The 273,170-nt window shown below is 40.0% G+C and overlaps 10 protein-coding genes and 1 long non-coding RNA gene across 21 annotated transcripts in view; 6 read left to right on the top strand and 5 right to left on the bottom strand.

The window, feature by feature from the left end:
• tmem151ba (transmembrane protein 151Ba) overlaps window positions 1–1,935 on the bottom strand; it is a 5,377-nt gene extending 3,442 nt beyond the window's left edge. The window contains exon 1 of the mRNA XM_036147593.1: window positions 1,487–1,935. Within this exon, the coding sequence (XP_036003486.1) occupies window positions 1,487–1,570 (84 nt within the window). The 5' untranslated portion in view covers window positions 1,571–1,935. The remainder of the gene's footprint in view (window positions 1–1,486) is intronic.
• A 16,662-nt stretch (window positions 1,936–18,597) lies between these two features.
• Window positions 18,598–27,598, top strand: nfkbie (nuclear factor of kappa light polypeptide gene enhancer in B-cells inhibitor, epsilon). Its single transcript, XM_012869129.3, has 6 exons — window positions 18,598–19,425; window positions 22,039–22,141; window positions 23,981–24,191; window positions 24,497–24,585; window positions 25,253–25,501; window positions 26,913–27,598. Exons 1-6 carry the CDS (start codon window positions 19,118–19,120, stop codon window positions 26,973–26,975), a joined length of 1,023 nt encoding a protein of 340 aa, XP_012724583.2. The 5' UTR covers window positions 18,598–19,117; the 3' UTR covers window positions 26,976–27,598.
• A 9,772-nt stretch (window positions 27,599–37,370) lies between these two features.
• On the top strand, window positions 37,371–46,189 carry slc35b2 (solute carrier family 35 member B2). The gene is made up of 4 exons (XM_012869123.3): window positions 37,371–37,632; window positions 41,242–41,429; window positions 41,514–41,674; window positions 44,858–46,189. The coding sequence occupies exons 1-4, from the start codon at window positions 37,613–37,615 to the stop codon at window positions 45,782–45,784; spliced, it is 1,296 nt and encodes a 431-aa protein (XP_012724577.2). The 5' UTR covers window positions 37,371–37,612; the 3' UTR covers window positions 45,785–46,189.
• A 16,278-nt stretch (window positions 46,190–62,467) lies between these two features.
• Window positions 62,468–68,066, bottom strand: hsp90ab1 (heat shock protein 90, alpha (cytosolic), class B member 1). The gene is made up of 12 exons (XM_012869046.3): window positions 67,925–68,066; window positions 65,915–66,058; window positions 65,591–65,797; window positions 65,289–65,448; window positions 65,065–65,198; window positions 64,670–64,981; window positions 64,432–64,597; window positions 64,153–64,343; window positions 63,860–64,007; window positions 63,502–63,770; window positions 63,084–63,417; window positions 62,468–63,000 (listed from the first exon to the last, which is right to left on the bottom strand). Exons 2-12 carry the CDS (start codon window positions 66,056–66,058, stop codon window positions 62,888–62,890), a joined length of 2,178 nt encoding a protein of 725 aa, XP_012724500.2. The 5' UTR covers window positions 67,925–68,066; the 3' UTR covers window positions 62,468–62,887.
• Window positions 68,067–69,685: 1,619 nt separating this feature from the next.
• On the top strand, window positions 69,686–84,207 carry rbm25b (RNA binding motif protein 25b). 4 transcript variants are annotated; one of them, XM_012869045.3, is made up of 17 exons: window positions 69,686–69,821; window positions 70,276–70,372; window positions 71,795–72,009; window positions 72,151–72,208; window positions 72,781–72,941; window positions 73,126–73,311; window positions 73,442–73,525; window positions 76,526–76,797; window positions 77,617–77,740; window positions 79,232–79,321; window positions 79,406–79,479; window positions 80,902–81,052; window positions 81,240–81,654; window positions 82,584–82,879; window positions 82,969–83,067; window positions 83,766–83,813; window positions 83,952–84,207. In XM_012869045.3, the coding sequence occupies exons 2-17, from the start codon at window positions 70,294–70,296 to the stop codon at window positions 84,042–84,044; spliced, it is 2,445 nt and encodes an 814-aa protein (XP_012724499.2). In that variant the 5' UTR covers window positions 69,686–69,821; window positions 70,276–70,293; the 3' UTR covers window positions 84,045–84,207. The 4 variants fall into 4 exon arrangements, with proteins under 4 accessions (XP_012724499.2, XP_012724497.2, XP_012724498.2 ...); XM_012869043.3 differs by having other exon boundaries at window positions 82,581–82,879; XM_012869044.3 differs by having other exon boundaries at window positions 73,123–73,311.
• Window positions 84,208–84,821: 614 nt separating this feature from the next.
• On the bottom strand, window positions 84,822–93,062 carry eif2s1b (eukaryotic translation initiation factor 2, subunit 1 alpha b). Its single transcript, XM_012869047.3, has 8 exons — window positions 92,912–93,062; window positions 90,014–90,256; window positions 87,816–87,895; window positions 87,527–87,678; window positions 87,342–87,448; window positions 86,395–86,492; window positions 86,169–86,312; window positions 84,822–85,322 (listed from the first exon to the last, which is right to left on the bottom strand). Exons 2-8 carry the CDS (start codon window positions 90,252–90,254, stop codon window positions 85,197–85,199), a joined length of 948 nt encoding a protein of 315 aa, XP_012724501.1. The 5' UTR covers window positions 90,255–90,256; window positions 92,912–93,062; the 3' UTR covers window positions 84,822–85,196.
• Window positions 93,063–93,124: 62 nt separating this feature from the next.
• atp6v1d (ATPase H+ transporting V1 subunit D) lies at window positions 93,125–98,657 on the top strand. Its single transcript, XM_012869048.2, has 9 exons — window positions 93,125–93,370; window positions 96,196–96,313; window positions 96,393–96,472; window positions 96,552–96,619; window positions 96,702–96,746; window positions 96,820–96,923; window positions 97,049–97,115; window positions 97,518–97,596; window positions 97,950–98,657. The coding sequence occupies exons 1-9, from the start codon at window positions 93,330–93,332 to the stop codon at window positions 98,092–98,094; spliced, it is 747 nt and encodes a 248-aa protein (XP_012724502.2). The 5' UTR covers window positions 93,125–93,329; the 3' UTR covers window positions 98,095–98,657.
• Window positions 98,658–98,758: 101 nt separating this feature from the next.
• On the bottom strand, window positions 98,759–120,270 carry mpp5b (membrane protein, palmitoylated 5b (MAGUK p55 subfamily member 5)). The gene is made up of 14 exons (XM_012869126.3): window positions 120,062–120,270; window positions 115,244–115,710; window positions 114,247–114,455; window positions 111,394–111,471; window positions 109,054–109,173; window positions 108,699–108,860; window positions 106,181–106,258; window positions 105,906–106,089; window positions 103,263–103,331; window positions 103,097–103,168; window positions 102,369–102,530; window positions 101,331–101,533; window positions 101,104–101,214; window positions 98,759–100,935 (listed from the first exon to the last, which is right to left on the bottom strand). The coding sequence occupies exons 2-14, from the start codon at window positions 115,569–115,571 to the stop codon at window positions 100,759–100,761; spliced, it is 1,953 nt and encodes a 650-aa protein (XP_012724580.2). The 5' UTR covers window positions 115,572–115,710; window positions 120,062–120,270; the 3' UTR covers window positions 98,759–100,758.
• Window positions 101,517–101,908, top strand: LOC118566143. The gene is made up of 2 exons (XR_004932835.1): window positions 101,517–101,604; window positions 101,779–101,908. It is a non-coding gene; the product is annotated as an uncharacterized LOC118566143 (long non-coding RNA).
• A 4,569-nt stretch (window positions 120,271–124,839) lies between the features above and the next one.
• On the bottom strand, window positions 124,840–262,221 carry gphnb (gephyrin b). 8 transcript variants are annotated; one of them, XM_036147293.1, is made up of 26 exons: window positions 262,028–262,221; window positions 247,465–247,641; window positions 214,444–214,522; window positions 202,129–202,186; window positions 201,942–202,034; window positions 193,793–193,887; window positions 193,402–193,468; window positions 187,368–187,640; window positions 184,013–184,147; window positions 165,191–165,232; window positions 160,038–160,112; window positions 149,566–149,622; window positions 144,081–144,123; window positions 140,835–140,972; window positions 137,759–137,851; window positions 137,300–137,355; window positions 135,224–135,343; window positions 134,631–134,689; window positions 134,192–134,345; window positions 132,180–132,301; window positions 130,952–131,039; window positions 130,642–130,715; window positions 130,433–130,500; window positions 130,209–130,312; window positions 128,444–128,552; window positions 124,840–126,157 (listed from the first exon to the last, which is right to left on the bottom strand). In XM_036147293.1, the coding sequence occupies exons 1-26, from the start codon at window positions 262,089–262,091 to the stop codon at window positions 126,024–126,026; spliced, it is 2,577 nt and encodes an 858-aa protein (XP_036003186.1). In that variant the 5' UTR covers window positions 262,092–262,221; the 3' UTR covers window positions 124,840–126,023. The 8 variants fall into 8 exon arrangements, with proteins under 8 accessions (XP_036003186.1, XP_036003187.1, XP_036003188.1 ...); XM_036147294.1 differs by having other exon boundaries at window positions 130,436–130,500; XM_036147295.1 differs by having other exon boundaries at window positions 128,456–128,552; window positions 262,028–262,218.
• Window positions 153,483–158,154, top strand: LOC105930739 (red-sensitive opsin). The gene is made up of 2 exons (XM_012869094.3): window positions 153,483–155,957; window positions 156,320–158,154. Exons 1-2 carry the CDS (start codon window positions 155,855–155,857, stop codon window positions 157,288–157,290), a joined length of 1,074 nt encoding a protein of 357 aa, XP_012724548.2. The 5' UTR covers window positions 153,483–155,854; the 3' UTR covers window positions 157,291–158,154.
• Window positions 262,222–273,170: the final 10,949 nt, after the last annotated feature.

Here is a 273,170-nt window from a genome sequence, read left to right as displayed (position 1 = left end):
AAGCGTCTCAATATTTCATTAAAAAAACAAATTTAAAGTGATTTAAACTTCTTAAAGGAAACATTTACCCTCATAATCACCCTTTATGTCACACTGGTATTCTCTAGATGCCTTGCATTCAAGGGTCTGAAGGATTGCATCTCAATAAATTTGAATAACTTCAAAAATGCGTTTATTTTTGTTAATCAGTTCAAATATCGACGTGCTCTGAGATTTACGGCAGGCCAGTTTGCTGGCTACTCAATCCCAGAGGTATAAATCATCAGTAAAGCGGCTGTTGGTACCTTGTGTAGTGTGGGTAGGTGCCCACTGGAAAAAAAACACTTCTCACAAGGAATGAGACCCCAAGTTCTGGATACATCGGTGTGTGGTGGCTCTAGAAGCTTGTGTTGCTCTTGCACCTTTGGGAAAAACACTTTTTCCTTCCACTTAACTTTCCATTAATATGTTTGGATACAACAATCTGTGAGCAACCAGCTTCTTTAACAATGACATTTGGTTGCTTAGTTTCCTTGTGGACAGTGCCAATGACTGTCTGATGGACAAATGTCTAGTGAGCAGTCCTTCGCTCTGCTTGTATAAAGTTATAATAGTTTAATTTTCAGCTAATTTTTATTAGCTCTAAGACATAGTAATCATTAACAGAAACCAAAATTGGAAAAATATCATTTCGCGTTTGATGCAACATTATATTAATCTCAGTTTTTATTTAAATTACTGAATTATATTACCTTTATGAAAATATTTTGGCCATTGATCAATCCTAGTATTAATTCACTAATAAAAAACGTAAACATACAGGGATGGAAAGCTTACATCTTCTTTGGGGACGTCACCAGCTTTCAGTATTTGTTCATATTCCAGAAAAGCCTCCACAGTTTGATATCATACCTCATGCACTCAGTTCGAATCAGTACAGCAGTCCTTGTGAATAAAAAAGAAAAAAGAAAAACTTTCATTGTGCCTTTAAATAAATGTCTCACACACTCAGGGATACTTTCTCTTGACATAATAAGACCAGCTAGGTTACATAAAAACCCTCTTGTGTAATGGATGTGTAACTTATCCAGCAGTGTGCAGGAAGGATAAGATATTACACCTCATAAAAAAAAAGGGTAGAGGGGGGGAGCATATTCATCAATGTCATGTTTAATTAAATGCATAAATGTGAGTAATTATCTGTTTTGGTTGTGCAGTAAAAGCAGGAAATTACATATATCAGAGTTGTAGAGTCACAGTATAAATACATGTTGGGTCCTTTCTGTGTTTTCCTTCTTTACACACATCTAATTAGCTGATGGGACCCATTCCAGGAAATTTGGAAGACGCAAAGCAATTTCCTACATCCACGGTCACTGACTCCAATTAAACCCCTATAATCAGGTTATTTTCATTAGACCCGTTCTGGTAGCCCATTGATTTAAAGATTAAAAAAAAAGCCGAATTCGTTTATTCATATTGATTCGCTGTGATCTGAGCTCCATACCTCCTCCCTGGGACCGTCCGCTGCCTCCTCTTGGACCGCGGCGGTGCCGCTCTCAATGGCCGCAGGAGCCGATGCTGGGGACATGGCGACGGCGACGCGAAAGCCGGAGCATGGATCTCCCGGTGGGACGGGTCTTTTCCAGAGCAGAGCCAGACATAAACAGGCGGAGAACCCCTCCGCACGTCATCTACACCGTCCCAGTCCGCCCGGAGCCCGAGGAGGAGAGCAGATCAGATGCAGCATCCCTGCCTCGGCTTTTCTTTCTGTCTCTTTTTTTTTTTTTTTTTTTTTTTTGTGTGTCTTTCAGGTGGGGGGATCAGATCAAAAGGCGGAGCAGCCCGTTGCAGGAGGAAGCGGCGACGGCAAAGGGCAAACGCGGCATGCGGTCAGCTCGTCTGCAGCCAGGGAAAGTGGGATGCAGGACAAAGAGGCGAGACGGCGGGACACGTGTGAGCAGCCGGTCCGTCATCAGCACCATGTAAATACGACGCCCAGGAGCGCAGAGAGGCGCTGCTGCACAGGGAACCACCCTCTGTGCACGCCACGGAAGATAACAGGGACGTTCTAAAACGCTTAACGTGAAAAAGCTTAACGTGGCTTAAGGTAGGAAAACAACGAGGAATCATCACCAAATTTCTCATGGCCACATCTTGTCATGAAGACTTAAGCCTGTCAAAAAAAATAAATAAACCAAAATCCAACGATTATAGAAGATATCTCACATTAACGTTTTCTTCTTCATTGGCGCCTATGGCGAGAAAAAGGCTTAACGTGGTTTAATGTACCTAATCAACGATCAATGATCACCAAATTTCTCTTTCATATTGCTCCTAATAAGCACATAAAACTGTCAAAATGTCAAACCCAAAGTCCAATTATTATGGACGTTATCTAACATTAAGCGTTTCTGCCTCATTGAGGCAAAGGAAAAAGCTTAACGCAATTCAATACACCTAAACAACGCTCAGTGATCACTAAATTTCTCTCATATATTGTTAGGCACATGAAACTATCAAAAATCAAAACCAAAGTACAATTATTATGGACGTTATATGACATTAAGTATTTAATAGGCATAGAGGCTGGCTATATGAAAAAACTTGATGTGGTTTAATGTACCTAAACAACGTTCGGTGATCACCAAATTTCTCTCTCATATTGCTCTTCATAAGCACATAAAACTATAAAAATATCGAACACAATATGAAAGAGAAATTTGGTGATCATTGATCGTTGATTAGGTACATTAAACCACGTTAAGCCTTTTTCTCGCCATAGGCACCAATGAAGAAGAAAACGTTAATGTGAGATATCTTCTATAATCGTTGGATTTCGGTTTATTCTTTTTGACAGGCTTAAGTCTTCATGACAAGATGTGGCCATGCGAAATTTGGTGATGATTCCTCGTTGTTTTCCTACCTTAAGCCACGTTAAGCTTTTTCACGTTAAGCGTTTTTCACGTTAAGCGTTTTAGAATGTCCCAAGATAACACCCTCATAGGCTTAAAGATTACATCCGGACCTGGAGTTTTGTTGTACACCGGCAAAAAAAAAATATATTTTTAAATACACAAAGCCGGGTGATGAAAAGCTGATTACCACTGCAAGATCTCGCAAATTACAACGTTTTGGAAAGTGTAGCGAAAAGAGAGAGAGAGAAGAAAGAAAAAAAAAACGATTTTTGTGTGGATGGGTTGATGACATCCAGGGGCGTCACCAGGGCATGGCATAGGGTGGCCATGGCCCCCCATGCCACGTCCTGGCCACGCCACTGGCCAGCACCATCAGTTTATGCACAGCCAGCAAGGCAGCAGCTCTTCTTGACCTTCTTTTATTTGTATCTGCCAGTATCTACTTTCTCCTAGTAATTATTTTGTTTTTCAATAAATGAATAAACATACACCTTATTCCTAATATAATTACACAATAACAAGGAATTGTTGTTCAACTCAAAATGTTAACTGTACTCTTATTGGTCTATGCATATCAGATCATTAGTAACATTAAAAATCAAACAATAAACCAAAAGATATTAGTATGCATTTACTAAATCATTGCATTTAAAATAGTTTTCTACAGGCAGCGTTACTACAACAGTAGAAAAAAAAATCCTGAAATTATGACTTTCAGTTTTAGTGTGCCACCACAAGCTTTTAAATGGCCCCCTTTGACCCCCCCCCCCCCCCCCCTCCACGAAGGGTTTCTGGAGGTGCCACTGATGACATCACAAGAGGTACAGTAGTCGAGTGACTTATTGTGACACAATTCTGCTAAGATTCAATCTGCAAACGGGGGTGCTTGTCATGTACCGAATGTTTTTAAAATTCGGGATATAAAAAGCTCAAAAATGTTCTTTCACGCGCTATAAATGGGTTATAATAATATAACTTATAATGAGTTAAAGGCAGCCCCCTATGGAAACCATGTCAGGCGAGGTCCTTGGCAGCAAGGCCTCAGTCGTTGTTCCCCCGAAATGTTTGTGATGTATGTGATGGACGGTTGTACTGGAACTGTAATTTCCCTCCGGGATTATTAAAGTATTTCTGATTCTGATAATTAAAATTAAAGACACAATACCTAAGCCTATACCTGATGATGTGCAGAATGTAGAGTGCTGTACATCATCCATTTGGCTTGCCAGGTTAAAAAAGCTGCTTCAACAGCAAAACTGTTTTGCTGTAAAAGCTGTATTTTTTGGGGGTACCTGTTAATTGAAGCGGCCATTATAGAATAGAAATATTCGTTGTTGGCCCACAGTGGATAAATTTGTGTATACCAGCAGCAAAGTGAAAGGCAAATGGAAGCATGCAGCTTCACACAAAGGTTAAAAATAAAAAACAGAAAATGAAAATAAGACACTGGAGTAAAGGTTTATGTACATTATGAGAAAAGTAGTACTGTGCAGTTACTAAAACTGGCATACTCAGATTATGAGAAATGTACAACTGAGTATGGTGATTTAAAAATGTGCACAGATATTTGTGCATTAGAAAACCATTTACAGCACATAAAAAGGTGCTGAAAGTGGAAGGATGGTGGCAGGTTTTCTCTAAACTGTAGAGTGAAAGACGTTTTCTGACGAGTATGGCAGGCACAACGTTATCAGTGCAAGCCCTAGTGTACCTAATTACACACCGTGCTTAGTCCTCTGTAGCTATGTTTACATGCACTGAAGTTCACGATCAGATTAAAACATATTCTGATTAAATAATCAGATTATACTGTTTATATGGGCACACAATCAATTAATCCAATTATAATGTGCATGTATAGGCACCTGGCCTATTCAAAATAGAACCACTGACATGCACAGTTATCAAATTTCCCTAAAAAAAACACAGAAGAAGAAGAACTTCTGTCTTTGGATAAAGAACAAAAAAAGTAAACAAAGCAATATTGTACTAGTTTGTTTGTCTTCTGAGCACCCAGGCTGGACTTGCACAATGTTCTAATTAAAGTTGAAACATTAGTGAGTAAAACAGCAATTTTGAGCTTTTAAATTTTCGAACAGAAAGGTTGCTTTCCACTCACCAACACAGAAATACGTCACGTTTATGTCGGGCGCACTCGGGTCAGTTTGCCACATTCGGAATAACTTGAGCCTGACAAGCGTTTACATGCACGTTGATCGGATTATGAATCGGAATCAACCACCCACTCTCATTCGGATTACATTATAATTCCGATTGAGCTTAATCCGATCATCATATTCCGATTGGCTTGTTTACATGACGCTTTTCTTATTCCGATCGGCACATTATTCTTATTACTTTTGTCCATATAAACGTAGCAACAGTTAATGGAGAAGTTCTCCAAAGTGGCTGCAGCTTTAAACACATCCCAGTGTGTCTGCGTATAACATCCTGTGGGATGTAAAGTGCTTTGCTCAGACACTCTGGGATGTGTTTGAAACTAAAACTGCAAAATGTCATTAAAAAGAAAAAAGAACAAATTGAAGAAGACAAATTGAAAATCCTCCAAATTAGTCACAAGTGGCAGCTCATCTCATCGCTGGCTGGTTTATTAGAGGAAAAAAAAAACATACATGAATCGCACCGGACTATAGGTCACATCAGACTATACGCATTTATTTAGACATTTATTTTCAGTTAAATTTTATTTATTTATTTTATTTTATTTAATGGCAATTCATGAAACATGTCATCTCAAGGCACTTTCCAAAGTCAAAATTCAATCGGATTATACAAATTGGGTCAGATCATACAGATTGGTTAAAAAATGTCCTATCTAAGGAAACCCAGCAGATTGCATCAAGTCTTGACAAGCAGGATTTTCACAAAATCCAAGACTAATAACTGACATTTAATCTGGTAAACCAGTTTATGTAATTACATAGCTGCATCCACAACCAGCTGAATAACATGGAACATACCAGGGAGGATAAATGGGGTAAATTAGCAACTCCAACCAGCAAGGTTTTATCCAGCATTTTCAACGTAAAAGGGTCGTGACGCTGAAAATTGCCAAAATTATTCCAAAATTAGACCGCGAGCGTAACGGTGCTACATGCTAAGCTAACAGTACAACACGTTTTTCTAAGTTAAGGTGAACAGATTTCTCTAATGAAAACTGGGGATGTCGCTGATTTCGTTCAGAATCTCTGTCTGGGGGTTGGTTTGTTTTGGATGATGTGCAACGCCGACGGGGTGCGGAAGACGCATCAGGCTCAGATATTCTATCTATGTCGGGACAGTGGCAGACCGCGTAAATACCTCTCGTTCCGCTTAACGTTTTTACTCCATAATGATAGACTGAAATCGGAGACATTCCGCAGAAATCAGGGACGTCTGGTCACCCTATTGTAAGTGGTACAGGAGCAGGATAGTTTTCACAAGCCTTGCAAGCCCTCTTGTGGCTATAGACGGTAATGTTTACACCTTGGTTCATGCTGGTCAAGATAAATTACCACTTAAATTTGGTATATACAGTGAGTCCAAGAAGTATTTGATCCCTTGCTGATTTTCTTCGTTTGCCCACTAATGAAGATGTGATCATTGTGCACGTTTAATGGTAGATGTATTCTAACATGGAGAGACAGAATATCACAAAGAAAATCCTGAAAAAAAATCTAAGGAATATATATTAATTAATTTGTATTTCATTGAGGGAAATAAGTATTTGATCCCTCTAGCCAAACACAGTCAATACTTAGTGGCAAAGCCTTTGTTAGCAAGTACAGCAGTGAGACGTTTGTTGTAGTTAACCCCAAGTTTAGCACACACACCAGGGGTAATTTTGACCCACTCTTCTTTGCAGATCCTCTCTAAATCAGGAAGGTTGGTGGGCTGTCGCTTGGCAACTCTGACCTTCAGCTCCCTCCATAGATTCTCAATCGGATTGAGGTCCGGAGACTGGCTGGGCCACTCCATGACCTTCATGTGATGTTTCTTGAGCCAACCCTTTGTTGCCTTTGCTGTGTGTTTCGGGTTGTTATCATGTTGGAAGACCCAACCACGTCCCATTTTCAGCTTCCTGGCAGAGGGGAGGAGGTTGTCCCTCAGGATTGTACGGTACATGGCTCCATCCATCTTCCCAGTGATGCGGTGAAGTAGACCTGTACCCTTGGCAGAGAAACACCCCCAAAACATTATGCCTCCACCTCCATGCTTGACGGTGGGCACAGTGTTCTTGGGGTCATAGGCAGCATTTTTCTTCCTCCACACATGGCGGGTACAGTTGAGGCCAAAAAGTTCAATTTTGGTCTCGTCTGACCACAGAACCTTCTCCCAATAACTTGGTTCATCTTTCAGGTGATCATTGGCATACTTAAGGCTCGCCTCCACATGTGCCTTCTTGAGCAGGGGTACCTTTCGGGCACTGCAGGATGTTAGTCCATTGTTATGCAAAGTGTTGCCAATTGTTTCCTTGCACACTGTGGTCCCAGCTGCCTTCAGGTCATTTACCAACTCCTGACGAGTGGTTGCAGGATTATTTCTGACCGTTCTCAGGAGCATTGTCACCCCACGAGGTGAAATCTTCTTTGGAGCACCAGGCCGAGGTCTGTTGATGGTCATGTTATACTCTTTAAATTTTCTAACAATTGCACCAATAGTTGTTACTTTCACATCCAACACCTTGCTAATCTTTTTGTAGCCCATTACAGCTTTGTGGAGGTCAACAATCCTGACTCTGAGGTCCTGAGACAGCTCTTTGGTCTTAACCATGTTGGAGACTTGAAATCTGTCAGATTGTCTGATTCTGTGAACAGGTGTTTTTCACACAAGTGAGCAGTGAGAACAGGTGACTTCAGTTCAGGTAACACGCTGATTGGGAGTGTCTAACTGCTATGTGAAAGGCAGAACTCCTAATGCATACTGAGGGATCAAATACTTATTTCCCTCAATGAAATACAAATTAATTAATATATATTCCTTAGATTTTTTTTCAGGATTTTCTTTGTGATATTCTGTCTCTCCATGTTAGAATACATCTACCATTAAACGTGCAGAATGATCACATCTTTATTAGTGGGCAAATGAAGAAAATCAGCAAGGGATCAAATACTTCTTGGACTCACTGTATAAGTGAGGATCGGCCGAGCTATGAAAAAAAGTGCAATTTATGGTCAGAAAAGTACGGTAACTACAAAGTGGGCTCTCTCTTCTCTCCAAACGATTTCATTAATTCCCATGAGGTGAGCTTATACGTCACGTCACGCAAAGGATCGTGTGATTCCTTATAGCTCCTTAGCGCCAGTAAGGGACGTCTCCAGGTTCCTAGGCTAAATTAGCTGCGGGAGGAAGCGTACAGGCTTATTTCCCTACCTCCTTCCTTACTGACTACACGATTCAGACAGCACTTATCATGGCAAACTCTGACGCACTTTGGCTAAAGAGTCCTTACTCAATAAGGGTATTCGGATGTAGCCGGTGTGTTTATCCTGACTGATCATGTGACTCTTAAATTGCACCCAGGTGTACTTGATTTCCCTAATTATGTAAGATAATTTGCACCAGAGCTGTTCAGGGACAAAGACTTTGTTGACTGGTGCAAATGGAAACCACTCTCTAATCAACGTAAGGGAAAAGCAAGAAGCTCGTAGTAAATTTCTGCAGGCGTCATCAGTAACCATCCAGGGAACTGACATGGAAGATAGTGGACTCTTATATGTACCTGAGCGTTCATCTGAATAACAACCTGGACTGGAGTCACAACACTGATGCTCTTTACAGGAAGTGTCAGAGATACTCTACTTGCTGAGGAGACAGAGATCTTTTGGAGTGCAGGTGGCGCTCCTTAAGATTGTTTTTTTTTTTTTAACTGTTGTAGCATTAGCCACCTTCTGTGGTGCAGTCTGTTGGAGCAGTGGCTTATCTGCCGCTGAGAGGAAGAGGCTAGATAAGGTGGTCAGGAAGGCCAGCTCTTTCCTCGGATGCCCCCTCGACCCAATGCTGATGGTAAGAAACAGACGATCTCTAGAAAAAATAACATGATCATTGGACAGTGTCTCCCACCCCATGCATAAAAATGTTGCAGAGCTGGGGAGCTCCTTCAATGATAGACTGAAAGGACAGGAGCGATATTATAGATACTTTGACCCAGGAGCTGTAAGACTTTATAGCCATCGTTTTTCACAGCAAACTCAATTACTGTTTATATCCCTGCTGTTAATTTCTTTTTTCATTTTTAGATAATCTATTGCTGTTTTACATGCACATTTTGTACATTTTTGGGGTCATACTGATCAGTTGAAACTTTCAATTAATCTGAGGAGGCAATTTTATAGTAACTGAGTATTTTTGCGTCTTCTGTTGTGGACTTTTCCCCCTATTTGATGCTGACATACATGAATTTCCCCCACTGTGGGACAAATGTTTACTGCAGCCATGCAGAACATAAGCAATTCATTAACTCATTAAACAACATTATGAGCTTGGCCGCCTGTATGTTATCACCTTACATAAAACATGGCAATGTAACTTTAGAGATATTTTCACTCCCATGCTGAAAAGGGATGTGTTATAATTAAAGAAATTCACAAGTAGCTTGTGTCACCTCCCCTTTCCTTTACAGACAGCCTACACAAATAAAAAAACTGAATTATCCACATTTGAAATACTGCAGCTTGAGCTGAACTTTCAAATTCCTTTCGGCTTTATGTAACACTACGACAAAAAGGACAGCATAATCTGTTTCTGTCGTGTGAGATGGAGAAAAACAACGACAATAAGGAGATTAAGGATATGAAAGAATATTTTCATTCCTCCCTTCTGTTTACATTAAAATCATTTCCCCACTGTCATGCATGGCACACAGCCCTGTTTTCTTTTTTTCTCCACCCACTGTATGGACATTGGACTGGACTGTTGCTACAAGGTGGAGCAAGTAAACATGACAGTAGATGACATAAAAGCAGTTGGCAGGTTTTGGGTATTAAAGATGTCCTAACATTTTCCGGCAGTCAGACTTGTTTTATATGCTGCATTTATGGATAATCTGGTCCTCTGAGAGCACAGCCCTGTAGAAGGCTCACTTTCACTGCCCAAGAGAAAAAGTGGAGAGAGAGAGAACATAGCAGCATATAATGCACAATTGGAGGGAAGTCTGAGAATGTAGAGTGAGGAAAAGGGGTCATTATGTCTTCCAGCAGCCTAAGCCTATAGCAGTATAACTATGGAGCTAGCTCATGGCAAGGCAAGGCAAATTTATTTATATAGCACAATTCAGTACAGAGACAATGCAAAGTGCTTTACATGATTAAAATATAGGAATAAAAGCAAGTAGGGATAGAATGTAGAAACAAAAAAAAGAACATTTAAAAACAGTAAAACAGTTTAACAAGAACAGTCAAAGGCAATTTTAAACAGATGTGTTTTTAATCTCGATTTAAAGGAACTCAGGCTTTCCGCACTTTTACAGTTTTCTGGAAGTTTGTTCCAGATAAGTGGAGCATAGGAACTAAATGCTGCTTCTCCGTGTTTGGTCTGGTTCTAGGTATGCAGAGTAGGCTGGAGCCAGAAGACCTGAGTGGTCTGGATGGTTGATACACTGATAACAAGTCTGTGATGTATTTAGGTGCTAAGCCATTCCGGGATTTATAGACTAACAGAAGTATTTTAAAGTCTATTCTCTGAGATCCAGGGAGCCAGTGTAAGGACTTTAGAACTGGGGTGATGTTCTCTACTTTCTTAGTCTTAGTGAGGACGCAGGCAGCAGCGTTCTGGATCAGCTGCAGCTGTCTGATCCACTTTTTAGGCAGACCTGTGAAAACACCGTTGCAGTAATCAATTCTACTAAATATAAACGCATGGATTAGTTTTTCCAGATCCTGCTGAGACATTAGTCCTTTAATCCTGGAAATGTTCCTCAGGTGATAGACAACCTAAGCCACTAGCTTTGAGCCTCGTCTTAAAAGTAGACAGGGTGTCTGCCTCATGGACCAAAATTGTTGGTTCCACAGGAGAGGAGCCTGATAGCTAAAAGATCTGCCTCCCATTCTACTTTTAGAGACTCTAGGAACCACCAGCAGACCTGCAGTCTGAGAGCGAAGTGCTCTGCTAGGAACATACGGGGTAATCAGAGCTCTGATATATGATGGAGCTTGATTATTAAGGGCTTTATACGTTAGAAGAAGAATTTTAAATTCTGTTCTTGGTTTAATAGTGAGCTAATAAAGGAAAAGCTAAAAGAGTAAAAATATGATCTCTCTTTTTAGTATTCTTCAGAACTCCTGCTGCAGCGTTTTGGATCAGCTGAAGGATTTTAACTGCATTTTGTGGACTTCCTAAAAGTAAAGAAATACAATAGTCCAACCTCCTTGTAACAATTTCTTTCAGCGTCACTCCCGGACAGAATATTTTTTATTTTGCCAATATATAGGTTAAATAAAGAAATTCTAGAAACCTGTTTAATATGGGATTTCATTTTCCTGTCCTGGTAAATAAATAAATAAAAATAAAACACCAGGGTTTTCTACATTCTTATTGGAGACCAGTTTAATGCCATCCAGATTAATTAATTAAGCAGACTCTGGTGCACAGAAGACAAATTCTGTCTAGTCTGAATTATAAAAAAAAAAAAAGGATGAAAATTTAGTCATTCAGGTTTTTATCTCTTCAATATTTGCCTGTAGTCTATCTGATTAGATTCATCAGGATTTATGGATAACTATAGCTGAGTATCATCAGCGTAACAGTGAAAATATATCCCATGCTGCCTGATAAGTGTACCTTTTGGAAGCATGTATGTATGGAAAAGAAAATCGCCCCAAGCACTGAACCCTGTTATACTCCCTACAGTACTTTAAAGCCTGTGTAAGATAGTATTGTAACTGTCCAATATCAAGGACTTTACATTTCAACAAAGTCCATAAAATGAAAGTGAACATGGATTATCTGATCATATTAATCACCATCTCTGCAGGGTTACAAGGTTTATTGAGAAGAAAATATGCTAAGTCACATTTTAGAATCTAGAAACTATTTTGGAGCACGATTTTAAGATTTTCCTCCACTGGAAGGTGTATAGCTTTATTTATTGACCTTTGTTAAACTGTTTGAACACCAGAGGGGGGTGGTTCCTAACCTCGCCACTAGAATTAACCAGAGGAAACTCGTTTTTCTCGAGATAACGCTCCACAATAAACCAGCAACCAGGACTCATCTTCAGCGATCACTTTGTCCTTTCACATCATGAAAGTCAGTCCACCCTTTGCTGTTAGCGGTGGTGGTCTGACATGGCTATTACAGGCAATGGCCCACGGCGACATTAGAAACAGGGCGCTTCAGCGCCTTAAAACTATGACTTTGTTTACCTGTCATTTGTACCCCAAATACGTTTTTTTTAATGCGTTTTACACATGTGGAGTCAATGTGGAGTGTGTGCCCCCTGCTTGCTGCTCAGAATACAAACACCATGATGTGTTTGCTGTCAGCCAACGCGTCTATGTGGGGGTGAAGCTTACCGTAAGTTATCCTGTGACTTCTTTGTTTCTTTTCCCGAGGGTGTTGGGTGGTACTTTTAGCTGTGCCAAACCAGGAAACCTGAAGGAATTATGTTTTCACAAACTGGGACTGTATCTATTGCTGTAGTAAGGGTGAGTGAGTAGCAGATGAAGGGGCTTGCCCAGGGCACTGTACATACAAGCACTGTCCCTGGATATTAGGGATGGCCAACTATCATATTGTGATTAATTAAATTTAAATTTATCTTGTTACGAACAAACTCCGACAGATGAAACTGGCAAACCCCCAAAAACTGACAGCATGGTTAGAGTTTTTACTTTTTGAAAATGTTCTTGACTTGCAGTAGATCTTCATGTAATGTGCACAAAAGTCCTAGATTTCCCCACCGGTTTGCACAATGTTTGACTGAGACACATTTAAAAAGTCCATGGTTTGATTGTCCAATTATTCAATTCAATAAAATTTTATTTATATAGCGCCAATTCATGAAACATGTCATCTCAAGGCACTTTACAAAGTCAAATTCAATCATATTATACAGATTAGGTCAGATTATGCAGATTGGTCAAAAATGTCCTATATAGGGGAAACCAGTTGATTGCATCAAAGTCCCGACAAGCAGCATTCACTCCTGGAAAAGCGTAGAGCCACAGTTATTTGAGGTGAAAATGTCCAAGCGCAAATTATTTACAATGGAGAAGAGATGAGTAATGGATTGTGTGTCTGTATGATGAGATGGAGGGGGAAATGCTACAGACCATCAGCCTCCTACCAGACCAGTATGGAGTGAATTTCAGGTTCTCCTGGCCCCAGCCAGTTGTCAGAAGCTCGCCATCCTTTAACCCTAAAAATGGTCACCTGGCCAATTCCATGTATAGTTCAGTGCATGACAACTTCATGGCTCCAAACTCACTGGGTATTCAGATCTGGAGCTCCTTTGTCTCCAGCTCTCCCCCTCACTGGGAAAGCTGGAGCAGGCCTAAATAACCCCTCCAGATGCACTGATTGGCTGAATGCACTGTGTGACTGACTGTCACACAGCAACAAAGGCGGGATTTCTACCCTGGGTTACAGACTACATGCAATTATTATGCACAGTCTAGCTGTGCAATTGCACTGCTTAATGTAACTATTGTCCTGAAGTAGCCTTTGATAAAGTACTTTTTAATTTTAGAGCAGTATTTGTGATGCTTTGGCTGTATGCAGAGACAGATGCATTGTCAAAAAGTCTAGAAAGGTTAAAAGTGTTGTGACATGGTTTTTATCATTACTGCAATAAGTACCACAGAATATTGTGAAAATATTTTAATTATATAATCACCGCCCCTACTTTAAGATTCTACTCTTTCATACAAATCAAATATTGCCCATTATTTACAAATATTACATATTCACAATGATGTACAAAATAAAAATGTGCAACTATACGGCAATCTAGCAACCTCGCACCAACATCCTCTGCAACACCAACAGACAAATCACAGTGACTACAATAATTAACAGCCTAAAAGGTTATCAGATGGCAAAAAAAATGTCAAACAAACTCACATTTTTTAAGCCATTGCTTATGTGTTAAACAGCAAATCCTGTTAACAGGGGAATGTTCCCTGATGCCTGTTAAAAAAAAAAACTGCTCTTCGGTCTCCAAATGTTTACTTTAAGGGGGGGATTACAGTACTGCGAGCGGTCCTTTATTTGAATTTTTTCCATTTCTAAACAATTCATGGAATGTTATCTATCATCGTTTCCCTTATTTCCCACTCGTCATGGTCCTCTCTGCCTGCAAAGACATGCTGCTTTAAAAATATTTTCTAGCTTTGGTCTTCTCAGATATAACCGTTTGTTTTTTTTGTTCGTTGTGCCTACTCATACAAAAATGGCATATACACTCTCTGGGCACTTTATTTTGTATGCTGTTCAGTTGCTTGGTGATAGAATCAAACCAGCCAATATACTTCCCCTTCAATAGCTCATGCCTTGCACTGGCTCTGTGTTTTCTAACAAGAGAGAAGTAGTTTTTTTTATTCTTTTTCCCCCTTCATTAAGGTGTTTGCAACGATGTCCTAAAAAGTACCCACTTGCCTTCTTGGACAACAAACAACAAGTGTAACCATAGCGTCACATGCAGGAATATCAAGGATCGCAAGTGGGTATTAAAAAAAGATAATGAGGTTTTCCAAGAACATTTGAAATTAAATTGATGTACTAGATCTATACTAGATGCCAAAGGGCTAATTTGGTCAGAGTTATGGGGTCTTAGGTTACCGAATATTTCATACGCTGACACGGAGAACTGTTCAGTGTTAAAAGTGAAGCACAAAAGTAATTTACATCTAGTTGGGTGTTTCAATGGCCTACTCAGATTTAAAACACTGTTTATTTTACTGGCAGGGGAAAAATGTCCCCTTGCTAATTTAACTGTTAGCAAGCACTAACCGCCACTTGCTTTTAAATTTAAAAACCTCCAATTCATCTCTAACCTACACTGTCTTAAGCTTAAATTGAACATGTACCTAGCCTTCCTGAAATTAGAAAAAGATGGCAGTTAGTATGTGTTTGCTTTTTTTACTCAAAGCTGGCCCAAGGCATTAGCATACTAAACCGCTGCTTAAGGCCTGAAAACCATCAGGGACATCCCATATATGCTTCAATGTTAAAAGAAACCATTAATGTAAAAATTTTATATTTGTTTATTGAGTATAATATTAAATTTTATGGTTTCAGCACAGATAAATCCAAATATTTCAAATTCTTAAGATTTTGAATTTTGGATTTAAAGGATTTGGCAAGTTTACTTTGTCAAAGAAACAATACTCCTCTCTTTTTTTTGACTGCTGTGTTTACGTATTGTAGTTACAATATGATGCTATGCTTTTAGTCTTTTCTTTGTGTTTGAGCTTGCCTTGTTTGTTCACAAATACATCTCAGCAGATAACCAATTATCCATGATTGCTTTAAAGTTCAGCCAATTAAACTTGGTCCTGTCTCCAAGATTCCACTGAATTCAGTTCAATTCAGATTTTAATATAGCGCCAATCAGGAGTGGTGCGAGACATTTGGGTGCCCTAAGCGCAGTGATGGGCAGTAGCGCCGCCACATGTAGCGAAGCTATTAGTTAAACTACATTTTCCAGTAGCTTGACCGTAGCGTCGCTGCTTTATGAATCAAGTAACTTTCCTGTAGTGACGTTATTTTTTTGATCAAGTAGCGACGTAGCGTCCACAAACGCTACAAAATCCAGGAGATAACTAAGAAATGAAAACAGGTTTGCTATTTTGAAACAACATTCAGAGTGAACAATCAGAGTTGTTGGTTGGACATGTTCATGCACGAGCTTCTACTTTGCCTCTCCTGTCTGTATCTATCGAAACATGCGCATGTGTACGGCAGTGGAATTTATGGCAAGCCGATGAGGCAAATTATCGTCCGTACAATAACGCGCAGTTCCAACCCGTATTTTACGCGAACGCGCGTTTTCAGCAAGAACGCGCGGTGATGTAAAAAACGCACGCTCGTGTAAAATATGGGTTGGAACTGCGCGTTATTGTACGGACGATAATTTGCCTCATTAGCTTGCCATAGAAACTCGCAGAACGACACACACAGACACACACACACACACACACACACACGGGAAGGATCATGGAAGAGGAGACAGGAGGAGAGCGAGAAGATCAGCCAACTGACCCTACCACACCGTGGCCTTATCTTCACACATATATGAGACTTGTTGAATCCTCAGATAAAAAGTACGTGTTCAGATGTCTGCTTTGTAATCCGAAAACCAAACTGTTGTCGACGTCCAAGACATCGAACACCAACCTAAGAACTCACATTCAGGTGAATCACTAATTTCCCTCCAGCAGTATGCAAGTGAAATGTCTAGCGTCAGTGTAAATCCCAACTCATTTTAGCCAAGTGTAAATGTCTACACTGTGTTAGGTCATTGGCTGATCTTTAATAAATGTTTTAACCAGTGTATCAGACTCATTTTGAATTGATCTGACATTAGGTTGGTACAACACTAAGTAGCTTCTTATGTAGTTAAGCTACTTTTAACACATTTGTGTAACTTAGCTTGCTATATTTCTATAGGTGGCAGCTTTTGTGTAGTGAAGCTTAATTTATTGTTGAGTAACTGATAGCTTAGCTCACTACACTGGACAAGTAGCTTGCCCAACACTGCCTAAGCGCAAATGGTTTGTGGTGCCCTCCCCCCAAAAAAAAAAAAAACCCCACACACATTAATTGAGAACAGGAAAAAACTGTATTTTTTCAATGTTTTTCTCTTGATACCTAACTAACTTCTCAAATTTAATGTTTTGAACATAGTTGCTATAAGAGGATAAATAAAAATGTTGGTAAAACCCTAAACTAATTTAGTTGCAACAACACTGCCATCAGTTAATTTTGGTTTATTTGAAATTAATTAATGGTTAATCACATTAAAGTTTGTTCCATCCGATTACTGGTAAAGTCCGCTTAGACCTTCTTTCAGTGTTATAGTATGGGTGCCGTCTAGCTGCCGGCGCTGCCGGTCATTCTAAAGTGGAGCCAGACCGCAGTAGTAAGAGAATAAAAGTAATGGCGGACGCAACATGAAGCCGTCCAAACGGGTCCCAGCGTGGAATTACTTTTGCACCATTTAATGAGGATGAAAAATGCTCTTAATGCCGTTCTGCTTTTAAATATAAACTGTCAACAAGTTCCCTGTGATAACAGACAAGCAGAGGGGATTATGCAAAGAATTGTAATGTGATAGAAAAAGACATGATGCTCAAAGCACGGCTGATGTTGTGGGCTTACGTGGAGATTAATAGTGTTTTAGATATTTTATTCTCTTCACCTTGTTTCTATTCAGTAACCTAATAGGTTTCTGCCTGTTACGTTTAATGACTGTCCAAGTTAAATCATGTATGAGAAAACAACAGTGTTTGTTCATTTCGTGAGTGTGTTAATACAGGTGGCACAATAAGATGAAAAAATATATTGACGTGCCTCTTTTAAAATTCAGCATGTTGTGAAATATAGTAGCCCTTCGTGTTATGGAAAGACCCTCATGATATAAGAGAAAACTAGGGTTTTTAAAAAGATGACAGATATAGAAGAAGAGATAGAAGATAACAGGCTGAACATGTGATCATTTATCATCCCTTGTTACTTTTGCACTTTCCATTTTTCAATTTCTTAAGAATATTTTGGGAAATTATTTTGAGTTTTTATTTTTATTTTACTATTACATGTATTTGGTTTTTAATTTAATTATTTTGAGGCCTAATCAACACAAGTTCATGGCAAGTTGTCATGGCAACGTCAAGCAAGCTAATGGTTGCCAAATAAAGAGGTATCCCGCTCGCGGCAGCAGACTAGTAATAGGCCGTGGGCCAGAATCTGTAGGATCATATGTTCACCTGAGAACTGATGATGTCTGTGTGTTACAGACCCTGGTTGCATGCACTGAAGTGTATATGACAAATAAAATAGTGAATCTCAATATATTTATTTATTTTTAGTTTCATTTTAAATAGGCCTATAGGCTCATAGGTTTTTTGTCCAAAAAACATTCACAGCACCCCCTGTTCAAAATTACATCCAGCGGCCCTGAGACCAAATGTAACATATAAAGAAGGAGAACATGAAGTTATTGGCAGCAGTAGCTGAGCTGATGATCCCCCCACTCAGCTGTATATTTACAGCTAAACATAACGCCAGGCCAGACGAAGCTACCATGAAGAGAGGGGGGGGGGGACATAGAATTAAAAGCTGAAATTGCAGCAAGTAATTCAAAATTGTATAACTCTGCAAAAGCTGCATTGAGACGCAGTTAGTGGTGGTAATGTTCTTAGCAGGAAGAGGGCCCCAAATCAAATTCTCCCCAAGATTATGGGTTCAGGCCTGTTTTTTTTTTTTTACCATCGGTGGCTGTCTGGTTACTGCCTCTATTCTGTACCAAAGGTCCTCTAGCGGCAGACAGGAAGTTAGCTGAGAGACTTTTGAAAACACCTGTTACTTGATAGGCTCCACAGATATCACGTTCATCTTTTGCATTTCCGCATTGAGGCTCTCTCTCTCTCTCCCGCTCTGTCTCTCTCTCTCTCTCTCTCTCTCGTTCTATGTGTGTGCGCGCGTGCTTGCTTGTTGTACGCGTGTGTGCGTGCGCGCCCGCGTTCGACGGCGTGTGTATTGGTTCGCGCGCGCCGGGGATTCCCCCGCTTGACAAAAACAGCTCGTCCACTTCTCCCCTTTCATTGCTCATATGCTCTCCGCCTCGAGCTCATACCGTGTTACCGGATATCTAGTCAGCAGCACTTTTCGCCTATCTTCGCTTGTTTTTTTTTTTTTATTTTGTTTTGTTGTTGTTGTTTTTTTTACTATTTTCACCGCGTCTGAAAAAACCTGCCATGCTTTAATTTTTTCTTTCTTTTTTTTTTTTTTTTTTACATAGGAAAACAATCTCTCAGTTCTGAGGGTTTGTTACTGCAAGGGGAAGTACTTTATATCGGTTAGTGGCATGAAACTTAGCGGCTCGTTTCTCTGTTCTTACAAAGGAGCGGTGGCAGCCTGTCCGGGTTTCACCACCGAGCAGCCAGCGGCGACAACACCCGCTAGAAAACTGTAAATCACCCGCGAAGGAAGGCGGCTGCAGCCGGGGTGGAGTGGAGTGGAGTGGAGGGGGGGGAAACCCAGGGAGGCCACCAGAGTTCACCATGGCGAGCGACGGCTGTAGCAAGGAGGACCCGCTGGAGGACAGCCGCACGGACTCGGGCATAGACTCCATACTGAAGTCGGAGGAGCCCCGGGAACCGAGCGGCGACTTCAGCGGGCCGAGGGACAAGTTCTCCACGGCGGACGAGCGCCTGGACTCAGCCTACACGTCCTCGTCCATCACGGTGGAGAGTCTGTCGGAGATCGTGGAGGACTGCAGTCTCTCCAGCGCCAAACACGAGCAAGCAGAGATCTCTGGACTGTCTGAGCAGGAGAGCTTACTCACAACTATCACAGAAGATGGAGACACGTAGGTTTTGTTTTTTTTCCATTCACGATCACAATGTCCACTTTATATACTGGATATATATCCAACTGAGAAATGCAGTTCTGAGAGTATTAATTGAAAATGTACAAGACCAACTACCTTCTTCCGTTTTTCCCCCTTCACTTAGAGCTAATTGGTTTTAATTTGCATGTTTGCTGGAAACAAAAAGTCCCTAAATCATCTAGAATATCAGAGTAGATGATTTTATTTCCATATGTCAACCAAAAACGCCCATATAAGGGAAGATGGCACTGTTTTCTTGCTTTCTTTCTTTTTTTTTTATTGTGAATCAAAAGGCCTGATTTTTCCCATGGTAACAGGCGCCGAAAGGGGATTTCAAAGTGTGAACATGGAGGCTTTTTTTTTTTTTATTGAACTTTGTCCATGTCATGAATGTGGACAGTCTGCTGGGAGGCGTCAGTCAGAAAACAGAAGTGAAACAGATAGGCCTGGACTTCCCCTGCATCACAGACGGAGCACATGTTGCAGAAGTGGCTGAACGTCTTGGTTTAGATCAGAGGAAAACTAGTTTGACAGGACAGAACGGTGTCTGTGTGCATCATGTGTACTTTTTCATATGTCACATATTGTGACCTTCTTTCCCTGTTTGTTTAATTTCAACCCCCCCTGGCTGGTTTCTTTAAAAGAGATTAATCAGATTTGTTTTGCAGTGCTCAGTTTGACTCAGTGAAACTGCACTTTTTTTTTTCTTTTTTTTTTTGCACTAAATCCAGTCACCTCAACTTCCACGACCTTTCTAGTGTGTGACCCACTCATGCGGTGTCACCGGGCCACACAGGTTTGTTTTGACTCCAGTGACAGACTGCGTCAAAGAGTCCTGCAACCTATGCAGCCAAATAGTGAGTGATGCAGTCACCGGATCGCGGAAACCGTTGTTGTGTCTCTGACCTCTTTTGATTTCCGTTTGCTGATTTAAAAAAAAAAAAAAAAATCAGGGCCATATGGTTTCATTCTCGCACCCTAACTTTAGATACCTGCTGGGAACTGGGAAAAACACCTGAAACGCACAGCTCATGCGCTGCTATGCATGCATGCAAACACTCATTTCCCCCCCTGTGGGATTCTTTAAGGTCTTATTCATTCAACACTTAGTCAAACAAGGAAGTACCTTTTCATGCCAAAAAGGTTAGTCCTGTTGACTCGCCTGCAGACATTTCATCCGGTCAGTTCGGTCTTTACAGAACAAAAAAGATGCCTGCAGAGAAATCCTAATTTACTGATGTTTTATTGCAAAGTATTTCTTTGTGCAAAAACTTTTTTTTTCAAGCTATTGAGTTGTTGTCTAGTAATTTCTACAAATTATCTACGAGCTCTCCGGAATAATCTCAGCACAAATAAGGAGGATTTGCATAGCGGTTATTAGATCATTGCAATTCAGTTCAAATTGTAGCTAGCTTGAACTAGCTACAATTTAGCATCTCCGCTTGGAAAAATAAAACTTAATTATTTTATTTTTTTCCAAACTTTTTTGCCTGCTTCAAAAGATGTGTTGAACTGTTTTTATTGGAAACATAATGAGTTTTCTAATATTGTTTTTTGTTTTAGAGCTTTAGAAATATCCATACATTCAAACTTGCAAAAATGTGTTATTTATCATAATTTTCTAGAGTTTTTCATTAAACTTGGAATAAATACACTAGGAGCATGTAATGCATGTTTCTTTTAAACATTTCCAATTTATTTTTTTGTCATCCATGGAAAAAATACACAGATTGTGTGCAATATTGATTAGTTTTTATTCTCGTTCCAAGACTAAAGCCTTGGTTTAATGTCCTCTTTGTTTCCCTCACCACTTTGTCCGACAGGTAAATTGACAAAAAATGTAAATTTTTGTGCGGCTCGTTCACGGCCGAAAGCTGAATGAAACCTCGACGATATGTTGTGGGAACTCGTGATCCGACGCGGTCTGCCTCTGAATCGGTGTCCGACTTCTTGCTGGTTGTTTGACGTCTACTCTAAAACGAGAACTGACAAGACTTTGACGTCACCTTTCGGTCGGCCCGCAAAATGAGTTTGGGCCTCCTTGAACCGGCGAATTTACGCGAAAGAAAAAAAACGTCCGTCTGAAACCTCTCTCTGCCGAGGCCCTCGTCGTGTTGCTCTCAGTCGGTCTAAATTAAGCACCAAAGTTCTGTTCCATTTCCTGCCTTGTGTGCATGCATTTGTTTGCTACAACTTCCCACGCAGGCCTTGAGGTTAGAGTGCTTTTGTTTTGTTTCGTCGTTCGCGACGACGACGGCGGCAACAACGTCTCCCACAGTCGAGCCCCCTCCAACAGGTGAACTCACGGCCCTCCTTTTGAGCAACCATTCTTCTGCAAGATGTTGTTGAGAATTTTCTGCCTGTTGCACAACGTCCCAGTCACTCAGTTTTGCCATACAGCCCACTAAGCATAACTCTCTTGAGATGAGTACCGAGGAAAATTGTGATGCAACATTTTGTTGAAGTGCTGACTTTTTTTCGACTACCCAAGAAATTGAGCCTGTTGCTCAATGCAACGCAAGCTCAACCTGCGAGGTTTTACTTTTTACATAAATGTAAATATGTTTTTTTTTTTGTGTGTCTCTTCTTTAGAATCCTGCACCTAGCGATCATCCATGAGGATATATTCATCTCTCAGGAGTTGATAGACCTGTTCCCAAAAGAAGTCCTCGACATCCAGAACAATTTATATCAGGTTTGTTTTTGAGCAAATTGGTTTTTTTTTTTCTCGCCAGCATTTCTTCCCCATTACCCAGTATCTTGAATGCAGAAGCAGGGGGTAATATTTATACCCGTGAACTTCCAGAGAAGCTTTCTTCCTCCTTATGCGCAGCCCGCCCCCCTGTGGGGAACGTCACAGTGGGTGGCTCCGGTCTTAGCTCATATGGGACTTTGAATGGAAACTCCCCTCCTCTACCTTGTGCAGAAAGAGAACCACAGGGAGCCGGTTGGAGCGTATCCTTGCGTGGATGTGGGTCGGAGGAGTTGTTCGGGTCCCGCAGGAAGCCTGAGCTCGAGCCTTTAACGCGAAAGCGAGGACGGAGCCGTCAGTTGGAAGAACCATTTGAAAATCAGGAGTCAGCACTTCATGGGTTGACTCAGTCTGCTCCGCCAGTAGTGCTCCTGAGTTGCATAATTTCCTCTCGACAGTCATTGTAAGACAGAGAAAATCACGCTCGAGTAGGCATTCAGAGACAAATCCACGCACAAGGCGTTTTTTGATGTTATTTTTGAAGTCTAAATGTGGGATGCAAGCTGAGGGTGCAGCCTTTCTGCAGAGTTCAAGCTGCAAATGATATGCAAATTCAGATCCATCATGAAAAAAAAGAAGAAGGCAGGGGCTTCGTGTACGCCATTCGTTTTGACCAGAAAGCTGCACAGCAGTAAATCTTGTTTGATTTGGAGCGAAGACTCAACTCTCGCTTTCTCAGCTGGAGCAGCTTTCCTTTTTTTTTTTTTTTTCTTTCGTTGCGGTTTTCTTTGATGAGGTGTATAAACAGGTACGGGCCTGCTCTCTGTAGTCGGTCAAAAGCATTCTTTTCAAAACAAGGTGAAAGACTTGAGTTGATTTGAATGTGAATGCTAGAAATCAACAGAAGCCCGCACATTTAAGAAAATACAGCCATATGCTATTTAGTTTTTTTTTTTTTGATGGATATAAAATTAAGAGATGCACCAAAACAGAACGTTGTGGCTGATTTCCAATCTCTGGTTTGGTTACAGCTTTTACCCGACCATATATTTTAGAGTGTTCTGATTTTTCTCTGTAAGCGCTTGGGTTCCACCTGTGAGCGATTTATTTTTATTAGGAGCAGAGAACACACTGTGTGCATGAAAGCTTAGTCGCTTTAAAAAAAAAAAGGGATTTACTGCTTATTTTAATGCAGAGAACAACTAATAACAGAGTGCTGCTTTTTATATTAGCAATTAGCGCATTTAGCACGGTTAGCTTTACTAAACCAGACATCCTAGGATGGAGATTGCAGAGGCTGTAGACCCTTACATTAACTTTGAGACTGCCAACTTAAGCAAATTCAACATGTTTTATGACAGAGGAAGGATAATCGTTGAAAATAATTAAAAAGAGTGTTTTTGCTGTGCTGCTTGCAGCCTTCCTATTATCTGCTGGAAGTTGTGCTCTCTCTCCTGCTTCCAAGCAGCCTGAATGAACCACAAACATGTCTCCACATTTTATAGAAAACAGTTTTTTGTTTTATTTTTATTATTAGGGTACAGATCTGTGCTTCCGCTGGCTTCTTTTTAAACACCTCACTAATAATGAAAACTGTCAGACAACACTTTTCAGTGTAGATGTTGGTACAGAGCGAAGACAGAGTGACCTGTTGGATATGGTCTATTCACTGATCGCAAAAGATTTTCTTTTCTTTCTTTTTCTTTACTTCTGACCGGCTAATAAAATTGAAAATTACCAGCTGGTTCCTTGTGGCATCTATTATAATAATAATAATAATAATAATAATAATACTCCGTAGCTTTAGTTTAACCAGAGGCATTATTTGCTGGTGACCCTCAGAGTCCACTGCACCTGGCCACCTACCTGAATCTGACCGACGTGGTGAAGGGCCTGATGGAGAAAGGGGCCAGCCTGGAGCTACAGGACCAGGACGGGAACACGCCGCTGCACGTGGCCTGCCAACACGGCCAAACGGACTGCGTGACAGAAATGACCCGGGACCTTCCTCTGAGCTTTCTGGTGCCAGTCCTGCAGACCCAGAATTGGAGAGGTGAGAAAAATGATTGCGCTATTGCTGTGTTTGTTTGTTTATTATGTTTTTTTTATCAGGCTTTTATATTTTTATTGCTGTAAATTGTGATTTTTATTATTATATGATGATTTAACCATCTTTTAAAGAAGCTGCTAGCAAATGTAGCTCCACATTTCTTGCTTTCAATCAAATATCAACACAAAACAGCCCAAAACAAAAAAAAATATGTATTTATTTGGGTTTCATGTATTCATCTGTCACTAACTTTGATTTATTTTAGGCCTCATTGAATATTCTGATTAAGCAGGTTTGGTTCCTTGCAGGTCTTGCTTGTATTCACCTGGCGGCACTGAACAAGCAGCATCACATCATGAATCTCCTCATGAAAAAGGGAGCCGATCTTAACATCCAGGTAAGTCTGTGTGTTTGTGCGATGCTTTCGGCGTGGACCTTTTTATTAGGTTGGTTTGAATTATCAGTGAGTGCTCACCTACCTGCAGCAAACTGATGCCAAATCCTACCCGATCTTCACAAACATTAGAAATAAATGGTAAAGTGGGTAAAAAAAAACAAAACGTAGCTTTTATATCCGTAGATGCATGCATTCTCCCACAGGGATGTTTAAATTCAGCAATATCTGTCCCACTTGTCCCCGTTTCCAGCTCTGTTTACTGGGTGTCGGCGTACGACGTGTTCCCGTTTATAAATCCTCTGCACCTGTCCAATGTTGATAGTGATATGAGCTGAGCTCAGGGCTTCCCGCAGAATTCAGGGAGACATAATTAGATTTGAGATATGATTAGGCTGGCCGCCCGCCCCTCTTACATTTCTATTGATGGAAGGGAACATGGCTGCCGGTCGTATAACCACCGCAGACATTCCTCTTGGTTTAAATCACCGTCCCAATACGTCACTCTGTCTCACATTCAGTGGACTGAATTATAATTGTAACTAAAACTATTATGTGAGCTGTAATTTCTAAACCCTTCCCTCCTAATTACAAGCCAACTCATCAAAGCTTTTTATATTTGAAATTGAGGCATCGATCTGTTTCCGTCTCCTCCCCCCCCCCCACGCAGGAAGGAACCGCCGGGAAAACGGCCCTTCACCTCGCCGTCGAGCTGCACGACATCACGTCGGTGAAGATGCTGCTCAGCATGGGCGCCAACGTGGACGCGCCCATGTTTAACGGCTGCACGCCGCTGCACCTCGCCGTGGGCAGACAGGACGCGCAAATCGCCGACCTCCTCTGCCAGTTCGGCGCCGACAAGATGCTGCGAAACATGGAAGACGAGACAGCGCTGGATCTGGCCGACGGAAACGATCATGTAAGAAGCTGCTGTTGAGGGTGAAGGAGACGGTGCAAAGTGGCAACTAATACTCTTTACGTATTTCTGGTAAAGTTAAAAATAAGATACCAGAATCAAAAATGTATGTTTTAGCTTTAGCAGGATAAAATCAGAAATTTGTATCTCTAAACCCAAACAGTGGATATTCCTGTATTATTAAGGCACACCTACCAGGTGCCAGGAACCCATTTAAGGTAATAAATCTGTGGTTGAAATATTTCCCCGCAAATATTCAATTTCGACGCATTTATTTCGAGGGGAGAAAATAATTTGATGTTCAACGATTTTTACCAAATAAACGTAACGTAACTTTTTTTTTTATGTACTTCTTTAAATTGATCGGAGTGTCAGATTGTCTACAAACTTTTAATGAGTATTTTCTTTACTTCCTGTTTCTCTTGGACAAAAAAAAGTGACTCGACACAGAGGCCGATTTCTCTAAACCACTCTTCAAAATGGAAAAGACAAGAGAGCATGCAATGCAGAGAATGTAGCTGTTTGTTAATGTGCATGAGTCCAGAAATGCCTTTAAAACAGTTAATTATTTATTTATAGTAATAATTGTGGAGGGTGCTGAACATCTCTGAGGCTTATGCATTTTCTCTTTGCACAGTAACTGAAGCCCTAGTTTGATTCAATGTTAGTTAAAGAAAGAAGGAACCATGTGCCTAAATTAAATATATTCCTCTAAATTATAAAAACTATGTATTAATTTTACCGTAGTTTATTAACTCCCCAGTTTACTTTTTAATTCATCTGTTCAGTTATTTGTTCATTGGATGTTTTCACAGGACAGTGTAATTCTCTCCATCCTTACTGTTGAAGGCCTCTGCCGTTGTAGAAAAGTTGTTCTTATATCATGTTAGGTTACCTCATCAAGTTTTTTTATATATATATTACGCAGCTTTTTCCAGACTGAACTCTAAAGGGATTTTTTCTTTTTTATATGTCAGAACAAATGTTTCGGTTCTTGCATCGGGTGATGAGTGTGAGATAGTTTGCAGATGAGCATCCAAGCAAACCTAAAAACAGAGCAAGAGTCATGCAAACTACCCAGAGTGGCAAGAAAAAATAAAGAGTCCAGTAACAGATGGCTCCCACAGATACCTGATCCCAGCATCCTGCACGTCTGGGATTACGAGATGAGACCCATGACGCAGGCGGCTTAAATTCATTCACACTTCGAGAAAAAGCGAGGAGTCATTTTAGCAACCCTCGTGTGCTGAAGAGATTGCTGGTTTTTGTTAGCATTTTTTACTCCTTGCTTTCATCATTAGATTTGATTTTGAGAGAAAAAAAGAGTTTTGCAAAAAGATGTGAACCCGTTTTATTGTTTTAAACTCAGTTTCGGTTAAATTTGACACTTGACTTTGCTTTTTTTCCTCCCCAGATTCTGGCCCTGTTTCCATTTGATGACATTCAGATCTCTGGAAGGTCGGTGGTGACGTTTTGAACAAACTCACAGCCCAAAACATGGACTATAACACGCCTGAATCCAGCTGGAACTTTTGATTTAAAAAAAAAAAAAAAAAAAAGAGCAAAAAATCTATATTTTTTAACTAAATGGTTCATTAAATAGTGGGTTTATGTGTAGTTGACTCTAATATCTAGTGAGAAATGTGCACCATATTAATCTGCTCTTCTGACGGGGAAACGGAGCCATTCTGCTCAAACTGAACTCCGATTTACAAAAACAGGATCAGGATGTGTTGTTCTGTTTCAAAATGAGTCCCTCTCTGTTTATCTAAACCAAATGTGCCAAACTATCAACCTAACTGCCCCCCCCCCTCCAAAAAAAAAAACGCTACCTCTTCTACAAATGGAAATTGCTTTTGCTGCATTCATTTTAAAGCCAATCTGTAAATTTCTAAAAGCATGGCCTTTCTTGTTTCGTGTGTAGAATGCAATCGTAAGCAGGCAATATTGTGGTTTCCTTTTAAAATAATTTTTTTTTTTTTTTTTTTTTTTTTTTCCCAAAACTTATTGCATCCCTGCTTATAGCAACAAAAAACGGATAGCCAGTATCGAAAATGTAATATATTAAAAACAAAATGCATCTGATTGTTTCTTTTTTTTATTGCTTTTCGATGTAGAACCGTTTTATCTATTTATCACTTTGTTTTTCATCTTCAGACAACAACAGATGTTCCTTTTGCATGTAATTACCGTACACTGGCCTCTCTCTCTTGCTGAAACGAGCAGCTCATTTATTTTGTAATAAAAGCTAAAACATTTGCATGTGTATGTGTCCTTTTTGTCTCGGGGAAAGGAAGTTTTGGGTTTCTCCTCATTAGTGTGTTTTGGCACCGCTCTTTGTTGGTGCACACCCTGACTCGAATTAGCCACGGCACGGCGGAAAGTCCAGGTTTGCTCAAGCATCCTTAAAGCTATTTCAACCATGCATGCTGAGACGCATATAGACTCCGTGCGAAAACGAAAATCGTTTGAGTAGAGCTGATTTAATGAGCGCTTGCAGCTCATTTTCATTGTTTTGAAAAATGCACATTAGGCAACTTCTATGAGTTTGTACTTTTTTCATGGTTTACTCATATGACAAAGTCCTTTTTTTTTTCCTTCCTGTCAGCTGCTGCAGCAAGGTGTAACTTCAGTTTTACTGTAAGTGTGTTCTTCCTTATAGCCGCTACAATACAATGAACATGAAGCGGTTGGAAATTCCACCCCACTGGATCCCATTTGTAAACATGCCAGCAGCCAAACTGGTTCACATGTTGTTGGTGTAGGACTTTTTTGCTGATTCCCGGATGATCCGTGTTGTAAGCGGGTTCGCGTGCAGAAATTCTGGTAAATTCTGAGCGGTACGAAATGGTCAAACTTGTGTGGTAAACAGCTGGAACAAAGCGTTATGAAACTATACCTACTTCCTTATTCGACTGTGACCTGGGAAACTCTGACTCTATTTGTGTTCTGTTGCTATTGGCCATGCGGGCAGAGACCTGCAGTAAAAAGGTTTTAGGTTCCTCAAAAACAAAACTGGCTTCATTCAAAAATATCTTACCTAGTGCAATGGCATTAACAAATTGAATTGAAACCTTTAGGTTCCTGCAGCTTCTCCCAGAAAGAGACTTACAGATGTGAGGAGGTGGTTGTTCTTTTAGTCTCACCAGTTTTTAAAATATTTGCTCTGAGAATCTCCACCAAAAAAAATCATTTTAGTGTGTGCTTTGTTTTTACAAGGCCATGCACCGTTTAATGCTGCATTGCATGTTGCTGGAGCTAATAGTTATACTGTAGGTGCAGAACTTCCGTAATTGTAAAGCTACCTGATGAAAAGAGAAAACCCCATTACAGAATGTAGAGAACACGATAATGGGGAAATTACTGTTTAAAAGTTCTTTCTTTATGCAAGTGTGCAATGCCTTGCAAAATTTTACCCACCTCAACCCTTTTACACTTTATTACATTCCACCCTGAAATGTCAACATACTTTATTGGAATTTTATGCGATATACTAACACAAAACAGTGTGGGATGGTGCAAATTTTGTCACAAATCCTCAACTGGATTTAAGTCTGAACTTTGACTAGGCCATTTATCAAAATGGCCTAGTTTTTGCTTTTATTGAAACCATTGTCTTGTACCTTGGGCTTTATTTTCTGAGGCTTGTTGTCAGCTTGAAATGTGAACTTCTACTCCAGTCTATCTATCTTTTTTTTTTTTGCATCATCCAAGATTGCACATCAGTTAGCTCCATTCTTCCTTTTTCCCCACTTAAAGAAATTCAAACCCCCATGCACAATGTTTCACAGTGACGATGGTGCATTCATGGGGCCTGTAAGTGTCCATTTTCAGCCAGAGTTTGGTACGTACACTAATTGATTCAGTTTTGGTTGCATCTAGTTCCGGGGAAGATGGCGAACCGGAAAGGCAGCTTTCTTTAAGCTCGAATGCACTACTCCCGATTTGATAGTTAAGACCTCTGTTTTTGAGCACTCAAAAGGTTACAAAGCTTACCTATACAGTTTATTTATTTCCGGTTTAATTCTCTTTAACAACTCATACATACAACAAAAGATATGAAACGAGAAAAAGCTGATACTACGGCCAAACCAGCGACAGGCTCCAAGACGTGCTCTCCAGTCCCTGACCACGAGTATGCTATGGAGACTTCACTGCCAACAACCAAAAGGAAATCTCCCCCGACGCCTATTAAAACACCGACACCACCCAGCAAGGTAATTGTGTCCCAAAACGAGGAAGTCATCAACCCGATGGTGGAAGCCATTAACAAGTTAACAGACAAGATTGATAACTTCGGCGTGCAGCTACGTGATAACATGATAATGGTTGCTAACATCTCTAAGCTAGCCGAAATGAACGCAGCTGACATAAAAGACTGCAAAACGAAACTATCTGACCTGGAAAAAGAGGTTCCTGCGCTCATCAAAGAAAACGCGGAGATGAAGGAAAGGTTGTTGGAACTAGAACGCTATAAACGCCGCTGGAATTTAAAAATTCAGGGCTTGAAAGAAAAAAATAACGAAGATACCCGCAAAGAAGTCATCGACATCTTAACCAAAATAGCACCGCACTGGGCCTCGTCCATTGGCAACGCAGTGGACATCGCGCATCGTCTGGGGAAAAAAGAAGATGGAAGACATCGGCAAATACTTATTCAGTTCAGCATGCGACACCACAGAGATGCCTTCTGGAAACTCACTAAAGATTCCAAGACGTGCAAGGAGCTGGGCATCCACTTCAAGCAAGATTTCTGCAAACGGGATCGGGAGGCAAGAGCTGCAGTCTGGCCCAAAATGGAGCGAGCCAGGAACGAGGGAAAAAGTGTCTACTACCGAGGGCATGTCGGCTACATCAGCGGTGTTCGGGTATTCCCTGATTGACTGAAAATCCAGTGGTAGTGTTTAGTAACCACACAGTATATGAAGAGAGCACAAGGTGCTAGATTATGGTTCAAGGAAAGTTGCATTCCTTTATTTCTAAAATTCTTTCGGTTAAATAGGCCAATTCAATAAATAGGGCTATTTAAAAAAGGCAAAGTTAATTATTCAGAGATTTGCTAAATCTTTTTGATAAAAACATGCTAATCATATTTAGTTAGAGGTCAGTTATTTTGTTCCGAACTCAGTTTAAGGGAGTTAGTGTTTCATTCGTTCCTTTTCCTAAACACTAGAGGTTCAATTACCTTCTCCATATTTTTTCTGGTGTTTCCCTTTTATGTCTGTGTTTATTTCTAACTTTAACTGTGTGTCTTTAAATGTTAGGGGTTTGAGAGATAGTATCAAAAGGAAATCAATATTTCTCTTCTGTAAAAATGCAAAAGCTAGCTGCATTTTGTTACAAGAAACACATTCTACTGAGGCAGATGAAAACTTCTGGTCTAATCAATGGGGGGAAAAAATAATTTTGTGTCATGGTACTAATAAATCTGCTGGTGTTGCTTTACTATTTAAAAATTTTCAGAATAAACTAGAAACTCATAGGAAAGACACCCAGGGCCACTGGATTATTTGTGTACTCAAAATGGAAACTAGTTTTGTGATTCTCTGTAACGTCTATGGTTACAACAGTGTTGCTCAGAATAAATGCTTATTGACTGAATTAACAAGTCATCTAAAAGAACTAGCTCATAAATATTCCACAAACAATTTTATATTGGGAGGAGATTTTAATATGGTTTATAATGAATGGCTTGATAGATCACCCTCTAAATTCCAATCTCATCAGATAAATGTAGTTTTACAAAACTTTTGCTTAGACCTTAACCTGCTGGATCCTTGGAGAGAAGCAAATCAGCGTGGTCAGTCCTACTCCTGGTTTAAACCTGATGGCTCAGTTAAGTCCCGTATCGACTTCTGGCTAATTTCAGGAAATCTGATGCAAAATAGTGTTAATGCTGGAATTTCACCTGCACCTTTATCTGATCACTGCCTGATACAACTCAGTATTACAGCTCAACTGAAAAAATCCCATAACAAAGGTTACTGGAAGTTTAACTCAACCCTACTTAACAATGAAAAGTTTAATAACGACATCCTGGAGCATCTCAATTTAATTTGTGGTGATAAAAATTTAAACTCTTACACGGAAAAATGGGAATTTTTTAAATTTAAAGTCCGCCAAATCTCAATCAAATACAGTAAATTAATAGCTACCCAAAACAAGGAGAAGGAATTAGAAATCATTCAACAACTTAGTCACATCTGCTCTAAACCTTTTTTTAATGATGATGACAAAAAGCACAAAAAAATTCTACAGTCTGAGTTAGATAATTTTTATACTAAAAAAGCCAAAGGAGCATATCTAAGGTCCCGAGCTAAGTGGATTGAAGATGGTGAGAAAAGTACTGCATATTTCTGTAGATTAGAAAAAATTAGACAGGAAAGAAATGCGATAAATTGCTTGCAAATTAATGATAAACCATGCACTGACTCAAAATTAATATCCAAAGAAATTTTTACCTTTTATAGCAATTTATATTCCTCCACATACAATAACTCAATGGCAGAAACATTTTATCATTCTGTTCATCATTTAATTCCAAAAATTGATGACAATTTTAAGCAGATTTGTGAGGCAGACATCACCATGGAGGAATTGGATAAAGCTTTGGATGCTTTATCCAAGGACAAAGCTCCGGGCTGCGATGGCTTAACAAGTAACTTTTATAAACATTTTTGGGTTCACATAAGAACCCTTGTATTTGGAATGCTTACAGAGCTATTAGAAAATGGCTGTTTAACCCACACTATGAAACAAGGTGTCATCACGCTCATCCCTAAACCCGGAAAAGATCCAACTCTTCTTGATAATTTAAGACCAATAACACTATTAAATAATGATTACAAGCTTCTGACACACATTTTTGCTAACAGGTTAAAATCAGGCATAACCCAAATTATCTCTGACACTCAATCTGGATTTATAAAAGGACGCTCTATTCATAACAACATTCGCCTTATTTTGGACTTAATTGACTATAACCATTTAATTGAAAATGAAGGCTTTGTATTATTTTTAGACTTTTATAAAGCCTTTGATATGATAGAACATGAATTTATGTTCAAAGCTTTAGATTTATTTGGGTTTGGTAAAAAATTTATTAATGTAATTAAAACATTTTATAAAGATACAAACAGTTCAGTGTGTCTTCCACATGGTACCTCACAAAGATTTAACATCAACAAAGGTATAAAACAAGGTTGTCCAATCTCTCCTTTGCTGTTTATTGCTGCTGCAGAAATGCTTTCCATATCAATTAAAAATGCTCAATTTGGCAAATTGTCGGTGGGAGGCAAAGAGTTTTCTATTAGTCAGTTAGCTGATGACACAACCATATTCTTAAATAACCTAAATGAAATTCCCAAAATTCTCAAATTGATTGAAACATTCTCAAATGCTTCAGGTCTTAAATTAAATTTAAACAAATGTGAAATCTTGCCTCTTAAAGACTGTCCCATGTCTACTGCTTTTAGTATTCCTGTTAAATCCAACGTTAAATATCTGGGTGTGCATATAAATAAAAATAAATCTGATTTAGAAAATCTGAATATTTGGGACAAACTTCAAAAATGCAAAACTCAGCTAAATAAATGGACACACAGAGATTTATCTATTCTGGGAAGAATATTTCTCACCAAAATGGAAAGTATCTCCAGACTAATCTACCCTGCATATACATTAGGAATACCCAATTCAGCAATCAAATCTATCAACAGAATGAATTTTGACTTCATATGGAAACAAAAAACTCACTATATCAGAAAAGGTAATTTAATTAAACAGTTTGAAGACGGAGGCCTGCAAGCTATTGAATTTGACAGTATGAATGGCACTTTAAAAATAAATTGGCTCCGATCTTTTCTGACAAATCAAAATAAATTATGGTTCCATATTCCAAGCAAAATATTTTCAAATCTGGGCGGAATTAGTTTCCTTCTTAGATGTGACTTTGACGTTAAAAAACTGCCTGTTAAACTTTCCTTCTTTCACCAGCAAGTTTTATTATACTGGAGATTAATTTATAAGCATAACTATAGCCCACACAATACTCCCTTATGGAATTGCCGTTACATAAAAATGAATAATAAATCAATCTTTGCCCATAATTGGCTAGAACAAGGTGTTTGGTCTGTGATGCATTTATTAAATAATGGAGGGATTATGTCTTTTGAAGACTTCTGTGCAAAATATAACCTGCAAATAAATAAAAGTAAATTTGAAAAAATTATTAAAGCTATTCCGCCAAATATTTTATGCACAGCTAAATGCTTTTATGAGAACCCTAATTACAGAATCCCTGTGCTACCTGGACTTCTGATTAATGGGCACAGTATCACAGATAATAAACTGAAAAATTCAAAAATTAGGGAATGCTTTACTAATATTTTATTTCCTTTTGTATCAAATCCAAATTTTATATCACATCTTTTTTCAAAGGACCAAAAGGTAAATATTAGAACAAATTATTTAAATCTCCCAGTTCCTCCAAAACCCAAGGAAGTCCACTTTAAAATCTTTTCAGGTGTTTACCCCTCTAAGGAATTCCTTAGACTTCGATTTGCTATTGATGATAATACTTGTTTTTTTTTGTAACGGTGATATTGAGTCAACTGAACATCTTTTTTATGAATGTGTGTATTGCAAAGCTTTGTGGGATGATGTGCACTACTGGCTTTTCCCTAAAATTCCAAATTTACCTGAATTTTCTATAAAAGACATTGTTTTTGGAACTCTGAGAAAAGAAAAGATATTTGAAAGATTACTAAATGTAATAATTATCATGGGTAAGTTTTTCATTCACAAATGTCGTTTTCTTAAAATCAAACCATCTTTCCCCACTTTTCACAAGGAACTCTGCCATCTCTTCTTATCTCTGAAATTCATGGACAAAAAACAAGATTCAGAACTGTATAACATGGTGAACAATTTGAGACTAATGGAAAACCCCTAATTATTTTTATTTTTATTATTATTTGTATTATTATTTTATTTATTTTTTATTTATTTTTTATTTTTACTGTCTTCGTTTTCTCTGCAAGTACGGAAGCAAGTTGGATCGGCTTCTTCAAGTTTTTCAGATTTGTGTACATCTGATGCCGACGCTGTTTGTCATATATGATGTTAATAAAAAATAATAATAAAAAAAAAAAAAAAAAAAAAAAAAAAAAAAAAAGTTTTGGTTGCATCTGATTAGTAGCCTCGTGAGACCATCCTGATCTCGCGAGCTTTCAAGGTTTCACTCGCAGATCAGTCTGGCTACTCTCCGTTAAAGAAAATTTGGAGCCGTTCACCAAACGAACGTCCAATCAGCGTTGGCTTTGAGGCGGGCTGAAGTGTGACGCAACGGGAAGCGCGACAGTTCAGTCTAAACAACATGGCGGCTTCAGCCGATGAAACTAGCGTTAGCGTGGCTATCGAGCAAGTTTTATCGGAATTACAGAGTATTTCTTTGCTGAGCTAACGAGCCTTTACCTGCAGCAGCAAGAGTAGCTTGGCTTGTGGTTGTGTTTTCGTCGTCGCTCTTACGAGCGACGACAAAAAAAGAGCTACAGAGCGACGAGGAATCTGATTGGTTTATTTGGCCCGTCTATCACCAACATAGCCCAATCAGCTAACCAGTATTTTCGCCCCTTCCCAAAATTACTTCAACGGAAGGTTTCCAGATGGATATGTGGAGCAAATCTATCTGGCGGAGTCAGGTAATCTGATTAGTGCGCTGCAATGACTTCTGGTAAACTAAACCATAACTTATAATTTCCCTTCAACAATGGCTTTCTTCCTGTCACTCTTTCATAAATGCAAGATTTGCCGAGTGCACAGCTAATAGTTGCCCTCACCTGAGTTTTGGATCCCTGCAGCTCCTCCACAGTCGCCAAGGGTCTCTTGGCTGCTTCTCTGATTGACTCTCTCCTCGCATGGCCTGGGGGTTAACGTGGACGGCCTTGTACCGGTGGTTGTGCCGCCGTCTTTCAGTTCTCAGATGATGGATTGAACAGTTCTCTGTGAGATGCTCAAGGCTAGACTTGACTGCCGTGCTGCTTGGTCTTCGTGTTGCTCTTTGTTCACCGGCGTTCTCTAAAGAACCTCGGAGGCCTTTATAGAACTACTGTATTTACATTTAGATTAAAGTACGCACCGGTGGGCTTTATTTATTGATTAGATGCCTTGAATGAGAGTAAAAGGACCATTGCATGTCAAATAATAAAAAAAAAAAACAATGTAAAAATGATTCATGATTCCTTTTTCCTTCCCCTTCATAATTGTTCTTGTGTGGGTCTGTCACAATCCATCAAAGATTTGTGGTTGTGCTAAAATGTAAAAGGTATGAATACTTTCCGGAAGAGGTGTAAACTAAAATTATTCTTTGGTATCATTGTTGTTGTGAAATACTGTATGTCAACCCTTGTTGGAAATTAAACAAAGGAGTGATTCTGCGGTTTAATGTAACATTTGACTGGACGAAACACCAAACTATGAGTTTTTTCTGCAAGCTGTGGTGCGAAAGGTTCCCACATCTTTCGCTTTGACATGAGTACGGATTTGTTTTACACAGTTTAAAAACACAAGCCATAGATGACTCTGACTCTCTGTTTTGGACGCTCTAGGTCAGAACCTATGCAGCTCAGTGAGGCGTTCTGATTTGCAGTGGAAAAATCTCATGGTTGAGTAATCCTACCTACCCACCTTTATCTCCTCCTACTGTTTAACTTCTCAACCATCTGAAAACCACCCTCAATGACCTCTTTTAATTTACCCCATGGGAAATGTCCAGCTGTGAGTTCTACTGATGTATGCAAGCTTAAATCTTAGAACATCTTATTTTACAGTTATTTTTTTTATCCATGTTTAAATTTACTGAAAGAAACTGACAACCAATCAATACAATGTTAAGTCACGAGGGAATACTTCAAAAATAATAATATATAAAACTCTATCTATCTATCTATCTATCTATCTATCTATCTATCTCTCTGTCTCTCTCTCTCTCTCTCTCTGTCTCTCTCTCTCTCTCTCTCTCTCTCTCTCTATATATATATATATATATATATATATATATATATATATATATATATAAAAAGATGAGGCTTTTTGCTCCATATTGCAGTGCAATTGGTTCTGCAAACTTAGAAAAATTAATGGATTAGAAATCAAATTTTTGGTTTCAACATGACAAAATGATTCAAAGGATATTAATACTTTAAGATACAATATAATATCCATCCATTCATCCATTTTCCTACACGCTTTATCCCAGTTGGGATTGCGAGGGGTGCTGGTGTCTCCAGCTCTCAATGGGCGAGAAGCAGGGCACACCCTGGACAGGTCGCCAGTCTGTCACGTTATGTTATTATATTATATCATGTTATATTATATTATATCATGTTAAATTATATTATCTGCGACAGGCTGGCGACCTGTCCAGGATGTACCCCGCCTCTTGCCTATTGAGAGCTGGAGATAGGCACCAGCACTCCTCACAACCCCAACAGGGATAAAGCGTGTTAGAATATGGATGGATGGATAATATAATATATGATATAATATAATTATATATATATATATATATATATATATATATATATATATATATATATATATATATATATGAATATATATATGAATACAGATAATGCACAGGTATATGATGAATAAACATTCAGTAGATATAACATTGCACATTTACATTCATTTAGCAGGCCACTATAAATGTGTCACACCGAAAATGGGCTGAAACCATATACCTAAAGTTGCAAAATAACCTGTTGTCGCCCTCCCACGTTTTCTCGCGTTAATAGCGTGTTTGGCCTGCAGTACCTCCTCCCCGCCGACAGGGCGCGGTGTCGCCAGAATGGAGCCGTTTTCCACCTCCGGCATCCTACTGGTGTTCATTAAAAAAAAGAAGGGAGGCTTTCCTGTTGAAGTGAACACATCATCTTCAAATCATAAGTGGAAAAAAACAGGCTCCAGAGCTGCTGTTCGCGGAAGAGAGACACGGGTCCCGAGTTTTAAGCCATCTCATCCTAACCGACCGGAGCGGCTTGATGCTGCGTCACCGCCGAGACGTTTGAGAGCCGCTGCCGGGTGTGGGGCCACTGAGAGTGGGGGGGAAATATGCCTTCTTTCTCATGGAGGTAACCTCTTTTCTTCTTATTTCAGACGCACTGGAACTGGCAAAATGAGTTATAAGCTGAGCTGTCCGAAGCTTAAAATGCGGTTTGTTTTGAATGTGGTTAAGAACAGGGAGGCGTTGTTATATGCACGCAACCTAGCGGTGTTGGGCATATTTTAGGTTAAATAGCAATCATACATTAATATATTTATTATACTCGGAGTGATGCATTTTGGATAGGACGTTAAATATGTGGGAATATGTTGCCATACAAATGAGGTCAACACAACCTCATTAAAGGAATTGTGCAGTTTATGTTGTTGTTGTTTTTTTTTTACCCCCACTAAGTTTACATACATTCACAGCTGAGCAGTTAACTCTGTTCCCATTGCAGGATTTTGCAAAATCTAACCTTTTTTTTTTTTTTTATAATAAAGCTGGGTTTAATAGTAAAAATGCAAAATCTGTTTGGATTGATGACATCACAAGAGGCCTAATGGTCGAGTTTCCCCATTAGGCTTAGTTAACATGTACAATGAGCCATTTTTCACAGGGTCACAGAGTTGCAAGGGGTATAAGTGGGTATAGGCCGGTATTAGAATCTCATGAGGTAAAAAAAATGTCAGGTTTTCACGGAAACATCGACGGCTGCACATCACATTCGCGATAATCATGCTGAAAATTGCATTTTCTTTACCATTACACGATGCGACAACTACTCGCAGTGAGCTTTAACACCGCAGCTGTAGGTGTGTGCAAAGAGGGACCTTACAGTCCGTCCTACTGGCCAGAAATGTCATTGATATACAAAGTATAAATACTATAAGTGATATTAGGAAATGAACTATCAGCTATTTGCTTCCAAGAAATCCTTTAAGATTCCTATATCAGACAGACTGATACTGCATTTCTGGTATCACAATGTTATCAATTCTGTTTTTGGTGGAAGTAACGAGGGATGCGTTGTATGTCGTCGCGACCTCAACGTCATCCTTATTATTAAATGCATCAACCAGACTAGATTTCAGATTAACCTGGCCTGAATGAACGGCTGAAGATCTTTGATAATTAAGTCCTGTCAATCCGGTCTGCTCGGCTCCTCTTGGCACACAGCTCCTATGTGTTTCATCGCTGCTGGTTTTTCTTCTGCGCTCCATCTGGTGTTCCCACATTTAGCTGAGACGTTCTTGCCACCGCTGTATTCAGAACACAGGTGAGTAGGAGAAAAGTACAAATGGATGGCGTCAGAAGAGCCGCCATCGTTTGCCTTGGCCATTACGTGACTTCATCAGGGGTTTGGGTATGGAAACAGTGTCTTTGGGAGGGTTCATTAAATGATTTACAACAAAAATAGGGGGGGAAAAAAACGATGATCTAAAGGTGTGAAACCACGTCCAAGTGTGGTTGTTTGATATCACAGAAAAGCCCCGTCTAGTAGCTTTAATCTGTCTTCCTCTGAAATCAGAGTTGCATCTCACGTTTCGTTGCAAATCTCTCGTCACGCGTCCTTAATTCAATTCAATTCAATTCAGTTTTATTTAAATAGCGCCAATTCATGAAACATGTCATCTCGAGGCACTTTACAAAGTCTAATTCAATCATATTATACAGATTGGTAAAAAATGTCCTATATAAGGGAACCAGTTGATTGCATCAAAGTCTTGACAAGCAGCATTCACTCCTGAAGAAGCGTAGAGCCACAGGGAGAGTCGTCTGCATTGTCCATGGCTTTGCAGCAATCCCTCATACTGAGCAAGCATGAAGCGACAGTGGGAAGAAAAACTCCCCATTAACGGGATGGAAAACCTCCGGCAGAACCGGGCTCAGTATGAACGGTCATCTGCCTCAACCGACTGGGAGTTATAGAAGACAGAGCAGAGACACAACAAGAGAGACAAAAAAGCACAGAAGCACACATTAATCCAGGAATCTGTTCTACGTTAGATGGTAATAGCGGATGATCTGTCTTCCCTGAATGATGTCACAGTTAACAGAACGTCAGACCAGGTGAAATGTGTAGAAAAAACCATGTCCCTCACGGGACACATTTCCACTCCTTTCCCTCTCAGGTGAAATTCGGCCGCGTTTTTTTTCTCTGGAGTGCAGCAGCTTGTGAGCTGCATTCCTCCACGTAATGGGCTTCTTGTTCAGAGCCAGAGTGCTGGTGCAGTGGGCGGCTGCCTGGCCAGGGCACGGCGCACAAAGAGATCCTGTGTTCGGGTCAGGCACCCCGGGAGAGGAGGGTCCGCCTCTTCCTGAAGAGGAATACGCTGCGTTCGGCGGCGAGAAGCTCACCTTCATGTAGGAGGAGGGTGTTTTTTTTGTTTTGTTTTTTATTCCCGTGAAAACCTTTTATAGCTTTGATGGTGTCCTAAACGGAGACTACCAACGCACGTATGCCAAGACTGGCACAACTGCATTCCTGCTCTATATCTGTACCGGGTCTCGTAAATTAAACGGCACACAGAAGAGAGTAATTGTGACGTTGTGCCACATGTTCCCTCGACTGTGAATCCAGAGGCTGAATCCTTCATGACACCTGCTTAATACTTTTTTTTTGCTTTTTATCGGTCTCTTTGAGTTCAGCTTTTACAGATAAAAGTGAATGTTTCTCTCATTATCTTGGTAAAAGTAGAAGCTATCAACTCTACAATGACTGATTCTCTTTAGGCTGCCGTTATCACTGTGAGAAGCTTAAATCACATTCATCATAGGCGTGAGCTTAATTTAGCTTTTGATTATTCGTTTAAAGCCATTTCTCCTTTTTATTGGTGGGACAGCTACAACTTTCAACAATGAGTTTAAAACCAAGACATTAGAAGGCTTACAGTTTATATATGTTTAATTACACACACATGTTCAAATATTTACATACACTAAACTATTGTGAAGGCGTTGCTCGGCGATTTGCCCCTCAAACACAGACTTGGCAGTTCCCATGTGCATCAATAAGCCTCTGGGATTCCTCTCCCTCTGCTTTTATCCAACCTTGTTGGCAGAAGTTGCAGAGTTCTTTTGAATTAGCTGTTTTCTTTACATGGGCCTGGCTTTTATGCCCAGTCTAGATATTTTGAATGTTCTTGATATGGCGGTCACTCCAGCTGCTTACTGTCAACCTCCTCTTCCATCCGGAGCTGGTTCTGATATCCATTTGTCATCATTGTCCCATAGGACACCTGAATTATGTTCAAGTTTCAATCAGCCAGCTGTTATTATTATTATTTTTTTTTTCTTATTCCCTTCACCTTGTGCAAAGCATCAAATAGCCCCACAGCATGATGCTGCTACCACCGTGCTTGACAGTTTGTACAGACAGTTGATAAACTTATGACTTGTTCCCCCATTTCTTGTCTTTTTTGTTGTTCGTTAACGTTTTTTTTGTGTTATCATTTCATTCTGGTTCAGATAAATCATTAAAAGCCCCGAATGGTAGGATTCATGACTGTAATGTCTGTATCTATATGTTTTACAGTAGCAGTTATGACACATGAGGGCTGAAAAAGACATTAAAGGAATAAAACGCTTACAGGTTTTGTTCAGAGTCCGCTGTACGTTTTATGGAGTATGTCTTAAACGAGTTTGAGGATAGCATTGTCTGTTATAACGCGACATTCTCCTTTCACCCTTTTAGGGTTTGGCCTGCACTCGTGGGGCTGTTTTTCCCCCACGCCGTAGCTGCCGAGGAGCCGTCGTTGCTGGACGGCTGGCACGATGTCTGGTTCCTCCGTTTCCTCGTCAACATGCTGGGATACGCCACCATCATTGTCCCGGGATATTTCCTCATTAGCTACTTCAAACGCTCCAATTACCTGGACAGAGGTTTGGGCCGTTTGATTTTCTCTGGATACAATTTTTGTTTTGTTTTTTATTCTTTATTTGAAGCATCTCTCCTTTAATATTCAGGTAGCGGGCTTTGCTATCCTGCCATAAAGGCCTGCGTGTTTGGCGGCGAGGACAAGAGCGGACTGTTGGACGACGTGTCCCTGTCGAGCAGGAACGAGCCTGATTCGGGCTCGTCGCTCAAACAGGCCTTAAGGTTGATCTTTTGTGCAGCCGGACTTCAGGTAAGGGATCTCTGCGAGCATAAAGCTAAGAAACTGCAACCATCTATATTTTTCACACTGTGCCTAGGAAAGAAATGTATTTATTCACAGACTAAGTATCTCTTAACTAAATTACCCAAACAAGCGGAGTAAACATCAGACTAATTACACTTCTCTTCAGTCACCATGAAGAGAAGTACAACTTCTTTAGGTTCTCTCTATCAGGACATAATAAAAATTATCTGCATGCAAAACTAAGTCCACGACACAATTTGTCCTTTTGTATGTGGCCTGAACTTTATCAGTCTCTTGTTGCAGAGAAATGTCAGACCTTTTGTTCATTCTTTTTTTTTTTTCTTTAGATATGTTTATTGCCGACGTGCAATCATTAACAAAGATTTATAGTTACCGGTTGTAGACCTAGCCACAGTATGCTCCCTTTTTTTAAAAGGAAAAAGAAAGCAAACAGAACTACAATAACCCACCCTCCCCACACCCTCGCTTTCAACAACAATGAATGCAGTCGAAATTCACTTTCACAAATTCTTTTCCTCAAATGTTTATTGAATTAAAAAAAAAAATGTTTAACACAGAACACAAAAAAAAACCAATAACAATACACAAAACCCAGACACTCCCCCACCCTTAAAACCCATCATACACTCACTCAACAAGTCCGTTTCTACAAATCAGTCTTTTACAAGTCGTAAAAAGGGCAACAAAAAGTTTTTTTGCATCACATTTAAAACTAGTATATATATATATATATATATATATATATATATATATATATATATATATATATATATATATATATATATATATATATATATATATATATATATATATATATATAATATACACAAAGTAAACTCAATTTACAGTCGATTGGAATTTCACATTCAATTAACTTAAAAATTATTGTTTCCAAAAAAAATTGAAGTTCTTCACACTGCCACATATAATGATAAAGTGTTCCCTTTTCTTTTCCACATTTTTTTTTTTTTTACAGTGTCCTGTCTGGCAATGTAGCAATAAGAATCATTGTCTTAATGCCAAAAAGAGCTCATCAGATTTTACTTTCACAAGTGGAACAGTACGGCTTCCTCAACAGTGCTCCGCTTGATTTGTGCATGTTATAATTCATGCAGGGAGTATTTCAAATTATGTGGACACTACAATGAGAAAGTAGAAGAGGAAAGGAAAAACAATAAAGAAAAGGTGAAAGAAAGAGGAGATAAAAGGGAGAGAATGATAAAATGTAAAATATTTTATTACAGTTATTACAGCAGACTGTTACTGTTCACAGCGAGGAAGAGCAACTCAGATGAATTTGCGGAATGGCATACAGGATTTTAGAACTGCCTTCGTCCCTAAAATCATACGTTTGGGCACATTTTGGGTTTCTAAGATGCGTTAAATGCATTGAACCAAATGCACTTTGTTTTCCTGTTTTAATATATCAGTGTTCAATAAATTGAGCATAAATATGATATTCGGCTGGTTTTGTTGATTGAATGACTTTGAGCATTAATTTTAAAGTAATAAATATCGATATTGGAGTCGAATCAAACTCAAGCTAAGCTATGTATCGAGAATCGTATCGTATCTGCTCATCCTAGCTGATACCCAGCCCTAAAAGTGAGTGTGGAACGTTTTTTTTTTTTTAGCTCAGAAAGAGAATACCTGCTAATGTTGCGACCTTTAATTCTTCTTGCACTATATCAGGGGTCACCAACCTTTTTGAAAATGAGAGCTACTTCATCGTTACCGTTACACGAAGGGCTACCTGTACTGACCTTTGAACTAGAAGAGTCAGCACTCACCTATAAAGATATCTGCAATGCCCTTTTTCTTCTTAGATATTGTAATTTTTAAATCTATATAAATGCAGGTGTGACTACAAAAGTAGAGCAAGCAACAGACTAAAATAACATTTTAGAAGCAGTTTACTGGAGGGTTGTGCTAGTTTTAGAACGGGCTTGAATTCCCCACATGTGGTCCTTGGGAAGGGGGGGGGGGCTACCTGGTGCCCGTGGGCCCCATGTTGGTGACCCTTGCTCTACATAGACCCACCTCAGCTCATCCACATCTGCAGCTCGGGAACCGGAAGGCTAAATAATAGTGTGTGAAGTTTAGAAGATTCAGTGCTTCTTTAGAATAGGGAGCCTGTAAAGTACGAAGTTTAACCCTTAGGAATGTTTTATGCCATAATAATAAAGTACACTGGTACTTTAAATTGCATACAGTGAAATAAGTAAATGGATTTAGGTAAAAGATTAATTTTACCTTTTTGATTCTTTTTGAAATGGTTAGAAAATGAGCCTATTAGGCCTTCCCAGATTGATAAATAGATCGATAAAGAGTTGGTTCTCTAAGGTAATTGCACTGAGAGAAGGATGCAAGTACCCGGTTTGATCCCCAGTCACGGCAGTCTGGGTCCCTGAGCAAGACCCTCAACCCCAGATTGCTCCCCAGGCGCCGCACATGGCAGCCCACTGCTCCCCAAGGGTGATGGGTTAAAAGCAGAGAACAAATTTTGTTGTAATATATATTTCAATGTATGTTTCAATGACAATAAAGATATTACTATTATTACTATTACTATTTATTAGCAGGAACTGGCTGCTATTTGTTCTCTCCTTTCCATAGATGCAGCAACGGTGCACTTACTTTGTTCCCGTAAAGATTTCTTTCTTTACCTCATAAAATATCTCATAAATAAGGATTTGGTGGAATTGGTCTTATTGTTGTGTACAATTAATAAACAACGTACTATGTTGTTAATATTTCACCCTCTGGTGTTGCTTACAGATTAGAGTTTTTACTGATTTTAACTTGTAGCTGGATGCCAGCAGCTGCTGGGAACCAGATAACCAAGAAAGCTGAGGTGTCTCTGTGTTGGTATACAGAAAGTATAACTTGGTTTAATGGCTTTTATTCAAAATTAAAAAAAATGCAATAAGTATTCCTACTGCTACTAAAAAATAAAACTAGACAGGTCGGGTATGACGATCTATAACCGGCAAAAAGAAAACGATAATGAACTGAAATCTGGCAACAGACCCATGCCTGTTCTGGGAAAGAGCAAACTTTGAAAGTGAAAATTGATCTAAAAACATGATAATACGCACATGTTTAAAATGAAAGACGCAGGAGCTCGGACCCGATGAGCTAAAAATCTGCCTTTCTTCTTCTCCGTAGGTGTCATATCTGACATGGGGCGTCCTCCAGGAGAGAGTGATGACTCGCTCCTACGGAGCCGCGTCTCCGGACCAGGAGGGCGAGAAGTTCAAGGATTCCCAGTTTTTGGTCTTCATGAACCGCATCCTCGCGCTGACCGTGTCCGGACTCTGGTGCGTGCTGTTCAAGCAGCCTCGCCACGGCGCGCCCATGTACAAGTACTCTTTCGCGTCGCTCTCCAACATCATGAGCAGCTGGTGCCAGTACGAGGCGCTCAAGTTCATCAGCTTCCCCACTCAAGTCCTGGCCAAGGCCTCCAAGGTGATTCCCGTCATGCTCATGGGGAAGATCGTGTCGCGTAAAAGCTACGAGTACTGGGAGTACTTCACCGCCGCGCTGATATCCGTCGGCGTCAGCATGTTCCTGCTGTCCAGCTCCGCCGGCAAGCACCCGTCCACCGTCACCACGTTCAGCGGCGTCGTCATCCTCGTCGGCTACATCGTCTTCGACAGCTTCACGTCCAACTGGCAGGACAACCTCTTCAAGTACAAGATGTCGTCCGTGCAGATGATGTTCGGGGTCAACCTGTTCTCCTGCCTCTTCACCGTCGGCTCGCTGCTCGAGCAGGGCGCCTTCTTCGAGTCGCTGTCCTTCATGGCGCGCCACTCGGAGTTCGCCTTCCACGCCGTGCTGCTGTCCGTGTGCTCGGCGTGCGGCCAGCTCTTCATCTTCTACACCATCAACCAGTTCGGCGCCGCCGTCTTCACCATCATCATGACGCTGCGGCAGGCCTTCGCCATCCTCCTCTCCTGTTTCCTCTACGGCCACGCCGTCACCGTCGTCGGGGGCTTCGGCATCGCCGTGGTTTTCCTGGCGCTCTTCCTGCGGGTGTACGCCCGCAGCCGCGTGAAGTCGAGCCGGCAGTCGGCGCCGCCGCAGAAGGTGTAAAGCGCCGCAAAAATGTCGCGCCAAACTGGGAAAGTTTGACCACGTTTTCTGTGGTGCTATTTGTTTTTTTTTTAAGTTTTTCCTTAGTTTCTTTTTGTTGACAACGGTACAAAAAAAAAGGGATGCTGCAGTTTTCACCGTCACCGACGCCACCAAGGGGTCAACACAACAGTCAGAGGCTCTTAGTGCCTATATGATTGTCTTAAGTTTTAAACTACAAACTGCCTCTAAAGCTCTTCCTCTGTTTAACTGTATGTTTTTGTTGTGTGTGTTTTTTTTGTTTTTTTTTGTTACTTTTAACCACCGTATGTGGCTTTTGCAGCCAATTTAAGGTAACAGTATGGCTCTGCAGTAAAACGCTATCCAATGTCCAAAAAAAACAATAAACAAGGTTGGCCGGCTCCTCCTTAGAGACGCTTGATTTCTCTCCGGAGCTTATGGGAGTCATGATGTTACAGTTTTACGCTGAGGATCAGATTCCGTGTCTTAACGTGGGGTTTTATATTTTAAAAACTGGTTATTACAGTTTTGTAAACACAGTACACGCATTTCTGTTCATTTGTTAAACGTTTCAGCAGCTTCTATCGACATATTGGAGGGGGGGGAAACCGGTGCGCTGTAAACATTATACAGATTTTTAATCTGACATCCCAGCACCAAAAGCACGTCTTTTCGCCGATTTCATGTATGGTTTAAAAAGATGTGGTCAATACGACAAAAAAAAAAAGGAAAAAAAATGTAAATATGTCCTTTTTATTTTATTTTCTTACCAGCAAGCTTGTCTGCTTTCCTCTTTCTTTTTCAAAGGACTGATTAGTTTTTCATGTGAATGTTTGGATCAACACTGTCACAGATGTGAGGTTACTGTAAGCAGCAGAGGGGGGGGGGGGGGGGGGGGGTTTGCAGGTCAGAACGCACACAAGGGAAATGCAATGTTACTGGTACCTGGTTTTTATCATTCTACTCATTTTCTCTTGTAAATGAATTAATAATAAAACCTGTTAAATTAACCTAACAATATCCAGCGAGGGGTTTTGTTTGCTTCCTGGGGGGGGGAGGCTACTGGTTTGAGAGCCGCTCCTCATACACATTCTTGCAAAAGTATTCACACCCCTTAAACCGCATTTTGTAGCTTTACATCCGAAAACTTTAATCTGTTTTTATTGGCTCTGGCAAGACACCATTAATTACTAATTTTTTTTTTTTTTGTCATGTCTGTGTTTTACCCCTATGGTGGTGATGAAACTTCGATAATGCGTGTCTGAGCTGATCTAAAATGTACGGATATGTTTCGTTTCACACCTGGCATTTAAACTGGTCATTTCTTTTCTCGTGTTTATTTATATATATATATATATATATATATATATATATATATATATATATATATATATATATATATATATATATATATATATATATAATATGAGTCATTTATGGCTTGTTTTTTGTGCACAGACCATTAAGATGTAGGTTTCTGCACCTGAAAATGTATTAGTGATTCATTAGTGTAAAAACGGGCAATACAGACACTAATTTGATGGTGCTTTATCAAAAATAGTCATTACAAAAAAAACTAAAAAATATAATACGCAAAACTAACTTTTTTTTTTTTTTAAATTGCTGTTTACCTGAATTTAAGTTTGGGTTCCAGATTAAATTTAAAAATACATATTAAGAAAAACGGTTTGACTTGTGAGGTCAGACACTGTTGTGGGACGAGAAGGCCCGGCTCTGTTTCCGCTCTAATTCATCCCAAAGGCGCCCCATCATAACCTGACAAAAGCCAGCTGTATGTCGCTCCGCCTAGCTCCACTCACATACATCTGGGACACGGCCATAGGAATTGCCTTTATTGAAGGCTGGGCCTTATCAAAAATTCTTGCATATGATTGGATAAGCCACTTGTCTGTCATCTTTATCGACGTGCTATTTCAACCACTCACACCGAAGCTAACCTGTGACGTTGATGATAGCGACGCAGGAAAAAAAATAAATAATAATAATAATAATGTGTTTGCGGCTCTAGTGGCACGCGTTTTATTGACAGTGAGCTGACAGGAAGAGGGGGAAGACAGGTGGCAAAGCGCCGCGGGTCGGAGTCGATTCCGGGCCGACCGCGTTGAGGACTAAGGGCCTCCTAACATAGTTAGCGCTAACCGCTAACCGCAAACAAAACTTGCCAAATCCGGTCGGGAGAAGGGCGAAAACATCGTTTCCACCAACAAAAGCCTTCAGAGGCGTTCTCTGATGTTCTTTTAATGAAACAATATTAGGTAGATTGGACAACATGGAAGAAATAGCAGCATCAATGTTAACGCTTGCTTCCTCGACGAGCCGCCATTGCTATCAAAACAGTCTCACGTCATGGTCGCGTCTCCATTATGTCACATCTATGAAATGCCAGCCCTGCGTCCTGATTGGCCAGACCATAACTTTGGTTGGAGAAATCACTTTCTACGGGCGATGTCCCAGATGTATGTGAGTGGAGCTAGGCGGAGCAACATACAGCTGGCTTTTGTCAGGTTAGCCCTATCAGGCTGCGGTCATGGTCATCCACACCAAACTCTCTCAGTCGTGTCTTTATGGATCTTGCTTTGTGCATTTTCACTGGAACTAAGGGACCAAGCCCAGCTCAAGCTAAACTCCTTCCTCCACCAGAGGAGGATCGTTCTCCTGGCAGCCGCCAAACCGAGACTCCATCAGACGGAGAAGTGCGATTCGTCGCTCCGGAGAGCGTGCCTCCACCAGAGTCCAGTGGTGGTTATGCTTTACACCGCCTGCATCCATTGCATTGCACTTGGATGAAGCACGGCTCGGATGCAGCTGCTCACTTACGGGAAACCCTTTCCACGAAGCTCTCTTCACACTGAGCTGATCTGAGGCGGCATGAAGTTCGTAGGGTCTGTAGCGGTTTGACTCTGCGGAAAGTTGGCAACCTCAGCATCCGCTCGGCCAGTTTACGTGGCCCACCACTTCATGGCTGCGTCGCTATCGATCCCAATCACTTCCACTCTCTTATAAAAATACCCCTGACAGCTGACTGTAGAGTATTTATGAGCCAGGGAATGTTTTAATTACAACTTTTTTTGTCCTGTCTTTGATTTCTGCCTACGGTGATGATGAAGCTTGGCATCAGTACACTGCAAAAACGGATCTAAAAATAAGTAAAATTTTCTTGAAATTAGTGTATTTATCCTTGATTTGAGCAGGTAAATAAGATGATTTGCCAATGGAATGAGAATTTTGCACTTAAAATAGGAACAATTCATCTCAATCATCTTATTTCAAGTGCAGTATGTCTATCTATCTTATTTTAGGGGTCAAAATACTCATTCCATTGGCAGATAATCTTATTTACCTGCTCAAATCAAGGATAAATACACTAATTTTAAGAACATTTTACTTATTTTTAGATCCGTTTTTGCAGTGTACATGCTTCCTAAATGTCGACGTAACCTTATTTTAAAAAGCACCTTGATAATTAGTAGTATCTGTGCATTATGTTGGACAGGGCTTTACATTTTGATGTATGGAACATTACAAATAGATCATTGAACAAATTGATAGATTAACATTTCAGGATGATTTTTGCCCGTCAAAGGCCAACCTTTTGACGCTTAAAAGTATATCTGCCTGCTCTGTCATCATGCAGTGAGAGTTTAGTTTGCAGCGTTTGGACGGTCAGACCAAATCAATGCAAAGCTCCTCAGATTAATCAGCTTTACCGTTATCGTTTGTTGGTGGGGTTTCTCTCCCAACATTTGTCATCACAAACCAAGCACCTGGAGAACTGTGCACACGATTCTCGCTTCAGGACACTTTAAATTAGTAATTCAATCAATTGTTTCCACATGGTGATCTTTTCCTGGTACTCATTTCTCTCTTTCTCGTTTGAAGCCACCAGCGTTGTTTTCAAAAATATGTCTGACGGCGCTCTCTTTGCATATTGCACGGACGCGCCAACCAGTCCCTTCGTATGATTCACCCAATCGTCGTCTTCATCAAACTGAAGGCCGGGTTTGACTGTGAAGTGTGAGAAAACGTTTCCCCCTTGTTCATTAACCTCAAGATGTTACTGGGGGGACTCCCCCCCCCCCCCCTGTCAGCTCCTCTTGTTTCAAAATGCTTAACGTGACGCCGCATCATCTTCACAGCGTCTCCACTGCTCTTTTCAATAATTCAAATGAGTTACCGAAAGGTCAGATGGAAGAGAAACCACTCACACGTTATCCTCTTGATTTCAGCCCCTGATGGACCAGTCACTCCGAGCTCTCGCTTTGACGGCAGGGACACCCAAACCAAGAAATGTGTGCGGCTTTTTAACATTAAACCCGAGATTCCCGAAATAATACATGCAGCGTCTGCTCTGGAAGAGATGTTACAGGGCCTATATCATCAATTGTATGTCTCTTCTCCCTGCAGCTGTGCTCTGGGCTGCTACTAAAGGTGTTTACATTCATTTCCATGCATGTCGTTGAAGATCATGTTTTAAAAAAAAAAAAAAAAATACGTAAAAAGAAAGAAACACAGCTGACAGCAGCTGGGAGGACAGCCAAAGGTTGCTGAAAAGTGATGATATTGTGCACAGAAAATGAAAATTGGGCCTAAATGCAAAAACATCCTAGAAAAAACTTTTATTATCAAAACCTTCAGCTTGAATCTGAGCCCAATGCAAAGATTTACATGGAGGTTTGTTGAGTGAAGAGGAGGAGGAGGAGGAGGTAAAGAGAAAACTTGAAGACTGACTGGGACGGCGTCCTACCGTGGTGAGCCCAGCCAGGCTGTAATTTACTGTTTTGTTGCCAACGGCGGCTTATGAAAAACAATTGTGATTCAAAAAAGACCCAAAAGCTGCTAAATGCTGCAGTTGTGTAACCTGATCTGGCTTCTGTCAGGTTAGCAGTTGTGAGCATCGTTGTTACATGAGGCACCAGCAATTGAGTTTTTTCTGGAAGTACTTCGTCTTTGCCAGCCTGCCAGTGGTCATGTAAAACGGTAGTAGTGAATGGAAGACGCTGAAAGTCTGATATTTTAAAGGCTTTTGTGTCCCCATAAACATTTTTTAATGCATTCCATTGGAAAAAGCTCTTTATTTATCCCAAAGGGAAATTACATGTTGTTCAATCTCATTTTATGCAGGCTTCTTCAAAGAGTTGTCGTAGATGCTGTTGGCTGCGGGCAGAAAGGATGTTTTAAGCCAGGTTTATGCTTGACGCATCTGCGTTTCAAAAGTTTCTGCTCCCCTCACCTAGGAAAACACCTGACTACGCGGAGAGTCCCGTGCAGAAAAAACATGGCGGACGAGCAAGCACTCCTTCTGGTGGAGGTTCATAAATAAAGACGCGATTCTTTATGATTCGGCCAAAAAAAAAGATCACCATGATCTACAAATTGTTAACAAGTCCTGGCCAGAAATTGAAATCACTCGTGGGAGAAAGTAAGAGTTTTAAATGTTGGAAACAGTTGTGCTTTCTCCTTCTATGTCTAGTTTATCTCCAGAGTCCAGGAGAATAGTGCTACTTCGGAGGAAAAAGAGGCACGGAAGCATAAATGCTGCAGACGTTGTGTCCACACACGCACAAAGCAACCTGTACTGAACAAACCTCTGACTGAAGACACTTGTACGACTGACCAAGAGGATCCTTGGGGTTGTTTGTAATTTTCTTGATTTTTTTGCACAGACATCTCCAGAGGTTCTAGACTTTTTTTTTTAAGTCACTGGCTCTCGTGCATTTATTAAAATCAAACAAAAGCATACAACCATTTTCATATAAAACATGCCGTATTCTTAGTATGACACATTGGTGCATTTAACCCTCTGACACCCACCAAAATATTTCCAATCCTCGGTTGCAGCCATTGTTGACTGAACCGGAAGCCCGGAAGTGACGTACGAACTGCACCGAGGCGAGTGTAAACGCACCATGCTGCTGCTTGTTCTCGCACACTCGCATCTTTTGATGAAAGTGCACTGCAAAAACAGAACTAAAAATTGGTGAAATTTTCTTGAAATCATTGTAATTTTCCTTGATTAGAGCAGGTAAATAAGACTATTTGCCAATGGAATAAGATTTTTGCACTTAAAATAGGAACAATTAATCTCCATCGTCTTATTTCAAGTGCAGGGTGTCTAAATATGTTATTTTAGAGATGAATTGTTCCTGTTTTAAGTGCAAAAATCTCATTCTATTGGCAAATGGTGTTATCTACCTGCTCAAATCAAGGTAAAATACACTAATTTCAAGAATTTTTTACTCATTTTTAGTTCCCTTTTTGCAGTGTGTGCACTCCACGGAGAGCACTGGCCCAGTGCAGGTCTGGCCCAGATGTGCGTGCCGTGCAGGTCACGCTCAGGGTGTAGCAGAGCAGACCAGTGTTGTAGTACTTGAGTCCGAGACTCGTACTCGAGTCCAAGTCATTAGCTAAATTTAGAGACTCGTGACTTGACTTGGACTTGAGCACTGATGACTCGAACTTGGACTCGGACTCCTACATTCAGATCATTCTGACTCGGAAATTGAGAAAAAGACTCGACTTTTTTTTTATATCATTAGGCTATAATTTTAATATGTCATTAGAATATTATTTGGTGTATGATTTTAATATCTAAATTATTAGTGCAATGTGGTGGAGTGTGGATTTTTTTTAGTTTAAAAACATGTAGCCTATGCTTACTTTAGTGCGGAACTTGGACTCGACTTGATCAATAAGGACTCGACTTGGATCAATAGTGACTCGACTCGGACTCGACTCGGATATTTTTTTTAATGACTTGGACTTGACTCGGACTTGAACACAGGAGACTCGAACCTGGACTCAGACTCGAGGCATAGTGACTTGACTACAACACTGGAGCAGACTCAGAGGTGCAGATTGCCCACACTCCCGTAGCTGCAGTACGGGCTCATATATCGCTCGAGAGAGAAAACAAAAAACAAAACTTAGAGCCTGACCCGAGTCTGACCCGCACCCGACCGTCCCGCGTGACATCAAGGCCCGACACATCCTGAATTACAGGGCCTGGTGCAATTGGTGTGTCACAATTACGACTATTCTTGCGTAGTTGGAGTGACAGCACGTTATTTGCATGCCAAGATGGTAGCACCTATGAAAAGCACAGAAAGTTTAAAAAGTACATTTTTACTCGATATAGGTGCCCATTAGTACAGAATTACTAGTGATAATACTTCAAGTTCTCCATTATATAGTATATGAAAAAAGAACATTTTCAGGCTTTTGTTTGACTTTAAAACAAAAGGTTTACAAACCAACCTGGCCCTATTGGGAAAAAAATTATTCTCTCTAAACTTAATAAACTTCTAAACTTTATTTCTTTACAGTACCTTTTTCGTACAGCCAAGTGTGACACAAAGTGCGTCACATAAAGGAAAATCAAGGAAAGACGTAAATTGTTGTGCCGCCCTTTAGAGAAACACCGTCACCAAGCGTTACTGATATAAAAGACTCATGGCGAGTCTTTTACATCACTGTGAAGAACTTTTGACCCGCTGTTCTCTGCAGAATTGGTTGCATTTAGCTATATTAGAGGGGTTTTACACATGAAAGCCCTGTTAAAGGTCATACGCAGCATGTTAATTGAATTTAAGTCCAGACTTTGACCTAACGCTGACCTTAACCGAGGTGTGGAGAGGCCTGTAGTCCTTTTAGATGTTCTCTGCTCTTTAATGACCTGTAATGTTTGAAGGCCTGCCACTCCGGGGGATGTCCTCCACTGCCGTTTGTGGATAAAGGCATCCACTGTGCTTCGCTTAGAAATTGCTTTGTAACCCTTTCCAGACTGATAGATGTCAGCGAGTTTGTTTCTCATCTGATCTAAGATTGATTTTATGTGGATTGGGGGCATGAGGAGTTGCTTTTTGGAGATCTTTTGGCCAGCTTCGTGTTGTCAGATCAAGTGATTTCTTAATTCTACAGGTCTAGCAGATTTCGGGCCAGAGAGTAAACAAGAAGTAAGTAGTAGTAAACAAGGGATTTAATTTCACATTGAAGTCAGGTTATTTTATGTCTGCCTTAATGTGAACCAGTTTAGCCAGTTTCCATTTTTTTTCCCAATCTACATCTGGGAACACACCTATCTTGTGGCGAGGAATCAAGGAAGTCTTGCTTTTTAACGACTGACCCATCATGGTACGGTTTAAAGAACAACAAACAAGATAAGAACAGTCAATAGGTGTGGGCTGTGGATATTGTTTGTCTGACAATGAAAAATATGTATTTGAGTAGCCTACTGATCTGCGTATTGGTGTATGAATGTGTGTGTGTTAGTCAGAGTGATTGGGAGAATGTGGCTGTAGTGCACAACACTTTGAGTGGTCGGTATGACTGGAAAAGCGTTAAATAAGTTCAGTCCATTTACCGAAGACGTGAGATTAGCAATGCTAGTGATGACCAAACATCTAAAGACAGCCACTAAAGCCAATTTCTCTGAATTGTCAAACATTTACAACTATGACTCAACTTCTGGATCAAATCAGGATAAGATTGTAACACTTCCTGCCCTATCAGACTAAATCTGAAGAGTTTCAATCCTGTCACTCTTTCCATTTAAAATAAATAACGAGCTAACCCGTGATCAAAATAAACTAAATAAGGCAATATTTGACCACTAGTAAGCTGCAGTAAAAAGTTTTCAACCCTGATTTAAAGGATGGAAAAGAGTTTCTAGACGTCTCTGGTTTTCAGTGGATTGGTCCCCAGAGCTGAGAAACACACAAACTAAATAGTGCCTCCCCATATTTCTAGTTGCATCTTCTAAATGTTGGGAACGATATTGTATTCTTTTTTTTTTCACTTTTGTTATAGAGTTTATCAATTACTGATCACTGTCTTTATTGAGCCAGGGTGTAAATATAAGATTGAGGACTTTTTGTACCCTTCTAACAAATCAACCAACCAATCAATCAACCAATCAATCAATCAATCAATCAATCAATCAATCAATCAATCAATCAATCAATCAATCAATCAGTCAGTCAGTCAGTCAGTCAGTCAGTCAGTCAATCAGTCAATAAAAATGTTATTTATAAAGTGCTTTAAAATATCATAAGGCACTCAAAGTGCTGCAGAGGTAAAGAAAAATACAAGACAGAATTGTCATATTAATAACAAAATCAGTAAGCAATAGCAACAGAATAAAAACTTTTAAATTAACAATAAAACATGAACAACAGTGCCAAGACTGGCCTACTGATCATACTCTTTGGAGTTAAAAGCCAGTGGGGGAAAAAATATATTTTAAAGAGATTTAAATTTCACTGGTTATTTTTTATTTTTTGGTCACAACTGTGTCATTTTGATCTCTTGTAAACATCCACTGCAAACCTTAGTTAGGCCAATGAGGCAAATGAGAAAGCGCAGAGGAACTAACATAGAAGTGAATCGAAAGGTCAGAATATTACCAGATTATTGCAGCTTTTTAGTTTTCACCGTTTGCCCTCTATCTGATTTCTTTTATTTTTCAGTAATGTTTTTATAGGAAACAGGAAAGGTTTTGAGATACATTTGTTCCTTATTTCATTTTTTTCCCCCCTATGCGACAGATACTTTGTTTTTAAACAGAGGGGTGTAGCATTGAGGCATGGAAAGCAGTGCCATCATGGTTAGGGTAACACAGCAGTGGTAGCAGATGTGTTACCCCAACCATAATGCCGCTACTTTCCATTCTTGATATTGCACACGCTGAATTTCTCACTTCCACATGTTGAATTTTTTTTCACCCCACGTGAAAAGTGGAAGTGTTATCGTTCTTGAATGCTGAAAATTTCCTTTAAACCCGTTCTTGTTATCTGCAACAACAGCAGTTGAACCGCAGCCTTTTTTTCGAAACGCCATCACCACGCAAGGCTGTAGCGTAAGAGTGGAGCATAAACACAGTGAGGCAGACCACATGTGATTGTTCCCCCCCCCCCCCCCCCCTTTTCAGCTCATCATAAAGGTTACTGTGGGTGTTTTTTTTTTATTTTATACCTCATGATACTGGGCTTTTACTCTCTTGTGAAGGGCCTTTTTATCGTCTCATCTAGCTTCCTTTCTTCACGTGGGCGTCAATCCTGTTCCTGTCGAGTGTTTACCAGGTTCAGTCAAACGCGCCACGTCTGACGTAGCAGAAATGTTTCAGGTCATAGTAGTTCTGTGTTTACTCTCCCCGCCGAGCCTTTTTAAATGTCATTGAAACCTGTTAGCACGCCGGCACGCCGGACATAATGTCAAATTCTGCCTTATCTTCTCGCGACTGTTCATGACTGTAACTCTCGGTGGTTGTCTGTTATCGCTGAGGCAGAAACACAAGAAGGTATTTGATGGTTAAAATATGTTAGGAATTAATCACCGAGACTGTAAGATTTGCAGACAAGGGTGCCGGTGAGCATATTATTTGTAATATTTTACCCCCATTACCAGACACACAGAGCTGCAAAGGTCACAAGATGCACTCCAAAGCGCCCCTTTCGGAAATATTTCACTTTGCATTTGTGGTCGAGAACAGATTTACACGAGGGACTCAAATATTTCCACAGGAAGTGTTTTGTTTTGAAGGAATAATATATCCCACCCGAATAGTTCCCCCTTTGAACTGACTCATGGTGACTCTCACTGGGGGTAGCGCTCAACCGAAGCGGACACATTTGCTAAAATGTCTCTCTACAGTGGCGCCACCAGGGGGTGGCCAGGGGTGGCCATGGCCCCCCCATGCCATGCCCTGGCCACCCCACTGGCCAGTGTAAATTGTAGTAGCATCAGTTTAGCATTTAATCAGTTTATGCACAACCAGCAAGGCAGCCGCTCTTCTTGACCTTCTATCACGCTTTTATTTGTATCTGCCAGTATCTACTATTCCCTAGTAATTGTTTTGTTTTTCGATAAATTAATAAATGTACACCTAATTCCTAAAATAATTACACAATAACCAGGAATTGTTGTTCAATTCAAAAATGTTAACTGTACTGTTATCAGTCTATGCACATTAGATCCTTAGTAACATTAAAAATCAAACAATAAACCAAAATATGTTAGTAGGCGTTTACTTAAGTCTTTAAAATAGTTTTCTACTGGCAGCGTTACTACTAACCTGACAACAGCCAGCTGTATGTCGCTCCGCCTAGCTCCACTCACATACATCTGGGACATCGCCCATAGAAAGTGATTTCCCCAACCAATTTTATGGTCTGGCCAATCAGGACGCAGGGCTGGCATTTCATAGATGTGACGTAGTGGAGACGCGACCATGACGTGAGACTGTTTTGATAGCAATGGCGGCTCGTCGAAGAAGCAAGCATTAGCATTGATGCTGCTATTTCTTCCGTATTGTCCAATCTACCTAATATTGTTTCATTAAAAGAACATCAGAGAACGCCTCTGAAGGCTTTTGTTGGTGGAAACCATGTTTTCGCCCTTCTCCCGACCGGATTTGGCAAGTTTTGTTTTCCGGGGCGCGTCCGCGTCTGTAGCGGACGCGCCCCGGAGCGGTTAGCGGTTAGCGCGAACCATATAAGGAGGCCTTTAGTCCTCAACGCGGTCGGCCCGGGATCGACTCCGACCCGCGGCGCTTTGCCGCCTGTCTTCCCCTCTCTTCCTGTCAGCTCACTGTCAATAAAACGCGTGCCTCTAGAGCCGCAAACACATACAAAAGAAAAGTTTTGTTTTTTCCTGCGTCGCTCTCATTAGCGTCACGGATTAGCTTCGGTGTGAGTGGTTGAAATAGCACGTCGATAAAGATGACAGACAAGTGGCTTATCCAATCATATGCAAGGAGTTTTGATAAGGCCCAGCCTTCAATAAAGGCAATTCCTATGGCGGTGTCCCAGATGTATGTGAGTGGAGCTAGGCGGAGCGAGACATGCATCTTGCTGTTGTCAGGCAGCGTTACTACAACAGTAGAATAAAATCCTGAAATGATGGCTTTTAGTTTCAGTGCGCCACCCAAAGCTTTTAAATAGCCCTATCTGGCCCTCCCTACAAAAGGTTTCTGGAGGCACCACTGTCTCGCTAATGTCGCGCGACTCAACGTTTTCCCAATCTTGACCCTCTTGTGTCACAAAAAGGGACTCTGAAGCCTCCTCTCATGCTTGTCGTAACCAGACACAAACCGATGGAGTAATATGCAGCGCTTGGCTTTTACAATGTGTTTGATCAGGACGCAGCATTTTTTTTTTTTTTTTCTTTATGTATCGACCACACAGAAAGAGTCAGACCGATTGATATTTGCGAGTAAGTCAGCGCTTACCGTTTTTCAAACGGATACGGTTCAGAGGTGAGGTTTACATGAGTGTCGCCAAGCTTGTTTTCCTGTCATCCAGTAAGCCACCTGTCTGTGTAATAAAAGTAGGTTACTTTAAAGCTCGTTTCCTGTAAAAGAAAACCTTCAGGTAACGACGACGTTTCCCCTGAAGTCTTACATGAGCAAGCCTTCAAAGGGCACGTATGTAAAAAAAAAATGTCTGTTTCAAAGCGAGGCTGGGAAAGCTTTGGGAAACTTCTCCAAAGAGGCGTTTCAGGGTCAGTGTGCAGAAAAGACTCTATTTTTTTTTTTTTTACCAGAAGGAAATTATGAAAACTCTCCAGAGGATCTTTAGATAATTGTAGCAACTGCTTTCAAAAACTTGGCAGCATGGCTCTTTGTCCCAGGTGGGGGGGCAGGGGCTGTGGGGAAGCCCAACAGGCAAAACTAACTTTCAGTTTGGCCCCAATCCGGTGTTCTTTTTTGCTTATTTGCATGGTTCCTATTTGCATGTTGAAAGGGAAAAAATACGAAAGTGGGACGCAAGAAAGTGTGCAAGGAAAGAAGCGAGGTGGAAAGGAAGGAAGGAAGGAAGGAAGGAAAAGACAGACACACGGGAGGATAGAAGGGAAAGACCGATGGAAGGACTGATCATAGGACACAAAAGAATGAAGGGAAGCAAAGAAAGGGATGAAACAATGATGGACACAAGGAGGGAAAAAGGTAGAGCATAGAAGAATAAGGAGAAAAGAGGTCGGACAGAAGAAAGGAACGTAGGACACAAAGAAGGCAGGAAAGAAGGTAACAAGAATGGAGGAGTAGAAAAGCAGATTAGGAAGGAATGAGACAAGGTATAAAAAGAAAGCGAGGGCAGAAGGAAGGAAGGGAAGGCATGCAAATAAAAACTGAAGGAGAGAAAGAAGAAAAGGAAAGGAAGAAAGTAGTGAAAGGATACGAGGAAGGAAATAAGGAAGTACAGAAGCGCTGAAAGGATCTAGATCACAATGAAGTATAAAAGTAAGGCGGGTGTGACACAATGATGGATGGACCAAATGAAGATAGGAAAGGAGGCAAGGATGGGAGAACAGAGGGAAGGAATTAAAGATTCAGTCACAGTGAACTCTGAGTGGCTCTGTTTTTTTTCTTCCTCTGAAGAGTCTTTTATATCCAAAGCTGTAAAACTAGACATTTCAGCCTTCTACTGTATTTCTGCACACACAGCAAAAATCCTAACAGGGTGATTGCTTTCTCAGGTATAAAAATATCTTTTTTTTTTTTTTTTTTAAATGACACAGATGACGTTTCCCACCGTTGCTCTGACTGGAGCACGAGCGAGCGGCTGTGTCGAGGAAGGAGAGACACCCACACTTCAGTTTTACTGACAATAGCAGAAAAAAAAAAATCTGCTGCCGCCACCCCCTCATACTTTTTAAGCACATGACTTCTAGGAAACCTGTACTTGTCACATTTCCCCCAAAACAGCTTAGCGTATGGCTCATACTTTCAAAACATCTGTGCTCCTCTCGGTATGCCTTTTCAGATTTGTCTAAAATCAGAAAAAAAATCTTATTTCTTTTGATCATAGCATTTAAAAAAAAAAAAAAAAACGGTACAGGACGAAAATAAGTTAACCAGTCCCACAGGAATATATGCACTTATTCAGGTGCTTATGTGTACAAACCTACATGAGTCATTAATAATCTATATTATATAGAGTGCCACCAGAATTATTCACACCCTTTCATTTTATTTTACAAATTGAGTTACATTATATATCATTCTAAAAATACACAAAACTTGAGAAAAAAATGTCCTGACTAATAAAAGTCCCGATTTCCCATTGTGAGTTAATTTAAGGGGAATTAGCTCCCCAAGGCAGCATGACTCCATCTCAAAGTTGTGTTTCATGGCAGCAACATTGCAGTAAGCTGTAAACTGGTAGATTTTCATATTTTGACCCACTCTGCTTTGCAGAATTGTCCTGTTGCATAACTGAAGTGGGCTTGTTCAATTTTTCCGTTATTATTCCACTGCATTTGTTTTAATCATGTAAAGCACTTTGAATTGTCCGACTGCTAAAATGTGAAATACAAGTAAACTTTCATTTGTGCAAGATCTAAAGAGTTTTCATGGTTGCACCAGTTACCGGTAAATATAGACTTTAAATCTCTCCTTTAATCCAGCCGTTCTGTAGTAGCGTCCTTGAGTGACCTGACAGGCACTTTTAAATTACACATCCAGGTCATGAAGCAGCCCAGGCCACCATACTCGAATTTGGGTTCAACTCACTGATCTCTATTATACACTGGAGTGCTAATTACCGTCTGTTTGAACGAGTCGCTTTGAAGCCACCAGCCGTCATATCGGTACTCCCTATTTCCCCCCAGTAACTAGGGAATATGTGCGCTACAGCATCGAATAACGAGGATTTTCTCATGTTCAGGGTGGGGGCTTAAAACTTTTAAAATGTCAAATGCCATATACTTTTATGTTCTAAAACTATCAACTAATGAGAAAGTCATGTGCTGAAATGTCTTGCATTTTAATTTAAATATATCACATTTATAAATATACAAAAATATATTGACATATATACATACTTATATATACATATTTAATATGAACTTGTAAAATATTTCAGCACCTAATTTACCAGTAGTTGATAGTGTTAGTACATCCACTGACCGTAAAATTACCTATGAAACGTTTTCACACAGCCAGAAAACTGCTTGTTGTTGCAGCCAAATCCTATGGGATTCTGTGAGAGTAGAGAGTAGCAAGATGGCGGCCAGTGACTTCAGTTTTTCGGCAAAATCAGCACTCCAGTGTATAATATAGCTCAGTGATTCAACTCATGATAGTCACCTTTGTGTGTATATATATATATATATATATATATATATATATATATATATATATATATACACTCACCGGCCACTTTATTAGGTACCCCATGCTAGTAACTGGTTGGACCCCCTTTTGCCTTCAGAACTGCCTCAATTCGTCGTGGCATAGATTAGGTGCTGGAAGCATTCCTCAGGGAGTTTGGTCCATATTGACATGATGGCATCACACAGTTGCCGCAGATTTGTCGGCTGCACATCCATGATGCGTATCTCCCGTTCCACCACATCCCAAAGATGCTCTATTGGATTGAGATCTGGTGACTGTGGAGGCCATTTGAGTACAGCGAACTCATTGTCATGTTCAAGAAACCAGTCTGAGATGATTCCAGCTTATGACATGGCGCATTATCCTGCTGAAAGTAGCCATCATGGGTTGGGTACATTGTGGTCATAAAGGGATGGACATGGTCAGCAACAATACTCAGGTAGGCTGTGGTGTTGCAACGATGCTCAATTGGTACCAAGGGGCCCAAAGAGTGCCAAGAAAATATTCCCCACACCATGACACCACCACCACCAGCAGCCTGAACCGTTGATACAAGGCAGGATGGATCCATGCTTTCATGTTGTAGACGCCAAATTCTGACCCTACCATCCGACTGTCGCAGCAGAAATCGAGACTCATCAGACCAGGCAACGTTTTTCCAATCTTCTATTGTCCAATTTCGATGAGCCTGTGCAAATTGTAGCCTCGGTTTCCTGTTCTTAGCTGAAAGGAGTGGCACCCGATGTGGTCTTCTGCTGCTGCAGCCCATCTGCCTCAACGTTCAACGTACTGTGTGTTCAGAGATGCTCTTCTGCCCACCTTGGTTGTAACGGGTGGTTATTTGAGTCACTGTTGCCCTTCTATCAGTTCAAACCAGTCTGGCCATTCTCCTCTGACATCAACAAGGCATTTCCGCCCACAGAACTGCCGCTCACCGGATGTTTTTTCCTTTTTCGGACCATTCTCTGTAAACCCTAGAGATGGTTGTGCGTGAAAATCCCAGTAGATTAGCAGTTTCTGAAATACTCAGACCAGCCCTTCTGGCACCAACAATCATACCACGTTCAAAGTCACTCAAATCAGCTTTCTTCCCCCATACTGATGCTCGGTTTGAACTGCAGGAGATTCTCTTGACCATGTCTACATGTCTAAATGCACCGAGTTGCCGCCATGTGATTGGCTGCTTAGAAATTAAGTGTTAACGAGCAGTTGGACAGGTGTACCTAATAAAGTGGCCGGTGAGTGTGTGTATATATATATATATATATATATATATACACACACTCCTATTTCTATTATGAAAAATATTAAAATAAAGTATGTCTTTAACCTAAATTGAAAGACTTCAAAATGTTTCTAAATCAGTTACTTTTACGCAGTTTTGTAGGCAACACGTGAGTTCATGCAACTACTTTGGTAAACACCGGCTGAAGCGTTAATCTTTATAGCTGTGTCTCCCTCTAGTGGTGAGATGTGGGCTGTGCAATAATCAAACTGAATATTGATCCTGTCAGATAGACAGGTTACCGTCAACAGAATCAAACGATACAAGACAAGGTATTACATCTTTATTTTTTTTTTGCAAAAAACAAGACTTCGAATACAGTTTGGCCTGAACTCAGGCAAAGGAATCGAACAGTCCTCTCTCCATGCAGCATTGCACATAACATTTCCCCCCTAAAGACTCTGGACCTCATCTGATAATGGAATGCAAACAGTCCTATAATAGAACATTTACCATTAACATTAAAGTTGGAACGTTACTTTAAAAAACAAAAAAAAACAGGGCACCTTAAACTTTTCACAGCAAAAAGAAAACTGCTTTTCTTTAAAGGTCTTGCAGCGCGAGGCTCCAGCGACACTGGCTCTCCACACTACAGGAATGTTTAATCGTTTGCAGTTACTGCACTTTAAAAGGATGAACTACAGCAAAGTGGGGCTAAAGTGTTTGGAATCTGAGTGAACGGTCAGTTTTAATCGACTTCCTCCATGCGTGAAGCGTCGTCTTCTCCTTCTAGAGGTGGCATCTCCTCAGGGACGGACGTGGAGGCGGCCTCCTCTGTGGGGATATCCTCATCGTCGATACCTGGAGGGAAGGAGAAAAAGTGATTAAAAATAAGCTTTGCAGTATAATAGTGACTCCATGAAGCAAATGAAGCGCGCCCTCACCCAGGCCAAGCTTGATCATTCTGTAGATGCGGTTGGAGTGGGTCTGTGGGTCGTCCAGAGAGAAGCCGGAGGACAGCAGGGCGGTCTCGAACAGCAGGACCACCAGGTCCTTCACCGCTTTGTCGTTCTTGTCGGCCTCGGCCTTCTGCCTTAGGGTCTCCATGATGGGGTGGTCGGGGTTGATCTCCAGGTGCTTCTTGGCCATCATGTAGCCCATGGTGGAGTTGTCCCTGAGCGCCTGGGCCTTCATGATCCTCTCCATGTTGGCCGTCCAGCCGTACGTGCTCGTGACGATGCAGCAGGGAGACGACACCAGCCTGTTGGACACGGTGACCTGGAAGCAGACATGGCGGCACGTTAAACCAAGCCCGGCGCCTTCAGGGCCTCGTCAATCCCCCCCCCTCTCCATGACACCCACCTTCTCCACTTTCTTGTCCAGGATCTCCTTCATGAGCTTGCACAGGTTCTCGTATTTGGCCTTGTCCTCCTCCATCTTTTTCTTCTCCTCCTCGTCCTCAGGCAGCTCCAGGCCCTCTTTGGTGACCGACACCAGGGTCTTGCCGTCAAACTCCTTCAGCTGCTGCACGCAGTACTCGTCGATGGGCTCGGTCATGTAGAGCACCTCGAAGCCGCGCTTGCGGACGCGCTCGACGAATGCAGAGTTGGCCACCTGATCTTTGCTCTCACCTGGAGGGACACACAAACGGCCAATCAGCTGAGACGCTTTTAAAGCGAAGCATCAAAGTTACGGAAGCTCTTTGTTTTTGATCATTTACCAGTGATGTAGTAGATGGACTTTTGGTTCTCCTTCATACGGGTGAGGTACTCTGTCAAGGAGGTCATCTCGTCTCCAGACTGGGAGCTGTGGTAGCGCAGCAGCTCAGAAAGCTTCTTGCGGTTCTGGGAGTCTTCGTGGATGCCCAGCTGCAGAGAGACCGCAGGTACAGATGAAAAAACTAAAGATGGACACAGTTTCTCTCACAGTTTCACCCCTTAAAGCTCCACGTGTGTGTAGTGCCAGAGGAGGACCACCATTTTTATTTCTCTGCAGCAGACTGGGCATAAATACCTTCATGTTCTTGGAGAAGCCCTCGTAGAACTTCTTGTAGTTGTCCTTGTCCTCGGCCAGCTCTGCAAACAGCTCCAGGCATTTCTTCACAATGTTTTTACGGATGACTTTCAGGATCTTGCTCTGCTGCAGCATTTCTCTGGAGATGTTCAGGGGCAGGTCCTCGGAGTCCACGACGCCGCGGACGAAGTCTTGTGGAGAAAGGAAAAAAATAAGGGTTTTAGTCAGCGTGCTGAAAGCGTGCCGCTGCTGCGTCGGTGGAAACGCAGCTGAACTTACTGAGGTATTCTGGGATGAGCTCCTCGCAGTTGTCCATGATGAAGACTCTCCTCACGTACAGCTTGATGTTGTTCTTCTTTTTCTTGTTCTCGAAGAGGTCGAAGGGCGCGCGGCGGGGGATGAAGAGCAGGGCCCGGAACTCGAGCTGACCCTCCACAGAGAAGTGCTGCAAAGAGAAGAGTCTGCGTCAGCGCCGGGTCCACGGAGTACAGCGATCTCTCAGAGATGCCCAACGTACCTTAACAGCCAGGTGATCCTCCCAGTCGTTGGTCAGACTCTTGTAGAATTCACCGTACTCCTCGTTTGTGATGTCGTCGGGGTTTCTGGTCCAGATGGGCTTGGTCTTGTTCAGCTCCTCCTGGTCGATGTACTTCTCCTTGATCTTTTTCTTCTTCTTGTCCTTGTCTTTATCTTTGGCGTCCTCCTCGTCGTCGGAGCCGACATCCTCGATCTTGGGCTTGTCCTCGCCTTCCTCCTTCTCTTTCTCCTCCTCTGCCTTTTCCTCCTCTGCCTCGTCGTCGCTGATCTCCTTGTCGCGCTCCTTCTCCACCTGACAATAAAAGAGCAGCGTGAAAACCTCGCCGCTTAACAGTCACCACAGAAGAAGCAGCCTCGGCACGGTGCAGCGCTTACAAACAGAGTGATGGGGTAGCCGATGAACTGCGAGTGCTTCTTGACGATCTCCTTGACCCTCTTTTCCTCGATGTACTCCGTCTGGTCCTCCTTCAGGTGCAGGATGATCTTTGTTCCACGGCCGATGGGCTCGCCTGGCAACACAAACGGCGCGTTTAGCGATTTACTGGGCGGGGGGACGTGCGATTAGATTTTAAACCCGGAACCCGACGCAGGACACCCACCTGTGTCAACCTTGACTGTGAAGGAGCCGCCAGCAGACGACTCCCAGGCGTACTGCTCGTCGTCGTTGTGTTTCGTGATGACGACCACCCGCTCAGCAACAAGGTAGGCGGAGTAAAAGCCCACACCGAACTGACCGATCATGGAGATGTCAGCGCCGGCCTGGGGGAAACACAAGGTTGCAGAGGGAGTTTTAGTCCCCTAAAACCCACCAGACTCCAGATAATAATACTAATAAAGTCTTATATATAAACCAGAGTAATAAATAACAGCTGGTCGGTTTAACTCTGTCTCATTGCAGCACCTGCAGGGCCTCCATGAAGGCCTTGGTTCCAGACTTGGCGATCGTTCCCAGGTTGTTGATGAGGTCGGCCTTGGTCATGCCGATCCCAGTGTCGATCAGGGTCAGGGTTCTGTCCGCTTTGTTCGGGATGATGTCGATTTTCAGATCCTTGCCGCTGTCCAGCTTTGTGGGGTCGGTCAAGCTTTCGTAGCGGATTTTGTCCAGAGCCTAAAAGACGCGGGAAGGCAGATTTTACACGGCGGTCGGAAGAAAACGTGAGCATTTTTTTCCCCCACTCGCCCCACGCCGACCCTCTCCTAGACGCGGAGACCCCGGCACACTTACATCAGATGAGTTTGAGATCAATTCTCTGAGGAAGATCTCCTTGTTGGAATAGAAGGTGTTGATGATCAGGGACATCAGCTGAGCGATCTCTGCCTGGAAGGCAAAGGTCTCAACCTCCTCCTCTTGGTGCATTTCTTCAGGCATCTGCACAGAAGAACCAGAAGTGACACATTAAAATTATATTAGCAAAAAACAACAACTCCAGTTCAGTGACTGTTGCCTGTGGTGCACCACAAGGCTCTGTGCTGGGTCCTAAACGCTTTACATCCAAACATGGGGAAGAAGGCCTTTATCTATGCAGCTCCTTGTGTGTGGACTTTTTCACAAGAGACTGGAAGTTGACTGAGATTTTATCCTTAAATTCTTTTAAGTTGAAAAAGAAAGAATTTGAGATTCCCTTGGTTATCTGTAATTGTTCGACTTTATATGTACCTGTCATTTAACTTTACTCTCTCGGTTCTTTAATGTTTTCTCTTGGCCAGGACTCCAATGAAAATAGGTTTTTAATCTCAATGGGATTTTTTCCCCTGGTTAAATATAAATAAATAGGTGTGGTACAGTGTCTGGCTACAGTGAGGATAGAGTCAGTAAACTTTAGCACACCTAAATCTAACATTTGACATGAAATTGAAAAAAATAGCTCCCCCCTTTAAGAATCAAGTCCAAACTGAGAATCAGATTTTTAAGGGCGAGGCCTTAAAACTTACTTTCAAAGACATTACTGCATTTTAATAACCTTGCATACTATATATAGTGCTGAGACAAGTTTTAAAAACTTATTTGTGGTTTAGATAACCCCAACCCAAAGCTATAAGCGTGAAAAGTAAACTACAACCAGCCTTTAAACAAAATAAAGGGTTAAAACGTTGGAACATCTAGTTCAGGTAGTTCATTTAAAATAGATCATCGTTGTCCATCAAATAAGACTAGTTCCAGATCATTTAGTGTTGAAAACATTGCATTTTGGGTGCAGTTTCTTTATAAAAATGGCGCTACAGTGTCAAACTGGGGGAAAAAAAGACAAGCTGAGGCGATCTGTGGACATAATGTCGCTTTCACGAAGTGCGACAGTTTCCAGCATCTCACTACACATGAGCGGAAGTGTCCCTTAACAAACATGGCGTCTATTGCCCAGACAATGAAACCGAAAACACGTGCTTAGGAGCGGCAAAGCTACGCCGCTTTTCTGCGCAAACGGAGTCGGGACTGCCTGTAGCGACAATCCGACGTAACTCTCTGAATCAAAACGACTGAAACCAAGACCCGGCAGCTTTGACTCTGACAACAGCGGCGGCACCAAGGGCTCCCCGAATCCACACGCTTTGCGTCACACTCCGCAGATGGATTAAAAAACTAAATAAAATAAAATAAAATCCGCTTCAAAAACGTTCAAAAAAAACACACAAGGGCCACCTTTGATCGGTTTTAGCGCAGACTACAAGGTAAAACGTGGGCAACACCACCGCCTAAAAAACACCCTTCAAAACGTGTTTATCGATTACGTAAGCCAACGGTCAACTGATATACAAAAAAAAAAAAATACAAAAAAAAATAAAAATGTAGAAAACGAAACCGGTTAAAATGTCTGTTTTTCGCACCACCAATTCTGTGTTCAGATCCAACAGTTTTGACCGCTTCAAGGTTCACTTTAATCCCGCTGGACTACACCGATTCAGCGGGGTAACCTCCACCCCACCTGCCTGACATCACAGTGCAGCAGTGCCGCATTCACGCTGCTCCGCATCACCGCTGAACAGACCGTACGTTTACGGGAGAAATGTGCTTTTCTTCTCGGGTAAAAAAAAAAAGAAAAGAAAAAGAAGATTTAACGTGAAACGGCCTTGATTCGCCGACGAAAGACTCCGCTTAACGGTTGACATGACTCACGAACTCCAAACGAGCGACATTCTGCGACATAACTGGATAGCTAGGTTAAAAAAAATATATATTCACATCTATAGTTGCACGATAATGAGTGGCGTAAAAAGTCGGCGGCACTCGTGTACGTACCTTGTTAATTTGGTTGATTTTTCTTGAATAAAATGCAACAAAAGCGTTGTCCCCTGCGCTCACTGATGGGAGAAAAAGGAAAGGAACTTTATGTTACAGCATAGGGAGTCTTTATACACGTGGGTCCCAGTGTATCCATCCGCGGCACCTCGTTTACTGCAGCCAGACTTGGAGTGAAAGCAAACGTCAAAACGCCTAGGATTTTTGGGAACCTTTCTCTTACATTTAAATAAACTGTGATGCAAAAGTGTTAGAATTATATGGAAATGTTTAGTTACACAGTCTCAAATAGGAATCGAAAAGAATTTAGTTTGCTGCATTTAAATGATGCTGCTTCAGAAAAAATAATTAAAAACTAAGCTGTCAAACATTTTAATTAAACAAAATTATACAAAATGTAGAGAATATACGTTGAAATTTGTCTTCTGATATTCGCGTGCTATTGTCTCCATCTTGTGGCAGTTTGAGGAACAACAAAAGATTTATTAAAGAAACGAAATGTGTAGACATCAAATATGATCTTTTAAAATATCGGTGCAAAGCAATTAACATATAAATAAGAAAGTCTTTCAGTCAAAATCAAAAGACCATCGTTACTTTCTCGGTTATTTGACAAGGAATACGGATCTTTTTAATGTGATGGATGAATATGTCGAACATGAGAGGGTGTGCTTCGTTTGTTCTAGGACTTTCTATCAAAAACCCGCCCAAGCATGACGTCACGGCCTGTGAAGAGCCATGTCCCTCGCGATACTTCAATAGCCACGGAAATGTACTAGTTTATTATTATTATTATTATTATTATTATTATTATTATTATTATTATTATTATTATTATTATTATTATTATTATTATTATTATTAGTAGTAGTAGTAGTAGTAGTAGTAGTATTTCTAACAATACGGAAGCTAGTGTGAGTCGGTATTTTTTTCTGGACTTTAACCTTTGTATGTAAAAACGAAACAAATCAGAAAAAAAGTTCACTAATGAATCTTGTTGCAACTTAAAAATGATGTATACACACATTTTCTCGGATTTCTACATTTAAAGTTTGAGAACACAGGTAACTTTTATTTGCTAAGTCATAATGGTTGTGTTGAAAGAACTATAATTAAAAAATGTGAGTTTTTCCACTGTAATCTTACAGTTCTATATATATTATGACAAGTGTCAATTCACAGTGTGTGATATCACATGCACGCCTACAAAGCTTTCATTATTTAGACCCTATTGAGCCCTATTTGGACCCCTGTTGTCAGTTTAGGTGCATTTATTACATAGTTTTATACTGATCAGCAATAACTGTAGTCTGTTATTATAATTTGAAGTGAATTGGGCGGCATGCAGTATGATTCTGTGTATGATTGTTTGGATTGCAATGCGCCCTGTGATGGACTGTCCACCCTGTTCCCTGCCTCTCTCCCAAATGACCGCTGGACCAGCGACCTTGCAAGAGTAAGATTGCATTGGAATGAATTTGAATGCTTGTGCACGAACGTGTGAGTCGATTTATTTATATTAGACCTATTTATCTTGTTTATCTTAATAAACATTCAGGACATTATGTACTGAGAACGAATACAGGTTGGGGACTACTGCTTACTATCATACTCATTGTGTAATATTTAATTTAACGTGTCTTTTTGATGACTCTACGAAATGGAAAACAAAATATTGTCCACCACGGTAGAACGTTCTCTCCCGCCCAAACATTCACGTCCTGATGCTCAAAACAAACGCACCTACCGTCGTGCGTAATGCGCTTGCGCGCAAGTGTTTTTGAAGGCCGCGGCTAGCTACAGGGCTAATCTAGCGTCCCAAACGTTAGCCACATTTTCACTTTAATTAAACTCTGTATAGTGGGTTTCATCTAACTGTGCGCCACTTGGTTGTGTGGTAAGTATACGTGTACGTGTTCGCATTTCTTTGAAGCTAATTTTTAGCCGGAAAAAAAGTCAATATTGTACATTAGATAACAACGACTGGGGCTAATGTCAGGTTAGCATAATTTACTTGTGCCGGGTATAGGAACGTGCTCAGTGCTAGCTAGCTAACATAGCTGCCTTTTTTGTTACACTTTTAAGTTTATTAGCAGTTTGTGGAGCTTTAGACTTCACATAGTTACAATAGTTTATACTTTCTTGTTAACCCTAGCTGATATTTAATGTCACATGAGTCGGGTAAAAGCCATTATTGACTTGTGGTCAAACATTGAGTTTAGCAGGAAGTGTTTCTTGTGTGCTCAAGATGTTAGAAACTAACAGCGGCCCAGACCTTATTGAGTGTTTTAAATAAACCTTCGTTGTTACTTTCGGTTACTTGCTTAAAAGTGTTTTTGCTTGTTCATTAGGTTACATCCACATTCAGAATGTCCTTCCCCCCTCATTTGAACCGGCCGCTGTTGCCCCCTCCTGGGATACCTCATCAGTATGCTGGCTTCCCCACAGGTAAGCGCTCGTCTATCCGTAGTCAATCTGTGTAACATAGTTTTTTTGTAAAATTCTTTGAAAGGTGAGTTTTATCCAACACACTGCTACTACGGGGAACTGCAAAAAAGAAATAGGAAGTTTGCATTAAAATCTGTCTCCTCTTGTTAGCACAGATAATACAAATACAATTATAAAGAATTTATAACCCCAGTTCCTCAGTATGCACTTTAATTTGGTCCCTTTCTACTTCCGTTTCAGTACATAAGTACCGAAATTCATGCTTTTTTTTTTTGAGAATTATGGCGGGGAAATGTTTTAAAACTGTTTCAAGTTTTGAAAATATTTTAATGTAACTGTATAGTGCTTTTTAAAACTTTGGTTTGCACTCTCTACTTAAACTTTTCTCCTTGTTTTGGCCAGTTGACTTTTGAAATATGCCAAATTAGGGCCCTTGATTAAACCTAAGCGACTTCTTTAGATATTATGCATTAGTGTCGCATACATTTCCTTACAGTAGGCTGTTTGTAGACGATGTGAAATTCCTTCAAGTCTTTATTTGTCAAATGGGTACAAAATGAATCCATGGAAGGTACAACTTGCCACATACTCTGTACATGGCAGATTGTTCATAAGAAATGACCAAAACTTGAAAGGCAGGAAATGGTGATGGAGCAAAATGCTAAGCAGCCGATAATTTTTTTTAAATTAAGATATCATCAGGAAGGCCTGGTTTCCGCTGCATGTAATTGATCGTGACGCATCTTCAGAATAAAGTTAATTTGTTTGTTTTTATGTAGTGTGGATTCAGGGTCTGTATTACAACTCAGAAATCCTTTTGTAATGTTAACTTTTAGTTCTAAACACATTTAGTCACTATTATTAATAAACTTTTCTTTTTGTTTTGGCAAAAGCTCTCCTACAGCCTTGGTCCCAAATGCATAAACAAATATACAGATTATATGATGACATGACATTGTATGCAAGGCTTTTTAAAAAAAAAAAAAAAAAAAGTTTTTCTGCAAAGGCATCTAAAGCTCTTCACTCAGATAATAATTTCACAATCCGACACACCTTTAATGAAATCACATGTGGTTAATACACATGACCAATTGGACAGTTTAAATGCTGTGGGGGGAAACATAATTAAAGGCATGGAGAAGTTTGAAACGAGCCAGTTGAAAACAAGCATTTTGTGCACAGCTCTCAACGCACTAAAAATTGACAGCCACATGGTTGAGATGGCAGCAATTCAAATATGATTTAGATTTTTTTTTTTTAACAAAGTTTGTTCATTGAATTGACTGTTTTACAACCCTTTCTGGTAGCAAAAGACTTGCGTCCTGGGAGGTATTATAACATTCGCATGTTCTCATAGTTTACCTTATTATTTTGTTCTTGCAGGGTTGTTTCTACTTTATGTATGCATTTCCTTTATTTCAGGAGCTCCAATGATCCCAGTTCACATGGGCATCATGGCCCCGGGCCCTGCGGTCATGGTTCCTTCTGTCCCTGTGGTCAGTAAGCCTCCTGTTCCAAAGAGAGACCTTTCTGCTTTGCGAGCCAAGGATGACGAGAGCAGCGGGCCAACCACCACAGTGTTTGTAGGGAACATATCGGAGAAAGCTTCAGACATGCTCATTAGACAGTTGCTGGCGGTGAGTTGGAGAAAACAAATAACACTGAAGACTAGTACACTTTTCTTCAATTTAATATTTCCTTTACCAAGAAATGGTAGTAATAATATTCCAATGTCTCCTGTATGATGTTTTTTTCCCCCCTTTGTTCCTCTTTTGCAGAAATGTGGTATTGTTTTGAGCTGGAAAAGAGTTCAAGGAGCTTCTGGGAAGCTTCAAGGTAATTCAAGCACCATTATAGATAAAAAAAAAAAAAAAAGGCCACTGTTTGTGACTGGGTAGTCAAGTATAATTTTATTGTACTTTATTATAGAGCTCCTAAGTTTTCCGTAAGTTTAAGATACACCAATACTTATACAGAAATACATTCTGATATTTTTATTAAAAAGGTTGGAACTAGACATCTGTGTGTTTGTTTAAGCGTTATAGATTGTACACAAGCATTATAAACAAAGGGGACGGAGGTTAATGGGGTTCCCTTCAGTTTGGAGAAGTGCCAGATTTTATTTGACCGGTTTACAGGTCCGGATAAATATGGAAATAAGAAAGTTGAGTGTGGTAAAAAAGGTCTGATTATTCTTTTTAAATTATTTACTGAAGACTTTTCTTCTGGTATTTTTGATGAATTTTGTTTGTCCTTGTATTTCTTGAAACGCTGACCCGTTAAATTTTTATTTCCCTACAGCACAACAAAGCTGTCTGGTGTTGCTTGTTGAGATAATTCGTTGAACCCCCAAATCACTGCATCTGGTCAGCAGTTCACATCTAATCTCATTCACCTGTCTGTTGCAGCGTTTGGTTTTTGCGAATACAAGGAGCCGGAGTCCACCTTGCGAGCTCTGCGGCTGCTTCATGACCTGCAGATAGGAGACAAAAACCTGCTGGTGAAGGTGGACGCAAAGACCAAAGCTCAGCTGGATGAGTGGAAGGCCAAGAAGAAGACAGCAAACGGGGTTTGAATTACTTTTAACATATTATTAATGCCGTCGTCTATCTTAAGAACGCCTCACGTGGGTGCTTCATATTGAAGTTTTAAATTGCCACACACACTTAAGACTGGGTGCTAAAAAAAAATCAGCATTTACAGTGTCCTAACTGGCAGGTGAGGGAATGATTTTGGTTTTTGTGTGTTAGCAGAATAATAAGGCAGAAGACGGAGTAGCTGAGGAGGAGGAGGTCCTTGATGAGGAGACGAAGAGGAGAGATCAGGTTGTGAAGGACGCCATCGATGGGTTGATGCGGGAGTATGCAGTAGAGCTCAATGCGCCTTCTCAGGATGACGACGCCAACAGACGAAAGAGAAAAAAGGAAAAGAAAGAAGAGGTACAGTCGTGTTTATTCAACACAAACTGCACTTTTTTTAATATATTTTATTTTTAATTTTTTTTACACGGCTTTAGGGAGCATTTTATCATATCAATTGAGACGTTTCCCCTTTTTCCCCCCCAAATAGGATGACATCAACACTATTGACATCGAGGAGGACAAGCGGGACCTGATTTCCAGAGAGATTAGTAAATTTCGTGACACTCACAAGGTAAAGGGGCTTCATTTATTTTGCAATTAACATTCCAGGTTTTGGACAACAGTTTCTCACGTAGTTAACGTCTAAAGTTGGAATATTTTGATTAGAACAACTGATGTCTGTAACACGCATCCACCAATTGGCTCTCCCATACATTTTTTTTTACCCCATGTGAATTTCTGCAGCCGTCAAGCATAGAAAAGATTTGACACAGCAACAGGCGGCTGGTATTTTTTTCTTATCGCCTCTCTGAGGCCTGATTTGAACCCTCCGTAGTGAAATTATTAGGCGTGACCTGTAGAGATCCATTTCTTCATTCATCACACACAACAAACAAAAAATGCATGGAGACGATGTAAAGTTACTTTAAAGCTAATCTATTCATTAAACCCCACCATTATGATAGTGATCATATGGTGACTAAAGCAAGATGAATCTCAGAGCTTTGGGGAAAGTTGCCAGGATAGGATGTAAGTATCAGCCTTCTTTTCCTTTATACATATACTGGGCGCCCCCCTCTTGAGGACTTGCATTGGGGCAACTGCACAGTTCTTTAGAGACCAGGGCTTAAATTATGTATAATTCGGCGTATGGCATCAATATTTGCTTCATAATCACTGCATTGGCGGGTCCCTGGAAATGTGACGGGTCAGTGAACCTGTGCAAGTTCTCCATAAATGATGGTCTGTCTTAATGGTGTTCATGTTGAAGCACAAGGACTCAGTAACCACTGCAGTGACTTTTGCTGTAACCATTATTATGCTCGTGTGAGGCGGGGGCGCCCTCTCCACAGCAGTCCGATGATCTGAAGACCGACAAGGTACGTGCTCTGTGTGCGAGTGTGTGCCACGACATCCCTCCTCCCACCGACACGCCCAATAATCCGTTTTCCCTTCCATGTACAGAAACGACTAGATTTCTGAGTAAAGGATTAAAAAAGAAGCGCATGGCTCGTTAAAAAAAAAAAATCCAAGTCTTATAATTATAGCACGATTTAATCTACAAGTCACCGAACCGCAATGTATTGGACTACAATGTTTACCTAAATGAACTAAAAGACATGGACACCATTGTACTTATTAAGCCCTGAAACGTTACATTACAGAGGTAAGTGAGAAGAATAGGCTTTCATCATGGAAGATGGCGCTCGTTGGACCTTTTTTCTTTTTCTTATTTTGTCTTAAAGTCCATTAAGAGTTACGATTATTAGTAGCAGAGTTAACACTGCAGTGAAAAGGCTTTAAAAGTATCTGAATTCCTATATTAAATATGTTTTTTTTTTTTTTTTTTTTACTACAAACTGATAATGTATTTAAATATTCTTTTGCCTGTTACTTTTTTCTCAAATAATTTGGTAGATAAGGTCACGATACAGTAGGGATAGCCAGACAGTTTAATGACTTTTACTAAACTATTATGTAACCATAATGATGCTTTGGTTGCAAAATTTGTGACTAGAGATTCAGATTTATTTCATGAGTCAGACTGTTTCCAGTTTCTCATTAATATCTCAAAATGACACAAAACTGCTCTTTTAGGTTTCTGTCTTCATAGTAAAATGTTTACTATAAAATGGAAGCGGTTTCTTAAAAATAGCCCAAAGTTACAGAGATTTTCCTCTACGTCACTGAAAATCAGCAAATGCATTGAAATCCTCCAGATTAAAAGAGGTATCTATACTTAAAACCCAACTAAAAAGAACTACAGCCTGGCTTTGTTACTTTTACAAGACAGATTAAAGCTTCAGTAGTTTGGCACACCTAGAAAATGTCAAATTTTTCCACAGGGTTATTTTTTATTAATTTTTTTGTCTAAGTTTCTAGTGACGATTGCGTACGACTTCATCTTAAAGTCGGATGTTTGCGTCTTTGCTTGGCACTCTTTTCCTGTCTAAAACATCACCCTGACACCAGACCGTTACACAATCTGTTAATCCGCCGCCCGGACGAGTCAATGAAACGTGGAAACTACCGCCGGATAGTGAAATTACGCGGATTAAAACGACACATTGAACTCTGAGGTCGATGCTCACATCTCTGTTGTCACATGTTTCCTTTTCCTGACTTGCGTTACACCCAAGGCTTCTCATTAGCCCGTTTGTTGCTAACGGCCCGTAGCTCTTAACTGGAAATAAGATAAAGTTTTACTCACCAGCAGGATGTTTTTTTTTTCCTCTCTCTCTCACAAATGAATATAAATAAATATACATTTCTGAAAAGCCCACAAAGCCTTGTGTGTAATGCTGCTAAATTGTACGGCTGACTGGGGTGTATGTGTGTGCGCTTAGTCAAGAAGAGCAGCTGAAGACTTCTGCAGGGGTAAGACTGCTTCTACAATTTCATATATCTGTGCAGAAATGTAACGAATGTTCAACATTTCTTGACGTAGAGTTACTCCAAATGCAGTGTTACCCACTAAATTAAAAGGCTTCTGTTGATGATTCTGTTGATTTGCTTGAGCAAGACGAAACTCCCATAATGTTTTTCCCTTATATACCGTGTGACCTGCTTTCCTCCCAGGCCTAACTTAAAAGGCTTGTAGGGGCAGCGAAGGGCTGAGTCCATAGTTCAACACCTGTAAGTCACAAACAACTAGTTCAACCAAAGGCTGATGTCTGTTTTTGTTTTCTTTTCGATGTTTTTTTCTTTGTTTTTTTTGTTTTTTTCTTGAAAGAAGGGATCTTAAGGAAGAAAAAGCATTTTCATTTGCTGCATTTATCTTGTTATGAATGCCAAAAATCAAATGTGTCCCACAGATCTTTTTCTATTTGAGTGGTTTCCAGTTGCATTCTTGCTAAAATGTAGCGATGAAGCGACAAAGCGCACCATAGGTGAACGAAGTCTCCCTGTGAGTGGGAGTCTTCAGTGGCTTCATAGTTCTTAGGGCATGTCCCCTTGGAAACCTCCCAAAAATCTGGAAACCACTTGATCTGTGCACATATGGCAGCTTATTGCAAACGCCCGCTGGATGTCAAAGGGCAAATTGTGAACCCGCCTGTGTTTTGCTCCGCAGAAACTAGAAGAGGAGAAAGACAAGCGGGAGAAGGAGCGGCTGGAGTTCGAGCGCGAGAGGAGGGAGCGCGAAAAAGAGCGCGAGCGGGAAAGAGAGCGGCGGGACCGCGAAAGGGAGAAGGAACGCGAGCGGGAAAGGAAGAGGGAGCGGGACCTGGAGCGGGAGAGAGACCGGGACCGAGACAAAGAACGGGACCGCAGGACCAGGGAGACGGAGCGAGAGAGAGAGCGAGACTGGGAGAGAGACAGGAGCGCCGAGCGCAGCCGATCCAGGTGATGGGAATGGATCAGGAAACGTGTGGGAAGTAAAACGGGCGATAGAAACGTGTTTCTATTAGCAGTTACCGGTAATTGTGAGGAAACTTCACGTTTTTTTTTTTTTTTTTTTAAGTTGCTTTACAAAAATTAAACGTCAGGCTTTCAAATTTTTTGTTTCATAATTGATGTTAGGCCAAAAAAATATATTTTCCTCATATTTTCTGCACTTTTCTATAGGGTGTGTAAAATATATTCATTTACAGGTAAATGTTAACTGCATGTTCAGAAAAATACAGACTTTGTTGAAGAGGTAGAGGTCTCAGAAATCGTTTTAAAAAATGATAGTTTTGGAGTTTCAGGGTTAAACCTGACTATGTAATTACAGAATGTACTTTACAAATTTCAATGCACATCAAACTGGGATATTTATTTGTTTATATAATTATTTATTAATTATTTTTCTTTAATCAAACGGCAACAAAAAATAAACTTTTGCAGCTGATCTTAACGGATCAGAAATTAACTTTGGGGAAGTTTCCCTTAACATGGCTCTTCAGGTCTAAACATGTTAACTTGCTTAGATTTATCTTAGGTTTAGATTTTAAGTTATATTTATCTTTATGAGATACTTTGATCTATGGAGATCAGTTAATCGAAACGTAGTCATAAAGCACCCTTCCACACCCTAACCACTATGAATTAAACATGAAGCCATGGTAAAAAAAACAAACAAAAAAAAAGTGCATCTATTGGCTGGAGGTGTTTAGGAAACACAGCATCTAAAGAGAAAAGTCTAATGTATCCTCAGCCTCTTTTTTTTGTTTTTGTGTTTAGGGAACAGAGCCGAGACCGAGAAAGAGAGCGGGACAAGAAGCGGGACCAAGAAGATGAAGAAGATGCGTATGAGCGCAGGAAGCTGGAGCGAAAACTCAGGGATAAGGAGGCGGCCTATCAGGAGGTAGAAAACTCAGCAAGAAACGAGCGCCATTAAAGATCAAAGGGTGTCCTGTGTTTCAACCAGTGATGGGCAGTAGCGCCGCCACATGTAGCGAAGCTATTAGTTAAACTACATTTTCCAGTAGCTTGACCGTAGCGTCGCTGCTTTATGAATCAAGTAACTTTCCTGTAGTGACGTTATTTTTTTGATCAACTAGCGACGTAGCGTCCACAAACGCTACAAAATCCAGGACATAACTAAGAAATTAAACCAGGTTTGCTATTTTGAAACAACATTCACAGTGAACAATCAGAGTTGTTGGTTGGACATGTTCATGCGCGAGCTTCTACTTTGCCTCTCCTGTCTGTATCTATCGAAACATGCGCATGCGTACGGCAGTGGAACTTATGGCAAGCCGATTAGGCAAATTATCGTCCGTACAATAACGCGCAGTTCCAACCCGTATTTTACGCGAGCGCGCGTTTTTGCGTTTCCAGCCAGAACGCGCGGTGACGTAAAAAACGCGCGCTCGCGTAAAATACATGCGGTGGCGTTAATAACATTTGGTGGCGTTTTTTGCATATTATATTATCAGGAGGTTGTCTTTTATGTGCTCAGCCACTAGATTTAAAGGTGTTTTACCAAATTAGAACACTGCAGCACCAGACACAACCAGGAGGTCCCTGATCGTTGGGGAAAGGCAGAAAGAAGATGCACCTTCCTTTCTGATCCTGTTTAAATCCTGCTTAGTTCAATAATAAAGTCTGATATTACACAAAACTCACTCTGCTTGTTCTCCCTACTTATGCCCTTGGTGCAGAAGATAAATGAAATCTTTAACAGAAATGTTATTATTAATTCTGAAAATATTATCATGTGAATATAAATACAAAGCATACAGAAAATGCAGCTTTATTAAGTGACCTGGTTTATTTTATTTAGCTTTTAATTTCTTTTCAACATTTAGTGAACAAGCAGAGTGAGAACACTACACAGTACCTTTAATTTGGTACTAATAACAGTAGTTTGTTTCATAGAGTACTGGGTACTGTACTAGGCAAATAACCTTTTTGTTTTATTTCTAGCAGTAATTACTTCAGTTTGTATTTTATTATGCTGCTCATAAAGCAATGTCTACACTGTGTTAGGGCATTGGCTGATCTTTAATAAATGTTTTAACCAGTGTATCAGACTCATTTTCGGTTGGTACAACGTTAAGTAGCTTCTGATGTAGTTAAGCTACTTTTAACACATTTGTGTAACTTAGCTTGCTATATTTCTATAGGTGGTAGCTTTTGTGTAGTGAACCTTAAGTTATTGTTGAGTAACTGATAGCTTAGCTCACTACACTGGACAAGTAGCTTGCCCAACACTGGTGACAAGACTTCGCTTTGCTGCATCGATTATTGAAAAATCTTAATTAGTGTTGTAAAGCCTGTAGCTCTTAAAAATACGGCATCCCGTAGCCCACAGATGTGTGTCTGTACTTCACCCCGCATGTTTTTGTGGCAGCGCCTCAAAAACTGGGAGCTGAGGGAGCGGAAAAGGGCCCGGGATTACGCCAAGGAGGCGGAGCGGGACGACGAGCGCAGACGAGAAACGGTGAGAGTTCGTAAATTGCTTCACCAGAAAAGTAAATTACTATCCTGTGTTCCAACGAGGTAAAATGTTCTGAAACTTTATCAGGTAAAAGAAGGCAAACGACTGAAGGAGTTTCTGGAGGACTATGACGACGACAGAGACGATCCCAAGTATTACAGGTGAGCGACGAGACCAGAACGGCCTAAAAAGCTGCAGATAAGTGATTTTGACCAGTAGGGGAGAGAAAAGTCCCTGCTGGTAATAAATATAGATAGAATCTAGTTCTGTACGATGAAACCGCAGAGTTTAGAAAGCTCACTGCTAAACATTTCTGATGCGATCTGACTGCACACGTCAGACTCAGCGCCGTAGAGAGATGCCGCTTGTCGGACTCGTCTATCCGGAAGCCAAATGTAAACAGTAGAAGAAGAAAAAGACGGAAGTGTCAAAGCTCACTGTTACATATGAGGCTCACTAGACCGAAACGCGCTGCCTTGGCAAATCTACGAGTTGCTCCTCTGTAGTTTGACTCCATGTCACACGTACCGCCACCATACTTCTCTCCACTCCTGTGTTTTCGTTTGAGAAGAAGAAGAAGAAGAATTCCTATGTCTGCACATGTGCAGTGCGCGAGGTTGGAGGAAATCGGCTCATAAACGCTCGTAGCTCTGCTTCAACAGCAGGACGCGCTCACGATCTCCTCACGAGGGCCGACAGCATTTCAAATATGTTTGATGTTCATCCGACCGTACGATTCCTGATTAGGAGGTCGTACCCAACCCCCCTGTATACACTACACGATGCAGCTGAAACTTGGCCTGAACCAAAAAATTCTCTTATGACTGAAGAATCGGCCCAAAACGGGCAAAAATAATCGTACAGTGTACGCCCGGCTTAAACTTTGTCTTCAACATCACACTGCAAAAACAGACCTGAAAATGAGTAAAATGTTCTTTAAAATTTGTGTTTTTGTCCTAGATTTGCGCAGGTAAATAAGATTATCTGCCAATGGAATGAGTATTTTGACCCCTAAAATAAGATATTTAGATATCCAGCACATGAATAAGATGATGGAGATGGATTGTTCCTATTTTAAGTGCAAAAATCTTGTTCCATTATTTACCTGCTCAAATCAAGGACAGATGCACTCATTTTAAGAACATTTTACTTATTTTTAGTTCCGTTTTTGCAGTGCAGTGCTTTTGTCCTCTATTCTATCTTCCTTCCCTTCCAGCTTCTGGCCTTCATTCTGTAATTTCCTTCATTTTTCACCCATTTTACCCTTCATTCATGGTTTGTCCTTTATTCTGTCCTTCCCCTTTACCTTCCTCCATCACTTCTGTCTTCATCTCTTCCCTTTTGCCGTCCTTCACTGCTTAATCGCGTTACCAATTTAAAGCCCATGTTCTAGAAATGACTTGTCACAACTTTTATAATTAAATTTTTCATTTTAAAATGGAACCAAAAAAAAAAGTTTTTTGCATGATACAATGTGTAGAAACGCAGATTTTTTTTTTCATGCTGCAAACATGTGACCCAGATGTAACGCAGCAGCCATGTTCATTGTTGTGAGGGGCTGATGTTTCCTCTGCCACCCCTAGGGGCAGTGCGCTGCAGAAGCGTCTCCGAGACCGAGAGAAGGAGATGGAGGTGGACGAGCGCGACAGGAAGAGGGAGAAGGAGGAGCTGGAGGAGATCAGACAGAGGCTGCTAGACGAGGGACACCCAGACCCAGACGCAGAGCTACGCAGGGTACCTCTCTCTCTTTCACTGAGGCTCACTGCCTTTTTCTCTGTGCTTGTGGTGAGGAGGCGGTCTGCCGCTGAAGGTCACTTTCTCCTCTGAGTCCCCCCCGCACATCTGCATTCATATTCAGCTCTCCCTGTCATTTCTGCACCTGGCTGCGGCTTTTCCTCTTACCTGCTTCTCATTGGTCCAGATGGAGGAGGAGGAGGAGGAGCGTCTGAGGCAGCCGCCCGTCATCCCGGAGCCGGAACCCGAGGTGCAACACGAGCGCCACCGAGGTTCCAGAGACCACAGAGAGCGCCGACAGGAGCCGGAGCCCAAGGCCAAACCCGCCCCGCGGCCTCACCACTCCGACGAGGAGGTGGAGGAGGGCGAGGAGGAAGATTACGCCAACGACGAGGATGCCGTCGAGGCAAAACCGCCGTCGAAGCCCATGATGCGGCCCATCACCGCCGCCCCCTCGGTGTCGTCGGCCAGCGGCAACGTGTCCCCCAACACCCCCGGAGAGGAGTCGCCCTGCGGCATCATCATCCCGCACGAAAACTCGCCGCCTGACGCTCTGCCGCAGGAGGAGAACCGGCCCAAGATCGGCCTCAGCCTCAAACTGGGTCAGTTCATCATCCATTACGCGTCGCTCTTATGTTTTAGTTTAAAAAGTAGTTGTGAAAGGTTTTGCGTTCAGCGAGGGTTTAATTCAGTATGCGTTCACTGCAGCCACTTTACTGCAATAGAGTCAGAATTCGCTCAGACGAACTCCTGAATAGCGGCTAAATGACGAATTTCCAGGTTACCCCCAGTAGTAGGGCTGAACGATTTTGGAAAATAATCTAATTGCAATTTAATGCGAATTTCTTTTTTTTTTTTCCAGTTTAATTTATCATGTGTTTTAAAATGTATACAAACAACAAATCAATTTGTTTCCATGCCGTGCGGATTAGTTGCTAAAAGACCCGCAGCATCTAAACTCTGAGCAGAAATTATTGCGTTCTGCCTGCAATATATTTCAATCAAAATTGCAATTTTGACTTTTCTCTGCATTAACCACAAGCAACAAAAATGGCCTCTAAATAAAGATGTTTGTAAACAAGGACTATTTTAAATATGAACTTTTAATGTTTCTATTAATCAGAATATTGTTCAAGAGAACAGCTTTTAGTTGATTTGGACATCAATCCTTGTTGAACATAAAGTCCAACCAACAAGCAAGTCTATGTATTAAACTGATTGGCCAGTACTTAATGCTATGTATGATTATATAAACTCTAAAACAAGTAATAAAATTAGATTATCTCACTGCTGCAACTGTCTTCCCTTCCATGTGGAGGCAAACCCACTTTAAACATTTTACCAACACCTATTGGACGTGTCTAATTCACTAATTGTTACATAGCCAAAAATTGCAGACCTCTGCGATTTGGAAATTGCGTTTTTTTGAAATCACGATTATATTGAAAATGCGATTAATTGTTCAGCCCTACCCAGTAGCCAGAGCAGCTTTGTGTGAGAAACTTAAGCGATGGACTCGTCTCCTCAGCAGGTGCTACGGGGAGCCCCAGCCAGCCCAACGCAGGCAAGAGGAAGAAGCTCCCCGTGGACAGCGTCTTCAACAAGTTCGACGACGAGGAGGCCGACGAGGCGCCGCGGAAACGCAAGCTGGTGCCCCTGGATTACGACGACGACAAGAGCCTGGGCGTGGACGGCGCCGGGCTGTCCAGCATCAAGGGAGCCAACACCGAGGAGAAACGCAAACACATCAAGACCCTCATCGAGAAGATTCCCACGGCTAAACCGGAGCTGTTCTCCTACCCTCTGGACTGGGCCATGGTCGACACGGTGAGCGGCGGCTCCTCTTTAAATCTCGTCTCTTAGCCGACAGCGTTCACGTCTTAACGGTGTTCCCCTGTGTTGTGATCTCGTTTCAGACGTTGATGGAGCGACGCGTTCGACCCTGGATCAATAAAAAAATCATCGAGTACATCGGCGAGGAGGAGGCGACGTTAGTGGACTTCGTTTGCTCAAAGGTACCGGTCGCCTAGCAGGGTTCCTGCGGATCCTTAAAAAGTCTTAAAAGGCATTGAATTCTGTAATGTAAAAAACTAAGGCCTTAATTGCCATTAAAATGTCTTAAATCAGTCTTTCTTAGGTCTTAAAATTGTTACCAGGTCATAAATAGGATTTTATTTTTGTAATCCTTACCAAACAGTAAAATAATTGACACAATTATATATATTTTTTTAAATTTACCGAACGGCTCAATGTAACCATTATTGGTTCCGTCCCGATAGCGGAACCAATAAAAACTGTTGCGGCCGAACCATAGCTGTGAAAAAGAGTTGGCACCGATTTATAGTTTATTTTAGTAGGGAACAAAACAAAGTTTATGAATTCAGTTTAGTAGTTGTTAAAAATATCTGTAATTTGTGTTTTTTTTTAGCTTTCTTCCTATATGGAATGTTTTTCAAAATCTTTAACATGTCTACTGAGCCAGAAAGTAATGGTTTATGTTAAAATAATCATTTGGGTGAAGTTGTCGCAACCAGGTTTATCTTGTTTATCGTGAAGTTGGTCTTAACTTTTTATTTCAAGTGGCATTAAAAAGTCTTGAATTTAACTAGCCTTATGCTGTAGGAACCCGGTCTAGAGAGTGTTAGATTTTATTGATTTGGAGAAACGGTGATGTGAGGCTGATGTTTTTTTTTTTTTTATTGCCCGCTCTCAGGTGATGGCTCACAGTATGCCCCAGAGTATCCTGGATGATGTTGCCATGGTGAGCAATAATGCCGCCGTATTCCTCCCATTTTTTTTTTTTTTTTAAAAACAAAAATTAAAAAGGCAGAGGAAAGGACTGTCTTTAAAGCAAGCTGTATTTTTAGATTTAAAACTTCACTTTCTCTCTCCCGCTCAGGTACTGGATGAAGAAGCCGAGGTCTTCATCGTCAAGATGTGGCGGCTGCTCATTTATGAAACCGAAGCAAAGAAAATCGGACTGGCGAAATAAGCGGAACCACTGAATGAAGATATCCAGACGCCCCCTCTATAAAAAAACTGTTTATACAAAGTGTCGTGAAATAGTCACCCACAACAGACTGTAACATTGATTTTCCTATAAAACAGACTCAGGCTCCATGCACCTCCCCTCCGTTTGCAGGTGCATTTATAAAGAAAAAACAAAAGGCCATGATGCTTCTGGATGTACAGGCGTCATTTGGCTGTAACGAGACTCCGGTGTGGAAATCTGCGACTTTATAACGCCGACTGCTTCTACGTTTTACACACGCTGCCACTGCAGGTAGTCCACAATGTGGCAAACATGGTTTAAGGTGGGAGGAACACGGCCTTCGGTTTAAAGCGAACCTGGACTTCCATGTATGCGTCACCTAAGACTGCAGCTCTTTTTTTTTTTTTTTTTTTTTTTAACAGGGGTATTTATTAGGGAATCGACAACTTGAGCCTTTTATCACATTCCTGTTTAATTAGACACGTCTGTCAACGAACCGCCTCAGCAGGACTGAATCCTGGGAGGAATAAAAAGCACACACACCCTAACCACTATGAAATGGAGCTAAGAACAGGAAAAAATGTCTTTTTGGAGTTGTGATTTTTTTTTTTTTTGTAATGGTGAACATTTGATTAAAAGATTTTTTTTTTTAAAGTGTGTGCAGCTTTCTTTCTCCCGCTTTTAGCACCAAATACTTGCTACAGCTAACTCCTGTTCAAGGAAAGCACTCATGCTGCAGATTTGTTTGTTTTCTCATTTCACTGAACGACACACACATTGAAATGAAAATTGCCAGAACTTTATTGATTTCGTGTGAGCTACACAAAGAGCGGGTCTTGCTGGTAAAACACCCTTGAGCTGGAAGATAACGTCACAAATGAATAGCTGTAGGTAGACGAGCTTCTTGGGTCCCTTCGGTCAGAGATGGAGCCGTGGACGCTGCGCTCTGAAGCAGAAAGGTAGACGAAGGCCACCGTTTGAGCAGCTTTTGTTTATTCAGATAGAAGCTATACTGCTGTTAAGCTTGTTTAGCCGTCCTTGTGTTCATGTTGGGGTTAAGCAGATCCTTTGCTTCTGCCTATTGAGTAATAAAATGACTGCAACCTGAAAGTTAAACTGATCGACGCAGGCCTGTCCACACTTTTCCTCTCTTCAGTCCTCGGTTTTGGCCTCCATCTCCTCGGCGTCGTCGTCTCCGTCCACCTCGGCGTTCTCCCTTTCTAACCTCTCCAGCTGCCGGGCGAGCTCGGTCTCATCCGTGTCCGTCACCACCTTGGGCTGCGGGAGACGGTTCACAGTTTGATTTATGTACACAGAGTGGAAACCTTTCAGCCTGGAAATACCACTTTGTTAAATAAGTACAGAAATTTACTGGGTATTACAAGACCGTACAACTACAAAGCCTGATATGTTTCAATTGTATTTCAGATACAAAGTGACAGTTCATACAAGCATGTTAATGTAATTTACCCACCGTTTACAACAGCAGGAATGACTATGTGAAATTACATACAAGTCTAAAACAAGTGGCTTATCGGGGGTGAGGAAAAAGGGAAGTTAAGGCTGCAAACAGAGCCACATGGTCATAAATGTCCAGACTGGTTAATCCATCTTCATCAGATTAGAGTTAATTTTCCTGCCAGCAGGGGAAGTCTGAACAAGATCTTCGTTTTCCTTTTCATGCTAAAATCAGTGATTTGGTCTATTTAAAAACAGAACTGCAACGCTTAGGGTGGAAAGTCACTTCACAGCTCCTATAGGGATTACATTCAAATATTCTCCATGTCTACAGCCTCAAAGTACCGTAAATGTGTTAAGGGACATTTGCTGCTCTTGGTATTAATAAAAAGAAACAGGAAAAACTTTGCTTCTTAAAAAAGAAAGTCTCATTTCTCCTGAAGCGGCGTACTGATCTTCTGGCAGATCATCTTATTTACCTGCTCAAATCTAGGACAGGTACACTGACTTTAAGAACATTTTACTCATTTTTAGGAACCTCCCAGGTACCTACAGCCCTCCTCACTGTCAGGGTCACCGGATCGCTGGTCCTCTTCACGTTAACCACCAGTTCTCTCCAAAGATAGATAAACATTTGGTCCCTCTAAAGGAAGTGAAACCACTCACCTCCATCTGGATGTTAAAGACGCCTCTCTTCTCCTCGATCTTCTCCTTGATAGCGGCCATGGCCTGGTTGAGGACAGACAGACCCTCTGTCCGCTCCAGGGTGGTCGTGGTCATCACGTAGCGAGGGGGAGCGATCAGGTTGATCTGCAGGGGACGAAAGCACAACAGTCAGCTGCAGTGGCAGCCATTAGACACCAAGGTGGAGGTCATTTGGCCGAGGCGTCACCTTGATGGGCATGACCTCTGTGGAGCAGCCCAGTCCGGCCCTCAGAGCTTCTTTCACCGCGTCGATGCCCTCATACCCGTAGCACGCGACTTCGATGTCTGCAGGAAGAGGAGGGAAAACAAATTCACCCGCGGCTCATTTTACCCGGCGGTGGCTGCCCCTGGGAAACTGGAACCGACTAGGGCTGAACAATTAATCCCATTTTCAATATAATCGCGATTTAAAAAACGCAATTTCCAAATCGCAGAGTCTGCAATTTTTGGCTCTGTAACAATTAGGGAATTAGACACGTCCATTAGGTGTTGGTAAAATGTTTAAAGTGGGTTTGCCTCCACATGGAAGGGAAGACGGTTGCAGCAGTGAGATAATCTAATTTTATTACTTATTTTAGAGTTTATATAATCATACATAGCATTAAGTACAGGTCAATCAGTTTAATACATAGACTTGCTTGTTGGTTGCACTTTATGTTCAACAAGGATTGATGTCCAAATCAATTAAAAGCTGTTCTCTTGAACAATATTCTGATTAATAGAAACATTAAAAGTTCTTGTTTTAAATAGTCTTTGTTTACAAACATCTTTATTTAGACGCCATTTTTGTTGCTTGTAGTTAACGCAGAGAAAAGTCAAAATAGCAATTTTGGTTGAAATATATTGTAGGCAGAACACAATCATTTCTGCTCTGAGTTTAGATGCTGTGGGTCTTTTAGCAACTAATCTGCACAGCGAGGAAACAAAATGATTTGTTGTTTGTATATGTTTAAAAAGACATAAATCAAACTGGAAAAAAAATGTTTAAAAAGACATTATAAATCAAAATGGAAAAAAATCGTATTAAATCGCAATTTTAAGAAAAAATAAATAAATAAATAAATAAAAAAAAAATCAAAAAAAAAAAAATCGTAATTAGATTATTTTCCAAAAGCGTTCAGCCCTAGAACCGACCTGCTCTGATTTTGACGGCCTGGGGTGTTAGCCGCCTGTTGATGTTGTCGATCAGGACGGCGCGCTCCTCCTCCGTTAAATCCAGGCCGTCCAGGATGCTGGGGTCCCTGTCGGAACGGAGCATTCGCTTTAGGAACGCGGACACAAGACAGCCGCCGCGCTCAGCCTTTTTGTGTGGCACTCACGACACGGCCTGCTTGAAGACGTCGTAGGCGCCGTAGCCGGGCCGCTTGTACTTCTCGTCGAAGACCCAGGCGGTGCGCTGGTACAGGCTTTCTAGCTGCTCGTCCTTCGTGTACTCCAGCACCTCGGCCACGTGTCGCAGGATGCTGTACACCTGCCGGGACAACGCGGCCAAATCATCAAATCATCCACAATCAGCCAAAACAAAAATTATCTCGCTGCGATGCTTTAATCATCTTCAGGAGGACAAATATGTGGATGAGGAGAAGACGAACGAGCCGTATAACTTACAGTTTTAGATTTGGTAAACTTGTCTTCACACTTGATGGCCTCCTCAGGCGAAACTCGTCTTTTTGATAAATCGATGTATCCTGGAGGGGGGGGAGGGGATGAAAAGCAGCGTCAGTTTTATACAGTAAGCTTTTTTTCTGCAATTTTACAAAACAAATCTGATTAAACGGGAGTAAAATCTTAATCAAGTAATTTATTTGTGTTCGTAAACACAATCTATCGGGAGTCTGAAAGAAAGGGGGCGACGCATGACGTACAGGAAGAGCCTGAAATACAAGAAATTTAAAAAGTGTAATTCATTTAATTCAAACGCCACAGAAGAGGACGGTCATGAGCAGCTCAGAAACGGTGAAGCTCTACTTTTCTGACGGGACCTCAGATCGTCTAAGATCTTAGCGTTTCTGTGGACGTGTGATGTTTCAAAGGATGTTTAAATATGATGGGACAAGACAACGAGGACCCTTAAAAACAAGAAAAGTGTTAAATTCAAACCTGTAAGGAACAAGAACTGGAGTTACACCGTCCCATTTCTAGTTCCTGTTAACCAATCAGCAGCAGCATTTTATATATATATATATATAAAAAAAAAGTTTCAACCTGCAATCCCGAAGGCAAACAAACAAAACCACCAAATCTACAATATAATATTTAAAAAAAAAAATTAATGCAATGATAAAAAAACAACAATATGTCCTGCCAAAGTTAAAATACACTCATTCTGGTAGTAAAGGTTAATAATCCTCGAAGCAGCTGCCCTGGACATGACTCCTGGACTCAGGACTTCCATTTTCTTTCTGTGTCTTCCCGTCTAAAAAGACATGGAAATAGGCCACTAGTGCAACAAAATCTATAATTAACATTAAAAAAATGCTTTCTGATGAGCAGACTGGGAGCGATTACATCACACAAAAGAGACCACCTGCTTCTGGATGTTTATCAAAATTAACCTTCAATTACATTTATAACACACAGTCCAGGGTTATTTTTACTTTTATTCACACTAGAGCGTGTCTCTACCAGATTAAACCAAGTAAAAAGACAAAACCAAGCTAAAACAAAGAGACTAACACTGATTCCACGCTACAGTCATATTTAACATATTAGAGTATTATTGAAAAGTTCCACCTCTAGCTAATAAAAACACAGCATTTAAAACTAGAATATTGCATCAGACCAAAAAAAAAAAAAGGAAAAATGTTCATGCAGAAATGGGGACTTAATGAAAGTTTCTTTTTTTTCAGATTAAAAAGGTACTTTTAATCTGACAAACAAGCCTTTTAGAAAGGCATAAAGAATCTTTATTGTCCTGTAGAGCAAATATCTGCAACCTTTCCTATCCAAAGAGCCAGTTTTAGCTAAATAAATAAAACTAAAGCTAAATAAAACTAGTTTATAACCGCAAATACTACATGAGCTCCTGGGGGGGAAAAAAGAGCATTTTAATCCTATTTATATAGATATGTGTTGTAATTTTAAATGGGACCATCATTTTAATTTTTTAGGTTTTAAAAATGAAAAAAAAAAATAATGTTTGCAAAAGAAAAAAAGGATAAATACATTTTCTTTCATATGATCTTAACATTTATAAAAAAAAAAAGAAAAACAGTTTCAACTAAAATGATAAGAAATCTAGATCTAAAGATTTTAACTGATACCTTTAGTGTCATTCTTTTGTGGAATAATAAAAAAAAAAAGGTTAAACTTGCATTTGTTACAATATTTATAATTAAAAACAAAGTGGTTTGTTTGAATATTTTCAAGCCAAAGTTATTAAGAGCAATTGTGGGAGGTCCAAACACAAATCACAATATATTACTTAAATCTAATTACTTTAGGGATAAATGAACGTTTTTGTCTGTTATCCCTGAATCTCGGCAGCAGACATCTGCATCTGGATGGAAGCGTCTGGATCTGCTCGTTCTTTCCGCTACATCATTTAAAAATCTGATTTTTTAATGCTTATATCTCATGCTGGAGCTGCTTCTATTCTTTTATTTCTTTCTATTCAAGGTTACCATTCAGAAACATAGAATCATTTAAACAACAAATGTTTTGATGCACATCCAAAGACATTCAGACGAGGCTGAGATGACTGGGAATCTTCTCAATGCACATGGTCAGACGAGGGTTGTGACTGCATCAGGACTTTGACAAGCAAGCGGATGCGATTATTTGGAATTGTAATTGTCCCCTCTCACCTTTCTCCTTGTCGACTCGGATGACGACGACGCACTCGTTGCGGCCGATGCGGATGAGCTTGTTGATGGAGCGGATACGTCGGCGCGACAGCTCGCTCAGGAGGATCATGCCCTCGATGTTGTTGTACTCCAGGAGGCTGACGTAGGCGCCCATCTCGGCGATGGACCGGACGTTCACCATCACGACGTCCTCCACCTCTGGGAACCGGTGCTGGTAAAACCTACAGCTGAGACCCGGCATCGCTGCGAGGGAACAGGCGGGGGGACAGATTTCACCACTAGGCTACGCTGACACGGCCGCCAGCCGGCTTTCTACAGAAGATGGAGATGAACATCTCAGAGAAAATTGTTTATTTCCCCCACGGAGAGTGAATATATTTGGAAACAAAAACACAAAAAGAGTAGTACAAATCTACAAATCTGCCATCATTTATAACATAATCTCTTCATTTTCTTTCAAGTATTTAATTCAGGCTGCTGCAGAGGTGCCGTTATCGCAGAAACATGTCTGATCTTCAAGAAAACATTTTATATTTCCAGTATAAGTATATCATTTTTAAAGAAAAAAACAAATAACTAATCGATTGATTTACATTCATATAAACAAGTCTTGCTGGCATTAAGAAGTAGTTCAGCATTGGTGGGACTAAGATGAATGCTAGATGAACAAAAAAGGAAATAGTCATACTCCTTTAAAAATAAAGCAAAAATTGTAATAACTTGCTTAAAATCCAACCAAATTACATGGATTGCATTTCTTATCGATCTTTTCGGCTCTGTTTATTGCACTGCTCTGGTTTTCTCTGCTCTTTAGCATTACTTTGTATATTTACGCTTTAAATAGAAGGAGAATTGAAGCTGTTTGACGTGGCAGTTTATCTGACCGGCAGCAAAGCGGAGGAAAAGGCGCCAGCGTTTCTTATCTGAGCTGAACAGGTGCTTAGAAGCAACAACCTGTTAATAAAACACGAGTTACGGTCCATTCAGGAAATCTCCTCCAACCTGTGTGAAACACATGGCTGAGTTTAGCCCTGCATCACCTTTAGATCACTGATGCTTCTCTTTGGGTCAATTTACAAAAAGTTTATCATTACTTTTCCCCTTTCCTGTTAACCTTCAAATCTACCTCAGTGGACAGTCGTGGTTCCTTTAAAGCCTTGTAATTGTGTCTCGGGGATCTACAGCTAGGGATGGAGTAGTGCTGGACGATATAGGAAAAAAAGCATATAGATAAAATAGAAATTATATTGATCGATAATTATTAACTCATTCAAAACATGTATTTTAAGTGCAGTCCTGGCCATTTTACGCTGTTGCTTAACGACCTACTTACTGAATTCAAACAAAGTTTTACCAAAACTGCAAGTTCTTAAAAAAGAAAGTGCTCTCTCTGAACTCTTTGAAGGTGGCGTAGCGTTCTTGGGTCTACATTTATGATTGGCTGGGAGGATGTAACGACTGTGATATTAACCTATATGGCTAGAATGGAAAAGGAAAAAAAAAAAGTTATTCTATTGAATTTTTATTGACCCTTTCATCGATATACGTTTATCGATCAATATATATTGTTATTGAATTATCGTTCAGCCCTAGTATGGAGATGCACTTTCTAGCAGAAAGAACGGTGAAAATGTTATGTTTGTTCAGTCTGACCGTAAATTGTTTTGAAGGTAGGCCATTTAGGCTCCAATCGGTTTGGACAGCTTGTTTTAATCTTTGACGGCTCCTTTGAATTTGACAGCTCGGTGCAGGAAGGTAAGTTCTCCATCAAAGATTTTTGAGAACGCAGTTCTTGCTTATATAACACCTCGTTAGGGTTACTGTAAATCTCTGCAGGCCGAACTCTAGAGAAACTCAAATGCTGCAAAATGCCGCTCTAAAACTTTTGATCAAAAACGAGCTTCAGGATATAATCCCACTTATGCAGCAATCCTGCTGATTCCAGCATCCAGTTCTACAGTTATTGGTCGTTCTGAATCTCCACACACACCATTTATTAATTAAAACAACCCGGGTTTATTAATTTTAAGTTCTAATTTAGCATTATATACTTTAATGTGCAAACTATAATTATTCTGATGTATTATTTTATCTGGATGTATTTTATAGCAGCTCAAATATTCTAAGTAAGTCACTGACGACTTTACACTTTGTGCAGGAGTTTGGTCAACTGTTTGTTTTCTTTGTTTTTATTTTAAAAAGGGTTATGAAAAGGTAAAGTTGACAGAAACATTTAATTTCTTACCAGGATTTTAAAGCTGATGTTTTACATTTACAGCTAATGAGAGAAAGCAAAAAAGGCCAGAACCACTAGTAGGTGGTTTTCCTTTATATTAAACAACAACAGATGTGTTTTTTTGTCCATTAAATAAGAACATTTACATACGGAAATCTAGGCGAGAGGATGCTAATTCTGCTCATCAGTTGCAGGAGAATGAAATGTCTTTACAACCCAACACGAAAAACAACCCCATCCCTCCAAGATTTAACGAGGCATTTGTGTAGATTAGCGTTTTTGCCTACTTAAAATCAAGTATTTCTTTTTTACAAGTAGTTTTCTGTTTGAATGGGATGATGCAACGCTGACAAATCTTCCTTTTCTTTTTTAAAGCAGTGTGAGCTCAGAGACGAACAAACACTGAGACACAAACAGAATCATTACCGAAGCAGAAACTCTGGTTCAATCTGTGGCGCCTCGGCGAAAAGCACAACGATGGTTTTATTAAAAGGTGATGCGGGGAGGGAAGAAAAAAAAAAACAGCCACTTTCTCATCTGTTAGCTTCGATGCTAGCAACCCGGTTTCCAAATCACATGCGCCTCCAGCCCGGGCTAGCTAGCCGTTAGCAGCGCCCGTCTCCCGGCGGGCCTGAACGTCTCCGTCGCCGGGCAACACTCACCTGTGTCATGTGGTTACGCGACGGTAAACTGGCGGTTTCTGCGCTGAACGCGTCTGAATGTCCCTCGGTCGGTTTTTTCTGGCGTTTTCGGGATGACAAGTCGGGCCCGCTAGCTCGCGTTCATGGGGTGTGCTAAGATTGCTCGACCCGGAAAGGATTCGCGAGGGCTCGCGGCACGCGCATGCGCACAGCGAGCTCTGGGGAGGCAAGTCACATGACCAGGCGGGGGCCTCAGCTGATCACCGCGGACAAGATCACGACCATTAGCTCCGTCTGTGCGCTTAATCCTGCATGGAAACGTTTTTTGTCATATTTTACTGACATTATTGTTAACAGGGGTTCAAAGTATCCCGACAGGGTGCAGCTCACACCGACAGTGTAAACAGAAGACAGCCGCTGTCGACTTAAAGACGAGAAGATGTCTGCAAAGGACAGGATCGACGTATTCCCCTCCAGGATGTAAGCTGCCCGTGTTTTGTTTAAAGGTTGTCATTATAACGTAAAAAAAATTCATGTGCTTCGTTGTTTTCGCTTCTCTGTGGCCGAGAATGACGATCATTTCTCCAAAGACGGGCTGACATTTTGTTTAGCGCCGTGACAGTTTATAGCAAAGGCCAGATGGCTGTTTTTAAAAAAAGAGGAAGAGTCCTTCTGGGGTCATGGGATGTTTCTAGCATCACATCTACGTGTGAGGTATTCATCACGCCACGGCCAGAAACTGCGGTGTATTTTATTGTGGTTTTATGGAATAGACCAGCATAAATCAGTATACAACTGTCCTGCTGTCTCAGTCTGGTGCTCTTTTTTTTGACTCTATTAAAATATATTTCGTTTTAAAGATTAGGATGGATGAAACGTCTTCGTTCATTTTTCCATTAACCGGCTTCCCTCTTCCTGCTGAAGAAAAGCATCCCCAGAGCATGATGCTGCTCCCGCTGTGTTTCACTGGCATGTCCAGGGGGACGTGAAGTGCTAGTTCTTCCCATTATACATGCAGACCAAAGCGTTCAGCCTTCGTCCATCTGATCTGACCCCCGCATAGCTCATTGCAAACTGAAGAATCAGACTCCTAATGGCTTCCGAGAAACCTCTTGCTGCTTTTTCCAGATGTGCAGGGTGCACAGCTAAAAGCTAGCCCCATCAGCGGCTTCTCCCACCTGAGCCGTGGGGTGCTGCAGCTGCTCCAGAGTCGCCTGCATCTTTGATGCATGCTCTTCTTGCCCAGGGTCTTTGCTGTTTCCCAGGTTTGTCGTCGTGCCGTTCACCTTTCATCTTCAGATGAACCTCTCCGCGACTTTCTCTCCGATCTGTTTCTCTCCGATTCAATTACAAACAGGTGGATTCTGTTGCTTCTTCAAGCAACTGGCTGCACGGGATTTTATTTAGTGGTTACACAAAGTTTCATTTGATTTCCTATATGATTTCCGCTTTGGATTGCTTTATGTATGATTATTGCTATGCAAGTAAAATCCTCGTGCCTTGTTTTAGGGACATGAAAGTAAAAAAAAGGGATAAAGTAAATATGCACACAATACTTTTAAGATTTTTAATCGGTAAAAAAAAGAAGAAGAAAAATGAAACCTACTCTTTTCCTTCCACTCCACAATTATGCACCGTTTTGCTGTTGAAGATTCTCAGTCATCCAGGTCATGGTCATTCCAAAAGAAGTAAAAAACAAAACAACTGGACTTGTTTTCCGTAGTTTGAAGACGTTTCGCTTCCTATCGAGGAAGCTTTCTCAATTCAAAAAGTCTGGAGTAATAAAACCTGATACTCCACATTACTCCAGACTTTTTGAATTGAGAAAGCTTCCTGGATAGGAAGTGAAACGTCTTCAAACTACGGAAAACAAGTCCAGTTGTTTTGTTTTTTACTTTTTTTTTGGAATATGCACTGCTTTGTTTTTGGTCTGTCGTAAAATGTCGACCAATTACACTGAAGATTGTGGTCTATAATGGGATAAAATGTGGAAAACCTCCAGCCATGGATCCTTTTGCATGGGTACTGTAACGCTGAGGCCAGATGGAAACCATTACTGTTAACTTCTGCTCGTTTTGAGGATAAGTTTGGCACGTCTGTTTCAGCATGGGACCGTTGGGTTTGGATGTGGGGAAACTTCCCCCAAAAAGAACCATTTTTAAAACCCTTGAAGGAGGTTTTTCTCACTTCTTGGAGGAACGATCCTAAGAGTTGCTGCACGGACACGCAGAAGTCCACGGTTCATGCTCTCCGCAGATAAGAACGGACCGCTGGATCTCTGTTCAAATATACTGACGGGGTTAACATCTCAGAAGACTTTTTGGAATACCGCGTGTTCTCCAGGTCGTATGGATCCACACTTTGTTTCACTGCAAAAACGGATCTAAAAATAAGCAAAATGTTCTTAAAATTTGTGTTTTTGTCCTAGGTTTGAGCAGGTAAATAATATTATCTGCCAATGGAATGAGTATTTTGACCCCTAAAATAAGATAATTAGACACCCTGCACTTGAAATAAGATGATGGCAAAGAGTTGTTCCTATTTTAAGTGCAAAAGTATTATTCCATTGGCAGATCATCTTATTTACCTGCTCAAATCAAGGACAGATATACTCATTTTAAGAACATATTACTCATTTTTAGTTCTGTTTTTGCATTGTTCATGGTGGACTTGCGTGAGGATAACAACCAAAACTAAAAGGCAGTTCATGTAAAAGACGGCAAAGAAAGGACAGATAATCCAGGAGGATGAGACGGCGACCAGACAAGCTATTCTCCCCCTAAAAGATTCAAATCCAAACTTCCTGTACTCGCCCTAGTTCTCCATCAGTATGATTTGAATTTAAATTTGTGGGAACACTGCAAAAACTGAACTAGAAATAAGTCAAATCTTCTCAAAATGAGTGTATCTGTCCTTGATTTGAGCAGGTAAATAAGATGATCTGCCAATGGAACAAGATTTTTGCACTTAAAATAAGAACAACTCATCTCCATCGTCTTATTTGAAGTGCAGGATGTCTAATTATCTTATTTTAGGGGTCAAAATACTCATTCCATTGGCAGATAATCTTATTTACCTGCTCAAAGCCAGGGTAAATACACTAACTTTAAGAATATTTTACTTATTTTTAGATCTGTTTTTTGCAGTGAACAATTCTGAAAAAAACAAAACAAGAACTACGATGTGGATTTTTCAAAGGAACCGTCCCACTTTCAGCCGTTACAGTTGCTAAACTCAGCAGCTGATGGGCCTGAAAAGCAGTAATAGTCCACGGCTATAAGTGTGTGTTTCCCTCGTGTTTGCAGGGCTCAGACCATCATGAAGGCTCGGCTGAAAGGAGCGCAGACCGGCCGCAGCCTGCTCAAGAAGAAGTCCGACGCCCTCTCCATGCGCTTCCGTCAGATCCTTCGTAAAATCATTGAAGTCAGTGGAGTAGCAAGTCTCTCTGCTTTCATTTGTCCTTTCATCAGGCGCTAAAATGTACTTTCTTCTGCTTCTTTAGACTAAAACCAAGATGGGAGAGGTGATGAGAGAGGCGGCGTTCTCTTTAGCCGAGGCCAAGTTTGCGGCCGGAGACTTCAGGTAAGGTATTGCACGATTGCGCCGCTGACGCGCTCGGTTTTGGAGCAGATCCGTCGAGCCGACTCTCACTTCTTCGCAGCACGACCATTATCCAGAACGTCAACAAAGCCCAGGTGAAGGTCCGGGCCAAAAAGGACAACGTGGCAGGTCGGCGTCCGGAATCTTTCGTTCAGATCGCCGCTGCGAGTCGCCGGGACGCTCTCACGCGCTCTGAATTTGTTTCTTCCAGGTGTGACCCTTCCGGTTTTCGAACACTACCAAGAAGGCGGAGACAGTAAGCGGAGTGCGGTTTTTCTCAGCTCGGCTCGCCTTTTGGGCACTGACCCTTTCCTGTGTGTCTCCGTCAGGTTATGAACTCACCGGTCTGGCCAGGGGAGGAGAGCAGCTCTCCAGGCTGAAGAGGAACTACGCCAGAGCGGTGGAGCTGCTGGTGGAGTTGGCATCCTTACAGGTAGGGGCTGCCGTTACAAATCTACATTCCCGTTGCCCAGTTTTCTTTCATTTCTGCAACATTTTTTTTAAATTCCAGCTGTGTTTAAGAGAAAAGTGACACATGTTCCCTTTTTGTGTCCGCAGACGTCTTTCGTCACGCTGGATGAAGCCATTAAGATCACCAATCGCCGTGTGAATGCCATCGAGCATGGTAACCTAAAGATCACACTGCAAAAAACAGATCTAAAAATAAGTAAAATATTCTTAAAGTTAGTGTATTTACCCTGGCTTTGAGCAGGTAAATAAGATTATCTGCCAATGGAATGAGTATTTAGACCCCTGAAATAAGATAATTAGACATCCTGCACTTCAAATAAGACGATGGAGATGAGTTGTTCTTATTTTAAGTGCAAAAATCTTGTTCCATTGGCAGATCATCTTATTTACCTGCTCAAATCAAGGATAGATGCACTCATTTTGAGAAGATTTGACTTATTTCTAGTTCAGTTTTTGCAGTGCAGGAGCATTATTAAAAGCCCTTTTTGAGAAAGGTTGTCATTTCTTGTTTGTTTGATTATTTATTCATTTGTTTTTCTTTGCTTTCGCTCGGCAGTGATTATTCCAAGGATCGACCGCACTCTCACGTACATCATCACGGAGCTGGATGAGCGAGAAAGGGAGGAGTTCTACAGGTAAAAACCATGTCCTGCTTTAACACAGGTTTTGCTTTTGAACATTAAATTAGTTTGGTGCAGACCTGAGTCACAGACAGAAAAATGTTCATGTCCCCATGAAATTTTTTTATTAGGATTTTATATAAAACAACACAATGTAGTTAGTTAACTGTTAAGTGGAAGGAATGCGTGGTCTTTTAAAATCTTTGAAAAGAAAAATCTAAAAAGTGCGGCATGCCTTTGCATCATACTTTGTAAAGCCACGGCAACTTTATTTATAAAGCACTTTAAAAACAACAGGAACTGACCAAAGTGCTGAACAAAAAGAAGAAGAAAAAAACCCAAAACTAATTTTTTTTCTTGCCCAACAGGCTGAAGAAAATCCAAGAGAAGAAGAAGCAGCTCAGGGAAAGGACAGAGCTGGAGATCGCCGCCCGGCTGGCCGCCCTCGGACCCGTCGCCGAGCCCGCCAACATGCTGATGGAGGAGACAGACGAGGACCTACTGTTTGAGTGAAGGCCTCTGCAGTTCCACGCTCATCATGCTATTTATCCTGTGGCTCTCTGGCCACGTTTATGTCTGCTTCATGCAAGTGATGAAAGTATTTTTGGTGTTCATGTCTGTGATTATTTCTGTGTTGGAAAAATATGAGAACCCCTCCACTCCCCCCCCACACGTGTCACTATACAGGAACCTGAGTGTCGCCCTAAACAAAAAAATAACCAAATCCCCCATCCACCGGAGTCCAGCAACTGAAAAATAAATATCGTGTTTACACGGGGTCGCAAGTGAAAAAGAAGCATTCAGTGTGACTGGATCAGCGGCAGATATTCTGGTTTTGCTGACCGTGTTTTTTCAGCCGTTGCATGCTGTAAAATCTTGAGGTGGTTGAAGATTTCATAGAGTGTAAAAAGTCTGTGTTGTGTGAACGCGTTACGCTCCTGACTCTTATCATGGGGTTGACCTCACAGGAGGAGGGTGTTTACCATCCCACGGACTCTCTGTAATGTAACACTGTAAATCGTTTGAGAGTCAACAATGCCAGGCACTTCATAGAAATAAAGATGTTCTAAAGAGTCCAACGTTCCCCTGAGTTCTTGTCGATGTCGACAAAATAGCTTGGATTTAAAACGCCACGTTACGATGAGCAAATAAGAATAAAAAAAAAAATAACATCACATTGTCACATCTGAATTTATTAACACTGTTGCATAATTGTGCTTATGAATTACTCAATGTTTTACCATTTAAGAGTCGATAAAATAAGGTCATACTTGTATAATACAGATAAATGCCGCCTCGGCATTATTACACAGCATTACAAAGATAATGAAACAACCAGCCTGAAGTTTGCGTTATTGAAGTATACGGCGCCAGGCAAAGGCATTCATACCCCTTAAAACTTTTTTACACATTTTGTTACAAATGAGCCTCAGTGTATTTCATTGGAATTTTATGTGTCATAAAAGGAAGTCTTGTTTTAGGTGAGGGGACAACGGACATCTAGGAAGATTCCATGGTCAGATGAGACCAATATTGAAGTTTTTAGTGACTTTTGACAGAAAACTAACTCTACACACCACCCTGAACATGGCATCCCAACGGTAAAACATGATGGTGGCAGCGTCATGCTCTGAGGGGGGATTTTCTTCAGCAGGACCAGGGGAACCAGATGGCTGGGGATAGCAGAGGTTGATCCTGGAGGAAAACCTGTTTAAATGCTGCAAAAGAATTAAATATATAATCTACTTTTTAAGCCCTTAAAATACATTTTGTTGTGTTATTAGAGTCTTAAGGAATGCAGAACATTTTTATGTAGTCTCTCCAGGAGCTGTGTAGAAATCCTTAGCCATTCAGTTGGCTCTATTTTCTATTTTTTTTTTTTAACAATTACATCACAGTATCTGCTGCGGAGCTGCTAAACAAGGTAATAGATTTCCAGCTTTTCAGTCTTGCGAATCCCTCATTTTTATTTCTCTGAGCAATTTTGTAATCCAAGCTGAAGGATTTTGAAGCTACAAGTGGATAAGTCAAGAATGTTTGGTTGCATAGAACAGCATACTACAAAAATGGCTGACCGGGGTGAGATGGACCGCTCAGTGACCTGGGTGTGAAGCGCCCCCTTTAGATTTAAAGGGACAGCACCAAAACGAGTTGCTCTGCGACGCATCCCAGAATATGGGTAAAAAGGGGGAACGTGGGGAGGAAATCGACGAGGGATTCAGACCAAAGCATTGCAGTTCCACTTTAAATAGACCACAACTGAACGATTTAAAGGTGAAAAGCAGGATTTTTCCCCTATAAGACTAGGAAGCAGTTTAACCTTTAGATGAAAAGTATATTAACACATACAGAGCTAAGTACAATTGAGAATCTGTGACAAGACGTGAAAATGTATGTTTAAAGGAATCTCTATTTAATCTATCTGACCATGAAGGTTTTTGTTTTTTTGCAAATAAGAATGAACCAAATGAATCAGTCCCTAGATATGCAGACTTTCTACAAAGGACTTACAGCCAATTTGTGTCTAAACAGGTTTGATAACCACGTATCCTTTTTCTTGTATTTGATAGTTATTCACTAATTTGTGTTGATCCATAGCATAAACCCCAAATATATTCATTTGCATTCGTGGTTCTAATGTGACTAAACGGTAAAAAGCACAAGAAGTATAAATGCTTTTGCAAGGCAAATGAGACACAATACTGATACTGCGACATCTACAGCAGGGTTCTTGCTCTGAGTGGAAGAATTTACACTAAATCCATTAAATCTACAACTCAGGTCGTTGCCTGTTGATCAGGATGCCTTTCAAAAACTTGTCAAATGTGCCATTTCTGGTGTGGCACGCCCAGCTGTAACAATAAAGTATTTCAACTCTTGTCTAAAAATATATATTTACAATTATAAATAACTATAAGAAATAGGATAGAAATATATCTATCTGGAAAACAAACATTTTTGGATAAAACTAATACCAAACAGCCATCGAAAAATAGAGGAAAGTCATCCACAAAAGACAAACAACAAATACACTTGTGTCCATCCTGTAACAATTAAGCTCCAAAAAAAGGAAAATGTGCAAGTGAAAAATCCATCGCCACCTTAATACTGTCCGTCTCTTCTTTTTCGTTTCACATCTCATTCCCTGAGACTCTTCGTGTCGGGACACTGCAGCCTCTAGCAGAGCCAAGACGTTGGCACCCACTGCGGCTCCGTGTCCAGTTTATCTATCAGTCTCCGCAGCTCCTGGAACGCCTGGTCTGGATCAAAGTTAATGATGGTTGCATCGAAGAAGTGGCTGTAATTTAGCTCCATCTCACGGGCTTTTTCCGTGACCTCCTTCAGCTCCTCTGGCTGGGGGAAGAAAGCAGAACTGACACTTAAACGTCAGGCCTGAATGTTAGAGGGGTGCACGAGACGAACAAGCGGACAAGTTTTCTCTTTTTCTGGTCTGACAATGGGCAGAAGAGGGGAGAAAAAAGACAGAATGCCTTTCATGGTAAAGTTTGAAGGTCGGCTTACCTTTAGTGTTTTTCCCTCTGTGGCCAGCAGAGTGCGCAGTCGTTCTTGAGAAGGAGGAGCAATGAAGACCACGTACGGTTTGAGGTTGGAGGACCTTAGTACCGGCAGAGACTGGGAGGGAAAAGTGAGGCATGTTTTGGAATCTTTTGTGTTGGAAAATTTAAAATTTATGAACTATTAGCTGACAGTAATTGGATCAACAGAAGAAAATAAAAAATAAAATTCACCCTTGTGTGAAGGCATAGCAAACAGATGCGTCCAGAGTTGACGACGTGTCGGATAGAGTCTGTGCTGGTGCCGTACAGGTTTTTCTCATACTCCCCTGATTCAATGAACTTTCCTGCAGCCAAGTCTGTCTCAAAGGACGAGCGACTGACAAAATGGTACTCGCGTCCATTTTGCTCATGTATCCTTGGGTTTCTGGTCGTGTCTATGGAATAAATAGGGAGAGAACTATTAATATTACACCAGGTTCAAGAGCTTTCCACACTCAACTTTGCAGTTCTCAGTCCAAAGTGTGTGTGTGTGTGTGTGTGTGTGTGTGTGTGTGTGTGTGTGTGTGTGTGTGTGTATAGATCTATTTATCTATCTATATCTATATATATATATATATATATATATATATATATATATATATATATATATATATATATATGAAAGAAGAAAATAATAGAGGAGAAGGTTAGAGGAGAAAGGTAGGAGACAGGGACAAGGCCAGGGATGGAACCGAGGAAAAGAAGGGGGGATAGAAGGCAGTGAGGAAAGATACAAAGAAAGAAGGAAAGCAAATAAGAGAAAAAGTAAGAAAGGTGCCAGGGAAGGAAGAAAATAAAAAACATTATATACAAGGAGGAATATGAAAGAACAGAACAGAGAAAAGCAAGGGAGATGGAAAAAGATAGATGGAAGAAACAAAGGGAGGGAGGAAGGACACAAGATGGAACGAAGGAAATGCACAAAGGAGGTAGGACACAAGGAAGATAAGAAAGAAAGGACAGATGGGAGGAATAAAGTCTAACAAAAATTAGACAAGGGTATCTTATAGGTAATAGAAATTCAGATTTTTCCCCATAATCTTATTTTTGTTTTCAATCCTTATCCAGACCTAGAAAACACTGAAATAAAAATCCATATTTTTTCAAACTAGTGTAGAAAAATGTTAGTCAAAATGTTACCACTACCCTTTATTGTTTTCTTCTCACAAACCAGAGAAAACTGTCAAGATGTTTTTGCTGTTCTGTTGCTTAGACTGCGCACGGACTTACGTGGAACAGCGACGGCAAACTTCTCCGGCTCTATGGACAAGAGTCTCCGCCGCAGCTCGTCGTGGCCGCTGTTGGCGGGACCGACCAGAGCTATGGGGCGTTTTCGGTTAGCCGGCTGGTGGTAGAGGGACATTTCCTCGTAGGTCAGGATGTCGTCATAGTCTGAGGAGACAGTTCAGGAGGGCTTACAGAAACGCCGCTGACCCAGGATGCACTCACCGCCCTTAACGACGCTGCTCTCCTCCTACTTTTGACCTCGACCTCTTGCCGAAGGCGGGAAACACACAGCAGAGGGGAAAGGTACAAAACACCACGTCGCTAACGATCTTATCGTTTCTATTCACGAATCGGCAGCTGCTGGCCTCTGAGCAGTTTGATGTAACCCATTTGACGGTTTATGTTTGTACGTCGTAAAAGGTGCCTCTAGTTTATGTGCGGACCCTAAAACCGCATGTCCCTCGAAGCCACTTAAGCTCCCGCTGATCCAGTCTGCGAAGACGAGTCTAATCTGACTTGTGACACAACGAGTCTGAACAAGCTGCTGTTAGAAAGGCGAGGTGTGTCAACTTCAGCTTATGTGTGGGCGTAATGCTAGCGGCGGTGGACGTGTTGCGCTGAAACGGTCTTTCATACGTGCTAAACGAGGAATGATAGCGAGCTAAGCGTGCAAGGCAGGTCCAAAGCGAGGTCCCGTCTCAGACCACTAAAAGGAACAAAAGAAGTCTTACCATTGTTTCTGTTCAAGGTTGATGTGGTCTTTCTCCTCAGTTTCTTACTTTTCTTTGAACACCAAACCTTCCCTGAACACATGTTTAGACAAAGGGTTAAAAGACACTTTTTTTTTTATTTCACATTGTTAGATCACTTAAGACGTTTATAGTTTGCGGTTCTTACCTTGCTGTTCGCGACTCTTTTCTGGCGTGGTTTTCTTCAGGCTCTCTCTCTGTTGCTGGAAGCTTTTACCTGAAGTAAGACAGGAAAGTTGCTCACAGAAGTTAGATTTCCAACTAATGTACAGTACAATGCATTAGAAACGTATTTAGGTGTCTTGAGTTTTCCACATTTTCTAAAAAGCCACAAACTTCATGGCATTTTTCCCCCCATCTTATTTATTAGACCAACACAAAATAATTTATAACTGACAAATAAAATACAAGCATGTCTCTGCCAGCTTTATGTCACCAGAGAGTGAAGCTTTAGCAAAATACTTTAGTTCAAGCTCAGTCAGACCAGACGCGGACCCAATTTTCAAGTCCTGAAACAGATTCTCAGTTGGATTTAAGTCTGGAATTTGATTGGCCCATCCTGACCCAATTAGGGATGTTATCAGGCAACTTTTACCCCACTCTAAAGCCTTTTGCTCAATCATGCCGAGTAATTACCTCCACCCATCTTCCAATCAACTGCGACCAGTTTCCATGTTTCTGCAGAGAAAAAAATTCCCCACAACATGATGCTGCTACCACCATTTTTTTTTTTACCATGGCCATTGTGTTTTTATGGTGATGCACAGTGTTAGTTCCACTTCACCTGGTGTTTTGCATGTAGGCAAAAAAAAAAAAAAAAAAATCGATTTATGATTTCAGCTGACCAGAGCACCTTCCTGAACTTGGCCTGTACGTAAACTGAAACAGGGACTTTTTATTCCTCTGTTGTTGCTTCTCTTCCATAAAAGCCAGATTTGAGATTCTCTGATTAATCCTTTCCTGTCCAAGCCTGTTAGTTTAGATGGATCACCATTTCTTGGTAAGTGTACTCTTTTCATTTTTGGATATTAGACTGAACGGTGCTCTGTGAGAACTTAGCAGTTTGGGATGTTCTTTTATAACCTAACCCTGTTTTAAGCTACTCCACAACCGTTTTGCTGATCTGTCTGCAGTGTCCACCGGCCTTCATGCAGCAGTTTGTTTAAGTGGACTTTAACAGAGCAGCTGGATATATATTGACATTAAGTCACACACAGATAAAATTTTCTATAGGTCACAATTGGTTGCTTTGGATTTTATTTATGCGGAACCAGAATAAAGGGGGATAAGTACAATGTCTGCTTTCATTTCACAACCATGCACACATTTCTTCTGATCTATCACAGAGATAAAACATTCCAATCAAATCCATGTTTACGTTAGAAGGTTTTTGGAAGGCTACATTTTCTTTTTCTTGTTTCAAGGACTCCACATCAAAAAAGCAAAAGGCAGCCAACTTTCCATTTTTAGCACTTGTCTTTGTTTACTCGGACCCCCGACAGACTCTAGGTCAGAGTGCAATTACAAATAATTCCTAGGTGTTTGTTTTAAGCTGCTGGGTGTAACAGATGGTTGACAAATCTTTCCAGGAAAAGTAGAGCCAGGTTAGTCTTTTTCTCTCTTCAAACTCATTTGTAACTCGATTTCATGTAACAGCACGAGCTGCAGTGAAGAGTTGGGACATTAAGATATTCAGTTAATCACTTGTGGGCAACTCATGTATTAAGCTCTTAGCATTCATTGGTAGACTTAATATGAATCTTTTTAAGTAATACTTTTTATTTGTGCTTTTTTGCGGGGGGGGGGGGGGGGGGGTCATCCTTTAGAATGGCCAGTATAAACACAACCTTGACAATGCAGATTTACTCCACCACCATCACTAATTCATACTTATCCTTTATGAACATCAATATTCTCTTCAGGGGAGACCTGGTCCTCTAACACGAGAGCACAGGTCAGTTTTTCACTCAGCACGTTACCTTGTGTTGCTAAATGCGCCCTGAGTTAACAACTTGTCGCAACACGTCTACAGACAGTGAGATTTCCCCGATCCTATTAAGTTCGCAGCAAGCCACCTGTGCGACACTGATCTGATGAATGTTAATCATGTTTCATGCATGTTTCTCTGCTACATGACCTCTGTTTTTTCCCTCTATTGTTTATTGGTATATTTACACCAGTCTGAGGATAAATATAAAAATAAGTTTAAAATAAAATCACCCGTTTAGTGTCCAAAAGAGCCTTTCTGTTCCATGCCTGACTACACAAGAGTCTGATGTCATGTTTTTTCCTCCTCTTCTTACCTCGGCACAAGCATCGAGTCAACTTGTCATCGGTGCATACGTCTGTTTTTATCAGCCGGCTGGAGGTCAAAGCAGCAGTTACGCTGCCAGGTGGTCACCATGAATTTCAAGAGCACTGAGAATTCAGTCCAAGGCTAATTTTAGGTACAAAACAACTAAAATATCCATCTTTGAACTTCTATCACACCGTGAACAGGACTACACAGAGCTCTGCAGATATGGCTCCAATTCCATCGATTTGGCCCTCTTACTTTTGAGGCGGTACTGAAATGCACAGTTCATACAGCTCGTTTGCATCGTTCTCACCAAGGATTTAAATATCTGCTTTAAAAAAAGGTTAGGAAATATGTGAAATATGACAGGAACCTATATTAGATATTAAAATAAAATGCAGGGAAATGTATTAAAATCAAATTTAAAGAATAATTGCAACCTCCTAAAAAAAAAAAAAACAAACACGTTGATGAAGAATGCCACTGAGAGATTACCAGGAATGAGGCCAGCAAGAGGCTGGTTGTCCTCGTCTCCATCCCTGTACGCCTGCCACCAGTTGGGGTCATCCTGGCTAATAACATGGAGTATATCTCCTTTCTGGAAGGACAGTCCCAGCTCCCGACACGGCACGAAGGGGTCATCGGAGGGATCGTAGTCAAAGTAGGCTCGCACATGCATCTGAGGAGAGGGTTTACAAACAGCAGGTTTACTGGTTGTTTGCATGCCAACGGGAGTTCTCACGCACAATCTCACACCCTAATAGACTTACCACAGTGTGTCTGTGAGGAGCAGGTTTATTGTGTGAGCTCGGGATGAGGAGGAAGGTCAGGGTTCCCTGCATGTCTTGCTGTAGAAAGCGGGAAAATGATTGAGTGACGCACAACTTTGGTACATATGATCAGACCTTACTTCTACAACGGTTCCCTGCCAAAGGATTCACACTTCTTGAACGTTTTCACATTTTGTCATGTTCAGTAACATTTTCAGCGTATCTTATTGGGGATTTGACGTGACGGAACAACACAAAGTAGCAAATAATTGGGAGTAAAATAAAGCCAAAGCCTTTTTTTTTTACAAACAAAAACCTTAAAAAGTAGGGTGTGCATTTCTATTCACCCTTTTTTATCTAAAAGTCCATTGCTTACCAATTGCATTCAGAGGTTATATACCGGTAACTAGCAAATAGTCCAACTATGTCAAATTTGATCTCAGTATACATGCAGATTTCCTGTGAACCCCTTTAGAGGTTTGTGAAGACCAAGGAAGACACAAGGAATGTGTCTTCAAATCCTAAGCAGAGCAAGGATCCAAAAAGAAAATACTGTGGCACAACCACAAGCCTACCAAGAAATGGCCCGCCATCTATATTGACAAGCTGGGTGATGTAAACAATGAGAGAAGGTCAATAGTAACTAAGTTTGGAAAGATCCACAGCTCAGGAGGGAGAAGCTGTTGACCGGACAAACTGTAATGAATGTACTCCACAAGTCTGCCGTTTATGGAAGAGTGGTAAAAAGAAAGCCTTAGCTGTAAAAAAGACAGTTTGCCACAAGCCCTGCAGTGGAACACAAAAAACTTATGAAAGAAGGACGTCTGGTCAGACGTGACATAATTAAACTTTTTGGCCTTTATGCTGAACGATATGTGACAAAACCCACGTCATCCTGAACACACCGTCCTTACACCTTCATGCTTTCTTTTAGCTGGGACGGTGAGGCTGGTTGGAGTTGAGAAAATCTTTTAAAGGCTGCAAAAGCCTAGGTTACCTCCCAGCAGGACACCAACCCTAAACATGAAATGGTTTAGATCAAAGCATAGATGGGCCTAGTCAAAGTCCAGACCTAAATCCAGTTGAAAATGTGTGTTAACACTTGAAAACAGCTGTTCACAGATACTTTAGCCTTGATAGCTGGTATCCTGCAATTTTTAGATGTTTCCCTGGTCCACCACACCAGAATTAAATGGCTGAATTAGCTCCTTGGGTGCAGTCATGTTCTACGGAGTTTTAGCAATGGCTCTATAAGTTTGAAGCAGCATCTAAAAGCTGCAAGATACTGCCCCATAAAGAGCGGACTTTGACACCCCTGCTCTACAGCAACTCCATATGATCTTAAGCTAGGGCTGGGCGATATGGCTTAAAAATAAAATCTCTGACTTTATTATACCAAATCCGACAAATTGATGCCCCCGCCTCTTTTTTTCGTTTCCCCAAAAGGAATTAAAAATATAATTTTACAAACTTGCTTCTTTGTCTAGCATTTTGTCTGGGAGTTGACCTGAATTCAAAGTGCTACTAAATACAACCTGTAAAACAAGATGGCGGCCCTGCCATAGTAAACAACAAGACTATAACTAAATGTTTTCTGCTAGTGGTTTTACACAATGAGCTAAGAACAGGCTTCAGTTCACTTGTGTAAGTCCAAACTAACTTTAATAAAAAAAAGGAATTGAGTAAATTAAAGTGCCTCGTTTATGGTACAAAAAGGTTATATTTGTATATTTACAGTATATTTTCATAAACAAATATTCAGCATTGCATGCTGTTCTCTTCTTGGAAGCCCAATGAGTGCATTGGCAAAACAAAATCCAGATTTTCCAAAAATTAAATCTTAAATTTTTTTAAATTCGAATAAATCCATTTATCATCCAGTCCTATTTTAAGATATTCGGCAAAGGAGAATTACAGATTAAAGCCTCTATGTCCTTATGCATCTCAATAATCCAGGCAGAAAAATAAAAAAAATAAATAACATAATAAATGTTGAGTAGGTTCTCCAGATGGGTTCTGCTTTGTTGACGTTTTGTCTCCTCTCCAACAGACTTCTGCAGTCGGAGGAGTTCCAGGTAAAATCAGCCTTTTTGATTACAGCCTCTAGATGTGCAAAGTTGGTACAGACATGCTCTAAAAGACGTACAGCTGTAGCTGCAGTGAAATGTGGTTCTGCAAAGTATTTCCTCACGAGTGCGTGCCACACTTTTACATTTTTATTTATTAAAAAACATCTCTGAAAACCGGGTCACGTTTTAAGATAAGATAAGATAAAATAGTCTTTATTGATCTCACAATGGAGAAATTCACTTACAACTGTGCACCGCTTTGTGTCGGCCTATCGTGGTATGGTAGCAAGGCATCGCATGTTTTTAGGTGGATTAAACAGTTGTGTGAATGCTTTTCATGGTACTATGGGATAATGTTGGTGAAAAGTGGTTTAAAATTTGAAAGCGTTCATAAATAATCTAATCAGTGCTGCATGTTGGTGGACAACAAATCTGACAGTAATGGCTACCAGTAGATCATGGACTTCGTTGATGTGTTTTCCACGAATAGGAATCCCGTTGATTTCCAGGATCTCGTCTCCCTCGCTGAGGAGTCCGCTACGTTCCGCTGCTCCGCCTTTCACGACACGACTCACCACCACGTTGTCCATGTCGTTACGCACCGTCGCCCCCTAAAGGCAACACGCCGAAGGAGGGAGATCACAAACACTTAACGGTTGCTCCAATCTAAAAAGAAACTCGTCGCGTACAGTAAAGGGCTGATAATCAGGAAATAATATAGCCAAAGCAGGAGACTGGGTCGGAGATGTTGAGGCAGTGTGGAAAAAAAGCGTAATAATGATACTCAAACACGTCGTGTCTCACCAGAGGAGTGTCTCTGGCCTTCTGTAGCCGCACTAATTTGACCGTCTCTCCGAGGTACTGGGTCACGCTTTCCTCTGCGGTCTCCTGCACGGCTACGCTGTCATGAGCCTGCATCAGCGCCTGCCAGAGGAACACACAGACAGACATGGTAAAGGTCGTGCAAAAATATACGGAGAATCCCTTAGAAAGTTCAAAATGCAAAACTAGGGAGGAGGCGGTGATCCCACAGGCTGTGGCTCGTTTGAAGGAGCGATTCAGTGTCCCTTACAGAGGCAGCTTTAACCACAAGCCTTGCCATCATTTGTGCCTTTTCTTTTTTTTTTTACCTGGAGCTGTCCAAGCCAAGATTAGGTCAGAGATTGCTCCTTTAGTTACTTTAACGTGACACGCATTTTTGCTCCACAATTAATGAGCAATTTCTTTGTTTTGCAGCAGGGGGTCACAAAGAGAGCAGTCCCAGGCTAAGCTTAGATGTACGCACAATCCGTCTTAATCTCCCTCAGCATTTAGGAGTCAGAATGCAGGATCACACATCAATAAACAAGGGTGGCTTCATATCTTAAAAAAAAAACAAAAAAACAAGGTGTTCTAGATTTAGAAACCAAAGAAAAGGAGAGAAGTGGTCTAGAAAGGACCTTCACGCATGCCTAAATTATTTTGAATGTGGTCTTGTGTAGCGGTTACAACAGGATAGTTCAGGTGATTTTCTGCTTCCTGAAGAAACTGACATAATACGTTCTAATTTCTACACCATGAGTTTTTTTTTTTTTTTTGCATCTCATCAGAGAACCCTGCAGGCTACGGGGTTCTGACTCAGTAGAGAGCTTAATGGGACAGCGGGAAGTCGGTGGTTCACACGGTCACATAGGTCAAATATCTGAGCTCCGGTGCTCCACTGCGTGGCCCCTGAGCCAGAAAATCACACCCGAGGACTTTTCTCACCTGCCTGTCCAATGGATGACGGCTGTCTGAAAACGTTACTTCATTTCTCCTCGACAGAAACTACCTAAGCCAAAGATGGAACTGGAAACAACACAAGGTAAGCATCTAATTCTTTACAGGCTGAACCGGAGTGGCTGTAAACCAACGTTCGGTCCATCCATCCATCCATTTTCCAACACGCTTATCCCTCATGGGGTCGTGACGGGTGCTGCTGCCCATCTCCAGCTGTCAATGGGCGAGAGGTGGGGTACACCCTATACACGTCGACTCGAACCCAGTGCACCACTGTGCAGCCCACGTTCGGTCCAGTCAAACATATATGTGCTTCTAGCTTTTTTCAGTCTGGATAAATATGGGAGAAGTCCATTTGAGCATGGGAAAACGTTTGCGTTTCCTGATTCTTCCCACTGTTGCGTTTTCCAGAATAAAAGCAAAATATAGGAAACGACAATATTATGAGATGGAGACAAGCTTTTAATGCTCATAATCCAGAGGTAAAACCTTAAATACCATAAAGTAAGTAATCAAAATAAAAGGAAATATTCTTCAATTAAAGTCTGGAAAAGGTTGGTCTTTTCAAAATAGAAGTGATGTAGCAGCTCTGCTTGCAATGCCAAAAGGTTTAACCTCAAAGATGGAGCAAATTGTATCTAGAATAGAAAATTATTTATGTCTGTTTTGCAGACAACGAAACGGGACATTTCTCTTTACTCAACAGCGAACAGGCAAAATAAAGCCCTGGAAGTTCAACTTCAGACACGTTCTGACGAGTAGATTAAAAGAAGTAAATCCAGTCCTTATGCAGATAAGGTATTGCGACACAAGGAGCTAGGAAAGAGATTTGGATGAGAGTTGGAGTAGTATTATAACTCAAACACGTAGAGTATTTTACATAGAGTAACACAAAAGTTATTCTATTATTAAAAACCACCCTTTGCCTTCAAAACTTCCATCTGGCTGATGGACATAGCTCTGCAAAAAGAAACAACTATAAATGACTCCAATAGCCAATAAGCAAAAATAATTATTCCTTGGTTTAATTTTCTGGAGGAAATTAGTGAAGTTGATTAGTAATATTTCTTCATCACTGTCCTTGTCAAGTACACAGAAAGGGAAAGGACGTTTAAAAACTTCACAGTTGCCTTTCAGGCATCAAGATGTTAATTTGCTAAACCCTGACCTCTGACCTCCCAGTGGAAGGTGCAGGAGAAACAATTACCCTTTTGGAGACAGTCGTGTCTAACATTAATTATATTTCCAGCAGTCTAATTACTAGAATATTAACTAAATAAATGAGCTGGCCTGTGAGGCTCTGCAGTCTTGCGAGACACACTTGTGTTGCCTTATAATCACATTATAGGTCAAGAAAAAGTCACCGCTGGAAAGCTGATCTCTGACCTGGAGATGGGGATTGGTGAGCAGCGTGCTGAGCTCCAGGCCCTCCTTCTGCTGGCTCTTCTGGAGGATCCGCTGAACCTGAACAAAGGCACATTACAAGTCAGATAAATCTGCCACAAACATGCAGACCAGAGAAAAAAAAAATACTATTTTAAACTATCGCTAACCTATTCTTACGCTTCTTAACTTCGGCTTTAACAAAAATGTTAAAATCAATTTGGAAATGTTCTTCATCTATTTTGTTCCCCAGTTAGATTTAAGCCTAAAAAGGAAAAAAAGGGAAAAAAAGGAAAAAAAGAAAAAAAAAAGGAAAAAAAGAAGAAAAAAGGAAAAAAAAAAAAAAAAAAAGAGAAAACAAACAAACAAAAAAGATTTAAGCCTAATGTGTTTGTTTTTTTTAGAGCTCTCCAAAATTAATTACAAACTACAGTGAGATCTGAAAGCAGAATGAAAAAACGTCGTGGGCATACAATGACCTTCACACAAAAACTAACTTTTTTTTTTCCCCCACCGACTGTGGATCTCGTCTCACTTGTTTCGTTCGATTGGCCCTACTCCAGATTAAAACAAATCTGTTACCACCCAATTTTAATGATGGCGCAGTGACATTTATGGGAAGTAGGTCTGTCTTGTCACGGATTTGTAGGAACATGTGCAGAGTCACACATCATTCACCTGGCTACCGTCAGCTAGCTCACAGTAGGATTTCCACATTCCAGCTGCACCAGAGCTGACTCGCACTCTTGGGTTAAAAAAACATAAATAAACAAATTCTTGTATGTACGGTCATGTATAAATGCTGCATAATGTTAATGCTAGAACGTACAACGTAGCATAGCAAAGATTCCTTCTCAATAATATAGTTTATCATGTTCGGCTTTTAAAGCCTGTCCAGTGTATTTTGGATCCCCCGCCCCCCCATCTCTCCTTTTGTACGTTGTGTTTCTATTTTAGATCACAGGGTTCTTGTGTTGTCGGGCAAATTGGTCTTTTCTTACGCTGCCCTTCGGCCTCTTCATCTCTTGTTCAGAGCTTAGGTCATCCATTACACTAATCAAAGCTCTCACTAACAAGGTGACGCACCTTCCCCTCCCCCAGCGGCAGAGCTGCACCTCAGCCCACGCTGCTGTAAGCTGCTGGAGTTTCTTTTTCTGGCCGCGCAGATCCCGGCCCTTGTCCTGCGCCGTGCTGGCCTGCTCGGCGAGCGCAGAGGGATGCTGGGAGATTAGTCTGCGCAGTGGTCAGCGTGAGTATGGCGGCGCGTAGGGAGTCGGTTTTGTCTCACTGCGGTTGAACCGCTCTGTGTTTGTGTGAGTTAGTACATTTAGCGCTACGCTGAGTCTGTGTGCATGCAGAAAGCGCGAGTCTCACTTTCTTGTACCCAGTTCTGTAACAACTCAGGTAACAGCCCCATAACGCTAATCCAGGCTGTGGCTCATAGACTCTTTGGTCAAAACTGTTACAAGTCAAGCTGTAAAATAGAAATAATCTGAACCAAGCCGACAGTATGAGCTCCATATTACCATGGTTGATCAATGTTTTTCATGTCAAAGTTCCTCACTTTTCCTCCAAACGTCCAGAGTTGTCATTGCTTTTCTGCCTACTTTTAAAATATAAACTAAATTTCAGCTTTTATTTAATGCAGATTTTTCTACAGAAGTCAGACATTGAATAGGAGACCTGCCAAAACGAGAGGTTACACTTTATTTGAAGGGGTCTACATAAGACTGACATTACACTGTCATAAACATGACATAACACCTGTTATGAACCTAATTGACTCTTAATGAGTGTTTAGGACTGTTGTCATTAATTGTCATTCGGTAAATTATGACACTATTAAAGCAAAGTTGACATTGTTTAAAATGTCTTTTTTATGACAACTTGACATTAACAGAGACAAGGTTAAGTTTAGGGCTTGATTTGGGATTAGGTTAAATTTAGGGCTTGATTTGGGATTAGGTTAAGTTAAGGTCTTGGGGTTTTGTTAAGTTAAGGGCTTGTCATAACAAAGACATTTTAAACAATGTCAACTTTGCTTTAATAGTGTCATAATTTAGCGAATGACAATTAATGACAACAGTCCTAAACATTCATAAAGAGTCATTTATGTTCATAACAGGTGTTATGTCATGTTTATGACAGTGTAATGTCAGATGGATGGATTGATGGATTGATGGATGGATGGATGGATGGATGGATGGATGGATGGATGGATGGATGGATGGATGGATATGTACATAAATGAGAAGTAAAGACTTTGTGATGTCCTGCCTGTCGTAGGTAGCTGCAGCATATCATAGATCTGCTGCGTCACTACCTAACAACTCCTGTCATCCTCTCTGTCTGTCGACAGTGCCTGTGTGGTGGGACAAGCTGTTTTTGAATACTTCAGACAGCATGGCTCACTTCACAAGTCAAGTCGATCACACGTTTCGCATCAGCAAAGACGGTCTGGAAGCTGTCTAGTCAACGAAGGAATCACGTAAGACAGACAGATTTCCTGATTTAAATGTTTGCTTTCAGACACTTTCTGCGCTAACGATGTCATTTGGAAACCAAACAGCAGCGTCTTGACAGCAATCACAGCCATTTGGCTCCAACTCTTCTTTCCGATCTTTCTCTTTTTCCCGTCGCGAGCCGATACGCACACAGAGCGTATCTATCATGTTGGCAAAGCGTGAGTGTCAAACGTAAATTCAAACTAACATTCACAGAACTGACATGGTTAAAACATTGTGATTCAATATTCCAGACCCAGTTAGTCGTTTTTTTTTTTTCTGACTGAGAGCCTCCTGGAACAGTAACAGCTCCCGTTTACTAAACAAATCAGCGACATGAAGAGACTAATACCTCCTGGCAGAGATCCTGTGCTTGTAGTGTTAGAGGAGAGGTGGGACTGACTCTGCTCATCTGCTGGGACACAACGCTGTAGATCGTGTAGGCATTCCTGAATTCCTCCTTGGCCAGGAGATGCATTATGGCGTCCACATCCTGCTGGCTCTGGGAGTCGGTCAAGCAGTGCTGGACCCACTTCAGAACTTGCAGCAGCTCCTCCAGTTCTGACAAACAGGCACAGAGAAAGAAATCAGATCATGTTTTTGGAGAAGAAAAAAGGCACATAATAACAAATATCCCCAAAAAAAGAAAGCATGTATGAAGACGTATAAAAATAGAGTCAGATCCTCAAGAGGGTACTAGCTAACTTTAATTATGAAAACTTATTATAGGACATTCATATTAGGCAGATCCATATTTCAGACTATTTAGTCAACCGGATTTCTTCTCTGTCTTCATAGATAAGGTGCCATGCTGTCTACATCTTCTCTAATAAAGTTGATAGAGATTTAGCACAATTAAATACATACACACGCCTAAATTAACACAAACTAGAACTTTAAATGAAACTGCTTTAGGGGCAGGTTTAAATGAACACTATAGATGCACCAATCAATCAGCAAGAGATCAGAGTTAGCCCGTTTCCTCTTGATTGGGTCTGACATTGGTGTTGCTCAGCCCAAACACATTTTTCTAAATATCTAACTTCATTCAGCATATAATACTAATATAACCCAGGAATATTTCAAGCATATTTACTGGAGAACAGTCAGTAAATGTATTTATTGAGTTTGAAGAAAAGCGAGGGAATCAGACCCGATCGTCTGCCTCTGCTCAGCTTCTTCTGGGGATTGTTTTGACTCCTTTTGTTTTCATAGATATTTTCTTTTTTTGTAAAACATCATGACCCCTCCCTTCTGCCCTGACCTGCCTAGCTCTTTTCCTGTCGAGCCTTCCTTCCTCCATTCGCTCTCTTCAACCATCTCAAAGACGTCTCCTCTGCTTTACTCACCGACCACAGGATCCAGGGAGCCCCCTTCTTTGGCGGCCTTTTCCTTCCCATCGAACGTAGGGTTGTCGATGCCGATCTTCGGGTTCTGCGACAGCTTCTTGAGCCTCAGCGAGGCGTTGGGATCGATGTCGTGCTTCCCCTTGCTGTCCTCCTGCCTCCGCTTCCTCAGCTCCTCCTGATAATGCTGGATCCTCTCCATGTGGGCGCCGCAGTGTGGGGATTTGGTGAGGCTACCTCCCTGCCCCGGACAGTCCACAGCCCTCTCCCTGTGGCTCAGCGCCGGAGCTGCAGCCTCTTGAACATAACCATTCGTACGGGATGTGATCATCCCTGTTGCAGCAGGGTACCTTTTAAACAGCCCCAGCGTTTTCCGGAGGTCTGCCGGAGCTTTATGGAGGAACCTCTGCTCAACTTAACAGTCAGATCCCATTACGGGACGTTGTCCTTTGTGCTGTTCATGTGATATCCTGGAATACAAACACAACAGATTGGTTTTTATCCAAAGTTTGTAAACCGGTCCAGAAAAGAAATCAAAGGGTCGGCCCCTAATTTTTCATTTAGAGGAGAAGACTCCAGGGTGGTTGGGAGGATGTCGACTGGGCTTGGGAGGGTTTAATGTTTTTTTTTAAGTGATGTTGATCCTGAAAAATTAAAAAAAAAAGTGTAAAAGACGGCCACAATTGGGTAACCCCGCCTGCAAGCTGAAATCTCGCAGTATTTGTGCGTTCACGAACATGTGGGAATCCATCTCGTCCCGCTCCCACCTCATCCATTCGTGGCTGACCCAAAACGGGTCGGGCCAATCACGTTGGAGTATTACGGGTTAAGGCGGTAGCTGTGACGAAAACAAGAGCTGCTGAGCCCACTGTAGTTTCTCATGCCGCCTGTTGATTACGACATTTTTATTTGATATCGTGACTAAAACCAACCTTTGGCAGGCGGGCAATAGGTGTCGCTTCGCCCAATCAGCTCACAAAGTTCTGCTGAATGTCCCTCCTTTCCCCCAACCGGATTCGATGGGAGCAGGACCAGATTGGTAATGTGCAGAACAGAGAGCGTTACACGTTATCAATCAGGCTAGCCAGGTTAATGATGGGGAAGAAGATGGGTAAATGGGAGAGTAGAAAATGTGTGTTGTTGTAAAATAAGCTCTGATATTCCTGATTTTATTCACATAGAATGACAGGACCTTGTTACAGTCAGGAATCGGATGAGCTTGAACAGAAACAATCTGAATTAATTTAGTCAAAACGAAACCTTTGATTTTTTTATTTTATTTTATCATTCTAGCTTATTATTTAGCGGTTTGGCAGCCGTATGAGCAGCAACGGTACTGGACATTCAGGTATAAAAGCTAAAGCAGCAGAAGAATTATCATTTTTTTAAAAGAGTTATTCCTTTTCTCAAAACACTAACATATTTTTAACATCTTAAAGATTGTGCTAATCGTGACCTCCGCTAGCGCAGGGGTAGTGAGCACGACCCATATATACCGAGGCCTTGGTCCTCGACGTGGCTGACCCGGGTTTGAATCCGGCCTGAGGTGTGATATGTAGACATAAAGAGCACGCGAATGTCCATCCATCCCACGGTCAAGGATGGAGATGGGTCAAATACCTTCATCTTCAGAGACGTGTCCTAAGGTCTGGGGAACCATCATGAGTATCGTCACATTTGACAGAAATAAGGAGAATTTTACAACCTTGAGGACACCATCCCAACAGTGAAGTTTTTTTAGAGCTTGTAGGTTTTCCAAATGAGCAAATAATCTTAAGCGTACGACTAAATCAGTTACAAAGCGGCTTTAAGACAACAAAGTCAACTTTATAGAGTAGCAGTCAGAAAGCGCTGATCTCATTTCCATGGAAAAGAAAGGAATACTTTCTCTAATTTGTTTTTGCAATTAGAAAATACAAATCATTTTGATACCTAAAACAGGTTCAGCCAGATTCAGTGCCAGACAGTGACAATAAAAAAATCTGTTTAAATAAAGTGCATGTAAGTAAAGTATATTTATTAAGCGCCTTTCATAGACAGAGCAATCACAAAGAGCTGTACGGAAAACCAATTAAAAACAATAATCAAAATAAAATAATATAAATAAGATAAAATTACAATGAAACTAAACATTCAACAAAAGAATTGTTTAAAAAGAAAAAGTTTTTGTAAATATCCTTTCTAACTATAAGACTAACACTGTTACATTTGGGCTGAATATTGCAATTATGGCACTAGTTGTGATTTACGCCACGATTCTCTCGCTACTCATTTTCTTTCGTCCCCACCGCCATCCCTGAGCCTTAGCATGTTCTTCAAAAAGATTTAGATCAGGGTGGCATTAAAAACTGAAAGTCCATGACACTGGCAACATATAGTATTGGCAAACAGAGTTTTTCGCATGGCATGGGAAGCATAATAGCCAAATTAAATAGTGGTTGCTATACCTACGTTTTTCTGGGATTATAAGTGTCTACTTTTTTCTGTTTGACAACATTTTAATGTTATTATGAGATCTATGCAACACTATCAAATTTATTTGAATTATTCACAAGATGAGGATAAGTAGGTGATGTGTCTGCACATATTAACAACCTACTCAAGAGATGCCATATTATATATATATATATATATATATATATATATATATATATATATATATATATATATATATATATATATATATAGCTGGTTGGGACCAACTTTTTCTCAGACCTGCTCTCATCTACTAACCATATATATTTTAACATTCTGGCCTCCATCACCTTTATTTCTCTCCTCTTCAGCTTCATTCGGCCATTTGCCTCACCACACGTGTTCCCAACTGTCCGGCAAGCATTTTTTTTTTTTATCACAACTTGACTGACCAGTGTTGTGACCATCGTAGATTAGGGTCTATTTTTAGGAACTCTACACGTAAGTCTGGATTTGAGGGTCAGACTGAGGCATGTTGACGAGCAGCTTGTGTCAGGTCAACTTGTGGAAAAAAAAAAAAAAAATCAAATCAAATATGTTATGAATGATTATCTCATGTGCCACAAAATCCCTGACATTCCCCAAATTTAAAGGGCCCCATACCAAGTCGTTAGAGCTAATAAGGTCTGGTGAGTCTATCACTGCGTCTACTAAACCCCTCCCCTACAGAGGCATTTAGCAGTATTTAGTGTGGCCGGGCACTGCTGACAAACAGCAGAGACTGCCAGGAGACCATCTGTTCTCATGGGCTTAATTAAGCTTGGGATCTCGGTGGCTACAGAAGGGATGGGATACTGAGACGCGACAGATCCACCTAGGTAGAAGAGCAGGATGGCCTGGATGTGCAATTGCCACACAGACAGAAGCAAACGGCGCAATTTAAAAAGTTGGGTGATAACAACTTTGAGCCCTGTGCAGAATTTCAAAAGGTTATTAAATACGTTCGTGAAATAAAAGAAAGAACTGATCAGGTCACGTGTTAAGGAACCAAATGGTATCACTAAATCCGCTGAAATGACACAAACTAACAACGATCTATATAAAATGTGGTTTGCATGAGGTCATACAGCACCACGTACTGTATTTTACTAGGTTGAACGGTAAACAAACATTTAACTTCCTAATATAAAGCAGCATTTCTTTCAGTTTTTACATATGTATGTCTCATACAATAAACTAGGAATAAAACGTAATATGTTTAACAGCGCTGCAAATTAAATGTCCTTCCCAGCAGCTACAGATGAATATGCCTGCTTGTAATATATAAGCTTATTTTAAGCTTTCACTGCGAGTGTTTGGTGGCTACTCTCAAATATACCTGCAGCAAAATAATGTATTGTATAAAATAATGTAAGATTTTTTTTCTTCATCTTATTTTTTATGTACTTTATTTACATGCACAAAAACAACAAAAATGACAAACAAAACCAGTGACTCTAAAATCTAGGCGTTTGTTTTTATATTTGGTGGGTTCTTTTTGTGTATTTGATCAAATTAGTGTTTATTTTAGATGATGTTTAAAGTGTTTTATTTGCCCTTTTTGCTAAGTGTTTACACAGGTATCCAATGTCTCTTACTATATGACAGAATTGTGTACATCTGTTATTATTGTTTTTTAAAAAAAATCCCTTCCAGTCTATTTTAAATTTTTTCATCTGCCTCGAATCTCTCTTAAAAAGACTTTGTTACGTGTTTTATTCAGTAAACATTAAGAAAAACAGAAACAACCTCAGCACTAACAAAGCTCAGAGAGAAATTAGGTTTGTACTTAAAATGGAAAAATTGTAGTGATAAAAAACTAAATAACAGTAAAAGAAAAAAAAAAGGGGGGGGGGTATTTAAAAAAAGAATATAATTTAAAAAAGAAAAACAACAGTAAACTACCAGAATATTTACACGTTCAACAGGGCGAGGAAGAAGTATAAACCTATCTTAACCCACCCTTTTCCACATCATTCCAAGCACTTCATAGTCTTCTTCTTTACCCCTTTGACTTCTAACAAATACATTTGAAAGTTTCCTTCTAATTTCTCTAAACGTAACGTGGAAAAAAACGTTTCTGTTGATGTAATAATCTCGTTTTATCTGAACCACTTCTACTCCTCAACAAGTCGTTGGTTGAACACTAATTACAGTAAGTGTAATAATATAGAACCGGAGGTAGGATTCTGTCTTTTACGAGCTTTATAAAACGTATCACAGAAATATTTGGATTTATATCATATTATTTATTTTGTTTCGCTCCTGCGCCAACGTGGGACTTAGCTTAGCAGAGCAGAGCAGACGTAGCGTTGTACCGCTAACAACAACGGTAGCTGTCCCGTAAAGTTGCTTAGGGTCACTCACCACTTCAAAACCAGCGAGCCGCTTCCGTTTTCGGCTTGACGAAGTCGTTCTTTGACTGTCCAGTTGTGTCCATGCAGAGATAAACTGGAAAAAAGCATTCACCTTTCAACCCAGTCTGGACGGGACGCGTCCAACAGCTACGAGAACAACAGTCGGGACACTTGTGGCTGCGGAGCTGCAGTTGGAGGAGCTGCGCCGGTTGTTGTGAGCCGTTTCCCTGGCAACACTGCAGCTCCACAGCGCCGCCTCTAGGCCAATCACATAATAACCCCCCTTTAATTTTATTTTTTTTTTACAAAATTTAAGTCAGGGGTGTCCAATCTTTTCGGTACATGGGCCAACATTGTCAGGTCAAAGGAACTCGAGGGTAAAAAAATTAGCAATTTTTAAAGCAATTTTTTATTCCCCCCCCCCCCGCTCTACAAAATACAATCATTTTAAATAAATAAATTAATCACATCGTAGACCTAAAATAAAAATAAAAAAGGTTTTACTCATTTGTTGTATTCATCCTGTTTGCAAATTGTTTTGAATAATTTAATTTGACTCTTTAGCAATATTAAACTGAATTATTTCTGGTCTAGCAATAAGACCAGTATTTGGGTCGGTTGTTCTTTGAAAACACTTGCTGTAATTAGCCAATTTTGATAATTGAGTTCTTTCAAAGCAGATTTTAATGCACCAAAGTTTGTATTTGAGTAATTTATTATCACTGGATAGATCTTACTATGAAATAAATTAAAGAGAATGTCAAAAGTGTGCTTATTAAAAGATGAATACTTTGTGTTGTAGTTAACATTTTAAATTGTAGGATTTTAACTTTTTTGTAAGAATTTTGCCCTAATTAGAAACTAACATCTTCTATCTGCATCAGCCACCTGCGCTGGAGGACCAAATCTTTCTTGAAATGCAGCTGGGGGGTGGGGGGCACCCACCCAAAATCAGTACAGGGGCCACAAATGGCCCCAGGGCTGCACTTTGGAGATGTGGGATTTAAATGATAAACACATCGTAACATAACATTTTAACAATCAAGAAATACGAAAATTTAATTAGATGAAAGATAAAGCGATGAAGAAATGGCAATGATATTGCCAACGGTGAGACGCAAACACTAATACTAAACACAATACACATAAATAGGTAGGATTTTTTTTTCCAAAAAGAAAACTAAAAATATGTATGTGTTTCCAGATATTAGTATACCAAATTTGAAGCACAAAGTAGATGTTTTATCAGTCTTTTTTTGCAGGAGATGGTGTTCCAACTGTTTACCGTTCAAAATACCACCATAACTTACAGTAGAAGTTATGGTGCCATCTTGTATTTAAGAATACAAGATGGCTAAAAATTTTCTAATCACATGTTCCAGATGCTTCCCGTTGTCTGTAAATCTAAAAACACACATTGTTAAGCAATTAACCCATCAACGTATATGCAGAACAATACCATGCATTCCTTCTCACATTTTATGAACTAACTTGTAAGTCCAGTCAACTAGTGGAGCGCGGTCTTTGAGGGAAGAGGAACGATATAATCTCTTCTACATAGGTCTTGAGATTTTCCATGATACAGTTACATGTAAGACAGTAATGCAGTAAAAGTTACTTTACATAAAAGTGAAAAGGTTCTTTTGAATTAAAGTTAATTTAAAAATAACAATTAACAAAAATTTAAAAAAAATTAATTACTCCATAAGATTTTACTTTTTTAGGGGAAACATCTTTTTTTTTTTAATTCTCATAGAATATCTCATTACAGAGCTAATATGAGTATAAAATATACAGACCAAGGCAAGGATAGTTGTTTATGAAACTTATACATTTTTTAAATTTTGTTTATTAATCAGGTATATATATAATCAGGTGTATATTAGCTTTAATCTAAAAGGAAACCGTCCTTTATACAGGATTTTAGCTCTCATAGCTAATTTCCATCTCACTCTTACACACAAAAACATATTATACTAACAACCTTACAAAAAACAATGCAGAATTTATTTTCAGTTACAATAATAAAATTGCAATGTACCTAATAAAAGGAAAAAAGAAAACATTAAAAATAAAAAATATTACCACACCCTTCAATTCACTACTCACACTACTTCTTTCAGAATTTTTTCCTGATGTCACAAATTTTGACTGCTTGTATAACATGAAGAACAATCTTGACAATATATTTAAATACACTGCTTAAAAATTAACTGTGACTAACCACATTTTGTTTCAATCCTTTGAGCCACACACAGGGTTAATAACCATCAGACACACTAGGTAGGCTAATAGATCTCAAAATGCAACACATCATGCCCCAATCTAGAAAGAGAGGGTCAAAAAATGATGAGGAAACAGCAGCATTGTTTGCAAGTTATTGCTGCCATTAACTTTGGTTAATTGTAGTCCAGTACTTTACTGCTTACCTGTTTCTTTCCTAAATGGAGTTGTTTTACTTTCACTGATTCAAGGTTATCTAAGCTTTTTTGCCATCATAGAAAAAACAACATCATCTGGAACATTTTTATAGTGGTTGGAATATAATAGTATGTTTTTTCTGGATGGAGTAAATAGCTATCTTTCCATCCAATTGTCATGTGAATTTTGACCAAAATTTTTAAAATGTCACAAAAATGAAAATGCAAATTAGGTGTGCTTCCATCATTCGATCTGGAGGCAATTAACCAGGATAAGCAAAACGTAATTTTGTCTGAAGCTGATGATTCGCATGGCTGTAATAAACAGGAAGTAGAGGCTACAAACTAGCATGGACTACACATCATAACAACAGACATTGCTGTTTTCCATTCAAAATGTCTGGAATGTTGTTTTTTTCCCCCACCATTGAGACACAGAAATGCTTTGGTTTCTTCCTCAGTCCACACGTACCTGTTGAGTTTCCAGACGTGTGAATATCTCGGAGGACGCCGACAGCGGAAACAGCTGATCAGCCATGAGGTAAGTGTTCATTATGTCAGAACTTATTTGGCAAATGTGTTTCCATCTCCTGTTTAGAGCATTAACTCTTTCTTGGAAAAAGTAAAAAAAACAAAAAAAACAAAAACAACTCAAATGGGAATTATTTCGAATTTTGCTGTTTCCATTAACTTTTTCTAACTCGATACTTCAAAATGCACATAAAAAAACTTTAATGGAAACATTGATGGGAGGATTTCTATCATTGGTGTTCTCTTTCACTTAGAAAGGACTTAAGGCCCTTCTCTTATTTCTTGAACATGTTTCACTTCTCAAAAGGCCTTTTCAGTTCAGAACATGGTTGGAAGTAACAGGCTTAAGCATTTTGCAGCCAGAACAACTGTAGTCACCAATGAGCAATTAGTAGATGGGAGTCACTGGCTTTACTCTCGACTCAGCTCACTGTTTGAGTCGTCGTAGCTCGACGATCCAAACATGCAAAGTTGTTTTGGTCACATGCTCCAAGGTGTTAATTGCTGAAAAAGCACTTGGGGAGATGAGTCAGGACTTCAGAGTGGTTTTTTGAAAGCTTGAATCTGAGGCTACTCTCCTTTGATTAGATGGCTTAATTAATTCCTCTCTCAAACCACTTGTCTTGTGTATCCAGATTGTTCGAATTGCTGTGTTCAAAGGAATTTCCCTTGTCCATGAGATGTAAATGAACTGTTGACTATTGACCTGGTGAGTTTGCTCCTCTGTGTTGGGCCGTTTGTTTGTGTAGCATTGATTTTAAAATGCACTGGAACTTTATTTTTTTTGTTGAAAACATCCTTATTAGTCGGTTGGATCCTACAGCCACATACTGAATCAACGTTTTTCCGCTTCTTCTTTTCTACTTCGGTGGACTGAGTGATTTCTTGAAATTCTGGGTACCTTAACATCGGCCCAGTTAGGGCTACCCATGGGTTTGAGTCTTGAAGTCTTGATGTGAATGTGTTCGCTGTCCTTCGATTCCGCCTTCGTGTGGGGACCTGTTTGGCTGGATGCTGAACTCTGCAGCATCATCAGCTCAATGATCAGGGGTTAATTTCGTCAACTTGCCTTTAACTTAAGCCCTTAGGACAGTGCTTCAGTGTCTAACAATGTCTTTCTTGGATGGAACCAAAGACTAAACAATTTCTACTGTCAACTCTGTGCTCTCTGTTGTTTGTTTTCCCATCTAAAGCACTTCGGGCTCAGGGCCTCTGTGTGAAACTATCCCTTTCATGGGTGTTATCATTGATTGAGCTATTGATGCCATTACCCCTGCATTATGTCTTCTTTCCTTTCCCACAACAGGTACTCCAAGCCCAATGGTTCTGTGTCTCTCCTGGATGGACTCATTCATCGACCTATTGCTGTTTTAAAAAAAAAAAAAAAAACTGTGTTCTCTTTGTTTTTCTTTCCCACAGAATGTACTCCTGGCCTAGTGGTTCTGTGTCCTAGATTGACTCATCAATTGAGCAGCTTATCTATGTGTTGTCTTTGGTTTTTCTTTCCCATTGAAAGTACTCTTGGCACCCCACTTTGGTGTTTTACTGTGTCTTTCTTGGGTGGGCTCTTTGATGGAGAAACACATTCTCTTAGTATAAAAGGATTGCTTTAAGTCAATCCCTTACAGTCATATGTGCTTCCTCAGATATATACCCTTCTTTTTTTTTTTTTTACCAGTGCCAAAAACTGATAAAATATTTGTTATACCCTTTCAGTTACTGATTACCCAAAGTGTATAAGCTATAAAACCTTCTGCACCAATGACAAAAACCTCCCTCATTTTTCATAGATACATTTTATAAAAAAAAAAACAAAAAAAACAAAAATCAACAAGAACCCTTTTTTACATAATGATCAAGGATTTTTATTATCTTAGTCTCTTTCATCAGTTTCATATCATTACAGAAAATGTTATAGTACAGCGTTGATCAATGTCTCCTCATTGCTTAATAATTTCCTTAGGAGTGCTGGTCACATATATCTGTACAATATGGTTATTTTTTTCTGTACATTTCTTGTGAAGTTTGTTAAAAAGGCTGTCAGCACTTAAAGAAGCTGTTTCTTTTCTTTGATCTTTTTTTTTTCTTAAATAGTTGATCAAAAAGAAAAAGAAGAACAAAACAAAAATGATAAATTCTCCCCGGCTCAGCTTGTCACCTTGGTGGGGTCTGGGGCTGAGTTTAAGTGAATATAAGGAAGCTTCAGGGTCTGGGCCTGACTGGTGTGGGGTTGCACCCAACACCCAACCTCCCCCCCCCACCCCCCACCCCCAACATACCCCTCCCAATAACACCTCCTTCCTGTCCAGGCATTTGGCACTGCGCACATAAACAAGACTCACAAGATAAACAACAAGCAAAGCTCTTTGTGAAGCCATTATGATGCATACTAATGAGGGAAAAACAGAAGTGTCACCTTGATTGGCCCTCAGAGGAGGAGGTGGCCTTGATACGCAGCCTCTTTCCTCTAAACTGAGCACCGTAGGAAATCGGTAGTCTTCCATGTTTTCTTTACTTTCAAAAAACTGATTTTTTTTCCACTAAAGATGAGAAAATAATAATTTTCTTTTTTTTTTTGTCCTGGCAGGCACCTACAGCGGTCTATTAAAATGCTACTGCTATAGATAAGGTCTAGCATTGAACACACAAAGCAATTGCAATGAAAGGAACAAAGTTGCCTTAATATAATAATGATAATAAGAAGAATAATGATAATAATAATAAGAATAATCATAATAATATATTACAGAATAAATCTCTTTTTATAATTAGATTTTTTTTCATTAAAAGTTATATTTTCTTTGTTTGAAATACTATAATCTTTTTAAATTATTTTTTTTTAAATATGTATCTAGGATGTGATCAAGATGTTGACTATACCTCAACGTTATCCAAATCAATAAAAACTAGCTGTGCCGTTGCATATTACAGAATAGTCAATGATATGTGGACATGCACCGTGAACCACCCATTCCAACGCTCGCTATGTGTGACGTCGTCCTGCGTCCCCCTCTGATGACATCATAGCCGTCCGATGACCATGACGTCGACCACCTCGCCCTTGTGCAGCTCCACGTATTGCTCTGTTTTTGGAGGTAGCATCAGGAGCCCGTTGGCACTTCGCATGCTCATCAGTCTGCTGCTCACCTGGTTCCCTGCAACGGGGAGGAGACCGAAGCAGACGGCACACATGAGAACCAGTTCTATGCACAAGTTAAATAATTCCTAGAAAAAGCAATCATAGGCATTGATCTTGACATACAATCATGATACAAACACAAACCACACCGGGTTGTTTTCTGAATTTTATGTGAACGGCCTGGGATAAAATTGAGGAACCGTTGCCCCAATATTAAAGTTAGTAAGAAACGACTTACACTTTTTATTCAAAAAAGACTACACATGCCTGTATGAAGATGGCAGGGGCTGTGGATTCGCCAGGTGAAGTGAATGAATGAAACATACAGCACCTCCCACATTTATTTGCTTCCCTGGTAAAATCCTGACATTAAACTGCTTTTACTGCAGTTGCATAATCTCACTCAAAAAAAAAAAAAAAAAAAAAAAAAACACAACCCCAAAACAAACAAAAACAAAACAAAAAACAGAAAAATCCAACCTTTAGAAATAATTAATTTTAATAAAATCACAAGTGGGGCAAATAATCGTACTCCTAAGAATTCCTGTGAAACAAATGCAACTAAAGCAATTAGAAATAGTTGTACTTCACTTTTTTTTCTCAATTGATAAGACTATTTAGGAAAGTTATTTAGTAATACGTGACATCCTGTTTCTGGAGGTACAAATATAACATGACACAAAGGCTAGTTTCCACACTATGAAATAACAAAATAAATCAACTTTTATTTATGTAGCTCTTTTCAACTCATGAGGTGACCAATGTGATGTAAATAAAATCAACATTATAGTAACAGAATTAAAAATAAACATAAAAAGCAAGCACAAAATAAAATACTAAATATGACACTGTTACTGAATGTTAAAAGCCAGTCTGAATAAATAGGTTTTAAGCCTGGCCTTAAAAATGGCAAATTAAGTAGTGGTTCGAATGTCATTTGTTCCAGAGCCTGGGCCCAACGACTGAGAAGGCCCGATCAGCCCAGTTTTTGTGCCTTGCTCTAGGGACTTCTAACAAGAGCTGGTTTGTTGACCTTAAGGCCCTAGTTGGGTTATTAACGCACAAGAGTTCAGACAGGTATGGAGGGGCAAGAGCATTAAGGGCATGAAACACAAATAGAAAATTTTTAAAATTAATCCTAAAAGTAACTGGAAGCCAGTGGAGAGAAAAAAGGACTGGGGTGAAGTACCGTTGCCAGGGAAAGTTGGTTTTGAAAACGGACAGAGGCATTTTGAACCAGCTGAAGATGGTTGACTTACGACTTGGAGACACCGACATAGAGTGCGTTGCAATAGTCAATTCACGAGCTTATAAATGCGTGAATAGTTTTCTCGAGATCAATATGACTTAAAAAGGGTTTTACCTTTGTTAAAAGACGTAATTGATAAAAAACTGGAAACGAATACAAATAAGAGGGTTGTGTAATTATCTTTTTTAAGCGAAGAAAACTCTCAAGCTCCTTAACTTTATCTATCTATCTATCTATCTATCTATCTATCTATCTATCTATCTATCTATCTACCTACCTACCTACAAATGTGACAAGAACTGACAACAATCGTCTTGCCACCATGCAACAAGGAGGATAGTGTGGGAATACACCACAATGAAGATGAACTTATTTTGAGGCTCATTTCCACAAGGGTACCATGCCGGAAACAATACATTTTAAGTGATTAAGACTATGCTGGAGTGGAGGTTTGGGCCTTTTTCTATGTCTGCCTTCTTTATGTTTGATGATAGCCAAGTATAAACTATTCCAAATTAAAATTCTTTCTGAGAGAAAATGGCTAAAATTAACTGAAGTTAATCCACAATTTATCTAGACGCGGAGTTTTCTTTTAGAAAAGAAAATTGTAGACTTGCTAAATATAAAAATAATGTATCAAGAGGAGTTATGATTCATGTTTGTTTTTAGTCACGACTAAACAAAAACGTGAGTAACTAAACACTGAGTATAAATCTTGTTCTAGTCAGCAAATCATTTAAATTATATGTGACTTCTGTTTTCTATCTTTCCACCCTGTAGAGTTTGCATTGGTGTTTGCATTGTAACGTAGCTGTTGTTGCCGTTTATGCTATCGTCCATCTTCACAGTGAAGCAATGTGAATCGACTGATGGGTCAATGACGGACATAATACCTCAAACATTCTGCAGCAAAAAGGAAGGTCTACATTTGACAAAAGAGAGTTAAGGCATGGACAAAAAAATGAATAAATTAAAAATTGTCTTGTTCCCAACATGTCTGTTTCATAAACGTTTCTGTTGCTGTGTAGAATAAAGTTTGGCTGCTTTAGATACCTGTGCTCCTACCTGTGCTCTGCGCCCACGGGAGAGGCTCCTGGTGATGCCACGTCAAAATGCAGCGGTGATATTCAGGGCGAGGGTCCAGCTTCACGTCACATGACAACTAAACAAACGACAAATTCATAATAAACACAGACAGTTTTTTTTTTATATCAGAGTTCCTTCTTCTTTCCTTACTTACTTCCTTTTAAGTAATTTGCTAGAATTCAGTTTTGTTTTCCCAGCCACATAACACCGAGACTTTAAAAGCTAAAATGTCTGAAGTTGGTACAAATCCTCATGTTCAAACAAAACCCATTAAATGGAGGGCAAACATTCCTGATGTTCCATGCGTTGTAGCAAAAAAGTAAGCCATCCACCAACGTGAATTGTCTCAAATCTGTCAGCATGAAATACTCACTTTGGCAAGGGGGATGTTTCTGCCCCATTGTGATGAATGCACGCCAAAACACGATGTGTTTTCTATTAAGTAATTTAGCTGTAGGTACAACTTCAAAACAAGATTTATTTATTTTTTATCAGAGCATATCTAAGGTTTAAAGTCCTTTAAGTGAAATATCAGAGAAAGTGCTGGATTTACTGGAGATTTCTCCAGCTGTACGTGGCATAGGGTAATGTAGAGAAGCCCCATCCCCTGTTGCTGCATACTGTAATATTTCCAGTCTCAAAATCAATCAATATCAGTTTGTTAAGCTTCTGTTACTTAATAATGGGCAAAATGACAATTATGTTGTAATATTCCACTTGAGAAAAACAGTTTATTTTAAAGGCTATATATATATATATATATATATATATATATATATATATATATATATATATATATATATATATATATATATATATATATATATATATATATATATATATATATATATATTATAACATAATCACACCAATGAGCATCCATATATATGAATTTTGCAGTAGTTTCTATTTTAGGTAAATCTAATTAAATCATGTACATTTTTGTTAAATTAAAAAAAAGTGCTATTTATTATTATTGGTGGTGTTCTTTGGTATTTGTAGCCCATGGTGCCGTGAAAATCTCATCCTGGCTCATTTTTTATTTATACTTCCATTGAAATTTTAAATGTCATCTACAAGGGTGTGCTGGCCAAGATGAGCACAGCTCAAGGCAGCACTAAAATATAAAACACGTATAAAAAGACCAGAGGTCAGTGAAATATCGCTGCCTTGTTGAGTCTTTTTGCAGGGGTAAAGGTTTAATCCAGATCTGATGCCATCTGCTTAGGAAGATTGCCTGGATACGTCTATGCTTGAAGGCCATTCATTTCTTTACCAAGTGGCACTAATACATTCAAGTTGATTTCTAACTGCTTTAAAACTGCAATTGATGTAGCGGTGCATGCTGGATGGCACCCATAATGGCAGGAGACCAAATCCTTTACTTGTTAATGCTTGATGGGGACATAAGCGTTGCCTGCTCTGGGTGCATCCTATTCTAGGGATTTTTTTTTTTTTTTTAAATACCCAATCTGTGGTTATGAATATTCAAGACATAGGATCAAGCCTTGTGGTTAGCGATGTCTTTGCCAAGTCACAGCCAAATGTTGTGGTCATAAATATGCATCAAGAGGATGATGAAAGCACAATTGAACGATGACTTAGGATGCAAACAGGCGTGGGAAGTTTTCTGCAAACATGGATGTTTTACAGCTCGACGCCTCTGTGCTGAAAGCACGGGACGAAAACCCAGACGTTTATTAGCTTCCCTTGTATGCTTCGTGAGTCCTACCCTCGCTTTGATAATGGTGGGTCTGGGGTCCAAAATACCCTGCATCTTCCTCAAAGCAGGGATGACAAAAAGATTACAGGTGACAACAGCGGACACGGGGTTTCCTAGGACAGACGGGCGGACAGAGGGAAGAGGACCAGAGGAGAAAGCACAAAGAAAAATATCTGAGTAACAAGTCTGTGCGAGCGGCTGGTAGAATCACTCTTTCTCTCAACTTCACACACTACCTGGGAGGGCAAAGATTAGTTTGCGAGCACCATCTATGTCCAAGGTGGCAAATGTTGTTGGGAGACTGAATAAAAAAAAGAAAAAAGAAAAGAATAAAACAACATATGTCTTTACAACAAAGTTAAGTATGTTCACGTGAAAAGGAGAAAGCCCGCAGTAATGATTTTAAAAGTTGGAATAAATAATGAAATTCTGTTTCGTTTACCCTGGTTTCATGAAAACGCGACCAAAATGGATCTGCGCGTGTAGATCGATATCCAGCACCTGCTTGAGGTAATCCTGAGAAATAAAATTCAAAAGACAAAATTAAAAACGGCATATTGTTACTTAAAGAAAGAGAACTGACAAAACATTAAAATGACACTGAATAGACATATTTCTCATTGCTCTTTAAAGACGAAAATGTCCAACCATCCCTTAGTATATATAGTTGATAGTTCTATAAAGATATTTCTGTTATCCCTCTATCTACCACAAGGTGTCAGTAAAACATCATCTCCCCCATGCAAGTGTACCTTCTCTCCCATGGACACTCCTCCTGAGGTGATGATGACATCAGCACGGCTGATGCCTTCATTCAGAGCGTTCAAAAGGTCATCAGGGCTGCAAGGCAAAAAAACAAAGAAACAGGAAATACACAAAAACATTAACTACCAATTTATTTGAGAGAGAATATAGGATGTGCAACCGAAAACAATGCCTAATGCATTACATTTTCAAATTTTGTCATGTGGCAACAAGTATTTTAGTAGGATTTAAAGCGGCACACTAATACAAGGTAGGGCATATTTGTTAAAAAGAAAATAAATTATGACAAGGCTGTTAATGTTGTTTAAACATGAAAATCTTAAAAGTGTGGAATGCACCTGTACTCAGCCAACTGAGTCAGATTACAACTGCAAGGCTTTTAGAGTATGTCTCTGTAAGCTTTGCATGCCTAGAGATTTGATTTTTTTTATCTATCATTCTTCTACGCAAAACAGCTAAAGCTTGGATTGTTTGGATGCAGTTGCCCTGTTAGAACTCACTGTAAAATCTAGGCTTTTCTGGACTTTGGCCAGGCCAGGCTAAACTATGAAACTATTCTGTTCTGGCTTTTTGTTTAGGATAGTTGTCCTACTGGAAGGTGACCATTTAGCCCAGTCTCTGCAGCCTGAAACAGGTTTTCTTCCCACTGCCTCGTTTTTGGCTACATCCATCTACCTGACAAGGCTCCCTGTCCCTGCAGAATGAAAGAATCCCCACAACATGAAGCTACAACTACCATGTTTAACAGTGCGGATTGTGTTTTCAGACTGATGTGCAAAGTAAGTTTTGCACCACGCATCGCATTTTGGCATGTTGGCAACACGGTTGAGCTTTGGTCTGATCAGACTGGAGCAAACCCTCGCAAGTTTGAAGTGTTCCCTCCATGTTTTTTTTTTTAATCTGCAAAGAGAACGTCTTATTAGTTTCTTTGAACAACTGCGTTCTTCTTGCTACTCTTCCATTAAAAGGAAGGCAGTTGTTTGCACTAGGTTTTATATATCTGTGGTAAAGGAAAGAGGGTCTGAATAAAAAAATAGTCACCACACTTTTTCATGTTGTCTTTCTAATTTAGTTTGTCTTCAACTTCACAATTTTATGCTACGATGTGTTGGTCTACCGCATAAAATCCAAATTTGTTGATGTAAAGTGACAAAAGCTGGAACAGTTAGTGAGTTAGAAAGTGGGTATGATATATTTGCGGGCCACTTTACTTACTTGTCCCCAACGATTCCCAGATTGATGGTGGGGTAGCCATGTTCCTGGATAGTGGCGAGCAGGGTGGAACGATTGCTGTCCCTAATCTTCCCAGGATGGAGGTCGTCTTCTGGGTTCAGCAGCTACAGAGAAACAATACAGCATCGAAGTGATAGAAATCATGTTTTGAATAACAAATGAAGTGGATGAAGAAACAAGTAGTTAACATGAAGGCGACAACAGAAGTTAATGATTCTTTTTGGTTTCACACATCAAGCACGGCCACAGTGTTTGAACTGCCATGTGCGCCAATTATGTGGGTTCTGAAAGTATAAAATACAGCAGCTGATGAATGATGTCTCATGTAAAATAATACTATATATCCAATTTTTAAATATCATATGATGATAAGAAATATTTGACACTCTAGTCAGAGAAAACTTAAGTACTTTTAGGTCTTGTTGGTACACAAATGGCTGCAGTGTGACATTTGCTTAAGGCTCTAATTTTATGAAAGTTAGGCAAAGAAATTTAAAATTTAAAGATATTTTTACGTACATCTGGGTAATTCTGTTTAGACCAGTTGATTTTAGATATTTACATACTTAAAACTGTGTAAAAAAAACATAACCTTTTCCTCAGTGCTGATGTTAAAGCAGACAAAAGTGTTCCTGTTCGAGCACAATTAGGATGACAAGTGTAAGTGTAAGATTTTTTAATTCACATTTTTTAACAATTCTCATCAAATCCAGGAATTGAAAAACATTTATATAGTATTTGGCAAAATACTATACACACACACTTTTAAAGCTTTGCCCCCACATTTTCTATGGGACTGAGATCAGAGTTTTGTGATGGCCACTTTACTTTGTTGGCCTTAATGCACGTTGTAACTAATTTGGCGGTATTAATATGGCGATTGTTTATTTGGAAGATCCATTTGTTCGAAATCTATACTCTCCTGCCTGATGTCTTAAAATGTTGCTTCAATGTTTAATTTTCTATATTCATGATGCCTTCTACTTTGTGAAGTGCACCAGTCCTTCCCTGAGAAGCAGCCACATAACCTGATGCTGCCACTTAGGACTTAAAAAATGGGACTGTGTTGCAAGATTCCCCCTTTTCCTTCAAATTCAGCTATGGTCATTATAACTAAACACTTCTATTTCAATTTAATCAGATGCCGCACGTCCTCAAATGAACATTTTTTGTCCCTCAGTTTATTTGGAAAGTTAGGTCTCCTTTTGGAGTAATAGATTCCTCTTTTAGGCCACTTTGGCACATGACTTATTTTACTATGGATAATGACCAGCACCAGCCAGCATTTTCATAAAGTCTTTTGCTTTTGTTTCGAGGTTGATACGATGTCCACAACAAACTCCATTCATCTCTGGGATACAGAACCCTATCTCCTTCCTGTACAGTTGGCTGGACATTACCATGGTGTTTTATCTTGTAACCACGGCTAAATAAGACTCCTTGATTCTCTTAACTCAAATGCTAATGCTAAGACATAGTACCATTACTTCTGGTTTCCCAAATTATTTAAAGGCAAAGTAATATTGTAGGTGTGAATATTTGAATTTAAATAAAGAAATAAAATGATTAAGCAAACAGAACTCATTTTAGACATCTTAACTGACCCAAAACAGAAAAGGTTTCATCTGATTTACTGCTGAACAGTGAGAAAAACGAGCCGTGTGCCTTTTTATGCATCGCGTGTATCAATCGTACATGCCAGGATTGTATTGAAACATTAAAATTCAAGAACATACCCAAAATGTGGGTTGTAAAATTAGAATCATTTTGTGAGTGCTCCAGAATAACATTAAATCTGAGCTCTACTTAATCCTCTTTGCTATCAGATAATCTCATGGGAAAGCTGGTAAAGGCAATACGAAAATCCATTTGCGTGAAAAATTCAACACGGTCGTTTTATACCTGCTAATTTATACCCAGAATGTTATTTTCAGTGAAGGTTGTACGGTGCATGAAACCTAGTCAAACCAAACACTGATTTTTAGAGGCTATACCTCATTTCCTGTGGACATGACGGCTACAACAGGGAATTTCTGGACCTCCACCTCCGTGACCCCAACAGTGGCCAGCAGTCCGATTTCAGAGGGGCCCATATGGGTGCCCTTTGCCAGCACACACTCCCCACGCTTGATGTCATGACCGATAGGCCTGTGGAGATACAAACACTGTTTTAAAAAAGCAGCAAAATCCCTGAATTGCTGCTGTTCTTACATTCTGGTAGAGAGAGACATGTCATGCATTTTAAGCATTCCTTTGGCCTCCGGCCATAATTAGATTTAATGGATGTAAAGTAACAAGGTAGGAATATCAAGAGGAATTTAGATGGGATTGATTCAGAAAGATTTTTCTGTGTTGCTTTCCTCTACAACCCAAAAGGCATCAATTACAGTAAAATACAACGAGAATTTAACATTTATTCCCATTTGAACCAACCTGATGTCCTGTCCTGGACGGGCTTGTACTAAAATTCGGACCTCCAGCTCCTCTGTACCCTACATAACAAATGGCATATCAGAAAACAATGACACTGAATTGATGCAATCCCCTTTTCAACCATCACCGCCTGTAGAGGTAGTTTGAGAAATGGGCAACATGGCTCTCTGCCCATGTCCCCTTTCTATTAGAGGGTGACACAAGCACTCCGAAAAAATTACCTGTCAGTTATGCCCAAATTTTTGTTTATTTGCGTGTCCGGTTAATGGAGAGCCGGCACCCTTTGTGCTGTACACAATGTAACCTTTGAGAGAAAGTATGGCCATGCAAAAGACCTTTAACGCTATTCGCAAAGCACAACACGGAACATTTTAAATGCTTTTCTTGCATTAGAGTCGCCCCATATTGAGAAAATATATTGCATAAAATCTGCAATATATAAAAAGGGGTCAAACGTGTACTTAATTGACTTTGCAAAACCAGAATCATCTCTAGGATAAGCAACATTTCAAACAATTAGTTAGGACTGATCAGTTACTAATTTTTTCTGCCATTTCCCTTTGATTTTATTCAGGGTGAAATGCCACGCTTACGTCTTCAGACTCGCGGAGGAGCTCGGTGTCTTCCACCTGGACGACAGCATCTGCTCCGCAGGGGATAGGGGCCCCTGTCGTCACCCTCATCACCTGGCCAGGCATCACTGTGTGGGTAGGCTTTACATACACAGAAGGGGTAAATAAAAGTACAATATGGATAAACCAGGAAATACACTTTTTCTTCTGAAGGTGGCCAAGTTTTTGCTCAACAGCTTTCTTCTCTGGCCTTCAGAGTATGGCACTCGGAGAGTACAAACCTCTGGGATGAAACAATATCTGGTTAATCTGGACAAGAGCTGGTGAAAACCCATTTTACACAATCTGTCCCCTCTATTATTCAGACAGCAAGTAAATGTGTCCCTAATGGGGTCAAACCTACTATGACACTCCTAGTGTCAAAAGTATCTTTGATACTCTTAGACACTTAGAGCAAAAAGCGGCTTCTTCGGTCATTTCATATAATATGAGGATTTTTTTGCTAATCTTTACCATGGGGGCCAATAAGCAGGGTGGACACTGTCTGTATCACTTTCAATATATCGTTTCAACATTCCTCATCTGTTCACCCTCTTCCACCACTGTGTGGTGATCTGGATATATTTCACTTATGACTGCCACAAGGCAATATAACATAAAATAAAGACAGGAATGTTATCCGTCACTGACCCCGGACAAAAGAGTGTCGTCTCCAGGTAATGAGAATGGGTACCCTGCTGTGGTGTGCCCTGCCCAGGGTAAGTACTGTAAGAAAAGCCCGCTGGTACTCAACGGGTGGTTCCTGTCAAATCTAATGATTCAATGCCACATGAAAAAGTTGTTTTGGTGTTTTTTTTTTTTTAAATGGAGTTTCTTTATTTAAAGTCTAAAATACATACACTAGTAGAAATTAAATAGATCATTCTGTACTTATATATTGTTTAAAGCAGGGGTCACTGACCTCTTTCAATGTAAGAGCTACCTTATTGGTGTTGTGTCACATAAAGGGCTACCAGTACTGACCATTGAACTAGAAGAATCAGAGTTCACCTTAAATTTATATAAAATAAATAAGTTTTTCATGCTTTGTCATACATATTGTAATTTTTAAATCTATACAAATGCAAGTGTGATTAAACAAGAAGAGTATCAGAATAAAATAAATTTTGGTGGCCCTTGCTTTAAAGCATAATTCAAGATTTTTGAAACTTTTACATTATTTATGAGAACAGCATTTGATGCCTTTAAATTTATGACAGTGACTATTTCAGTCAATACATATCCGATCATTTTTTTTTAGCTGTTGATGCTTTTAATAAGTCACATCATAAAAAAGTAGAATTTATTCCAAAGTGTGGGAAATGTTCCAGGTACTGAGGCTCCAGAAGCAAGGGTTTACTTACCCAGGGCCCCTTTCATGTAATAATTGTCCCTGTATTTATGCTTGAAATTAGTTTTATAGTGGAAAAACAAGAAAATTGTGCAGAAAAGCTATGATTTTGGAGGTAGCAGCAAAGTTTAGAGGGGCTGCATTTAACCTGACATCTAGCACAGTGGCTGAAGATGGATTCATTGGAGGGAAGTAAAAGACCAAGAACAAGTTAGGCTGTGCCAAATTAGTCAGGCGCTCAGTGACTCCTTTAATCAGCTCTTTTTGTCACTTTCACAAGAATGTTTGAATAAAACTATGAGAGGTCAACAGGAAAGTATGAAAAACTGCAAGTGACTCCTTTCATAAACTGACAACGTTGTTAATGTTACGTTTCTTGTGAAAAAAAAAAGGGCTTAAGTGCTTTGCTGTCTGATTAAATCATACCAGGTAGGATTTAAAGAAAGCTTTTCAGAAATAAATCTAGCATTTCTGGCAGCACGGGAGGTAGCGGGCATTTTCTTTGTGTTAATCTCTGACGTTTAGGTGTGTTTACAGTTTGGCCCTCATTTGGAGCGGAGACGCTCTCAAGCACTGCTTATGCAAAAAAATTTTTAAAAAAAATACTGATGTGCAATGACAGCAAAGGCGAGAGGCACGAGACAGAAGTCAAAAGCTTTATTTCTAAAAGCAGAATGCGAGGATGCTGTTGTCAAGGCATGACAGACCTGCTCTCCGGCTTGTGACTCTCCGATGATGAAGCGATCACCTGGGCCGTCAGCCGCTGAGGAGAGAGAAAGATTTAAATAAATGCAAGGGGATGAAATTACTGGTGATTATCCAGGAGGCTGTCCAATGGTTTAGTCACTGAGATCGACTGCTAGGTACATATACGGCGTCAAGAAAGAAAAACATTTTGTTTTTTCATCATTTGTCGTTTCCAAAAACTGACAAATACAATATCACATATGTATGTTAAAAGTAAAAAAAAAAAAAAAACAACGTAAAAATCGAAGCGTTTAATGCAAGCCCTTTTAAATGCATTTAGGTGTGTGTGAGTCAGCTGATCAGAGTCGAATGGATGGACCTTCTTGTGAAGAACATCTATATTTAATTTCTCATTAGATACACTTTATATGATGGCGGAAAGTATTCCAGACGACTTTCAGGAATCGATGGTCCCCTACCTCTCACAGCATAGCCATCCTTTACTGAAGCAGGAAAGGGTGGAAGGTTGTCTTTGGCATAAACGTCCTGAGCCAGGACTCGACCCATCCCATCTGCGGAGAAGAGGAGAACATAGACGAGAGGTGAGGAGGAGAAAGCGGGTTGAGTGGAGGATGTGGGAAGGAGGGGAAGAGAGGGACAGCTGCAGAGAAGCAGATGCAGAGTGGGGGGAGATGGCGCATCCGATTTGGATGAAGATACAGAGAGACGTGTGTCCTAAAGGTGTGAGCAGACGTGTCTTGCACTTCGGTTTTCTTGCAGTATTTCTGTTTTTTATTTTTTTATTTTACGTACAAAGTTTAATAAAAGAAGCCAGAGACTCTCAAACAAAACAACAACTCAATGAAAAAAAAGAAAGAAAAGCAGGAATGAAAATCACAGGAGTGGGTGGAGTTAAAAAAAAATCCACCTAAAATACTGCTGCTGCGGATAAATATAGCCCTTCTTTAAGCTTTAACTCTGTGATTATGTGGGTGTTTAATATGAAGATCTGGGCTTTGATATAAAGGCAGGAAAAAAAAAAGTTAATCACGCACAGGCAAAGACACCCACGTTGCTGCAGATACTAAACACCCGCTATAACAAGGTGTTGTAAATGATCCAGCTCAGCTGCAGATGAGGGCCGGCAAGGTTCTGTCCAAGCTTTTAGCAGCACTTCATCCGAGAAATTCTGTTTTTTTTTTTTTTCTTCTCCTCACAGTTTCATCCAAGCTGCCACTTAAACAGCCTGTTGGAAACATATGCTGAGGCTGAGCCGAGGTTAAAAATAGAACGGAGGTGACGTGGTGCTGCAGCAGTTTGATAAAATGTTTGATAAATGTCCCCCCCCACACAAAAAAAACCAAACATTTGTTTGCATGTCCAGCTTGCATGTCTATTCGGGCTATATTAAAGCATAAAGCAACAAGTTGGAAATAGAGAATGCAATTTCTCAATTTTGTACGGCAGACAACAAAGCAAATAAATAAATAAAAGAAATACAGTATATACTGACATCAATAAACAATACACTGCAAAAACGGAACTAGAAATAAGTAAAATGTTCTTAAAATGAGTATATCTGTCCTTGATTTGAGCAGGTAAATAAAATTATTTGCCAATGGAACAAGATTTTTGCACTTAAAATAGGAGCAATTCATCTCCATCATCTTATTTCAAGTGCAGGATATCTAATTATCCTATTTAGGGGTCAAAATACTCATTCCATTGGCAGATAATCTTATTTACCTGTTCAAATCAAGGACAGATACACTCATTTTAAGAACATTTAACTTATTTTTAGATAATTTTTTGCAGTGTAAAAGGACACATTACATACACTCAGGCTGCTCTATATTCAGTAGAGGAGCTTCTCCAGCTGCTGTCTCTATAAATATTTCATCTTCCCGATGCCACCTCTGTGCTGTCCTGTTCTCAGCTCCAGCAATGCAAATCCTGTAACCGAGGATTTGTAACCCCCCCCCCCTTCGTCATGAAAGGAAACATATTCTTAACATTTTTTTTGCTCATCATTGAAGTCGTGTGTGCTGAGGTCATTACTGCCAGAGGTTCTCCTCCCTGCATTGTTTTTTAAACTTGGACCCTGTGTTCTGCCCTTTGGCCTTCAGCTTGGCTCGATGTCACCCTTCACCATGGCTTGGCCTGTTCTGCCGCAGGGATTACATGACCCTGTGTGGCTAAATGCACGTATAGTTGTGCAAGATTGCAAATGGGCTGGCGTGTTAAGTAAAACACACGAACATTCAAAACTACAAATTAATGCTGAAAATATATTTCACTTAAAACTATATTTTCCTACAAAGCTGTATTCTTATTAGGCCCAGTCTTGGTAAAGAATTTTCATACAGGCAAACAAACAAAAAAAATGCCATCTTAAGGAATACTTTTAGAAAGATTTAAATTTGTGCTTAACTATCAGGGTGTTTTAGGATGTTTTTGATTAGCAATCAGTGATTTTTCAGCTCCTGTGGTGTATAAATACGACAGCACAGAGACAGCGATTTCCATTCGCACCTCTTCAAGGTCGGAAAGACAGGAGAGCATGCAATTCAAGCGAGAGAGGTCTGTTGATCTTTGTAAACCTGAAAATGGCGACATGAAACAAAGCTCCTTGACTAAACATGCCAATATCCAAGGACAAAGTACTGATTTAAAAAAAATGAAGCTAAGGAATACAAAAGCTGAACAAGAATGTTTATTTTCCCACCATTGTACAGGGACGAGGGTGGTAAGGGATGCGAGAAATTCCCCAAAGTGGAAGATAATTGCATAAAACTGCACAACTCCATAAACAATTTACCGTAAAGTCCTTTTCCAGGGGTGGCGATGACTGTGGAGAGCGCTGTATGTTTAAGACAAATACCCAGTTTTATAAAAATACGTAACTAAACTAAGAATTTTCCCTTTTGACCAAAATTAGCAAAGATTAAAAAAAAACGATTTCCAACACTCTCTTTTTGCATTTTGAACTCCACAAGTAATAAAACCAGTTGTTACTCTTATTAAGAGACATCAGGATTTGTCTGTTGTTTTTTTCTTAAATTATTGGATTTGTCAGACAGTAATCAATGAAAAATGCTTTTGACATTTATTTCTATTTAACATTGTTTTAATTGTCTGCACAAACACAATTAGAGCTAACAAAAAAAAAAAGCTAAAGCATTTTTTTTTAAAAGTGTTTTTCCATCGCAGACATCAAAAACACTTTTAATGTATTGGCAGACGAAGCCGTCAGACTCACTGTGTCCCCACTGAAGTTCATAGCACCGACATTTCTGCTCGCAACTATTTTTAGGTAAGGTTTGTTTGTTACGTGCATGTCCATGCGGCCAAGAAAATTTGTGTCAGGGAGACTGACATAATTCCTGCATGCAGAGACAGCTGATTCAGTGAGGTGTCCACACACTGAGACGTCTTTAGCGTCCCAGCATCCTTAAGGGACTGACGTAAGCTGATGTAAAAGAGAGAGGGGAGCTAAGATGCTGCATGGACAAGAGCACACATTTTGACCTGGTTCAGGAACATTCTCCTCCTCACCTCTGTAGTTGATGATCTCAGTGCCCAGGACGGCGGTCATCTCCAGCACAGTGATGAAGGCCTTGTCCATGGAGGTGAGGGGGAAGGGAGACATGCGGTGCCTTCGGGCCACCTTTGTAATGTCCACTGCACTGTGACCTGTGGAGAAGATAAAGGTTATAGACATCACCGTCATAAAAGTTGGCAAAAAAAATCTAAATATTTTACACAAAACCATCAAAACTCAGCAAATGATATCTGTGAGGACTTCAGCCAGTCTAGAAGTAATGAAGGTAGCTTAGCTTTTGAGCAAACAGCTGTTTGTGTGGAGAGCTGGCATAGTGCCTAACTAATGGTGCTGCTGGTATTAAGGACTAATATAATATGTCAGAGCCAGAAATCATATAAATGTCATATATGAAACATGGATTAACCTCAGTCCTCACTTCCATTGTACTTATATATTAAGTTAATTACCTGCTCTACAACTAGAGCTTAAGGAGCCTTGCAAAGTAGGGCTGTACGATTTGGCCAAAAATCAAAACTGTGATACATTTCAACCATAGTTGCGATTGCGACTTAATTTAGATTTTTCTCTGCGTTAATCTCAAGCAACAAAAATGGCCTGTAGAAAAAGATGTTCGTAAACGAGGACCATTTAAAACAAGAAATTTAACTGTTTTTAACTAATCAGAATATTATTATTCAAGAGAATAGCTTGTTGAAATGGACATCAATCCTTGTTGAACATAAAGTGCAACTAACAAACAAGTCTATGTATTAAACAATTTGACCGTTACATAATGCTATGGTGAGATTCCTGAAAGTTCCTGGTTAAATAAAAACTATGATTATTTAAACTCCAAAACAAGTCATAAAATTAGATTATCTCACTTCTGCAACTCTCTTCCCTTCCATGTGGGGGCAAATCCACTTTAAACATATTACTGACACCTAAAGGACAGGTTTTTTTCCATTAATTGTTACATAGATAAAAATTAGCAGAGCTCTGCGATTTGGAAATTGCGATTATATTGCACATGTGATTAGTTGTCCAGCCGTAGTTGCAACTCTAAAGCAGCAACAATACAATATATCATTAATGGTGCTTCATCTGTAAGAGAAAAGTGCAAATCACAGATCTCTTTCTTAAATAAATGAATTGCTGTTTATTGCTTATTTTTATTGTTAATGTTTATCCAAACATCCCACCTGCAGGATTTTGCCAGTAATAATTAGTTGTGGCAGTTTTTCTTTTGTGTCTGAGCTATTTTTAGGGCCAAACAATATATTTATGTATGAAAACTGTAGACCCACTTGTAGAGTTGCAGATGGTATCATCAGAAAAAATTCATAGCTACATTACTGTAGCACAGTTAAACCTTCACAAGTAAAACATGGAGAAAATCTGGACATCCATTCCTCAATAGACTGATTACTCAGCTCACTGATATTACATATCATTACTGATATATTCTGATGGTATATAAGTGAGTGCCGCGAACTGTGTGCTTGACAGAAGCAGTGCCGGTCAGAACCAGAGCAGAAATGACAATGTCTATCCAGATAAAAGTTTTTCTAATTACATGTTTTGTCATAAGCTTTCATTCTCCACCGCGGTGAATTACTGACAAAATAGGCTCGGCACAAAAGGCTTTTAAACCCCGGGGTAAGCTGCCGGTTTGTTAGATGTCCAAGTTACGGCGGTGAAACTTCCTCCACCTTTTCCAATCGACACCTAAATCTTTAGTTTATGAAATCACATTCTAGCAGGACACTTTGCTACCATTTTCTTAGGCAAGTTTCCGGTGCTGTTCGTGACATCATAACACCAGCTTTTAGCCGTGTTCTTCTGCTCACTTTATTTTCTTTCTGGTTTCTTAACTTCAGACACGAGAACTGTAACATTCATCATTAGCCACAAACCTAAACATGACCGAGAGAAAAGTTGTAGAAGTAATGATAAATGCAGTTTAAGCTGATTGTCTAGGCAGCAGGTTGTAGAGTGGAGAGCTGTTTCCTTTCAGCTTGTTTAAATTGCCAAAGGGGGGAACAGCAGTGGTTTTTTTTTGGCAATATTGTTGAACAGAGAGAGGTAGTTTTCCCACATGATTTCTAAATATTTCCTGCTTAGTTGGAGGTAAAATGTGTCTGATGTTGTTTACTGTTTCTACTGAAAAAAGCAGAGCATTACTTTTAACTATATGCAGTCACTCAAATAAAACAGAACAGAAAAATACTGGTTTGTTGAGTAATATGGTTTTAGTTAAATTAAGCAACTTCAGAAAAATTTAAATGACAGAATTTGGACAGAAGGGACGCAAAGCGAAAGCAGTGCATTGGTATACCACAAGATGTTCTTTCAAAGACAGTTGGCTTAACTTTTTTTATTTTTTATTTATTTATTTTTTTACATTTAAGTCTTTATTTAGAGACTGAACAGTGTTTGGAAGCTGACAGCACTCTGTTGGGATTGTGTCCCAAGAGAAGAGGAATCAATGCCAGGAACAGGATCGCTCAAGGTCTCTGCAGGCAAACATTGTATCTTTAAATTTCTCTAAAGATTTATTAAAACACATTTTTGTTGACTCGCACAACTTGGGTATGCAGCTGTTGCAGTAAAGGCTTGATTTTTGAACGATTTGTGCATAAAAAAACAACAACAACAACAACATTATTTTTGCAGCCTAAAATACAAAATTGGATAACCAAACGCAACAGTTTTCACACTAACACAGTAGGATCGGATTAACACGATTTATTTTCTCCTCTGAATGCAGGTGTATCCGCGCAAGAGCGCGCTTTGCATGAGCAGAGATTGGCAAGACGCACTGACATGTTTGTTTGCGCAAGCTGCGGAGCACAGCTGGATGATTCAAGTGCTCGATAGCAGCTGCAATGATCTAATAATACCTCTCTAATAACTTGAAAGGTAAAAAGGAACAAAGCTATGTGTAACTAATGGGTAATCTGCTTTCTTTCCCTCTGTCTTTATCGCTTCCTACCTCTCTCACCCCCTCTGCCTCTCTGCCTCCCAGCGAAGAATAGCCGCCACGCTTTGATTTCCCTTGACCTAATTTCCGTTCCTTTAAACATACACTTACGCTTCCGCGGCATATTCTTAAAGCTTAACATGAAGCTTAACAACTGCTGGCACACACATGGATGCAAAAACACAAGACAGCAGGCAGGCGCAGGAAAACGCGCTATTAAATCTATTTATGTGCTCGGCAGAACAGACAGCAGAAGAAAGTAGTCAGAACTCACTTGATCTTAGGATATTTTCTTTGCTGCTGCACCGTGACTGCACCTGTAGATGGATACAGACATAGGCAAAAAGGAGAGAGGGGGGAAAAAAAAGACAACAAAGATGATAATTTTTGAAATGATGTCATTTGAGACGAACCACACTGCTCTTTTTTAACAAAAAAAAACAAAAAAAAAAAACGGCCGAGATGACAAGCTGGTCGTACAACATTCAGAAGCACTAGCAAAAGCTGTGTCACACAACACTGTGCTCTTTGTTCAGCTTAGGGGAGATGGCTGCATCTCCTGCTCTACGTTTTTTTTTTTTGACACTTAAACTACGGCAACGGGCGATAATCACACGGAGAAATGTGCTCACATGTCAACGCTGTCATTCAAGTGAGCAAGAGACTGTACGGACAAATGCAACGACATACAGAGTGACGATAATCACATCACAAAAAAAAAAAAAGGAATAAAAAATAAATAAATCATGTGATAGAAGATGTTCGAACTGTGCTTGACTGAGTTTGACATCGAATGCGGTGAAAATGCAGTGCTGAGTATTGATCGGCTGTTCGGATGTGGCGCTGGATGCAAAGATTCTTCTGGGAATCTCGGATGCTGCGTGAGACCTTCTCGTAACTCTAGGGCGAGGTGGGGAGGAGAACGGAGTTGGTTAAAGATTAGCTGAGTTTCCCAAAACCTGAGACAAGGCAAAATACACAAATTACTGTCTGTAACACAATGCTAGTGAAGTTATAAGCTAATCTAGGTTATTTGACTAGTGTTTGCAACTTATTTTTCTTGATATAAACCACAATTAAAGAAATTTCTTTGAGCTGTAGAAGTAGCTGTCTTATCTACCACAAACTACAATCAAGGCACATTTTTGCAACCATTTACCAGATAAGAACCCTTATTTGGCTGATGATTGCTCTCAAATGCGATTAAATTGAAGGTTTCTTCCTGTTGAAGTGGGGAGGATGTAGTGACAAGTAGTGGAAAGTTCACATATGGCAGCTAAATAAGTATGTGCGTGCAAGATCCTAAATCTATTATGGGTGCCAAAAATGCAACAGGTGGATCCAAGTTCCATTTCTCTGCTGATGCATTTAGTTTTACTCTAAAAACTTGTTTTAATCGCTTTTCAAATATCCCGTGCTAACTCTCGACCGGGGGGTGTCCAAACTTTTTGTCAAGTGGGCCAAAATTATTGAGTTAAAAGTAATACAGGGCCAGAAATTTTCATAAAAAAGAAGCATGGGAGAATGAGTATGCACTATTTCAAATAAACAAACATGTAAATTAAACGTGTCAATAAAATGTAGATCCAGTATTTGAAAAAGGGGTTTTGCACATTTACCTCATTAAAATATGGTCATGCAGTTTGCAAATTATTTTTGGCTACATTGAAAAACATAGAATAAAAATATTACAAATATTATAATATATAAACAAAAAAAAATGTCTATACTCAGCAATAAGGACAAGAGGTCGCTCTTTCTTTGAAAATATTTGCTGTATTTTGCCAATTATAATAAATTAAATTAAAAGCACTTTTTAATGCACCAAAGTCTGCATTTGAGTTGAAGTCATTGGATAGATGTGGTCCTATTTACTATGAAATTAAAGAGGATGTGAAAGTTGTGGATATTAAAATATGTTCTGTTGTACCTAACACTTTCAATTGCAAGAAGATTTTAATTTTGCCCTAATTAGAAATAAAAGGTCTCTGCCTGCATCCACCTGTTCTAGTGGGCCAAACCATTCTTGAGTTGCAGTTGGGGGCCGCACACAATCAACCCAGAGGCCACGAATGGCCCCCGGGCCACACTTTGGACACCCCTGCTTCAAATATATTTATTATAGACAATCATTACAGTTGAAGATTAGTAATTTAATTACACTGCATAAAAAGGGACAACACCTTGTTTTCCTAGCAATTTGACATTAAATCAGACTAAAAGTGTCTTGTTTAAGCACAACTAGGATTACCAAAACGATGTGTGTTTACTTAAAGACAGAATAATGACTGAGAATATTTTACTTCACCTTTCATCACAGCGACAAGTTTGCTTTCCTTTTCCTAGTATTTGGCAGAATTGGCTTTTACATGCATGACTTTATGCAACATTCTGGGTGTCCTTCTAAAAGCTTCTCACAATTCATCAGGCAGAATTGGTGTAACTCAGTCAGGGCTGCTGAACACCTTGCTCACACCTATATTTCCACTCTGACCAAAAATTGTCTAATGACTGAGAATTGTAAAATACAGATTTTGGAAATATAGCATTTAATTAAAAGAAGGCAAATGTTTTCTTTCCCTTTTGCGCCAACATTTCTCTGTTTTTCATTTTAATACTGCTTAAAAAAACTTCCGCACCAGTGGTAATGTCTAATCTAACAAATGTTCTAAAGCATATTATCATCTTATTGTATGCATTTATTTTGTATAGAGGGTTATTGGCCAGCATTTATCAAAAATGCTTTAAAACGGAACTTCTGTAATTAAATCACGAGAACAAAACTGTGTTCAAAGCCTGCCAAAAAAACTATTGAACAAATACACTGAAATGTTTCTCATTGTTACGATGGGGTGTGAAATTTGGACAAAGCTCTTGATTTCACAGTTTCTGTATTGAAAGAGTAAGTTTTTCTGTAACGCCGGGCTCCCACTGACTACGGTGGAGATTCAGCCCACTGTCCTGATCCAGTGTGTTTTTTTGTGCAAACCCTCACTCACACTGCTCCCAGGGAAACAGCGGCTAGCTGCAGCTCCGGCTGTGAAAACCGCACGACAAGAACAGAAAGTCACACGATCCTCTCTGTTGCTATCCTTCGCAAATTATTAAAAAAACAGCCATGATTTTGGTTTACTAGGGCAAAAACTCATTATTTGTGTGCGTAATTATCCTATTTCACTTTCCAATAGCTCCTCTGTTTCCTCGCGTGTTGTTCACAATGGTCAAGTTAGCGTAAATTGGTGGGATGATTTTATTCTGAGATTCACCGGAATTTCCTCCTGACTAACGCCTGACTTTTCCTGTTTGGCTCGTGAAATTTGGCAGCTTGATCTGGAGGCCGCTGCGACTTCCAGCCAAACTTCCTTGTGGAAGTTTTGCAGCACCGTATGGTCTCGGTAACCGGACTTGCCCCTTGGCTGATGTGAGGCTACACACTGATTTTAATGATTTGGGTTCTTTGTATAGCCGCACCACCCCCGGATCAAGCTCCTGAACTTTAAGAGCTAAACAGGAAAAGTCTGGCGCTGGACAGGAGAGAGTACAGGTGAATTTCCGAATAAAATCCACCCACTAACTTAGACTAATTTGACTAGTGTAAACAAAATGGCAAAATAGAAACACAAGGAAACAGTGGGGTGGCTGGAGGATAAAACAGGACATTAATGCACAAGTATAACGAGTTTTTCCAAATAAACGAAAACTATAGCTGTTTTTGAATCATTTATGAGAGACAGCCACAGAAAGGACCACTTTTTGTTCTCCAGAGAGCCGTTTTTCCGCAGCCGCAGCTGTCCGCTGTTTCCCTAGGAGCGCTGTGAGTTTGGGTTTGCGGAGAAGCTGCACTGGATCAGGACCGTAACCCGCGCCGTGGTCAGTGTCAAACAGCTCAGATTTTGCAGCAGTAGTGAAATCTGTACTTAAATGCAAAAAGGAAGCTCACAGCAGCAAATAAGAAAAAGTCATGAATATAAATCCACAGCAAAGTGAATGTATTGATTCATGGATGCCAATATGGCAAATTCTCCTGCTCCACAAATAATTGTGTCAAGAAGCAGTGCATTGGTAAGATCCTGCAACAGCATTTTATAATAATGTAGTGAATTGCTGTGTAATTTCTATATTTGGTTCATTGGTAGAATTTTGAGGTATTGTTTTAAAAAAGATTTCAGGATCTTATCAATGCACCCAAGATTTTAAATCATGTGTAATAATTATGTATAACGATAACTAAAAAAGTGATGCATTGGTAAGATCTTGCAACACATTGTTTTTAAAGGTGATACTGCAGCATAATTATCACAATACAACAGATCATTAATTTCCTGCAGCACAATTTAAAAACAGGATCTTATCAATGCGCCGCATTTTTTTTAATTCAGTAAAATAATTATGTATAATTTGTAAGTTCTTTCAGCACAATTTTAAACACACACTGCATTGGTAAGATTCTGAAGCATAATTTAAAAATCTTAAGCACTGGAAGGATTCTGAAAAGAAATTTTCATAATGCAGTGCATTGGTAGCATGTTGCAACACAATTCTTTATATACAATGTTTTCTTATGCTTTTGGGAAGCTCAGCAATTGCTAAGGGGGGGTGGGGGGGTGATACAGGCAGAACAATGACTGGATGTTCTTAATTAAGCTCCAATATCCACATATTTTGTGATTATTGCTCATACACCTTAATACTGGCCAGGTTAAAGAGTAAACATTTTTGCACTACGGCTGTGTCGTACTGCGCATCTAACTTTAATATTCAGCGGTGTCAGCTGAAACTGACTAGCTTGCAGTCATTATCCGTAATGCCCTAACATGCCCTTCACTCTCCAAGTCCTCACTTCCATCTCAATGGCTTCTGTGACCTTTCGTCATTAAAAAAAAAACAAACAAAGAAAAAAAAACAAAAAAAAACAAGCTGGGTGTGGGTGGCGTGTAATGTATGGAGAACCGAAACACCCATGGTGAAGGTGAAGGTCTCTCTCTAATCACCTGCCCACCCCTTGCTGTCTCCTCCCCTCCCTTGTGGCCTAAGCTGATACTGCAACACCAGTGGGCACCAAACAGCCAAGGTGAGAGGGTGGCGATTAAGGTGGTGGGGAGGGAGAGTGAAAAAGACAGGTAAGGTGAGTTGATAGGCAAGGGAGGTGAGGAACGATGGCGATCCGCATGATGTGATCCCACAGCCCGGAAACAAAAAAAAAACAACAAAAAAACAGGACAGACTTCACTAAAGTACGGAGCTGAGACATAGCAGAGAGAAGAAAAGGAAACAAAAACCAAACAAAAACGGTAAAGACCAACAAAGCGGTCTCAATGGCAACTACTTAACAGACATCCAGCACACCAGACAGAACTACTGAAAGCAGACCACGTTAACCGGAGAGACAGAACCAGAGATAGCCAGGCAGATGGGGGGGGGGGGGGGGAGAGAGAAAGAGAGAGATGAAGAGAGACAACGAGAGACATATAGAGGGTAGGAGCCCTGATAGAGTGAGCAGAGGAGTAACGAGACAAAGAGTGGCGGGAGTGAACGAAGGACACGCCAAGAACAAGAAACAGACGAGGAAGAAAGGGAGAGAGGTGAGAGAGAGAGAGAGAGCCAGAGAAACAGCTAGGCAAGCGAGAAGAAGGGGAGGAGGGGGAAAAGGGGAAAGAGCAGGGCATTTGATTTACACCGCTCCTGTGTGGAGGGTGAGGGAAGGGCAAGGGAGGGAGGGAAGGGAGGAGAGGGGAGGGGAGGGGGGGCGGGATAGTTACTCGAGAGCTGAAGGTCCTCCTGCGATCATCTTTAAGCCCCTCCAACCTACACTGGAGCTATAGTGGAGATAAAGCATTGAATCACAGGCATCAGTGCATCTGTCCCAGCAACCACAACAGCAAGAGTCAGACACGGCAAACAGACAGACGGGCGGCACAGACACACAGACAGGTATCCACCACGACAAGCAACCCTGGCAGCAGCAGCAAAGAGAGGGCTGAGAAAGAGAGAGAGGGATACAAAAAGAAATCGGGAGCTTTTACGAGGCCTCATTGAAGACTCTCCAGTGGCAATCAGTAAAAGCTTGCAGAATTTTTTTTTGGATTTTAATAAGTCTGGACCCTTTAAGTTATATCTGTGCTGTTTTTTGATTATTCCCGTTTGCTTCATTCAAGTCTGAAAAGCTGTTCAGTGTAAATTACTTTCTGGTCTCCACGTCTAATCTTTGTCAGAATAAATTCAACCTAGAAAATGATGATTGCACTCCGGGGATTTTTTTTTTTCCATGTCGGCCCATTGACCCAAGTGAAGAGAATGCTTTCAAGCCGACTAACGCTGTCAGTTAACTGTAAATATAACAACATCAGTTTATAAAAATGCTAATTGTGTATTTAGGTAGGCCTTGCTCCTGGGCGGAAATCCAATACTGTTTATTTATGTTTATATGTATGAAGAACCTTAAGGTTTAGACTGTTTTCTAGGCTTACATAGTTGTTATTCTTATTACTATTTATAAGACTTTTAAGCTGATTAACCCATGCCATTGTCTCAGCTTTTAGTGTGCAATAACTTACATTGTCTTCCTTCTATTTAACCTACAATTTTGAGAAAAAAAGTGCAATAAATCATGCATCAGATCAGACAAATATAGGTATATTTTATGGCTATTGTTCCTTGAACCTTACGGATATCAGGTTGGTTTGACACATGTTCTCTGTCTTATTAACCCCCCCTGAATGGCCGGCAAGTCAGTTCTGAAGTACGGCGGTTGTCTGTTTCGACGTGCACTGAAAAGCCAGAGATTCTTTGCATGAGAAGAAGCCTGCCACCACACTTAGGAGACATAGTGCAAAAATTACTCAGCAGAAACAGCAGTGTACTGAACAACTATTCTCACCCTAGGGGATTGGAGAATATTTACCGCGGGCTTTGTCAACGGCGATAGAAATAATGCCTCACATCAACTTTCACACTGGGAGTACTTGAATTAGATGTAATTGGTGCTTTTTGTGTGGAGTTCATTGTTCTTGCTCAGACAATATCTATTTTATATTGATTTGGTGCATTAATGTCAAATGAATAGAAAGCAATATATGGGTAAATAATTAAAGAGGTATAATCTCTCATCAGAGTACATACTCCAGTTGTTGCCCCAAATGAGATCCTTTGTACCATTATTGTGGATATAATAGAAAATCTAATCTCAAGTCACACTGTTCTTTCTATTTTATTACTATCTGCATTTTCTGTGGCTTAAACATGGTATTTTTATCATCACAAATGGGTACAAAAGACACACTGTCACTGTTCTTCCTCTGGTTCCCTAATACTAGTTTATAATAAACTAATAAGCATCTAGGTCATTTTCACGTGGAAACGAGTGTTTTGTTTAAGCAACAACAACAAATACTAGTATTTTTACATGCAGTCCCTCCAGAGAGTGTCCATAATATTTCAGGATTTCACACCGGGGTCCAAATCTTTCTACCATCTGGTTGCCTGATTACAAACCAACAGGAATTTTCCTGACATGCAGATTTGCACAGAGACTTTGCAGATCATTGGCATCCCTGGTAAAGATGTGTAAAACGCTTTAAATACGCAAATATTTTATTACAGTACCACAATCTCAAACTGAGAACGTTCTGCGGTTACACAAAAAGGGATCTTTGGTGATTTTTGTTTAACTTCGTGTACCATTTTCTTTATTGTATGGGGTGGTAAGATGAACTTAGGCATCATCTAGTGTTGTTCGTCACAATTCCAGTTATTCTAAACTTTACAACTCCTCCTCCAAATGTAGATCTAAAGGTTTGTTTAGTGATGTAGCCATTTTCTTGTCGCTATTTCCTGACTTGTCAGTATCAGCACGCATTTGGCTTGAATGAAGGTTATCGTCTCTTTCCCATTTTGAAGACAGGCTATGAGAAACGGGCCTCTGCCACTCAGATTGTGACAGGTCTTGTAATAATTACAATACATCCTGGGAGAACCCCTACTTTAGCTCCCCATCCCTCGCTGCTCACACAAACAGCCCAAAAAATATGTAATACATAAAAAATGCACACATCCAATGAAGCCAGGTCTGCAAAAAATATAACATATAGCATTGTCATTGTGTAAGTTATCAGAGACAATAAGAATTTCAAATCAGAAATCATCGTCATATCCACCCATCATATACAGCCTTACACCCTTACCCATTGACTAAACATGCAAAAAAGCAATAGAAAACCTATTCAGACCCCAACAATCAGTTAACCTTTCATTTTTGCAAGTGCTTGTGCCGATATCAAAATCTGCTATTGTCCAACAAACAACAAAAGCAGTGAGATTATGCCACTGCAATTAAACATTTGTTTATTGACCAAAGATTGCATTTAATTTCTTCCATTTATTCATTTTGACTGATTTTAGGCTCTTCTCTTGTTAAATTTCTAGTCGTTTTCACAGAATCTTTACCATAGAAACCCTTGGAAATTTGCAAGGCAATTATATTTGTGCCACCACTGCCCCGCTTTCATATATACAGAAAGACGAAAAGGGAAAAAATAAATAAAAAGAAGAAGAAGGAGGAAAAAAAAGGCAGCTAAAAACAGCTACAGCAAGACACAGATCAAACCTGCAGAGGTTTAAAAGCACAAACAGAACGTGGCAATCAAAGACTAGACCGAAAAGCAGTGAACATGTAGAATTCACATAATAATCTCCCTACCTTGCTCTTCTGTTTAAACACATCAGAACAATAATAAAAAAAAATCTACTTTCTAATCCAGTTCCTCATAACCTTCATAGTTATGGACCTTCATCTGTCTTGCAGAACATAACTGAAATTTTCACAGCAACTTAAAAATTAAGAGCTTAGGGAGAAAAAAACAACAACAACAACAAAAGAACAACAAAAAAATCATCTCAGTGGAGAAGATAGCACCATCAGTGAGCCATAGGCAAAGACAGTGTGCAAATGGATATGAGTGCGCTGAAGGAGATACAGGTAGATGTGTGGGGAAGTGAGGAGAATATGAGGAACGTGAGTGCAGAAGCAGATTGCTATGTTTTTGATAGTTAGAGGGCTGTCAAACATTTTTGTAATTATGTCTAATCTATCCATTGCAGCAATACCCCTCCCCCCTTTATTAGTGAGAGACCACCATATGAAGATGGCGAAAGGCCTGTATGAATATGAAAGATGCAACAATGATAATAATTACTCAAGTAGACAAGCACAAAAACAACAGCTTGGAAATATTTTTATATGACGTAAAAAAAAAGAGGAATAACATTTAATTTTTGCATCTGGGGCGGCATGTGTGTGTTTCTGTGTGGATCTAAAGATTTGAGTCGCACAAACTCGACCCTTTAACTAATGGCAATATGCTAAGAATGGAGATGTGTCGGGAAGATCAATGTGGCAGGGAGCAGGTGGCAGCAATGATTACAGAGCAGCAAGAGTGGCCTTGCTCACAAGACACGCAGCCCAGAGCCGGTGAGCTACAGCTGGGTGGGGTGGGGGGGGGGGGGGGGGGGGGGGGGTGGAGTTGATAAGCTCAATGCTCAGCTGGTGAAGAAGGATCTCAGTGATATGATGAGATGCAACTGCTGTGGTGCTGAGATCAGCGCAAAACAGAGACGCTGTCAGAGAAATTATGCAAAAAAAAAAAAAAAAAAAAGTTTTTTTTTTTTTTTTTTTTTTTTTTTTTTTTTTAGATTCACTGTGAGGAGAAACAGGAAAGGTTGTTTTAGTTGCCTTTGGTTGCCCCTGCCCCCATGGAATCAAGCCGAGGGCAAAATGCTAACAAGGGGCAAGGAGTCAGATTGGGAGAGGGCAGCGCAAAATGACACAATGTTAATGCAAAAAAAAAAAGCTTCTGTCTGGAGAGAGAACAGAAATGGGAATGAGCAAAGAAGTAATGCTTTTTGTCTTCCACATCACTCCTCTGTTAATTCAACCGTTCCTAAGGTGCACTGAAAACGTCTTTGCCCAGTTACACATTTCTTCTCTTTTCACTTTCATGTCACACTTAAATGCTTCAAATAATCAGACTAATGTCAACACTGAATAAAGAAAGACAATTTTTTAAATTATCATTAAATTTACTGAGCAGAAAAAGCTATGCAGTCCAATCTGACCATAACCTGATGGTCTCTTTAAGGTCATGACACACTGTCCCACCTTGACCTGTTGCATTACTAATGTTTGCATTGGCTTAAGATCCCAAACTGAGGGCTTGATATTGTCCTTCAGGATTTTCTGCTAAAAAGAAAAAATATATATATTGTTCCGTTACTTCGGCTGAGTCGCTGAATTCCTGAAACATCAAAGTAGCCCCCAACCATCACCCTACCACGGCCGTGTTTCACTGCAGGTATAATATTCCCCCTCAGAAATGCTGTGTTAAAAGTAAAAAGGAATAAGAAAATAAAAAAGGTGTGAAATGATGTTTTTTTTTTACCCCTTTTCAATTTCTGTCTTTAATCTTATTCATATTTGAGAGTTAGTGTGCACTGATCATTGCTTGTTCTCAAAAGAGTAGAAAGAGTTTCGGCTCCGTTATTTCTGGGGTCGTCACAGCCAGTCATTACAACTTTTACACAGACTTGGTAGAGTGTTTAACGGCGGATGCCCTAATTAAAAAAAAAAGATTGAGCAAAACATTTGAAAGGGATTTTTTTTTTCTTGTATTGATTCCAAAATAATTCAAAGGACACAGAATAAAAAAATATGGGAGTTTATATTAGGAGCCTGTGTGTATAAAATCTGAAAGCTCACATGTATTGAGAGTGCCAAAATGCACCCTGCATCTTATCGTCATAAGCAGATGTTGGTTTACCTGTGAGCATCTCAGCCAAGTGACACATCATGTGTGTAATATAAGTTTCATGATCAGAATCGGCTTTATTGGTTTGCTAAAAAAAAAAAGGGAGGGGGTGAATCTATATTCTCCTGACCTTGGACTTGTAGAAGTCTTAGACGGAGGGAAGGTCAGTCCTGATGACCCACTCTGAACACCTGATTCATTAAAACATTGTCTGAGGAAGGACCTTCTCAGGTGCTGTGAGAAGAGGGTGGTTCCAAGGAGCCGGAAGCACAGCGTTGTTGCTGGATGGTGAAAGACGGGAGTGTGGGGCCTGTTCCCTGTATTTACAATGTAATCTCCACAGTTTGAGCAAGCTAAGCTCCAGGTGGGTCCAGTATATGTAGACACCGGTGCTTGCCTCTCCTGCTGATGCGTGTCGGTCAGGAAGATGGTGGAAGCATCTGGTTGAGAATATCGGAGTCGACGGTGTTGAAGGCTGAGCTGAAGGATCCTGGCGTAGCGGGGCCCTAGATATTTGAGATGGTGCAGGGTGAAGTGTAGGGTCAAGTCAACTGCGTCATCCTTCAACATGTTCGGCAGGTAAGCAAAGTGCAAGGGGTCAAGCAGGCGGGGCTGTGACGTCCTCCGTATGGTTCAGCATCAGTCGCACAAAAGGATGTCATGATCACAGGGTGAGAGGCGGGGAAAAAAACCCCATTTAATCCGGTTATAGTCAGGTTTTTGGGGACCGGTTTTGCTTTTGTTGCAGTGGGAGTAACGCACAGCTGTAAAAGACTTGTTAAAGATCGGAGTGAAAATCAGCGGCAGTCAGCATAAGCTCTCAGGCAGGAGGGTGGCACACAATCAGGTTCTTGAGCTTTCCGGATTTTACTGCGCTGCTTGAGCTTATTCACATCTTCCCCCAACCCAAAAGATCTTTTAGTCCAGGCAGGCGGTCTGAGCTGAGCAAGGTGGTGGCTGGTGCAAGTGGAGCTTTTTTTTTTTTTTGTCAGTGTGAAATGTGGAGGAGTTGGAGGGATATGTGAACGGCTGCTTTTCAAACCTGCAGTAGAAGCTGTTATGGTCGTCTGCCAGGGTTCTGTTCCGGATGGGGGGGATGACCTCCTTTTGTTGGTTTTAAAGTAATCCCATCAGAGGTCTGTGAGGCGCGGGTATATAAGCAGAAGTATAAGGTTAAGTACTGGGCAAACCCAGAGGGCTACCAGCGAGAGGAAGGTCCAAAAGCTGAGAACCTATTTCCAAAATCAGGATGGGAGAAGAATGGAGAAAACAGGCATTTGCTGCCAGAAAGCAACATGAAGATACAACAAGGGACTCTGCCTTCGCATACACAAACAGCAATCATACAAAAGGTATCCGTCTAAGTTCGATTCATTTTGTGTTTGAACCTGGTGTTGTCGGGGACTTGCTTGATGTGTTAAAAAAAACTGTAAATGAGTATGTACAGTTTTACAATCTGCAGAGATGTACTGCTGTTTGTACACTGACATAAAAACAAATGCTTGTACAACCTAAACTATAGCAAAGTTTAGGACATTTTGATTATGGTTTAATTTTGATTTAAAGACTAATTAATTTGTGTGTAAATGCAACACGTTTGTAATGTCAGGTGCAATAATACCACACGTGACATTTCATAAAAAAAAAAAAAAGACAATCTTTCTGAATTAGAAGGCAGTGTGAGTGATTCTGTGATGTGAACCTATGCTTCCAGATCCTTTTGAGGGACCAAACTACCACATCGCTCCTCGATGGGTTTACAATGTCTCAACAGTCTGGATGTTTTTCGTGGTCGTTTTATCAGTCTTCACCAACGGCCTGGTCATTGTAGCCACAGCAAGGTTCAAGAAACTCCGTCACCCCCTGAACTGGATCTTGGTCAACCTTGCCATTGCTGATCTCGGAGAGACAGTCTTTGCCAGCACCATCAGCGTGTGCAACCAATTTTATGGATATTTCATTTTGGGACATCCGATGTGCGTCTTTGAAGGCTACGTTGTATCAACTTGTGGCATAGCTGCACTTTGGTCCCTGACTATCATCTCTTGGGAGAGATGGATAGTTGTGTGTAAACCTTTTGGAAATACCAAGTTTGATGCCAAATGGGCCACAGCGGGAATTGCGTTCTCCTGGGTCTGGTCCGCAGTGTGGTGTGCTCCTCCCGTCTTTGGATGGAGCAGGTATTGGCCCCATGGACTGAAAACCTCCTGTGGACCTGATGTCTTCAGTGGAAGTGACGACCCCGGTGTCCTCTCCTACATGATTGTCCTCATGATCACATGCTGCGTCATTCCTTTGGCTATCATCATCTTGTGCTACCTGGCGGTGTGGCTGGCCATCCGTGATATTGCTCAGCAGCAGAAAGAATGCGAGTCAACCCAGAATGCGCAGAAGGAAGTTTCCCGGATGGTCGTTGTCATGATCTTGGCTTACTGCGTCTGCTGGGGACCTTACACATTTTTCGCCTGCTTTGCCGCAGCCAACCCCGGATATGCTTTCCACCCTTTGGCCGCTGCCATGCCTGCATACTTTGCCAAGAGCGCCACCATCTACAACCCAGTCATCTATGTCTTCATGAACCGACAGTTTCGCACGTGCATCATGCGGCTCTTTGGCAAAGAGACGGATGATGGTTCTGAAATCTCCGCGTCAAAGACAGAGGTCTCCTCTGTGGCTCCTGCATAAACGTTCATGGTTGCTGTTTTGTAAGAAAAAAAAAAACATTTTGACGTGTATAGAAACCATATGTCATTGGCTTGTTTGATTTTTAAATATTTAAAGACAGAAACTGAAAAAAGTGATGGTATAATATGCGAATGTGTGGCTGGTGTTTTTTTTTTAAATGAACATAAAATATAAGGAACTCTATTGAAATTTTTTTTTGTGTTTAATTCATGCGAGATGTAACAAAATGAACATCTTTAAAAAAATTATTTTCCATCAACAGTCCACAGAATATTTCCCCAAAAGTCTTGGAGATCATCACAGGCGTTTGTGGTCTTTTTCTTCATCAGTGGCATTTGCCTTTTAACTCTCCCACAAATGCCAGTTTTCTCCCTTTCTTGTTGTTGAATTGTAAACAATAAAATGATCAGAGGCAGGTGAGGTCTGTAGTGCTGTAAATTATATTCCTGGTTCTTTTGAGACCTCATGGATCAGTTGTTTGATGCCCTCTTGAAGTGATTTTGGGAGGTCAGCCCCTCGTGGGAAGATTCACCACAGCGCCATGTTTGCTCTATTTGTGAATAACGACTTTAATCGTGGTTTGCTGGAGTCCTAAAGCCTTAGAAATGGCTTTGGTAACCATTTTGATGACACCTTTTGATTGATGCTGACAACTTTGTTTCTCAACTGTTCATGAATTTATTCAGAAGGGCTGATAACCCGTTGCTTCCTAAGAATTTCCTTATCCAGGTTCCTGTCGACAGGTTCTATAGGTGATATTCATACAGAATTAGACTTTACTGTGGCTATACAGTATTTGTCTAGTAGTAAAATTCCTCTAAAGGTCTGAAACATTTAAGTGTGAAAATGAGGCAAAACAAAAAAGGGAGAAGAAGAAATCTGTAAGGTGGAAAACAGAATTTGCAGCTCTGAATATCTAATGTATTAGGCACAAACACACTGAAACAAAACAGCAACAGGCAATTATCGCGCCTAACAAATGATCAGATGGACGATGAATGAAAAAAGAATGAGTGCTGGTGCAGATCTGGAGAAACAGGCAATGATTCAGAGAGATGCTGTTGATCCTAAGAGGTGGTGGCACACATGTCAACTTTACATTTCAGTAACTTAGAAGCAGCCATGTGTATCACCACAATACCAATTCAAATTACACTGAATGGCTCTTTATCTGAGTCAAGATAATAGGGGAGCAAGTTTCGGATGTCATTGCTCTTCAAATTAAACAGATTTAAAGCCACAATCCATATGTAATCTTTTTTAACATATTTATCATTTTTTTATTACCCATCTCTGTATTTGGACGTGGTGCTACTTTATTTATAACCTGCCATCTCAAAATCAGATTTGAAACTCACAGTTATTTCTTAGGAGTAGCAAACAGTACACTCAAATTTCAGTTCCTGCACATTTTGTCCAGCTACAACCACAATTCAAGAGGAATGAATTCAGATTGGATGTGACGAATGCACACAAAGTGCACAATTGTGAGGTGGAAGCGAAATGACGTGTTTTTATTTTCATTCCCCTTTTTTAAATCTCAAAAGTGTGATCTGTACTTGGCCCTTTTTACTGTTTGCCCTGAATTAGGTGTGTAATTTCACCACAGTATAAATATGAATGTTTTATGAAAGGCCACAGAGGTTTGCTGGAGAACATTACAGAACAAACGCATAGTATGGCACAACTGCAGAACTAAAACATGGCTTCCCACCTAAACTGACAGGCAGGGCAAGGACATCATTAATCAGAGAAGCAGTCATGAGACCCATTGTAACTCTAGAGGAGCTGAAGAGATCCACAGCTCAGGCAGGAGAGTCTGCTGACAGGGCAATCAGTCATGCACTTCACAAATCTGGCCTTCATGAAAAAGTTTTTTTTTTTAAAGAAACCGTAAGAACTCCAAATTTCAGTCCGTTTCTCCAGCTTGCAAATGGACAAAGTACCTCTGGTCAGATGAGACAGATATTTTTTCTTCCCCAGATGCAAAACACTGTGTGGCACAAAAATAATGCTAAATACAGCATCCAGCATAGACAAATATGGTGGTGGCACCATCATGCTGGGGACTGGAAATAAATACAGGGCACTGCTGGAAGGAAACCTGTTAAGAGACTGCCAAAGACTTGAAACTGTGGTGGAGATGCACCTTCTGCTACAGCACTGGTGCTAAACATGCAGCCAGCGCTACAATAGAACGGTTTAGGTAAATCACTACACATGTCTAAAAATGGCTCATTCAAAGCCCCGACCTAAATCCAATTGAGAATCTTTGGCAAGACTTAAAACTTGCCGTTCACAGATGCTCTCCGTTTGATCTGAGCGAGAATTTGCAGACAAGAAGTCTCATAAACGAAAAACAAAAAACAACAATCTATCCACTTCACAATTATGCGCCGTTTTCTGGAGGTCCGTCACACAAGAACCTATTAAAACACACCAACGTTTGTGGTTGTAACATGGCAAAATGAAAGGGATCTGTATACTTTTGCAAGATCTCTTTTGAATGTCTTTGGTGATTTTCCCCTCATAAGAATAGTTAATAAAATGCTCCTTTAAAACATGCCAAACTGCACTGCAGCCCAATGGGATTAAAAAGCCCTTTTCCCTTTCTGCCTCTCTGGCTGTGTGTGTGTGTGTGTGAGTGGCAATGCATGTCACTTGTGTTAGGTGGTTAGGTGCTCTGCGGGAAGCCAATGGCCTGCATGCCAGTAAGTAAGAAGTTGCTAGAAGGTTAGCGGGTTTACCTGGTCCAAGGTAGAGTACCTTGACTTGAGCGTGATGACCTCATCCAGGTGAGCCCTGAATTCTCTCCGTGAGGCCTGGGGGAAGCCACAGGATAGTCACTCATCTTAATTCCACACACACACACGCACGCACGCACGCACGCACGCACGCACCACTATGCTAGAAATGGCATGCACACCCACTCAGACATAAAATATCAGTTAGTGATGCCTTTAAAACAATCCACACATTTCCACCCACAGTCTGGACATTGTGCTTACAGACTCAAACAACATACAAAAATAGCCACTAACGCTCCAAACACATAGATTCTCCAGGCAGACCAAAGAAAAAAGTTCAGAGCAAAAACAAAGTGTCGTATATCTCACGCTAACCACCATAAAATAAAAAATAATTTAAAAAAAACACGACGGAGTCAAAGATGGATGTAGAACTGCAGCAGTTCAGTTGCAAGCTGCGAGTGTGATCTCATGTCTCAAAGAGTGTGTGATAAAATAGACATTAATCAACTGGTCCAAAGAACTCTCTGTGAGGGAATATAGTAATTGAAATATACTAGCTATTCTGATAAAATTATGAATTAAGTTAACCAAGCCCAATGTTAACAATGGCAGGAAGGAACTATCACAATGTCCCTGGTTTTTGTTAGACTTGGTCAGTCGAACTTGATAAATGAAGTCCTGTTACTTAATATATATATATATATATATATATATATATATATATATATATATATATTGTTGTTTATTATGCATAAATATACATGCATATGTGAACAATTATTTAATTATCCTACTCGGTTCTACATGTATTTTAATCTGGGTATGCTATTATTAATACCTGCATAGCACTGTTTTCTGCTGTAAATTTGCCCTAACTGAAGTCTCTTATTCCTATTTTTTCGTTTTTATATATTTTTTTTTTACCTTTGTGTAAATCTGCATGCTTCAACTTGCCTGTCACTTTGCTGCTGGCAAATCTGAATTGCCCCACAGAGATACAATAAAAGATATTTCAATCTTATTCTATACGCTTAAAATCAATCTGCGTTTTATTGTATGACGGGGGACCGAACAAGTCAATGACTCAATTCAATCAGCTGGACTTGCTTAGATAGACTCAAATTATATATTAAATGACATTTTATTGTATTGTTTTGTAATAAGAACTGACCTGGGCTCTATTGAATTTGATCTGAATCTGACTGTATGATTGGTTTGTGTTGGATTTTATTGGACTAAACAAAAAAAAAAACAAGTTGAACTGAACTGGATTCTCTATAACTGGATTATAATTGGACCACTTTCTCTTGTAAACCTCTTTAAAATTACATTTATTCTGAATCGGCACCATAACAATAAACTGCTTTAAATAAAATGACCTGAATAAATACATTTATTATCATCATCATCATTATTATTATTATTATTATTATTATTATTATTATTATTATTATTATTATTATTATTATTATTATTATTATTATCATCCATACAGGTATTGCAGTGTCATAACAATGGAGACAAGCAGGCAGTTATATCATTTTTTTTATGTCTACCAGGACTCTGTTCTGGTTCTGATTAATGTGTATTTTGTGAGTTTTTGTTCCACAGCTCAGATTTTACAAAGGAGAGCACACAAGTAAATTCTGCAGATCAATTTACTAAGATTTGTGCACTACACAGAACTTCCAATCAGGGTATTTGTACTTTAAAACTACCTCAACTATTGCACTTGTGCAACATTATTGGGATGAGATGTAGATTAAGAGGTTACATTAATTGAAATGTATTTAGGTTGTCTGTAACTAAAGTCTTTATCCCTATCTTCATTTGTGTTTTGCAGGTAGGATTTAAAGTTACCTCAGTAACTTTGCTAATAAATGTTATCAATTGGCAAGGCGGTGGGAGGGAACAGCTAGTTTAGGGTAAATCACTTAAATATCTGAAATTAACCAAAATCTAACCTGAAATATAACTTTTTGAAGCAGAAATTATGGTGTGCATAAGTAAAATTCAGCAGAATCTTATAGCATGTGGGAGAGGCTTGAGACCAGTAAGTTTTCAGGGTCTCTTCAATCAGTTTTGTTTTCCCTTTTTGGGTTGGTGCTGTAAAATATGAAGTTAAGTAAGGAGACAGTGTTTGTAGAATTTGTAGAAATACAAATAGTTTTTTTTTGGTCAAAGCTATAGGCTTTCCATATTACATTTGAACCCTTTTTATTCAGGTTGCAATGTTGGGACGACACACAACTTTAGCTATCTTAAAAGCAAGAATTGGGTACAAAACTTTGATTTTATTATAGATTTTCTATATCTACACAGGATGCAACTTTTACATATATCTCTCCACTAATATTTGGTTAAAAGTCTATCTGCAAATTGCAGAGAAACCATTTGCTTTTGGTAGCCATCATCAATGATAAAGCAGGCTAATCTGAAGCCTGACCTCAACCTAATTAGAAATTTATGAACTATGCCTAAAAGCTTATTCAGTTAAATACCTTTTTGAATGAGAATGGCACTTTTGAAATATTCCAGTCTGGTTTTCAACATTTACTCAATAAAGAAGCTGCTTCAGTGAGGGTCTGTTTAGCAAATGACGCATGCCAGTTTGGGATGCTTGTACTCCTGGATCTTACTGCAGCTTTTGATATTGTTCACCGCAGTATTCCTACTCTCATCCTTACCAGTATTCATATTCTTACCTGAATGACAGACGCTTTTGTGTCGGTGTTGGTAATTTTTTCCCCACTTCAGCACCTCTTATTCGAGGTGTTCCACAGAACTCAATTATTGGGCCGCTTGTTTTCTTTATACCGGCTTCCTTTGGGATCTAGTCTGTCTTTACATTGCCACGCTGATGATTGCCAGACTTATCTGCCCTTAAAACCAATTAGCAGTCCCTGCTCCATTTCTTCCTCTATTAAAATGTCTTGATGGCATTAAGGCTCGGATGGCTTCAAATTGTTTATGTTGCCATGAATATAAAACTGAAATGATTGTGCACAGACCAAGCTATAACTACTCACTCTCTTTTCATGAACCTTGGCACTCCTGAGCCATATCTTAAGCGGCCTGTTGCAAATCTGGGGATGATCTTAGACTCTAAGTTTAAGTTTAATAAGCAGATTAACTCTGTTGTAAAGAAAAGCTTCTTCCAGTTAAGACAGATATCTAAACTTAAGTCATTACAAGCCTGATCGGATCTTGAGAAACTACCCCATGCCTTTACTACAATCCAACTTTATTACTGTAATACATTTTATGTTTGGGTTAGTCATGTCTCCCTTTCACATCACCAGCTTGTGCAGAATGCTGCAGCTCAGCTCTTAACTGGAGTTCGTAGGTTGGAGCACAGTCAACAGTTTTTATTTCACTCACTTCACTGGCTTCCCTGTGGGTCACAGAAGAGATTTAAAAACTCTCCTGTTGACCTATAAATGCCTCAATGACCTTGCACCGTTACATCTCTCTGACCGACTTCAACCTTACGTTCCGTCTCAGGCACAGAGAACATCTGATCAGCTGCTTTTAGTTGTACCGAAAAACTGTTTGAAGCTTAGCAGAGATCTGGCTTTTTTTTTTACACAAGCCTACTAAACTCTGGAATAATCTCCCTTCCAACATTAGACACGCTTCTTCACTTCCTGTTTTTAAATTGCATTGATAAATGCATCGATTTTCCCCTAGCGTTTGACCCAGTGTGAGTTCTTTTGAGTATTTCATTTAGTTCTCTGTTTTTAGACTTACTTTTTTAATGTACCTTCAATCTCTGCCTTTCCCTGTTATTGTTCATCATAATGGTCTGTTGTGTTTTTTTGTTGTTGTCTTTTTATTGCACTAGTACCTCATTTTTTGTGCAGTGGGCTGACAGGAAATGGGGTACGAGGGAGAGACATGCGGCATAGAACCACAGTTCGGATTTGAACCCCGGTCAGCCGAGGACTAAGGCCTCCGTACATGGGCTGTGCGCACTAACCACTGTTTCACCGAAGCACGTCCATGGTGGGATGTTTTTAAATGCCAAAAAGCTTGCTGTCTGCCATCAAAAGCATATGAGTTTTCTGCAGCTTGTAAAGTTGTTAAACCAAACATTACTAGAGGTAAATGTATGTATTTGAGACTGTATGTATAATTTGGACCCTGTGTAGTTGAAGACAGTTTATAATAAACTTCAACTTGAACACCCAGTTCTTCTATTCATTGAAATTGTATGTTATATTATCGTTCCACATTACATTAAATAATTCAACAAAATCCCCATTTTAATTGAATTTTGTCCATTATGCATATATAAAAAACTTTTTGACAACTTTTTGAGCTGTAAATGCAACTTCTTTTTCATGCCATCTTAAAAAAACAGTAGATTTTAGGTGAATGGGTGGGATTTCTTTTAAACTAAACTATTTTGGTAATATTGGTATTTCAATAATAGTAGATACAAACAGTATCTAAACAGCACATGTGGTGGAGAAAAAAATATATATTTTTAAAATAAATTTTAAGCTTAATTACAATTAATCAAAGAATTATAGCATCACAGGGAAAACATGTCCTCCCCATTCTACCCCTTCCACCTGAACTCGAGTCTTTATTATTCACAGCAACAGATCAGGACCACAGCACCATTACCAAAGTAACAAGCAAACATCAGTGCTGTGAAAGCTTTTAATCAGTCTTTTATATGCCGATGAGTATGTGAAGCCCTGTGTGTGCGACAGAGGAAAAGAAATGCACAGTGTTTGTGCAAGCAACACCACTTTCTTTCAGATACACAAAACAAGACTCTTTCAGCTTCAGTTCTGAGGTTGAAAGACCAGTTAAGCGAATGCAAAGTGATGAAAGTTTAGTTATTCAGGTGGGTTGGAGAGGATGGAGACAAGGCAAGAGTTAGAGACAGAATGATCACCAGAAGAAGGCCACGTCGTACTGCAAGACCAAATCAACAACAAAAAGACGACAAACGCACACACGGAAATGCAGAGGAACAGCGGGAAGGACCAAACAAACACACACAAACACATGACAGAAGGGACAGGAAAAAAAAAAAAAAAACAGGGGCGGTCATGCCAAGCAGGAATGCTGTAGAAGGAGGAAGGAGCAACGACTGATGCCACGGTTACGCCGCATCACAACGCAGGCAGGAGTACCTCAGCAATGCTTAAGGTGGATGAACAGGAGGGAAGCCGCGCCTGGTGCCGTGAGAGAGAAAGGAGGGGAGAAGAGAAGAGGTTTAACAGAACCAAAAGCTGCGGGGCTGAGCAGGGGACAGAGGCACACAGAGAGTGACAGGGGGGAGCAGAGAGCGCCCTCTGTCATTCAGGACGTCTGTGCGACGGGTCTCTGTGTGACTGTTGTAGATGGGCCTGGGCAGCCAAGACGGACATGACAGGACAAGACGGGACAGGAAAGCACAAGAAAGGTCAGGACAGCAGGTAGGAGTCTCACTGGGATTCATTCCCCCACCAGAACAACTGGAGCAGAGGTTTCACAGAGGATAATCACACAGTTCAAACGTTATGTAGTTTTGCCTCTTGGCTTGAATTTTGAGAATGAAAAGATCAACGCTTCTGCTTCATAAAGCTGACTTAAAAGCAAACATGGAATAAAACAAAAGAAGTGGCCTGTATTACACACAAATTCCAGTTTCATCCCTTGAGGCTACGCAGATCAGATTGTTTATTAGCTAGTTATCGTGTTTTTCACCCGTTTCCCTGAAAACCCTTTACCGAGTCAAAGACAGCTGCTGTGCTGCATTTAGTTCATGTGCTAGTTAGTAAAAAAACAAAACAAAAAAAAAAACCCAGCAACCCATCAAAACGAGAACGGCACAGGGACATTGCCGTCTGTGCTGGCAGAGATGTTGTTGTGTTGGTCTAAAAACCTTCCAGCTATGGAGGTGGCACAGGATTCACTGGGTAATACAGTTAGAGGTATTCTGTGTGGCTCGTTAAAATAACGATAACAAAACTAGCATGGATAATAGGGCCCTGCAAAAGCATCTATATATTTTAAACCTTTTTAAACTTATTTTATCAGGGGTTCATAAATCAATGCAAACTAGGACCTAATTGTAAAGTGGAAGAAAAAGGATGCTCTGTTTTCAACATATTACTACAATAAAACAATTTCAGCACAATCTTAAACCTGCTACGACGTAGCTGTCCACTTAAACTCCCAGGCTGGCAGACTGCAAAGCCTATGTAACATAATTTTCCTCATCTGGAACCCCCCCTACTAGGTTCCTCTTGGGGTCTCCATGGACGTCTACCTGCAGGACAGACTGTGTGAGCATGTTGTGCAGGCAGGCAGTCCTAAATCCAAGACTGATTGGCAAGACTTGGACAAAGATTTCAGCCTCTAGATGTGCGGCAGAGACATAGCTCAAAAGAGTTGCTGTAATCACAAAGAAAGGTGGTTCGATTAAGTATCAACTCAAAGGGACTAAATTCATTTTTCTTTTTTGTGTATAAATTTTGAAAACCGCTTATCCTTCGCAATTATTCCCCATTTTGCTGGTCCATCACATTAAACCCCTATAAATTAGAAATTTGTTTTGCGTAATGTGACACGATGAGAAAAGTCTATGACTATTTTTCTAGCACACTGTATAAGAAAAATAGACTAGACAGATTACAAGCAGACTATGTGGTAGTGATGGGTCCGGCAACACCGATGCGTCGGCGCATGTGTCGGTCTCATAGAGCGAAACCCGTGTCGATGTGTGTATTGCTACGGAAAAGTCACGTGACCGATACAGGAACTGTTTCGGTCACGTGACCAATACAGCACCTGTTTCGAACTGACTGACGCGCCAAACTGTTTCTGTTCCCTCTAAGCTGCACGCGTGTGCATTCGCGCACAGCAGCGTGCACAGCAGAGCTATGCTGCGCAGTAAAGAAAATCCAAGCTGAACTGTAAACAAAATAACGGTTAATAATGGTTAATTTTTAACTATTTTGCAACTCTGGTGTGATGGTGTTGTACCACAGTCTCGCTCTGTGAGCGCAAGGTGTTGATTGGAGCGCACCACTGATGGATGGGTTCTGCAACGCTTTTTTGGTTGGGCGGGTTGCGCTGTGCGTCTTTGTTCTGAGCGTCGTTTCAGAAAAAAACGGCTGATCTACACTGAGTAGAAAGTTGCTACTCTGAGTAGTTTTTCCTCCCTTTGTCATACTCAGCATGTCCGATTTCAGAACAGATGATATCAGTCAGGTAACTAAACACAGCGCCCGATCAACCATTTGTAAAATAAAAATAAAAAAGCCAGTCCACAAGCATCCTCCTTCACATTATTTATTGACTGTATCTAAAAAAAAAATCAAATATATGTTTAATTCAAATGAAAATATAAAATAATACAATGCAACATACAATGATTTAAATTGTATTGTGTATACTTGGTCATCAAATCAGTGTCAGTTAACTCTGTCAACCAGGTTGCCTGTAGTGATTTTTAAGGTCCAGCAGGTGTCAGTATTCAGTGACACAGTATCGGCACAGTATCGGCACAGAGTTGCGATGTGTCGAAACGTTTCATGACGCCTCATCGACCCATCACTACTATGTGGCATTAAGTTTAAGATTCATGTTGCGTAAAAGTTAGTTATCAAAATAAATGCACACCTACGTGTCTTAAAGTAATCGCAAAAAAGGAATAATGTCTTTCAAACGACTTCTAAATTAACGCACAAGCCAGAGCACCAAGAATTCATGGAGAAAAAGCGCGGACAACGCTCACCAACAGCACAGGCTGTCTCATTTAGTCTCATTCATCACAGCCCCCTCATGGCTGCCTCCATGTCTACATATATAGAAAAATAATGAGCTGAAATAATGAGTGAATTTCCAGGGTAGCAGAGAGTGAGAGCTGACACAGCTGATTTGACAGGCACATGTTCTGCTGCTCACCAGTCTCCCCCGCTTCCTCGCTGCCCACGTGGTGAGCAAGCACGCTCGGTTCAGCTGCTCGGACAGTCTAATCCTGCCCCCCCCCCTTCTTTTTTTTTTTTTGTTCGAGGCTTTTCCTTTCCTCTTTGTCTTCCTCCTCTTCTGCGTCTGACTGTTCTTCTCTCTCGCTGTCTCTCTCTCTGTCTTGCTATTCAAATCCCTCTCGCTCGGGTTCCATCCTCCACTGCCCTCCAGGCAAAACTCTCAGAGTCAGCGGGTGTGAGTAAGTCGAGACAAATATAATATCACATACGCTGCACGCAAACTTCACACACACACACAGATGCATGTTGAAAAGATGATTCCTGATCCTGACATGTAAAACACTGAGTGTGAGTTGAAGAAGGCCTATGTTTAAACACCTGACAGCACAAGTCTTTAGAACAGAACCTGCACACAAGAACAAACACAGAGGACCGCAATTATTTTGACTAGAAGCCTTCAGCAGCTTGACCTAAATGGTCAATGTATAGCAAAGCACAAAAAAAGGAGATGAGAAGAAACCTTACTTTTGGCCATAGCTACATTTGTCCGGTCTCTTTGGGAATATATCTCAACATATAATTGTGTAACTCACAGTTTTCTAAAAGATCCCAATATTAAAAGGCCTTGACACTGAATATGAAATGAAATATGCCATTCCCTTCTATTTCTTATAAGCTGTGGGGTCCCTCTTGTTAATAAGAGACCCAACAGCTTCCTTTAGGCTACGTAAAGATTGGACAAGGCAGATTTTGAAAGACAAAACATGGAGCTGTCATTCTTAAAAACACTGTGATGCTCCACTGACACTCATTTTGCACATACCTTGTCCTAAAACTACCCAAGAGACCCCTTTGGGCTGAAAAATTATATTTCACAACTTTTTTTAATGTATGTTCTGAGGGTTGTGGTTGCAGTCCTAGTGGTAGGTTGTATAAAGCATACACACATCTTCTCTTTTGCTTTTTTTCTTGCCACACTTTCATTTATTAAGAGGAAAAGCTATCCAAAATAGACCTTATGTGAAAATATACGTATTCTCCAACCTTCCAAGGAGAAGGTGGCCAACGAAAAGAGTGCACCAGCAACTCATCTAGAGACACTTTGGTAAATATGATCTATTTACTGGAGAGACAAGACTGCAACTTTTTGGAAGACCATTTTATCTGCTGGTAAACTAACAACATTTCAGAAAAAGAGCATCATACTGAATCAAGCATGGTGGTTGTGCGATGGTCTGGGGCTGCTTTGCGGCTTAAGGACCTAGACGACTTAATTTAATTAATACCGTTAATTCTGCTCTCTACTGGAAAATCCTGGATGATTATTGCCACCCCATGAGTTTGTGATCTGAAGATCTAGCAAACTTGGGTTTTGGAGCAAAACAATGATCCAAAGCACATGTCATCTGGAAAACTGCATAAAAAAAATTAAAAAATTACTCAGGTTATCTTTGTCAAACCTTGAATTTTGGTTGTTGATCAGAAACCGTCAAGTGTGGCAAAAATGTGAAAGCAGAAGAAATCTGTAAAGGGGCAATCTTGGTAAGGCTTTAAAAATCTAGATTAAAAAAAAAAAACTTTACACATTAGCTTTAGAAGATTGTGAACTAAATACTGAAATGCTAAATTGCATAACATGTTTTTGCAACTGTTGCGTTACAACATTCTTCTAAGTACACTCTTCGATAGTTAGCTAGATCACATCAGCAATGTTAGTTAAAATCTAGGGTGTAATCTGATGAGCCTTGTCTCTGCATCATAGAGGAAACCTCATTTCATATAAACACGCACACAAGTTCTTTGTACGAAGACATTTTTGGTTGGTTTTTATAAAGATTTCCCATCGAAAACTGTAACACTACTGTAAAAACATTTGCTCTCACATCGCCGTATACGACACTGTATAATATACAATGTGAACTGCTTTGCGCAATTCTTTCTGACGTTTGCCTCTGCTTACACATTAGCCATGAATGAGCAGAACGGGAATTGGGTTAGCAGTCTGCCCTCGACTAACCCTGATTTGTAAATTGATGTAAAAAGTAAACATGCTCCCTCCACCCTGCATTTTAAAACACTGGAGGAACTTGTCCAAAAAAGTAGCATTTAAAAGAAAAAATAAAGGCATGATCACAGCAGCTCTTAAGAGCCAATTTCCAATGATTTCCCTGCAGCTATCTGTCTGAATTGGAAGGGCTGTTTTCACACGTCTTCATCCACAGTGCCCTCTTTTCCATTTAGTGCTGCAGCTTAGCTTAGTAGTGCCTCGCAGAACGCATATGGCCCCTCAGGGGACAAGGAGACAGTACCAGGTTCAAGAGGTGGTTTTTGTTACCCTTTTTAAGGTTCAGTAGATAGCTTAGCTTCAACACTGATTAGGGAGGACCTCTATAATATATTATCTTCCTTAGCCTCGCTCCTCATCCTGGCATTTTAAGTAACCATGTCTGCCACTTTCTAATACTGCAGGAGCACAACAACAACTTCCTCTGCTTCATGACTCTGCAGCCCACTGATACTTTTAAGCTTGTCGACAACCTTGTTGCTCCATAACGGGAGCCTCTTACCTCCTAACCTCACCCGTGTCCTGTCAGTGTACCTTCTTCCGGCTCATCGGGAGCATGTACAATTTAGAGCTCACTAAATTTACACTCCACACACACACACACACACACGGTATATCCAGCTCCGTGCCTACTCGGCAAATAAAACTAAATCATTCAGTCATTAAAACGCACAAACAGAACCTTGTAAAACATTCTCTCTGATATGCAGAAGGAACAACACTACTTACCATCCTCTGCCTGGAGTCGAAACAGAATGAAGCTCCCCGGCACATGCACACACAAACACACTTATGCGCAATTTTACACACTCGGTAACTGCGAGAGAGCGCGAGGGTGAGGAAGAGTGAGCAAGAGAGCGAGGGAGAACAAGGGAAGGCTGGACTGGGAAGGATGCACGATAGAGCACAAGAGCAGCGAGGGAACAAACAGCCAAAATGAGGATCAAGAGGAAGGTTGGGGGGGCTACATGACTGCACATGCGGCACTGTGGACAAAAATCAGCCACGCATGACTGACTTGGAGTCTGTGTTTGTGCCTCTCCGTGTGAGGCTCTTTCTGTGTATTTCCCATGAGCATTTCAGTCACAGAACGCACATTTTTCTCCTCACATCTTCCGTTCTCGTTTTTTTTGCTACTTTTATAGTTAATGAGATGACTTGGTTCAAGACCAAGGCTGCGTCTTATTTAAGATAAACAGCCACGCACCTCTTTAAAGTTGGACGTACAGATACAGATGGACAAAAAGGCAGGCAGAAAGACAAATCATGCAGCACAGGCATGGCTAGCCACACAGTCCCTTCTTTGCTGTCTCATCACCCTATCCCCACCTCCCACTCCCTTCCAGTCCCCCTGTCTTCTCAAACTCATTAGCTCCCTTGTCCCTTTCACTCTCTCTTCACTCCCTCCCACTCTTCTCTTCCTTTAGGCCTTCGGTTTTCCTTACTCTCTCCATCATAAATTCTCCACACCTCCAGCAGGCAAGGAGAGCAGAAGTCATTTTTATGAGCATTTTTACTGCACTGGAGGAGGACCATAACAGGTATCTGCGAGCTGCCCGAGTGTAGGAGACAGAGAAACGCCTTAACAATCAATCCGCAGTGAATACTGTTATGGTTCAAACCCAGCTTAAATAATTTCGGGAGGCGACAAAGTCGTATAACATGTCTTATCTGTTGTTTCTGCAGAGCAGTGAAGCTCCTACTGCAAAAGTGCAGTGACACCGTGCTTTACTTGAGCACTGCAGCATACAGAGCAAAAGGACCAGTGTCACCATGTGCTCTTGGGAGGCCCGTCTCCTCCAAGCTCGTCATTTACATTAAATACATCAGCGTGGACATAAAGCCTGTCAAAGCAGCTGAAGTAAATCAATATGCACACTGTGTTGAGGCACCTTTCTTTCACACAAATACATCAGCGCAAACGGGAAAGTGAATAGCGCCTTATCATTAGCCTCAACCCTAGTGTGGCAATTTGTAGATAAACTGCAGATAGAGTTTGAAAATAATAATTCAAAGAAATTCATTTGCGTCAAAATCAATATAAACGGACACATTCTCAGCGCTGCAACAACAGGGATACTCAGCCCCCCTTCCCTGCAGCTGCTCACCCGAACAAAGCAATGAGCTGCTGCTGGAAGCTATAAACTCTGCTAACATGTGGAGTACATCCAGAAAAGAAAAAAAAACAACACAGAGCCCCTTTAGCCAGCAGGGCAAAACAGAAACGGTTGTTCGGAGATATGCTACTTTCCCTTTGGGCCAGACCTACAAGGATAAAAAAAAATACTGAAGGATGACACATGCTAGCTGTGCTAACTCAATGAGCTAACACTTTTAAGGTGATGTTTGAGAGCAACTTAAAAGTTTGGTAAAGCTAAAGCATCTGCAACAGTAACATTTTTTGCCACGCTGTGAACTAATGCTACAAGCTAACAGCACGGCACTGATCTTTGAGAGCAAATGAAAAGGTCTGTAAAACTCAAACACTAAAGAGGGAAGTAGTACCTCCCCGGACAACACATGCTAATGCTAGCTACATGGACACGGACAGTCCAGTGACGATGTTCCTTTGCTCTGAGCTTGAGTTGCTCTTCCCCCTGGTGCATAATTCCAAACCACGCAATGCCCTTTTCTAATCACACAACGCTCTACTCTACTGCGGTATGAATTAATGCAGGGAAATGTTAATCAGCTGATGACTCAGTCGACTGCTAAACAGTGAAGCAATGAAACAAACCAGTGCAATCCATTCCAATTCTCCTTGTTTAGTTGTAAAGGCATTGGAGGCTAATGTGGCCAATAATAACACGGGTTATGGTGGAGCAAGACTTAAGCTGATAATTAGAGCAGAAAAACATAGCGACCCATCCTACCCTGCTGTTGCTGTAGTTGATCTCTAAAGAAAATATAACTGAAAATTACTAGAAAGAAATTGTGCAGGGCGGCTACTGAATACATTTGTTTGGACCGGATCATTGTTTACATTGAAAAAGTGTTTTGCATACACCAGGTCCATGTTGATTTTGAAATACAACTTATATTAGCATAGAGTGATCCTTTATTAGTCTCTCAGTAGTAAAATATATTTGTATTATTATCAAATTGACAGACAAGAGGAAGCACACAGTCACGTTTACATGCACAAAATTTCACGATCGGACTAAAATGTATTCGTATTAAAAAACAAAAATTTATCGGACTGTAATGTTTATATGGTTACACAACCAATTAATCAGATCATAGTGTGCGTATATATGCAACCAGTTTTACTCAGAATAGAACCAATCAGACATTATCAATTTTCCCCCCAAAAAAAAAAATCCATAGAAGAAGAACTTCCTTCTTTGCTGCGGAATAATTTGATCCTGATAAGCGTTTATATGCACGTTGATTGGATTGTCAGTCGGCACAAAACACTTATCTCATTCAGAATACAATTTCATTCTGATCGAGTTTAATCCGATCGCAATATTCCGATTGGCTTGTTTACATGAAACAATTTTATTCTGATTGGAACTTTATTCCAATTACTTTTGTCCATGTAAATGTAGCTTTTGGCACACTAAAGATTAGCAATTATAATAAAATAAAAATAAGAAGGTACATACTTACATAAAGGATATTAATGATTGTACTGTGTGTACAAGTGATCATCTTGTCTATGGTTTTGCCAAACAGGGTAGTGACATTAAAATTACATACTTTTCCAAATGAGGGGTAAGTTGTTTCAAACTTATAATATAAGAACCAATATGAACAAAAAGCTTATATTGTAACTTATATTTATTTTATTAACCAGAAAAAAGCCTGCACCTTAAAAAGTGTTCCCACAGTAAGCAATATCAGGTATAAAGTAATTTTCTTAGTACCAATATCGAGTTTAAAATTTTTGTATTGTGACAACCCTATTTACAGATAGGTTTCTTTGCCTTTACTCTGTTATAACTCCGAGTGGTGCCCAAGTTTCTGCTACTGATTTGAGGTGAAGATTGAAAATATGAAGGTAGTTATCCTACTCCACTATTGATATTTGTGCCGATTTTTGTTTTATTAAAAGCTAATTTTTATCCTGTACAGTCCTTCCATTATCTAAAAAAAATGTGTCATTAAAACAAATATTTTCACATCCACAATGACAGCATGCAAAATAAGTCTGACTGGAACTGTATAACACAGCCTAAAAAAGTGGCACCATTTGACTAGATTTGTGAACAAAGTGACCTTTGTTTTGGCTTGGAAACACCAACTTGTGTTTTTTTCAGTCGTCTACAAAAATGTAAAAATCAATCATGTTTGAATAGAGTCTCCTGGAGGCAGTTTCAATTCGAGGTCTATGTGAAGCAGAAAAGCAGAAAGCTCCCGTGCTGGCTTTAAGATCACAGATCTGTCACACCACAGCCGACTGTGCTGACGTTGTAAGAGTACTTTCGCTTGCAGCCAGGGCATAAATCATTCATCTCAATCTGTCAGATCACCTCACTGTGTCAATGATCCTCTGTCACCATTTATTTGGAAGCAATGATTCTGTGATCTGTGCGACGACTGGGCCTGAGCCAAACAGCATGAGCAGTTATTTTTCATCCTTGTCCCAGACAAACGTGACGTGGACTAACATGCTATCTCTGTTGTTTTGACTGCTGTCAAACTCATTTATGGATCAGTTTACTTTGCTATTCCCTATTAGCATCAGGGTTTTAATGACCCATTTACAACAGGCGTCTCAAATTGCAGTTCTCAGGGGCTGGTTTCCTGGGACTTCTAGATGTGTTCCTGGTCCAACACACCTGAATCAAATAGTTTAACATCCCATCAGCGTGAAAATTAGGTTTTACTGAGTCTTTTTAATCACGTACCTATTTGGATTGTATACTGTGTCCAAAATAAAGTAAAAGTAAGGAGTGTGTAATTATCTGATTCAGGCATGTTTAAGCTGGGACAAGCTGAAATGCTACAGGACATTGGTCCTCAAGGGCTACAGTTTGGGACCCATCATAATAAAAAAAACATGTTCTTTTCAACAAGAGAAACCAAGTTAAACTTCTCCCCTTAGTTTAATTTCTATCTCCCCTCAATGGTTAAACTTACACAAAAGAAATCAGTTGACTACACTGACCAACACGTTTCCTGAGAAGCTTAAAGCATGCAAATAGCCATTAGGGTCTAAAAAGACCCGTATCCGAGCCCAATAGCAGTTCCTTTGCAAATTAAATAAATTACTGCCTTGTTGCATGAATTAATTCTCCAGACTGCTCCAGAATGCTCACGGTAAGTACTGTGCAATGATTTTAAACATTCATTTTACAGAACTGAAACTAGAGTGTGCAAATAGGCATTACCAGTAGTGACTCTGTAACATGTAAGAGACAAACTTCCCAGCAGGGGGCAATAGACCTTACAGCTTTTGGAAACAAGCTGTTTTTGAGTCTATTAGTCTTTGGAATATAGATTAGATGAAGCAAGCCTTACATAGAAAGTGTCCTGTTGTTCACTGCTCTTTGTTACAAGCACGCTATATAATAGCTGCATCAAAATGCTCCTGCAAAAGTTAGCAAAAGATTGATTGTCTGCAGGAACCTCTTTTCATCACATCGTTTCAGCAACTTTTAGTTCACTCTGTTATGCATTCCACTGGAAGAGGAATAAGCTCCAGTAATTTGCAGCAAGACAAGAGAGTATGAAGGGTTTAAGAAATATGTTTGCTAGTGTTTTACAGCATTTCTTTTTTAATTTCTTTTTCTTGTTCTTACACTAACTGCTAGCGTAGGGAAGTTGATTTGTAAAACATTACCATTGCCCTCACACAATCACATCTTTAGAGTATTGATCTGAATTATAACCGCAGGGCTCAGTAATTAGGTTATGCATTATTCATACTTTAAGGTCAAACTTTCTGGGGGTGTTTTTGAATGCAGTTCTGAGACAACACTGACACCATTACGTACTTTCCATAAATGATTGGCATTATAACAACACGATTCCCAGAACCTTTAATAAAGCTTTTAAACAGATTTGTTTGAGTGAAAAATAATGAGACAAACCCAATGTAACATGTTAACGAGTGGGAAAGGCATATATTTCTTTTGAAAAACCTGAACTATAAGATGTCCTTACTGATGGTCATAGAAGTGGCTTCGGCTGAAACTTGTGAATAATTTTTCTACCTTCAGCGAAGAGGAAGGAGTGGATTTCTATAAGCTCTGACCGTGACACTGTGGTGGCAAGGCTCCGGGGTGGATGAGATTCGCCCTGAGTACCTTAAGGCTCTGGATGTTGTGGGGCTGTGTTGGTTAGCGCGGCTCTGCAACATTGCGTGGACATCGGGGGCAGTTCCCCTGGATTGGCAGACTGGGGTGGTGGTCCCCCTATTTAAAAAGGGGGACCGGAGGGTGTGTTCCAACTACAGAGGAATCACACTCTTAAGCCTCCCTGGTAAGGTCTATTCAGGGGTTCTGGAAAGGAGGGTCCGTCGGATAGTCGAATCTCGGATTCAGGAAGAGCAGTGTGGTTTTCGTCCTGGCCGTGGAACACTGGACCAGCTCTACACCCTCAGCAGGATTCTTGAGGGGGCATGGGAGTTTGCCCAACCAGTCTACATGTGCTTTGTGGATCTGGAGAAGGCATTCGACCGTGTCCCCCGGGGGATCCTGTGGGGGGTACTCCGGGAGTATGGAGTACCGGACCCTTTAATAAGGGCTGTCAGGTCTCTGTACGACCGGTGTCAGAGTCTGGTCCGCATTGCCGGCAGTAAGTCGGACTCGTTTCCGGTGAGAGTTGGACTCCGCCAAGGCTGCCCTTTGTCACCGATTCTGTTCATAACTTTTATGGACAGAATTTCTAGGCGCAGCCAAGGTGTTGAGGGGATCCGCTTTGGTGGCCTTAGGATTGCGTCTCTGCTATTCGCGGATGACGTGGTCCTATTGGCTTCATCAGGGCGTGATCTACAGCTCTCACTGGAGCGGTTCGCAGCCGAGTGCGAAGCGGCCGGGATGAAGATCAGTGCCTCCAAATCCGAGACCATGGTCTTGAACCGGAAAAGGGTAGAGTGCCTTCTCCGGGTTGGGGAGGATGTCCTGCCCCTAGTGGAGGAGTTCAAGTATCTTGGGGTCTTGTTCACGAATGAGGGGAAGATGGAGCGGGAGATCGACAGGCGGATTGGTGCAGCGTCTGCTGTGAAGCGGGCGCTGTACCGATCCGTTGTGGTGAAGAGAGAGCTGAGCCAAAAGGCGAAGCTCTCGATTTACCGGTCGATCTACGTTCCTACCCTCATCTATGGTCACGAGCTTTGGGTCGTGACCGAAAGAACGAGATCCCGGATACAAGCGGCTGAAATGAGTTTTCTCCGTAGTGTGTCTGGGCTCTCCCTTAGAGATAGGGTGAGGAGCTCAGTCATCCGGGGAGGACTCAGAGTAGAGCCGCTGCTCCTCCACGTCGAGAGGAGCCAGTTGAGGTGGCTCGGGCATCTGGTCAGGATGCCTCCTGGACGCCTCCCTGGAGAGGTGTTCCGGGCACATCCCACCGGGAGGAGACCCAGGGGAAGACCCAGGACACGCTGGAGGGACTATGTCTCCCGGCTGGCCTGGGAACGCCTTGGGATTCCTCCTGAGGAGCTGGCCCAAGTGGCTGGGGAGAGGGACGTCTGGGCCTCCCTACTGAAGCTGCTACCCCCGCGACCCGACCCCGGATAAGCGGAAGACGACGGACGGACGGACGGACGGACGGACGGACGTGACACTGAAATTAAAACCATTAATCAAAAAAATGCAACAAGAATCTGCAAAAGGTTGAAGAAAGGCTTTGTTAGAGAGTGATTGTTTTAATCAAAATAAGTTGCAACATCTGGCCAGTTAATTGGAGGGGTTTGAACAGTATGAAGTCTTTGGAAAATAAATATTACCTGATGATTCAAGGTGAACTAGAAAAAAACTCAGATGGAAAACAAAATAAAAAAGATATGACTTCCTGTCACAGACTTAAACCTAATAACATTTTTATTTACGGTTGTTGATTATTAAAGCTACTTATACAAAGATAAATAAAATGGGCACAAATTTAGCAAATGCTTTCCTGGGAGTCAGTTTGTGCCCATGTCCCATTTCAAACTTGGAGTACTGTGAAGACTCTCATATATTGTTGATTTCAGGATATGTGACCAGAAATTTTCTGTCAATTGAACCAAAGAACAATATTCCAATTTATTTAGTCATGTTTCTTTCCGTTTTAAAGGTTGAGAACTCAAGTTTTTATCGAACACCATCCTTTCCCATGTGGAGTGGTGGCCTAGTTGCAAATACCTGGTTCGATTGCCACAGACTGCCACTACTGGTCCCTGAGCAAGCGCCCTGCTCTCTAACCACTAGGCCACCACTCCCCGTTGTGATACACAATGCAATTCATGGTGGATTGTATGAAGGTAAACTGGCTGGGTTGTGCTGCAGCAAGTATCGCTGAACCCTTACACTTCCACCTTTATACTTCACAGACGTAAGGAGGTTATAGACCTGAGATGATGTTTTTGGTTTACTAAAATATAACTTCTGTATTTGCTACCAAAGTTTTTTTTTTTTTTTACTCTGACATGCTCTTTGTCGCCAACAGTAGAAGAAGCCTGCTGTAGGTCACATGGTGACATTTTAGCAGTTTTTAAATACCACTCTTAGCATCTTGCAGTCTTCTTTCAGAGTTAGTGGCTTGGACTTCCAGACCTGAATCATTTGAAAGTCCTCCACATTGAGACTATTTTCTGCTTGGCAGACAGGCTGATTCCAGTTATTTCTGTTTTTGAGACCTCCAGAAATCTCATACCAGACTCATTAGATGCCATGGTCTTCTTTCTAATGGCAGACAGCTCTCCACCTTCTTACCATGGTGTTATTCTCATGAGCACAGAAAACTAAAGGTCTGAGGTTTTAATCAAACCAAACCTCATTAAAGTGCTGAGTAATGATATTTTTATTATGTGTCACTGATCTCATATGTCTATGTGTAATTTTAGACACATTAAGTTGGGAGTGCCGGGGTTTCCTTATTTATTCCTCAGCAAAAATCACGCTTTCCATACGTCATACAAAACATATTTTTTTGGTTTTATTTATATAACTTGAATTTCATTTATTTTTTCAAGTATGGTAGAAAAATCAAACGTGCTGTCTTAAGGTGTCCTACAATTTTCTTGACAGGGCTGCATATTTAAAGGTCACAGCTACAACTTTTTCATCAAAACGATGAATTTTTCATAAACTATACAGCCACAGAACATCCAGAGCGGTACAAAATAAAAGTACAAATTTTACTTAAAATAAACATATAGTATATTAATAATTGTTTTGACGGGTCTAAAGTAATTATATATTTATCTTATGGCTACGATGCCAACATGAAAGGATTCTGCACCAACAGGAATAGCAGGTTGAAGTCACATGAGTTTTTCTTGCCGTTACATTTCTCAGATTCAAGCAAGCCAAAAAAGAAGCAAAACGGCGGCGAACATTGGTCAAGCTTTTGAGCGTCGGTGCCGACTTAAGGAAGCATACGGTCTTAGAAGCTATTCGGAAGTTGCTGCTTTCCTTGAGAAAAGGTAAATTTAATCTTAGCTAATGCTAATGCTGCCAGACCTGGCTGCCTGCTGGGAAACAGTACAGTTGAAGGTTGTGACGAGAGCAGGCGAGTACGAGTGGCTAGGAGGGGTTAAACTTATAGCTATCTCCTTTAATTTTTTTTAAGTCTCATGAGATAAACTTTGAGCAATTACCATATTCGACTTTTGACAAGCTACAAAGAAAGTTCTGAGTAATCTTTCAATTTCCCGGAATGTCTTAGAGCACAAATCTTTAATTTCAAATAATATCCCAAGTTCAGCAAAAGCCCATTTCTCATGGAAAGCCCCAGAACAGTGAATCTAATTACCCATTAAAGGTGTGATAGCTGTGTTTGGAAAATGATTGCATATTTTGTATGATCCTTTTTCTGCAAACACAAACCAACCCTGAAAAACAGCATTCGTTTATGACTCTAAACTAACTCAGGTTAAGATCTTAACACATATATCTCTTATTAAAACAGGAACAGGAGGCACAGCCTGTACCACACTTATAGAAACACTGTCAACCATCTTCTGAGTCAGAGCCCCCCTCTCCCATATGCTTCATTAATCTAAACTCAGCATTACATAACCACACTAAATGCTCACAGCAGTGGAAGGGTGCAGCTACTCTCCCCTAAATCTTGTGCATGCGCCTGCGCCTGCCTGCATCCGTCTCTGTGTGCACGAGTCAGTAGACACGTGTGACAGAAAAAGAAAATCTGGCAACAGGAATGGCTGCAGAGTTGCTCAGCTTGTAATCCATTTGTATCTGCCTGCATTTGTTGGCTTTGTCTGTGCTGCATGTCAGATGGAGACACGCTTTCTCCCTTAAGGATGATTTTGCCTGCGCAGATTTGTTGCGTGTGGGTGTATGTGTGTGCACGAATCCTGTTATTGCTTTGCAAACAGACAGGCAGGGTTGGACCTCAGTTGTCAAGTCTGTGCTCTTCTCTCTTCCACGTGAACAATCGCAAGGTTTTAATCCTGAACAGAATAAACGGCTGAACTCATTTGACACGTGAACACAGAAACAACACAATCATTCATATGTGTGCAATAGGAAGCCTCATATACACTGTCGTTCATACAATGCAGCAGCACCTTTGGAAGTATAGGATTGAGACCTTCTACTTCTCTGCTCCTCTTTAGGCCACAAAGCATCGCCAAGTCTCTGCTATCCCACAGGACAACCTCAGTGACATTAAAATACATCAGCGAACAGAGCCATTTTGCTTCTTGCTTCAGGGACAATGTGCACACACCATCTGCAGCTGCCTGCAAAGTGGGAATTTCATAGAGCATATGGCAGCCTGTCGCTGGGAAACAGTTTGTATCAAGAAAGCAAAGAAGTATACCTTGATGAGACAATAACCCTCTGTTGTCTCGCTACGAAGAAAGACACGTGCCCGGGGATTCTTGTTGCACTGCAAAAACGGAACTAAAAATAAGTAAAATGTTCTTAAAATTAGTGTATTTTTCCTTGATTTGAGCAGGTAAATAAGATGATCTGTCAATAGAATAAGATTTTTGTACTTAAAATAGGAACGATTCATCTCCATCATCTTATTTCAAGTGCAGTTTATCTAATTATCCTATTTTAGGGGTCAAAATACTCATTCCATTGGCAGATAATCTTATTTACCTGCTCAAATCTAGGACAAAAACACAAATTTTAAGAACATTTTACTTATTGTTAGATCCGTCTTTGCAGTGTAATAAGAAGCTTTGGCCTGGGTTACTGACAGAAGTCAGGCTTGCTGTGGCACACAAAGGTGGGCGAGGGCCGTCTTAATGCATCAATGAAGCCAGCATAGGTATTAAAACTTCCCTTTATCCAAAATGATACAACTAAATACTCAGCTGTCAAAAACAGCACAGCTGGGTTTTGAAGCTCCTACAAGCTACTACGGGAATTAAAACAGAACCTTGAAACTGACTGACAATTTGAAATAACTCCAAACAAAAAAAAAAAAAAACAGTCACAGTAAAGCTGCTGGAACCTGACATGACACTGTTTGGCAGATCTTTTCAAAATGACAAAAAATTGCTTCACGAAGAACAGATGTGAAGCATGCAACTACATACTGTATGGCAGTATTTCTACAGAGTCTGGGCTTGTCTTTTTGATAGAAAACAAACACTAAAACCAGCAAAGCACGAGAGGAATGGTTAAAAACTTCCGCCTTGCCAAGTGCCCTTTGTGACATTTAATGACATTTCTTGAAAACTGAGATTCCGTCTTAGCAGTTCATGTCATCTAAACCTCATTTCAAACCAATGTTTTATCAGGATAATGCTGAGCTTAAACTTTCCCAACACTAGCTACACACAACCAGGTAATCTACTTTATTCAAATTAAAAACTTAAAGAATGTTTGAGGCTAAAAAAGAGGAAACTTTGCAAATACGTGCTGTAATCTAGAAATGTAGCAAGGGATCGATCTAATCCAGGATCTGTATCAGTTACCGATACAAACTTAACTTACATACTGGACATTTCTGGTCTGCAGAGATTTCAGAACCATGTCCAAGTCTGTACTTTAATGTTGTCTGCTTAAATGACTCCAAGAGTGATTCCCTGCCAGCCGTTCTGCTAGCTAAATGTGAAATGGAGTTGCCGTGGCTTATTGAGATGCGACGCATTGAGGCGCAGTTTTGGGGCTAACCTACTTTTCATCACAACATGTCGGCTGTGCGGAAATGTCTTACATTAGAGACGCCGCACGGCAAGATAGCAAGGTGCAATGTTTGCAAAGAAACTGTAACCAGAGGCTCTGACGTGACCTACAATACAACAAACATAATCAAACATTTATAGAAGGATCACATTAAAGAGCACAAGGATTGTTTTAGCCAGGGGTCAGAAAGACGTAAGTAGCCGGCAGGTATCACTTCTGGAGTCACTCCAAAAACAAAGTAAATTTCCACCAAAGAAAAACGAAAGCTAAATTGATTACACTGTTTCACAGATAGCCGCACTTTTCTTTTACTTCAGATATTTGACATGCGAAAACCTAGATCTGTTGCTGCTACATGAGTAAGAATGTGCTTAATCTATGCTGATAAGATTCACATTCACTTTCTTGTACGTGGGATCAGAGCAGTCCAAAAAAAAAAATTTTTTTTCTGTCCTTTCTGCATGGAGTTACCCAGAAGTCTTTACGGTGTACCTAACTAAAATGGTATTTGTACAACATTCTCCTTCTCCAGTGGTTCCCGTTTGTTCACCAATACGTGTGTGTATGGACAATTACAAATTAACCATGGACAGTCAGTTACATTATACACTTGATTGAAACTCCAAGATTCAATCAAAGGTATCTAGGATTCAAATACGTAACCTGAACCTAAAATTGGCAAATTGTCCTTACATTCTGATGATGTCAATGTTGTTAAGAAGAACACAAAATGGGATTGAATCTGTACTTACCCTACTGCCATCTTTGTTCTACTCAGACATACGGACAACTTTTCAGTCAGACTTTTTAAAATAACACATTGTGGCGGTTTACTGTCTTTGACCTTTCACAACTCTATAGGCCTCTAAACGAGACAGCGGTCTTTTAGGTTTGTCCCACTGCTGGGTGACCCGTCTACGCGCTCACCCCCCATCCCCCCTTTGCCATCCCTCTAAAATCCCATCCCTCTCTTAGTTCCCATGGCAACCCCATCCTCCATTTCCATGACACCTGCCTGCTGTCCAAGAGGCACGTGGAGAGTTGACACTGAGAGATGAAGTAAAAGAGAGCAGGAAGGGGAGTAAGAGAGGGGGGGGGGGGAGACTTGATGCCATTTGATGTTTTTAAAAAAAACCTGTAGGAGAGATCAGTTAAAGCAGGGCAGGATACAGGGACATTTTATTCAAAAGTCTTTTGTCTTTCAAGTGAGCCCGTGTGCTGTGATACTATGAAACAGGAACACACAGGAATACACACGGATTAGATGTACAAGTATCCTTCTAAAGCAACAGTAGACTGAACTTACAGAATCCCGAGTTCGTACCTGACAATGTTAATTTGTTTAATCTTATGTTTCGTGGCTTTGGGACATGGATGTATTGTGAAAAAATAAAGAAACTAACAAAAAAACAACTTTAACAGCCAGTTAACTTGTATGCCATCTGTTTCCAGGACAACTCAAAGCAAGTAAAACAAACAAAAAAAAAATCCTCTGAATCAAACTAGGGCCCAGTGAATAAGCACATGTTGAGAGGAATGGTTAGGGTAAAGAAAAAAAAAAAGAATGTACGTAAGGAAAAGCAAATTTAAAAAAATATATAAGGTATCAAGACAGAGGAGAGAAAAACTTTTGGTGTTCACATCAACATACACTTGGCAGTGATGTTTTAAGCATTTGTGTTCAGTGTACGTCTTTGAGTCAGGGCGTCCACTCACTTTTGGTGTGGGACAGGAAGCAGTAGAGAGGCGGGACGTGGCCTGGGCGCGAGGCGACTCGGAGGGCGTGGTACTGAGGGAGGCTGCATCCCTGGGTAACACCTGGACACCCCGCGAGATGATGGAGTCTGGGATCTGAGATCAGACAAGAAATATATGCAGACACAACACACGCACACCATGAACCCATAATTAATGAAATTATATTCAAAGAGATAGATGTGTCTGGCCTCCCCCAAATTTATTGGTCCTGATAATAAGAAACAAAATTGTTGAAATTTCAAAAATAAATCTTAAAGTTAATTTATCTTTTACATAATCTGACTCTGAAAATTCTGTAAATTTAAACTTTTTTTAAAATTAATTTACTCAGTGAAGAAAAAAACGTTTTTTTTAATCACTTTTCATATACTTATAGAACCCCCTTTGGTCCTACTTCATATGTTTTTGCAACATGTTAATGCAACATCTCCTGGTGTTTCAGATAATTCATGATGCCAGTCTCCACCCAGGTTCCAAGGGCCTCTGGGAAAAAATGGGCCCTCAGGAACATAGATCCTCTGCTGTACTTAATGGAGAGCTGAGATGCTTTCATACACATTCATTATTTGTTTCATCTCATTTTTTTTCTTTATGTCTTATACCACGTTTCTCACTGTGCATGGTTGCAAGACACATTCTTCAATAATTATTATTGTAAGACTAATATTGGAAGAGCTGTGGGTACATATAAATGAGTCCAGATTTAAGACTTCTATTTATTATTTTGTCTTTTATCGTTTTTATTTTTTTAATCTGCTTTTGAATGAATGTTTTTATTGTAAAGCACTTTGATGGTAAGGTTGGCTGTTGTAAAGAGCTATATAATTTAACAAATTAAATTAATATTTTCTCGTAAAAAAAAGCATGACTTGTAAAAATCAACACACAGATATGCAACTGCAATTTACCTAATCTGATTCACTCAGATCAGATCAGATAAATTAACCTCTGTGACAGGTCACATTTACACCGCAGGACCACTGGTGGTTGTGGATTACTAATTAAAATGTTCAGATTAGAGTAAAAAGTACAAATTAAAAAATATATATAATAAGTTGAGGGTGCTAATAAGTCTTTCACTGACGATTTTATAGGCATGATATTTTTTCTCTAATCAATAAATGTACACATATTAGAGCTTGATTTATTTCAAAAACTTTCAGTTTGAGAATATATAATGAAAGAAGGGTTTAAGTTATTGTTAGGCTTTTTACATATATTTCCCAAGGTGGGAAGTGCTCTAAGTGATACAGATGAGAAAAAAATTAGGGCACCCCATGAACATCTGTTTTTATAAGTTATTTGGAGATATGGACATATAGTATACATTTTTAAAACGTTGAAAATTTCAGCTAGGATTTAAAGCAAACAAGTAAAAATCGTTCCGTATATTGGAATTAAAAAAAGTTATGTTTTTTATGAGGAATCAATCAGGACACCCCCTTTATTCTCACTTAAAATAGCTGATATCATAAACCGATATAACCCGGCAGGTCCACAGAATTTGAACATAGTAAATCAGCAGAAGAAGATTTGCCCCGTTTAAACCTCAGACATTTAGTTTGGTGTGCTCCCGACTGCTTAAGTGAGACTGAACACCATTGTGGGACAGAAAGAGCTGTCTGAGGCCTTCAGGAAGAAAATTGTAGCAGCTTATTGTCTACTAAGGAATTTTAAAAGGTCTGAATAGCATTTAAAGAAAAGGCAATCCCCTGTACAGACACCCAGAACTGCCACCAACATGTCCAGGTATGATTGTCCAAGCAAGTTTCCCTAGAAAGCTGACAGCAGGATGAACAGTCTCCAAAAACCCCTACAGCAGGCTCTTGGTACCGTTGCTGTGTGATGCCTTTACGGTATTACACAAGTTTAACGTTTATGGGCGGTTTGCAGAGAGGAAACCTTTGGTCTTGCAGAAAAACGCAAGGGCCAGATCAAAGTTTGCTACAGAGAACATGAACAAATACCAACCTTTTACAATAATGTTCCGTGGACAAATAGGTCAAATTATTTGGAAGCAGAACAGAGAAGATGCACGACCCTTCCTCCCCTGTGATGCTGCATTTGGCATGAGCCAAATGCAGCATCACAGGGGAGGAAGGGTCGTGGTTAAGGGTGCTTAAGCAAAATCTGAGAGCACATGTCGCAGAATCGAACTCTGCAACATGATAATGACCCAAAACATTCCAGTTAATCCTTCAACTGGCTAAACCCTCAGAAATAGAACCTGCAAGGCAGAGTCAAAGCTAAGATCATCGTCCTTTTGAGATTATGTAGGGTGACTTAAAGGTGCTGTCCATTCACTAAACACCTGAAGCATCTCTCAGCTGAAAGGGAGGGGAGGGGAATACATCCCTCAGACTGATTTCAGAGTGTGGCAGATAAGGAACTAGCTATTCGGGAGTAGGGTGCCCCAACTTTTCCTCAGCCGTTCCTCTTTTATGAGTAAAACAAGGTAAATGTTAAGTGAAATTAAATCTCTTTCTTTTTCATAAATGAATGAAAACTCAGATTAGACATAAATATGTGAACATTTCTTGACAGAGAACTGAATATCTTAGAGAGTGTGTAATTTTATCCCATGGCTGTGCAGATAATACACAAATTTGGACATAGTCACATAATCCAGCCAAGGCAAACAAACACATTTCAGCATTTGTCTCACACAGTTTACTGTCGACCTGTGCCGATGAAGATGAAAGCCCAATCTTCTCGACCGTAAGACGCATCGATGTGTTGTTAATGATGGGTGAGATTTTGCGTGGTGGAGTCTTACCAAAATGGATCTGTGACTGGACAATGAGGTGGGATGTTACCCTGACAAGAGAGCCATTAAGAAGGGTCCAGGCTGCAGACAGGACAGGACAGGATGACGGGAATGGAAACATGCTCTCTCAGAAGGTAGTTGTGTGCAAAAAATTCAAAGACTTCAGTCGTCAGGTATATCTTATGTAAGGTTCAACCAAAGCACTGGGAAATACTAATCCTTTCTGGCATGCAGTTCACTGTCCGACAGGAAGTTATACAACTCAGGATTTGGAAATGACATGACATGATGACATAATGCACTTGATGATACAGATAAAAAAACCCAAAAAAAAACGCAGTATGCACACAAATGCATGTAGACGCAGTCTTTTACATGGCTTAACATTAACTGACAATGACTGCTGTTTAGTGACACACCAGGGACCGTTAACACAATGCTCGAATGAATGATGTGTAAAGATGTCAGAAAATGACAGTGGATGCATTTAGGCTGGACGACAACAAAATCAACCGAACAACCCTCCCCTCTGACTTGTCCCGGTACCTTGGCAGCAATGGATGCGGCGGTGATGTGGGAGGAGGAGCTGTCCTCGGTGGACGCCACCCCACTGTCCTTCTTTTCCTCGTCCTCCTCCTCGCACTGCACACCTTTGTCCTCCGTCTGCCGGCGCGGTGAACTGTTGGGAGGTGGCGAGAGGGGTGGCGGTGGCGAAGGCAAGTCCTCCAGCTCGTCTACCGCCTCTTTTACCTTCACCACCGCGTCCCGAAGGAGGTCGATGGCGTGCGGCAGCGCTGGGAGGATGAACTGAAAGCATTCCTGGACGGGGGTTGAGCACACGTTTTTGTAGCTGGTTTTAAAAACAACGTCAAGTTAACAGCAGAAAGACTGCTAAGGGTTTAGAATGTTTCAGACGTATTTTTATGGATTATATTTTAAATTCAACAACCTTACTGTGAATATTTTAACACCAATCTTTCCTAGAAGATAGCTCACTCCACTGAGTTCTCCTACTGTTCTCCAATTTGCATTGCTTGTTGTTATTTACGCTTTTAACTATTTGTTCTCTCTCTTTTTTTTCTTCATAGTAGGTACACCTGGTCTGGCGTTCTGTTAGCTGTGACATCATCCAGGGAAGACAGATCACCCGCTATTACCATCTATTGTAGAACAGATTACTGGATCAATGTTCACACTGAGCCTGGTTCTGCTGGAGGTTTTCCTCCCTGTTAAAGGGCAGTTTTTCTTTCCACTGTCGCTTCATGCTTGCTCAGTATGAGGGATTTCTGCAAAGCCATGAACAATGCAGACGACTCTCCCTGTGGCTCTACGCTTCATCAGGAGGAGTGAATGCTGCTTGTCAAGACTTTGATGCAATCAACTGGGTTTCCTTAAATAGGATTTTTTTTTTTTTTTACCAATCTGTATAATCTGACCCGATCTGTATAATCTGATTGAATTTGACTTTGGAAAGTGCCTTGAGATGACATGTTTCATGAATTGGCGCTATATAAATGAAATTTAATTTAAATTGAATTGAACATACACCCATTTAAAACATCAAATGGTTGATTTTAAACAGAAATAGCATTACTGTCATTCAGCTGCGCCATCAGTGTAATGCCTCTAAATACGTCAAACATGTACATCCAAGAGAGAGATAAGGGCAATATTTTTCATAATGTGAGGAATTATACTGTAAGAAACAGAAATCTGAGGAGGAGAGAGGGACTGTAGTGTCTGAGAATTTACTGGGAAAATCTTGCTTGCTTTCCTTTGAAAAAACAGCTCATCCTAGCGCCGACTACAGGCCAAATTTCTGCAAAGCGCTTCTCTTCTCCAGGTCTTTCCATCTCTGTTTACCTCTCTGTGTCAGTGTGCCTGTGGGCTCCTCGGCAGTACTAAACGCTCCATTCTCCTCACTCTCAAGACAACAGCTAATCTGTGAAATTATTTATTGCTCTGTGTATTTTAAGCGTTGAGTGGATACATTATTTATCCGCCACACACTTTACACTGGCTGCCAACGGGCTTTCATAGCAAGCCTTCCACTCCCCAATCTGTTGCCATCTACGGTGGACTGAATCTGGCAGGATTAGCCTTGATTTGACCAAATTCTATATATCCACTTTGCAGTCAATGCACGAGTGGAGTAGCATTTTTCTCTACTCTGAATGCAAAAGGCAGACAACACCTGGACATGCAAGTGAAACAGATAGAATAGGTTTATCTCAGTAATTGACTGTAATGCCTACAAGTTACCCTTTGCACAACTTTCCCCATATCTTTCTATTAACACTGTTATTGGCTAATTATGATGTGTTTAAAAGCCTCATATGAAGTTTTGAAAAAGAAGGAGAGGAGATCTGGGTGGAGATTTGAGATGCAGCAAGGACGACATTCGGAGCCTGGAGACGTAAGTCTTGTTCCAAATTTGAGCTTTCGCTGAGTCCCAGGAACATTTTTAAGGTACATCAAGAGTGTTTACTTTTATTTTTATTCACCATTTTGTCCTAGAGGAGAGTAACTGTCAAAAACAATAAAGAGCAGCGTCGCAGGCTATACTGCCAATGGACAAAAGTGCAAGAGAAAAAGGAGAAATTACAGCGGTGTTCTCAGAGTGGGTCATGGGGGAGGGTAGAAAGATGGGGTCAATGAGATCTAAAGAGCGAAAGAGAGACCGTTTCATTAAGTAGTTAAAAGAAACAGCAACCAGAAGATGGGAACGCTGACAACATAACTGAAAGAAAAACAAAATGACAAAAAATTGTAGAAAAATAAAGTTTTAAAGGAATAGAGTAACCAATAGATGAAGTTGCATATCAAGGTTCTAGCCAACCAGGTGATAATTCGTAACAGTGAACTGGGTATCAAAATGGTGATACTATTATAAAATTTTATATTTAATTTCCAGTTCTTTAACTGCATCTTTGTTGTCCTCTGTGAGAACATGATCACAATAGGTCAGGCCCTTTCTACAACGTGGGTAATTTTCAAAACTACGTTTTTTTTTAGGCTTGTTTTATGCACATGATAATAAAAACGGATATGCACATTCATAAAGATACGCGTGGACAAGTCAGTGTTTGTGTTTTCCTCTGATTGTCAAACTACACCCAAAGGCAGCTCTGCTCCTGCATTCACTCCACCAAGCAAGAAGCATCTATCTGCTCTGATGCAGTTGGCGCACATTCATATGAGGCACAATTCATGCATTTAGGGGAAAATTAGGCAATAATTATAAAGTGTATTTACATGAATTACAACCAGAGCAAATAGCATCACATTCACAGAGAGCAAAGGTGTTTGTGTTGCACATCAATCAACTTATAAAATCTGCATTACTGCATTAAAACAAAAAAATAAAATAAAAAATTGGATTGATTCACCATTGGCATTTTTAAATTTGGCTCCTAATACAGATGCCATTGTCAAAGTTTTGAGGAGTCTGTTTTTTTTTTTTCTTTATCTAGTTGATCACTTCTGCACCTGTTGTGTTTGTGGCTACGAGGGCTCATACAGACTGATGCAGTAAATGCTAAATGTGTACATGTGTCATACTGGTGTGCATTTTTGCATCTGATTGGATTTAATGGAACATGCACTATGAATCTGGGGCAGACGTAAAGCAAATACTGCAAACAGAAAAGCAGCAAAAACGGTGAGGTTTCTGTCATGTGTAGACTTGGCAAACAGACACACTGGAAATCACAACAAAAAGGGCACATTTTTTTTCTTGCATCGTCCAGACTTCTTTACTATTAAATATCAAACATACTGAAAATGTTAATAACTAAGAGGGAATACAGAGTGAAATGAACACAATCAACAATTGTGGAGGAATCCAATTAATTGGATTTTCCTCCTTTATACTTTCAGGCCTGTTTGGTTTTGATTTTATTGACACCTTCTTCCTTGGTATGGGTATTAAGCTGTTTGTGTGAATTCAGATGTGTGTTTTTCCAAACTTTTTAAGATACTGTCTGGGTTACTGCAGCCGATGTTCCCTGATTTTACACATTACTAAAAATGACCAACTGCTTGCGGTTGTTTCAGGTGAAACTTTCCATTTTACAGCATGGATACAAGGTGTGGAGTTTAACACGGGACTAAAAGTAGTACGATTTTCTGTTGCAGCATAGTAAATGCATGGCAGCTTGTTTTCAGGATTTTACTCATGCATAAAAATCATAATTTTCAAGCTTTGCTGCTTTCATTTTTGTCGTAGTTACATGTAAAATTGAATGAATGAGAAGCTACTATAACCCATGTTTTTTTCTTTTTCAAATTATTTTTTATCAAGAAACTATTTTACTGACACTATGTATTCTATGTGTGATATTTTTCTAAACCACTGATCCCCAAACCACTTTTCTCCCAAATGATGACAAAATTATTTTCTAATAAGGTATGTTCCAAACAAATGTTAGTTGTTGTAATACACTATTCAGATAATCTGTTTTATGTGCAGTTTTTGACCTCTGGAGCGAAAAATGCACAACGATCAATCTGACATTAAGAGGCTTCATCTGCATAGCTCGAGTGGACATCCTTGTTATCCTTATGAGAAGAGATCAGTGTAATGAAAGCTTGCAGCGAGCTGCCAGGCCCTTTAACTTTACCTGAGCTTTGATGGGAGAGACGCTAATATGGCAGCAGATGGGGGAGGAATGGGGTGTAACTGATGGGACGGAAAATAAAATTGATCGGGTAAAGCCAGCATGTAACGAGACGAAGACAGATCTGTTGCTCACGAAGGCAAAGAGGGAGAAGGAAGGAGGGAGAGGAGAGAGTCATGTGGAGGCACATGGTTTGGATAACCATGTAGATACAATAGAAGGCAAAACACTATTATCCTAAGCAAATGACAAAAGCACGCAAAACTACACCTCAAGTCACTGATAGTTAACTTTAAACATGTACAGTTTATGTATATATACATAATAATGGTCAGTTTAGATATAATTTAGCATAAAATGGTCCAAATACAGTGATAAAAATGTCCATTCAAACAAGCCATAGCTTCCCAAAATAACTTTTATTCAATTCAAAAATACTTTATTTTTGACAAATATGTTTTGTTTTTGGACATTGGACTTTAAGATTTTTATTAATCTATTTTAGGTGGTTTTAAATCCCACATATTTTTAAGGCTCATAGGATTTAAACTAAAAATTTATATACACCCACACATACACATACATATACATACATACATACATACATACATACATATATATATACATACATACATACATACATACATACATATATATATATACATACATATATATATACATACATACAGACCTACATGAATATATATTATAATATAATATATATATATATAATGGCTGCACAGTGGCGCAGTGGGTAGCGCTGTTGCCTTGCAGCAAGAAGGTCCTGGGTTCGAGTACACCCCTGGGTCTTTCTGCATGGAGTTTGCATGTTCTCCCTGTGCATGTGTGGGTTCTCTCCGGGTACTCCGGCTTCCTCCCACAGTCCAAAAACATGACTGTTAGGTTAATTGGCTTCTCCAAATTGTCCTTAGGTGTGAATGTGTGTGTGAATGGTTGTTTGTCCTGTTTGTCTCTCTGTGTTGCCCTGCCGACAGGACTGGCGACCTGTCCAGGGTCTACCCTGCCTCTCGCCAGGGAACGTGGGAGAGAGGCACCAGCACCCCCCCGTGACCCATGAGGGATAAAGCGGTGTAGAAAATGGAGGATGGAGAGATGAGAGAGAGAGAGATGAGAGAGAGAGATAGAGAGAGAGAGACAGAGAGGAGAGACCATTCAGCTCAACTCATAACCTTAGCAATAACTGGTGCTTAATGACTCCTTGACACTGCATCAAAACTCCCAAATAAAAACTAGAACATTTCTCGTTGCTGATCAAACAATCACCTCAGAGAACCAAAACTGGGCATATTCCAGTCACATGCAGGTTGGAAATTAAAAGAATCTGATGTTATTCCAGAATGCACCAAGATACCAGCTCAGGGTGACACCATAATCTTTGGTGTGGATGAATTGAGAACACTCAAAGTTAGCTTTTAAGCTGAGTTTGTTTATTAAATAAGGTAAAAAAAAAACAGAGTTGTAAGCTCGTTAAAAAGAAAAGTGTAATCTCTGAAATGTCGAGAGATGTCTGCAGTTCATCCAGGCTGAGAAGGAGAGCAAGGCTTTCAGTAGATAAGAAGGCTGAGTAAATGTGCTCTGTTTTATCCCTTTGAGTTTTCAACCTCAGTCTCTAAAGAAGCATGCCAGACTTGAAAATATTGGCACCCTTTAGGAAATATTTAAGGGTCTAAATCTTCTAGTTTAAGAAGTACTCACAGACACAGCTAAAGAGATGGCTTTACAAAAATTAAAGATCAGAAATCACCTATAATTCACTGACTTTTGAATCTCCAACTACACTTAACATAAAAATGGAAGGAGATATTTTAAGAACTGTTCTTTTAAGTAACTAATCTGCAAATGCGTGCTTTTTGATCACATCAGGTCTATATGTTTCGTTCTACACCTCATTATTGGTGGGTTATCTTCTGTGAAACACAGAAAATGTCATTATTTCCTACCTGGGAGCCTTTCTTACTTCCTGGTAAGTTGATGATGAGCGTCTTGCCGCGGATACCGCAAACAGGTCTGCAAACACAGCCAATAGGAGATGAAATTGTATATACCCACATTTCTCCATTCAATGTAAAAAAAGGAAAACAATATGAGGATGAAACATTTGTGATTTATGCTCATATCTACGGTCCACCCACCACAGCCACTGAGATCAAAAGATATTCTATATCATTGTGATTAAACATGACATTAAATATCAGCCCTAACTGGAAAATTGATAATGTCACAAACAATGTAATTTACAGATGTCCCCAATTGTTAAACAAATACCGATTGGTGTCTCTATTTAGGATTTCTCTTAAATTTTTGAATGTGTGTGTATTGTGTCTCTCAGACCTGGAAAGCATGCCTAAGGGTGTGACATTGAGGGATCCCATCAGCATTGCCAGAGACATCCCAGGTGCCTCCCGCTCTATCACCTCCTTGGTGGCCTGAAAAACACACACACACCCACACACACCAGAGTGTTATTGTATTCTAACAAATCATGATAGCCTGGCTGCAGTGCTGGTGATCAAAAGAGTGAACTTCGTTAAATTAAATCCCTTGAATAATGCTTTTACTGAGTCATCCAGCTCAGCAGTGCAGAAGATGTTTATTTTTGGTAATATTTCTTGTTCAGATTGATTTATTTGAAACAAAAAAATACAACTCAGTTGGAAGTTTATATCACTGATCGAGCACTGTGTACAAAACAATGAAAATGCACAAAAACAACAACGAGAAATGTGCATTGTGATTACCTCTCGGGATATTGTGCAGAAATGCTAAAAGCCAGGTTTTCTGAGCTGTACAGTTAAGATGGATTAGAAATTAAACATATAAATTCACAAAGTTTAAACATTTACTTAAATCCAACCTCAATGGTACCCAAAAACAAAAAAACATCATGGAAATTCCTGTTGTTATTAAAAACAGATAAGATCAAACTTGCTATACTGAACTTACAGGTTACTTTCTGGAAAACATATACTTTTCCAGATCTTACAATATGCTTTCTCAGAATTTCAGAGGGTCCTTCTCTATAATTTTTCATGGAACTGTCATAGGACTCACTGGTTACTTTCCCTCACCTTATCAAATATTTAGTTCTGAATTAGAGATCAATTTCAGAACTTACAAGGTTAGAACTTTTACGCAAGTTACTTAACAGATACTTTCCCTAAATTTATCCAGGAACTTTCCTAGAAACACCGTAGTTCTTTCCTGGAAATTACAACGTACACCTGCCAGAATCTATCAGGGCGCTTTCACTAAATTTAGCAGGTACTTTCCTGGAACAAATCAGGTACTATTCTGGAACTTACTATCCATTTTTCCAAAAGCTTACAAGATACTACAGAATTTACTGGTTAACTACCTAGAACTTATATTCTTTCCTAGAACTTAAAAGTCTAATTTTGGAACTTTCCAGGAACATTGCCACATTTTCGAGTTAGTTTCTAGGAACTTACCCTATCCATACTGGTTACCAACTGGAAAGTACCTGGTGAATTCCAACAAAGTTCAAGGCATACAACCGGTAAATAAATAAAAAAAAGGATCAGCTAAATTCTGGAAGGGTAGATATTAAGTTTTATGAAAGTTATAAGAAAGTACCTGCGAGATTCCAGAAAAGAGCATAGTGAGTTCCAGGAAAGATTTGAGGTTATGGAAAGTACAATGTCCATCCCAGAAAATAACTAGGCTAAAATGTCCTAGAAGCTGTCTTGAATGTAACTTCTGAGTTAAGGGAAAGCTCAGGATATATTATGTAATGCTACCTAATGTGTTAACCTTGAGCAAAATGGATTACTCAACCTATACAAATATACTATTTACTTTAAAAGGGTGCTTTATTTGTGATAAATGCAGGAGCAGAAATGTCCCTTGCATGCTGGTGTTCCATGTACAAAGAACACAGATCACATTAGGAGAGATGTTTATCAAGCATATAGCTGTTTTGTACATTAATTTCATTTAGCTCAATTATCAAGAATGGCATTAAAATAGAAAAATCACCGGAAAAAGGTTTCCATCAAATGTTGCAGAAGCCTCTTAAAAATATTCACTGTTTTACTGAAAAATCAATTTAAGCAAAAATAATGTTGCAGTACAAGCGACAATTTATATTATGCCACAATTAGTAGCAGCTCTCAGATGGCCAATGGAGTGCTAATAAAAAAATACTACTGTAGAATTATTTTGGATCCCCTAAAATTAAATGTGATCCTGTTGGATTGTATTCAGTGACATCCTTGTTGTCAAGCAAAGCTGTCAATTAACAAACTAAGAGAACAACAAGAAAAAAATTAACAAAAAAAAAACAGAAATAAGATGAGCAAGCTTCATTCCACAAAAAAAATCAACATCCAAAACCAGAGGAGTTCTGCATCCAAAGGTTTAATTGCCCGGATTTAATGAGAAGAGGAGATATTTCCCCAGTGATTTAAGAGACAAAATCAATAGCGACTGCTAATGTAGATAAATGAACATGAGATGTGGAAGAGATAGTTAAGGCTTGTTTTCCAGCATCCAGACAGCTGAAATATGGATTGTTTAATTTGGTAATGGATTCAATAAATATACACAACATGCAGAATTCCACGGCAAAAAAAAGAAGATTTGCACAGATCATGTTTCAGAGTTATTTGGGGGGTTTAAAATTATCTTTGTAAGACATGTAGCTTATACAGCACTTAAAGATCTGAACGTACATTCACACCGAATGCAAATGTGGCGGCCCGAGCTCCAAATTTACATTATATCCTTATGTACAGGTGCAACTCAGGAGCGAAGCCACGCAATGCGACACAAAGCGAGGCAACAGATGTGTTTCTAGTGATGCAAAAGTCGCGATTTTGACGATTACAGCGAAGCCAGAGCGACGCGACAACTGTGATGGATGCGAAGCGACAGTGGCTGGAGTTGAAAAATCGGAACTTTTGTTTCTTGTCGCTTCATAATAACCATACAGGAACTGGATGTGACTGTGACATGGGGTGAAGAACTGATAATGGCGGTCTGAGGTCAGCCTGTGTTGTATGACCCAACCATTTATTACAAGTCCAGAAAAGGACCAAGCCTGCAGAAGAGTGAGTGAGGAGACTGGAGCGGCAGGTAAGTGAACGAGTCATTAGATATTGCTAAATTACTACTGAATTTCTGGCTTGTAGCCCGCTGTGCAATTGCTGTCGCCCGAAAGCGAATTGCCGGCGATATGTCAAACGAGTGACAACACGCAATTGAGGTGATCTTGTCAGCGTTCGGTGTGAACACACTTTGATAAGGGAAAGAATTTAGAGTTTGCTATGTCTTTTTCTATGCAAAATAAAAAAAAATTGAGAGAGCAATCTCAAATGAGGCAATGCCTGCAGTTCAGGCAGTCAACTCGAGTTGTGCTGTCGCTTCATATGTGCTCTTTCTCTTTACACCAGGAAAGTCCTTTGGTCCACTTGTTTGGTCCAGACTGAAAGCGGACTTTCTTTACTTTCATTTGGTGTGATTTGCTTTCTCAATTAACTTTTTGCAAGTGAAAAGAAAAACCACATGCTTGATGGTATTTAGTCCCATTGGACAGAAAAGACCAGGGCGGGACATAGCAAAAACACTGAAATGGAGGAAAACTATTATTGATATCCTGCATGCAGGCAGGCTCGCATTAATCAACCGTTGGGCCCTGTTGCTGAGAGATTTGTTTTGTTTTACCTGATCGGCACCACCGATGGGGCGGTAAACACGCTTTCGGCTCAGCTCTACTACGTCGGGACAGCAACAGGACTTGGTAACTCCGTCTTGTTGCGCTAAACTTTTTTACTCCATGATACACTGAATTTTTTTTTATTGCCTCATGATAGGCTCCTTATCTTCATAGGCTCTGGGGCTTCAACCTCAGTAAGCCTGTGCATTAATACGGGCTTGCATGCAGCGCCTCTGTTTTGCATAGTTGGGCTGTTATTACTGTTTCTAAATCATTGTGAGCATCAAGAGCAGCTCCAAAGAGAAGTATGTTTTTTGTGCTCGGGTCGGATTGAGCCAGTTTTGTATTCACACCAGAAGGGAACCATACCAGAGTTCGTTTGGAAGCAGAACGAGATCACCTCCAAAAACTGGGCCTCGGTCCATGTGTTTGGTCAGGACCAGGGTTCGCTTGATTGGTTTTATACTTAAATGGCTTTTATGACTTTTTAATATTATGTAACATTTTCTTTGTTTTGTATACTGCCTGACGGTGTCCCTCTTGGCCAAGTCTCCCTTAAAACAGTGATTCTGTCTCAAGGGACTTTCTGGAAAAATAAATAGACACAAAACAAATTAATTATGGGTGTCTTCACTATTCACAATGATGATATAAGACCACTTTAATAGCAACACAAAAATATTTTAAAGCAAAGTAGCTGACAGTACCTGAGTAGGTGATCTGCAGTAATATCCTTAATTAAAATTTTTTTGGAGTACATTAGTCGTCACAGAATACTGTGAAAATGTATTTAAAAGTGATATGTTTTTTAAAAAGATAAAACTGGGATTGGAACCCTTTTAATTATTAATATTGGGAAAGTATTAAAAATAATAATGAATACATATAAAATTATGTGTTGTCTTTGAGCTAATTCCTCCTACAGAAAGGGCATTTGATAAATGAAGCACTTCTATTCCTTTATTTCCCCTCTGATTACAGGACTAATTAGTGGTAATCAGTGTTGTAACACATGCATGTGATCAGCAAAAGCAAGCTGCTAATGAAGCAAACGCAGCAGCAGGAGACATGTGCCTCTCAACACACATTCAAACAAGAAAAAAGCTTGTCTTCTGTCTACATTAGAGATAATTATACCTGAAGTTTGTAACAGAACTGTCTCATAAGCAAGAAAGCTCCCTGCAAAAGTATTTATAGTACCTATACTTTCTTATATTTTTACTATTATAATTCCAAACATTAATGTAGTTTACTTGGTATCAGTGTTGTAATGGAAGGTGAACCTCTTCTCCAGCCTCAAAGCTTTTGCAGCCTTCAACTGGTTTTCTATTAGGATAGCCCTCTATTTAGTTTCATCCATTTTCCAGAAACTGCCCAGTTCTCCTTCATCTGCTAAAGAAAAGCATCCCCCACAGCATGATACTGCCTCCACCACGTGTCACAACGGGGATGGTGTCTTCATGGAGATGTGCAACGTTAGGTTTCCAGACAAATAATGTGTTGCATGCGGCCATAAAGTTAGTTTTAGTCTCATGTGACAAGATCTGTGCTGGCAATCCGATGTATTGTGAAGTTTTGATCTTAGCTTTAAAAGGACAGTGTGTAACTAATTGTCAAAAATCAACTATTGTGTTTATAAATACATATTCTGGCAAAGCCTAAAGACATCATATCAAAAATGAAAGCGCTTTCATAACTTAGTAGTTTATAAATACACAGGTGTCATTACACCCACTGGGCGCCATGTTGCCTTGCTATTTCATATGTCAGAAGCTGAAACGGGACAAACTTGTCAGCCTTATGTGTTTCTTCTCTGGCTTCTATATGAAGACATGCTGTCGGTGGAGGAGGAGTAGAAAACAAGTAAAGATGACCATTCTATTTGCTGCTTTCTGTTGAAATGGAGGACCATCCGTACTCTTTGCCCAGCGAGAGGGAAGCGAAAGTAACCAAGCAAAAGAAGTAATAACCACAGAAAAATAGAGTCTATATCGGTGCAGCTATTATTACCAGGTGAAGACAATTCATGAGGGAGCGGGGTTGTGGAGGTTGCAGGCTTTTTGTTGGACAGGTAAATTAATTCAAAATAACGGTGAAGTTTATTTTTGGTGTTATGTAAGAAACAGGGCACTGCAGTCCAGCAGCTACTCTGTCCTCCCGGAGGCTTGGTTGTTCGGCTCCCTCTCCCTTTAAGTGTGTATGTGGGTAAGGGGGGCGGCGGAGGAATATCAACCCGGCCCGTTCACAGTCTAGTGCAGTGGCAGAAGCGGGTCCCTTTACTGCTGTTTATAATCATTAAACTGCAGTAAAGACCCCACTCATTTTAGACCCCAAATAAGGGTCTGCATGTTCAGAAACAAGCCCAAAAAAAGCGACTCACGGAATTTACCAGAAAATTTAGAAGAAAAAAAACAAGCAGACTTGGCAGCAGTGCCGAAAAATCATTTCACATGATTAAAGCAATGATGATGAAAATTAAGTCAGATTGAATTCTGAACATTTAACCGGAGGAAACTCTAAAGGGGTTTGTGAGCAAAAGAATTTCACATTTTCAGACAGACAGCCTCTCTGCAGGGTGCGATCAGTGCACAAGCTTGCTCCCACAGGACAACCTCTGTCTTTCAGTCGTCCCCCACAGCCACAAAGGAGAGTCCAGGCAAGGATGGCCTCTCTCTCTCAGCAGGGTGCTTCTGTAAACCATCCTCCACAGACAAAAGGTCAGAGCACTCCTGACCAAGCCCCTTTTGTCAGTCTACCCCTGGCCAGAGACGACGACCACTTTTCTGGGGCTCCCGAGGAGGGAGGGAGGAGGGGGGAGGTGGGGGGGGGCTAGCGAGCCACCCAGTCTCCTTCCTCTGGACCATGAGTGCCTCAAGGCCCCGAAAGCTCACAAACTGCACAGAACAGGCGTTCTGTGGAACTCATCTGCCTGCTTCAATTGAGTGACCAGGCGAAAGAGGGAGATTCTCCTCCTCTACGGACCGGAGGACCTGACAAACCGGAGAAAAAACACACTAATCGAAGCTAAGTTGCACTCTGACTTCTGCGCAAACCAGCCGCAAAGTACAGATTGCCAAAACAGCTTTGTTTATTTTTGTCAGCCTTTACAGGGAAGCGAACCCCAGACAGAGCTGGAAAGCCGACAAAGCAACCCGTTTCCACATGCTGAGGAGAACCTGCTTAAATCGGGACTGCAACCGGTCGGGGCTGTCTGCAGGACATCGGGCCTCCGATCCTAAACACATGTTGCTAGGCTACAGAGCGTAGCAACATGTGAAAAGCAATGAACGGAATAGCTCATTGCTAGCATTAGGTACCATGTCATTGTCGAGTGTGTTTTTATGGTTATAACAAAGGTATCTCCACAAGGGTTTCATACATTGATGGGACATTAATGTTTACGTTTTCCGGCCCACTCATTATGACTAAAATAAAACCGAAGCTTTTATTTTTTGAATTCATCCCTTTCAACCATTGTCTTTATATCAGCTTAACAGCTGATTATCACCAGACAATATTTAACAGACAGAGAGTTATTTAATAAACATTAAATAACTTTAAACAGTGTATAATTGCAGAACATGATGACCGTAGCTATTAGCTATTAACAGTAGCTAAACATGGAGGACATGTTGACATTGTCACATTTATGATACTTTGTGGTTTCTGTAGTAATTATTACGCGCTTAACGGCGAGGTCGTTTGTAATTCATTTAGCGCACTGCTAGATAGTGCACCAGTGTGAAAATCTTACACCTTGGGACTTTAAATAATCTAGAGAATAACACAATTGTCAAAATCCTACTAGGTTTCCATATCATTATTATGACAGAATCTGTATTGTAATTGTGCACCTATTTAGTTTTTTTGTTTCCTAACTGTCACTTTCGAAGGCTAAACGTGCACATATTGTGTGATCTGGTTTTGAAAATTTGGTGTCAGTAAAGTATGGCATATAAAGTAGAAGAGGATGGGCAAAAGGTTATCTTCATTCGGATATGAACTGATGCATCAGCAAGAAACAGTTATAGACGGCACCATTTAATCAGTGAAATATTGCGAGCATAAACCAAAACCGCAAAGCTGCGACATGGTGAACAGGCAAAATGCGTCAGAACACAGCAGCAGCAGCATTTAGTAAACAAAAAAGTTGACCTGGTTCATTTGTGTGGGAACACTTTGGATCATAAGATACATGTGGATTAAAAACACACATTGTGAATGATATGCTATTCGCCGATATCTGCACAACTCAACAGCACAACAAATCTGTAGAAAATGTAAACATGGAGTGAATCTAACTTAATATAAATGTATATAATCTTTCAGTCACTGTGCTAAAATTATAGCAAACTTGTTTGATCAAAGAGACTTCAGCAACATTAGCTGTGAAAAACATTTTGGTTCTTATTGTAATTTGGTTTTTATGATTTGGGTAGTGCCAGTGTAATATGGAAGTTATGTTAATTTAGTATTTTGTTATTCAGAGACAGTGTAAGTATATTGCTGATTTTATTTTTTTCATAATTAACATGAAACATTTTTAATACATACTGTCTCAGCTATTTAAAGGAAGGAACAACAAGAACGTATCAGATACAATTTCAGGTCAAAGGAAATTCTTTTTTCGTCAACTGTAAGCGACACATTGTTTTACCAAACTCAATGAATATGAATTTTTTTTTATGATATTGATTTCCATTATGACCAAAAATACACACAATTTTAACTCTTTCTATAATCGAGCAGCACTATTTCTCCTACATGTTTGGGTCTGACATTCAAATATAATGCAACCAAGCCCACCTCTGGTGTTACGTCTCTGGGCGCAAAGCCAGTGCCCCCGGTGGTGAGAATGAGGTTGAGTTCTTTCTCATCACACCAATCCACCAGTGTTTCCTGTTGGTAAGCATGCATAAAGATGCGCGTTGTATGGGTTTGCTAGAGTTACACTTTATTGCAATGAAGTTAGAGCAGCAGACAAATAATTTACCTTGATTTCATCTATCTCATCTGGCACTATCTTGTAGGCTGCAATCATGCCCCCCAACCTGAGAGAGAAGAAAGAACACAATGATTAAAGACAGCTACATGGCACAGCAAGATAATTATCATAAATATTGCACAGCCCCCATGTTAAAACAGGTGGGCTAGGAGGCTGTGGACATTATGAAATACTGCCTTTATGCAGAGCTGGAAAGTAAAAAAACAAAAACAATGTGGACTATTTAACTGACAATCCTAGTCTCACAATAGTGTCTTTTACTACTGAATTCTAGGTGAGATATGACCATATAATAACGATAGATTCTATTAAAAAAGTGGTGAGTATCAAAATACATAAAAGCTGCTAAATTAGAGAGGAAAACATGCCCTTGAAGACTCCTTATGAAAGGACTTTCCCCAGAAAGTCCCACAGAGGAGGTAGCTCTGAGAAGTGAACAGTGGACCATGGCGCCCTCCTGTGGTCAAACACGGTATTGCAATACCTTAAAAACAGATTAAAGGTGAAGAATCTGCATGGAAAGCCCTTATGTAACGATTTTCTTTTTTTTTTCTTTTTAAAGAGAGCTGTTTTTTGTGACTTTAGTGGGTCATGTTACCCCTTCATAGAAATTAAATGCCATGATACCCTCCCGCAGCCAGCACACAGAAACAGTGAATTGTTGTCTTCTTTTTTACAATCTGTTTGGATACCTTTGGAAGAAGAAGTTGAACCTTTTTGCAGCAAGAAACCGGAGCAATGCAGCAAGCATACACCAAGACAAAGTAGTGGACCCTGACAGGCTTTTGACACAGGCTGCGCAAAAGTATGAAATTAACCTTTAATGATAGGGGGAATTATTTATGAAACCCTACACGTTTAGGACAAAGGAGGCCATCCAAAAACATAGGTCTTCCCACCTTACGTTCCCTTAATGAGATGAGATTTTTAACCTCCACAAAAGGTGCTTTGATGGGAGTGGAGCAGCTTTTGGCAGCTCTGAATGCGTTCATGTGTGTTTATTTGAGTTCACATATGAGTTTATGTGTTTACGTACGTCTGCCTTACACCTCGGGAGAGTAGAGGAACTGTCAGGACAAATCACCTCTTGTGTGCTCCTGGGGTTTTTCATGCCTCTCCGTTTCAGCCCAAATGAAAATACACTGCACAAATAACAGGAGTTCCTTCCCAGCATTTCCTTGGCAGCTCTTCCTGTCTGGAGACTCTGGTTGCTCTGTTGTATATTGCTTGCGAGTGTGAGAGACGTCCTGTGTGACTTTTTCTTTTGTAATTAACAGGGATCACATTCCTGTATTGTAAGTGTGTATTTAGGTTCTTCAGGCAATAAACACTTTCATGGTTATGAGATGAAAAACGCAATATACATATTTGCGTAATGATAATGTGTATATAAAAAGATGATACAGTACCAATCAGGCATTTAGAAATACATTTGGATAGATTGTAAATGAAAAAGGAAACTAATGTTGTCCTAAATTGCATAGATGGTCAAATTACAGGGGCTTGAAACGTGAAATAGTAATATTGAAAGGAGGTTTTGGCAATTTCGCTCCAAACCCATTTGTTTATGTGCTCTTTTTCTGCTCCTGAGTGAAAGACTTATGAGACACATTGTTAAATAATGACAATGCTGATGATAATTATCTCAAAAAGAACACTGGGAGTGATAATGAGATGAACAAAAATGATGTAATTGTATTTAAATACAAAAACACAATTGGTATAAATTATAACAACAATATTAGGGAATGCAATATTAGTGCCGTAAATGTAAAAATAACAGCAACAAAATCAAATTACAGGCAATAAGATATGTTCAATAGAGCAGAAACCTGAACTCAAATCATGCAGTATGTGTCTACAATGCTATCAACATAAATGCACTCCTGGTAAAGATATGCAAAAACTTTCAAAAAAATAATAAAATAAAGTGTAAAATAATAAAATTGTTTGTATAAATTGCAATATAAAAACTTTTTTAGTGGACAGAGTAATACAACTATATATATATATATATATATATATATATATATATATATATATATATATATATATATATATATATATATATATATATATATATGGAAAAGCTATTAATTCCATCCTACTACCTATGTGCTTGTCTAGTGAATTGACATGCAATACATGCTCACTGAGATAATCCAAGCTAAATTATTTTTTTCAAAGTCAGACCTTTTACATACATGAACATTATTATTCTTTTGAACTTTTTAGAAAAGATCAGATGATGTTGTGGGCTTTGTACGATTCTGCTAATTCCCAACATCTCAGGAGGTACACTCGTGCATGTTTTGCCGTGCATACTGTAAAGATCACTGCCCCCTGTCGGTGGTCCTCCCAGTCATTTACCCTGGAGAAGTGGTCTTCTTTTATCGATTACTTCTTAAGTGAGAAAAGTGTCTTGAGGCAGAAACTATACTTGAACACAAACAAGCCAGAGAAATGGTACAGCTTCAGTACTGGACTCTCATGTTGATCAGGATGCAGGAAAAGGTAAAATGAGGAAGTGAGAGCTCCGAAATATCGGTTATATCAGCTTAAATATGGATCAGCAAGGACATGCCACTGCCGGAGTGTTAGACCATGAAATGGCATAGAGATAACTGTCCATTTGTTTATATATACCACATCTGTGACATCCTCAGTGTCAGTGAGTTAATCTGTTGTTTACCAGTAAAAACTTTCTGCAGCTCCAGCTTTTGTAATCTCAATCTCTAACAATACCAACTCCAATAAGAAGGTAAGAGCTTGTGAAGGTGCAGGTCGAAGCTTGTAAGATGAGCCTTTTTCAAAGATATAAAGGCTCAGCAACAACATGACCTGATAGGCCAATCAGCAAAGAAGAATCTAAAACATTAAAAGCAACATAAAAAGACAGTTTAAATTTGCAAATGAACTCTGTGACAAATATTTCAAATTTCTGAGACATGTATTCTGTTCTGATGAAATTAACATAAAATATTTTTGTCCATAATGCCCATTGTCACATTTAGAGAAAATAACAGAATATGTCCAGATTTGCAGGACCATTCCAACGATAAAGTGCAGGATGAACACATCGTGTTGCTTAAATATTTTGCTACTAGAGGAATTTGTTCAGTTAGAATAGATGAAATTATAGATGAAATTAAGTATTGAAGTAACATCTCAAGACGTCAGCCAGGAAGTTTCTGGACACTAGAGAACTGTATAGATAAAGGACTTGACTTTATCAAAAGGAAAATGGAACATCATTTAATGCAGACTATATCTTTAGGCTATGACAGAAATCAATTTGTCAAACCCTTGGCTAAAGGTAGTCAGCGCTTAAGCTAGCCTTTTGCCTAAGGTGTGGACAGATACTAATGCAGCTGGAAAAAAAGAACCAAAGCAGGGAGGGGCGGGGGGTAGGAGATGCAGACAGGGAGGAAATGGGTCTGGATGGGTGGGAGAGTGGCAGTAGTTTTGGCCTGAAAGCTTGGACATCTTGTCCAGATCTTACGATGAATAAAAGACGAGCACAGAAAGGAGGATAAAGATGGGACGCTTGAATAACAAAGAGAGGCACGAAGTGAAAAGAGTGGAAAAAAAGGGACACACTTAACAAGAGGGAGAAGTTGGAAGTACGTGTGTGCGTGTGTGTGTGTGCGTATGTCTGCTGCAAATCTCAGTGGTTGTGGGACACTTCCGAGAAGAGACCCATCTGCCAGGGTGATTTTATTAATAATACAAGCTCTTTGGAGAAAGCACTCAATCTCACTCTATGTGTTTCTCTCTCACACACACACTTCATTCGGGAGGGGTGGTGGGGGGAGACAAAAGCGTCCTTGGTCATCTCCACACTCCCAGTAGTAACATAGAGTTGAGCCCATTAGAGGTAAGCTGTTGGTTCATCCATATGTAGGAAAGCTCTCAAGGGGGGACCTCTCAACATGTTTGCTGATAGTGGGAAAGCTGGAGGAAAAGGACGAGCTCACTTCTTCAAACCCCCGCAGCGTCGAGAGCTCCGAGTGCCCTGAGTGCCCACCGAGGTGTTCCCCTCACACTTGTTATACAATATGCACACACCCCAGAAAAACAACACACGATATTAAAATGCCTGCAGATCACTCCAGCCTGCAAGGGTTATTTGTGGAATAAATGTCGCCATGCTTCAGTGACGCCGCTGCTGAGTTCCTGGCTTCCACGTTTCATTTCTTTCTCCGAACCATGGCAGCTACAGCTAAGCACAAACATCCAACACCTGTGGCAGAAATAAACAGCAGTTATAGTGGATTTGTTTTTTGCTCAGCGAAGAGCATAAATGAATCCCCCCCCCCCCCGGGTATATATTTGAAGTAAATTCAGCCAAACACTAGCCAAATATGTCAAATTTGCCACGAACATTTGTCGAACTGTTAGGACAAATGTTCTTCTTAAATGGAAAGAGAAGAAGCATAAACATGGACCATCGTCAGGCTGGTCAATGCCCTAACTTGTATTTGGCACAATACAAGTAAGAAAAACAGATAATCTTGTCTGTCTCTCTGACGTGATATCAGTTGTGATTAACATGAATATCACCATTTGCTAAATGGTTGAATTATAAGACGTTGTTTATTTCTAAAAATGCTAAATTTTACATACACTAAGATTTTGCTGCCTTTAAACAATAAAGTAAAAGCCCAGACAATTCTGTAATGGAAAACTAAAAGATATCATCCAAGCTGTCAGGAAGAGCATAGAGCAGTTTTCTCAAAGTCTAAGTCATATTGGACCTCAGAGTGTCTCCCTCTCCCTTGGGTACAATTTTGGGTAAAACATGAAGGTGAAATCTAGGTTATCTAGTCAAACAAATATATGCAAGCATTAAGGCCATTAGAATGTCCAGTCATCATTCTGTGTCCCAGACAGGAATGGGCTTTGGGGTCAAATGTGAAGGTCAACCTCAGAAGCACATCAAAACACCCAATGAAGGTGCTGGCAGAAGTGGATGACCGAGTGTTTTTATCCACACTAAAAAGTATCCTAGCTTGGGATGAAAAGCCACTCAGCGAGGAAGATGAAAAGTTGGTAACTGTTGTGCTCAAACCTGCATGAACAAAAGTTTAATAATAGTAAAAAATAATGTCTGTCATCTTAACTGACCTAAAAACAGGAAAGGTTTAGTCTGACCAAACATTTACGCTGTTTCTCCAAATATCTGGTTTCAACTGTACGATTTTTTTATTGACTGGAAAAACTTAAACATCTGTAACTAACAATTTACAAATCGGGATAAGGAGATAAAAGGTACTATCAATGTGATTTACATTTATTTAGGACAGAAAAAAATCTTTTGCAGGTGAAGATAAACGGCTAGCCTGTTACAAAAAAGAAAAAAATGCTGGGCTTCTAAAAAGTATAGTAGTAGTAATATTGATTTTGTTTAAAAACACCCAAGGCTTTTTTGTCAATCAAAAATGTACTTACATTTAACGTTAAGGGATTAAAAAAAAATGTCATTGTGAGATTATCCATTCATTTTCTATACCCACTTTTTCGTACATTGCCTATCTAAAGTGGTTAATGGGAAAGAGGCGGGGTACACCCTGGAGAGAAGCCCAGTCAATCAACCATGTATGCACATATCCGCACCTAAGGGCAATTTAGAGTAACCGGTTATCTTAACAGTCATGTGGGAGGAAGCCGGAGTACCTGGAGAAAACCCACACACGCACAGAGAGAACATGCAAACTCTATGCAGACCCGGGGTTCGAACCCAGGACCCTCTTGCTGCGAGGAGGACAGTGCAACAATGCTACTGTGCAGCCTGCTGTCTCTGCTCTATTGAAATTTTTATCCTAAAAAAAAATTCTATTTAAACAGGAAGAAGTGGAAGACAGACTGGTGAGAAGTTGAAACATTGAAAATTATGTGTCTGTACAAACTAGTATAAACAAATGTACCAAATATTGATTAAGCTTTGCTTACATTTCACAAAAAGCCATCTGAATGCACTTTAGTTCCTGCTCTGGTTATTTTGAACATCATTTTGCTGCTGTTCAACCACTGGTTGATATATGAGGTTCTTAACTGCAGTCTTCAGCAATAAATACAGGAATAAAATAAATGTTAAGAATGGCTATATTTCAAGGGATTGCTGTCTTTCCAATTTTTTTAAAACCTCAAATCAGTCAATGTGGATCTTTTCAAGTTTTCCTTATAAACAGGTTCCTAAATTTATTACTGGAAATCTAATTGGAAAGGCAACAAAATGATATAAGGATGGTGACTTGAAAACATGATCATCTAAGTTTAAAGGGAATGATGCAATGAGCTTTCTCTACCTGTTCTTTGTTTAAATACTGCGGAAAATTTTCACAAAAGCAATAAATGCACAACACACGATGCTGGCATTACTGTAACAAACAGCCATACACATATTTGAAAATTTACAGTATTTTTTTTAAAACTAAATACCATAGAGAAACAAATGTTTAACAAAAAGTTGACAGATCTGGTGCAAGGATTTTTCACTTTGTCCTCCTTTAAACCCTCTACACTACAGGTATGTCACCGCGTCCTGAAAGCCTTCGGGTCCGTCTCTGTCCCTGATCAGCTGCAAACAGTGAAACTAGGTCTTGTGTCACACGTCTGATTTTTTTTTTCAAGCTATTTTTATTCCTGACAGTTTGCAACGTCGGAAAAGCTCTTTGCAACACAAGTCAAAATCATAATAAATTTTTATCGCCAAGTTGCTTCATTCAACAAGGAACTAGACTCCGGTTCTACTTTGCTCTCAACGAAGACTTGCTGTGTATAATAAATAACTAACAATATTTAAACAGAATTAGCTTTTTTGTAAGTTGAGTAAGTTTCAACAACTTAGGAGGACATTCTTAGATTGGTGCAAATAAGTGTGGTATTGATTTTGGGTACTCTGGGTGTTAAGCGTTGATTCGATTGACGGCCTGGGGGAAGAAACTGTCTTTGTGGCAGGTGGTTTCAGCAAACAGCGTACTGTAGCACCGACCTGAAAGTAAAAGTCTAAACAGTTTGCCAGTCAGTGTAGGGCGCTGACAAACGGTTGATTCACATACATAAAAAAAAAAAAACAATTCGCACAGAGGAAAATATGTGAACAAAAAAGTATCATACACACACATTTACAGGAACACCAAGCTGGGCACACATCTATCCCAGCCTCACCTCCGTGTCCTTCAGTTTCAGGGTTATTTGTTTGGCTCCCCTCTGCTGGTGGGTCTAATTGTCGCTTCACATAATTTTTTTGTCTCCAGCCACCATCTAGGACACCTCTAGATGCTCCCAAAAGTGAAAAGCAGGCAGAGTGATTGATTCCACGTGCCAAACTCTGCTTGAGAGATACTGTGATTATAGCTTATGTTAAGTGTCCTGCTGTGGCACCACACTACCTCTCACCTGCTCTTCTGTCTTCCCTTCCTCCTTTTCTTCTCCTGCCTTTTTCTTTTGTCAACCCCCAATTGTCTTATATTGCCTCTGGCAGCTGTGACACATTGAAGGAACAGTGTTCCAGCTGGTCAGGATGGAGTCAGCGACAATAAACAAGAGATTTTATGTAAATCCTCAGCTCAATGTCAGACAGTAAGCTGTTCCATAAAAAATTAACAACTCCAGAACATAGATGGCTGAGGTGCTTTTTAGTACAGCCAGAGAGTACAGTCTTTTCTTGCGAGGCCTAATTCATAACTCTGTATCTGCTCTACGGTCTACTTGACCCTGAGGCCTGGGACGTAAGTTTCATCATCCGTCTCCGCCTATTTGGGTGACCTAGGACGTATATCAACATTGAGACCCGGTCATTGTGACCACATTGACTGTGGTACCGCCAGGGACAATGCCGCTCCCATTCAAAGGGTGGCTCCAAACGCACAGCAGATAAACAAAACAGCAAGTAGGATCATGAGCTGAAGAGGAAAAACAAGAAGCTATGGCTTGTTTTTTAAAAAAGTATGGGGAGTCAGCTGTTTCCCCCAATTGTCCTATCTTTCAGGTAGAGAAGCATGAACTACCTTTTAAATCTCATTCCACAGCATCTCAATATATATATATATATATATATATATATATATATATATATATATATATATATATATATATATATTAATTAAAACCATCACCATGTCCTGACAGTAAAATATGAGACAGAAAATCTGTGAAGAAAATCAAGCTCCTCTTGCTCCATCCAGTGGTCCTACTGCCATATGCAGAAATACACCGCACCCGGTCAAAAACAACCAATCAGACACTCCTCCTGGCTCTGATTGATTGTTAGCAGTGTCTCGGGATTTTCTGGTAGAGATAAGAATCTATGGTTCCATCAGTTATCCCAACCATCTAGGTCCTGATGCAATAAAGCAGTCCCAGATCATAACACTACCAACGCCATGTTTGACTCTGGGTAGGGTGTTCTTTTCCTCAAATTATATACTAGATTTACACCAGATGAATTGGGAAGCACACCTTCCAAAAAGTTTCACTTTTGTCTTGTCAGTCAACAGAATATTTTCACAAAAGTCTAGGGGATCATAACAATGCTGCTTGCAAAAGGCGAGATGGGCGTTTGTGTTCTTTTTGGTCTGCATTGGCCTTCGAACTGGCCATGGATGACATTTTCTTTTTTTGCCAAGTCTTTTTCCTGTTGTTAAATCCTCAACAATTGGGTTGCACGATATTAGGAAAACAAGCGATTTGGGATAATATTGCTAAATGTCATCAAAACAATATTACTTGCGATGAATAAGCAACTAAAAACTGTTAATGTCATTTTCTGTGAGTTTATAGCAAACAAAGATCAAATATTGTTATAGACTATCCAGCTCCTGGAAAAATAATAAAATCCTATATTTTCACATTGCTTTTGACCAAGTTCTTCTGATTTGACATTGAAATTATTATTTGTATTTTCTTAATAACTTGGCCACCTAACCATCTCTTTATTTTTTTAAACTTTTAAACAAGTGTCAGCAAATACAGTGCTCGAAAAAAAGGAACACTTTTTAATTATTAAATATCACATCAGTTAAACTTGTGGGATGTTGATCTGTTCAGTTCATTAGTAGTAAATGGGGTTGGTAATCAGCGTCAGCTATTCTGGTGTTAATGAAATGAACAACACATATGCCTGTGGAGACCACAGACATTATTTACCTCCTCATTTTTTGACTGTTTTTCAGTAGTTTTGCAGTTGACCAGGGTCAGTGTTGTTACTGGTAGCATGAGGCGATATCTGGACCCTGCACAGGTTGCATGGCAGTCCAACTCCACCAGGATGGCACATCAATACTTGCCATTGCCAGAGGACTTGCAGTGTTCTCAGCACCGCTTTAAGTGCATGGAGAAGATTCAAGGAGACAGGCAGCTACTCTAGGAGAGCTGGACTGTGGGGTCAGAGGTCCTTGACTCATCAGCAGTACCAGTAGCTGGTCATTTTTGCAAGGAGGAACAGAATGAGTAGTGCCAGAGCCCCAGAAAATTACCGCCTGCTCTACAAAACGATGTAAACGTCTCTGACTGAACTGTTAGAAGGAGGCTTCATGCCGGTGGATCGAAGGACCGACGTCCTCCAGTAGGCCCTAAGCTCACTGCCAAGTAACGTGGAACTGTTCTTTGCCAGAAAACACCATAATTGGCAAGTTTGGCACTGGCACCCTGTTCAGATGACAGCAGGTTTATCATTGCTGCTCAGAGTAAAACAAAGACTATCATACCGAGACGCACGAAGAGACTGGCTAGTGAGGGGAATCAAATTACTTTCAGCCATTTCCGTTCCTGAGCGGTCAGGCGGAAACTTTAGGCATAAGACCTGAGCGCAGCCTAAACTACAACACACTTTGGTGTAGAAGTTGTATCTGATGGAAAAAGAGTTAGCTATTTTCAGTATCAGGGAAATGATTCAAAATGTAAGAGGAAGAACAATAACTGTAAAAAAGGATTCAATAGAAAAAGCAGAGTTTTTGTCCTGTACTCTAGTATTATGGGTATGAAAAACAAAGATGACGATGACAAAGAACATCAATTTGTACCCATCTTCAGGCCTTTTCATTGGTAAAGGGGGCCAGAGATACTGGGAGAGGGGAATGTTTTTTGCATAAAAAATTATTATTTTGAACCCTCACCATCTGCTTGTCATAAAGACTTGGATTTGGAAATCTTGGCAAACTTTTGGAAATGTCTAAGTTAAGAAAATAGTCTCCAGTCTCCAAGGGATACACACAGAGACTGATGTTTAAAGTTACTAATGGTAACCACACTAGCCTTTGCGAGCTATACAAATACTTCTTGACAACTCATAACAGATGGGCTAGAATAAATATTGTAGTACTTGTATTAATGTGTTTTGATAAGACAACACGAGTTGGAATATGCTACTGTGAGTTTACCTTGTTGACGGGACTCTACAGATGGTGGTTGTTTGTGCCACAGAAGTGCTTTTTGGTTAGTTGTTGACGCTTGTTGGCTTCGGTGTGGGTGTGCAAAGTTCCTTTACATTGGCGTTAGAGCTTTTAAACCAGAAAACTGTACCGTTTTCTTCTTCCTCATTAAAGAAGAATAATGTTATAACCCCTACTTGGAGTGATTTTTTTCATGTAGACAGGCAATTTCCATCCTAGGCCCACGCCTATATTTTGACAGTTGTTAATTCAAGTTCGCTAAGGGTTATCTGAAGGGGCTAAAATCAGTGTCTGAGGGTCAGAGGTTTACAAAACAGTGATCTTGAATTCATCATGAAGCTCTGTTTAGCGCAACTTTCCAGCGGAAACAAGACAACAGCATAAACTCATACATTTTTGCCACTACTGTGCACCTCCAGGTGACAAACTCTATCATGTATACCCACTCAGGAATAACACACTTGTTAGTATACAAATGCTCACAGACACAAATAATTCAAATGGTTGAAGGTTATACAAACACAGATTACTATTACAGCCGTGTGACCTGCCTATAATGATGCTGGATTTAGTCTCGATTAATTAAGTCAATCACACAATTAGGATAGAGTGTTGAGACATCCTTTTTGTAGAGCAATGCATCAAGCATCTGGAATGAATGGCAAAGGCCCTTTCACGTTGCTCTGTGTGCTCCAAAGCCTTCATTATGCGTCATTGAAACTTTTGGAGCTTCTGGTGAGAAATTGATAAACTGGATATTTTCTGAGAGAGAACAGAATATGTGGTTCCATCAGTCATAGCAAGTCACACAGGTCCTGAAGCAACAGAGTACTCCCAATAGCAACAGAGTACTCCCAAACCGTCATACTACCTCCACCATGTTTGACTGTAACGATATGCAGAAAATCTACCGCTTTCTCATCAGTGCCCAGAACATTTTCCCCAAAGTTTTAAGGATCTCTGAAACATTTGTTTGGCAAATGTGAGACTGATTTTTGTGTTCTTAAAAATCAATTTTTCCCACTTTGAAATCATGGCTAATTTTGGTAGATTCCCAGAAAGATTTGTAGTTCCTTGTTTTCTCCAATTGTGGATTATGGCTCTCACTAACGTAATAGCGTTGTAACTTATCTCAGTCCAGTAGATGTCAATAACTCTGTTTGCGATTCTTTCTGAAATTTCTATCATTTGAGGTTTGCTTTGTCACTTTTTGAGATCCTTTAGCCTACTTCATGTTCTCTGATGTTGTGTTCTTTCAGGTGTGTTCTGGAAGTAATCAGGACCTGGTGTGGTTAGTGAAATTGATCTCAGCTTTCCAAAAAAAGTGGGGTTATTCACAGTTAATTAATGATGTGATAATAATGCAATAGATTTTCCACATACAGTAATGCCAGGTTGGTTTAAATGGCTTTTCCCCATTTATTGACGAATACCTAATTAAAAAAAACAAAACCGTTTTTTTTCAATGAAAGTGCCTTGGAATAGATCTTGATATGTAGAATCTCTTTGGTGTTTATTTTAGAATCCACCTTTGGGATGAACTGAGATCTTGGGCTAGTCCTTATCAACATCAGTGCCTAACTCATTTAGTCTCTTCCCTGAAAATATTGTTTACACTTTTTGTTTTTTTGAGAACATGTAAATTTAACAATGAAGACCTACATTCAGTATATATGTTTTATTGCTTTCTTGAATGCAAGATATTTCTCTTCTGCTGAAGAAATATTTTAGTCCTTTAGTTCCACTCTTTCTCTGAAAAGAACACACAAAGATGTATGCGTGCATCTCTGTGTGGAGTGAACCGCAGGTTTAAAAGAGCTTTGAGTTGGATTAAACGATTATGCGCATGAAGGTTCTTTTGTCTTTTCAGCTTGGGGTTGAATTGTCAAAAAGAGAGGCCGATACTCACAAGGAAGGGTCATGGACGAGATCTTTGAGGTTGATGCCGCTGCGGTCCTCCGCTAGGTTTCGAAAACAGCTGTCACTCACTGGAAGGACAGGGACAGGAAAAGGGGCAGAAATTTAGTTGGCATACAAATTCAGTGCAAAACAAGAGCAGCTTCACACTTTAGCAAATGTTGCACTATCTAATGAGGAATAATTCATTCTCATGCCAAGCAACTCTTGCAGAAAAAGCCTATGCAGTTTGTCAAAAGTGTGAATACCAGAACATTTTAATTCAATTGACATATGGGCACACAATATTCTTGGCGGATATTCACCCATTGGAAATAGATTCTGATCCTTTGAAATCTTTGAAATGTTACTGGAAGATATTTTCAGATGATAATGTTTATCTTCTGTTGTAACCTCACTGCTCACAATAATTTCTTATTAAAATGCCTTCTAAACTCATCGTAAATGACAAAAAAATTATAATTATTGAGCATAAAAACCAACAATAACAACCATTTCTTATGGCATAGCTACATATAATAAACCAAAAGTTAAAGAGGCATTCACCTTGAGGTACCACTGTTGCATCAACATCATAGCTGCAATCAAACTTCACATTCTAATGCTTAATTCCTGTTTTTCTTTTTGCTGAGATCTCAGTTTTATCTTTTTCTGTGATTATTCAAATTAAGGTAGCACAATATATTGAAAATCTATCATTGTTGCAGTATTGCTCTACGTAGTGTGCATAAGTCGACGAGCTACCTGGACTGCATTAAGTGTTTGAGAGTAATTTTAGGTACCCTGCATTCAAGCTGTCCATGACCTTAATAAAGTCGGTGACACTTGTTGTTTAATGGTGCATAGAAAGTTGTATAAAGTAAAGAGGTTATGAGGTCAAGTTTTGAAGAAACAACTTAGAAGTTGTTACAATATCAAAACAGTAAATGTCAGCCAGAAGTAACTTATTAATAAAACCTTTTTCAGTTTGAAAGATTTTTTTTTTCACATGTTGCTGGATAGACTAGTTCACTTGTTTCCAATTTGGGGGTGCGCCCTCTCGGGGGAGGGGAGCATGATAGAAATGGACTAGAAATATGACCAAATTTGAGAGATTATTAAAAAAATTTGATATTTATGGCAACGTTGAATTCAATTACACAGTAAAATAGACAGTTAAACATAAAGCAATTACTTTTTAAAAGTGGTAGTTTTGTGATTGAAAGAAGATTGCAGTTTATTTTATTGTTATATGTTTTCCTGCAGTTGGTTTTCCTTTGTTTCACTGTCAAAAAGATTGTTTGGAGGTGGGCACAAACACTTTCTTTTGAATCACAGGGGGGCTCACCAAGAAGAGTTTGGGAAACACCGGGCTAATCCTTATCTGTGGTTTATGTATAAACCCAAAAGAAGAAATATATTAAGACTTAAAACTACTTATTTATTGTAAGTCACAACTTTTCCAATGTCCCTGATGTTATCACATGTTCCATGTTTTCTTAATGCATCCCTAGTTCACATTATAGTTCAAATGTGACCGCTCTCAAACGTCAACCTGAACAATACCAGGACCTCAAAGTGATCCTTATATGCAGAAGATGATGTGAAATTATACGCAACATGTCGGACCTCAATAACGTAAAGGTTGTATGAAGTATTTCATGAATGTTTTCAAACTCAGGCTGCTGTGTGAAAATGTCAGATCCGTATCTGGTATAGGACAACACATGAAAGTGGCCCAGGTTTGGCTTGAATAAAAAAGTATATAATTGTGCGCCTAAATATGCCCAAGAAATGGGCAAAAAACACTTTGTCGTGAAGAATTAATGTAGCCGGCGAAACCTTAGCCACATCAGTCTGTTACAAACACATTTTGTTTTTGTTTCTTTGGTTGGAACTATGAAAGAAAAAGAATAAAATAGATAGCACTTTGACAGACTTAAGATGTTTTTTTCACCCAAAAGAAGAGCTTTAGTCAGAAGCTTTTCATTTAACATTTAGCACATCACAGGAAAAGGAGAATTTTTTTTTTTAAATAATGAGATTGTGTGATTGGTGGAGCAAACAAATAGATGCCTTCAAACAGCAGCCATATGTTGTGTAGGGGTGGGTCTTGAAAATTAGGAAGAAAATCAGATAAACCCACAAGAGCAAAGGAATTGAAAGCCCTTTAATTTTCTGTTTTAAAACTTACTATTTTTGCAAAATTATTTGTGATGATTGGATGCATGGATGGTTCATTAGTTAATTTGTATTGCTTTGTGCTCGGATGACTTACTCGAAGGTCCCTTTTAAACAGGTTCACAAATTATCTGTCAAGGTCAAGGGAAATACTCAGAAAGACCTTCAGAAACCCTAAGCAAATACTGCTCAAGACCATACAGTCATCTATCCACCCATAAAGGCAGCAAACCCCAGATTTGTCCCCTTCCAGCTCTCTCTAGGGGAATGCTGAGACATTCCCAGGACAGCCAGGAGATGTAATCTTTTCAGCAAATCCTGGGTCTGCCCCGAGGCATGCCCCCTGAGGGACTTTTCCATAACACGTCCCTATGGAAAGAAAGCACACGTCTGTGCTTGTGCTCAAGACCACTTTTAAAAAGTGCCGGTAGTTTGACTCATTTAGGGTAAAATGAAAAGACATGAGTGACTCAAGCTTTCTGCACCACATTCGTCTATTAATCGGAAAACTGGTGTCCATGCAAAAAAAAAATATATAAATAAAAAAATCCAGTACTGATCAAGTTCTTCTATGCGAATGTCGGTGTGTTGTTTGTACTGAACCAAGTGAATACTTCATCTCAAAGTTCCTGTGCGTGTACTGTTATGAAAAAATAGGTAAAAATGAGAATGACGTTTCTTATCCTCAACACACACATTAGCCAATGCAAACCTGGAATACGAAATAAGGGGGGCAAGGAGGTCTACTAACTCTATTGTTATAGATTAATTAACTGGTTTATGAAAAATTGGGAAAATAGATTCACAACTAAAGGAAATAGCCCATAATAAGTGCTTCAGTTGATTGCACTGACTAAACACATTTCCTGAGAAACCATGGCATGCAAATAGTCTGTAGGGTGTGATAAGATTCGTATGCGAGTCCAAATGTCTGATTTCAGTCCCTTTGCGAATGAAACGACTTAACTGCTTTTTTGTATGAATTAATCACTAAATGCTCCTTCGATGATACATTCATGCCCACAGTGAATTCTGTGCAGTAATCTTAAATTTTCATTTACAGAACTCTGCAATCTGCATGGATGGATGTCCAGCCAGACATTCCCTGAGACATTAGTGTGCAAATAGGCATTACCAGTAGTGTGATTATAACATGTAACAGACCACAAACCTCATAGCCCTTACAGCTTTTGGAAAGAAGCTCTTTCTGGTTTTGTTAGTTTTTGATTTAATGCTCCTGATCCCATCCACCGGGGCAAAGCACTGTTTGACCTGCTTCCATCAGGTAAATGTTTCAGGAGCAACGTGTCTGGACCTTTTCTGGACTTGTGCAGTAAAAACCGTGTCCAGATCTTGTAGAAGGCATCCCACGATCCCTTGCCCTGTCCTCACCACATGTGCTAAATCCTTCCTCTCCTGTACTGTGCAGCTCCTATATCACACTGTTATGCTTAGACATAAATGCTTTCTATTGTAGCTCTGTAAACGTTTTTCGCAGCTTAGTGTAAAGTCCAGTCCGTTTCAGTTTCCTGAGAAAGAAGAGCTGTTGTTGGTTCTTCTTCACCAGGTTGGAGGTGTTCACAGTCCAGGAGAGGTCAGAGGAGATGTGACTGACCCAATTCAATTCAAAACATTAAGTTGCGTAAAACATGTTATCTATGTGAACTCATCTCAGCAACTGTGATCTGTGATGCTCGGGTAATGTTTTATTTACCAATTATTTTTGAATGTTCAAAACCAGGGTAAAACCAGATTCTCACAACATGTGCAAATCAAAGAAAATCCCAAACAGGACCAAAAAGATTTATGTGAAGACAATTTAAAGAGGTATTATGTATCAATTCAGCTTTAGCCAGTCTAGAGTCTGCCATTGTTTTAGAAGGTTATGGTATTAAAACCTTTTATTTTTCTGCACACAAACATATGCAAAACAAATATTTCTCCCAATAATGGTAGTCGACCTGTTTTATTTTATTTTTTTACCTTTGCTGTTTGATTATTTTCTCATGATTAACATTTTAATTGTATTTGTTTTTGCTTTCAATGTTTTTATGCAAGGAGTATAAAAACCCCTTGCATAAAAACAACAAAGTTGCAGATACAACATACCATATGCATGGAGATGCCCATGAAAAGGAAGAGCTGGGTCTTTTGATAAAACAGAGAAAATTATGGTCAGCTGGCTAAAATAAGACTTCTATATGTTTTAACTTTCTTCTAAAGATGGTTGGATGTGTCTGTTTGGATATGAAAAACAGACATCTATGGCATGGAAATTTAAGGAGGGCCACAAATAACTCTTTTGCGGGGTAATTCTTGAGACCAAACCTGACAAACGATAAATGGTATATCTAAATCAGATGACTGTATTCCGGCTACCTGAGCAGATAGCCCAACTCATTTTCCAGCGAATATCAGCCTTTGAACCAGTGTTACTCTACAAAGAGCATGAAAGCAAAATGGTAAAATATTCTGCACAATAAATCCTAATTTTGCTGATGTTTTTTTTTTTCTCAAGCCTATATCTTAATATGACAAATGAATGCTACAACATTAGTATAACATTGATATTCAATATATTATTCTGGATCATGTTATAATTTTTGGGACCAGTTTTGCAGACATATTGTTAACCTTAGTATTTTTACTTATACTCTGAAATCTATATAGTGGGCCACATAACAATGGAGCAAGTGGAGGATCTGATCCCGTTTTTAAAAGTGGAGGAGTTCATGTTTTTGCTTAATTATTCATTTTTTTGTTGTTGCTTAAAGCAAATCTTATCCCATCCTGCAAATCAAAAATAGAATCCTAAATTTCTGTCCTACCGCCTTTCCACTCTCACTCAATTAAGTCTACCTAACTATGAGCCCTTAAACCAGAAGTTGCACCTCCCTCCCCCCATACACACATGATTCGCTCTTGCATTTTGCAACATAATCAGGTGCCCATGTCAGCACATGCCTAGCATCAGTCACTGTCAAGAGATGTGTCTAGATCAATATCTCTCACTTGAAAATGGAAATTTTGGCCTTTTCCACAGCCACTCAACCATTTTATTAGTCATTTACTAGAACATTTTGTAGAATTCAGAATTACAAATGCATAAAGCATGTAGTGTCTCTTTGAATAAAGAAAGAAACTTATACACTTGAGAGCCATCATAGATTTGAAATGCAAGATGTCTTACCTTTTAATTACAAACCACAATTTACCAACAGCAGTCAGATAAATATCTTAGCTTTGATTCCTTACACAAGTACCATAGTGTCCCAAAATCACAAATGACTAAAAACAGTTTCGCTTTCGTGCTGCTATACGTGAATGTCCTCACCACAGGAAATACACAACCCACCAATTCTGTCATTACCGTGCACCTTTATTGTCTCCAAGCATTCCTTACAAAGCCACAGCTGCCCCTTGACTACAGAGCAGGTGTGAGTCATCATGGTGATCACAGTCATACAGAGTGACAAATCAGGTGAGATGCTGAGGGAAACAAAGGCACGAAGAAGACAGAAAGGCGGTTTAAAAATGATGAAGAGAAGGACGATACACCCTGTTATCTGAAGGGGGTCACATGTGAATGGACATACTCGTCTCCTAAAATAGATCTAAACCAGGCAGTTTAGAGGGTAATCGTGTTGGTGTAGTGGGTTTAAGACAAAAAAAAAAAAAAAACCCTGATGTGCTAGAAATAGTCAAGACTGAAAATGTCATGATGTTGCTCAAATGAAGTGCCATGATCCATGAAAGAGAGGAAAGGGGTGAACAGGGTGGGAGTGGGCAGAGCAAGAAGGGTGTACGAGATGGGAGTAAGATGGCCATTACGGCCATGCAATCAGACAGAAAAAGGATGGGAAGGACGGGGATGAAAGATGTAAGGTGAGATGTGAGAGAATATAAAGACGGGTGGAGAGAAAATTCTTTAAAACAGGAGGGTGATAAAAACAAGGCACTGCTGATGGGGCAGCTTTGTGCAGAGAGAGGTAAACACTGGGAGCTGGATGAAGCTCTGGGCTCTGGCAAATAAATCGGAAAGTGCTGACATTTGCACACCAAGTCAACTCAGAAAGAGAGGATGAAACAAGGGATACAGAAAGACTGCTGGAAAGGGGTGGGGGGCAAGCGAGACAAAGAAAGGCTAAGGGAGTAAACGGGGATGAGAACATGGAATGCACCTTTCACTCTGGACGGCCACTGCTGCATAGATCCATGTGCGTGCGAATGTTTATATGTGAGGAGGAAACTTCTTTCAAGACTGCAGTATTCCTTACAAACACGCACACTCAGAGCCTTCCTCAGTCTTTCTCTCGCAGCTACCCCTTGATCTAAAAATAGCCTCTCCTCTCTCCTACAAGAGGCAGCAACCATTCTGAGCCAATCAACACGGTCTGTCAAAGGCATCGGTATCCACCACCCCTCTGTGTGTGTGTGTGTGTGTGTGTGTGTGTGCGCACATTACTCGTCGCCCACACGTGTGCAACAAGAGGGAACTCCTAACTGAAGGTAATAAAACTGCCCTCCCCTGCTGCAAAGCAATCCCTTCCAGAAAACAATAGCTGAGAAATAAAACAGAAATCGAGAGAAGGAAAAGAGCGAGACCGAAAAGGAGGGGGAAAAAAAAAAGGAGAGAGTGGATGAGAGGGACAGGGAGATCTGGCTGCAGTGGAACCAGGCTTCAAAGGAATATTAATGTGATCCTGTGCAAGAGCTGAAGACAGAGGAAGAGACGAAGGCGGGAGAATGGAGGAAGGAAAAGCAGAGCAAAATAATTTACGACACTGCACCCCTCCCACACCGCTCGCTCTGGCTGTGCACCTTTCTCCAGGTGAACCTGCAGCTTGTATAAATGTTCACTGCATCCACTTGAAGACTGTAAAACCCCGAATTGAATCAACAAAACGTAATCACACTCAGACCCAGTTCCAATCGTAGAACCCCGATAAAATAAATGATGTATCCTCTGTAAATTCAGTGTTTTTTTTTTTTTTTACCATATACGTGACACGGTCTCAAACGGGTTCTAAAATGATTTAAATTTAACCTCATGTGTACCAGACTGCATAACAGATTCTATTCTTGGATTATTTAATAAAGAAATATTGAAAGCTTCGTGTAAGAGACTGAAACCCCCCCCCCCCAGGATTTAGTAGCTTGTGGAACGTCCTTTAGCTGCAGCAACTTAAACTCATGCAGTAACACATGCTTCATCAGTCATATAGACATAACTATGGCTACATTTCCTTCACATGATGACTGTAGCTAATTGTGTGTATTTTTTCACTTTGGCTCAATGTTCTTGAGATTCCACCAGACCATTGCAGTCAGATTGAGGTTTGTATTTTGTCTGGGCCATTGCAGCATTCTGTTGTACATTAGGTGTCATGTTTGGAATCATTGTCCTGTTAATGACCCAATTTGGGCACAGCTTTTGTTGACACATTCACATTTTACCCTAGAAAACTTCATGGCTCATTCACTGACCAAGGTCCAGTGGCTGCAAAGCAAGCCAAAACCGTCACCTTCCCCGCTTCGTACTGTGCTATAAAGGGCGGTGGAAATTGTTTCAAAACATCCCTAATTTGTTCTCAACATTCCAGACTCAAAACACCTCCAAGCATCTCTCCAGACATTGTACCACAAGTTTGTTGGCTCATTTCGATGCAACTTTGGAAACCTCTCTTGTGCTTCAATATTTTTTTGGAAAATAAGTTTTCTCTTGGCAATCCTTCCAAACAATTTTTTTTTTTCGTGAATCAACTGTCATAAATTTTAAGCTTTAAGATGCTAAGGCTTTTCCAGTTTTCACAGTAAAAAACAATACAATCAAAGGAGGGACACTTTTATTTTTTGTCATAAGTGCTAAAACTTAATAATTCTCAAATACGAAACATCTACTAGAAGATAGAAAATGGAAACAATTCTGAAATTTGCAAAGTCTGGACACTGTTCAGGTACTAGTCAATGTAATTTCAAGCTGGGTGTTATTCTCTTATTTTCATTAAAAGTTTAGCAGTATATACAAACAAATCATATATGTATATGATTTGTATGTAGGGTATATTTTCGGTGTTTGTATTAATCTGTCACAGATATTTTATTGGCTACTTGAAAACATACTATAAAATTATGTTTTAAAGTTGGTGAAGTTAAACCAACAATTTTTCATGTCAACAACCGATTTGTACGACAACAAATTCTAGTATATTATGCTTTTGTGTGGGATAATTTAATTGAAAGGAAGACAAGTCACGGCAAAACCTAAAACCCAAGCTTAAGGTCATGCAGCAAACGAAATAATCAAAATATATCTCCAGTCTTATTTTGTAGGGCAGGTACAATGCATTGTCTCAGATCATAAACTGTCTGTGCCTGTAAGTGGGTGAGAGTTCAGAGGCCTGGATGTCCACAGGCCACAGGAGTGGGTGGATATCACTTCAGGAGCATTATGCTGGGCAACATCACTCATGGATGTAATCCCAATGATCAAACCCCAACATGGGTTCATTTGGCTACTAAAAAGCATTAATGCTAAACTATGACTGGGAAAAGAAGGTCAGGACACAAAAGAACACAATGTCAAAGGGCAAAGAGAGAGGAAGACGATCAGGGAGGAAAATGATAACATTTTGGTGAGATAGCAGCCTGAAAATGTAATATTCCAACAAGAAGCAGGCGTTGTGAAATCACTTGTCATTTCATGAGATGATGAAAATTTAAAGTTTAAACTTAAACTGGATTTGATGCTAAAGTCCAATGAAAAGGTTATCAGGAAGAGTGAGTAGGTTAAGGACATACATCACATAAAGCAGAGATAAAAAGAAAAACATCAAAGCAGGGAACAGACAGACCTTTTGGTCTTCATTCTTATGTTAATACTTTGATCAAAGGTTGGATTTACGAATAAAATGTAGATTTTTAAATGCATCCAAAAATTTACTTAAATTAGCCTGTATGGAAAACAGCTTAAGAAACACATTAACGTATTACATGAAAACATAGCTCATTGGAATGGAAATGATGAGTAGCTATGTTTACATGCACAAAATTTCACGATCGGCTTAAAATGTTTTCGGATTAAATAATAAGAATGTACCGTTTATAGGGGCACACAGTCAGTTAATCCGATCATAATGTGCGTGTATATGCACCTGGCTTTATTCAGAGTAGAATGACTCTGACATGCGCAGTTATCAAATTCCCCTAAAAAAACCCAGAAGAAGAAGAACTTCCATCTTTGCTAAACAATACAAAATAGTAAACAAAGCAGTATTATATGAGTTTGTTTGTCTTCTGAGCACCCTGGATGGACTTGCATGAGTTGTTTTAAACTGAGTAACCAACAATTTTTAGCTCTTATTTTTTCCAAACAGAAACAATTTTGCTACCTGACGCGGAAATATGTCACGTTTACATCGGGCGCACATATGCACTTGCGTCAGTTTGCCACATTTGGAATAATTTAAGCCTGACAAGCGTTTATATGCACGTTGATCGGATTATCAATCAGCATAAACCACCCATCTCATTCGGATTACAATTTCATTCCAATTAAGATTAATCTGATCATCATATTCAGATTGGCTTGTTTACATGACGCTTTTTTATACCGATCAGCCCATTATTCCGATTACTGTTGTCCATGTAAACGAAGCTAATGACTTCACAGTTTTGCACAGAACTGTGTATCAGTAACGCATTCAGAGTACTTAATTATTTTCCAGAGCTCTGAAATTTAGAAATTTAATACATGTGTATTTTCTTTGAGTCAAAACAAACATGTTTAAAGCCAAACATTTTATACATTTGAATTTTTCAATGTCAAGAGAAACACAAACACCTGCTATCATAAAATCCTGAGTGAACATAACCCTTATCCTTACCCCTTTGAAAACTTAAGGAAAGCTTAAAGACACTTTTAGGTTCCTAAAATGTTCTCAGCAGAAGTAACAAATTAAGCAATATTTAATCCCAAGAAGTGCAAGATAGGAGCACATTTTTTTTTTTTTTTTTTTTTTTTTTTTTTTTAGCTATGTGCAATACAGATCTAGGAGATAAAATTGCAGGATAAAATTGCAGGAACATAGAAGTGACTTCACAGTAGCAAGGGCAATGCACTTTAGGTGTATTTTCTGAAACAGATACTTAACCTTGCAGCAATGAGACATCTCTAATTCAGTAGCTTGGCTGGCTAGCAGACTGTGTGCTGTCAGTCTGTCAGCGACTGGCAGAGAGGATTCATAAACTGCTAATATGTTCCACTCAATCATTTCCGGGACATAAAGCAGTCAGCACTCATTATCTCCCTGGGATCCCACACTAATGGGGTTTTCCCTTATAGGATGCCCTCACAGGCTCTCATTCGCACGCATCCCACATATCTAATGTGTCTGTGTGCATTTACATGTGTGCAAAGAAAAGAAATCCAAAACATCATGGGCATAGACAGAGTCATCATCAGGTGCAGGAATATGCCATTACTCAAACATGCAGCCTTGGAACGTAGAAGGGCTACATCTGAGTCACGGATCACAGTGCAGGATAGAGCAACAGCTGTTGAAGTGTTGTTAACAACTCTTTGGATCCCTCTGTAATGTTTATAGATAATAGAACAGTTCTGTCTTTGTGGCACGGTACTTAAAAGAAATAGACTAAGGATCCAATTAAATATTGTTTCTCTTCTATGTCGTCTGTTATGTGTAGAATCAACATTCGCTCATTGCTTTAGTTTAGGAACCGTTTAATGGCTGAATTATTTATAACCAGAGTTGGGCACATAACTTGCCGTAGTTACCAGTTACTTCTCACAAATAGTAACTGAGTTAGTAACTCAGTTACTGCACTATCAAAGTAACTAGTTACTAGGTAAAGTAACTATGAAGTCACTTTTTACATCTAAAATGTCCATGAATTTGGAGGACTTTTCTGTTATTGGAAGCTTAGATACTCATGAGTTCAATCATCAACATATAAAATGCATAATAATTTATCAAATGAAATATATATCTGTAAAGATTGAACACTAATCTATGCCTTTTTAGAGTATGTGGTGGGACAAGTGAGTCAGGAGTCAGAGCACCCTTCTATTGCAATTTTATTTGTAGGTATGATTATTATAATTATATTTAATGTTAATAATAAAAGAACAATAAATCAAAATAGGCATTTTAGAACTTGAAAATTATTGCACATTAACATGCTCCAACTGTTGCCTCCCTTGCAGCGTGTTGGTCTGCTATGTTTGTGTGCAATGCATGGTGACCATCAGTGCACCTTAAGCCTCCTCAGCCAATCAGTGTCACGTATATCTCTATCTTATCCACCTCGTCACCTGCCGCTTTCCCCTGCAGTAGAAAAAAAAAATGCTCTCACAGTGGAGAGTTTGCTCTTAAGAAAAATTTGCTTTAATTGAGTTGTATTGTAAGTAACGTAAAGATGTTCTAGAAAGGACAAAAGTAGTTTGTTAGAATATTCCGTTAATGAAAGAATAATGCTGTTACTGACACCATTATTTTTCAACGCTGTTACAACACTGTTAATAACTTAAGGTTAAGTGGCCAAACAAAGTTACATTCTTTTGAAAATACTTGGTTTAAAAAACCCAACCACAATCCAAATAAATATTTCAAAAGCCCTTTCAGTAAGTTGTGATGTTGCTCACATGATACTAAAAACTAAAATACTCTTCACGCAAATCTCAGAAATCTTGCCATTTCGACTTTTGCAAGGATCTTGCACAATATCTAAAACTCACCTTCCAGTAAGGTTCTAGCTAAGAAACAAAAGAACATATAATTGGCAAGATCAAAAGAGCAGTGTGCGGATTGACATACAGGTGGGGTCATGATTAGACGTCCAAATAGTGGACGTTGTGTTTGGACCAACGGACTCAATATAGATATGATCTGTACGCCCATCAGACGTCTAATGTTTAGTAAGTAAGGCCTTACCCACTAAACATAAGATTGTAACAGGTTAAAGTCTGGTGAGAAATTCGAAGAGGTCTCAAAAACATTTGAAATCAGCTGTTCCTCTGTATGGGAAATATTTTCAAAGTTTACCAAAGAGCACATGTCAAAGTTAAGGTCTTCTGAAATCACCAAGTTTTTTTCTTTTTTTGGAGATTTTTCGCAGCTCTAGTGGCTCGCTTTTTTACACAGTAGGCTGACAGGAAGGGGGTGGAAGAGGGGGAGAGACATGCGGCAAAGGATTGTAGGTCAGAGTTGAACTCGGGTCGACCGCGTCGAGGACTAAGGCTTCCGTACATGGGTCACACTACCCGCTGCGCCACCAGTGCGCCCAAATCACCGACTTTTTAATAGATAAATCTAAAATGGATTTATTTGGACACCAGAACAAAATATGTATTTAGCATAAAGCAATTAAGGTATTATAAGAAAGGAACTTCATGAAACATAGAAATGACAAAGCATCTTGTTAGCATGATGCTGGTTCCCCTCTGAGGTGGTAAGTTCACAGTAATGTGCAATGTTCGTTGTCTGGCGCACACCGTGTTCAGGACAAAATGTGCCGTTGCTTGCGGCAAACTTTAAGAAGACCTTTAACTTTCTTTCAACACCAGGTTTCTTCTTGTCCCTCTTCCACGAAGGGTAGATTTGTGAAACGAAAGCCTAATCGTTGCCCTGTGGACAGCTTCTCCCACCCGAGCAGTGGATCTTTACAGCTCCTCCAGAGTTACCATGGGCCACAGTTTCTCTGATGAAACGAGCTCTGTCGGGGGATATCTTTTATAACCAGCTCCTTTAAACATTTCCACAACTATATCCCTGACCTGTCTGGCATTTACAGAAATCGGCAAGGTCTTCACACAAAAGCTGTATTCATACTGAGATTAAATGACACTCAAGTGGACACTAATTAGGGTATTTCTGAAGACATTCGTTGCAATGGATTTTACTTAAGGGTGTCATAGTATATAGGGCTTTTATGATTTTTGTTTGTAGATGTTTGGGAAAATCTACAAATGCACATGTGAAAAGTTCACATGGTTTTATGACCTTTGCAAGGCACTGTATTCTCATTTATCAAATATATGGGAAATTATCATGTGTACATATGTTACCCTTGTGGGTTGCCAACGATTCAAGACGCGTAACCATATGAATCTAAATTTAACTGGGGATAGCTAAAGGTTGCTCACCACATCTAGACAGGTGCAAGACACCTGGCAATCTTCTAGGAGAGAAACAGAAGAGCATCCACTCAGTGTCACAGTAGCCCACTTTGCCTATACTGTCTATTGTCCTTTATTTGCATGCAGCAGTGCCATTGGCCCTTCGGACCCAGAGGAGCTCCATCGGAGCTCACACAGTGGATTGGGTGGACTTTAGCTGGTGGGAGGGATAACACCTTCCCCCACCAATAGGTCTCAACCAACAGAGATATTACTGCCACCAGTGTTGTATTTTATTAGCTTGTTCTGTGTCAAATGAAAACACTGGGCCCTGGGCTTCGGATTAACTGGGTTTAATGATGAACAGAGGTTTGGATCCTCCTCCAGATTGTCGTGGCTTGATGTAGACACATGACTGAGGGGGGACTTTCAGTTCCAAACCTCCCTTACAAGCTAGAGGAGGTGAAAAGCAATGGCGCACAAATAACAGCGTCTTCATTCCATGGCAGGATAAATTTCCAAATTAATAAAGGCTTCACGGTACTAGGTAAAATATAGTAACAGCAATAACAGCAGATAACCTAATCTAATATAAGACCACTGTATCTTAGCAACCTTGTTAATTCTGAGGGGAGCAGTGGGGTAAGCAGCAGAGGCACAGTATTCATCATCAAAGACACACCCAGCAGCAACACAAACACAAACACCAATTACTCACAAAACTCTCAAATCCACGGCACAAGCCACACACACGCACTTTCCCAGCATTAGCCACAATCTCAATCGCGCTATGATGCAGATGAGAGCACAAACACGTGTAGGACTACACGTTAGGACACACACACACATACACACAGATCTTCAGGCTTACTGTAAGCAGCTGGGAGAATGGAGGGGGTGTGAAGCGGAACAATGGGATCCTAATCGTTGGGCTGCATTTCAAAGCCCCCCCCCCCCCTTTACAACACTGTTTCTAGATAAGATTAGAAAATGCTATTTATATCTAGAGGGAAAGAAGCCAACCAGTGGCTTCATTTTCATTTATTTGAAGTCGAATCTAAATTGGGGTGGAGTTACGTAACGCAAGGAGAGCAACACTTTACCATTGTTGGGTGACTGACTTGGCAGGAGAAAGCAAATAGGGGAATCCGACCAAAAAAGCTCCAAACTATTGGTAACACTGCTGCTAATAAGTCACCTGAGGAGCCCACAATATATTACAGCTCTTCTGCCAAAAGAGTCCAGCAAGTTTATGGGGACACAGCGGTGGGCCGGCTTTGCATCTGAATTCCAGACATATTTCAGTGAAGCGCGGCCAAAATCTAGCATCCATGCTGAGCCAAGGACAAAACCACACAGCACAGCATAGCCTGGACCCCCGGAGACCAGATGTTTTGAGGGGGAAAAAAGCGAAGAGGGAAAGAGCGCTTCATTCTTTGCAGCTGTCTCCCAGGCAGACCCATTCCTGGCCTTGGCTCCCGCATCTCTTCACCTGCCCCCTCCATGTGTCCTGGGGGAACAGAGCCAGCTCCATCCCAGTCATAGTGAAGGTGGTGAAGGAGGAGAGGTTGTAAAGTAGGCATGTGGAGTTTATAGAGGGAGAACTGCAGTCTTACCTTGGCAGGATTAAGAGAGCAAATCACAGTGAGTGAAAAGAGGGGGGGATACAGTGAGAAGAAAGCAGTTGGGAGAATACTATGAAATCAAATAGGGAGAGCAGTAAAAAAAATGGGAATAGTAAAGGAAAACAGGAACATGTGGAAGTTATTGGCAAGGGGATCATATCAGATAAAGGATGTGAGAAAGTGTCTATATATGCATTTAATAATTTTCTCACTTAATAATATTTGGCAAAACCGCCACCGCTGTAATCACTTCTCCTTAACAGCCAATAGCAGAAGCAATAAAAAAAAAAAAAAGAAATTTGTGGATTTCATATCTGTCCGGTCTGACTAACCTCAGGTATTTTGCAAAAATGGGCAACAATTAGACTCAGGAGGAATGAATAGAAACACATGCCACACTTTTTATTAGATTTTTATTAGTTAAATTTATTTTGAAAAAACACATAATTTCTTTCCACTTTTGAAATATGCATTATTTTGTTTTTTTTTTAAAAACTTCAGGTTTAGTTGTTGTAACCTTTAATTTCTAGGATGTTAATGAATGAAAGTGATGACTTGATGCAACTCACAAAGTTTTCTTACGGTTCTCTACTTTGACGTTATTTGCTAAGTATTCATGAGGATTAATCTATTTATGTGCAAAGTCAAAACAGAAACAGATTTATCAGGTCTCATAAACGTCTAATATTAGACAATCATAAGCAGTGAAAAAAATAAACAGGGGACATTGTTTGTTTTACTCATTTAGGAAAAAAAAATATTGCCCTCCCATAAACATCAACATTTTTGTGGTAGGATCACAATGTTTGTGAATTACTTAAACAGTTTATTGATCGGTTTGTCAAACAAAGGTGTTTACCCGACACCAAGCTAAACTGAACATTTTAGAAATAAACAAATCATCTAAACATACATTTAAACCTAAAGATTTTAGTGTTTAGAGTCTTGACCTTAGCTTGTCCGGGTTAATACCCTACTGTTGATTCTGTCAGCAAAAAATATGTAGCAGTATTAAACATCTATCAACCAACAATACATGCCCTTTCACAGACTGAGAAATTTCCTTAGATTTAAATAGCGAAAAGACAACTAAAACATGCAGCCCCCTCCATCTGCATCTATTGTAACCCAGGTGGCAGACAACTTTTTTACATTTCAGTTTACACTGCATTCGTATTAACTTTTCTTTCCTTCCTAACATCAGCGAAGAGCCCAAAAACTGCAGCAGTGAAAAGCCTGCAGCTCCCCACAAAGGCTTGACGTACTGATATTTTATTAATGTGTCCATAAATATTGAAAGGACACATACTAATGAAGCCACGCTGAAAAGTCCCTTGGACTATTTACAGCACCAGGGAACACATGCAGGGACCTTGAGTATTCAACACTTCTTTCTACCCTCTATGTCCTTCATCACACTTGCCGTGAAAGGAATGCCCCTTCATGCAGCTTCAGCATCACCCCAGCACACGCACACATATTACCCTCTCAACAACCTCTGTCTTCTTCCCGTTCTACGCTTTTTTTAGTTGAATGAAATCAATGGATCGGAGGTGCCTGACGATCTGCCACACCCTCCTGCGAATATTAATCATAAATCACTGCCGCGTGGGATAATGAGCCCTATTTCTAATGACAACAGGCATGAAGAATGCGTGTGTGCGTGGCTCGACATCGCGTTATCATGTACCGAAGGCAGGAGTGCGGGCACGTGAGCTCTTGCAGTGCTAAGACTAGGCAGGAGCGTGGCTGTTGGGCGATGAGGTATTGCAGACATTTCTCCAGGTCACCTGACATTTTGATGGCGAATGGCCTGCAGCGCGCTGGCTCTCTGTGGCATTTCAAACAGCTGTTGATGCCCACATCATACAAACGGCATACGACCAGCATGCTCAGAAATATGTTAAAGCAAAAAGTACATGTTAATTAATGAAAAAGCATTTGGCTGGTGTAAATTACAAAATGGATGAGAATCAGGTGTGTTGTAAGGTCCCTATAAATAAATAAATAAATAAATAAATAAATAAATAAATATATATATATATATATATATATATATATATATATATATATATATAAATATATAAAAGAAAGGAACTTAAAAGGACATATCGTGGTTCTAGTAACAAAAAAATCTGTTTATAATATTTTAATATTACCCTAAAATACAAATGGCAGAAATTTTTGATCAAAGAAAAAGTAGCTCCATTTGGCTTGCAAACCAGTTTGCAATCATTTCTGATTGATTCAATACAACGCAGAGATAGTGAAGTTAAAAAAGTCCAATAACATACACTTTTTAAAAATCTTCATTGCTCAAAAATTGAAGGTAGGAATGGAATGTTTTGTCTCGCATGTTTTTAAAAAAACAAACAAAAAAAACTATTTGCTGTTCGCTTTTTTACTTTAGGCAACTCTCTCGGCATAAGCAAGTTTGTTCAGCATTAAGTACTTTCAAGTGTGCGATCAGACGCAGACAATGTGATGAACTGCTGAAGCCTCTGCAAACTGCAATAGCTTACTTGCTGTCCTGCTTGGCAACACAAATCTCATTCAAGGGTCACTGCAATGGCTCCACAGGAATGGTACTAATACAATTCTTAATTTTGATCAGCTTGCACAATTGAACAGCTCAGACACATCCGTGTTTAAAAGTTAAGATGACTACAGTTGTTTTAAGGTTACTGTCAAATAAACAAGTGAGTTTACTCCAATAATTACTAAAACCTTAAACCTTGCATTTGAAGCAAAATTAGTTGAGACCAGCTCTATTGATTTCAACAGAAATGCTTACATTAGTTTCTATGTAGCTGCACATATTTAATTCTTTCTTCCCTTTTCACTCTGCTCTGCCTCCATTCCAAGCCTGTCCCACCCACCTTCTCCTCCTACTCCCACATCCTTCCAAGCTGCTGATGCAGGGAAACCCAGGGCTGCACCAGCTAGAGTTTCCAGTTAAACAAGCAGTGTAAATCTGCAAGGGAACACAAAACTCGTTCATTATGCTTCACTCAAAATGAAAAAAAAAAAAAGATGGAAGGTTGGAAAGTGACCAGGGATTGTAAAGGATAGTTATTGGCTAACATTAACAATGGGTTTCTTTAGCTGGTGCTCTTCAGGGTTAGTTGCAAGCCATTGCTGAGGCCTAATCAGATTAGGTATTGATTGGTCATTATACAGAAAATCATGGGTTATGGTGCAAGGATAGGCTGACAGATAGTGATCCAGAATCAAAGTAAAGCCACACAACTATGCTGCTGAGCAACAAAATTATTTGACGGCCAGAAAAAAAATGCACGTCTTAAACCAAACCCTGATAGAGACAAACACGTCTCAGGAGATTTACCTGTCAAACTGATTTCTAGGGCACCCGACAAGACCATATTGTAAGTGACACATTGTTCAGTAAGTGGAAAGTTAATTTAAACTGCATCCCCAGGAGGTCCCCATGTGGCAAAGATGGTAGCCTCATCATCGTCTGGCCTAGTGTCTGTCTCCTTCCCATGACTAGATCCATTCTCTGCCTAGAAATCCCATTTTAATGCCAGCCTGACTTCTGAAAAGGCAAAACGAAAGCCTGATCAGCACAGCTGTGACTCTGGCACAATGTGCCCACAATTATCAGTGGACAAGCACAGTGGAGCTCAAGTGCAGCACCACACTTTGGAGCAATAAGCTCAGGGTCTGGCTGTCGTTTCTTAGAGGGAAGGAAGATTTGTGCTAAAAGTTCTTAAAAGGTTAAAAAAATATTTGCATATTAGGCAAAGAATAAAAATGATTAGATACTGGTCAAAGAGCCAAGTTTATGAGGACAACACTGAGTAAAGGTAAATATTTTTAGAGCTCGGCTTCATAGGTTTACTTCTGTTAACCTGGATAATCCTAAGAAGAAAAATACACACAAAAAAATACATTGCAACTTAATTTAGCATAAAAATGTACTAATTATGGTTGGCCCTTGAGCTGCAAAAGGCACGGATTCCTATCTTGCTACAGATGCTTTTGTACTGAAAGGAATGTGTTATGTGGGTTTAAACATGAAGAAATGAAGCGCATTTTGTTCATTAAGTCCTAGAACATCCTACAACATATAATATAACACGAGTAGTGAATCGCTTTTGATGCGCTCTTGTTCTAAATAGTGTGCATGCGTGAGATTAACGCGGTTGGAAATCTGCTCCATCATAACTGAGTCGATTACTTTTCCCATGATGTCACCAACATATTAAAATTTTTTGGGACAAAAATGTAAATGCTCTCTCAGTGCCACCGAGTGGCAAGACAATTATCTGAATTAATCAGACAGTGATTGACGACATAAGCTTGCTTTTCAAATAATTCATGCATCCGTCTTCCCAAGGTGAGGAAGTAGTTTGTTGTGAGATTAAGTTATGCTATTTTGGTGCAATGAGCTGTGGTGCTTATTTGAAAAAAAAAATAAAATAAATCAACATGTCCAAAAACATTTGATGGCAGACTGGCTTATGTGGTGATCAAGTAGTGAATGCTACAGTGTTAAATATAGATATAATAATAGAATAGAAGGTGTTATTTTTCTAAGTCTTTATACCTTTTAACATCAGTGAAACAAAAGGCTGATACACAGTAGTGCAATTGAGTGTTTCAAAATCCATCATTTCATTTAAATTAGCAACATATGATTTTTGTGAAGAAAGTCTTAACTTAGGTTGCCATTTCGCTGCAGGAATAGGCTTTTGTAACAGTCAAGACAAATCTTTTTTATATCGTATTTATAGCCTTCTACGTGTTCTTTACCTCTTTTGAATCTGGTTCATGCCTCTCTGTTCGTGTCTGTGATTATTGTGTGTTATTGAGGTTTTTATTGGGGTGTGTATATGTGAGTGAGTGGGTTGAGAATAAGAAACAAGAACCTCTTCTTGTTTCTTATTCTCTTATTCTAAGGGATTTTAATGTTTGGTGTTTTTGTAACGACACACTGAAATGTTGTTGTATGCCACATATTCAATTACAATGAAGGATCTTTGAGTCTTTGTAGTTCTAAACATCGTATTGCACAACTGCAAGTGCATGTTAATTGGGCATCGGCCCATTGCTGTAAACGTACCAAGGTTTTAAAAACTTTGAAAATAGTTACAAATGCAAAACAGCTAAACTTTTCCTTTATACTCCTACTGCGGTTTAAATGAGAGATTGTGGAGAAAGTGCTAGGGTGATCAGAATCATTGCCCTAGCAAAAAAGACATATTTCGATGTCTCGTGGACTAACATTGGAGATATTTTCCATTTGGCAAAACATAAACAGTCATAATATGGAAAGTGAAAGAGCCCCACCTCTCACTCTTATTGATGCTATAGTTGGTAATCCTGTTCTGAAACACTTTTTGTAATACTGGGTAAAATGGTCCTTCCATTCCAAAAGTAGTCAATGCATTATGCAGTCACAAAAAGGAGGTTAAAAAAAATCGTTTTCGGTGGGAATTGCAGGCCTGTAAAAACTCTAACCAATCCGCTCCCCTCGGATTTGACAGAGTTTTGTTCCTGCTTTCATTCTCCTCTGTCCCTTAAGTTTCTGGGGATATTGCCATATCTATTGGTTGTCCCACATGGCAATTATTCTGACAGGCTCATGTAACGTCAGTGCCCGTGCTCATTCCTTCATGGTTTCCGCTTGCTGGCTGTGCATGGGCACTTCTAGTGTTTATGATGATCAAGATGGCGCAGAAGGATTCTGCAGCGGGCGAGGCGCTTCGGGTCATTTTGTTTGCTTTTGTGTTTCTACTCGTGTTATCACCACTCCGAGCTCTAATACAGTACAGGAGAGAGGAGCTGTTGGAGTTGCTACCCAACCCTGGAGTGCACAAACCGTACCGACCGTCAAATCCGGACTGTATTCACCCCGCTCTGCAACGGACAACGGACGCTCCACTGTATCCGCTCTGGAGGCCCAGGAATCAGGCTGACTCGGCTAAAAGCTAATTAATACAGACCAACACTCCCGAGCTTGATTCTGGCCAACGTAAGATCCCTTGGCAACAAACTTGATGAGGTCCGGTTAAGAACTACTGCGCGTAAGATGAACAGCTGTGTTGCAATTTTCACAGAATGGTGGTTAGACGGCATCATCACTGACGAAGCTGTGACCCTGGAGCACACGCGTGTCGTTCAGTGCTATTCGAACAGCGGCGGAGAAAAACAAAGGAGGAGGTCTGGTTATCTACCTTATAACATTCTGGTGCACTTCGGCAAAAGTCATCGGAAACCTCTGCTCACCTGACCTGGAATACCTTGCAGTTAAGTGCAGACCATTTAAACCGGCTAGAGAGATTAGCTCTGTGATTATCATTGCAGTTTACATCCAGCCGAGAGCCACTGCTAAGCTAGCAGTTTCTTGAGGAAGAGCTGTGAGGGCAATCGCCCCCTGATGGGAGACTGCAATCCAACGCTTTCAATTCACCCCATTGTTACTAGCCCATCATAAGTTACAATCACCTTAATCACCTTGTAGCCGCCCAACTGAGACCGACACACACTTATTATGTCCCAAATTTCAATAATTGTGCCAAAACTCTGCCAAAATGGAACAACAACAATAGGGGTTGGCCTGGATTTTTCTCCATCTAAACATAAATACCTTCTCAATTGCTTGTAGTTTGGACACCAAACATTTTATTTTATTTTAATTGTTCAACTTAATCTTAAATCACAAAATCTTGTCATGTGAAATGATCTTGCTGCACAAAGATAATTTCATTAGTTTTGAGCACCTTTTCCCTCAGATTTAATATTTTTATCTCGATTTTAGACACCCCTTTTTTGCAATTTGATACCTGGTTCATGCAAACAGCAGCCAACCCACCACCCCCCACACACAAACAGGAAGTTCCCCATGTGGAGTTGTACTAATGATGAAGCCTGTAAGCAGCTACCTTCATTACATCCAATCCTCTGGACAGTGTCTGCAATTACATTTCAGCTTCCCACCATCAGAGCTCACACATGTTCATAACATACGCACACACAAAACACGCACACACACAGTCAACTGTATTCCACTTCTCTACTCTGATGAAGGCAGAGGCTGATTGAGGGAAGAGTTTTAGTTCCACCTTTTGTCTTGTGGTCCATGTTTGGGTAAAATATAGCAGCAAAAATACCCTTCCAACTCCAATCCGTACATAAGGTGTTTGCTTATAAACCTTTTTTATAGCATGTGTTGAGGCTTGGGGCAATACAGAGCTCATGTTTCGTACATATCATCACTTATCCTATTGATGCTGTAACAAACATTTCTGCCCTGGAGCATCCATTTCAGGAACTAAAACTCAAGATACTTCTGAATCAAAGCTAAAAATATCAAAGATTACCTTAAAATAATTTATGTTAATCTTTCAAGCTCCAAGGTCTGCAGTTGATAATTATTCTCACTGTGGCTTAATCTACTTGCTGTCTTACTTACTCTTCATTTTAGATGCCCACATGCAATCAGGCTCAGTGTGACCTTCAGCTCAAGGAGCTTCCCCCATTTTAAGGAATATTTTAATTTCTCTTTGAATAAGCCACACAAACATTATATATTTTCCTCCTCTCCTGTAATCCACATCCCCTGATTGGTTCCCAAGTTCAAAAAGATGTCTTTATTAATCAGATTCACTTCAAACTGATAGAGAATATGTGGAGGAGCTGAAGATTAGGGTGATGGAAAGGAGGCTTTCCAAACTGAAAGACCAGTAGCTCATCACCAAAGTGAAATCTTCAAAATATCAGCGAAACATTCAAAAAGCTGGCAAATGGTGAATGGCCAGCACTTGTATATCACTTGATCAATCCACCAATTACAAAGCATAAAACAAACTTCTAGCTCCTGCGCCACTGTCGTCATTGTGCCAATATAAACTTATTGGCATGATTGCTGTAATGCCAACAGAGATTTTTTGATTAATTATTAGGAAACATTTTTACTTTCCTTTTTTTTCCAATTAAATTATAGAAAACATTTTATTTTATGATTGTTTACCCCTTTAAGATTGTTTTATCACCTTTCGAGAGATGCCTAATTTCCTATCAATGTAAAATTATTTAAAATTTGAATATGCTAAAGGTGTGAATATTATGAAACAGTAGGGTTGTGGTCTGCTTGGGTCCTTGTTTGCAAAATGTACAGCTTGAAAAAACTTTACTGCAGTCAAAATGTAAGTATAGCATAAAATCATGCTTGGATGTCACTGGTTTGAAGCTTAATAGCATATCTTTGTGACATGGTATCAAATGATCCAACATTGGTCTGTAAAAAAAAAAAAAGACTTATCTAAAATCACTTGAACTATTTTATTTTCATCCAAACAGTATTGAATTTGAAAATGTGTGATAATCAAAATCTGACAATTGAGTTAAAGTGGGTCAAAAGTGCTGAGATTAATTTCTCTAAACATCCATCCATCCATCCATCTATCATCTTCCACTTATCAGAGATTGGATTGCGGGGGCAACAGGTACAGGAGGGAAACCCTGACATTCCTCTCCCCAGCGACATCCTCCAGCTCATTCCGGGGGATTCCAAGCGTTCCTAGGGCAGACTGAATATATAGTCCCTCCAGTAAGTTAGAGCTCTTCCTCAGGGTCTCCTCCCAAGGGGACATGCCTGGAAAACTTCCAAAGGGGGGGCATCCTTGGTACATCCAGATCAGATGTCAAAACCACCTCAACTGACTTCTTTTGATGAGGAGAAGCAGCAGCTCTACTCCGCCGGATAATGGAGCTCCCCACCCCATCTCTAAGGTTGAGCACTGCCACCCTCTGGAGAAAGCTCATTTTGGCTGCTTGTATCTGGGATGCCGTTTTTTTGAACATGATCTATACCTTGTGACTGTAAGAACTGGAATGTAGACAAGAGCTTTGCTGTTTGTCCCAGTTCTTTTTTTTTTCACCACAACAGTTGTATTATTCATGCTATTTTATCCAACTGATGCCTTGTGTCCTTGTTAGAGGTCTCTCTTGTAAGTGGGACAACCATTCTCAATGAGATTATCTGTCTACTGCAGATGAAACCCCAATCCATCTCTTCATCTACCACTCCATCCTACCAACAAGACAATATTTAAGCTCCTCTGGTTGTAGAAAAGACTGACCCACAACCCAGAAGGGGAAGCCCACCGTTTCCAGACGAGGACCATGGTCTATAAGATTAGCAGGAGCTGACTCTAAAAATTTTGTTGAAATTAAAAGAATAGAAGTGGAGGGGTGATTAACTGAACAGAATAATGTGTTTAAGAAACTCACTGGCTCATTTTTGCAAATATTTACAGCCATGTGCTGGGATTGAAAATAACAGCAACAAAACACATCGGTCAGGTCTGTTGTAAGCATATAAATGATGCAAAAAGCAACAAATCTGTCAAATCATGCCAGTCAAGCTGGCTGTCTTGAGTGTGTGTGCACATAGCTGTGAAATTTGTGAGTGTGTGGGTGGGTGTCGATTAACATTTGATTCCCAGGTACAATATTTTAAAAGGGTTTTGTAGTAGACACAGGAAAGGTGTGATACTAAATAATACAGGAGGGGAATGAGAGAACAGACTGAACACACACACACACACACACACACACACACACACACACACACACACACACACACACACACACAACCAGGTTTGGCCATCAAGCACACCTTGTAAGAAAAAAACTGGCCTCTTCCATTATTCACATGGACCTCTTATACGCCTCACTGTTTTTCTGTTTCTCTGAAATGGAGTGAGCTAACCAAAGACAGACAGCATATATATATATATATATATATATATATATATATATATATATATATATATATATATATATATATATATATATATATATATATATATATATTGTTTTATACATTTTGAGGGGTCCAAATTATATAAATTTTTACTTCTGGTTGTGATGCCAACTTCGATACGAAAGGATTCTGCACCGAAAAAGTAGGTTGAAGTCACATGAGACGGAGCTCAGGTGTTGCCCCATTGTGGTAGGTCAGTGATAGCAAAATGAGGGAGAACATCTGTCAAGCTTTTGAGCATTGGTGCTGACTGAAGGAAGCAAGGGGGCTCCGAAGGTACGCGGAGGTTGCCGCTTTCCTTCTGGATGAGTAAGTCAAATGTCTGTTAATGCCAACCAAAGGATGTGGCAACCGTCTGGCAAACAGTACAACTGAAGGTTGGAACGAAAGCAGGCAAGTGTGAGTGCGTCACCTACTGGAGGAGTTAAACGTGCAGTTGTCTCCTTTAAAACAATAAAGATGTTAATTCTTTCACGTTTTAAAATCTTGTGACGTGGCCAATTAAAAAAGTAGTAAAAGGAGAGTGGGCCAACATTCCTCCTTGGTGATGTAAAATCTTTAACATTTCACTTTTAAAGAACTGAAAAAAGTGCGGCATTTTGGTGTTCGTAAGTATAACATTAAATGCCATCGACATACCAACTGGATGTTTTGGTGATGATATAAAAAAGTGCTTGCTGTCCTACGATTACAAATGTACATGTGTGCAGTGTGGTAAACTGCTAAAACCGTGCGCTTTGGTCAGATCAGACCAAGAATGATCTTGTTTGCAGCAAAAAACTCCACATAGGATTGGGATGAAACAAAAGATGAATACATGAAAAGTCATCTCATGGCCTCTTTTAAGTGAGAATTGGTAGGTCTTGCAACAGAAGAACATCTATAAACAAACACCAACTTCTTCCATGATATCTCGGTCTGAAGACCTAAATGTAAAGAAAATCTCATTTCCTATTTGTTTAGAATTGCCTTTAAATGTTAATGTTGAAGTTTGTAGTCCAGCTTGTCTTATACTGGATCTGACCTGCTGCTACTGTTCAAATGCAATGCACATTCCTCTGTATTGTTTTCCCACTGTCTCTCTAATGCTTTTCTTTCCTATGTGTTCCTCAAATAAACTTGCTTTGCCTTAAATCCTACAGAAAGCATATGGTGGGAACTAAAGGGAACATGGAAGAGGACTCTGATCATTCCTCTTTGCACAATGTCTTTAAATCATCCAAAGATCTCTTTCTCTGAAAGCATTTTATATATATATCTTATTCCTGTTGCTAAGTGGGCTCTCTCCTACATGTTTTACACTTGCATTTGTAATGTCAAAACCAGAAACAAATCAGATGACGAAGACACCCGGAAGCAAAACACATCAATCAGTATGTCACGCCTCAACATGACTGGTCTTGTGGCCTCGGGAAGGACAGAGTAGTGGAAGAAGAAGGAGGGGGGGGGGGGGGGCTTGTTCAAGTGACAAGTCAATGGACATTGTAGAAGTGTGTCAATAAGGAAGTGGAGGGGCCGTTTCCATAAGTGAGAGCCACAAAATTAGATTTTTATGTATTTACCTTGTTTTTATACTTATGATTGAGAATTGGATTATGCCTCTGTTTAATTTAAAAACATTTGCAAATTAAAATTTCAGTAACTTATCTATGTATTTCAGTCAGTCACATGTTTTGCAAAGAAAGAAATTATGTTGCTGACTATTCAAATTCAGAGCTGCACAATATTGCATATAAAATCACATTTATCTTCGTAATATCAAGATGAAAGTGTTCAATATTGCAGTTGCCTGCTTGTATGCAATATTTAGTAGACCTTTCTTTTTCAGGTACCACACATTCACACTCTGCGTGTGAAAAATATCTCTAGCCTTTTGGATGGACCCTCGCTGCCCCTGATAACCACACCTTATATAAATTGTAGTGACAGAGCTGATAAAGCTCAAATACAGTTGTAGGAACATTGTGATGGTGGAAAAGAGATTAGTGAGGAAATTATGGGTTAGTTTTAACAGATAAAGAAAAAAATCAACAATTTCAAGATGCAATGTTTACCCCACATCATGCATACCTATTCAGCTTAATTTCATACCAATATTTAGCTCTGCTTCATGAAGCAAATTTGATTTGATTGTTGTCGCACTTCCCCAGAGATCTTAAGCACTCTCCTGTATTACTGTCATTTCCCGAGTCAGTTTCCTGATTTCAGGCAAGGGACAGTATTTGTTTTATTTGATTAAAATTGTTTAATGAATTCAATCACAAAACAGGGAAATTGCCAGATGCAGTTGTAACAGGAGAATAAACATAATTTCTTTGCCTCTAATTACCCAAACTTAATTCATGTGAAGCTAGATGAATCCATGTAAGATAAAGATAAAATTAAGAGTACTCCAGAAATACCAGTGCTGGGTCACTTGACATACTGTCCCCATAACATTACTCAGTAGCAAGTTTTGTCATATTAATTCTGCCAGCTAATACTAATGTCTTTTGATATCTTTGGCCCCTATTTATAACACTGGTATTATTAAGGAAGAAATTAACCAACTCTCCAAGCCCAAACCCTGATCGCCCCAGTAATAATATTTACAAAATTTATGTGTGCTAACAAAGCAATTTTACATTTAGGCAAAGGCATTTTAGAACTTCTTTTCCAGTGTAAAAACATGCCAGCTCTTATGAATACTTCAGGCACAACCGAAAAAGGTACCAAGACAAACTAAATGCTAATGATCTATTTAGCCTGCAAAAGAGTTTAAGTATACCAGTGGTTGGTTCTTTCACACTTATCACCTTTGCTATTCTGTCAAAATACAAACCCCAACTGGACTGGCATCTCCCAAAATGATAAAAGACAAATGGAATACTGCCTGGTACAATTCAAGAACCAAATGGACTTTAAATTCCTCAAAAAGTAATGTCGTAAAGGGTTTTTCAAAATGCATCATTAGAACTTCTATCCAGAGATCGCATGTTTTAAGATCTCCCAAACAGGGTGGCTCTGACTGATTTACCAGTACTTACAGTATTTACCAGGTCTGTCAGGCAGCCTCGCCCTGCCACAGATCCAAGTCATTACCAATCGGCTCTTCTCTTTATCCGAGTGACGAAGACATAATGGACATGATTGCAAAGTTGATCATGGACGTTTGACAACGGAGGAGAGGTATAACGTACACGTTTGAACCACCTTGTGCTCATGATGATGTTATGAACATGCCAAGCCCAATTTAGAAGTCCAACAACTAAACACAGTTAAAATCTGATTAAGTGGTTTAATTTCAGAATTCTGAATGGGATGCTTGCTGGGCACATCCCACGAGACCAAGACAGGCAAACCCAGAACTCTCTGGGGGAACGATATATCCTTGCTGGCCTGGGAATGCTTTGGGATCACTCAGATTGTACTTCAGAGAGTCCCTGTGGACAGGGATGTCTATGTTTTCCTCTTAGACCTGTTACCCCAGTGACCTGATCTCAAAAAGCAGAATACAAGGAATGGCTTGATGGAATACATTATTCACATTTATCTTCTATCATCCATCTGGGGCTGAGTTGGCAGTAAAAAGTTCCAGACCACCATTTCTACGCTTATATGTTCCAGACAGTATGGGAGAATCTGATTCTCAAAACAGCCTTAGGACATAATCTGTCCCTTGGGTCCTAGGTATGTGCCAAGTCTCCCTTTCTGAAACAAATCTGAAACATCTTTTTTTGAAGACATCTGGAGGACACACTTGAAAGTTGCCAAGACCATGTCAGCTTTTTCCTTTTAAAGATCATGAACAACAAGTCTACTCTTAGCATCTCCCAAATAGCTTATCTGTAGCCTTTCCTAAAAGTGACCTCATCCAGTTTATCCAGATTATTTCAGACATCTGTAATCATAATCCTATTCTTTCCTTTTTTACCTGTTGTTCATTACTGTAGGTAAGCGTCAGAATAGAGATTGACTTGTAAATTTACCTATCAGTCTTCAGCGCTGCGCTAGCCCAACTAGTGAACAAGACATTGAAATACTCCCTGGCTAGAGATAATATCTCACTTCCAACAAGAAGTTGTCATTTTTTTCTGTTGTTCACTATGACCTTGAGGTACAGTACTAACATTTATCCCAGCAGCTTGAAACATAACTAGAAATTAGTCTAGTGTCTGTTAGAGGTCTCTCCAAGATAATATTATATACAGACCTCAATGATGGAATCAACAGAAAACCCTCAACACTCTAACCATGCTTAGAAATACTTTCTATTGAGGTATAATCAAAGGCAGCCCTGGACACCAGTCTAATCTCCTCCAGTGAAATTAACCTCTAACTCTGATCACACAAAATTTCACAACCCCAATATATCTTTTAAATCATTAAACCTAACATGTGGCAGTCTTATGATAATCTATGTCTTATCTATAAAAACCCACATAATTTTCCTATTTGTATTTAGGCTCCATCTAGGTAGATAGCTATTGAACGCACGTTGACTTGTAAGTCAGCAGAACATGGAAATGATTATAAATCAAGTGCACAGAAAACACTTTCAAGTTAATGATCATTCCACTGATACAAGTTCAGTTAGTAATAAATCAAACAATATGAGTATAGATTCACACAAGCACAGTATTGAGAATTGTCTTGAGTTTGCATCAGTAACAAACAGTGAATTATGGTAAAGATTATCAGTGATAGATTATCGCTGATGTAATTATGTCAAAAGGATTACTGTTCGGTGCTTTTAAAAGTGTATTTTAGGTTTCCATTGTTAGCTCTTCTCTTGTCCTGTAGAAGTATGTCTATGTTACAGCTTCTTTTGGCTTTTCCCTTTCAGATGTTGCCACCGCGAAGATTGCCTCTCTTATGTCAACTACCTTCTTGTCCTCATTTACACCATCCATAAATCTCCTTGGTCTTTCTCTAGGCCTCCTACCTGGCAGTTCCAGCATCAACATCCTTCTATATACTAATGTACTCACTTTGCCTCCTCTGTACATGTCCCACCCATCTCAGTATGGCCTTTCTGGCTTTATGTCCAAAACATCTTACATGAACTGTCCCTCTGATATAATCAGTCTTAAGCCTATCCATCCTCTTTAGTCCCAAAGAGAACCTCAACATCCTCATCTCTGCTACCTCCAGCTCTGCCTCCTGTCTCTTCTTCAGTGACACGGTCTCTAAGCCATACAACATTGCTGTTCTCACCACCATTTTTTACACCTTTTCTTTCAATTTAGCTGATACTGTTATCACACAACACAACAGGCACCTTTCTGTACCCGTGCCAACCTGCTTCAACATATTTCATTACCTCTTTTCCAACTATCAGTGTTGCTCTGGACTATTGATTTTTTTTTTTAAATCTGCGCTGCATGTAACCTCATGGCTGTACTTGGCTACCTCAAATTCCACGACACACAAATGTGTTCTGTCTTTCTACAGCTTACCTTCATTCTTCTCCTTTCCATGGCAAACTTTGATCTCTCTAGAGTTTCCTCCACCCTTTCCCTGCTCTCACCGCAGATCAGAATGTCATCTTTAAACATCACAGTCCATGGAGACTCCTGTCAACCTGTTCATCACCAAAGCAAACAAGAAGGGGCTCATAGTCGATCCAATCTCACTTCCACCTCTGTAACACCTACAGCACACCTCACCACTGTCTTACAGCTCTCATACATGTCCTCCTTCATTGGTATTCTGTCACATACTTCCTGTGGATCTACAAAAACAACCCAGCTCCCTCTGTCCCACTCTCTACTTCTTCATCAACATCCTCAAAGCCAATACTGCCTCTCTAGTACTTTGTCTTGGCAGGAAAGCATACGGCTTCTCGCTGCTTACCTCAGTCTGGCTTCCACTACCCTTTCCCATAACTTCATTGTGTGACTGACCAACTTTATTTCTCTGTAGTTGCCAAAAACTCTGCACATCTTCCTTGTTTTTGAAAATTCGTACCAGTCCTTCTCCATTCATCAGGCATCTTCTTTCTCTCTGATTAATTATTTCATTAATTAATTCATTCTTATTGAACAGCTCTACCATAATATCTCCTACATACTTTCGTATATACCTGTGGCAGCACAGGCATTGTCATCAAGGCCAACTGCCTTTCCACTCTTCATCTCTTTCAATACCTTCCTTAAATCACTGTCATTAATCTTTGCTAGTTCCTGATCTACAATAGGCACTACTTCTGCTCTTTGATCCATCTCATTTTCCTCATTGATCAACTCTTCAAAGTACTCCTTCCATCTTTCTATCACATTTGTTACACCTGTCAGTACATTTCAATCTTGATCCTTAATTACCCTAACCTGCTGAAAATACTTCCCATTTTTGTCCTTCTGAATTGCCAACCTGTATAAATCCTTCTTTCTCTCCTTACTGTCCTACATACAATACAAGTCGCTGTATGTCCTTTGTTTTGCCTTAGCTATGTTGACCTTCACATCTTTCTGTACTCCTGGAGACTCTCCAGTCCTCTTAGTGTCCCACTTCTTCTGGGCTGTTCTCTTTCTCCAAACACAACCCTGTGCTTTCTCCCTGTGCTTTCTAATTACACCACCAAATCTCCTTGTCAACTTTTCTTCTGAACATATCAAGTTCTCTGCTACATGTCTCCGTGACAGCATTCGCTGTAGTAGTCCAGTCATCTGGGAGCACTTCGTGGCCACCCAGAGCCTCAACTCCCCCTGACACCCAACTTTGCTCCTTTTTCAGCTTTCACCACTTTTTCATCTGCTTGGGTTCTGTCCTAACCCCCCCACCACCACCATCGGAGTCATTCTACACACCACCCTCCTGTGCTTTCTGACAACACTCTCACCACTCACTACCTTGTAGTCACTGAGTTCCTTCAGGTTACAATGTCTCCACAAGATGCAATCCACCTGTGTCTTCCTACGGCTGTTCTTGTGAGTCACACTATGTTCCAGCCTCTTAATCTACCCATTACTTCCTTGTCCCCTTTGTTCCCTGCTCCGATGTGTCCATTGAAATCTGCACCAATCACCACTCTCTCACCTCTGGAGATATTTTGCATCACTTCAACCAGCTCACTCCAGAATTTCTCCTTCTCCTCCAATTCACACCCCACCTGTGTGGCATATCCAATAACATAATTAAACATCACACCTTCAACTTCTAGCTTCAGATTCATCACCCTATCTGACACACATCTTAACTCTATAGTATTCCTGACAAACTCCTCCTTCTTTATAACTCCTGAACAATTTATATTCCTGTCCACACCATTGTAGAATAGCTTGATCTTCTTAGGGTATAGCAATGCTATACCCTAAGAAGTCTCCTGAACACACATTATGTCTACTTTCCTCTGCTGCATCATGTCATAGTTCCATTATTGAAAGTCCCTACTCTCAGCCCTAGACTCTCGCCTTTCCCCTCCTTTCTCTGCCAACATGTCTTCTTATTCCTCTTCCTTCTCTTCTTTGCTGACCAACAGTAGCCAAATTTCCACTGGTACCTTGTTGGTCACTTGCACCAGTGGTCATCGTTGTTAATCTGGGCATTGACCGTAATGAAGATACTGTTATTGACTCGCACAGTAAATTTGGCAAATATTTTACAACGGATTGCCTTCCTGACAAAACTCTCTGCATATATCTGTGCTTGGGACAAGCCAAAAATAGGACACAGGACACTGTGCTCCTATTGAGGATGCATTAGCCAACAAATCTAAACAAATAATAAAAAAACAAAACAAGAACAAAAAAAAGTTGTGCTTAGTGCTTGATACAACCAAGCTGACCTTGCACCCAGAGTGAAACATTAAAAGTGTTTATGTTTCAGACCCCATTATATAAAAGGCAGATAAAAAAGGAAGGTGGAATGGCCGCACGCTGACAAATCAATGGTGATCCTTCTTTTTGTCTCACTTCTCTTTACTTGTGCAACTTTTTCCTCTTTCGTTCTAATTAGCACCTGAAGCCAGAACTTAAAAACCATGAGCAGCAGACCTTTAAGGTGACTCATCAGTTAAAGCCTCTCCTGTATCTTTATCTCAATCTCTATCACCATCACTCTGCAGCTTCTCTTTTCACAAAGGCTATCACAAGGGACCAGTCTGAAAAGAGGGAGGAATTATGTGTTGTCTCTTTATAGTAAGTTGAAGGTTATTTTGTGTCCAAAATATTGAAACTAAAAAGCAGGCAAGACGGCTCTGGGTCAGATTGCCAATCTGCTGGTTTGTACAGATATATTGCAGTGTGAAACCAAAATGAGCAAATTCCATTGGTAAGATCAGCCTCTAATCACATTCAGTATGTTTCTAAGTTTACACACCTGTGTTTCCATTTGTTTGATGTACTGTTCCAGCTAACCTTTCCACACTGCTTTCAGTCTTGGAAGAGCTTTCCAGTCTTTCCTGATAGAGCTCATCTCTGGAGAGTCGACAAGAGCCTCCAGGAGACTCCTCTCCTTGTCTGTCACATACCGTCTGCCTCTTGTTTAATCCTGCAACTACAACCAAAGTCCATTTAGAGTGCACAGCGATCATTTCTATTAAAGCAGATAGAAAAAGAGAGCAACAGAAAGAGAGAAGGAGATGGTATGTTGAAAAAAAGAGGGGAGTGACTCATTTTAACCAAACATGCATATACCCACTCAGCTTCCCAGCTAAACACTGAAAGATAATTCCTTAGCAGTCAGGGCTTAATTCACATTCTATGTCCATGTCTATGGTCCCAGATTGTCTATTCTGGCCATGCGGTTCACATGCCTAGCTTCACTCCACTGTGACAGGTGTGTGTGTGTGTGTGTGTGTGTGGGAGTGCTTGAAACAGAAAGGGCAAAGGAATAAAGTTAGATGAGGGTCTGTCTGTATTTTTATATTATAGTACAAGGGCCAACCAAAATCAAATAAAACCTCCTCCGGCCGATGGCAAACAAGAAGTCTGGATACTTGCATCCATGTGTTTACCTATTCTCCAACAATTATCCCAACTCGCAGTGAAAACTTCATTAGAAAAATAGTCTATGATGCACACACATACCTCATAATGGCTCAGAAAAATGTCCACATGTTGTCACATTAAAACTTTTGAATTTACTGCATTGGACAAGTGCAAAAATAATTTTGCTCACTTAAGTGTGAAGGGAAAAGAAAATTGTATTTTTTGTGTCTCAACTTTGATGGGGCCATTCTGATACAAATATATGCAAAAATAAAACACTACTATTGTAGTTCTGTCTGTATATTTATCCATTTTGTTCTGCTGGAATGGGAGCCTCCAACTCCAATCTTAACTCCTGCAACCTCTAACATGTTTTGTATCAGACTGCCTTGTATTTGGCTCCTATCCTCCCCATAAATTTCAACTAGGTTGTCTGTCCCTGCTAATCAAAAGCATCCCCACAACATGATTTTACCATCATGTAGTGTTCAAGGTGATCGCAAGGTTAGTTTTTGAACATAAAGTATGTTACATGTAAAAAAAAAAAAAAAAGGTAAAAGTTTGGTTTCATCTGTCTAGAGCCACATCTTCCATGTTTACCTTGTCTCCTAAATTGCTTGTAGCAAAGTTTAAATATAAGGCTTTCTTTCAACAATAACCCTTTTTCCACTCTTTAACAAAAGCCAGATATGCAGAGTACACAACTAATATTTGCGCTGTCAACATATTCTCCCTCCTGAGCTTTGGATTAATGCAGCTCCTTCAGAGTTGCTTTGATCTCCTTGATTGCTTCTCTTATTCATACTTTCCTTGTCTGCCCTGTCACTTTAGGTGGATGGCCATTTTTGGTAGGTTTCATATTGAGTCAGGCTTGTTCCATATCTGAATGACGGATTCAGGAGTACTCTGTGAGAAAATCAAAGCTTAGGACATTGTTTTTCAACCCATCTCTTGTTATAAAAAACTTTAACAATCATGCTGTATGCCATGCATACTGAAGTTTATAGTTGTAACAAGATAAAATGTATATAAAAAAAGATTAAGGGGTATGGATACTTTGGCATGGGATTGCAGAACATTAATGTAAAATGCAGTAAACCCATCAAATATGGAAACACGAGGAACAAGTGTCTGCCCAGGTTGTCATGTCTCTTTCCATTTTAGCGTATCTGTTCCAAGCATATCCCTCTCAAACAAGCATATTGCTGAACAGACGCCCACAGATCATTACAAGACATCACCCAGTAGCGGCGCAGCGAGGATTCAAACACACTTAGACACAGACAGTTGGGTCAAAGCCGGAAAAGAGAAGAGTAAAAATCATGTTAGTGTGTAGTCACATGCCTAGGGCTCACTGATTCTCTTCCAACAACCATCACCAGTGAACCGAAAGGTAGCATTTATTTTCTGGGTTCAAAAAAAAACAAAGTCATGATGTCACCTTTGTTAGAATTTTACATTTGTCTCTATCAGAGTCAGCAAAGCAGAACACAGAGAAGAAGAAGAATGTTTTGTTGCTAATGCAAGCAGAGCCACACTAGTGGCCATGAGGGAGTAAGTACTTACTTATTTTAAAGTCTACTTTGTAGTTTAGTGGTGTATTTTTGGCATCCCCTGTGGATACATGGGGAAAGTAGACATCGTGACATAACGAATGCAATAAGTTTGGGAGAAAATGTTTTCCTGATTTCTTTGCCGTTGTTTTTTAATTATCTTTTTACTGTTGAATCCTTTCTGTGCTAAGGTACTAAAACACTGCCCAAGAAGGGTGTATAGACAGATAATTAATTCCTCCAGAAGGTTGTATGTAATGTGCTCATCTCTTATCACCAGACAGCCTGGAGATTAACTTGGAGTGCACATATTTCCCACTAGGTCTGGGAAATATATGTCCTAATAATATCGTAGAGTTAATAAAAGTATTCTTCCTATTCCGGTGACTTTATGTGTCATCCGTCCATGTGTCAGTGACTGTTTTTACTCTCTAAGAAGGTTTCGGGTAGGAAGGTTGATCCTAGGCGACATGGGGACGGAGGAGAAAGTGAGGATCCTGTTGTACACAATCATCTTCATAATTATGGGCAACTTAAAAGTGCCATTTCATTTACTGTGCTTGTCGATGTTTAAAGCAAGCCAACGCACAATGGAGAAAACACCCATGCGATTGAGGGAAGTACAAAGAATTGGAAAATCTCTCCAGAAATAGGCATGAAAGTTGCTATGTAAAAGTTGGGTCATTGTGATTAATGATGTTCATTTGCAATGTTTAATTTTAAAAAGTGCCATAAACAGTCAATTTTACCTTTCAATTTTTGTAAAAGCGAAAACAGTTTGTAAAAACTTTTCATGTATGTTTTACAGAGTTCTGTTTTCATTAAACATGAAAATCTAAATACAGTCTAATCTGAGGCTGGCAAGCAAAACTTCTGACTTCTCATTTTTGTGGTATATTCAGCCACTGAAGGAAAATAAAATCTAATCCCTAGTGGCCAACTACGAGTAATTAATACCATTGTAAACATGTTTAAAACAGATCATTAGGACGTTTACAGAGAGATTGGTAACTTGGCACTAGTAACTTGCAATAAAAGCTAGAAATAAAACAATGAACATGTCTTAATAAAATAACTTGCAAAGTCAGCTGCCAGAGTTCTAGATCCATATTGAAATTTCTGAATAAAATATCTACTCGATACATTTTTGCTTTGCTTACGAAAATCTAAAGAAAAGTGGTCTCTTTACATTTCCCAATGTTTTCTGTCAACAGATGACAACTTTTGATTAAATTTAGCTACTATTCCAGTACTCGTTTGCAGGATAAAACAAGCTTTTATATTTTATTATAAATTGATACAATATAGTACTGTCAAGTTTGGATCAGGCTTAAAGATGCAAAGCATAAAAACAAAGAGAACTAAATCCCTTTTTAAAGTTCTTTCTAAGTTTTGTGATAGCCCTTATTGTAATACACAACCAAATTAAAAGTGGCTTTTAGTGACGTCATTTTGAAATTTACCTCAGTAAGACAAAAGTTATTAAAAAAGCACCCTAAGCCTTAAGAGAGCTTCTAAAGTGCACCACAAAGTATTAGAAGTAGTGAGGAGGACTTTTAGCGAGCCTATGAGTGTCTTAACCGGGGAAGATTGTGGAACCAGAGACAGCTAATTGGTTTGTTTTTTCTGCTGACCTGTGCAAAGTTGATGTTTTTTTTGCTATGGATCATACTACAAAGGGTAGAGATGGACTGGAAAAAATACCAATTTTGAGGGGTTATTTAAAAAGTATATATTGATGGCATTGTTGAATTCAATTACACAGTAAAATAGACAGTTAAACTTAAAACAATTACTCTTTAAAAGTGGTAGTTTTGTGAATTAAGGAAGATTGCAGCTCATTTTATTGGTATTTGTTTTACTGCAGTTGGGTTTTCTTTGTGCAGCAGTTGAAAAATATTGGCTGGAGGGGGGCACAAAAACTCTTAAATCACAGGTGGCCCCACCAAGAAAAGTTTGTGAACCATTGCTCTATTGCTAAGAATATTTCTTATACATATTTATTGCAATTAGAATACAATTTTAGGCATCTAGTATTACTCCAAACACGTCAAACTCCTCTCAATATCAAATATTATGCCACAATAACAAAATAGGAGGTATCCTAATTAATGAAGCTGTATATTTTAAAACTTTACAAGGGTTTGGTATAAAACAAATAAACACCTGCAAGGATAAGTAAACTTGATCTGTTTTACAGATTGCTCTATAACCTGCCAGCCATTCAAACCAGTTTGAAGACATTTTCAAATAACATTTTGCAAACAGTAAAAAGTCAAACAAAAAGTCAAACAAGAAGTTTGTATTTTCCAGCACAATTTGTTAGAGGTTTTTAATTGTTTTTAATTAGCATTCTGCATTTTTTTCTTTTAGAAATAATATTATACTCACTCTTCTATTTGTATATTTTATACAACAACCCTATAGATTGTTACCATACCAGGGAACACATAATTACAAACAAAGAGGGGACAGAATGCGACGTTTTGGGAGGACTGGATGCCATAACTTTATGTAGTTGTGATAGACATGTACGTTTGGAAAACCTCCCACACACTCTGAGTCTCTCTTAGTTGTTGCAAACAATGGAGACATAAAAAACCTAAGAGAGAGAGAACCAAAAATAAGCATCATCTTGATACAAAGAGAAAGAACAGAAAATGATCTGAGCCATTTGTCACAATATCTAGTTTCTCTGTCCTCTTCGGAAGCTTGCTGGTGAGAATATATCCCAGTCTCTGAGGAAAGGCTAAAGTTAACCCACACACACTCGGCAGTTAGCATCAATGGAGATTTCTACGAGCACTGAATTAAGCCACACATTCAATACCCGCCATAGCTGTGCGTGGAGCACTGCTGTTTAGCCATGCTGTATGGTCTCAACCACACAGAAGATTGAATGTATGCAGGTTTAAATCAACTGGAAGCTTTTTGAGGAGTTTGTAAACATTTGTGATATACATATTGTATCTATAGAGTCTAAATCCCCTTTAATTTTTTCACATTGTTATTATGTATTTTAATAAGAATACTGTATTATATAGGTTGTGGTGGTAGTGGGGGGGAGGTCTGTGCCGGTAGACGTGGGTTACTGGCCTAGTAGCTGTGCCCCGCTGGTGCGTTGGTGGTCCTCAACATCTGGGCTGGGTGTGTGCTCACTCCTGGTGGCTGATTTGCGGGGCGTCGGCTCCATGGCTCTGTTGGGGTCACGGGTCTCTGGGCCCATGGCTGGATCTGCTCTAGCATAGCTGGCTGCTGCAGCTCCCAGGGGCTTTAGCACTGTACCTGCTAAGGGGTTACCTGGGTCCCTCCTCTGCTCTTCCCTGGGATGATGGAAGCAGCTATCACTGTGTTGGTCTTTCTTGGACTCCTTTGCTCTGGGACCCTTTCTGGCGTTCTGGTTTCCCCACTGTCTGCTTCAGCACACAGTTTGGGGGGGGGGGGGGGGGGGGTTTGGTCTTTGGCTGCTGACAACCACTATTGAGCATATAGAATACTATATACAGACAGGCTCTCATAGATTCACTTTTATACAGATACACCCTATCATTAGCTTTGGCTGTCACTATATAAATCTTGTATTAAATAATACTACATATGATGTTTTAGGGCGTTGGTCGTTTGTACCTGTGATACCTTTTTTGGTTGGTTCCGCTATATATATATATATATATATATATATATATATATATATATATATATATATATATATATATATATATATATGCATGCAGGTATTGAAGCAGGAGGCAGACTCCGAGGATGTCATCTTATACTGTTGGGCTCTCTTTGGTAATAAGACAACAATTCTTAACGCTACACTGCCAGACATGACACATTAAAAAAAGATGGACAAGCAGATTATGGTAGGTTTTTAGTTGTGACACTTTTGAGAGTGGTTAAAGCAGGGTGGTATTGGAAGCCTTAGGTTCCTGGGTTCAAATCCCACAGATTTGAACCCAGGTAAATGAGCAAGACTATTAGCTCCACAATACTCCTGGGCCAAAACACAGTGGCAGTCCACTGCTCCCTAAAATGGATGGGCTAAATCCATTTTCATGCAACATACATTCCAAATTTAATTGGAATGTATGTTGCAATAGCCAAAAAAGTGGATGACAATTTCAAGAAAATGAAATAAACAACATTTCGGGTAAGAGTTTGAAACCTAACCCAGCACCACAACTTTATCCTTATAGGTGAACTCCATTTATGAATCAGATGTCTTCTGAGGGAATCCGGTGGCTGAACAGAAATCCATAACAAACTTCAGATTTTTATTTGTAAAAATGTGGAAAACTATGCATCCTTTCCTTCCACCATAATGTGCTACATTGTACTGGTCTAACTTATGAAACTCCATTAAAGTTTATTCAGGTGGAAAAGCTCAATGGACTCAATAGGTATCATTTTTGAAGGTGCCATATATCAGTTAAGCCACATTTTGCAGTATTGGTAAAACAGATATGCATGTACATACAGAGATGAGGGGTGTGGCGTACACAAAAACCCCAGTCCAGTACAATAGTCCCTTTTCAATGTCACGTTTTGTTCAATTTGTTTTAGGTAAGCTTTGATCAAAAGAAATTTCTTGTTTTTTTTTTACTTTATTTAGCAGTGAACAAAGAATTTCAGTTTAATCAATTTAATTCAAAATAATTCAATTCAATGACTAGTATAGAACTCACTGGAGATTTGGTTTGATTATTTTTAATTAATAAAAGATAAGCCATATAGCGAACCCTTAGACAACCACCTTAAAATGCTCAAAGTTGGCATTTGTGAATTGTGCAATGACTCTGCTGATAATTCAGAATAAAACTTTTAAAAATAATCCTGGAGCTGTTTTGCTATATATATATATATATATATATATATATATATATATATATATATATATATATATATATATATATATATATATATATATATATTATCCAGTGTACAAGCAGTCCGGAATGCACCTTGGGATATCCCCTCTTCTCACAGGGAATGCCGCCGACATGTTGGCAGCATTTTAGCCTGGTAAATTGTTACTACAGGTAGCAGGATTTGGACCTTAGTAAATGTTTTTTTCTGATACCAGTGGTGTTTATATCCATCTAGAAGTTGTTTCTGGTGAACAATTAAGATTTTGAAAAACTTTTGTTCAGTCCCCATTGACACTGTGGCTGAGCGAGTAACCTTAATGTTTCTTAAATAGCAGACTTAAGTCTTAGCTGGGAGACCACCTTTTTCATTTGGTGACGCTTTTTAAAGTTGCACTACGGACTGTGCACTCAGTTTTGCACATAAACTTTGTGGATGTGTTCAGCTGAAACAATTCTGTATTCAGCACATGCGTGTGTGCTGAACATGAAATGGCTGTACCCAAAATTTCCGGTACAGAACCATTTCAGCCTCCATAAGCATGAATTTGCACATGGGGAATGGTGGCCTAGTGGTTAGAGCATTGCACTTGTATCCTAGAGGTTCTGGGTTCAGCTTCCACAGACCACCTCTTTGGGTCCCTGAGCAAGACCCTTAGCCCCAGAAATCTTCTCGGGCAGTCCAATGCTACCTAGGGGAAGGGTTAAAGGCAGAGAAAAAATTTCATTGGAATCTATATTCCAATGACAATAAAGATGATGTTTGATTGTTATTTGTAGAGAGCACAATGGGTTCTCATGCACCAAGTTTTAGCCAAAAAAAAAGCTCCAGTCCATTTTAAATAAAAGGTGAACGCAGAGTATTTTCATCCTTAATGGTATAATGGTCAAAACTGAAAATAGCTCTATCACTTTTCTGTAAATTCAAATGTCATTTTCAGTATCAGGTGCAATCGTTTGCTGTAAAACAATCTGGAGCCCAAATTTTTTTTGAAGAATATTATTTAAAATACAACATGTACATCTCAGTGGAAAATACTGGTTGAGTGATCAGACTGCATAGGAACCTGGAGAGATAAACACAAAATCCAAAAAAACAAACAAGAAGTCACACATACCTCCTAACATGTGGAACACAGCATGAGAAGCTTGTGTCTTTAAGCTAACATTTATATGACATCTCTGACAAGTGACAGCCTGCTCACCCCCAATTATCCCACCTCATGTTTCCCTTCTCCCTCCTCTAATTAATACCACCCTCCCCGCTCTTCTCCATGCAACCCACAAAATACATAGATTCAGCTCTTCTGCTCTGTGTAAATGTCTAACACTGCTGTCTGTCTCCTGTCTAAATGGGTGGGAAACCTAAGTGATGGAGGAAGGTGAGCCAAGGTCGATGACTGACCTTTGACCCCAGTAAGGAGGACGATTGATCCAATGCGCAGAAGTCCTTAAACATTCTGCTTTTACAAACTACCTTAATCTTATCGTGACACCAAATTAGGCTGAGGTTTAGTGCAATAACCAGATTGACTCATCAAAAATTATCACGGTGCAATTTTTAAAGTAAAGGTCAGATAAAACATGTAATCTTAATGCACATCATGCACAGTTTACCTCACTTAATTTCTTTGCTCCTTTGAAGCTTTGTTTTCCTGGCAATGCAAGCCCTCCTTCTCTTGCACACAGAAATACATCAAAAAGACAAATAAGCCTGTCAGTTGTGTCTCTGCGCATCTCAACGTCTGCATATGCATGCAGGAATTGTCAACACTGCACAGCGAGATCAAGCTGGCAATCTGTCACAACGCAGGGGATACAGTTGAGGATTCCAAGTGACTGATGACACATGGAGACATTAACCCCCTTTGATGTGGTGGTGGGCATTTATGTAAGTGAGGAGACATGGCATGAATGTCTAACCTCCAGATTCCCAATAATGAAAACAGTAATCCCCGACTAAGCTTTAAGATAAAGCACTTTTAAAGAAAAAGTGTTTTGGAAATAAAATCGATACAACATTTTAAACTCAATGCCCAATATTATATTAGATGATGCAGAATATCAATTTTCGTAAACAGATACTTCACAATTCAGCATAAATGATACTTATTGTTTTGGTCTTAACCAGTGCAAAGCAAATGAGAAGCTTACAATTCCACAGATATTTTGATGAAAAAAATTATTTTATTTAGGTACTGCTTTACCAAATTGTAAAATAGTATACAAGAATACTTTTAAGCGTTGGCATTCTGTGATGGAATTACATTATGCACCTTTGATTCAGTTCAACAGGAAAACTGCTTTATTAAATAAGCAAACAAAGACCAGGTCTACGGAAATGCAACAATCCTGCTTTATTTCTGTGTTTCTGGCAATTATACATCATATTTGTCTTCGGTGATCAGCTAGAATCAGCAGGTTAGGTTGGAAGTTCTAAGTTTCTGGTTGACTTTAACATCCTGAATTAATATTTTTTGTAAATGCTGAAATGTTTAGCCAAGACATGTTTTTACTAACATTATTTTAGTTGTTATTTTAATGACAACCATGGACAATAATTTCTTTAATACTGATAATAGTGATGGTCATTCTGCCCCTTCATCATTTTGTACCTGTGCAGTTTTGGACAGTTCTTTAATTTTGAGGGCTTTTTCAGGAATAACATGGGTTGATGGATGTTTCCTACGTGGTATACAATTCAATTCATACCTACCAGGGGGAGGGAATCTATAACAGACCTATCAACAAATAGCTAATATTGAACCAGACAACTTCAGGTTTTCCAGCATATTTAATACTTCACTGTTTAGGATACTAGAATTTATTCACCTTTTTAACTTCAAAATAAACATCAGCGTTGGTCCAAGTGCCAAGAATGTAGTATTACTCAGCTTTGGGGTCACTGTTCTCAAGAACGGCTTGCATAAGAGCCTCATAAGCAAAGTACCTCAAAACAACTCTGTTTTTTGCCTTTTTGACTATACATGATCGGAAAGGCATATCTCCAGACATGCTTGCTATGTTATGCAAGTTTTAGACTGTTAATAGTTTCAGGTGAGCCACCGCAGAGGGCTGAACATTTGTGTGTCTGCAATGCTGCTGTGCAAAACTGCATGCCATATTGGAAAGATCGAAATGGCTGAGTTTAGAAGGATTTTGATGCAAATAAACAAAACCTTTCGTATTGATTATATCAAAATAACTTTTCAGAGAGGGCTTTCAGAGTAGATCTTCAAATTAATGTATGTTTCTTCGCAGCATTTTAGTCTCTTTTTCCCCATCTGTCTAAGACCTTAGTTTTTATGGTTTTTGTAAAAGTCAAAGCAAAATGACAGACGTTAGTAATAATTAGCATATGTCCAAATGACTATGAAGGTATTGATGAAGGTTCTCATATTAGTGGTCAGTCAAACTTTGCCCAAGGAAGTGAGATGTAATGAAAAAAATGAAAAAAGACCCTCTGTTCACAAACAAAAGGATAAAACACGATAACAACAATAACCAGAAAACACAACCATCAGATCCAAGACTGCTTGAAAATAAAATTTAAATTGCGAGTTAAGCACAGTTTTGAGTTCAGGTGTGAAGAATACTACATGAGAAAGAGTTTTATTGGAAGCTTAAAACAAAATATCAAGTATGGTGAGATAAAATGTGCTTGGTGTGCTATAATAAAGCCATAAGGGTTAGATATTAAATCCAGGTCAGCATTTTTATGGTTTCCTGAAGCAGAACTAAATATAAAAATAGCTGCTGCAAATATTTATTTCCTGCAACCATTCAAAATACTTCAAAAGACTTTGAAGACCTAAGCATCTGGAAGGTTTGCTTATGGCCTGAGAGCCCCAATAAGACACATTCACACCTGAAAGATCAGCAAATGCCCCCAGTTGTCCAGATTCTAAGGAAAACATTCGCATTTATGTTAACAACATCATACACCAATCAATAATAAAATTAAGACAAGCATGGACATCCTGACTGGTCTGCAGCTGTTCAGCTCCATTTGCAAAAAATAGCACTGTGTACTATTAGCTATTTCTATCAGAATCAGCATTAACTTCTTCATCAGTAGCTCTTATGTTGGCTCAAACTACGTGCATCGAATAGCATTGGATACTATGGCCCAGTCCGGCACCTTAGCTTTAATTCAGTAGAGACGCTTAGGGTAATGGCGTGTGGGAGACTCCACTGTTTGCAAGCAGTGGGGTCTCGTAAACCCCTGCCACAACTAAAATTTTAATGCACTTTAGACATACACGTATACATTCATATCAACATTTCACATTACAATACACTCACACTGGAGAGTGGGTGGCAGTGGAGAGGTGGAGCTGGGTTGGAAGTACTGTATGTTCCTGTCGTTCCTCCCCATCATCTATGTCGGTCCGGTGAGGACTGGAGGTTGTTTAGGGGCTGCCCCTTTTGGTGTGGTATTGTTTGCATGTGGGCTTGGGCCCTGTCCCGGGGTGGTAAGCTCCTATTGGGTGACTTGCAGCTCACAGGGATGTGTTTCGGTGACGGCGGGCCAAGGAGACTACACTAGATTCTAGTGGGCATCCCTCCTTCCCAAGGGCTAGCTAGCTAATATGGCCTTCCTACCTTGGCCCATGTAAATTCTGGCTGCCATGGTGGGTGCGGGATGGTATGTGGGGTCACTTGTTCTTGGTACTCTGTGGTCTTGCTGCCAGGGGGCTTGTGCAGGTCTTCGACCACTTTGGGACTGGGTCCCAGGTTTGGCCTGTGCGGTGGGGATGGCAATGGGTCAGGGAGGCTTAGTGTCCTTTGTCCCTGCCTGTTCCTCTTTGGCACAGGGGCAGATATTCCTGTGCTGCACTGGGGACCTACCGCCATGCAGGTTACTGCTGTCCTGGGGTGATGCCTAGTGTCTGTGTGCCTTGGGCTTATGTACACTTCCAAAACCTAGCCCACCTGCGCTATTGGTGGTCTTGGGTGCTGTGTGTTGCAGGCTTTCTACCATTCTCATCACTCCAGTAACTGTGCACCTCCAGGTGACCAACTCACTGACATACACATTTGGTAGGTGGGCACCCAGGTAGGCTGTAACATTTCAACAATTCTCAGTTAGAACTACTGCCCAAAGTATGGCACAAATATTTCACACAATGATACAAGCACCACTACCAGCCTATACCCCTAATACAAGGCAGGATGGACCCTTTCTTTTTTTTTTTTTTTTTTTTTTTTTTTACACAAAATGCCAACCCAACCATCTTGAGGTCACAGCTGAAATTAAAAGTTATCGTATGAGGCAGTCTAATTTCTAATTTGTTACAGCCCAGTTTCGGTGAGAAGGTGCAGTAGCATCAGTTTTCCTTTTCTAAAATAGCAGGTATGGCACGTGAACTGGTCTTCAGCAACTATTACATACCCAAATTAAGTTTTTATGTCTTGTAGGTTCACATATGGTGATCCACATGCCATGATTGTAACATTTGAGCTACTGCTGACTTTCATCTCCAACTAGTCTGTCCATTCTCCTCTGACAACAAAAGGGCATTTTCATCCCAACAACTAGCACTCATTGGAAGTTCTCTGTAAATTTGATCTATTTTATGGAAAAATCCGACTGAATCAGGAATTTCTGAAATGGCCTGTCTGGCAACAACAGCTGTGCCACATCCAAAGTCACTTAACTTCTCCTTTTCTCCTAATTTGGATGATTGATTTGAATTTAAGCAAGTCACCTCTACAGGTATGGATTACCATGTGATTGGCAGATTCAACCTTTTGTGCTGAAAGCATGGAAGATGGGTGCCCATGGAAGATGGGTTAGTTTAGTTTAAGTAAACTATTAAATACTATTATTATCTGTCACATTTATGCTATTTCTGTGTTCATCTTAATTGTAGAGGTTAAGAAAAAATACTCAAAGGTACTTGAATTTGCCAATCACTAAGAAAATGGGGAAAATATGAAGCCCAATCTGGTCTTAAAATATTAATCCTAAATTATATATATATATATATATATATATATATATATATATATATATATATATATATATATATATATATATAAAAGCAGAAAAGTTAGCCCAAAAGGGTATGCTGCTCAGGTCCTCACAAAACCTTGAGCCGGCCAGTGAATGCCGCACTGATTTGTAAGCGGCGCTGGATTTCAGCACCGCGGACAGCGCTCTGGCTCCTTCCAACGCGGTGAAGAAGAAAAGGGGGAGGGGGTATGAGGAAGAAGACGGGTGGCTGTAGTGTTGTCGGTGGTAGGGGTTTCCCTGGCAGATTTTAGTAGAGGGTCTTACACAGTGATTCCTACCACCTTCATCTTCCTCTCCTCTCCACTCCTCCCCCTCCTCATTTCCCTTTCGCAGATTTCCATACGGAGGGAATAGCCTGCCGTATGTGCGTGGGGGTTCGTGGCTTTCATGCAATATTGATCGACCCTGCCTCACACAGGATGGACAGAGGAGAGAAGCCGAGAGGAGAGGAGAAAGCAAGGGAAGGGAGGGGGGTGTATTTCTTTGGACAGCATTTATCATGTATTCACCCAAGCAGCACCATTGCCCCCTCCCTCGTTACATTCCCCGCAAAATCTGTTTGATTTACTCGCCGATCATGACCGCAACCGCTGGATTCGCCTGATTGACGCTCACAAGTATGACAAAGCAACACACACACACACACACACACACACACACACACACACACACACACACACACACACACACACACACACACACAGATGTAAAGAATGGGAGACATGAAGGCCGGCGGCGGCCAGCTCCAGCAACATCCGCATAACGCTTCCAACATCGGAGACGCGCCGTAATCTCGTTGAATTAAATAGGCATGCCAGAATTTACAAGCGTATGGAACCTCGCCAAACGCAAGCCAAAGTTATCCTCATTCACACAACATTTTCAACATCCGATGTCCGTTCTGCATTTTTTGGAGGTTTTCCTCTAAACACCACGTACATCTCTTTTTTTTTTTTTTTTTTTTTAAAAAGGCCAATGATGCGCTCATCATTTACCTAACGCAACTGTCGTGAGTAACACTTCAGAAATCGCTGTGATCAGCTGGATGTCAATAACGCAATTTTGAGCATATTCATCAGTGGCCGAACAACAAATAGTGAGCTGCATTTTTTCCCCTTGCTCTGACAAGCTGATAGGGACATGAATAATTCAGTACACATAAACTGTGCGCCTTTTTCCCCAAGCAGGGGGAGTCGGCTAGAGAAGAAATGTACAGTGCAAAACGCATGTTTAGTGTTTCAAATGCGCTGGATGTCAGGTATAAAGCAAACACGAGAAAGGAGGAAAAATATCCAGGCTGCAAGTCTGCGTCGCCTCCAAGAGGATGCAAAAAAAAAAAAAAAAAAAAAAAAAAAAAAAACAGCGAGAGACCGAGAGACGCCGCCGCCGCGCAAAGTAGGAAAAAAAATCCAGCAGACATCTGTAGAAATCAGGACAGACAGGCGGCGTAAAATCAACCCACAGAAAGATGAGAGCGACGTGAAGGAACAGATTGGCAGCTGTGCCGTTTACCTGTCAGGACTCCGACCCGGATTTGGTGGTCGTGGTTCGTTAAAATCATCCCGTCTGACGCCATGTTCAGCAGCGCTGTCGCCCGCACCGAGGACTCACGGCAGGGCCCAGAGCCGATCTCATCGAACTCGGAAGAGGCAAAGGGAGGGGAGGACGAGGAGGAAGAGGAGAGAGGGTTGGAATACAGCAAGAATCAGCCAGACGTGATGAGTAGAGAGCAGAGTGATCATTGGGACACCTACAGAGGAGCAGGGCAGAATGCGGGGGCGGTTTAAAACCGCACGCATCACTCAGCTGGCCGCCTGCCATGATAGTAGTGTGTAGCCTTGATTAATTCTCAGAGAGACTACTCTTGCTAAAACTATTCCACATTTTGTCACATTACTCTAAACTTCAATGTATTTTATTGTGATTTTGTATAATAGGCCAATATAAGTAGTGCACACTTGTGAAGTAGAAATATATGCCCATTTACTCTTATACAGTACAACCAGTCGCCTTCAGAAGTAATCTAATATTTAAATATTGTCCACTTGTGTGTAATTTCATCTCTGTATGAATGGAGGTGTTGCGTGAAGCCTTCAGAGCTTTGCTAGAGAGTATTAGAGAACAGCAGACGGGTCAAGGATGAACCTATTGAAAGGTTTAAAGCAGCATTAGGTTATAAAATTACATCATATGCTTTGGACATTTCATGAACCAGTCCTCAGGCCATCATCTTAAAATAAAAAGTGTACGGAGGAACTACAAACCTACCAGGTCATAGCTGTCCACCTACACTGAGAGGCATGAATCAACAGTATATGGTAACTCTAGATGAGCTGCAGAGATCCACGGTTCTGATGGGTTAATCTACCTGCACTATGACTATTATTTGTAATTCACTATAAAACACTGCCTTTTATGGAGCAGTAAGAGAAGAACATTTGTTGAAAGAAAGTCATAAAAGAAATCTGGATTAGTTTGCCACAAGCCCTGCAGGGGAAACAGCATGTGGAAGAAGCCGCTCTGGTCGGATGAACACAACTAAGCATTTTATCCTACATGTAAAACACAGTGTGGCAGAAAACCAACAATGCACAAAACCCGTGAAAAAACTATCCCCACCATAAAATGCAGTTGCAGAATTGAGCTGTGGGGGTGCTTTTCTTCAACAGTGAAAGAAACTCTGGTCAGATATGGATGAGAAGATGGATGCGGCTAAATACAGGGACATCTCAAATAAAACCCATGAGAGGATGGAGAATCTGGGGTGAATGTTCACTTCCTGGCAGGACAATGACCCTAAACGTATAACTAGAGCTACAATGTCCTAACCGTGCCTACAAGATGAATTCTTGTGCGTTCACAAACACCCAAGATTACATCTTGTACCGCTCCCATTTCAACTGTTTGTAACCAAACCAAAAATTTGGGCCAATCACGTTGCGGTATTATGGTTTAGGGTGTGACCTACCATTATGACAAAGCAATAGCTTACCCCAGCCGGACCAAAATAAACATGCCAGCGCAGGAGGACACACTCGTAGATGCTGCTATGACATCTGTTTTGTCCGAATTCATGGTTTCTTCTTCGAAAGAACAACAACAAAAAGTGCCTTGGTCAGCATAAACTTGTTATGGTCTCTCATGACGCCTGCAGCTTACATTTTCATTTCATACCATGATTGGCTACAACCAACTTTTGGTAGGCAGGCACTAGGTTTCACTTCAACCAATCAGCTCGGAAAGTTCTGCTAAATGTCCCTCCTTTCCCCAAACGAATTCCATAGGAGCAGTCCCAGATTAATAATGTGCAGAATGTACAGTTCTGCACATTATTAACGTGTTAACAATGTCCTGGTGTATCTCAATAATCCAGATAGAAAACAAACAAAAACAAACTAAGTAGGTCCTCTGAATGGGTTGTTCTTTGTTGAAAGGTTTTGCCTCTTCTCCAAGGAACATCTTCAGTCTGAAGCATTGTAGGTCAACTCTTTACCGCTACAATCATAGCTACACTGGAGAATGTATTAATTTATTAGAATTACATTCTATTTCTCTGTTTAACACTTTGTTTTTGCTTTTGTGTATTTTCACAGTAAGACAATGTGGCTGGAAGTACGATAGGGCCCATGCATGCAATGGGTAAACAAGGACAGGCAATGGAACCCAATGTAAACAACGTTATAATGATGTTATAATGAATAAATGCAGTCATATGTTCATTCTTACCTTTGAAAGGTAATGCCAGTAGATGTGGTTTGTACTGTGAATGGGTTGAAACAAATCCACGCAGCACATGAACGAGGCATCTTCTCCAAAATGCTCCACTGTGCCACCTCCAGTATGACGTTGACGTACGATTCAGCGCTAAACGAGGCACCTACATATGTCTGTGTTGGAGTCGAGTGAGTCAGCAACGTCCAGCAGAGGTGTGAAAAGGAAGAGTAAACAACCCTAACCCTGTAGATACGGTTGGTCTTCGACCGCACAGAGCTGTCACTTTACTGCGAGGCATCGCAGGACGGTCCACTGGTTCTTACAGTAGCTGCGTCAATTGTTGCCACGCTGCTTTCTGGGGGACTACCGGCCAACAATGTCAATGTCGGCTGATCGTTCCCAGTGCAAAGTTCTTTTCAGGCTCAAAAAGGACTAGGTAAACACTACCAGGATACCAGGTTACCAGAACACACATTGTATTATTTTAAAATGATTATATGCTTTTGGTATTTTCTTTTTATGGTCAAAATATGTGACTAAGATCCTTTAAAGAAATGTGTACAGACAAAAGAAAAACATACAAAAGTATCTATGTGCAAAGCTGCAAGAGACATATCTCAAAATACCCCAGCTTTGATTGCACCAAAACATGCTTATTGGCTTATAGTTTTATGCACATGGGCACAACACCTTTCCGATTTTTATTTGTAAAAGGTTTTGAAAGACTCACATTTTTTTTTTTCCCACTTGACAATTCCGCCTTCTGTGTTGGTCTATCACCTAACATTGTAATACAATACACAGAAGCATATGCTCATAATGCGACAAGTTTCCCCATCACAAGACAGAGGAACACCCCTTCTCAATGCAGAGGCTTTACTTCAGTCTGACCCGTAAAAATGGAAGATGGCATCCCTGGGCTAAACAAGCATTCAGATGCTATTTATAGACTCTCTGCTTGCTTCCATGGTGTATAATTTCTCTTGTTTATTTTCATGGAAAAAGAGCCCATCCTCCAGCATCTGCTGGGAATCAATCAGTATGCATAATTCATTAAGGGAGGCATGCAGGCTATGATAGGAACAGAGGAATAATGTTCAAAAATGAAGAAATTCTAACAAAAGGTCACCTCAGTAGTGTAACTGTGTTTGTGTCCTATGACCCGACGAAGAGAAATAGCATATTTTACACCCTTTATATGCAAGTAGGCTCCTCTGCTTTACCCTGGACAATTTTTCAAGAAATTATCTTTCCCAAGGGCACAAAAGAGACCATTTAGACTTAAAAGATGTCTTAACTTTTTTTTTCTTGTTACACGTTTTAAGAGTTAATATTCTTATGCTTGTATGAATTTACTTATGCTTCAGTAGCAAACAAAAGATGTATATATCCAAACAATTTTTAAAGAACTTATTTTAAACGTATACTGTGCCTTTTAAGAGTTTAAAATTCTGAAATATGACATTATTCACTACCCTGTGTTCCAATTTCAAACAGTAATCCGTTTCCACAAGGGCAAATTGTGTTAATGCGTTGCTTGACACTTGCCTGGGACCAACAGAGATAAGTTAAATGAATTAACAACTAACTTATGGGAAATGTTCTATGTATTACAGCTACACTTACTTGAAGAAAATTATTATACAATGTATTAGACCCTGAGGTGGAACAAACCACATTTTTGCATCTAAGCAACTTCTATCTTATTTATACAAATTACCCCCCCCCATTATATTATAGAAGTAAATAATATAAGCAGCATTATATTAAAATGAAAAAAAAAAAGAAGATTTTTCCACCAGTGCTAAAGTACATAGAGTATATATGGAGCCTGACAACAGTTTTCCACATTTTCTTACGCTATAGCCGATATTGTATTTTATCAACATATTATAAAACTGGCCAGTATAAAGTAGTTGATCATTTTAAAACAAAAGGGCAATTGCACAACATTCTCTAAATCTTTAGAATAGGGGTCTTCAACCCTGGTCCTCGGGATCCACTGTCTTGCATGTTTTAAATGTTTCACTACCTCCACACACCTGACTTAAAAAATGGGGATTAACCCAAGCCGCCCTTGATGTCTGTCGAGGAGTTCGTGCAATCATTTGCAGAGATACATCTAAAAACATGCAGGTCAGTGGGTCCTGAGGACCAGGGCTGAAGACACCTGCTTTAGAAATAAAATCCCTAAAACTGTTAAAAACATGCATTGCCATTAAGACCTCTCTACTCTGATGGCTATAAAAAAAATCCAGTACAACCAGTTGCCTTTAGAAGTCACTGAATCAGAGTTCATTAGTGAACAAACACATGATGAAGACGAAAAACACACCAGGCAGATTAGGGATGATACAGTGAAAGGAATTTAAAGCTAGGCTCGATTTAAAACTGCATCCCAAGCTTTGAACGTTAAAACATCATTTCAACCCATCATCTAAGATGCCTCTCAGACAAACTGATTTTATGTTGGCCCAAGGAGTGCCAATGCAGGTGCAGATTTTTCGTCAGACAGGCTTCATGGTTCAGAGCTGGGTAAGCTTTCCATCAAGATACAAATTCCCCAGTTGGTGTGTAGAGTGTGACAATCAAAGAGAATAGCAAAGATGTGGAGGAAGAGGAGGAGAAGACAATGTCCCACTTGGCTGCAGACATCAGGAACCCCCCACCAGGAGTTTAGAAGACCATGTTTATGTGACAATAGGCTTGCTTGTGTATAAGAGCATGCAAGATGTTGTAGTTGCCTACTTATTAGCAGAGTTGCTCACAGCTCCTGGAGAGGTGATGAAGCACAGGACCATTGTTCACCCTTTTTCCCCGCCTCACAATCCATTACAATATTAAGAAGAGCCTCGACAGAAAGGAGAAGCTGTTAATGTAAGATTTCCTGTATTCACGCGAGCCCGGCCAGAAAAGTCCCTTATCACAATCAGATTTAGGATAGGAGCTGTATGTGTGTGTGTTTGCTTTTTGGGGGGCGTCGTTTGCATTATGCAACCTCAGATCTGCTTATGCTATGCTTTTAGGCAGGTGAGCAGTCTGTATTAGGATTCTATTTTTTACACATGCAAGGGACTGCATGTGCAAAGGTATACTGTTTCAACCTCTCCACTCTTTTTTCATATTACAGCCACACATCTCAGTGTATTTTATTAGCATTTGTATGTGATAGATCAACACAAGATAGCACATAATTGTGAAGTAGAAGAAAAATAAAACATGACTTTCAATTTACTTTTTTTTAACAAATAAAAATGAGGCTGGAGGCAACCTTATGCTGTGGGAAGTCCTTTTTTTTTTTTTCTTTAGCAGGAGCCATGAAACAAAGTCCCTTCGTGGGAAGATGAATGGAGCTAAATGCAGGTCAGTTGTTGAAGAAAACATTCAAGTGTTTGCAAAAGAGCTGAGACAGGGCAAGATGTCGATTAAGCGGCACAAAAATCCATTTTTTTTTTATTTTGCCAAGAAGAATGGGGCAAAAAAAACCAACAAATCTCTCTCCAGAGAAAGTTTGAGACATACCCCGAAAGACCTGCAGCTGTAATTGCAGTAACCTGAATACAAATACACACCACCGTTTCCAAATTTTTAATGAAAGCAATTTATCATTTTTCTTCCACTTAACAGTTATGTGCTGCTTCATTTTGGTCTATCACATAATGTCCAACTAACATCCAGGGTTACAACCTGATAAAATGCAAAAACAATAAAATAAAAGGAGGGAAAAAAAGTGGATGCACTACATGAAGTTTTCAGATGCTGTGTTACTCTTTACATTATAGAAGGTGACTTTAGAAATAGAAGACAAAGACTTCAGACATTTCCTAATGCAAACAAACAAACAAAACCCCCTAAAAAAAGACACAGGACATAGTTGCCACATGGCCATAAGACTTTCCACTACTGATCCAAAGCTTGCCTCAGTTGGTAAAATGAAGAGTCTAAAGTGGTTTAATGCATGATAAAACATACAACTTCTAATTTTAAAGAGTTCCACCAAGTTAAACACATTATGATAGTTGTACCTGATGGTTTTATATAACATCAAATTGCACTGCATTTGTATTTGACTGGCCTGCAGCATATTAGTTCTGTAAAAGGAGTCGATGCACTGCTGTCATTTACGAGGTAGAAGGTAATTTTTTTATTATTATTTTTTTGGCTCATGCTGCTATTCTTGTAGCCAGTTACAGGCTGTCTTGGAAACGCGCCCTGCAGTGGTTACTGAAATATCTCCCAAAGAAAACAGCAAGATAGTCAAACTTACCTTGGGGCTTGTTCGGTGTTATCTCTTGATGCTTTTTCTGGAGAACTTGACTAAATCTGACCATAGCTGAAGAGGTAACGTCAACCAGAAAGACAGAGAAATCAATTATCCATCTGTGAATGAGCTGCACAGAGTTAATTAAAGACTACTGGAGACAAAGCCCTTTCTTTAGAGGCAGTAATTTGGCAACAACATGACAAGAAGGCTGGTAAGGGTCTAAGGCATTCTGGAGTGCACATACACTCATCCAAGATAATAGATTAATGGAGGAAGAGGGAGTAGTTTATAAAAAAAGATGGAACATGAGCATTAGGCAGTTGTCTTACGAGTGCAAGATCTCTGCTGACTACTGCCACCATCACTGTGGCGCTGAGCACCCCCCCCCACCCCCACCCCGAGGGCTTTTGAATCAAACCCATTACATCTGATACTGGATTTTTCTCCGCTCAGAATTAATGCAACGTGGACTCGCTTTCACTAAAGCTGGCCAGTGTCGCATAGTATCAGCGTGCACAAAGCTGGACCACAGGGGAAAAAAACCAAGAAGAGGACGGGAAAGGAGACTCGGGGCCTGAGATCCGAAGAGGGATACCAAAGGGGGAGGTTTGCTGCGGCTGAAAGAGCCATTTCATATTTCAAATTGTATTGATTTGAAACAAGGGCTGGCTGTCTTTATTAACTCGCAGGATATATGGCATCGTGCAAACAAGACGGGGCGGCTGTTCGTTTACACATGCTCCCTGCAGTCCATTTGCATAATTAAAAGAGTGGCATTTGAAAAGCAGAATATCATCATAAACAACCTTGGACACTACACTACCCCAGGTCATTTTTTAAGCTATGTAATTGGCCGCTAATGCATGGAAAACAAATATTGAAACATTATTCCCCCCCCCCCTTTTTTAAAAAACACAAAAACAAAACGTGTACTGTCTGGCAGTGTAGCACTTAGAATGACTCTCCTGGTGCCAAAATGTGAGCTCAACGTTGTTAGATATTATTTCTGGACACCGAAGCGGAAAAAGGTAAAAGAGAAAGAAAGGAAGAGAAAAAGAGGTGACAAAACGTTAAGAAGGGGAGAAGGTTGCAAACAGAGTAGAGGAAAAAGAGAATACAAGATAACATCCTCAGAGTCTGCTTCTACATCTGCAGAACTAGAGATAGACAGAACAAAAAGAAAAGTATCACAGGTACAACCAACTCATATGATAACATCACTGAAAAATATCCAATATGATTTAATACAAGATGAATTTAGTGACAGCCAATGCAAATGATAGGATTTATCTTCTCCCCCCTTGTGCAGGGGGGAGAAGAGTTGACCGCTTTGGTTGTTAATACCAGTCAGTATTTTCTCTTTTTGGATTTTAAAAGTACTTCTGGATGAGTGCTTCTGTATTTACTAGTTCCATTGTCAGAGAGTCATTTCTTTATTTTTTAACTAGACATTGTTTCTTGGATAGAGTTAGAGTTGGAGCAGTGGGAATTTTGTTCACAGGCATGTACGATTTCCCCTTTTCTCTCCAAATATTGGACAGAAAAGAGTTATTATGGTCAAACCCTTCAATTGTAGTCTTATCACATCGTGGGACAAGTCACCAAAAATAGAGTCTCTGATTGGAGAGCATTTGCAAAATTTAACCAGATTTGTATATTGCTTCTGTAATAATGAATCCTTCCTCTAAGAAAATCTTCATCAGCACTATCATGAACAAGGCAAGGCAAATTTATTTGTATAGCACATTTCAATACAAAGACAATGCAAAGTGCTTTACATGATTAAAACATAGGAAAATAAAACTGAATAAAAGCAAGTTGGAATAAAATGTAGAAACAAAATAAAACATGGGAAAATAGAAATTAAAAGCAAATATTAAAAACAGTTGGACTACAAAGTTGAACTAATGATGTCTCAGTCATGTCATGCTTTTAGGTTTGCTTTGAGGATTGAATATAATTCATTATTTCTATAGGCTTTTATTTATTAAAACAGTTTAAAGGTATACTATGCAACCGGGGTTGATTTTCCAGTGAGGCTCCCCCCAGAGGGCAAAAGTAAAAGTACACTGTCGTAAAGATGCTCAGCTGTTCTGGTTTCTCCGTCAAGCCAGGCGCGGTTGTTTTGAGCTTAGCAGACAGGCGAACGCAACGAAAAGTAAAAAAAACGGCAGTACAAACAATGACTAACACAGTGAAAGTATGAACATCAGGGTTTCCCGCAGCGCTATCTTGGCGAGGCGGCCGCCGCGGTAGCGTCTCGCCAACATTAAAAATAAATAAATAAATAAATATAATAATAATAGTAATAAAACTCGATATGCTTGCATGTTGATGTTAACACGCGGTTCTTTGTTGTTGCTTTCGCGCGTACATATACTGAATAGCAGGGCAAAAAACACATGGAGTTCTCGCCGTAAAGCAAGACCGACTCTCGCGGTGTTGCACGAGAGTTCTGAACCTGTGGGTGCGGGCCGAGAGCTCTTGCATTGCAAGTGCAGTATTTCCCCCACAGACCACCAGGGCGGCCGAGAAAACCTTTGTTCGACCTGAAATGACTCATTTAATCATCCAAAACGGTATGGAGCACATTACTTAACTGAAAAATGTTGCATAGTATGCCTTTAACTAGAACAGTCAAAGGCAATCCTAAACAAATGTGTTTTTAATCTTGATTTAAAAGAACTCAGGCTTTCAGCACTTTTACAGTTTTCTGGAAGTTTGTTCCAGATAAGTGGAGCATAGGAACTAGATGCTGCTTCTCCATGTTTAGTTCTGGTTCTGGTTCTAGGTATGCAGAGTAGGCTGGAGCCAGAAGACCTTAGTGGTCTGGATGGTTGATACACTGATAACAAGTCTGTAATGTATTTAGATGCTAAGCCTGATCTGTGGTTTCTAGCTGAAGCGACTGAAGCTGTGTGCCAACTTTTGATCTCTCCTCTATTTGTCTGAAAATTATTACTTCAGTTTTGTTTTTATTCAATTGAAGAAAATTTTGGCACATCCATTCATTGATCTCTTCTAAGCATTTACTCAGCGCTTGAATGTGTCCATAGTCACCTGGTGACATGATGTAGAGCTGTGTGTCATCTGCATAGTTATGGTAACTGATGTTTTTTATTATCTGAGCTAGAGGGAGCATGTAGATATTGAATTGGAGGGGACCCAGGATGGACCCTTGGGGAAAGCCCACATGTGATTTTTGTCATCTCAGATGTAAAGTTTCCTACTGACACAAAAAAGTCCCTGCCCTTTAAGTAGGATTTAAACCAGTCGAGTGCCACACCAGAAAGACCGACGTAGTTTTCCAGGCGTTCTAACAGAATGGACTGATCAACAGTATCAAATGCAACACTAAGGTCAAATAATACCAGCACTGTGGTTCTTTCTCAGTCTGCATTTATATGGATGTCGTTAAACACAGACTAAAATGCGTAGTAATTTTATTAAATGTCTGACTGTCTGAGAAAAACAACCTTCCATCTTATACAGTGCATGTAAATATCTGTTTTTTATTTATTTATTAGCAGTTTCTCCATTTTAGTGTTAAATGAATTGATATTACTCAATATTTAGGAGAAAATGTACAAATTTTCTGGAATGCACAAGTTTAGTTGTCTTTATACTAGTCAAATCAGAGTTAAACATTCAACAGCAGCTTGCTAACAAGCTTCAGCCCTTTAATTGCACACTTTTTCCTCTCTAGAATGTATACAGTCTTGACCCAAAAGCTAAGATTGTCCAAAAGTTATTCTCCTTTTCTCTTTGCACTTTGCTGTTAATCTTCGGTTAAAATCAAGATTGATGACTACTTAAAGCCATAGTTGTGTAAAAGAGGTTTTGCTGAAATTAGAAAAGTCTGCTTCAATACAACCAGCAATAATTCATTAAAAAGAAATTAATGGTATAACATTTTTAAAGTAATTAAAGGTTGAGCACAACAGAACCACCTAGGAGTGGCCATGCACTGTTGATTCTGAACACTTGTGGCTGTCTCTAATCATCAGCTCTGACATGCAAGTCAGGTAGTGTGAACTGAATTATAGAGAAAGGAGGAGAAATAAACATGCCTCTGGCATCTGTCCTTCCAAGCCGTTCCCTGGAAAGAATTTAATTCTGGGATTTGCTCTACGCCGCACAGCCTTTGGGACGTAATCTCACATCCACACACCTATTAACCTCTACCGGCAGAGAAGTTGGAATGACTTTCAAGCTCCAGTGGGTCCAGTGCAGGATAATGACTATGGTGAGTGTAGGTAATGTGGTTAGCGAGCTGTTGGGGCCAAGCTGTCAGCTTCATGGCAGAGTTAGAAGTGGGCGGGTGGGTGCTTTGGATGGGAGAGGTAAGAAACTAGGAGGAGGCAGAGGAAGAGTGAAGCTGGACCTGACAGGGCCTGCAAGCAGAAGCAGAAGCCAGGGATCAGCAGCGTGGCTTGAGTGGATAGGACATCTTCCTGCACACAACTCCTCTCTTGAAGCTCCAACATAAAACATGCAAACATGTGTATAGCCAGTTGGAACAAACATGTAAGTACGTGTCTGCCCTTTACTCCCATACCTCCTTACTTATATAATTCCCACCCCCTCCTCATTATCTTGCGAAAGAAGATGCTGTGGGGATGGGAAGATGGTAATGGCAGCCAGATCTACATTACTTATTAGTCACCAAGGCTTTTG

This window comes from Fundulus heteroclitus, chromosome 15 (assembly GCF_011125445.2).
Source record: "Fundulus heteroclitus isolate FHET01 chromosome 15, MU-UCD_Fhet_4.1, whole genome shotgun sequence".
Taxonomy (NCBI): domain Eukaryota; kingdom Metazoa; phylum Chordata; class Actinopteri; order Cyprinodontiformes; family Fundulidae; genus Fundulus; species Fundulus heteroclitus.
Note: the sequence above shows the minus strand (reverse complement) of the source record. Positions and strands in the feature narration are given on the sequence as shown.

Coding starts and splice junctions, on each gene's coding strand:
- eif2s1b (XM_012869047.3), bottom strand. CDS start 90,254: ATGCCGGGTCTCAGCTGTAGGTTTTACCAGCACCGGTTCCCAGAGGTG. Junction 87,896..90,013: donor CCGAGTCGACAAGGAGAAAG/GTGAGAGGGGAC, acceptor CCCCCCCTCCAG/GATACATCGATTTATCAAAA. Junction 86,493..87,341: donor GGCCGTCAAAATCAGAGCAG/GTCGGTTCTAGG, acceptor CTCTTCCTGCAG/ACATCGAAGTCGCGTGCTAC.
- LOC105930739 (XM_012869094.3), top strand. CDS start 155,855: ATGGGAGAAGAATGGAGAAAACAGGCATTTGCTGCCAGAAAGCAACAT. Junction 155,958..156,319: donor AAACAGCAATCATACAAAAG/GTATCCGTCTAA, acceptor CTATGCTTCCAG/ATCCTTTTGAGGGACCAAAC.
- slc35b2 (XM_012869123.3), top strand. CDS start 37,613: ATGCCTTCTTTCTCATGGAG. Junction 37,633..41,241: donor ATGCCTTCTTTCTCATGGAG/GTAACCTCTTTT, acceptor TCACCCTTTTAG/GGTTTGGCCTGCACTCGTGG. Junction 41,430..41,513: donor CTCCAATTACCTGGACAGAG/GTTTGGGCCGTT, acceptor TTTAATATTCAG/GTAGCGGGCTTTGCTATCCT.
- atp6v1d (XM_012869048.2), top strand. CDS start 93,330: ATGTCTGCAAAGGACAGGATCGACGTATTCCCCTCCAGGAT. Junction 96,747..96,819: donor CTACCAAGAAGGCGGAGACA/GTAAGCGGAGTG, acceptor TGTCTCCGTCAG/GTTATGAACTCACCGGTCTG. Junction 96,924..97,048: donor TGGAGTTGGCATCCTTACAG/GTAGGGGCTGCC, acceptor TTGTGTCCGCAG/ACGTCTTTCGTCACGCTGGA.
- nfkbie (XM_012869129.3), top strand. CDS start 19,118: ATGGCGAGCGACGGCTGTAGCAAGGAGGACCCGCTGGAGGACAGCCGC. Junction 19,426..22,038: donor ATCACAGAAGATGGAGACAC/GTAGGTTTTGTT, acceptor TCTCTTCTTTAG/AATCCTGCACCTAGCGATCA. Junction 22,142..23,980: donor TCCAGAACAATTTATATCAG/GTTTGTTTTTGA, acceptor GGTGACCCTCAG/AGTCCACTGCACCTGGCCAC.
- rbm25b (XM_021319736.2), top strand. CDS start 70,294: ATGTCCTTCCCCCCTCATTTGAACCGGCCGCTGTTGCCCCCTCCTGGG. Junction 76,798..77,616: donor GCCGAGCGCAGCCGATCCAG/GTGATGGGAATG, acceptor TTTTGTGTTTAG/GGAACAGAGCCGAGACCGAG. Junction 77,741..79,231: donor AGGAGGCGGCCTATCAGGAG/GTAGAAAACTCA, acceptor TTTTTGTGGCAG/CGCCTCAAAAACTGGGAGCT.
- hsp90ab1 (XM_012869046.3), bottom strand. CDS start 66,058: ATGCCTGAAGAAATGCACCAAGAGGAGGAGGTTGAGACCTTTGCCTTC. Junction 65,798..65,914: donor TGATCTCAAACTCATCTGAT/GTAAGTGTGCCG, acceptor CGCGTCTTTTAG/GCTCTGGACAAAATCCGCTA. Junction 63,001..63,083: donor AATGATCAAGCTTGGCCTGG/GTGAGGGCGCGC, acceptor CCTTCCCTCCAG/GTATCGACGATGAGGATATC.
- mpp5b (XM_012869126.3), bottom strand. CDS start 115,571: ATGATCACATCCCGTACGAATGGTTATGTTCAAGAGGCTGCAGCTCCG. Junction 106,259..108,698: donor ACGAAGTCCATGATCTACTG/GTAGCCATTACT, acceptor CGCTTTCTACAG/CAAGACATGCAGGGAACCCT. Junction 100,936..101,103: donor CAGAGGGAAAAACACTAAAG/GTAAGCCGACCT, acceptor TTCTTCCCCCAG/CCAGAGGAGCTGAAGGAGGT.
- gphnb (XM_036147293.1), bottom strand. CDS start 262,091: ATGGCGTCAGACGGGATGATTTTAACGAACCACGACCACCAAATCCGG. Junction 134,346..134,630: donor CGTCCAGGACAGGACATCAG/GTTGGTTCAAAT, acceptor GTATCTCCACAG/GCCTATCGGTCATGACATCA. Junction 128,553..130,208: donor CCACCATTATCAAAGCGAGG/GTAGGACTCACG, acceptor TCGTTTGTTTAG/TTGTCATGTGACGTGAAGCT.